Source organism: Pagrus pagrus, assembly GCF_965226575.1.
Source record: "Pagrus pagrus genome assembly, chromosome: 17".
Taxonomy (NCBI): Eukaryota; Metazoa; Chordata; class Actinopteri; order Spariformes; family Sparidae; genus Pagrus; species Pagrus pagrus.
The window spans coordinates 4,289,349-4,576,425 of NC_140201.1; the positions used below are offsets into that span (position 1 = coordinate 4,289,349).

The 287,077-nt window shown below is 41.1% G+C and overlaps 19 protein-coding genes and 2 long non-coding RNA genes across 29 annotated transcripts in view; 8 read left to right on the forward strand and 13 right to left on the reverse strand.

The window, feature by feature from the left end:
• Window positions 1-4,554: 4,554 nt before the first annotated feature.
• On the reverse strand, window positions 4,555-6,189 carry LOC311273340. Its single transcript, XR_014624660.1, has 4 exons — window positions 6,048-6,189; window positions 5,027-5,150; window positions 4,707-4,822; window positions 4,555-4,627 (listed from the first exon to the last, which is right to left on the reverse strand). It is a non-coding gene; the product is annotated as an uncharacterized lncRNA (long non-coding RNA).
• A 6,373-nt stretch (window positions 6,190-12,562) lies between these two features.
• On the reverse strand, window positions 12,563-18,121 carry tap2a (transporter associated with antigen processing, subunit type a). Its single transcript, XM_084380302.1, has 11 exons — window positions 17,575-18,121; window positions 17,258-17,372; window positions 17,043-17,173; window positions 16,731-16,936; window positions 16,253-16,450; window positions 16,037-16,165; window positions 15,409-15,597; window positions 15,063-15,236; window positions 14,435-14,594; window positions 14,006-14,142; window positions 12,563-13,046 (listed from the first exon to the last, which is right to left on the reverse strand). Exons 1-11 carry the CDS (start codon window positions 18,086-18,088, stop codon window positions 12,819-12,821), a joined length of 2,181 nt encoding a protein of 726 aa, XP_084236428.1. The 5' UTR covers window positions 18,089-18,121; the 3' UTR covers window positions 12,563-12,818.
• Window positions 18,122-18,340: 219 nt separating this feature from the next.
• Window positions 18,341-21,573, reverse strand: psmb9a (proteasome 20S subunit beta 9a). The gene is made up of 6 exons (XM_084380340.1): window positions 21,274-21,573; window positions 21,086-21,153; window positions 20,590-20,721; window positions 19,873-20,002; window positions 19,421-19,562; window positions 18,341-19,262 (listed from the first exon to the last, which is right to left on the reverse strand). The coding sequence occupies exons 1-6, from the start codon at window positions 21,322-21,324 to the stop codon at window positions 19,135-19,137; spliced, it is 651 nt and encodes a 216-aa protein (XP_084236466.1). The 5' UTR covers window positions 21,325-21,573; the 3' UTR covers window positions 18,341-19,134.
• An 808-nt stretch (window positions 21,574-22,381) lies between these two features.
• On the reverse strand, window positions 22,382-25,899 carry psmb12 (proteasome 20S subunit beta 12). The gene is made up of 6 exons (XM_084380339.1): window positions 25,770-25,899; window positions 25,292-25,362; window positions 23,963-24,094; window positions 23,460-23,589; window positions 23,215-23,359; window positions 22,382-22,841 (listed from the first exon to the last, which is right to left on the reverse strand). Exons 1-6 carry the CDS (start codon window positions 25,815-25,817, stop codon window positions 22,714-22,716), a joined length of 654 nt encoding a protein of 217 aa, XP_084236465.1. The 5' UTR covers window positions 25,818-25,899; the 3' UTR covers window positions 22,382-22,713.
• Window positions 25,838-29,364, forward strand: psmb13a (proteasome 20S subunit beta 13a). The gene is made up of 8 exons (XM_084380332.1): window positions 25,838-25,977; window positions 26,225-26,312; window positions 26,896-26,993; window positions 27,212-27,352; window positions 27,878-27,993; window positions 28,293-28,351; window positions 28,608-28,759; window positions 28,977-29,364. Exons 1-8 carry the CDS (start codon window positions 25,916-25,918, stop codon window positions 29,086-29,088), a joined length of 828 nt encoding a protein of 275 aa, XP_084236458.1. The 5' UTR covers window positions 25,838-25,915; the 3' UTR covers window positions 29,089-29,364.
• A 336-nt stretch (window positions 29,365-29,700) lies between these two features.
• psmb8a (proteasome 20S subunit beta 8A) lies at window positions 29,701-34,766 on the forward strand. Its single transcript, XM_084380331.1, has 6 exons — window positions 29,701-30,166; window positions 30,457-30,598; window positions 31,690-31,801; window positions 32,262-32,391; window positions 33,142-33,346; window positions 34,256-34,766. The coding sequence occupies exons 1-6, from the start codon at window positions 30,017-30,019 to the stop codon at window positions 34,342-34,344; spliced, it is 828 nt and encodes a 275-aa protein (XP_084236457.1). The 5' UTR covers window positions 29,701-30,016; the 3' UTR covers window positions 34,345-34,766.
• Window positions 34,767-36,966: 2,200 nt separating this feature from the next.
• On the reverse strand, window positions 36,967-45,600 carry LOC311273325 (class I histocompatibility antigen, F10 alpha chain-like). The gene is made up of 8 exons (XM_084380328.1): window positions 45,462-45,600; window positions 43,025-43,291; window positions 40,411-40,689; window positions 39,692-39,994; window positions 39,139-39,234; window positions 38,813-38,830; window positions 38,592-38,664; window positions 36,967-38,400 (listed from the first exon to the last, which is right to left on the reverse strand). Exons 1-7 carry the CDS (start codon window positions 45,517-45,519, stop codon window positions 38,618-38,620), a joined length of 1,068 nt encoding a protein of 355 aa, XP_084236454.1. The 5' UTR covers window positions 45,520-45,600; the 3' UTR covers window positions 36,967-38,400; window positions 38,592-38,617.
• Window positions 45,601-50,446: 4,846 nt separating this feature from the next.
• Window positions 50,447-94,513, reverse strand: LOC311273300 (uncharacterized protein; the record flags this gene model as incomplete). The annotated part of the gene is made up of 11 exons (XM_084380280.1): window positions 94,373-94,513; window positions 92,553-92,819; window positions 69,100-69,378; window positions 66,743-67,072; window positions 63,510-63,608; window positions 62,863-62,948; window positions 58,286-58,535; window positions 57,881-58,159; window positions 57,165-57,467; window positions 51,265-51,291; window positions 50,447-50,562 (listed from the first exon to the last, which is right to left on the reverse strand). Exons 1-11 carry the CDS (start codon window positions 94,428-94,430, stop codon window positions 50,447-50,449), a joined length of 2,094 nt encoding a protein of 697 aa, XP_084236406.1. The 5' UTR covers window positions 94,431-94,513.
• On the reverse strand, window positions 51,296-54,788 carry LOC311273148 (major histocompatibility complex class I-related gene protein-like; the record flags this gene model as incomplete). The annotated part of the gene is made up of 4 exons (XM_084380048.1): window positions 54,685-54,788; window positions 52,699-52,965; window positions 52,012-52,290; window positions 51,296-51,594 (listed from the first exon to the last, which is right to left on the reverse strand). Coding segments are annotated over exons 1-4 (897 nt in total), but the record flags the coding sequence as incomplete, so codon positions are not given.
• LOC311273342 lies at window positions 76,992-77,415 on the reverse strand. The gene is made up of 2 exons (XR_014624662.1): window positions 77,322-77,415; window positions 76,992-77,047 (listed from the first exon to the last, which is right to left on the reverse strand). It is a non-coding gene; the product is annotated as an uncharacterized lncRNA (long non-coding RNA).
• LOC311273149 (major histocompatibility complex class I-related gene protein-like) lies at window positions 77,809-90,775 on the reverse strand (the record flags this gene model as incomplete). The annotated part of the gene is made up of 8 exons (XM_084380049.1): window positions 77,809-77,819; window positions 78,120-78,449; window positions 78,867-79,145; window positions 79,547-79,813; window positions 87,420-87,539; window positions 88,413-88,694; window positions 90,324-90,602; window positions 90,766-90,775. 8 exons carry the CDS (start codon window positions 90,773-90,775, stop codon window positions 77,809-77,811), a joined length of 1,578 nt encoding a protein of 525 aa, XP_084236175.1.
• A 4,172-nt stretch (window positions 94,514-98,685) lies between the features above and the next one.
• tapbp.1 (TAP binding protein (tapasin), tandem duplicate 1) lies at window positions 98,686-106,202 on the forward strand. Its single transcript, XM_084379770.1, has 8 exons — window positions 98,686-99,055; window positions 102,293-102,484; window positions 103,108-103,356; window positions 103,462-103,821; window positions 104,037-104,360; window positions 104,841-104,942; window positions 105,222-105,250; window positions 105,412-106,202. Exons 1-8 carry the CDS (start codon window positions 98,995-98,997, stop codon window positions 105,421-105,423), a joined length of 1,329 nt encoding a protein of 442 aa, XP_084235896.1. The 5' UTR covers window positions 98,686-98,994; the 3' UTR covers window positions 105,424-106,202.
• A 680-nt stretch (window positions 106,203-106,882) lies between these two features.
• On the forward strand, window positions 106,883-116,931 carry daxx (death-domain associated protein). The gene is made up of 11 exons (XM_084379915.1): window positions 106,883-107,196; window positions 108,261-108,517; window positions 108,750-109,208; window positions 109,477-109,608; window positions 109,717-109,833; window positions 110,261-110,492; window positions 110,634-110,803; window positions 111,114-111,276; window positions 111,660-112,206; window positions 113,244-113,379; window positions 113,950-116,931. The coding sequence occupies exons 2-11, from the start codon at window positions 108,278-108,280 to the stop codon at window positions 114,007-114,009; spliced, it is 2,256 nt and encodes a 751-aa protein (XP_084236041.1). The 5' UTR covers window positions 106,883-107,196; window positions 108,261-108,277; the 3' UTR covers window positions 114,010-116,931.
• Window positions 116,932-117,980: 1,049 nt separating this feature from the next.
• zbtb22b (zinc finger and BTB domain containing 22b) lies at window positions 117,981-128,663 on the reverse strand. 2 transcript variants are annotated; one of them, XM_084379925.1, is made up of 5 exons: window positions 128,508-128,663; window positions 126,483-126,707; window positions 125,603-126,340; window positions 125,170-125,448; window positions 117,981-124,448 (listed from the first exon to the last, which is right to left on the reverse strand). In XM_084379925.1, the coding sequence occupies exons 2-5, from the start codon at window positions 126,696-126,698 to the stop codon at window positions 123,372-123,374; spliced, it is 2,310 nt and encodes a 769-aa protein (XP_084236051.1). In that variant the 5' UTR covers window positions 126,699-126,707; window positions 128,508-128,663; the 3' UTR covers window positions 117,981-123,371. The 2 variants fall into 2 exon arrangements, with proteins under 2 accessions (XP_084236051.1, XP_084236050.1); XM_084379924.1 differs by having other exon boundaries at window positions 126,483-126,713.
• A 964-nt stretch (window positions 128,664-129,627) lies between these two features.
• Window positions 129,628-137,767, reverse strand: kifc1 (kinesin family member C1). Of its 2 annotated transcripts, none has more exons than XM_084379930.1 (17): window positions 137,700-137,767; window positions 136,649-136,741; window positions 136,196-136,295; window positions 135,956-136,009; window positions 135,431-135,514; window positions 134,681-134,879; window positions 134,419-134,584; window positions 133,964-134,131; window positions 133,637-133,750; window positions 133,428-133,514; window positions 133,074-133,271; window positions 131,593-131,757; window positions 131,276-131,414; window positions 130,859-130,998; window positions 130,672-130,745; window positions 130,264-130,339; window positions 129,628-130,012 (listed from the first exon to the last, which is right to left on the reverse strand). In XM_084379930.1, exons 2-17 carry the CDS (start codon window positions 136,736-136,738, stop codon window positions 129,968-129,970), a joined length of 1,899 nt encoding a protein of 632 aa, XP_084236056.1. In that variant the 5' UTR covers window positions 136,739-136,741; window positions 137,700-137,767; the 3' UTR covers window positions 129,628-129,967. The 2 variants fall into 2 exon arrangements, with proteins under 2 accessions (XP_084236056.1, XP_084236055.1); XM_084379929.1 differs by having other exon boundaries at window positions 136,649-136,744; window positions 137,700-137,765.
• A 3,429-nt stretch (window positions 137,768-141,196) lies between these two features.
• Window positions 141,197-152,990, reverse strand: znf384a (zinc finger protein 384 a). Of its 6 annotated transcripts, none has more exons than XM_084379029.1 (12): window positions 152,862-152,990; window positions 151,644-151,697; window positions 150,785-150,852; window positions 149,851-150,178; window positions 148,979-149,101; window positions 148,189-148,352; window positions 147,977-148,053; window positions 146,929-147,153; window positions 144,232-144,399; window positions 143,042-143,120; window positions 142,729-142,887; window positions 141,197-142,003 (listed from the first exon to the last, which is right to left on the reverse strand). In XM_084379029.1, exons 2-12 carry the CDS (start codon window positions 151,690-151,692, stop codon window positions 141,605-141,607), a joined length of 1,839 nt encoding a protein of 612 aa, XP_084235155.1. In that variant the 5' UTR covers window positions 151,693-151,697; window positions 152,862-152,990; the 3' UTR covers window positions 141,197-141,604. The 6 variants fall into 6 exon arrangements, with proteins under 6 accessions (XP_084235155.1, XP_084235154.1, XP_084235156.1 ...); XM_084379028.1 differs by lacking the exon at window positions 152,862-152,990 and adding an exon at window positions 152,512-152,848; XM_084379030.1 differs by lacking the exon at window positions 151,644-151,697.
• Window positions 152,991-154,366: 1,376 nt separating this feature from the next.
• On the reverse strand, window positions 154,367-162,791 carry flot1a (flotillin 1a). The gene is made up of 13 exons (XM_084379511.1): window positions 162,622-162,791; window positions 162,043-162,106; window positions 161,658-161,733; window positions 161,148-161,238; window positions 160,621-160,764; window positions 160,326-160,445; window positions 159,768-159,863; window positions 159,380-159,532; window positions 159,067-159,248; window positions 158,580-158,625; window positions 158,254-158,391; window positions 157,774-157,938; window positions 154,367-157,630 (listed from the first exon to the last, which is right to left on the reverse strand). Exons 2-13 carry the CDS (start codon window positions 162,083-162,085, stop codon window positions 157,610-157,612), a joined length of 1,275 nt encoding a protein of 424 aa, XP_084235637.1. The 5' UTR covers window positions 162,086-162,106; window positions 162,622-162,791; the 3' UTR covers window positions 154,367-157,609.
• A 1,054-nt stretch (window positions 162,792-163,845) lies between these two features.
• LOC311272937 (tubulin beta chain-like) lies at window positions 163,846-174,429 on the forward strand. The gene is made up of 5 exons (XM_084379715.1): window positions 163,846-163,979; window positions 168,947-169,055; window positions 170,270-170,380; window positions 170,560-170,804; window positions 170,913-174,429. Exons 1-5 carry the CDS (start codon window positions 163,923-163,925, stop codon window positions 171,723-171,725), a joined length of 1,335 nt encoding a protein of 444 aa, XP_084235841.1. The 5' UTR covers window positions 163,846-163,922; the 3' UTR covers window positions 171,726-174,429.
• A 1,166-nt stretch (window positions 174,430-175,595) lies between these two features.
• LOC311272466 (uncharacterized protein) lies at window positions 175,596-198,900 on the forward strand. Its single transcript, XM_084378895.1, has 10 exons — window positions 175,596-176,069; window positions 182,849-182,910; window positions 183,242-183,262; window positions 183,413-183,679; window positions 183,764-183,851; window positions 183,962-184,188; window positions 185,041-185,328; window positions 185,667-185,845; window positions 191,702-191,794; window positions 194,022-198,900. Exons 2-10 carry the CDS (start codon window positions 182,865-182,867, stop codon window positions 194,469-194,471), a joined length of 1,659 nt encoding a protein of 552 aa, XP_084235021.1. The 5' UTR covers window positions 175,596-176,069; window positions 182,849-182,864; the 3' UTR covers window positions 194,472-198,900.
• A 6,099-nt stretch (window positions 198,901-204,999) lies between these two features.
• Window positions 205,000-214,795, forward strand: tcf19l (transcription factor 19 (SC1), like). The gene is made up of 6 exons (XM_084379606.1): window positions 205,000-205,240; window positions 205,772-206,735; window positions 209,453-209,622; window positions 210,386-210,779; window positions 211,341-211,848; window positions 212,162-214,795. Exons 2-6 carry the CDS (start codon window positions 206,465-206,467, stop codon window positions 212,502-212,504), a joined length of 1,686 nt encoding a protein of 561 aa, XP_084235732.1. The 5' UTR covers window positions 205,000-205,240; window positions 205,772-206,464; the 3' UTR covers window positions 212,505-214,795.
• A 55,404-nt stretch (window positions 214,796-270,199) lies between these two features.
• pvrl2l (PVR cell adhesion molecule related 2 like) overlaps window positions 270,200-287,077 on the forward strand; it is a 313,692-nt gene continuing 296,814 nt past the window's right edge. The window contains exon 1 of one of the 2 annotated variants that reach the window (XM_084380365.1): window positions 270,200-270,946. In XM_084380365.1, the coding sequence (XP_084236491.1) occupies window positions 270,859-270,946 (88 nt within the window). In that variant the 5' untranslated portion in view covers window positions 270,200-270,858. The remainder of the gene's footprint in view (window positions 270,947-287,077) is intronic. The other variant, XM_084380366.1, reaches the window with a different exon arrangement.

Genomic DNA, 287,077 nt, shown 5'->3' on the forward strand with positions numbered 1-287,077 from the left:
TTAAATGGATTTACAGCAGCTATAGATGTATTTTTCTTACCTTTATCCAATGAACATACAGCAGCATGAGTGTGAATTTAGCAGCCCTAGCTGGTATACAGCAGCCTTTTTAATACATACAGCTTTTTAAAATATGTCACAATACTTGAAATGCATAATTACATGAATAAAATAAAAATAACAGGGCACCTTTTCTCATCCTGGTCTTTGTGTTTTAAACTTAGGTTTAGTATCAAATTGTTTTCTTTCACACAGTGGACATTGCAGTGTGTTATGTTTGCATTTGCAGAACAGTGTCCATTTCCTGAGTTATAAATCAGCGATAAGCAATCATGTGGCATAGAAATCCAAAAGTCTGCAGGTGTCCAACCAAAGACATTGTCCGGTTAGGTAAAACATGCTTTTTGTAAGAATCATAACATAGATTGATAAGACTGACTTTTACATGTTAGTGTAAGACACACTGTATCTTACTACAAGAGACTATTTTAAGTCTTAAGTGTAATCGTTTTTGCTAATATATTTAAATAGCGTCACATTTTTTATTTAACTTTGAACTGATGCCTTTCTTCAAAGCTCATGAGCAGCACAGTTCCAAGAAGAGAACTATTTAAGTCTAGGAAAACAACAGCTGCTTACTTATGCAGTCATGCAAAATGAGTTGTAAATGTGTGTACCTGAGTAGGGACACTTCATTATACTCTCAAAAAAGGGAGCAGGGACTGAGGTAAGTGATTTCCATCCGAATGGAGGTGAACTTTCTCCTCCAGAGGGTTGGTGGAAAGAGAGAGAGAGAGAGAGAGAGAGAGAGCAAATCTATTAAATTAAAATGTTATCAATGCTGTTACCAGTTTATTTTTTATGTAATTGTGTTCATACAGAACCTGTGCACCACATAAACCAGCAACAGGAAGGGAAATGCTTTGAGCTCGTACAGATAAAATCAACAAAGATGAGCACTGACATGAAATGAGATTAAGATTAACAAGCTTCCTAATCCCTTATGTGTAATCTCTTTTGTAGCATATGTCTCTGAGCCTTTGCAGTTTTGTTAGAAGGGCGTGGCTTTAATGTTTCTTTACTCTTTCGGGTCAAAAAACTGAATGTGTGTTTTCCAGTACACATCAACAGTATCCACACTGGCATCAAATGAAAGAAGGTGGAAAAAGAAAGAAAAGGAGAGAGACTCAAGGGACTGCAAGACCGCGACAAGAGAGAGGGAGAGGACTGTGTGTGTGTGTGTGTGTGTGTGTGTGTGTGTGTGTGTGTGTGTGTGGTCTGTGTGTGTGTGTGTGTGTGCGTGTGTGTGTGTGTGTGTGTGTGTGTGTGTGTGTACACACAAACAGCATGGGCTCAGGTGTAAAAGTCTGGCTTGTCATCCAATTGTGCCTCCTCTCCCCGCCTGTTTATCTCTTCCTCAGGAGGATGTGCAAAACAATTAAAGAGGAAGCCTTTCAAAGTCTCCAACTGCTGTAACTGTATTTATAGTTGTTTTATTCATTCTCGCATTTGAAAATGTATATTTACCAGAATAGGCTACTCAGCAGCTGAATGCAGTGATGGTTTTTAAAAAGGAAAGCCACTCACAGAATTTAATGACTGGATCTTCATTTGTATGAGTAATTACTGAAATAGACCAGAAGTCTTTTTTTCCCCCTCAAATCTTCTTTAACTAAGTCTTCACTTTCACTTCAGGCAGTTTAGGCTACCCCAAGTATATAAGGGCATAATAAAGTAAGTAATTACATAAAATATGTAAGAGATGTCACAGAAGAAGTTTGTCAGTGCCTTGACACAATATGAGCCAGGTGCACCAAACATGCTGTCATAGCTGTTGATCGGATCAGGTTTTAGCAGACAGTGTGAAATACTGTTTCTTTGAAAGGAGATTATCTCAAACCTTGTCCGGGAATTAAGTGTGTGGGTGATCTTGTGATAAGACAATAGTCCTGATTAGTAACATCAGCAGGAAAAACACCTGACCAGATATTATAGATTAGGTGTAAATTATACTCATCATGTAATATGGCCCTATAAAAATACTTTTAAAAGCAAACAGTTTCCATTTTTTAGCAGAGACTTTGTGTGTGAGATCTGAAGTTTCAGTAAACTGCCAGGCTTGACTACTGTTTCAATGTGCCATCTAATGACCACTCCAGGTAACTACAGTTCAGGTTATTGAAATATGTTGTGTTATGTCGCCATCTGGTGGTCACTAAACTTGATAAGTAAAAAAGAAAATGTTGTCTGCAGTCAATCTAAATTACGTAAATGATGATGTAAAATGTTAATCTATATTTAGTCTGCATCAGCACTGTTAGTGTGGGACAATGTAATCCAAAGTAACTAAATGAATGGAAGCCTGTAATTGATGATACTTCAGTATTATTTTTATTCTGAAAGACTTTGATACCAAGAAAACTCATAACAATGGCAGTGTAAACACAGCATTCTTTTAAACTAATGTTTTATTAGGAAAAATAGCGGATATAAAAAAATCCAACAAAATATAACAAGAATATTTTATGTATCATATCTGCAACATTATATTTCAACTTCCTCCTCCTTAAAATGTACCTCCACTGCCACTCAGCAAGGAAACACAAACAGATATCTGCTTGATTTTACTTATGAAGTCAGACTGCTGACTCTCCATCTTGGCTTGAAATACATTTTGGAACACACTTTTATACAACGAGGATTGTGGATTTTGTATCACTCACATGGAAAACACAAGAAAGGATTTTTAAAATGGGATATACGAACAGGAGAAATGATTCCACTATTTCAATATTAGTATTTCTGTTTTTGGTCTAATGTAGAGTTATTGTTAGAGCAGTGGCGGATTTAAGAAATTTGGGGCCCAAGGCAAAGGCAGGCATGGGGCCCTCTGAAATGAGAAGACAACACACAAAACAACAGGTCAATTATACAGATACACACATTTTAACAGAATACACATGTATTATTTGTTTTACCTTTTGTCCCTCTCTTCCTGTCCCTTTTTCATGTTGTCTCTCTCCCTCATTCTGAAAACAAACACACACTAAACACAGTATAAGACTCTGACCCAGTGGTGAAATGTAAGTATATTTACTCAAGTGCTGACTAGACATATTAGGATTTCATGCAACTTCAATTTTGTCTGCTCCGCTGTATCTCAGAGGCAAATACTGCACTTTCTACTCCACATCATTTACGTTGCTGGTTACATAATTCAAACCCTTCCTGCCCAGTGAAAACCATGTACCCTTAAAATGATGATTTAATGCTAATATTTGTGATAAACTGAAAGAGTCTTCCTTTGTGGGGTGACTTCTTCAGCCAAAACTCTTTAAAAAATCGTCTTGGGCCAGCTGGAAAATACATCATGACAAGACTTCAGTGAAGTTAGTTTTAAGTTGGATATTCGACATTCGCAGCCACTCCAACATTTCAAGTGCACCGTATTGCAGACTTCAAAATAAAAATGTGGGATATTTAAAGCAGAGATACTGTGTTTAAAGCTATTGAGAAGCTATTGAGCTAAGATGCTAATATTTACATATAGCCTAAAAATTAATAAAAAATTATGAACAGATGTAAAATGTAAAAACAAGAGGTGTATCTCACGCAGCCAGTGTAGGTACATGATCCCACACTGATTTTGAGTCAATTGATCACATGACCTGGAAGCTATTGAGCTAAAATGCTAGTATTTGCTAAAAATGCTAATATTTGCTAATAAAAATTAATGAAAAATATTTAGAGATGTAAAATGTAAAAACAAGAGGCGTATCTCATGCAGCCAGTGTAGTTACATGATCCCACACTGATTTTGAGTCAATTGATCACATGACCTGGAAGCTATTGAGCTAAAATGCTAATATTTACATATAAAAATTAATAAAAATTAATAAAAAATATTTCGAGATGTAAAACGTGAAAACAAGAGGCGTATCTCATTCAGCCAGTGTAGTTACATGGTCCCACACTGATTTTGAGTCAATTGATCACATGACCTGGAAGCTATTGAGCTAAAATGCTAATATTTACACATAAAAATTAACAAAAAATATTTCGAGATGTAAAACGTGAAAACAAGAGGCGTATCTCATGCAGCCAGTGTAGGTACATGATCCCACACTGATTTTGAGTCAATTGATCACATGACCTGGAAGCTATTGAGCTAAAATGCTAATATTTACATATAAAAATGAATAAAAATTATGAACAGAAGTAAAATGTAAAAACAAGAGGTTTATCTCATGCAGCCAGTGGAATAACATGATGCAAGACTAGTAGGGCTCCAATGATTTTATTATAACATAAACATGTCCCTTGTTTCTATTGGCATAAGGGACATTTCCAGGTTTTGTCCATGGACAGACATGAACCATGGAACTACTGGTCGCAGTTATCACATTGGATCTGTTTAATTGAAAACAAATTATATATTTCATTATTTTTTTATTTATTATTATTTAACACCTAAACATTATTATATATATTATATATTTTCATGGCTATATAACAATTCAACATGTCTTTAGCTGTTTTTCAATTACTTTGTGCTGTACAATGGCAGTTCCTGGTCCTGGTGGCTTGAAGGTGGCACACATAGCACAGCAATTTTGATCATCAAAGACTAAAGAAAAAACATGTATTTAATTATATATACCTCCTATCTATCTTGTTTTTGATTTGTATGCTTAATTAGCCTTTACCTGAGGCTTCCAGGATGTGAAGAGCCAGATCTCTCCTCTCCTCCATTTCTTTTTTTAGATGTGCTGAAGTTCATGTCAGGGATGGCTGGGAAAGCCTTTATCAGGGCTTTTGCCATCTAAACAAGATCAAATGCAGGTACTTACAACAATAATGGGGGGCATATAATAAACTACATACACTCATGATCGCTATTAAAAAAAATGTTATCTCTAGTCACACTATAATTTGTACATTTGCCGATACTGGTTCACATCAATTAATCTTTCCCAAGAAAAATTCCTACCTCACATATCATGAAAACAAATTGTTTTGGGCTTACCTTTACAACAATGACACCACAGCTGCTTCATCTTGTTGGAGTGAATGGGACATAACGCCCCCTTTCCACTTGACATCCACCCATTCGTCTTTCATGACATGTGCGCCTCATCATGAAGTGCTCCCTGAATAAAGTGTATATTCATCATTCTCTTTAAATTCAGGTCCCTCGTGTCCAGAGACTATCACACACATTTGCTACAACCCAATGAATAACCAATGTTTTCATTAATTACAAATACTCATTCATCATCACCATTTTCAGATCAACCCCCAAGATGGAGATACACTGTTCAATTTTAGGAACCGTTTTCAAATCTAAATGAAATTAAAATGAACTTGTTAAGGATACAGTGCAACATCCATGCAGGATACAATGATTGCATCCTGCATGGATTTCAGCTAGTCACAGTATTGAAAACAGGAAGACACCTAGCAAAATAGAAAAAGTTTCCTCTCTGTTAGCTCTTACTACAAAACATGTATTCAGGCACATGCATCAATTGATAACATTTTGAACTGACATTGCTGCAGATGTAAAAAATGTACCGTGGGTCATTTTTATAATCTATTTTACAAGTGAAGTCCCAGCAGCTAAGTCATAGCTTTAAGGTCTGAACATTGAATGCAATTGTATAAATCACTGGCTTTACATCTTTGATCAAGATTTTGACCCATATCATTTTAGAAATGTCATATTTTACCTTTTAGAATTATCTATCCCAGCTATTGATCATTAAACGAGCCTTGGCATGTGGCCCATTTAAACACTGTATCCTCAACAAGTTATTTTTAATTTCATTTAGATTTGAATACAGTTCCTAAAATTGAACAGTGTATCTCCATCTTGGGGGTAGTAGTTGTTAATTAACTTCCTTAAGTTACATAGTTTCTGATGTTTTCTCAGCCTCTGTAGCAAATAGAAACGAAATTCAAAGCTTACTTCAAAATGACTCCGCCTTCAAGGAATACTTATCGATATAGGGGGGAAAAATCACCACTTGGACAGTTTTGATACTCACTAGTTTATCTCTACACGACGGACCCTCCCCAACAGGTGTCGAGGTCGTCGTTGTTGTACCTGCCGGGTGTGGGTTGCTAGCCGCTGCCGCTGCCGCCGCTGCCGCTGCCGCTGCCGCCGCCGCCGCCGCTGCCGCCGCTGCCGCTGCCGCTGCTGCTGCTGCTGACAGTAGTCACTTTCTGTAACTTGGAGATCAGCTTTCTGTTGTCCTCCTTCTGTCTCCTCTTGTCAGCTCGGCTGGGGCAGCTTCTTTTCATCTGTCTCTTTTCTTTACTTTTCTCTTCTATACTCTCCTCTTCTTCTCTCGCCACTTCGCGCCGTTTGTTTTCGTTTTGCTGCTGTCTTCCTGGATCCGTTCTGCACATGCGCAGTAAGATGGACTGATCCAATATAGTGGAGACTGAAGGGGGGGGCCGACACACACATAATACGATAAGCATTCTGCTGGCATTTTAGCGAGAGGATTTTAATCAAAAACATAATTAATTAGGCCAAATAAGTAATAACTGTATTAACCATAAGTGTAAGAGGATTTTTATGGGGCCCTCAGGAACTTGGGGCCCTAGGCAACCGCCTAGTTTTGCCTAATGGTAAGTCCGCCCCTGTGTTAGAGACATGTTTATTCTCAATTTAACATAAAAAACGAAATGTGAGTGGTCCCTCATGGGCTTCATTTTTTCATATATACATGAAATTTTTACATCAGCAATAGGCTTTTGTTTTGGTCATTTAAACAGCCAACATGTCTGTCCCTGCTGAAGTACCTGCGAGAAGTCCTGCTCCTTGTTGCCCCTGTCCTTTGACTCCTTTGACCTCCTCTTTATATTTCTAATATTAAACATATCAATCCTTTTATTACTGAAGAAGTACAGAGAACATAAGTTGCTACCAGGTCCTGGCGTAGTGCTTGACAGGGGCTCTGTAGAGGTCATGCTACTTCTCTATGTTGTGGATGATGTGGTTTCCCTCACTTAACAGCCTGGGGTTTATTGTGAAGTCTGCACACGCTACCTGCATTTGCCCTACTATTAAACAACAAAATATAAGGCAGACTATAAGTCAATACATCCATACCCAGATACACAGACTTTGATGTGAAATGTGAACAGAAGTTAGATTAAATGTCTGCAATGTCTATTTTCACACAGATGCAAAACAATGCAGAATCAAATAGGTTGCATTGCTTTTTAAACCTCCAGAGAACTTTATTTTATATTCTAGACTAATGCAGATCCCAGAGTTTCAAGAGATACCATATATCAATATAGAGAAATTGTATGCAATGACACAAAAGATAATTAGATTATTTTCCATTTGATGATGCAGAGACAACAACATAGGTTTGAAATTTTTTTACTAAGCGCTTGAACAAGCGACAAAGTTTGTTTATATGTGATACTGTTAAACAGTGTGGAAAAGGAGGATTTTAACAACCTACTAAAGCCACAGGGAGAATAGACAGATAATTGTATGTTGGGGTTAATTAAAACCGAATGCAGTTTGAAAGTTTAAAAGCATAATTTGACAATATCACAGTTGTAATATTCTCTATGTGCTTGTTTCAACACTTAAGTTATACGATTGAATATACAGCTGCAATTTATTACATGACATTAACATATTATAGATGTGTGATGCATCATCACTACTCTGGGTACTTTAGGACCTGGGATATAATTTAAAAAGCAAGTGAGTTTGAACAATCCCTTTGTTAAATAGGTTTGTAGTGGTAAATCTGAACGATACAACATGTTTGAAGAGGCTGATGTATTGATTGTTCTCAAAGCTACTAAGATTCAATAACATCTTATTATGATACGATTCTGTTCTGTTCTGTTCTGTTATATTATGTTGTACTTATATACTTCTACAGTAGTACATTTTATTCAGTTCTTATTTTAACCCACTTGGGGGCACTCGAGCTCTATCATTTGTATCGTCTATAAAAGACTCATGGCTGCCAGATTACAGTTGCCTATTCACCAGACTGAGGAGTTACAGGAAATCACATGGTTGTCTGGTTGCATGGGAAAATGCCTGAGATAAACACTTGGGGTGCTGTTTTTCTGTTTTTCTTACTAATGCTGTTCATTAAAACTCTGTTTTTAGTAAATGATGTCACCCTCGTGCCATACTGCAAAAGACATCCTGATAATCTGACTGTCCTTGTCTAAATTAATCTTATGAATCACTGTTAAATTGTCTATCTATAAGACAGTAGTGTGGTGGTGAAAGAGACTATAATGTAACTGAAATTAAACTTCTAGGACAAGAAAATGAAGTCTCTGTCTTTCAGACCTTCTGCTAAAATATACATACCTCATACAATATGTATATTTATGCAATCTAAAATAAACCAAATTACTTAGCCTTTAACCAGGGGAATTTATCTCTGTCAACATTCCTGAGGCCTTGTAGGTTCAGGTGCTGTCACCTCTCAAAAATTTAAACATGAGGTTTTCTGTGGCTCTGCACACACCACGAGACCTCCCACAGCACACAAAAAAATCTATGCTGTTCAAAGAACTGAAAATACTGCTATGTAAAAATCTTGCTGAAAACCACATGTCAAACCACAGTGGTTTATTCGTCAGGGCAGATATTGTCAATTTCCAGCTAAGTTGTGTTGCTCTCGCTAGATGGCAGTCAAAAGCAAAGATTCCACCTCTGCTGGGACTTTTGAGATCCACCTAACTCTCACTAGTCAGTCAGGCCAGTGGCTTCCAAGAAATCACATGGCTGTTGGTAAAATTGCCAAATACAACCAACTGAGGCACTGTTGCACTGTCTTGAAGTCTATATCACAGATCAGGGTTGTTATGTTTTTTTAGCTGACATAAGATCAGTTTCTGTTCGCCCAGTTTTGCTCTCCGAACTCAAAAACAGACATCAGATCAGCATTTATGTGCAACCTTTGGTCACAAGGCAGGACTTCCCCGAAACTGATCATGTAGAGTGTGTTTGCTAGGGTAATTTTGTCTCATCGTTAACTGAGGAAACCACATGTCAAGTGCCTCATGCCTCAGAAGTAATCTGACAAACTTCTGCTCCAGTAAATATTATAATTGCCACACTTATAGGGGAAGTTAGGGGATTCACAAAAAGACAGAGGGGGTTCACCTGGGTATAAAACAACAGAAAAGAAAAAAATCATATCTGAATCCCTTCACCCTGTCAGTTGTATTCTTTTCTATTCTGTTATGCAAACTCATTTGTTAAACAATCTGTCAAACAAAATGAGATGAAGTGTGGAGAAGAAGCTACATCGGTGTCATTTCTGTTGTCATTCATGCTGCATCAGTTCTTTTATTACTTTTGGTTTAAAGTGGAGAAGCGAAGCAAGTATTACGTTACAGTGAAGCTAATCTTCCTGAAATGTCTTGCTTTTGATATGCAGTTTAGTTCCTCTGTGTTGTCGGTGGTTATTGTATTCTGTTGCACACCTGACCTGATACCTGTTTGCATGACTCGTTACTGAAGCAATTGCAAGAATATAGACTGGGAGTAAATATTTGCAGTGGTGGGAAATAACATTTAAGTACATTTATTCAAGTAGTGTACTTTGTTTAGTTATACTTCTATTCTACTATATTTACAGATATGGTTACTAGTTACTTTACAGACTAAGATTTGAAAACAAAATACAATATTTTGTTAAGATTAAACCCTTTTTTAATATTTTTTTTAAACCTTTAATCATGTCTATTTGGTCCATTTGTTTTCCACTCTTAACTTCTGACATAGTAAAAAATACTTTATACTACTATACTTTATATATAAATACTTTTTTTACTGGTTTGTAAAATAGTTTAAACTATCTGAATCTCCACCAGCTACAACAGTAAGATGGTAATTGCACAATAATGCAAGTATTAAAAATGTAGTCATATAGGCAACACATGCACTTTTAACTCGATACTTTAGGCACAGTTTGTTGATAATACTTCAGTAGGATTTGAATGAAGCACTTTTACGTGTAGTGGACTCTCTTCACACTTCTGTTTTGGCACTTTTACTTAATTGAATTATCTGAATACTGCTTCCATCACTGAACATTTGTAGGACAGCACGCCCTTTGGTGTATCTCCATAAACAGCCACTTGTCCTGTCAAAGTGTACTTAGTGAAGGCTAACCAAACCAAAACCAAACTACTAATTATTGCTCTGGATGGGGTCATTAGTCAGCCAAAATGTTAATGTAGACATGAATGAGAAACATACACACAGTCCAGTTTTTGCCATATTACATGATGTGTGTCAGATTTATTGAATAATGCCAACAAATAAACACAAGCTGCACAGTTAAAAGAAAAAGGATTGCCAAAGCCAGGATGCTTTCGGTCACAAGGGCTGGGCTGTAGTCTGGCTGAGTCAGGCAGCCACTGAATACGTAACACAGTAAAGAAAGAAAGTGAAAGAAAGAAGCGAAGGGACTTTCCAGCTTGGTGCGGCGGTATGGTGCAGAACTGGTTAAGTAAAGGCTTGTCGGCACATCCAAAGACACACATGCATATGCAGTATCGGTGCACACAAGGGTTTGATGAGGCACATGAAGATTTTCTGTTACGCCAGAGTGACAGATGCAGCCACAGGGTCACAATATCATTTGCCTTAATTGCCCACATTTCCCAACTTTCTGAGCATGCTGACGGCCATTTTGTGTTGAGGGTTTTGAAGGTCTCATCCTAAGATGGCGGCAACTTTTGGCATCGGCTTTCCCCCTTTGTGTCCTGATGCCTTTGTAACCCGCAGGTGACACATAATTGCTGATGGGAATCAGCCAAGTTTACCGATTAGTCACTGTGCTGTAAACCTTCTCAGTCTCCAAACTGTCCGGTTTGTAAGAACAATGACAAATAGGTTTAATTTTAGCTAGACCATCACACATTTTTATCAGGCGATCCAGGGGACTTGCATGTTATCCTTTAGCGAATGTTCAAACATGAAAATATGTTAGGAGACATTTGCATAATATGCACGTTAAAATATTGTAGGTCATGCCAGCAAAAGTCATTGTTACAACAGCTACTTCTATTTAGTCATTTTGTACATTTCCTTTCTTTTTTTAGTGTTAAACATTTGGCCCTTTCAGACCTGCTTCTCTCCCCTGCATACCAGACGGCTTCCCCTATAATGTACCAAATCATTTAATGTACCATTCAGTCTTAGATGTCCAACCGGTATTTCTTCCTGTTCCTGACCACAGCGTGTTAATGGTTTTGCCTGCCTGCTACCAAACTTTGCTTTAAACTTTTACCAAGTAAGCAGTTGAATACTTTCAATTGCTCTGTCTCTACTTGAGTTCACATCATTGTGTTAAGAACAAGTACAAACAATTTTTGAATATCATACACCCCATATTTTTACAAATCCCTCTTAGACACTTGTGCTGTACATGCACTTCCAGAGCAGCTGTACTTGTAATTGATGTCACCAGCACGACAGTTGTGCATTACAATGTGAAATTAACAGGGAGACAAAAACAGAACAAAAGGTCATTCAAATCCAGAAGAAACAAATGCCTGACTTGTGTGTGACACAGCATTTCAGCCACCATTTTGTGGATTCGCAGATGTTTTGACAAAATGGTGACACACGCCGCCTAAGCTGAGCCTGATCTTTGTCGATAGAGGGAGTTGGTGTTTTGACATCATGCAGCACTTCACCTCATGTATTTGACTGTTTATGACAGCTATCACCAGGCAACTTTCCAAAAAGCCTCACTGCCAGAAAAAAGCAACAACCTGTTGGTAGTCAGGGACTTTCCAAGTTAACTCAAACAGTAAAACCCGACCTTCACCTTGTACTACAGTCAAGTGGCTTAAAACTAGAGATACAATTTTACACTTTTTCCTTTTCTTTATACATATATATATATATATATATATATATATATATATATATATATATATATACATATATATAAGCAAACCAGAGGCTTGAAAAGTGGCATTTTTCAGGCAGCATATTGCAGTAAATAAATACAGTAATATAGTATGTCATTTTAAATGTCATTTTAAAGTTATGTGCTCTTTCTTCTTTTCATTCGAGTATAAATCAGGTCAAACAATTGGACTTTTATCAAACCACACACACATTTTCACTGTGGATTAAAAGCTAAACTACACTGAATGCTGTACTTTTATTTTGGTATAATTCTTTAATTATCACTACATCTTTGTAGTGGCATGTAGGAAAGTGTTTCCTACGGTTTTTAATTTACTTTTTTTTTACTGTGTGTAGAACAACACTGGCGCCTTTGTTCTCCATGTCTATTACATATTTAATTTATGTCACTTTACAAATAAGTAATACAAGGCTTGAAAAATATTCATTGACTGTGATCCAATATGCCTCATGCCTTTAATTTGGGACATAGTCATAAAGCAACCTTTGGCCACCCTGATCATAAATTAAGTTTTATGGAGTCAACTGTGTGCGGCCATGTCAAATTTCTATTCGTCTTTACCAAATACCAGGAAATGGAACGGAAAAATAATAGAGTGGCGACATATCCATCAGAAAATATGTTTAATTTGATTCATTTACAAAGGGCAAATGTAATTTTAACAGTCTGCAAAATGAATAAGTACAGATACAGTCGTGATTGCAAGGCCACAACAAAAAAACAAAACAAAAAAACAAAAAGGTCCATATTGTTTAATTTTCATTATTTATACAAAATATTTACATATGCTCCAGCTTGCTCCTCCTGTTGTACTTACTGTCTAACACATGCATACACAACAATTCTGTCACAGTAGCCTATACATTAAGCCACAGCATCAGATTGTCTCTGTGGTGAGTTTCCCTCAGTGAAGAGCTTCTCTCTCAGTTTGTAGTAGCTCCCCTTCCTGTCCATCAGCTCCTGGTGAGTCCCTCGCTCCTGAACTCTGCCGTCACCAATAACAACGATCTGGTCTGCCTTCTCGATGGTCTTCAGCCTGTGAGCGATCACCAGCAGGGTCTGGTTAGGACAACTAGCCAGGGCCTGCTGAACCTGTGCAGAGTCAGTGACAGAAATATTTGTTATTTTATCATGTGGTGTACAACTCTTTTTCGGTTGAAGCAGAGCTCAAGATGTCAGAAGAAACATTTAGATGTATAATTTAAGAAATATATAAAAGAATAACAAATAAAACAAGGAGCCACAAGCCTGAAAAAAAGTATGGAAGCTTTGTAAAATGTAAATAAAAACAAAATGCAGCCATTTGCAAACAAACTGAAGTTGATTCGGTGAAACATTAAATTAATTGTCTTTGTACCATTTTCAATCGAGTATACATTAAAAGAGATTAGGAAATGATCACATTCTCTTTTAATTATGTTTTACACCTTGCCAAACTTTTTTGTAATCAGGGTTGTACATAATTCCATCAGTCTTATGCATCTTAGCACTTCAGGAGCTCCCTTCAGCATTCAACATTATTGTAGTACTCAAAAGGGAGAATTCAAAGAGGTGTGCATGAAAAACTGAAAGGCTTGTTTAAGATTGTTAATAAAATATTCAGTTTGTTATGACCAGGTTTTCTTTTTCTGTTACACAGTGAAAGACATTTGGCCTAAATGATTGACAGGGCCAACTGACGATTGACACAGTGAACACATTTAAGGGAAGCATGCTAGGAAGTCATATTCTTGAATTTTTTGGTTTTATTGGGGCAGTTCTAATTGATTAATTGAGCATTGATGAGTGAGCACATTTTTGCACTTGTGCAGCACTTCCTCTATCTATCAGATATTTAATATATGTTTTATAGTGAGAGGCTGCAGGTGAACACTTGCAGACAGCCATTCATAGATTAATTCCCTCTAGTGACAAAAGGTTTTCAGGTCTTCACCCTCACATTAATCACTTTTTAACTGAGGGTGTAGGACTTGTCTGAAACACAAACCTAGAGGCTTCAGGGCCTGGAAGTAAAATGACTAGACATCTATGTGTTAAAAGTTGCAGCATACCTTATTTTCACTCTCAGCATCCAGAGAGCTGGTTATTTCATCCAGGATGAGGACCTGCGGTTGTCTGACCAGAGCTCGAGCAATGGCGATCCGCTGCTTCTCGCTCTTGGACAACTGGCTGCCTCCCTCACCCACCTCTGAGAAATGGACAACATTATAAAATCAAAACAGATCGAGGTTCAAGGTTCAAGGTCAAAGTTTTGACTGTATGGTCAACACTAACCCCCCCAAATATTGTATGTGTATGTTTGATCTTAATTATGCACAACTTTAATCTACATGAATGTTTAAATGAAATAAATAAAAGTAAAAAACGTTTCCTTCAACAATCTTGCTCTGCAAATTCCTCATTCATCAAACTTTCTTGCAAAGCAGGTTTCTAACTTCATGTAGTCATTCATGTTAAACAGCATGAAGGGTGATCAAAACCTGTATCGTAGCCTTTGTCCAACTGCTTGATGAAGTCGTGGGCGTTGGCTTTGCGTGCAGCTTCCTGGATCTCATCCAATGAGCACTCAGTGAGCCCGTAGGCGATGTTGTCTCTGATGGAGCCGGAGAAGAGCACAGGCTCCTGGCTCACCACTGCAATCTGTTCAACACACTTGTGTTATACATCCAAAAGTAAAGTTCACACTCTGATCTTTTTAGAATTTTAATTATATAATTAATGTAATTATTCCATTAATATCGGAACTAACATATTTTTCACAATTTGACTTTTTTTTTCCTCAAAATTTTGTCACAGCACCTGCCAAATCTGAAAAAAATAGCTGATTCTTGATGGTCAAAACAATCACAGAGAGTTGAAAAGAAACATGAATCCCATTAGCTCACTGATTAGCTGTGTCTTTGTTGTGTACACCTAAGTTATTCAGGTGAGTCTAATCATCAGGTCCGTTACCACTGACTGATCTTCTGATAAGATTATTGAATGTTGATGTTGTATTTGTAAATATAAAACATTTAAAACACAGATAAAAGACAGGAATTCTTTAAGACAGGAGCTCCCAGCAAGGAATAGTGAGCATCAACCTAGAAAACAGTAATGACAAATTACCTTCTTGTGGAGGAAACGGTGGTCATAGGATTTCAGTGGTTCGTTGTCCAATAGGATGTCTCCATCCTGCGGCTCATAGAATCGCTGCAGCAAACTCGCACAGGTGCTTTTTCCTTCTCCAGATGGACCCACAAGTGCCGTCATCTGACCTGACTTCAGCTCCAAAGAAAAGTCCTGAAGCAAGAGGGTATAATTGTTGGAATAACAGTTTAACTGCAATAATTGACATTTATCCATCAGACATAAAATCAACATTTATGAGATATTGGTTAAAATGGAGTTTTGCGTATGTGTATGTGGTTAACAAACTACACCTCCCTCAGTCTACCTGCAGCTGAGACCTCACCTGCAGCACTGTTTTGTCGGGGTATGCGGGATAGGCGAAGTTGAGATCGCGGAAGCTGATGCGTCCCGTCAGCCGATCAGGTTTGAGCGTCCCCTCTGTGCTGACCTGAGGTTTTCGGTCCAGGTACTCAAACACTTTCCCAGCAGCCCCCACTGAGTTCAGCATGTCGCCGAAGATGTAGGTGAGCGTCTGGAAGATGGCAGTCATAAAACGGATCACTTGATAACACTGGTTTTCATTTAAAGAGTCAGAGTTGGAGTATGTTAAGTACAAATGTTTTGTAGGAGAGGCACTATAAGTCTGGTTAGACTTGCTTAAAAGCAATGAGACAAAAGAAAAGCCTTCATGAAGACATCAAAGCTCACATCCTTCTTTTAAAATCAACATTTCTTTGGTGTCTGTTATCTTTTAACAATGTGTGTGTGTGTTTGTGTGTGCTTATCAAAATCAATCAGTTGTTAATGGTTCGCCTTAACTTCTTTTTTCACAACATGCATATTCTCATTCATTTCCCCCTGTGTATGAAATATGCTATATAGATACAGCTATAAATATTAGAGTTACTACTTTTGGGTGCTTGCAATCACCAGCCCTGACTCATAACAATCCAAAGAGCATTATGGGATACCCTGATGTTGTCTCCAAGGTCTGACTGGTAGAGGATGAAGGAAACCAGGTTGCCAGTGGTCATCTGTCCACTCCGGATGAACAGCCTGCCGTAGTACAACATGAAGACCTGCATGGCCAAACCTGTCAACTACAAACACACACACAAGAACAAAATTCAATAATGTGTTTTGTAATGATAAATCACAATTTCACAAATAATTTACAAACTTCTCACCCTCCGTGCGAGCAGGTAAATAGCACTGACAGTGTTCCGTCTGGTCTTCAGGGCATGTGTGTCCATCAAGCGGTCGTCATAGCGACGGGCCTCGTGTTTTTCGTTGTTAAAGCTACGTACCACACGAATACCGGACACTGCCTCATTCGCAGCCTCATTCGCTTGAGCTATGGAGTCCTGCACTGCGAGGGACAGCCTCTGAGGGAGGAATAAAACAAGACAACAAATTTTGACTTAATTTGGGTAAGTTGTCTCAAATCAGGGCAGCCCAGTGGTGAAGGGAAATATAAATATTTTTTCAATATCTATGGTCTTCTGATTAAACATCTAAAAATGATTGGCATTAGAGAAATATTTCATTTTAAAAACATGGTTACTCCAATTAGCAATACAGCCCAGATCTTCACACACAATTTGTTTTAACTTAGTTTCCTGGATCTCAACGTTAATTCATTATGTCTTATCAACATCTTTTTACCTGGTAATGTGTGTCATAGATGTTCTGAATGAGGCCTGTGATGGGCGTCTCCATCAACACGAGGAATGTGAGCTTCCATGAAAGATTCATCATCAGGGAGATCATGCCCATTGTCTTGATGAATGTCCTGAGCAGCACGTTGACGTTCAGACACACAGTTCTTCCCATCAAGGTGGTGTCTTTAGACAACCTGGATGTGATTTCACCTGACAGAGAAAAAGAAATGATCTTCTGTCCTGCTCTGTTCTCTCCTATTTCTTTCTTTTTTCCTTGTCACAATCATAATCACATGTCATTTTCTTAGTGGCTTACCTGTCTTTGTGGTCTCAAAGAATCCAATTTCCTGTTTGGTCAAAGCCCCAAACAGCTTGACTTTCATTCGGCATGTGTAGGAACTGATGGCACAAAGTAAGACACCCCCTCTGCAGCCTGCGCTCACAGAGCTAACAGACCAATCAAAGAGAAAGTCAGTAAGACATTAGGCAGAAACTGATGGACGAATGTGGAGGGAGAACACTGTCACATACCTGCCCAGAGAGAACAGGCCCATGAAGAGGACTGCAGATATGAATTCATTCGGCTGGTACTGAGTGCCGAGGATGTCGATGACTCTCCCGGTGTAGAATGGGATGAACATCTCACCTGAGAAGACACACACAGACACATAATGAGAGATGAAGATGTGTCAGGCAGGTAATCAACATTAGACCCGAGAGCAAAGTACCAACTTATTGGAGGTTGATGTTTCTATTCCCACACAAACACTTGTACTAGTACTGAGAATCTTAAAAGCTTTGAAATCACCATCATCATCATCATCATCATCATCATTTGTTGTACTCACAGAGAACAGCCAACGTCAGGAAGACAAGCCCGGCAAGCAGCAGGAGATAGTCGGGTTTGTACAAGTATAGGACTCTCATAAACAGCTCTCTCGCCTTCTGCTTCTTCTCTTTACCGGCCTCTGCATCGTCGGTGTCCGGGATGGTGATCTCCCAAAACAGTGCAGCAGCCAGCGACGCTCCGGCGCCCATCAGCCAGCAGCGCATATCCGGCAATGAGCCACACTGGGTCTCCTCATGGTACAGCACTTTGCTGCCGGTCTCCAACACCGCGGGCAGCAAACTGTGCGCTGTTATAAAACGGATCAGCAACGGTTTGAGGTGTCCGAGGCTGAGCAGAGTTACAGCAGTTAGTGCCAAACACCGAAGAACCGAACAGACCCACAGACGCGCATGATGCCCAAAGACGCCGTTAGCCACCACAAATCCTGATGCGTAAAACAAGGAAAGGTCGACGCAGACTGCTAGAATCAAAGTAATAACTTTGCGGATCACTGTTGCTGTACTGCCTGCCATCTTCCACGGAAAGTCGTCCTCGTATGACCTGATCTGCCGCAGTACCAGTTTTAGATTTCATCAGCTTTCGGTTTCGTTTTCTGACACGACCAGGGGCTTCCCTGAAACCCTAACTGCAAAACAAAATATTTCTAATAATTACCATCATTATCATTATAATGACATTATTATGACATCCAGTGTCAGTGTCTGAGACGTCATTCAGACAGTATTATGGTATGGTTCATTGTAAAAACGAGAAATCAAACAGTAAACCTTTAACACAGATTTTATTAGATTTAATGTTCATATATTTGACATTAAAGCATGTGTGTATGCACTATGATAGTTAATATACAAAAACATGTCAGGATTTTAATGATGTCCAGACTTAATCATGTAGGCAAGTGACAAACCATCAACCAGGCATCATAAAGGGTGACGTAATCCACAAAAGTGGTGCAACAAATGTCAGTTTTACTTTTTGAGAGGAAGTGTGGGAGTGTTTCTGTGGAGCTAGAAATAATGTCTGTAGTTCTGCAGGATTTGTCAAGACACGTTTATTTTTATTTAGTCTGCCACTCAGGACCGTTAAAACATTGTTGTCTGAATAATGAGTGCAGGTTTCACAGGACGTGGCCTCAGATGACCCAGTGCCAAAATAAACAGTCCTTCTGATACACACAGTGACAATTTCCATGTTCTCAATTAAACTGCATGAGCTTTGTCAAAGGACAGAGGTAACAAAATATTTACCATCATCGCTATGACGAGATCATTTTCTTTGTCATAATTCAAGTCTCTTATTGATGAGCCACAAACTTGATCAGGTTTTTATCTTACACTAACAAAGAAATATCTTTGTGATTTATGAAGCAATGCATGGATTTTTTCCTTTTATTAAAATGATCAGTAAAAGTTTTCTTGACTAATGTTTTAACATCTGAATTAGTTGATGACAGAGCCAAAAAGTGTTTCTGTGTAATGGCTGTTGAGCAAAACAAATACCTAACTGCATGCTGCGCTACAGTATCTTGGCAGACTAGAGATGAAAAACAATATATCGATCACTGATCAAAGAAGGTGGGTAAGTCATTTCCGAGAATGACTTTCTCCTCTGTGCTGTGTTCATCGATGGTGACAATATAGGCCACGCCACCGCTGGAGCCATCACGGTTCATTGCCAAAGAGAGAGCTACAAGAGAGAGAAAGACAATAAGAGAAGGGGTGAGGAGATTAAATGAAATCGTATTATAACTTTTTGATTTCATACAACATAATATAGTTATAACAGTCAGTCTGTACAAGAGGCATAAAACAAATGAAAAATGCTCCCTGTAGAAAATAACTTACTGTTGACGACAAACTGCTGGCAATCCTTCTTGTTCATTCCCTTGCGATACTCAGCATCAACAAACCCATAAACATATGAGCTGCCAGATCCACCGACTGCAAAAGGTTGTCTTGTGAGGAGACCATTCAGGGTTGCAAACACCTTGGAGAGGTCAAAGGGCACAGGAACAGAGGGGAACAAGACAGTCAATGCAATGTCATGCTACATATATGGACACCTGTAACATCAAGTGTGTTGCTAGATTAGATCTTTTATTGAAAGCATCTAGCAGCAATAAGAAAACAACAGGTCGAAGGTGGATGTGGTCTGACCTGAGTGTACTGACTTCTCATGTAAAAATGTACTAAAGACTACTGAGTTCTCATGGGGAGGAGCTCATGACTGGTATGATCCCATCACAACATGATCTCTAGTTTAAAGCTTAACTGTCTAACTACATGTGCTCACTGACCTGTCCTCCGTCTCTTCTGTCCCAGCCGGCCACGATGAGATGCGCTGACAGCTCCTCCTTGTACTTGTATGAGATGTTCTTCACCAGAGTGGCAGCTGAGCGAACCTGGGGGTCCTCACCTATCTCAATACTGACATAAAAAGACATTACATATTACGTAGAGGATTGTCAATGTAATGAAACATAAAGTAATTCATTTCTGTGTCACAAGACAAACATGTAACTGCCTTAAAATGGAATGAGACTTAATTCTGATTCTAGGATAGAGAAGGAGAAGAGGATGATGACTGGGCTGCATGCCTCTGTCTTTTAATTTACTATTTCATATATGTATTTTTATTACCATCCACGACAGCATCAGCTGGTAATGTTTTCACCCTGTGTCTGTATGTGTGTGTGTGTCATCATGGCAAAATGTCAAGATTTTTGTCAGCATGATAGCATCACAACAGTGCAAGATGCAGTCATGAAACTTTACAGGTGTGTAGTTGAGACAGAAATGAAGGCCAAGTTCAGAGATGGGTGTGGTCCGACCCATGAGTAATGTTGTAGTTATACTGTATCTACTGAGTACTCATGGGTCGGAGGGTTTTTTGTAAATGTTTGTTCTGCTTCTTCAGAATGAATTAAAAAAAAGCCAATCAACAAACAGAACAGATTCTCCCATAAAAGCATAGCAGGACTAAAGCTGTGTGCATTGTAGTTTAGTGTATTTACCTGTGAACATCAAGCTGGTAGTTGACTATCTCAGCGATGGTCTGGGCGTCTGCTGCAGAGCCTGACAGAGCGCAGTAGATCTTGTCATGGAGGGGAGACAGCTTGTTCATCACCCTGTTCACCACTGAGGCCCTGGATGGGGGGACGGAGAGGGAGAGTGTGTGGAGGAGTTGATGAAGATGGAGAATAAGGAAGATTTAGGAAATTTTAATCAGAAGATAAAGATCCTCAGTGACTGATTTTAATGCCTAAACAAACTAAATAAACAAACTCTCTGACCTGACCTGTGAGAACAGCTTGTTTATTTCGTCATGGAAATAATAAATAGTCCTGAGTTTGTATTATTGCCTTATTAAGATTGTAAATGTTTAAAATTCAGAGTTTGAATTTCTTCTCCAAAACTACATAATGCCCCTTTAATAAAGACAGACAGTGGTGGACACACATGCACGCACGCACACACACACACACACACACACACACACACTAAACTTACCCTGCAGATACACGGGAGTCAGACCCCAGCACGACCCCTCCATTATACTCGATAGCAATGATGGTCGTCTACAAACAGAAGTAAAGCCCATACATATTTATAATAATTGTGTCCCAGGCCAGCCACAAGGCTTCACATCATCAACAGTCCCCTGAAGTCTGTCAGAAACATTAAAAGCTCATACTCACTCCTGTTTTCACCTCCTCAGACAACCACTCAGGCCCCGCTTCTTCCAACATGCTGCGGAGCCTCCGGTACCAGCAGCACCGCGTCTGTCTGTCAGGGAAGTTAACGCGACAACACACGGAAACACAAACGTTCAGAGGAGCAGAGTCGCTTCTCTTGTCGTCGGAAACCTTTGTTACAGCTCTAACACCGTTTTCGACGTTTTACCAAATCCACTCTGCAGTCACACATCAGACGGCCTCCATGTTGTCCTGAGTTAAACCGAAATTGAAAGTTAAACGGTTCCTCCTCTGCAACGAGCCGCGAACCACTCAGCTTGTATTTCGATCAGTTTGGGTTCACTGTCATATACACACGTCTCATCTCAGTTAAAGGGGCACTGTGTAGTTTTCAAGACGAAATTCAAACTCTGAATTTTAATCTTTACAATATTAATGAGGTAATAATACAAACTCAGGGTTAGGGTTAAACCCTTTGTTTATTTAGTTTGTTTAGGCATTAAAAAAATCAGTCAATGAAGATCAAGATTAACATTTATTCCCCAAAGCCACATAGTGCTCCTTTAATTGTGCATTTAACCTTTTGATGGTACAACAATAATGTTCCCAAAAGTCATACATGAGTAAATCTAAATATAATTTGTCAAAGATATTAATTTGGTTAACGTGAAAGATCACCTATACAAAAGTACTTGGTTAAAAAGTCTTAAAGTATCTGATATTATTTATTTAATGTTTATTTGTAAAGGAACAAGTACGTAGTATAACCTGCCACACACTACAGCAATACATAAAGTTAAAAACACCATAAAACACAAAGCACCATATCATTCATGAGTACATTACTGATCCCTCTTCAGAAACTGTTTGTGTTTACAATGATCCCAGTCATTAATGTGTTTAAGTATCAAAAGTACAAGTTAATTATAGACATACATGTGTGTGTGTATATATATTTAAATATATTTATTGTATATATATCTATTGTAATACTCTGTATATGCACTATAAATGATAAAAGCCTTAAAATGATATGGACCAACAGCAACAACAGTATTTCACAGAACACATCACACATTTTTAAGCACAGAACTCAAATAAAGAAAGAACATTTACATTTTGGAAAATATTTATTTCAATTTCACATATTTCCTCACAAGAAACTACACAAAACATGCTGTTTGGATGCAAAAAAGGCAAGGAAACCCTCTTGTGATGTAAATTACTGTGTTTATGACAGTGGAATGATTATGATTTTGTAAAAACGAGCCTGATCTGTTGTTAAACCTCTGTTCCAACATTCAGTTTCTCATTAAAATGCAGCTAACTCATTTTTAATGAGTTTTTAAGTCTGAGTGATAAAATTGTGGCTCTGGGATTCAAAACAATTTCTCGGTAAAGCAAAAAGAAATAATCAAAATGTCACTGGTTGTTCAAAGGCGGTCACTCATCATGGAACTTTGGCAGCTTGTTGCCGGGCACCACCACATGCTCCACCCCCGTTTCCGTGATCACCACCAGGTGAGCCAAGCCCCCGCTGACGTTGTCTCTGCCCATGGCCAGAGCAAGAGCTGTGAGCACAGACAGAGGGATGAAGCAAAGGGAGGGCAGAGGAGGAGCAAAGACAGACAGGAAGAACAAGAAGCAAGAGGAACGTAGGTCAAGTTGAACAAGCACAGTTTTTCATATTTATACAGCTTCAAACTGCAACTATTAACACCAACAAGCAAACTCTTAAAAGTTCTTGAAATCCTCGTCAAACTCTTATTTTATATTTTGTAATGATTACTAACCCAGCAAAGATTTGCAGAGCATGAATATTTATCTCGATCTCACCCTTCATTCATAATCATAGATTTTCCTGGAATCAAAATCCAACTTCCTACCAAAATAAATACAAACTTATTGAAGTATGGGTACAGGTGCAAAATGATCGAATAGTACCATTAGTGGCAAACTGTAGGCATTCCTCTCTGCTCATGTTGGGTTTGTATTTGGCATCAACGTAACCGTAGATGTAAGTGCTGCCTGAGCCGCCGATGGTAACAGGCTGACTGACTAACATCCCACCTAGAGACACGACGTACACCTGAAAAAAAGATGGAGAATATCAGAAGTGCAGTCAGCTGGACTTACTGTCATCATCACTACTTCTCTGATGTTTAACTGTTTTTACAACCACTTCCTACCTGTGGCCCTTTCTTCCTGTCCCAGCCTGCTGTGATGAAGCCGGCCTGTAGTTCGTCTTTGTTTTTGTAACACAGATCTTTCAGCACAGATGCTGCTGAAATCACCAGAGGAGGCGTCTCCATCTGGATACTATGGATTGGGGAGGATCAGAAAAGATCAGAGAGAGTCAGAATTTAAGGTCTGTGCTGCTGGATATAGATTATTTGGATGGATGGATTGGATTATGGGTTATTTGCTATAGGTGAAGAATCAATGTTGTGTTTACTGTATGTGTGAGACAGCTGTAGCACTTTCAGGATTTGTTTGCATTACATAACTTGCAAGGAGTCATGAAGGAGTACAAGCCTGGCTGAAATTTTGATGGAAAATAAACAAAAGTGGGTTTAATAAAATACTATTTCAAAGTGTGATGTGAAAACATGCTCTTTCTACATACTTGTGTAATACCTATGTGTCAATATATTTAAGTGTAAGTGTGTGTGTGTGTGTGTGTGTGTGTCACCTGTGGAACGACAGGTGGAACTTTGCAGCCTTGGTGACGGCCTGAGCATCTGCGAGCGAGCCCGCCATGCAGCAGAAGATCTGGTCGTGAACCTGAATCACCTTGTTGATGGTCTTAGACGATACATATTCTCTGAAGAGAGACAAAGAAAGGATGAACAAACTCTCAGACCACACACACATTTGCATCTCTGTGTTATCATTAAAGTAATGAGCTCATCATAATATAGGAACCAGGTCCCACACATGCTCCTAAATGTATCATGCAGTTATGCAGCATTCAACATTCAGCCAGTTAATACACGACTCAATATTTCAGGGAATTTCAGCTTATGCTGGGTGAGTTTTTAATTAACTTGTTTGCTGCATTGAATAATAGCCTAATCAGTGAAGTATTCATTTCACTTAAAGGTCCTATTTGTAAGAATTCCCAACTCATCAAATACTGACGCTTTGGGATTGTAGGTTGAGTCGGCTGCCATCCTGAAGAGTCAGTATCTGACGAGCTGGGAATGAGACTCATTTTTTTTTTTTTTTTTTTTTTTACAAATAGGACCTTTAAGTAAAAGTAGCAAAACCACACCTTAAAAGTTATTATAAGTAGGAGTCCTGCATTACATGCTACATAAGTAAAAGTAAAGAGTTTCAAATGTAAAAGTAGTGAATGCAGGAAAACAGCCCTTGTGAGTGTTTTATCAGGATTTGGATTATTATTATTACTTATGGATCAATGTGTAAGGAGCCTTTTACTGTTGCAGGTCGAGCTGGATCTTATTTTAATTGCTTTATAAACTGTTGGGTTATTTAATCTGTAACAAGGCATTTTATATGGTACAAAATTGTCCTTCATTTCATTATACGGAAATACTCAAGTACATCAAATTTGTACGTAAGTACAGTACAGTTACCTTCCACTTATAAGCTTAATAGAGCAATACATAAAAAATACATAAAAACTTTTTTTAAAGTTTAAAGTTTTAAAGTTTATGTAAAATGTACTGGATTGCTGTAACATGTAAATGGTTACTGGAGCTGAGACGTTGTCATGTTGCTTACAACACTTTATTATTAGTAAATGATGCGTATGACATGTGAAAAATACCAAAACTCTAATTTTGTAATTTGTAAACTTGCAGGCTGTTGGCTGACATAACTGATACACTTGTAGCATATTTACTGAGTTTAATACATCTTTCAATGCTTCTGTAGTGAAAAATCATCCAGCAGTTTTCTTTCTGTGTATCAATTTGAATTTGTGGGTTTTATCTTGATCATGAATGTGCACAACAATAAAGGGAACTTCAGTGTCGTCTGAGCAGAGTATCCTCACCCTCCGATGGAAGCCCTGGAATCTGACCCAATCACGACCCCTCCATCAAAAATGGCAGCCAGGATGGTGGTCTGAGGGAGGAGAGGGGAGGGAGAAGAGTGTTATTCTGCATCACAGGTTTACTTTTTCCTCATGCCTTCCTGTTCATTCATGCCGACTGAGCACTATGAATTCTGGGATATAGAGTTCTATGAAGGCATGGTTCTTCAGAGGATATAACTTGAACATGAAAGTGTTGCCAGGGCTGTTTTATGTAGAAATGTGACGAATAAACTTAGTCACATACATGAACTAATCACTGATAATAAAACACGTGGAAAGTCGAGTCGATGTTATTTCATTGTGTTTTACGTTAATATTCACGTATAGCATCACCTGCTCCTCCGCAAAATCGGTTATCGCTCATTTTACGCGTAAAGGCGCGTAAAGGTGCTGCATCAGTAGATAAAGATACGAGTGATGTGCCGGATTTACTCACCCCTGTGCTGACTCCTTTGACTTGAGAGCCCGTGTAGTGTTTCTCCATTTTTACTCCAAAATCGAAAGAGACGAAGGAGAGGTGACGCTCCAAACAGCGACCTCAGGCGCACGGAGACGCACAGAGAGGACGCAGTCACATCCAGTATGGCGCTATCAAATGTCCTCGAAACTCCTGCAGCAGGGTTTAATTTCGACAACACAGCGAGGTATGAGCTTCTTTTTAAGTTTCCCTTAGCAGCAGACTGTTTCAGCTATGACATGAAAATGAAATAAAACTGTTAGTGACGCTGAGCTTTTATCGCTGTCAAAAGTGAAAGTAACTTTTTCCTGCTTGTTTATCGGTTTAATCAATTAAACGATATAATGGTGATGTGTTCATGGTTATTTCAACTATAAATATAAATTAATCACTTGACCCTCCCCCTGTTCCCTCTCCTCACTCCTCCTCTCTAGGAATGCTGCATTAGAGGGTCTTTTTGAAAGAGGACAAGCGCCTAAACCTCTGAAAACTGGCACCACGATAGCAGGAGTGGTGTTCAAGGCGAGTATGAAGCTGTTTAAACTGCACTGATAAAAACATTAATAAACCAAAGTTACATCAAAGTAACTTATCTTATATGGTTCTGTAGTTGTGAGCACAGAAGGCATCTCCATCCTGTAAACAGCACTCCAGTTGTTTTGTAAAGTCCAGAAGACAATAATCCAACATGAACATGACAAAAACACACATTCTGTGTATTTGGTAGTTCGTTGTTTTAAAAATGTTGCTGTTAAACAGGCAACTCACAAATATATACTGAAGCATCACAGAACACAACAGGGGGGAGGTTTTTGGTTTAGATGAAACTTTATTATAAGTGCTGAGACAAAGAGATGCAGTCTTATAAAGTCCCTATTTGCACTTGCATTGCCACAATCCTTGTTATCCATGTTAAAATTTGTGTCGAACTCCTGGAGGGCTAGCTCTCTTATAGTGTAGGCTAATGAGGATCCTAAAAAACTAATAAACTGCTGGTTACTGGGTAGCTCTATGGAGCTGTTGTTGCGATGCATGTCAGGCACATAAATATAACTTTTGTAATAGATTTGGTTACTAGTATCCCATTTCGTCTGTGTTGGTGCAGGATGGGGTGGTGCTGGGAGCAGACACGAGGGCCACCTCCGGTGAAGTGGTGGCCGACAAGATGTGTGCAAAGATCCATTACATTGCTCCGAATATATAGTAAGTCTCATTCATGTTACACTAAAACCACAAGCGGCGAAGTCCACCTGATGAGTCTATGATGACCAATGCACTTATATTTTTTGGATACACTGTATATTTTACCTTAAACTGTCTTTACTTGGGATTTCCTACGTACCCCAGAATTCCCTTCAGTGACATTTCCCTCTCTGACTTCCCAATTCCTTTTTTCACCTTTCCTCTCTCTCCCTCCCTAGTTGTTGTGGAGCAGGAACAGCAGCAGATACAGAGAAGACCACAGAGCTTCTCTCCTCCAACCTCGCCATCTTCTCTCTGAACAGCGGGAGGAACCCTCGTGTCATCATGGCCGTCAACATACTGCAGGATATGCTGTACAGGTTTGTGTAACACGCGGACATGCACTTGTATCTACAACAATCCCTTCTTTTACTGCCTCATCACAGCAACAAAGCTACAACTTCTGTCATGAAAAGAAGCAACAGCTCCTACCTTCAAAATGTGTCTAAGATCTCATAATACTTTGCAACAACTGACACATAGAAGTACCTGATCCTTAGTTATACTTATCTTAATAACGAGCAAATGAAGGGAATGAGTGAAGGTTAGAGGACAAGGTAGCAGGGGGTGGTTGATGTTGGTGGAGGGTTGATGTTCCCAGACTTCCCTGTCTGAGTTACGTAGATTTAGATCTGTTTAATATCACTTTTATTTACTTCATATGCACATTCATATCATCTTTGTTATTATTTTTGTTCATTTATTCTGTATGTTTCTCAAATTTGCTTTCTATCAATAAATATGCTTGAATATGATATTGTAATTCTGTCATGTATATTTTGGCTCAATAAAAAAAACTGAGGTGATCGTCAGACATCCTGTGCTCTGATCTCTGTGCTCCTCAGGTACCACGGCCAAATTGGTGCCAATCTTATACTGGGAGGAGTAGACTGCACTGGGAACCACCTGTACACAGTGGGGCCATACGGGAGTGTAAATGAGGTGCCTTACCTTGCAATGGGTATGTGACGTAACACCGTGCGTTGGCGGTGCTGTTACTGTGCCTGTTTTTTGTTCCTGTGCTGCTCTTTTTTGTCCTTTTGGTTGAGTCGACTGTTACTGCTCAAGTTATTTACTTCACTCTTGATCTTTATGCATTAAATGTGCTAATAATGCTTTACTTTATAATGTATGAAGTGTCAGAGATCATGACTTTGCCATTCCATGATTTACCAGTATAAATAACATTATATATTATATATATATTATATTATACTACATCCAATCTGTTTCATTTGACTTTACTTTGTGTCCGTGCAGGATCTGGAGATCTGGCTGCTCTTGGGATTCTTGAGGATGGATTCAAACTGGACCTGGAGGTACGCTACGTGTACAACTGTTGTTAAATACTGTGACGATGATTGTCGGTCGATCATTAAGGCATACTCACAAATTATTTCACTTACTTTTGGGCATCTTTTATTTAATAATTGCAGTGTAGGCCAAAGAAGCCTCTGGGTTTTATGAATTGCTGCAGATGGATTTTAAAACCTGCCTCTGTCTTCTCCTTCATGTTCTGTATGTATCTGTTTACCTTCTCACCATCATTTCCCTGGTTTCCCCAAACTCTCTCAGCTGGAGGAGGCGAAGGAGCTGGTGCGTGTTGCAATCCATGCGGGCATCATGAGTGACCTCGGCTCAGGCAACAACATCGACTTATGTGTCATCACCAGAGAAGGAGTGGACTACATCAGACCCTACCAGGAGTCAGAGTTCAAAGACAACAGGTAGGCCAGTGGGGGTATGAGTTTACTCTTAACATCTACTCTCCCAAATATGATTAATTCTTTAAACAAACAATGTTAAATGTGTGTCAGGAAGTGTCACCAATACAGAAACACAGTGAATCTCTAGGTCCTGCTAGGATTCTGATTCAGTGTCAGAAATTAACTCACCACTTAATTAAAATGTAACAATCTCTCTATATCTCTTCTTCTCTTGTAGGAAAATCAAATACAGATATCGTCCAGGCACGACACCTGTTATGACAGAGAAAGTAGTCCCCTTAAAGGTCGAGGTGGTACAGGAGAGCGTGCAGCAGATGGACACAGCCTGAGCCGCGGTGCACAATCACACCACAAAACAATAAAAACACTTACCAGTAAAAGGAAAATGATTTAATTTCATTATGTTGTTATTAACTAGATTTTAAAGGAACGTAGTGAAACATCTCAGACTTTTGATTTTCATGGTCCTCATGGTTTCTACGCTGCTGCTCTGCTTCACTGTGGAATAGTTCAGAAACTACATTACTGCAGCTCTACAGTTAACAGGGAGACTGTTGTTACGCCACAACGAGAAGATTGCAACATGTTTTTACAATAATGGAATAATAAAAAAGAATCATTGAATAAATGTTTTGTCTGACTTCTGCCTGATTTATTTGCAAGTTTTGTAATTATTTAGGCTGCTACTTATGGTAACAGATTAAAGGAAACAAGTGCTTACAGGCTGCTTCAAGTGATGTTGGTTTATACATAATATTATGAAACTGCATTAGAAAATGTGTTTTTACACTCTTGAAATATGCTAACAGGCATCGGTACTGCAGCCTAATTTACCTCTGTGGGCTTCCACAAACCTGTGTGGTTCATTTCTGCTTAGAGACGGATGATGAGGAAAAATACAGCGCTCTCCTATTGGTTTATCCGGCTTTAGCCACTTTTTTAAATTTAAGATGAATATCATGGAGGTTTTTTGTAGTCTTGTTTTTCTAATGATGATTAGTTAACTTTTTGTTTACAAAAAACAGCCAGGAGAGGCCAGATTATTAGTTGCGCATCGTTTTCGTGTGGCTGAACACTTCTGAATCGCAATTTTGCTCAAATATAAAACTTTGAAACTCTTTCACTTTCGTATTCTGTGTCACGCACAAGGAAATCAGCTATCCGCGACGCTTTGTCAAGCAGCTTCGTCATTTTGTAAAACCTAACACCTGAACAGCCGAATATAAACAGAAGATAGTTCATCCACTTTAATACAGAATGGCTCTTTTCGACGTGAGCGGTTTTGCAGATTACTCTGAGCTCCGCAGGCAGATTCTTCCTGTGGGGAAGACGCACCTCGTCGACCGGACCAACCACTACAATTTCGGGGCCAAAACCCAAGAGTTTGCAGTACCTCTGGGTGTAGACGTGAGTATCGTGAGTTTTGGTAAGAAGTTAATATACTCGGTCTTATCCGGTAATTCTGCCACAAGCATGACGCGTCAGACGCGGTGTGGGTCAAGTTATTTTACGCGTCTGTGGTTTTCAGTGTTTGGTGCGTGTTTGCTTCCTGACATACAATATGCATTAATGTTAACTATCAAAAGTTACTGTCAGAGAATATTAGGTTATGATGGATATTTAAGTTTCATGTTCTCTTGCAAACACATACAGCGCTATTACACATCACTCAGATGCCTTCTCTGATTTCATTTTAGCCGTCAGGGTTTATCAAGTCCTGCAACCGTGACGGAGGTGTGTGTATAGAGCTGAACCACGGTACGACCACCCTGGCCTTCAAGTTCAGACATGGAGTCATCGTGGCTGTGGACTCCAGAGCATCAGCTGGACGTTACCTAGGTAAATACACACATGTGGGAAAGTGTGCAAATGTGTTTTCTCTTTTCCAGATCTGAAAAGGGTTAGAAAAGCCTGGCAGGTATTAGCTTCTGTGAATAAAAGACAAGAGATAGAGAGTGACATGACCCAGTTAGCAATATTTCCTGGCCCCCATCAAAAACACCCTCTGATCACTCAAAGAACAAAGGTCTCAAACAGGTGTGCAGATTTGAAATGTCAAACTTAGAGACCAAGAACTGAATATCACAAAATCTAAAAATGACAAGTGTGACAAAGGCGCTGCTACTGCGTGCTGCTTCATAGTGTTGACACTCAAAACCATCAAGATTCATTTGTCATTATGCAAGACAAGAATGCATACTGAAATATCTGTTGTAATTACTGTATAATAAGATACGCACACAAAATCATGTTATGACCGGCTCACAGGCTGTAACAAAAGAGGGAGATATGTACAGAACAATACAATAACAATATTAATCTTTTGTATTAAATATTTATTCAATTAACAGTAATATTAACAGTGAGGTGTGGCTGTCTGAGTCAGTGGTGTGTGCAGGTGACTGAATGCAGTGGTCGATGTGTGCCGCATGTTGTCAGGGCTATACACAAAGTAACTAATAACTATAGAGGAAAGACACAACAGGGCATGGTGCAGGATGGAGAGGCTGAACGACAGACGGACTGACGAGCTGAACACTGGCGTCTGGGCTGGAGGGCTTAAGTAGCCAGGAAAACTGGCCAAGTGTTCCCAGTTAACTTTGTTGAGACCTGGAAGACACATAAAAACACACAGTATCTACGGCCCACAGGACCAGGCTCTGGGGCCGTCACAATAACTATACAGACTGATTAATCAAGTCAGAAAAATAAACTATTTATGATGAAGGGTTGAGGATGAGTTCAGGAGTCTACCAACCTGAGGAAAGAAGCTGTTCAGAAGAAGGGACTTCTGTATCTTTTGCTTTTTGTATGCTTGGGGTTCTGCACAGAAGCCTCACCTTACTGAAATCACTGATGCTCGACAGATGGGTACCAATGATGCTCTGGATGATAATCTTTGTTAACAAATGTCTCCTTTCCATTCGCAGCATCCAATGATGTCAACAAGGTCATAGAGATCAACCCCTACCTGCTGGGCACCATGTCGGGCAGTGCTGCAGACTGCCAGTACTGGGAGAGACTCCTGGCCAAAGAATGCAGGTCCGTCATGCAGGGTTTTGAATACTGGCCCCACTGTCTGTCAAACTCTTTTAATCATTCGGCTTTGTTTTTATCCTTGTATCTGTGGTTTTGGTGATGTATTGCATGCAAGCAGTTGTGTTAGGAAGTTGGATGCATATATCATCAATCAGAAGAAAAAAAACTGGAGAAAGCTTTGTGAATTAGTTTGTTTTATTCGAGTGACGCAAAGAGGCTCAGTGGTTAGACTGTGAGTTCACAGTGAGGAGGTCCTAGACGGGCTAACTGGGGCCTTCCTATGTGGGGTTCATGTGAGGTCATGTACATGCACATGTAACTAATTATTATAACTTATAACAGTATTGTTTTCACTGCTGTCATGCTACAAGGTAAGGACAACCTGGATTACCTGCATGGCTGATTGATTTGATAACTGATTTGCAAGTGAATTGATTGGTATCTTCTCTTATCATTCATCCAGGCTGTACAGGCTGAGGAACAACCACAGGATCTCTGTGGCTGCTGCCTCCAAGCTGCTGTCCAACATGATGCTGGGCTACAGAGGCATGGGCCTCTCTATGGGGAGCATGATCTGTGGATGGGACAAAGAGGTGAGCTGTGGGTGTGTTGGTCGACGAGAAGTCACTTTACTCTTATTATTATGGCCTTCATCATAGTCAAAAGTTTTGAAATATAGACAACGTACAACATGTTGGGATATTAGACTGCACTTAGTAACCAATCAACAAATAGAGATCAAAACAGGAGAGCAGTAAAGACTGTAAAAAATGTTTTGAATTAATCACTGTTCTATAATCAATTAATTGTTTTAGTAATTTTTCAAGCAAAATGTCAAACATTTGCTGGTTCCAGCCTCTTAAAGATAAGGATTTGCTGTTTTCTTTGTCATTTAAAAACAGAGTCAAAAGACAAACGGAGCAATTTGAAGATGTCACTTTGGGCTCTGGCATTTTTCATTTTTGACAATTTACAGACTTAACGATAATTAGCTATTAGATTATTAGAGTATTAGTTGCCCTATTAACAATATATCACATCGAGAACAAGCACATAGAACAACAACATATTTAGATATTGACTACATATCAATATGATATATAACAGGTACCTTGTTTTTCCAGCTGGCCTATATCTCAAAATATACACATTAAAGTATTACTTCTTTAACGAGTCAGACAATTAGAAGATGAAAGTGTACACTAAAGGATGGAGCAGCTCATTAAATGTGAAACTTTACCCAAAAAGACAGCAGTAATGTCACACCTTAATCTGGAAGCAGTGTGGTATTATTATCACAACGGAGGAAATAATGCTGACCACATAATGACTGTGTTCTTCAGGGCCCTGGTCTTTACTACGTGGACGATAATGGGACCCGTCTGTCTGGTCGAATGTTCTCCACCGGCTGTGGTAGCAGTTTCGCCTACGGTGTGATGGACAGCGGTTACCGGGAAGACATGACGGTGGAGGAGGCGTATGAGCTGGGCCGTCGGGGCATCGTTCACGCTACACACAGGGATGCTTACTCTGGAGGAGTGGTGAACAGTGAGTAAACTCTGAGAATGTTCCAAAGTTTTGATTCTGATTCAGCATATTTTATTTCTTGTATCTCTCTCTAAAATATTCGTTTTGGCCACACCAGTAATTGGTTGAATTAGTCTGGTCCACACTGAAATCTTGTTAGATGAATAGGGCCATGACATTTTTGCAGATGTTCCCATAGGATGAATCCTACATGACTTGTCTGAAAGCACCATCATGATGCTGACATTTATGTTTTTATTGAAATATTGCAACAAGTTTCAGATGGATTGCCATGAAATGTGGTTGAGACATTCACGTCCCCCTCAGGATGAATTGTTATCACTTTGGTGTTCCTCTGTTCATCTATCACAATCATAAAACCTTCAAAACCAACAACGTTTACATAATTCTCAACTGCACTTTGTGTTTAGTTGTAATTATTTATTTATTAGTTTTATTTGAACCTCTTGAGATGCATCATCTCATTGTCAAGCAGGTCCTTAGACACACTTAGAACATCGAAATTTACAGACATATAAACAAAATAAATACATAAATAATAGTAATGATAATAAAATAAAATAATCCAAAAAACAATCAACATACTAATCTCAACACATACAGCCTCTCCGACAAACCCAAACCACACGTCTCTTTTACAAGTGTACAAAACTAACAAAAAATAAACAAAGTAAAGAGTCTAATCATAACAAAACAAAGAAAAACTAAACTGGGCTTTGTGTTAAACCACAGCTAGCTTCATGTCTGGCTTGGCAGCATTGGTTATTAATAACTAATTAGTTAAAAATAACTAGATTGAGCAAAGACAGTGTGTTTTAGAAGATTGTCATTTTTTCTTTGTGCGTACATTAGTTGGAATATGTGTATTTGTGTGTTCATGTCTGCATTTTATTTGTGTGTTTGTCTCAGTGTACCACATGCAGGAGGATGGCTGGATAAAGGTGTGTAAGGAAGACGTATCAGAGTTGATCCACCGCTACAGGAAGGGGATGTTCTGATCAGCTCTCTGAACATGGTCCAATGATTTGTGTCTTTTCCAAAGTGATGTAACTTTTTGTCAACTATTTAAATATATTTTATCAAAAGTATATTCAAATAGTTCACATTTGTGAAATGAATGAATCTATTTTGTCTCCCAGCAGAGTGTGTAAGGGCTATGTCTGATTTTGGAATGAAAATGATTTTACAATACCACTTGGACCTATTATTTTTTTCTCCTACATATGAACCTGAACTCTGCAGGATCAAATTGTCATCGTTAAGTTGCTCAGATGTTGGTTTGGTTATTGTTTGTTGTATTATGTAACATAATACTCTACATGTTGGTACTCTACATGGTTCAGTGTGGTAATTTGTGGTTTGTCGACATCCTGTTAAGATCTTACAACACAGAGATCCAAATAAAGACATGTTCATCTCACTGCTGGGTCCTGTCGTTATTTACCTGGACTGATACATGATGTTGCATTTTGACATAAAGTGTCGGGTTAAACATTCATAAGAGTGAAGTATTTCGCTAAAATGAGAAGAATTAGATCTTTTTTAAACAAAGTAAGGCATTTCCAGCCACACGTAAAATATATGTTGACATGTTGATAATGTGTGTGGATTATATTATTCACATGTGTGATTGTGTCATCACATTTAAGTACAAAGTACAAATTTTCTATATTGATCTTTAGAGGACACGTCGGAGACGCATCGCCCGATTGTTACAGAATGTTTTTATTATTGCTGGGCGTCTTCTAAAACGTAACCATGATCATACAGGATGTGCCAAACCTTTTCTCCAGATGGCAAAAAATCTGTCCAAACCTGTCTGGTGAGACGTTAAAAGCTAGTCCGTATTACTGATAACTGGTGTCACAGTATGTTTTACAAACATGAAGAAACTGGGTTATATCACTTAAAGGATAAGTACCGTTTTTTTACAACCTGGACCTTATTTCTGGCAAAATATATGATCATTTACTCACCCAGATAACTTTGGTGTCATTCGGCGTCGTTCGGACGAAATTAGATCCAGTGTAGCGGCGATATATCCATATAATGGGAGAGACGGGGCAGCGACACACAGCCTCTATATAACGCATTATCTGCCACGAAACTAGTTAATTTCATCAATATTTTGTTATGAAATGCTAGCGCTATTAGCCTCTGAGTCCGGGCTCGTCCGTTATCAACATCCGGGGTCAAACTAGCAGTAGCAGCTACAGGTAAACAAGGCGCGCTGTCGCGGGTGCGCGCGCAGCTCAGAGACGACATCTTCCAGGTCAGAGGTAGTAGATCAGCCTACAGACCCCGGATGTTGACAATAGACGAGCCCGGACTCAGAGGCTAATAGCGCTAGCATTTCATAACAAAATATTGATGAAATTAACTAGTTTCGTGGCAGATAATGTGTTATATAGAGGCTGTGTGTCGCTGCCCCGTCTCTCCCATTATATGGATATATCGCCGCTACACTGGATCTAATTTCGTCCGAACGACGCCGAATGACACCAAAGTTATCTGGGTGAGTAAATGACCATATATTTTGCCAGAAATAAGGTCCAGGTTGTAAAAAACGGTACTTATCCTTTAATGTTAATATGGCCTTTATATTAGCTTGTATGGTTTATTATACATTTATAGCTTCAAATATCAGGTAGGCTGGTGATACAACATGAAGAATAACATTTCACGTAGAATATCAAACTTAGCTGTGATGTCATCTGTAACCATTTACCAGAACTCAGCAACACAGGTTTGGACCATGAAGTTCATGGTCTTCATTTGAAAAGCTGGTCAATCAACCTGATCTTTAAAGAGGATCTGTTTGTTTTCTTGCCCTTAAATTACCCTTTGAAGGTCACAGAAGGTCATCAGTTCAATAATGTAAAAATCCAAGGATATTTTTGGCAACATGACGTCAAAATACTCACAAAATGTGACCAAAGCTATGTTAGCCACAAGATAAATAGTAGGTGAGTGCATCTCTTAGTGGCTTTTTATACAGTATCATTGACCAGCAGCACACGACATCTTGTTAGACAAAGAATAAGAGCTGATTTGGAGGAGCCACAGAACTGATCATTTCTAGGCAGCTGTCGCATCATCAGTTGCTAGGCAGATTTCAGTGCAACAGGTTTATAGAGGGGAAAACCAAATGACCACACTGAGTCCTGAGTGGATACACGCAGTGTGAATCGAGCTGAGTGAATCTGTCAGGTCTATAAACACAGAAAAACTATACTCACACTTGATACATTAATCAGTAGTTTAAAACAGTAATATTTTTCTGTAATTTTATGATGGATAAAATGTTTTATGACTTCTCTAGTTAGAGGAAGCAACAAAGATTAAGACAGAATGCAGAATAATTTCACAAAAAGGGTCTCCAACTATGAAAATCATCCTTATCATGTTTTTCATGTGAAAACTACAATTCAACCTTCAGTTATCTAAAAAGAATCTCAGGTTTGACAAAGTAATTAGCTTGTTCCTGCTTTTTAACTTTAATACCTCCAGGTCAGAGTCATGTTGGTGAGTGAACACACAGGTAATATTGATACAATCGTTGCTTCTTCCACAAATGTGTAAAAATTTATTTTATATTTAAACACAAAAGGACACAAACATTTGGAAAATTTGTGATTTTATTGAAAAGCAAAGTTACAGTGCAAAAGGAATGAAACAGCAGAGAAACTTCATTTGACATTCATATACTTAACCAAACACAGGAAACAATTTTGAGCATGGCTGTTCAACGTCTGTGTTAACAAAACTAAAACGAGCAAAAATATTTCTCCATCAGCGTGCTGAGAAGCTTAAAAAAAGCCCACAACCCTTTTAGAAAATAAGCAAAAATCTCATATATTTCAAAACAGATTAAAAGAGATTTTAAGAAACAAAAAACAACATACTTTTGATTAATAAAGAAAATAACTCAGACATAAATTATTCGCCCTGGCCTGATTGGCCCCACAAGCCTCGTCTGAATCAAAACAAAATCTTTAACTTGTATCACTCATAAAGAAATTACAGGCAAAATATTTACACAGCTGGAAAATACATTTTCTACGGCTGTTAGGGGTGGCAACATTGATACAACCTGTCATCGTTTATCTATATTCATGTTGTTGTATATATCATAATGTGCATTTTCTGGAAATTAAATCAGGAAACCATTTAGACATGTCGTCTTAAACAGATCAAATTAATTTAAAATAGAGATAATTCACCGTAGTGATAAAAAACCTATTCCATTTCCTGTCCAATGCATCCTGCTGAGCCTCACAGGGGACTGGAGTCACCAGGAGTAACACAAATATACAACCATTTACATTGACACCTCCAGGTTATTTAGGGTGTCCATTTTATGTAGCATGTTTTTGGATGTTGCTGATTGATTTGCACTTTTGCCTCCAGTGATCTTTTACAGCCAGAGAGCTAAATAATGGCTTTTTAGTATAATTGTCTAGACAACTCTCTCCTGGTTGACAAATATCTGTTATCTCAAGGTATATATCGTATTGTCAGGCCCAAGTAGTATATATATGAAGATGGGAATACGTACTGGGATATGTGCGAATATTTACATTTAAATTTGTATTACCAATATCGATTTTCCCAGAAAACCCCAACACCAGAAGTATTAAACTGTAAATATGTTTGTGTTTTAGATAAACACACACACATCTTCAAATTGATTATGTATGCATGAAGAGAGCAGTGATGTTTTCATTTTTATATTTATATGTCGATACCCTCATTTGATTTGCCAACATCTGAGCAAAGTCTTTTCAGACAAAATTCCACTTTTTATTTGAAACCAAATGATCAAAATGATTTAACGTCACCATTTATATTGATAGTATTTCTAAAACATTTGCCAACTGATTTTTCACCTTTGTTTTCTTTGTATTCCAATCAATTAGCATCTACTGATCGATTTCCAACCCTGATTCAGTTTATATGTTTATGAATGATTGTTTATTCCAATGAATTTCCAGTTTATGGAGAGGAATGTGGTGACATCGCTTCTTGCTCCAGTGCAGAATTTATCCATAAACCTAAAGAGACAAAAGGGAAAACATTAACATAAAGTATAAAAGAAAATTCCACAACAAATCCACGTATTTACATAATCTTTTAAACCTATAAATATCCATGATTCAGTTATATGTATATGTATATATAAGTGTTAACATTTAGTTGTTTAACAACAGGTGTATGAATTAATGTCCAATATGAAGCAACTCACTGTGTTCAGGTTGGTGTGTTTGTCATTTAGGCTTTGGGATTCAGTTCCTCCATGACCTCAGGGTTGCTTATAGCTGTAAGGTCAGAAACACATTGTTAGCCTGTTGTTTTTTTACAAACAGCTAACACTGCAAGAAAAGTTTATCAGCACAAAATCCAGAAACTCTTTTAAATCTACAATATCAGGTCAGAGGAAATAGAATAAAAACAAGTGTTACTTACGAGATGGAGGGCGTTTGTCTGAAAAAAAAAAGAAATGACAAATTATTCATGTGTTGTAAATGCCAGACTTTATCGAGAATCCCCTCCAAACAATAAACAAATCCCTTCTACCTTTTTTTTTTTTTTTTTTTTTCCATCTTATAATAATTTTTTCTTCATCATGTAATATAGTTATACTGTAATGAAACTGTGACTATGAGCCTTAAAGTGTTTACTGTTAGTTGTGAAAGATTTCATTGTGCAGGGGAATGTTTAATTTTAGCAATAAAAGCATCCTCTCAAAGTTTAAAATCAAATGCTGAAAAAAGACTGTTTTGGTCTCTCACCACTCTTCTTCTTATAAATGAAGAATCCAATCCCAACGCTGACGAGGGCGAGAACAGCCACCACAGCGACGATGATGGCAATGATGTTGAGCTTCTCTGTTGAGCAGAAAACAAAATATAGTCACAACCTGTTCAGATGAAGCAGGTTAGAGGAGAAGAACATCCATTTGCCAGCCAGACATCAAACTTGTATACAGACACTGTCGTTGTTTGTCCTGTTGTAATTTTCACATAATTAATGTATCTATGTTTGTTTATCGTCATCTAGCTTTGTTTTCTTTGTTTAGTTGTATGTCTGTGAGTTTTATATGATGTTTTTTGCACAATTTGGCAGTCCGATTTAAAGTGGACAATTAGATTTGCTGATACACTTTTTAAGAGTCCAGAGGTGAACATGTGTGTTGGTTTAATGTTAATCTGAGACTTCTAGATGAAAAAAACAACAACACAAGGAAACAAAACTTCCAACACACATATAAACACATGAACTGCAGGACTGTTACAGTAAAATAAATGTGTTTCCCACCATCATCACTTCTGATTCCAGTCTTACCTTCGTTGGTCCTGATCACTGCTTTGTCCAGTCTGGTGACGATGTCCTCGTTCACACCAGCGAGTTGAAACACACAGTTGTACTTCTTCCAGTCTTCAGGTGTGACTGATGAAAGGTCCAGGTCAGCACTCATCTGGAAGGTTCCATCATGGTTGTGGAGGATCTCTCCGTGGTCCACCTCCTCATGAAGCTCCACTCCATCTTTCCTCCAGACGAGTGAGGCTCTGTCAGGGTAGAAACCTGTAGCGTGGCAGCTGACTGGAGAGGAGGGAGTCTTCTGGAGGAGAGACACTGAGGGAAGCTCTGGAGAGTAAAGAGAGAGACAGTTTATAGGTTATTTATTAGTATTTACTGTTTGTTAATATTATCATTCCTGTTTGATGGAATATATTTTAAATGTTTTAGTAACACAGACAAAATATGTGAACACGTTACAAGAAGGGAGGGACAGAGGGGTGAGAAAATGGGGTGAGAGATGAGAAAGGGAGGAGAAGGACAGTGAGAGACTGAGATGGACAGAAACAGAAGAGAGAAAATGGAGGTAAAGAGATGAAGAGGTGAGAGAGAAAATAAAACAAAGAGAAATGTGTGTAAACTGAGACCAAGTGTGTCTCTGTATTTTGGTTTATATTAATTGTGATGTTACTGTTGGTGAGTAAAAGAACAGAAATATGAAGATTGTTGTGTCCATTAAACAACATCATGTCATGTGATTCTACCTGTTCTCAGCAGAGAGCTCCTCCCATAGTCCACATACTTCTTCAGCCACTCAGGACAAATCTGGGTGAGGTAGTTTTTTTCCCTTGCTATCCAAGCCTTGTTATTATCCCACTTGTGTTTGGTGATGACAGCCTGTTGTTTAGGGGCGATGCATGTCTCTGTCTCCAGGTCAAATGAGAGGAAATCTTCTCCATCATAACCCCACTGATCAAACCCTTTAACCTCATCAGTCTCATCATCCCACTCACAGCTGTACATCCACTGGAAAACGTGGACACCTGAGACAGAAACAGAGACGACATTAAACCAGAGTGAGATCACAGCTCAGTCATCTATCATCAGCTGATATCACATCTTCACCACAGAGACACACTGATCCACAGACACCAAAACACAGGATCTACACCTCCTGCTGTTATTGGCTGGATGGAAGCCGCTCACAGCCAATCATCATCTGGACAGTGTGGACGTCTTAGAGAGAGACAGAGAGGCAGAGACTGCTGGGAAACAGAGTGAGATCCTGACACAGCTCATGTCCTCTGTTTCACCACAGAGACACACTGACTCCACTGAGACCAACAGTTCATCTCCACTGTTGAAGGTGGTGTGGCTTCATGTCAACACACACACACACACACACACACACACACACACACACACACACAGAGGTGGAGTCCTGACCAGCAGATTAAACCTGATCCTGGACTGAACATTACACCCACTGAGACCCTGCAGCCAGTGGATCAGTCCAACAACATCCTCTTCCTGTGAGAAGCTACAGACTAGACTGTCCTGAAGCTGCTCTAGAAGCTTCACTGAAGGAGAGTTTCAGTCCAGGATGAGTCACTAGACTCCACCTGCTCAGCCAGGACAGTGTGTCCTGTTCAGCACTGTGTTACTACAACTGGTCAGGATGAGGCAGACACCATCAGGACCATTATGGAGACTGGGAGGCAGTCTGTGTGTCCTGATTGGTCCATCCATCAGTCAATCACTCAACACAACCAACAGCTGTTTCACCTGCAGATGTTGGTTTGATGCTGCTGATGTGACGGACCAACACACTGTGGTCAGTGCAGTCGAGTTAATCTGATCTAATCTGGAGTTCTACTTTATATTTAACACTGAAATTAATTCTGTTTTTCATTATTAATTATTTTTTGATTAATTGATTAACATTTACTTATTTTAAAAAATAAGAAAATTATGAAAAATGTCCGTCACAAGTTCTCAGAGCCAAAGGTGAAATCTTTAAATGTCTTCTTCTATATTATGGGATGGACAGACTGTGTATCAGTACAGTAGAGTTAATGTAATATAATCTGTATTTTACTTCATATTTTGGGCCTAAACTGATTGTTCTTATCATTATTGATTATGTAATGATTATTTTTTGGCTAATCAATAAATCATTTACGCTGTAAAAAGTCAGAAAATGGTGAAAAAAAGTCCATCACAAGTTCTCAGAGCCAAAGGTGAAATCTTCTACATACTTCTTCTATATTATGGGATGGACAGACTGTGTATCAGTACAGTAGATTTAAAGTAATCTAATCTGTTTTTACTACATATTTTAGGTTCAAACTAATTATTTTTCTCATTATTGATTATGTAATGACTATTTTTTTGGTTAATCAATAAATCGTTTATGCTGTAAAATATCAAGAAATAGTGAAAATGTCCATCACAAGTTTCCAGAGCCAGAAGTGAAATCTTCAAATATCTTCTTTTGTCCGACCAACACTGAACAGTATTTAATTTATAACAATATAAAACAGAGAAAAGCAGCAAATTCTCATATTTGAGAAACTTGAACTAGAAAATGTTTGTGAGTTTTGTTCAGTAAAAGACTTAAATCAATATTTGATCGTCAAAATGTTTGTCAATAAATTTCCTGTTGATCAACTAATCGATTAATTGTCTAATCACTTCAGCACAACACATGTTTATCATGACAGAGACACACTGTGGTCAAGTAGAGTTAATCTAATCTAATCTGTAGCTCTACTATATATCCTGTATATTATGGGATGGACACTGTGCTCAGTACAGTGGAGTCGTTCTGTTAAACTTGTTAAACCTCTGATCTGAATGAGACATTCACCATGTGGTCCTGTCAGCCAGGTGTATTAAAACATGCTGCTCCTCCTCTCATACGAGGACCCAGCAGAAGCAGCCTGTGTCCCATTTACAGTCCTGCTCCGTAGTTTAAGAAACCAGGCAGTAATGTTCCTCTATCAGCTGTGTGTTGTTAGACTGTGGTGATAAACAGGTTCCTACAGTAGAGTTATTATGGACCAGCTCACTGTGGCCACTTCAGTAGAGTTATTCTGATCTAATCTAGTGGAGATAAAGGGTTAATCATCGCTGCTGGTTATTATGGGATGGACACAAACACTGTGTCAGTGTAGTATAGCAGCATCCAGTAGTCTCAGTCTCAGTGATGTTTCTGTTCAGACTGACTGTGAGTTTTTAGACAAGAAACGCCTCCAACAGAGTTTAATGTGTGTGTGTGTGTGTGTGTGTGTGTGTGAGAGGTAACATCTTCTTACTAAAATACAGAATGAAAATATAAACAACATTTTATCAGTACAAAGTGAAAAATAAACAAACCTCCAGTTTGGTTGAAGCGCTGCTTTGCAATGTCAATGTTGCCTTTGAAGTTCTGCTCAGCGCCCACAGAAATCTCAGTGTTCCTCTGCCAGTACTGAGGATCATCTGCTGTGGCTCTGATCATCCAGTCCTGTTTGGGTACTTCTCTCCTGGTGTTACTGTCATAGGAATTTATCTGAACTTCATCAACCAACCCAACAGTCACAAACTCTGGGAAGTTTGGGACTCCAGAAGACGCAGTGTAGAAATACTTCAGCGAGTGAGTCACTGTATAAAAAAGTAAATGTAATTATTTCAGTTTGTATTAATCACTTGAACAATACTATGTACACTACCACATCTAAGACATCTCTGTTGTAAAGTTAATAAGACAATAAAAAAAATACATTCAGAAGTAAAATTTTGCTCCAGAAACTTTTTACTTTAATATTTCAGTTTCTTTTGTCTTTAAAATGTTTTATTTTGAATAAAATATCAAACAAGTCAGATATTTAGCTCATGCAGTTGTGTTCCTGACTTTCATTGATAGAAAGCAGTTTGTAAAAACATTTTTTTTTCTAGTGCTGGATATCTCTCCAGTTTAGTTTCTAGTTAGTGGAGTTTATTCTTCTTCATTCATACTTAACACTCCTCACTATCTAATTAGTTTTCTCCTTTTATGATTTTGAAGTGAGTTGTTCTGCTCTTTTCTATTTTTGTTGTAATGTTCATTGTCAAGTAATCATTAATTTAACTTTGTTCTTGTTGCTGTCAGAGTGTTTGTGGATTTCAAATGTTTGAGTATAAATATCTATTTTTAAATACAACCATCAAGAAAATAAATATCTGACCCAGTTCGCTTCTGACGTCTGACATTCGCTTGACTTTCGAATCTTGATTTATGTAAACTAAAGGAATTATATTTAAATGTGACTCTGAATATCTTTAAAAAATATATTTAATTTTAAAAAACAAAATCTTATGTATTTTAGGACAATCGTAAAATTGTTAACAGACACAGCTCTATGTATAAGAAATGTCTCCTATGTAATACTTTATTCTCATGTAGTTATTCTGTACAGTTTCTATCTGTATATATACTGGATGAAAAGCAGATTATTGATTAATTTAGTTAAATTCCAACATTCCCTCCATCAGGAACTGATGTTTATTGACTTTTAGTCCAGATGAGAAATTGTTTTTTCTGTTCCCCGTTAAAAGGTCAAATATCCGTATTGCAGAACCAATGCTGGATTTATGAGAATAATGTTGATATTGATACTTTTACAACTTGAAGAAAATTATAGTACTTAAAAATATGACATTTGATCTTTGGACGTATATTTTTTATATAGAAAATAAACAAGAAGAGTTTGTTTTAGCGACCAAGACACAAACTGATCAGGACATTTCAGTTATGAATAAACTCTTCAGTGCTCTCTGGTGGACAAACTCTGTAATGAAGACTCTGTTTCTAAATGAGCTCAAACCCAGTTTAACATTTCTGTTTTCAGTTTCTTGTCACTTATCAGCCACATCCACACAGATACCAACATATCTGTAATAAGTTAATATCTGCAGATATATCTGTGGCTGATTTATTGATCTGACTCTACTAAACAACATGCTATTGTACACACAGTAAATGTAATAACTACCAGTGTGATGTGACTGGACCCAACCAACAAAACTCAGTATGGATGAACTCCATTAAAGCAGATGTGTGTTTCAGTATGTGGAGTTAAACTGTGGAGTTATCTGGAAATGGCTTATTTTAAATTAAATTAAATTATTATTAAAATTATTATTCATAGCTGTGATTGATTTTGTGTTTTCTGTGTGCACATTATTGTGTTAACTGAACAAAATTTAGATTAAATGCAGTGACGTGTTTCAAGAAAATGCGTTAATTATAACTCATGAATGTAAAATAATATAAAACATGTTCATAATTTCTAAAACAGCCTTGATTTTTATATCAAACGTTCATGAACAACTCAGAGATTAAAACTGATCAGTTCACTAAATATAGTTTCAATCTTTGTTTTAACGCCTTGTTCTGATGTTTTCTGCTCTTTTCTTTATGTATCTGAGTGTGTTGGACTGTTCTGTGCTGCGTAGTTCTGCTGACATTTTAGCATCAAGATCGATCAGATGAATTAAAATAATGTCCGAAATATAGAAAATAAATAGACAAACACACTTTTTAACATCCATCTTCAGAGACAGACTGTAGACTTCTCCTCTAACAGAAACTATCAGTGATTCATGAGATGAACAGACAGGATTTACTAACGTCAACTTTAAGATGATCAGTTTTAAACATTTCTATAATCTGCAATGAAGTCCTGGAGCTAAACATCATAAACTACCAAACAAACCTTCAATTCATATTTACAGAACATAAGGACACGAAACATTTTTTCTTTTACAACCAGCTGAAATAATGTGAACTGACCTGCCGCCGCATCATGTAGACCTGTTCCCAGGAGAGCCAGAAGAAACAACATCTTCATGGTGAACTGTCGTTTCTGAAGCTTTGATCACAATAATATTATACTTTATCCACAGACAGACTGAGACTGCTCCGTCCTCTTCGGGATCCAGGGGTGAAATGAGGGGAAAACACAGAGAGGCGTTAATATCAGCCTCCATTTGAGCCAATGAGCCAATCTGAATTTAGCCTGAGCATGACGTCACTTATAACTGGGTAAAAATGACCCACTCAGGTTGTAAAGCGAAAGTAAAGTGATCTTATTGTATCCAGTGTGAGAGGATGAGGAGACATGCGGGGTTTTATTTGAGTGTCTCAGCTTTGTTCGCATATGAAAGCAGCATTAAACCTCCTGCTGCTCAGATCTTGTGTCGTGTTTTGTAGCTTCATGTGATGTCATGTGCAGAAATGTGTGAATGTCCTGGGAGGTCAGAGGTCACTGTCAGCTACAGGTCAGATACTCTGGAGTCTGTGTGGATGCAGTAGTGTCTTATTGTCCTTTTGTTCTGTGTGGCTGCCCTGGGACTGAAAACAGTCCTGATCACAATATCAACAACAAACAACTACTTAAAGTGACGTTTCATCGATGTTATAGTGAGCGGACTGTACACATAACAAGTTATTTTATTCATGTGTTAGTGTGTCTCAGTTCAGACCTACTCACTAAATTACAACCAGGACAGACAATATAATAAAACACATGAGAGATGTGATGAAACAATATTTGACCTCAGTGTTTTACTCTGAAATGAAAACAAGAAGCAAAGAAATGAAACCAAAGCAGAAAGAGAGTCAGAGAGCTTCTTCAGCACCAACATCAGGTCAGGTCAGCTCTGTCCTTCAGCCTCAACGCCTCTGAACTGATTTGGAGCTGTGGACGCTGAAAACTGCTCCAACCACAGAAATGTAACACCACTGTTGATGTATGAAGACCTGATGCTGGTTTTCATTTTGCTCTCGCTTTGGCAGCGTTTACACTGTTTCACTGCTCGTCTATAGTTCTGAAGCACTTTATAAAAGGTTATTGACTTTAATAAATGAAACTCAGATGTTTTGTTCTCACTTCTTCAGCTGAGACAATATTATTCATGATTATTACACAAACAAAACAACACGTTTCTCAGCTTTTATCTGACAGTTTATATTGTTTGTGACATTGAGGCCTGAGCTCTGGTTGACAGAGGCTCTTCCTGATCACTGCTGATCAATACCTGAGTTGATCACTGTGTTCACCTGTACAGAGGTGTCAGCAGTGTGACAGCGCCCCCCTGTGGACCAACCATGTATCTGCTTCTGAACTGCTGATGGGAAACCACCTGAGGATGTCACCTGACTTTCTGCTGGTGTCAGTCTGTCGAAACATGTTGATAATTAATGACTCTGGTCAAAAGGATTCATCAGATTAAAGATAATAAAATAAAATAAAATAACATAAAATGTATTTAGTGTCAACAAACAGCCTCACTGCTTCCTGAAATCTTTATGTTATAAAACAACTTTGAACCTCCAATAAACAACAAATAAACAGATAACTTTTAACTGTTTCAGAAGCACTTTATTCATTAATGAGACACTCATCTGTGCAAGTTGTTGTAAAAATGGGGGTGTTACGCTCTATATAGTCAACTGTAATGACTGAACATCTAAAAGAAAACTGACAAATAAATATGAGCCAATAAAAGAAGCTTTGAGAGAAATTTAAGACAAAAAACATTTGGAAGAAACTTAAATAAACAGTTTACAGCCACAGATTATACATTTATCTTCAGCTTTATATTTTATTCACACATGATAACTGACTGGCTTCATTTTTAAGTGAGGAACAAAATCCAGGTCATCACATAAAAACAGCTTCTTGTCAGTAAAAACTTCTTGTGAACACTCAAACAGCTGCTCAGGTTGGAGATCATCTCTGCAGCGTTACAGAGTCCAGAGCTGCTGTACAGGACATGACAGCACACAGAGACACAGCAGCATCCAGGAGAGCTGTGGTAAAGAGGAACTGCACCCATGATCTCCAGCGTCGTGTCAGAGGGTTTGTGGACTATAAATGTTTAAGTGAAACATTAAAATACAACTGATGACACAATGAATATCCAACCTCTCGAGAGCCTCACCTTCATATATCTTTAATATGCAAACTGATTCACTCAATTTAAGCCTTGTGTCGATATTTCTGATAACCAGTGTTTCATGTTCCTCGATCCAGGCTGAAAACTAAAGGAGACTGAGCTTTTCAGGTTGTGGCTCCTGAACTTTGGACTTCAGATCTGTGGAGACTGTGGACACCTTTAAAAAGCAGCTCAACACTTTGTGTCATTTTGAGTTTGCTCTTATTTTAATTTATTTCTGTTTTGGGATGTTTTATTCTGAATAAGTCTGTATTTATGTTGGCTGTCTAAGTTGTTTTGTGAAGTACTTTATATTCTGCTGTTGAAAGGTGTTTTATCAGTACAGTTACTTACATACGTTAAAGTGTCACTACTGTATGAAAGAAAAGGTTTTTATATCTGCTTTCCCTCAAATAATTCAGTACTTTATTTCCTCGGTGAGTAAATGCATGTTCTCATTTTCATTATTTGTTATATTTCCAACATATTGTGGCTCTATGTAACAATTTGTGTATGAATGTATGTGAGCAGATTGAAACGAGATGTGAAAAATGAGACCTTCCTCGTCTCTCTCAGGTGCCTGTACGAGCCTGTGGACGGTTTGTTTAAGTTGTTTAAAGCTGCTGGACTGTGTATTTCTTTGTGAAGGACTCGGGTCAGATTTTCTGTGACAATCCAAAGGATGTGACTTTATTAAGAGAGAGCAACAGCAGCTAATGTTAGATTAGAAATGGAGTCCGCTGACATAAACTAACGAGCGGCTTCCAACACAACACAGAAGTCCCACAGAGCCACTTTAAAGATGTTTTATTCGGCCTGAGTCTGTATTCATGTCGGCTGCCTAATTTCCTGTGAAGGACTAAATTAAAGTTACTTATTTGTTCAACTATTTCCTCTAAATTTTCTGACAATACCAGTAGAAAGTGTCACTACAGTAAAAATAGTTCTGACATGTTTTGACTTTCTTTCCTCAAATTATTCTTTACATTATTTTCTCATGAAGTAAAAACATGCTTTATTATCTCATTATTTAAAAACATGTTTCCATTATCTCATGATTTGATTAATTCTTCCTTCTTGACCTGGTGTGTTTCCTCTCTGAGTCTTTATTCAAGGAGCATTTGCAAAAGAAGGAATTCAAAGCTAATTAAAATATTGTCCATCACAGAGTGAAACACAAACTCATCTATTGTGATCATGTAATTAAAAACCTCTGCAGTGGTCAGATCAACAATGTTTTGTGAATCTGCTTCTTTGAAACAGATTTATAACCTAACCTGAATGTTTACGACATGTAATGAATCTGTTATTGTGATCTGACTGGATCCAGCCGAGGCCTCAGCAGACTGAAGTGATGCTGCTTTATATCAGAATAACATGAAACTGGGAGCTGTCAGTGTGTTTTAATATAGTTTAATTATTTTAATCATCTACGAGAGTGAAAGATATTAATTATGAAATTAAAAGACCAGAGGGTTGTTTATGTTCAGCAGGCGTTAATACATGAAGACACAGCCGTCAACTGACTGATGTTGGTTTACTGTAAAGCTTTCTGACCAAACACATGATATTCAATCTGTGTTGTTGGTGTGGTGACTCTTTTGTGTATGTCTGGATTACAGATTGTGTCTTAACTGCAGTAAAACATGTTTCTTCTTCTGCACTGACACTATCTACCTCTTGGTGAGTAATGTTAGCTGTAGCGTTAGCCTCCTGGCTATCGTTTGCGTCTTCAGCCTGGCTGAGAGCAGCTTTCTGAGCTGACTGACTAAAGTTGATCAACACATTTTTGCTCTTGCCACCTCTCTCTTTTTCTTCTATTTTCTTTTCTGGCATCCAGATTCATGTGCAGGTTCTGGCATAGCAAAGGAAAGTCACTGCAACATTAGCTCGTGGTTAGTTTAGATGAGTATATTTCTCAAGTCAGGACACATGAAAAGACTCAGACCAGTTTCAGGAGGATGAACCAGGCTACACTGTTTATTTAAATGTTTGCTTATATTTAGGATGAACTTGATTATTGTTGGCCTCCATGGGGCCTCCCAGCAGTTTGGCCCCAGAGAGCTTTCCCCTTTCCCCCCTTATGAGCAGCCCTGGATTTATGTTCAGGCATACGTGAGTGTAAAAAAAAAAAAAAAAGGGTATCACAGATAGACGACCAGAGCATCGATTGTTCCAGTGCAAAAGTCATCCATAAACCTGAAGAGACAAAAAGAAAATAGAGAAAGAAAACAATATAATAAACAAGTATTTACCTCCTATGTTTCTGACCTGTTGATGTGAAGGTTTCTGAAAGTATGTGTGCCTTTCTCTTAACAATCTCAGTTTACTTCATATCAAAACGTTTCACATTTGTTGTGGAAAATCAAGTTTCACAATGAATACAGAAACAATCACCGAAGCTCCTCTACACATATTTTAGTGCAGCTTTAACAACAAGTGTGAATAGTTCATGTCCCATATGACGCAGCTTGCTGTGTTCAGGCTGATGAGTTTGCCGGTAGGAGTGTTTTATTCTGTTCAGACTGTTCAGACTGCTCAGACTTCTTGGACTCGTTGTCACTGGATGAAGTGCAGTTGGCTGAAATACAAAGTAAAGACAAGTCATTTTAGCTCTCAGTGTTTTCAAACTGCTGGAAAGCAACAACAACACAACAACACCATCTTTCTTATCTTCTTTTCCTGTCACTTCTTTCTTACATCATTATGCTAAAGTCAATGTAGGATCCACAACCAGCTGCACAACATGAACCTTAACATGTGTTTCTTATCCTGAGCACACAGCTCGCTCCAACTCCTCTTGAAGATGAAATTAAAACAACTTTATTAACTGTCTTTCTATGTGCGCCTCTCACATTTCTTCTTTATGTAAGCGGTGACTCCAATGGCAGCGATGAGGACGAGAGCACTAACAACCACTGCAATGATGATGATGGCGGTCATGTTAAGTTTCTCTGTTGAGCAGAAAACAACAGACAACAGTCACAACCTGTTCAGATGAAGCAGGTTAGAAGAACCTCTGTCTGCCAACTAGACCACAATCCTGTATACAGACACTGTGTTTGTTTATCCTCATCTAGTGTTGTTGTCTTTGTTTAGTTGTATGTCTGTGTTGGTTTGTGTTTTATATGATGGTTTTTGATTTGGTTTTAGCTTCTGACAGTCATATTAAAACACTTTTTTTACTGTCAGCTGTTCGGCCAATAAACTTTATTCTAAATTATTTTCTGATACATGCTTACATTCATCCAGATTTTAAATAATCTACTCATCTTCTAAAACTGACCAGTAGTAAAGTCAACACGGTGCCTTTAATCTCTGAACTGTGGTTACACATTAAAATGGCTACACGTGGTCTGAAATGGTATAAATTGACGGTACAATAGTGTCACAGTTACAGTTTTTATAAGCTACAATAGATTTACAAGGTGGTAAACAGCTGATTAATCCAAGTCAAAGATTAAAAAGTGGACAATTAGATTTGCTGATACACTTTTAAGAGGCCAGAGGTTATGTGTGTGTTCGTTTAATGTTAATCTGAGACTTCTAGAGGAAAAAAAACTGACAATAAAACAACACAAGGAAACAAAACGTCCAACACACATATAAACACATGAACTGCAGGACTGTTACAGTCAAATAAATGTGTTTCCCACCTTCAACACTTCTGACTCCAGTCTTTCCTTCGTTGGTCCTGATACGATCTTTCTCCAGTCTGGTGATGATGTCCTCCTTCACACCAGAGAGCTGAAACACACAGTCGTACCTCGTCCAGTCTTCAGGTGTGTCTGATGAAAGGTTCAGGTCAATACTCATCTGGAAGGTTCCATCGTGGTTGTGGAGGATCTCTCCGTGGTCCACCTCCTCATGAAGCTCCTCTCCATCTTTCCTCCAGAAGAGTGAGGCTCTGTCAGGGTAGAAACCTGTAGCGTGGCAGCTGACTGGAGAGGAGGGAGTCTTCTGGAGGAGAGACACTGAGGGAAGCTCTGGAGAGTAAAGAGAGACAGTTCATAGGTTATTTATTAGTATTTACTGTTTATTAATATGATTATTCCTGTTTGATGGAATATATTTTAAATGTTTTAGTAACACAGACAAAATATGTGAACATGTTACAAGAAGGGAGGGACAGAAGGGTGAGAAAATGGGGTGAGACAGATGAGAAAGGGAGGAGAAGGACAGCGAGAGACTGAGATGGGCAGAAACAGAAGAGAGAAAATGGAGGCAGAGAGATGAAGAGGTGAGAGAGAAAATAAAACAAAGAGAAATGTGTGTAAACTGAGACAAAGTGTGTCTCTGTGTGTTGGTTCATATTATTGTAGCGTTACTGTTCGAAGAGAAATATGAAGAGAAATATGAAGACTGTTGTGTCCATTAAACTACATCAGGTCATGTGATTCTACCTGTTCTCAGCAGAACGTTCCTCCCATGGTCCAGATACTTCTTCAGCCACTCAGGACAAATCTGGGTGAGGTAGTTTTTTTGCTGAGCTATGGAAGCCTTGTCATTATCCCACTTGTGTTTGGTGATGACAGCCTGTGGTTTTGGAGCGACGAATGTTTCTGTCTTCAGATCGAACGCAATGAAGTCTTCTCCATCATAACCATCCTGGAAAAACCCATTCACCTGATTGGTCTCATCATCCCACTCACAGCCGTACATCCGCTGGGCAATGTGGACACCTGACACAGAAACAGAGACATTAAACCAAAGTGAGATCACAGCACAAAGTCAATCAATACATCGTTTATGATGTAAAATATCAAGAAATAGTGAAAATGTCCATCACAAGTTTCCAGAGCCAGAAGTGAAATCTTCAAATATTAGTATTTAATTTATAACAATATAAAACAGAGAAAACAGCAAATTCTCATATTTGAGAAACTTGAACTAGAAAATGTTTGTGAGTTTTGTTTAGTAAAAGACTTTTTGATTGTGGTTATTATGGGATGGACACAAACACTGTATCAGTGTAGTATAGCAGCATCCAGTAACCTCAGTCTCAGTAATGTTTTTGTTCAGACTGACTGAAAATACAGAATGAAAATATAAATAAAGTTTTATCAGTAGAAAGTGAAACATAAACAAACCTCCAGTTTGGTTGAAGCGCCGCTTTGCAGTGTCAATGTTGGTTTTGAAGGCCTGCTCAGAGCCCCCAGTTCGCTCAGTCTCCCTCTGCCAGTACTGAGGATCATCTGCTGTGGCGCTGATCATCCAGTCCTGTTTGGGTTCTACTTTCCTGGTGTTACTGTCATAGTAATCTATCTGAACGTCATCAACCATCCCAAGATTCACAAACTCTGGGAAGTTTGAGACTCCAGAAGACGCAGTGTAGAAATACTTCAGAGAGTGAGTCACTGTCAGAAAAACTTAATGTCATGATTTCAGTTTTACGAATCACTGAGCAAAGTTATTTTCCTGCACTAAGAATCAAAATGAACTACAGCAGAGTCAAGACATCCTAATAATCACTGTTACACAATCAATAAATACAAAAGTAAATGTATAGATTAAGATTTAGCTTCAACGTTTTAAACATCATGTTGTTATTTTTCATCATCAAGTGGTCATTTATTTATTCTTTCATGTTACAGTCAGAAGGTTTGGGATTTCAAATAGTTGAGAATCCAGATAATGTAATATATCTATGTTTATTCAAGTAATATTTGTATTTACAGAGATATTCTTTACAGTTTCTATCAGTATCAGTTACGTACTGAATTTAAAGATTTGGATCTGGATTTTTTTCATTGACACCGACCTGAACATTCCCTCCAACATGGACTCATTTTTAATTCACTTTCAGTCCTGAAAATAAAAGCTTAATCTAAATTTCTAACAATTGATTCATCCATGATTTGAGAATCCTTCACTGTCCTCTGCTGTCTGAATACATGAAGATCATATTTCTGTGTTAAACTGCACTAAAAGCGCTTTTATAATGTTTTACAGTATATTGTCCGACAGATACTGGAGTCTGAGGCTGATACTTTAAAAACTTAAGACAATTGCAGAAATTTAAAATCTGATATTTATGTCAATATTATTTTTATAATAAGACACAAAACATAAACAAATGTTTTTAGTGACCAAGACACAAACTGATCAGGACATTTCACAGTTCACTCTGGTGGACAAACTCTGTAATGAAGACTCCGTTTCTAAATGAGCTCAAACCCAGTTTAACATTTCTGTTTTCAGTTTCTTGTCACTTATCAGCCACATCCACACAGATACCTACGGAGCCCTGGAGGTGACATGGATGTGGTTTTTCTTAACTCGCGCGCGACTTACTATCTCGCGCGTGCTAGTTATTATCTCTCGCGCGCGAGATACATATAGATGAACGCTGAAATGGACTAAAAGAGCGGTCATGAGTCTGCTGTAGCCAATGATTTATACATAAAGAGACTTGATGTTTCGTGATGAGATTTAAATATAAATGTTCATAATCTGGTAATGGATTATAATAGCAGCCAGTATGAATCAAGTCTGTTACAATACTCTCACACTTTGGAAGAATTGTCAATCAAATCAGGCAAATGTTGATCTGTGTCTGTGTGGGTTAATAACACTGTATATAATATTACCTCCCTTTTAGACCGACAAGGCGGCAGATTTCCGCCCTTACCTTGGAGCAAATGTGCCGCCTTTTCTATCTAAAACGGGCTAGTAATGTTTCTAAAACCCCAGTACCCGGCCAAACGCCGGGCAAACAACAAAAAGAAAAGAAAAGAAAGGCACCGGGGGAGTTGAGAGAGAGTGAGAGGAATTATGAAAAGAAAAGGGCAAGAAAGTCCCAGCCTCAGTGGCGAGACGCTGGAAATGACTGGGGTATGACGAGTCTACTGTGAACTGTGCAGGTCAATGCCCACGTTTACAGACAAGTAAGTTAGAGAAAAGTTGAAGTGTACGAACAGAAGTGTATTAAAATAAATGTTATTAAATCAAATTGTTCTTTTTCGTTATTATGGGGATCGATTCCTGGGCCGGTGGTTACAGTGGCGGGACCAGTGATCTTCAAAAGGGCCAGTGGCAAATTTCCCTTATTGTCTACCCCTGTAATGTGAACTGACCTGCCGCCGCATCATGTAGACCTGTTCCCAGGAGAGCCAGAAGAAACAACATCTTCACTGTGAACTGTCGTTTGTGAAGCTTTGACCAGAATAATATTATTCTTTATCCAAACAGAGACACACAACGATTCAGCTCCGAGAACCGAAGTTTGAATACAGAGGCGTTAACGTCAACCTCCATCTGAGCCAATGGGAATTTAGCCTGAGCATGACGTCACTTATAACGGGGTAGTTTAACCCCGTTATTAGTGAGCCACTCAGGTTGTAAAGTGAAAGTAAAGTGATCTTATTGTAGCCTGTGTGAGAGGATGAGGAGACATGCGGGGTTTTATTTGAGTGTCTCAGCTTTGTTCGCATATGAAAGGAGCATTAAACCTCCTGCTGCTCAGATCTTGTGTCATGTTTTGTAGCTTCATGTGATGTCATGTGCAGAAATGTGTGAATGTTGTGGGAGGTCAGAGGTCACTGTCAGCTACAGGTCAGATACTCTGGAGTCTGTGTGGATGCAGTAGTGTCTTATTGTCCTTTTGTTCTGTGTGGCTGCCCTGGGACTGAAAACAGTCCTGATCACAATATCAACAACAAACAACTAATTAAAGTCAGGTTTCATCGATGTTATAGTGAGTGGACTGTACACATAACAAGTTATGTTATTCATGTGTTAGTGTGTTTCAGTTCAGACCTACTCACTAAATTACAACCAGGACAGACAATATAATAAAACACATGAGAGATGTGATGAAACAATATTTGACCTCAGTGTTTTACTCTGAAATGAAAACAAGAAGCAAAGAAATGAAACCAAAGCAGAAAGAGAGTCAGAGAGCTTCTTCAGCACAAACATCAGGTCAGGTCAGCTCTGTCCTTCAGCCTCAACGCCTCTGAACTGATTTGGAGCTGTGGACGCTGAAAACTGCTCCAACCACAGAAATGTAACACCGCTGATGGTCTGAAAAACTCACTCATTATGTTGCTTTTTATATGTAACTATAGAAATAAGTTTGACTGATTAAATGGACTTTCTGACCATATAAATGTAAATGATATTCAATCTCTTTTGTTGGTGTGGTGACTCTTTTATTTACGTTTGGATTACAGATCGTGTCTTTACTGCAGTAAAACATGTTTATTTCTCTCATAAAGCAGAAGCTTTCTCTTAGAAACCAAAGCTGCAGATTTCCTACAGACTGGAGTTCCCCATCTTCTTCAAGCTGTCACTCGGCTGTTCAGACAGGTAAATAAGAGTTCATGAATCAACAGTGCAAAAGGTAATGATGTATCAATAAGGTGTGAAACAACCGTCATAAACCTTTGTAATGGCTCAAAGTGTGGATAAATAATGCTTGCTGTAAACATACTGTACATCATACAGGTGATTCAGACAGACAGAGCCATTAGTTACCTTTGATCAATGTTGCGTTGCTGTTGAGACTTCCTGTAGGAGAATCATCAGAAGTCGTTGATAAAGTGTCCGACTCTGAGGAGAGAAAAAATTGAACAACAGTCAAGTAAAGGACAAAAATAGCCATGATAGACAGAATTATGCAGGCCTGTCCACAGAAATGGAGATAAAGTTGAAGTTGAAGTTGAAGTTCAGGAGCAGGACCACACCTCAATCACCTTCATGTCATGTGCCTATACAAACCTCACCGTGCTTCATGCCTGCCTTTTCTCATTTCTCGTGCCCCTCGCTCCCCTTCTTCTGTCCTTGTCTCTATCTATCTCTTTCTTAAAGGGGGTCTGCCAGCCCGGGAGCTGCCGTTGATCCCTAACGAAGCCTTTCCCACACCGCAGCCGCTCAACACTTCATCAACATCGTACTAATATTCCACCCCAATAAACTATCATCTACATCCCATTGATGGTGTGGTCCTGGCTCGTAAAACAGCTGCTGGGCCTCTGAACAGGTCCAGTGAACGGGCCCTCCCCAAATCTACTTTAATCATATCAAGACAAGCTCCCACTCTCTTTCCTACATGAACACATGAACGTCGTCTCTGTCATCCACATCATCCTCTTTCTCACAACTCTTAGTGGCTTCTTCACTGACACTAGCTACCTCTTAGCGAGTAATGTTAGCTGTAGCGTTTGTGTCTTCAGCCTGACTGAGAGCAGCTTTCAGAACTGATTGAAAAAAGCTGATCATTACATTATTATTTCAGTCTACATCTCTTTCCACAACCCTCTTTTACTTCTCTTTTCTTTCTGGCAGTCTGATTTATGTGCAGGTTCTGGCACAGCAAGGAAATTCAGTCCAACATTAACAAGAAGTTCGTTTAGATCAGCACATTTCTCAGGTCAGGACACAATAACAACAGATATCGTTTTAGGAGTCCAGAGGTGAACATGTGTGTTGGTTAAATGTTAATCTGAGAATAAAACAATACAAAGAAACAAAACTTCCAACACACATATAAACACATGAACGGCAGGACTGTTACAGTAAAATAATGTGTTCCACTATCAACACTTCGTCTTACCTTCGTTGGTCCTGATCACTGCTTTGTCCAGTCTGGTGATGATGTCCTCCTTCACACCAGAGAGCTGAAACACACAGTCGTACCTCGTCCAGTCTTCAGGTGTGACTGATGAAAGGTTCAGGTCAACACTCATCTGGAAGGTTCCATCGTGGTTGGGGAGGATCTCTCCGTAGTCCACTTCCTCATGAAGCTCCTCTCCATCTTTCCTCCAGAAGAGTGCAGCTCTGTCAGGGTAGAAACCTGTAGCGTGGCAGCTGACTGGAGAGGAGGGAGTCTTCTGGAGGAGAGACACTGAGGGAAGCTCTGGAGAGTAAAGAGAGACAGTTCATAGGTTATTTATTCAAATTTACTGTTTATTAATATTATCATTCCTGTTTGATGGAATATATTTTAAATGTTTTAGTAACAGACAAAATATGTGAACATGTTACAAGAAGGGAGGGACAGAGGGGTGAAAATGGGGTGAGACAGATGAGAAAGGGAGGAGAAGGACAGTGAGAGACTGAGATGGACAGAAACAGAAGAGAGAAAATGGAGGCAGAGAGATGAAGAGGTGAGAGAGAAAATAAAAGAAAGAGAAATGTGTGTAAACTGAGACAAAGTGCGTCTCTGTGTGTTGGTTCATATTATTGTAACGTTACTGTTCAAAGAGAAATATGAAGATAAATATGAAGACTGTTGTGTCCATTAAACTACATCAGGTCATGTGATTGTACCTGTTCTCAGCAGAACGTTCCTCCCATGGTCCAGATACTTCTTCAGCCAGTCAGGACAAATCTGGGTGAGGTACTGCTTGAGCATTGCTGTCTGAGCTCTGTTATGATCCCACTTGTGTTTGGTGATGACAGCCTGTGGTTTTGGAGCGATCCATGTCTCTGTCTTCAGGTCAAACGCAATGAAGTCTTCTCCATCATAACCATCCTGGAAAAACCCATAAACCTCACCAGTCTCATCATCCCACTCACAGCCATACATCTCCTGGACAATGTGGACACCTGAGACAGAGACGACATTAAACCAGAGTGAGATCACAGCTGTGTGTAAGGTAACATATTCTGACTAAAGTACAGAATGAAAATATAAATAACGTTTTATCAGTAGAAAGTGAAACATAAACAAACCTCCAGTTTGGTTGAAGCGCTGCTTTGCAATGCCAATGTTGGTTTTGAAGGCCTGCTCAGAGCCCCCAGATCGCTCAGTCTGACTCTGCCAGTACTGAGGATCATCTGCTGTGGCGCTGATCATCCAGTCCTGTTTGGGTACTTCGGTCCTGATGTTGCTGTCATAGTAACATATCTGAACGTCATCAACCATCCCAACAGTCACGAACTCTGGGAAGTTTGGGACTCCAGAAGACGCAGTGTAGAAATACTTCAGAGAGTGAGTCACTGTCAGAAAAACTTAATGTCATGATTTCAGTTTTACAAATCACTGAATAAACTTTACAAACACAAAAGTAAACACATAGAATCCAGATTGGATCTGGATTTTTTTCATTGACACCGACCTGAACGTTCCCTCCAACATGGACACATTTTTAATTCACTTTCAGTCCTGAAAGTAAAAGTTTTAATCTAGATTTTTAACAATTGATTCATCCATGATTTCAGAATCCTTCACTGTCCTCTGCTGTCTGAATACATGAAGATCATGTTTCTGTGTTAAACTGCACTAAAACTGCTTTTATAATGTTTTACAGTATATTGTCCGACAGATACTGGAGTTGGAGGCTGATACTGATACTTTAAAAACTTAAGACAATTACAGAAATTTAAAATCTATATCATCTATTTATGTCAATATTATTTTTCATAATAAGACACAAAACATAAACAAATGTTTTTAGCACCAAGACACAAACTGATCAGGACATTTCACAGTTCACTCTGGTGGACAAACTCTGTAATGAAGACTCTGTTTCTAAATGAGCTCAAACCCAGTTTAACATTTCTGTTTTCAGTTTCTTGTCACTTATCAGCCACATCCACACAGATACCAACATAGCTGTAATAAGTTAATATCTACAGATATATCTGTGGCTGATTTATTGATCTGACTCTACTAAACAACACAGTAAATGTAATAACTACCAGTGTGATGTGACTGGACCCAACCAACAAAACTCAGTATGGACGAACTACATTAAAGCAGATGTGTGTTTCAGTATGTGGAGTTAAACTGTGGAGTTATCTGGAAATGGCTTTTTTTAAATTAAAATATATATTATTATTATTAAAATTACTATTCTTGGCAGGCTGTGATTGATTTTGTGTGTTTTTCTGTGTGCACATGATTGTGTTGACCCTTGTCTGGTGTTCGGGTCTGTGTTTGTGTTGTGTTTCTGCCAGTGCCGTTCCCGCACAAGGTTGCAACACTGTTGCAAAATTCAAGCACCAACACCGTCTGCTCTTACATTCATAGATTGTAAAATAATATAAAACATGTTCATAATTTCTAAAACAGTCTTGATTTTTATATCAAACGTTCATGAACAACTCGGAGATTAAAACTGATCAGTGCACTAAATATAGTTTCAGACAATCTTTGTTTTAACGCCTTGTTCTGATGTTTTCTGCTCTTTTCTTTATTTATCTGAGTGTGTTGGACTGTTCTGTGCTGTGCCGTAGTTCTGCTGACATTTTAACATTAAGATCGATCAGATCAATTAAAATAATGTCCGAAATTCAGAAAAAATGTCAACTTTAAGATTATGAGTTTTAAACATTTCTATAATCTGCAATGAAGTCCTGGAGCTAAACATCATAAACTATATATATAAAAAGGAACTTCAATTCATATTTACAGAACATAAAAACACGAAACATTTTTTCTTTTACAACCAACTGAAATAATGTGAACTGACCTGCCGCCGCATCATGTAGACCTGTTCCCAGGAGAGCCAGAAGAAACAATATCTTCATGGTGAACTGTCGTTTCTGAAGCTTTGATCACAATAATATTATATTATTCTTTATCCTCAGACAGATTGAGGCTGCTCCCTCTTCTTGGGGATCCAGGGGTGAAATGAGGGGAAAACACAGAGAGGCGTTAATATCAACCTCCATGTGAGCCAATGGAAATATTTAACCTGAGCATGAGGTAGAACTGGGTATTAAACCTCCTGCTGCTCAGATCTTGTGTCATGTTTTGTAGCTTAACAAAAATGACAAAAATGGCACAAAAACGCATTGATTCTAATACAGGTCATTTTTGACCCACTTACGGAAGAGTGCAGGGTCCAATCACTCATGCATCTAAGGGTTAAAATATTGTCCATCACAGAGTGAAACACAAACTCATCTATTGCAATCATGTAATTAAAAACCTCTGCAGTGGTCAGATCAACAATGTTTTGTGAATCTGCGTCTTTGAAACAGATTTATAACCTAAACTGAATGTTTACGACATGTAATGAATCTGTTATTGTGATCTGACTGGATCCAGCCGAGGCCTCAGCAGACTGAAGTGATGCTGCTTTATATCAGAATAACATGAAACTGGGAGCTGTCAGTGTGTTTTAATATAGTTTAATTATTTTAATCATCTACGAGAGTGAAAGATATTAATTATGAAATTAAAAGACCAGAAGGTTGTTTATGTTCAGCAGGCGTTAACACATGAAGACACAGCCGTCAACTGACTGATGTTGGTTTACTGTAAAGCTTTCTGACCAAACACATGATATTCAATCTGTGTTGTTGGTGTGGTGACTCTTGTGTATGTTTAGATTACAGATTGTGTCTTTACTGCAGTAAAACATGTTTCATTCTCTCACAAAGAAGAAGCTTTCTCTTGGAAAACACAGTTCAGTGTCACAGAGGTCTCATAGATCAGAGTTCACAAAACCTCAGTTTCGATGTCTTGGGGTGAATGTTTTGTTCCCGGACACCGTCAGACTCGGACACATTCTCCAGCTGTATTAATACTTTCTTGATTTTACCCTGAAGCAACTCATGCAGCAGTTTTCACTTATGAAATGGAATAATGTAAATTTATAATAAGAAATTAAACATTTGACTTTTTGACATTTGTCTTGAGGCATCTCATGAACTTTAACACAGACTTTGTAAACTTCCTGATGAGCTGCTGTTTGATTATAAAGATTATTACTATCATCACAATATAACATAATAATATATCATAATAACATATCACAAACTGACAGAGTGAGGGGGACACACACATTAAACACACCAGGGAGGAGAGGATAACGAGGAACAGGTGAAACTAATCAGGTTGTCTGCACTGTGGAGAGAGGAACCAAAATAAAACAACACACACTGAATGGATGAAACAATGATAACATGAGCTAAGAAGCAGAGCGAGATGTAACAGTGTTGTCCTGGTGTTTTAAAAGGTCTATTAATGTTGTGCAAATTAGATTCTGTCTTCTGAACATTAATGAGCATTTAAAATAAAAAGACAAAGTTAAAAATCAGTGACATTTTTTGTCATTATGATGAAAATGTGACTTAACACAAAGGTCTCTTCTTTAAACATCTACTGCAGATGATGTGAGTCGTCCATATCCAGCCACTCACGTGTGTCCTTCATATCAATGAACTCCAGGTCACAAAGTCTCCTACAGAGAACAGTCTGATCAAAATGTAGCTACAACATTCATCTTCTTGTAGCTACAGTCACAGATATATAAGCATATATGTGCAATCACAACAAGATGCAGAAATTTGGACCATTGGGACTTTATTGAAAAGCAAAAGTACAAAAGGAAAGAAATCAACTTCATCTGACTTTCATCTGCTCAACCCAACATAAGAAGTGATTTTAAGACTCGCTGTTCAATTTCTTTGTGTTTACAAACGAAGAGAGAAAAACGTCCCTTGTCCCGAAACACCAGCAGGAAATATTAACAAGATTTACAAGAAAACAGTTCACAGCCCTTTTAGAAAATCAGCTATAATTAAAATATAATAATGTGGCAAAACAGATCAAAAGGGAGATTTTATGAAACACAAAACAACAACATACTCTTATTATTGTTTGCTTCAGCCTGGTTGAAATCAAAACAAAATCTTCTCTCAGTTTTAAAGAAATATACAAACAAATTATTTACACAACTAGAAAACAAGTTTGGTAGTGATGCTGACTGTGTGTTTTGTGTTTGTGTGTGATCATAGGGTGACATTAAGAGATGTTGCATTAACCAGATGGAAATATGTGTCCAATGAATTACATTCAAATCATTAAAGCTCCCCACAGTGATACTAAACTCCATCCATACATTTCTTATCCTGCTCATCCTGCAGAGAGGCGGAGGACTGGAGTCAAACCCAGTGTGCAGTGGGCGAGAGGAGGAGTGAGCTTCATCACCAGGAGTATCACAGATAGACGACCACAGCATCGACTGTTCCAGTGCAAAAGTCATCCATAAACCTGAAGAGACAAAAAGAAAATAGAGAAAGAAAACAATATAATAAACAAGTATTTACCTCTTGTGTTTCTGACCTGCTGATGTGAAGGTTTCTGAAAGTATGTGTGCCTTTCTCTTAATAATCTCAGTTTACTTCATATCAAAAAGTTTCATCTTTGTTGTGGAAAATCAACTGAAAGTCAGACATTTTCTTTACAGTGAATACAGAAACAATCACCTAAGCTCCTTTACACATACTTTAGTGAGGCTTTAACAACAGATGTGAATAGTTCATGTCCCATATGACACAACTCACTGTGTTTAGGCTGATGAGTTTGCCTTCAGGGGTATATCACTCTGGTCAGACTGCTCAGACTTCTTGGACTCGTTGTCACTGGATGAAGAGCAGATGGCTGAAATACAAAGCAAAGACAAGTCATTTTAGCGCTCAGTGTTTCCAAACTGCTGGAAAGCAACAACAACACAACAACACCATCTTTCTTAACTTCTTTTCCTTTCACTTCTTTCTTATATCATTATGCTAAAGTCAATGTAGGATCCAAAACCCTGAAAAAACACAATCCACAAAACTTTGCGACTCCTCTCTCTGCCTGTGAGCCATTAACTACCTTAAAGTGTTTGTTAAGTGTCATAAAATTGTCAGTCAGGCTTCAGGGGACATCAGTGTATCTGAGTGTATTAACACTAACACACAGAAATAAAATATAACTGGAGTTTATAAGAGTAAACCAGTGTTGAACATAATATATGAAGGATAAGAGCAAATATGATAAAACATCAACATCTAAATAATAATAACAAATATCTAACTTAAACATTAAGTCAGCTTCTCTGCTCATATCATCATGACACTGTGGCTCTGAGCCTGACAATTTATTGCTGTTTGAAACAGATTTTGATGCACTAGGAAAATACAGACACAAAGACACAATCTTTCTATGTGAGCGTCTCACCTTTCTTCTTTTTGTAAGCCATGAATCCAATGGCAGCGATGAGGACGAGAGCAATAACAACCACTGCAGTGATGATGATGGCGGTCGTCTTATCTTTCTCTGTTGAGTAAAAAACAACAGACAACAGTCACAACCTGTTCAGATGAAGCAGGTTAGAGGAGAAGAACCTCTGTCTGCCAACTAGACCACAATCCTGTATACAGACACTGTGTTTGTTTATCCTCATCTAGTTTTGTTATCTTTGTTTAGTTGTATGTCTGTGTTGGTTTGTGTTTTATATGATGGTATTTGGCACAATGACAGCTTCTGAAAATCATATTAAAACACATTTTTGACTGTCAGCTATTCGGCCAATAAACTTTATTCTAAATGATTTTCTGAGACATGCATACATTCATTCAGTTTTTAAATAATATACTCATCTTCTAAAACTGACCAGTAGTTAAATCAACACAGTGCCTATAGTCTCTGAACTGTGGTCAGGGGTAGACAATAAGGCAAATTTGATTTAATAACATTTGACCTGCACAATTCACAATAGACCTCATTTTGTTACATGTTACAGGGCATTTTACTTGACACGTGCTAAAAAAATAAGATAAGATTTACAGCCTCACCCCACACCATGTTCTCTAATGCAGACATCAAGTTTAAATATTTGACCAACAGTGTTTTACAGGAGGATGATCTGAACAGCTGTTCTATTCACACTTAAAATGTTTTTGTCTTTTCAATGTAATTTTCAATCTATGAAATCAGTGTGCCTTTGTTTTGCCAAGCTTCTCTCAAGTTTTACTCTTTCAAATAATCAACCATCTACAGAACTTTTCAGTACGCTATTTTTCTACTTCTTCTTCTCATCATCATTATCATTAATTATTATTATTAATAATATTTCTTAAAGTGAGCCTCTTATCGTTTAACAGAAAAATACATCATACAAGCATCACCTTTTGCAGCCTTGTCAGTCTGATGGCGAGTTATCACCTTTCTGTCATCACTAACATGTTAATAATCAAAGAAGCTCTGAGGCTTTGTTCTATATGTTATAATACAAGATTTCAGCATTGAGCTACAATCAGGCAACATTCATGACTCTGTACAGTCAAACTAACCAAAAACTTCTTATTGATCATCATGATAAAGTTTCAGGGCGGTCCTGTAACCATGGTAACTCACGGTGCCAGAGGGGAGGGAGAGACGCTGAATGAAGCCGTTTACACAGATACACTGCAGACAAAGTCCAGACTATAGTTGTTGTTTCACACATGTAGCACACAACAGGAGACTCTCCGTGTCAGACGAGTTCTCACGTGCTGACTAAACTCAGCAGCGCAACGAGTCCTTGCTAGCAAAGCAGCTAAACTTTAGCGCCACTCCGTGTTGAGATCCCGCCTTGTGTGGGTCACTGCACTGTCATTGGTCAGGCGAGCACACGCTGTTAACGATACCATTGGCTGTAGAGTGTGACAATCTGTCAATAAACATCAGCCAACAGTTCTCCTCCGATCTACATTGATCACACAAGTCGCCTCTGTTAAGTTTGAATGACGGAAATCCGTTGTAGCGACGGAGAACTTTAATCCATGCTGGCCCCACCGGGCCAGTGCTTGGAGTGTCCGGGCCACCGGGCCAGTTATATTGTCGACCCCTGGTGGTTACACATTAAAATGGCTACATGTGGTCTGAATTGGTATAAAATGACAGTACAATAGTCTCACAGTTACAGTTTTTATAAGCTACAATAGATTTACAAGGTGGTAAACAGCTGATTTCAAAATGTTAAAAGGCAACCAGAAAAAACTTGTTTAGTTTGTTTCATTATTAGGGTCCGGGCAGCTTAGCCGGACTATTGTATTCCTAGGAATTCTTTCTTTCTTTCTTTCTTTCTTCTTTCTTTCTTCCGAGGAAGTCATACTTCCCATGGGCGAAAACTCACCAAACTTTACAGAAATGTCCGGCCCCATGTCAGATTTACTTAATTCCAAGGACATGTCAATATTCCTCCTGGGGGGGGGCACAATAAGCGTTTTAAATTTAAAAACTTTAAAAATACCTACAAAATCAACAGTACATGTTACAGTTTTGAAACTTTCACCAAACTGTAGCCCCAATACTGCTGAAACTTTAGTCCACTTAAACTCATTACAAATATCAGAATTTTATCTCAAAAACTGAATTTTTGAGAACATTTTGAATTCTGCTCTCATGGGAACAACTGGAGTCAATGGAAGAGTGGCATTTTTAAACATCAAATTTTCTCTTATGAAGCAAAACACTTTAAGTTAAAAACAAATCACCAACATTTCCATGCTGTCAAGATGCAATTTATGTATTATCAGATTTTTGTTCAGGTAACAAAATTTCTGACTTTTTGACCATTTTTGAAATCTGCCTTGACAACAGCTGCCCGGACAGTGACTCCCTGAGTCGACAAATGAAGCCAGAACTTCTGTACATTTAAACCTAATTATAAATTTATGAAGTACATCACTCAGTTTTTTTTTCAAAAACTGTAAAACTTCTTAAACCTATTTCCTCTCTCCTCCTTTGATTTATCAAAAATTGAGCCTCAAAAACTTAATTTTTTTACAGCATTTTAAATTTTTCTTTCATGTGAACAATTGGAGTCAATGCAATAATGACATAGCTAAACATCAGTTATTCACTTATGGAGCAAATCAATCATTTTTAAAATTACCAACATCTCCATGCTGCAATATGTGTATTTTCAGATTTTTGTCTTGATAACTGAATTTTTTACAGTGGTTTCAAATCTGCCTGCACAACAGTGAATGGCTTACTCAATTTGTGAAGCCACTGTTGTATTGACACTTGCCAATTAGCTCAGAGAGATAGATGACAGTCTTTGGTTCCAGAAGTTGTGGGTTCAAGCCTCAAGTGGTCCAAAACGAACATTGTTGTCAACTGTCTTGTCTTCCTATTCTCCTGTTTGTTGCTCAGAATTGCCTAAATTTGCCAAAAATAGCCCCGACCCGACCCATCGCTGCGCAGCAGCTATAATTGACATTGTTCTGTATTAAAAAATGGAAAAGTGGACAATTGAATTTGCTGATACACTTTTAAGAGCCCAGAGGTGAACATGTGCATTGGTTTAATGTTAATCTGAGCCTTCTAAATGAAATAAAACAATACAAGGAAACAAAATGTCCAACACACATATAAACACATGAACTGCAGGACTGTTACAGTAAAATAAATGTGTTTCTCACCGTCAACACTTCTGATTCCAGTCTTTCCTTCGTTGGTCCTGATCACTGCTTTGTCCAGTCTGGTGACGATGTCCTCGTTCACACCAGCGAGTTGAAACACACAGTTGTACTTCTTCCAGTCTTCAGGTGTGACTGATGAAAGGTCCAGGTCAGCACTCATCTGGAAGGTTCCATCGTTGTTGGGGAGGATCTCTCCGTGGTCCACCTCCTCATGAAGCTCCACTCCATCTTTCCTCCAGATGAGTGAGGCTCTGTCAGGGTAGAAACCTGTAGCGTGGCAGCTGACTGGAGAGGAGGGAGTCTTCTGGAGGAGAGACACTGAGGGAAGCTCTGGAGAGTAAAGACAGAGACAGTTTATAGGTTATTTATTAGTATTTACTGTTTGTTAATATGATTATTCCTGTTTGATGGAATATATTTTAAAGTCCGTGTAAAGCAAATTCAGCCATTTTCTTCTAAACACATTAAATAGGTTATAAATGTATTTCCTTAAAACATGTAAAAAGCCATTCAGCCATTTATAATTTAGTTATGGAGCTAGGCTGCCAAACTGTATTTCAACATTTCTGTGTTCAGGATTTAATGGGCGGGTCAGAAATCATAGCCGCGTTACGTAACGCGGCTATGATTAGCATAAACCCCGCCCTGCTGCGGAAGCAGTATAAATACGTTCAGTGCATTAGCTTCGGTGGTTTTCCGCTAGCTCTCGAGTCTCGGATAGCATCGCTTATGCTAGTCTGCAGCTAGCTAACCAGTCATGTCTCATCCACGTAGCTCATGCATCTTTCCTGGATGCCACAGTGTGCGGGCCAGGGTAACGGCTCAGTTAGCCTATTTAAGTCTCCTACCGAGACAACGTAAGGAAATGGTGGATCGATGTTGTCAAGAGGAGCTACTGTGGAGAGTTCAAAATCACCACCTACACCAGTCTCTGCAGTGTCCACATTACCCCCGATAGTTACAGCACGGCCACCGGCATTACGTCGGCGGGCGGACGGAGAGGATGTGCCCGCCACCGATCCTCTCTGTCCCGCTGACAGCAGGTGCTCTCATCTCCGCCACCGGCATTACGTGCCCGCCACGATCTTCTCCGTCCCCGGCTTGCAGCCTCCCGTCCTGCCGACAGCGGCTGCTACCATCACGCCACCGGCACTACGTGCCCGCCACCGACGGCAGGTGCTCTCATCTCCGGTGGCGGGCACATAATGCCGGTGGCCGTGATGGTAGCAGCCGCTTTCGGCGGGACGGGAGGATGCAAGCCGGGGACGGAGAGGATCGGTGGCGGGCACATAGGGGTGCCCGCCACCGATCCTCTCTGTCCCGCCGAAAGTAAGTGCTCTCATCTCCGCCACCGGCATTACGTGCCCGCCAGTGTAAGTGTGTGCTTATGTTATAAATATTGTATTCGTTTAATTAAATGCATTTTGCTGAAGGTGCAAATCCTGAAAGTGATTTTACATCGTGCCCATGTAATGTTAGCAAATGTTATTGCATTTAATCATGACATGATTTGGCCTGATTCCCTGAGCGAGTCCATCTGACAGCACAATGATAATCCACAGGTTATATTTTATGTGCACCAATATAGCTATGACAAGGAATTATATGTAGACTGGGGTTTAAATTACTGGGAAATAAATTACCATTCTGATGGAGACTGTGAGGAACGAGGCTGAGCACTATCAGTGTCTGACTCAGAGTCAGGTTCTGGCTCTGATGGCTCAAACAGGTAGGGCTGGGTCCTTCAGAGATGCTGCTAGCACTAGCTTCCATTGTTGCTAGGCTACGTCCTTGTGCAGTACACAGAGTGCTCCCCTCCCGCGCGTGGGCGTGGTTTCAGTGCCTCTAACTGACACGCCCCCAGCGTTTCACAGCAGAGAGAAGTGCTTGTTTTTCCATGATTTTGAGACCTAATTTTAGATACTTAGCAATTGTTTTAATCTTTTAAATTTGGCTCAGTGGTCAATGATACATGTTACTGTGGTGTGACAAACTCATAACACATTTTTTTTGCTGCTTTACACGCACTTTAAATGTTTTAGTAACACAGGCTAAATATGTGAACACGTTACAAGAAGGGAGGGACAGAGGGGTGAGAAAATGGGGTGAGACAGATGAGAAAGGGAGGAGAAGGACAGCGAGAGACTGAGATGGACAGAAACACAGCAGAGAGAAAATGGAGGCAGAGAGATGAAGAGGTAAGAGAAAATAAAAGAAAGAGAAATGTGTGTAAACTGAGACAAAGTGTGTCTCTGCATGTCAGTTTATATTAATGATGATGTGACTGTTGGTTAGTAAAAGAACAGAAATATGAGACTGTTGTGTCCATTAAACAACATCAGGTCATGTGATTCTACCTGTTCTCAGCAGAGAGCTCCTCCCATAGTCCACATACTTCTTCACCCAGTCAGGACACTCCTGGTTGAGGTACTGCTTGTATCTTGCTGTCTGAGCTTTTTCATTCTCCCACTTGTGTTTTGTGATGACAGCCTGAGGTTTTGGAGCGATCCATGTCAGCGTCTTCAGGTCAAATGCTACAAAGTCTTCTCCATCATAACCATACTGCATAAAACCATTAACCTCTTTAGTCTCATCATCCCACTCACAGCCGTACATCCACTGCCAAACGTGGACACCTGAGACAGAAACAGAGACGACATTAAACCAGAGTGAGATCACAGCTCAGTCATCTATCATCAGCTGATATCACATCTTCACCACAGAGACACACTGATCCACAGACACCGAAACACAGGATCTACACCTCCTGCTGTTATTGGCTGGATGGAAGCCGCTCACAGCCAATCATCATCTGGACAGTGTGGACGTCTTAGAGAGAGACAGAGAGGCAGAGACTGCTGGGAAACAGAGTGAGATCCTGACACAGCTCATGTCCTCTGTTTCACCACAGAGACACACTGACTCCACTGAGACCAACAGTTCATCTCCACTGTTGAAGGTGGTGTGGCTTCATGTGAACACACACACACACACACACACACACACACACACACACACACACACACACTGAGGTGGAGTCCTGAGCAGCAGATTAAACCTGATCCTGGACTGAACATCACACCCACTGAGACCCTGCAGCCAGTGGATCAGTCCAACAACATCCTCTTCCTGTGAGAAGCTACAGACCAGACTGTCCTGAAGCTGCTCTAGAAGCTTCACTGAAGGAGAGTTTCAGTCCAGGATGAGTCACTAGACTCCACCTGCTCAGCCAGGACAGTGTGTCCTGTTCAGCACTGTGTTACTACAACTGGTCAGGATGAGGCAGACACCATCAGGACCATTATGGAGACTGGGAGGCAGTCTGTGTGTCCTGATTGGTCCATCCATCAGTCAATCACTCAACACAACCAACAGCTGTTTCACCTGCAGATGTTGGTTTGATGCTGCTGATGTGACGGACCAACACACTGTGGTCAGTACAGTCGAGTTAATCTGATCTAATCTGGAGTTCTACTTTATATTTAACACTGAAATTAATTCTGTTTTTCATTATTAATTATTTTTTGATTAATTGATTAACATTTACTTATTTTAAAAAGTGCGAAAATTATGAAAAATGTCCGTCACAAGTTCTCAGAGCCAAAGGTGAAATCTTTAAATGTCTTCTTCTATATTATGGGATGGACAGACTGTGTATCAGTACAGTAGAGTTAATGTAATATAATCTGTATTTTACTTCATATTTTGGGCTCAAACTGATTGTTCTTGTCATTATCAATTATGTAATGATTATTTTCCGGCTAATCAATAAATCATTTACGCTGTAAAAAGTCAGAACATGGTGAAAAAGTCCATCACAAGTTCTCAGAGCCAAAGGTGAAATCTTCTAAATACTTCTTCTATATTATGGGATGGACAGACTGTGTATCAGTACAGTAGATTTAAAGTAATCTAATCTGTTTTTACTACATATTTTTGGATCAAACTAATTATTTTTCTCATTATTGATTATGTAATGACTATTTTTTTTGTTAATCAATAAATCGTTTATGCTGTAAAATATCAGGAAATAGTGAAAATGTCCATCACAAGTTTCCAGAGCCAGAAGTGAAATCTTCAAATATCTTCTTTTGTCCGACCAACATTGAACAGTACTTAATTTATAACAATATAAAACAGAGAAAAGCAGCAAATTCTCATATTTGAGAAACTTGAACTAGAAAATGTTTATGAGTTTTGTTCAGTAAAAGACTTAAATCAATAATTGATCGTCAAAATGTTTGTCAATAAATTTCCTGTTGATCAACTAATCGATTAATTGTCTAATCACTTCAGCACAACACATGTTTATCATGACAGAGACACACTGTGGTCAAGTAGAGTTAATCTGATCTAATCTGTAGATCTACTATATATCCTGTATATTATGGGATGGACACAGTGCTCAGTACAGTGGAGTCGTTCTGTTAAACTTGTTAAACCTCTGATCTGAATGAGACATTCACCATGTGGTCCTGTCAGCCAGGTGTATTAAAACATGCTGCTCCTCCTCTCATATGAGGACCCAGCAGAAGCAGCCTGTGTCCCATTTACAGTCCTGCTCCGTAGTTTAAGAAACCAGGCAGTAATGTTCCTCTATCAGCTGTGTGTTGTTAGACTGTTGTGATAAACAGGTTCCTACAGTAGAGTTATTATGGACCAACTCACTGTGGCCACTTCAGCAGAGTTATTCTGATCTAATCTAGTGGAGATAAAGGGTTAATAATCTCTGCTGGTTATTATGGGATGGACAGAGACACTGTGTCAGTGTAGTATAGCAGCATCCAGTAGTCTCAGTCTCAGTGATGTTTCTGTTCAGACTGACTGTGAGTTTTTAGACAAGAAACGCCTCCAACAGACAGTTTAATGTGTGTGTGTGTGTGTGTGTGTGTGTGTGTATGTGTGTGTGTGTGTGTGTGTCCATGTGTGTGCATGTGAATGTTTGTGAGTTGTAACATCTTCTTAGTAAAATACAGAATGAAAATATAAACAACATTTTATCAGTAGAAAGTGAAAAATAAACAAACCTCCAGTTTGGTTGAAGCGTGGCTTCAAAATGTCAATGCCGACTTTGAAGGTCGGCTCGGTATTCATCAAGACCTGTGTGTTCCTGTCCCAAAACTGTGGATCTACTGCATTGATCACCCAGTCCTGTTTGGGTTTGACTCTCCTGGTGTTACTGTCATAGTAATTTACCTGAACTTCATCAACCATCCCAACAACCACAAACTCTGGGAAGTTTGGGACTTGAGAGGACGCAGTGTAGAAATACTTCATAGAGTGAGTCACTGTAAGAAAAAAACAAACAAAACTTGTTTTTTTTCTATGATTTTTGTTTTCAGAATTACAGTCTTATAAATGACTTATATTTCCGACAAGATCAGCACACTATAGACATCCTAATAACCTCTGTTGTGCAGTCAATGAATACAGAATTCCAGAAACTCTTTAATATTTATTTTTATTTTAATATGACTGGACCCAACCAACAAAACTCAGTATGGACGAACTACATTAAAGGAGATGTGTGTTTCAGTATGTGGAGTTAAACTGTGGCGTTATCTGGAAATGGCTTACTTTAAATTAAATTAAATTATTATTAAAATTACTATTCATAGCTGTGATTGATTTTGTGTTTTTCTGCGTGCACATATTTGTATTAACTGTACAAAATTCAGATGAAATGTAGTGACGTGTTTTAAGAAAATATGTTAATTATAACTCATTAATTAAAACAATATAAAACATGTTCATAATTTCTAAAACAGTGGTGATTTTTATATCAAACGTTCATAAACAACTCAGAGATTAAAACTGATCAGTTCACTAAATATAGTTTCAGACAATCTTTGTTTTAACGCCTTGTTCTGATGTTTTCTGCTCTTTTCTTTATGTATCTGAGTGTGTTGGACTGTTCTGTGCTGCGTAGGTCTGCTGATATTTTAGCATCAAGATCGATCACATGAATTAAAATAATGTCCGAAATATAGAAAACGAAATAGACGAATACACTTTTTAACATCCATCTTCAGAGACAGACTGTAGACTTCTCTTCTAACAGAAACTATCAGTGATTAATGAGATGAACAGACAGGATTTACTAACGTCAACTTTAAGATTATCAGTTTTAAACATTTCTATAATCTGCAATGAAGTCCTGGAGCTAAACATCATAAACTATCAAACAAACCTTCAATTCATATTTTCAGAACATAAAGACACGAAACATTTTTTCTTTTACAACCAGCTGAAATAATGTGAACTGACCTGCCGCCGCATCATGTAGACCTGTTCCCAGGAGAGCCAGAAGAAACAACATCTTCATGGTGAACTGTCGTTTCTGAAGCTTTGACCAGAATAATATTATTCTTTATCCTCAGACAGACTCAGACTGCTCCGTCCTCTTCAGGATCCAGTGGTGAAATGAGGGGAAAACACAGAGAGAGGCGTTAATATCAGCCTCCATTTGAGCCAATGAGCCAATCTGAATTTAGCCTGAGCATGACGTCACTTATAACTGGGTAAAAATGACCCACTCAGGTTGTAAAGCGAAAGTAAAATGATCTTATTGTATCCAGTGTGAGAGGATGAGGAGACATGCGGGGTTTTATTTGAGTGTCTCAGCTTTGTTCGCATATGAAAGGAGCATTAAACCTCCTGCTGCTCAGATCTGGTGTCATGTTTTGTAGCTTCATGTGATGTCATGTGCAGAAATGTGTGAATGTCCTGGGAGGTCAGAGGTCACTGTCAGCTACAGGTCAGATACTCTGGAGTCTGTGTGGATGCAGTAGTGTCTTATTGTCCTTTTGTTCTGTGTGGCTGCCCTGGGACTGAAAACAGTCCTGATCACAATATCAACAACAAACAACAAATTAAAGTCAGGTTTCATCTATTTATAGTGAGTAAATGTGGTGAGGAGCGCCCCCCCGTGGCTCAAACCTGCAGGTGATGTGCAGCAGTGCAGACTGTTATTATCTGCTGTTTTAAACACATCTGTGTGCAGATAAATGAGACGGAGGGGAACATCTTATATCCTTTTAGAAGTCCATATTCATTATTTTATTCATGTGTTAGTGTGTTTCAGTTCAGACCTACTCGCTAAATTACAACCAGGACAGACAATATAATAAAACACATGAGAGATGTGATGAAACAATGTTTGACCTCAGTGTTTTACTCTGAAATGAAAACAAGAAGCAAAGAAATGAAACCAACGCAGAAAGAGAGTCAGAGAGCTTCTTCAGCACAAACATCAGGTCAGGTCAGCTCTGTCCTTCAGCCTCAACGCCTCTGAACTGATTTGGAGCTGTGGACGCTGAAAACTGCTCCAACCACAGAAATGTAACACCACTGTTGATGTTTGAACACCTGATGCTGGTTTTCATTTTGCTCTCGCTTTGGCAGCGTTTACACTGTTTCACTGCTTGTTTATTGTTCTGAAGCACTTTACAAAAGGTTATTGACTTTAATAAATAAAACTCAGGTGTTTTGTTCTCACTTCTTCAGCTGAGACAATATTATTCATGATTATTACACAAACAAAACAACACGTGTCTCAGCTTTTATCTGACAGTTTATATTGTTTGTGACATTGAGGCCTAAGCTCTGGTTGACAGAGGCTCTTCCTGATCACTGCTGATCAATACCTGAGTTGATCCCTGAGTTCACCTGTACAGAGGTGTCAGCAGTGTGACAGCGCCCCCCTGTGGACCAACCATGTATCTGCTTCTGAACTGCTGATGGGAAACCACCTGAGGATGTCACCTGACTTTCTGCTGGTGTCAGTCTGTCGTGACATCTTGATAATTAATGACTCTGGTCAAAAGTATTCATCAGATCAAAGATAATCAAATAAAATCAATTAAAAAGTATTTAGTGTCAACAAACAGCCTCACTGCTTCCTGAAATCTTTATGTTATAAAACAACTGTGAACCTCCAATAAACAACAAATAAACAGATAACTTTTAACTGTTTCAGAAGCACTTTATTCATTAATGAAACACTCATCTGTGCAAGTTGTTGTAAAAATGGGGGGTGTTACGCTCTTTATAGTCAACTGTAATGATTGAACATCTCAAAGAAAACTGACATAAATATGAGCCATTTAAAGAAGCTTTGAGAGAAATTTAAGACAAGAAACATTCGGAAGAAACTTAAATGAACATCTTACAGCCACAGATGATACAAGCTTTATATTTTATTCACACATGATAACTGACTGGAGTCATTTTTAAGTGAGGAACAAAATCCAGGTCGTCACATAAAAACAGCTTCTTGTCAGTAAAAACTTCTTGTGAACACTCAAACAGCTGCTCAGGTTGGAGATCATCTCTGCAGCGTTACAGAGTCCAGAGCTGCTGTACAGGACATGACAGCACACAGAGACACACCAGCATCCAGGAGAGCTGTGGTAAAGAGGAACTGCACCCATGATCTCCAGCGTCGTGTCAGAGGGTTTGTGGACTATAAATGTTTAAGTGAAACATTAAAATACAACTGATGACACAATGAATATCCAACCTCTCGAGAGCCTCACCTTCATATATCTTTAATATGCAAACTGATTCAATCAATTTAAGCCTCGTGTCTGATATTTCTGATAACTAGTGTTTCATGTTCCTCGATCCAGGCTGAAAGCTAAAGGAGACTGAGCTTTTCAGGTTGTGGCTCCTGAACTTTGGACTTCAGATCTGTGGAGACTGTGGACACCTTTAAAAAGCAGCTCAACACTTTGTGTCATTTTGAGTTTGCTCTTATTTTAATTCATTTCTGTTTTGGGATGTTTTATTCTGAATAAGTCTGCATTTATGCCGGCTGCCTAATTTCTTTTTGTGAAGGACTAAATTAAAGTTACTTATTTGTTAAACTATTTAATCTAAATTTTCTGACAATACCAGTAATAAGTCTTTATTCCAGATGCAGAATTCAAAGCTAATTAAAATATTGTCCATCACAGAGTGAAACTCAAACTCATCTATTGTAATCATGTAATTAAAAACCTCTGCAGTGGTCAGATCAACAATGTTTTGTGAATCTGCTTCTTTGAAACAGATTTATAACCTAAACTGAATGTTTACGACATGTAATGAATCTGCTATTGTGATCTGACTGGATCCAGCCGAGGCCTCAGCAGACTGAAGTGATGCTGCTTTATATCAGAATAACATGAAACTGGGAGCTGTCAGTGTGTTTTAATATAGTTTAATTATTTTAATCATCTACGAGAGTGAAAGATATTAATTATGAAATTAAAAGACCAGAAGGTTGTTTATGTTCAGCAGGCGTTAACACATGAAGACACAGCCGTCAACTGACTGATGTTGGTTTACTGTAAAGCTTTCTGACCAAACACATGATATTCAATCTGTGTTGTTGGTGTGGTGACTCTTTTGTGTATGTCTGGATTACAGATTGTGTCTTTACTGCAGTAAAACATGTTTCTTCTTCTGCACTGACACTATCTACCTCTTGGTGAGTAATGTTAGCTGTAGCGTTAGCCTCCTGGCTATCGTTTGCATCTTCAGCCTGACTGAGAGCAGCTTTCTGAGCTGACTGACTAAAGTTGATCAACACATTTTTGCTCTTGCCACCTCTCTCTTTTTCTTCCAGATTAATTTGCAGGTTCTGGCATAGCAAAGGAAAGTCACTGCAACATTAGCTCGTAGTTAGTTTAGGGACGCAGGAAAAGACTCAGACCAGTTTCAGGAGGATGAACCAGGCTACATTGTTTATTTAAATGTTTGCTTATATTTAGGATGAACTTGATTATTGTTGGCCTCCATGGGGCCTCCCAGCAGTTTGGCCCCAGAGAGCTTTCCCCTTTCCCCCCTTATGAGCAGCCCTGGATTTATGTTCAGGCATACGTGAGTGTAAAAATAAAAAAAAAAGGGTATCACAGATAGACGACCAGAGCATCGATTGTTCCAGTGCAAACCTGAAGAGATAAAAAGAAAATAGAAAAAGAAAACAATATAATAAACAAGTATTTACCTCCTATGTTTCTGACCTGTTGATGTGAAGGTTTCTGCCTGTCTCTTAACAATCTCAGTTTACTTCATATCAAAACGTTTCACATTTGTTGTGGAAAATCAAGTTTCGCAATGAATACAGAAACAATCACAGAAGCTCCTTTATACATATTTTAGTGAAGCTTTAACAACAAGTGTGAATAGTTCATGTCCCATATGAAGCAGCTCGCTGTGTTCAGACTGATGAGTTTGCCGGTAGGAGTGTTTTATTCTGTTCAGACTGTTCAGACTGCTCAGACTTCTTGGACTCGTTGTCACTGGATGAAGAGCAGTTGTCTGAAATACAAAGCAAAGACAAGTCATTTTAGCTCTCAGTGTTTTCAAACTGCTGGAAAGCAACAACAACACAACAACACCAACTTTCTTAACTTCTTTTCCTGTCACTTCTTTCTTACATCATTATGCTAAAGTCAATGTAGGATCCACAACCAGCTGCACAACATGAACCTTAACATGTGTTTCTTATCCTGAGCACACAGCTCGCTCCAACTCCTCTTGAAGATGAAATTAAAACAACTTTATTAACTGTCTTTCTATGTGAGCCTCTCACCTTTCTTCTTTATGTAAGCGGTGACTCCAATGGCAGCGATGAGGACGAGAGCACTAACAACCACTGCAATGATGATGGTGGCGGTCATGTTAAGTTTCTCTGTTGAGCAGAAAACAACAGACAACAGTCACAACCTGTTCAGATGAAGCAGGTTAGAAGAACCTCTGTCTGCCAACTAGACCACAATCCTGTATACAGACACTGTTTGTTTATCCTCATCTAGTGTTGTTGTCTTTGTTTAGTTGTATGTCTGTGTTGGTTTGTGTTATATATGATGTTTTTGGCACAATGACAACTTCTGACAGTCATATTAAAACACTTTTTTTACTGTCAGCTATTCGGCCAATAAACTTTATTCTAAATGATTTTCTGATACATGCTTACATTCATTCAGTTTTTAAATAATCTACTCATCTTCTAAAACTGACCAGTAGTGAAGTCAACACAGTGCCTTTAATCTCTGAGCTGTGATTACACATTAAAATGGCTACACGTGGTCTGAAATGGTATAAATTGACAGTACAATAGTCTCACAGTTACAGTTTTTATAAGCTACAATAGATTTACAAGGTGGTAAACAGCTGATTAATCCAAGTCAAAGATTAAAAAGTGGAAAATTAGATTTGCTGATACACTTTTAAGAGGCCAGAGGTTATGTGTGTGTTCGTTTAATGTTAATCTGAGACTTCTTGAGGAAAAAAAACTGACAATAAAACAACACAAGGAAACAAAACGTCCAACACACATATAAACACATGAACTGCAGGACTGTTACTGTAAAATAAATGTGTTTCCCACCTTCAACACTTCTGACTCCAGTCTTTCCTTCGTTGGTCCTGATACGATCTTTCTCCAGTCTGGTGATGATGTCCTCCTTCACACCAGAGAGCTGAAACACACAGTCGTACCTCGTCCAGTCTTCAGGTGTGACTGATGAAAGGTTCAGCTCAACACTCATCTGGAAGGTTCCATCATGGTTGTGGAGGATCTCTCCGTGGTCCACCTCCTCATGAAGCTCCTCTCCATCTTTCCTCCAGAAGAGTGAAGCTCTGTGAGGGTAGAAACCTGTAGCATGGCAGCTGACTGGAGAGGAGGGAGTCTTCTGGAGGAGAGACACTGAGGGAAGCTCTGGAGAGTAAAGACAGAGACAGTTTATAGGTTATTTATTAGTATTTACTGTTTATTAATATTATCATTCCTGTTTGATGTAATATATTTTAAATGTTTTAGTAACAAAGACAAAATATGTGAACACGTTACAAGAAGGGAGGGACAGAAGGGTGAGAAAATGGGTTGAGACAGATGAGAAAGGGAGGAGAAGGACAGCGAGAGACTGAGATGGACAGAAACAGAAGAGAGAAAATGGAGGCAGAGAGATGAAGAGGTGAGAGAGAAAATAAAACAAAGAGAAATGTGTGTAAACTGAGACAAACTGTCTCTGTGTGTTGGTTCATATTATTGTAGCGTTACTGTTCCAAGAGAAATATGAAGATAAATATGAAGACTGTTGTGTCCATTAAACTACATCAGGTCATGTGATTGTACCTGTTCTCAGCAGAGAGCTCCTCCCAGAGTCCACATACTTCTTCAGCCACTCAGGACAAATCTGGGTGAGGTAGTTTTTTTGCTGAGCTATGGAAGCCTTGTCATTATCCCACTTGTGTTTGGTGATGACAGCCTGTGGTTTTGGAGCGACGAATGTTTCTGTCTTCAGATCGAACGCAATGAAGTCTTCTCCATCATAACCATCCTGGAAAAACCCATTCACCTGATTGGTCTCATCATCCCACTCACAGCCGTACATCCGCTGGGCAATGTGGACACCTGAGACAGAAACAGAGACATTAAACCAAAGTGAGATCACAGCACAAAGTCAATCAATACATCGTTTATGCTGTAAAATATCAAGAAATAGTGAAAATGTCCATCACAAGTTTCCAGAGCCAGAAGTGAAATCTTCAAATATCTTCTTTTGTCCGACCAACACTGAACACTATTTAATTTATAACAATATAAAACAGAGAAAAGTAGCAAATTCTCATATTTGAGAAACTTGAACTCGAAAATGTTTGTGAGTTTTGTTTAGTAAAAGACTTTTTGATTGTGGTTATTATGGGATGGACACAAACACTCAGTCTCAGTAATGTTTCTGTTCAGACTGACTGAAAATACAGAATGAAAATATAAATAAAGTTTTATCAGTAGTTAGTGAAACATAAACAAACCTCCAGTTTGGTTGAAGCGCCGCTTTGCAGTGTCAATGTTGGTTTTGAAGGCCTGCTCAGAGCCCCCAGTTCGCTCAGTCTCCCTCTGCCAGTACTGAGGATCATCTGCTGTGGCGCTGATCATCCAGTCCTGTTTGGGTTCTACTTTCCTGGTGTTACTGTCATAGTAATCTATCTGAACGTCATCAACCATCCCAAGATTCACAAACTCTGGGAAGTTTGAGACTCCAGAAGACGCAGTGTAGAAATACTTCAGAGAGTGAGTCACTGTCAGAAAAACTTAATGTCATGATTTCAGTTTTACGAATCACTGAGCAAAATGAACTACAGCAGAGTCAAGACATCCTAATAATCACTGTTACACAATCAATAAATACAAAAGTAAATGTATAGATTAAGATTTTGCTTCAACATTTTAAACACCATGTTGTTATTTTTCATCATCAAGTGGTCATTTATTTATTTTTTCATGTTACAGTCAGAGGGTTTGGGATTTCAAATAGTTGAGAATCATGTTTATTCCAGAAAGTGTAGTATATCTATGTAGTTTATTCAAGGAATATTTTTTATTTATCAGTATCAGTTACGTACTGAATTTAAAGATCTTGGATCTGGATTTTTTTCATTGACACCGACCTGAACATTCCCTCCAACATGGACTAATTTTTAATTCACTTTTAGTCCTGAAAATAAAAGCTTAATCTAAATTGTTAACAATTGATTCATCCATGATTTGAGAATCCTTCACTGTCCTCTGCTGTCTGAATACATGAAGATCATGTTTCTGTGCTAAACTGCACTAAAACCTCTTTTATAATGTTTTACAGTATATTGTCCGACAGATACTGGAGTCTGAGGCTGTTACTTTAAAAACTTAAGACAATTACAGAAATGTAAAATCTGATATTTATGTCAATATTATTTTTATAATAAGACACAAAATATAAACACATGTTTTTAGTGACCAAGACACAAACTGATCAGGACATTTCAGTTATGAATAAACTCTTCATGCTCTCTGGTGGACAAACTCTGTAATGAAGACTCTAAATGAGCTCAAACCCAGTTTAACATTTCTGTTTTCAGTTTCTTGTCACTTATCAGCCACATCCACACAGATACCTACGGAGCCCTGGAGGTGACATGGATGTGGTTTTTCTTAACTCGCGCGTGCGAGTTATTATCTCGCGCGCGAGAGATACATATAGATGAACGCATCTAATGGACTAAAAGAGCGGTCATGAGTCGTGCTGTAGCCAATGATTTATACATAAAGAGACTTGATGTTTCGTGATGAGATTTAAATATAAATGTATTCATATTCTGGTAATGGATTATAATAGCAGCCAGTATGAATCGAGTCTGTTACAATACTCTCACACTTTGGAAGAATTGTCAATAAAATCAGGCAAATGTTGATCTGTGTCTGTGTGGGTTAATAACACTTTATATAATATTACCTCCCTTTTAGACAGACAAGGCGGCAGATTTCCGCCCTTACCTTGGAGCAAATGTGCCGCCTTTTCTATCTAAAACGGGCTAGTAATGTTTCTAAAACCCCAGTACCCGGCCAAACGCCGGGCAAACAACAAAAAGAAAAGAAAAGAAAGGCACCGGGGGAGTTGAGAGAGAGTGAGAGGAATTATGAAAAGAAAAGGGCAAGAAAGTCCCAGCCTCAATGGCGAGACGCTGGAAATGACTGGGGTATGACGAGTCTACTGTGAACTGTGCAGGTCAATGCCCACGTTTACAGACAAGTAAGTTAGAGAAAAGTTGAAGTGTACGAACAGAAGTGTATTAAAATAAATGTTTTTAAATCAAATGTTTCTTTTTCGTTATTATGGGGATCGATTCCTGGGCCGGTGGTTACAGTGGCGGGGCCAGTGATCTTCAAAAGGGCCAGTGGCAAATTTCCCTTATTGTCTACCCCTGTAATGTGAACTGACCTGCCGCCGCATCATGTAGAGCTGTTCCCAGGAGAGCCAGAAGAAACAACATCTTCACTGTGAACTGTCGTTTGTGAAGCTTTGATCACAATAATACTATTCTTTATCCAAACAGAGACACACAACGATTCAGCTCCGAGAACCTAAGTTTGAATACAGAGGCGTTAACGTCAACCTCCATCTGAGCCAATGGGAATTTAGCCTGAGCATGACGTCACTAATAACGGGGTAGTTTAACCCCGTTATTAGTGACCCACTCGGGTTGTAAAGTGAAAGTAAAGTGATCTTATTGTAGCCTGTGTGAGAGGATGAGGAGACATGCGGGGTTTTATTTGAGTGTCTCAGCTTTGTTCGCATATGAAAGCAGCATTAAACCTCCTGCTGCTCAGATCTGGTGTCATGTTTTGTAGCTTCATGTGATGTCATGTGCAGAAATGTGTGAATGTTGTGGGAGGTCAGAGGTCACTGTCAGCTACAGGTCAGATACTCTGGAGTCTGTGTGGATGCAGTAGTGTCTTATTGTCCTTTTGTTCTGTGTGGCTGCCCTGGGATTGAAAACAGTCCTGATCACAATATCAACAACAAACAACTAATTAAAGTCAGGTTTCATCCATGTTATAGTGAGCGGACTGTACACATAACAAGTTATTTTATTCATGTGTTAGTGTGTCTCAGTTCAGACCTACTCACTAAATTACAACCAGGACAGACAATATAATAAAACACATGAGAGATGTGATGAAACAATATTTGACCTCAGTGTTTTACTCTGAAATGAAAACAAGAAGCAAAGAAATGAAACCAAAGCAGAAAGAGAGTCAGAGAGCTTCTTCAGCACAAACATCAGATCAGGTCAGCTCTGTCCTTCAGCTTCAACGCCTCTGAACTGATTTGGAGCTGTGGACGCTGAAAACTGCTCCAACCACAGAAATGTAACACCACTGATGGTCTGAAAAACTCACTCATTTTGTTGCTTTTTATAAGTAAAGTCGCTGAGAGGGTCTGAGTCTGGCGAGCAACTCACCCAGTTGGCAAAACTGTGTGAGTGTGTGTGCTTTAATACATGTGTGCACATGTGAGTGAGTGGTTGTATGAGCTCATAATTCATAATCATATCAAATATTGTGTCAGTCAAAAAAAATGTTGCTGTAGTGTCATTGCCACGCCCTAAACATGCCCCTGCTTGTATGTATGCTACTGTACAGTGACAGATGAGTGGACATACATGAAGATTTAAGGGCAACACTTCTTATGAAATACTGTAAAACTAGAGTAACAACATCATGTGACAGCCGATCATGTAACAAATATTTAACACACAAAAAAGCACATGTTTATATTCAAATGTTATGCATACATTTAAAGGGGAAAAAAACAAACACTGCACACTGTCCACTTCACTTGCAATTAAGTTTAATGACAACAATGTTTCGGTACTTAGACCTTTATCAGGTTATCTTACAAGACAATGGGGGAGGCTGTCTTAAGTTGTGGGTGGCTGTGGACCAATCGGGCCACACCGCAGACAGACATCCCTCAAAATGATGAAGAATTACTTATGGGGGGAAAGTTAAAGAAATACACTGCGGGAGCTGTCGCGAAAAAGTAAATCTCATCAAAGATTACAGAACAGGCCAACTCATGAGGTCACATTAAGAAGTAGTAAATCATCCAGACCGCTGGGAAGCATGGGCTAATATTACTCAGTGTCTGGAATAAAGCAAAATTTGCCAGTAGACTAATTTTAAGTATAATCATCTAAAGATCTAGTAAAGAATTGGTTTGAACTTAATTTATCTTCTAGAGCCTGTCCCTACACAAATAAAAAGGACATAGAATTAGAATTAGGCAAAAAATAGTGAACGATTATATATGAGACAATATACAATGTGAAATATAAACAATTGCTATGTCTGTAAAAAATACTCGGTGACAGAACAGCCCAACCTATAAGTGTACAGCAACAGGATAATCACGGCCATTTCTACATATGCCACTTTTGTGGTCACTTATACATTGCTTCAACTTCCTAGTGGTTTAACCCACGTACATTAATGCATATGGATACCAGAGTGTGTACACAACGTGCATGGAGGCGCACGTGATGACACTACTAATGGAAAAAGATTTGTTTGTGTGAGGACGAGAAAAGATATTGGTAATTTACTGTAGGTGTTGCACTGTGCGCAGCTCCCACAACAGTAGTTGCCGGTTGCTGTTGCATCAACTGCGTGGGTTTTTGGCGTGCAAAATTTGCATTACCTGATTTTTCACCTGTTGATCTTGCAAAAGCTGTACTCCATGAATTTATAAAAATAAAAAAATAAGCACACACACCCCATATTCTACACACACAAGAAACCTTTACAAAATGTGGAGCAATCAACAGATTCAGCAGTAAATAAAAAAGATACTAAGTTTGTATTGAAAAAAAAAAAAAGTATTCACAAATGAAACAAGGGGGGAAAAAAAGCAAGTAAATCAATAAATGCGTACTCAATTCACCCAAAAAGGAGATGCTGTACACAAACTGTGTATCTAAGGCACATTAAAGATGTATTTACTAATTTACTGATGTATTTACTGTTAAATGTAAATGTGTGTAGAAGTTTATGTTTATTTACAAATGTGAATGTGTCTGAGATGAGAATGAGAATGTGAGTCTATATGTGCATTTGCATTTGTTTTACAGAACTCCACCAATTCAAAATAATTCACATATTGAACTGTAGATCTGCAGGACGTGTGCTTGTGTGTGTGATCTCATATGTATTTAACAATCATGCAATAGATTTATACAAACGTATTTCTATTTACAGGCTTTTTGTCAACAGTGGGGCCATCCTTCCTTGTATTTGAATTGTTTATCTTTTACACAGTTAGTCTGAACATTGTAGACACTAATTAACATCATTACAAATGGCAGCGCGCATGTGCAGCTTTACTGTGGCAAAAACTTTAAGGTGAGCTAAAACGTTATTATTTGATATTCAATAAAGATTTGAACATAGGTTATGGTGTGGAGGCCCCATGTCAACCTTGTCTGAGCCACATATGCCTTGTACCTGGCCAGCATGTGTTCCCACCACGTGTCTGGATAAAGCAAAATTTGCCAGTAGACTAATTTTAAGTATAATCATCTACTGTGAAAATGTGGATTGTCATAAAAGTCATTTCTGTCATTCAAAAATTGACAGTTGGTCTTTCTATCAATTTATTTTGTGTTGTATTTCAGAATTTTCTTTTTGTTGTTATTTTAATTGCATTATCTTTTATTATTTATCTTTCATTATCTTACCTCTTTAATTTTTTCTTTATTATATAAATATATAAAAAAATATATATAACTTTTTTATTGCATTTTGGCTTATTCTTGGTTTTGCCAGTCGCTTATAAAGTATTTTTAATTGCATTTAATTTGCTTTTAAGCTGCTATAGAAATAAGTTTGACTGCTTAAATGGACTTTCTGACCATATAAATGTAAATGATATTCAATCTGTTTTGTTGGTGTGGTGACTCTTTTGTGTATGTTTGGATTACAGATTGTGTCTTTACTGCAGTAAAATATGTTTATTTCTCTCACAAAGCAGAAGCTTTCTCTTGGAAACCAAAGTTGCAGATTTCCTACGGACTGGAGTTCCCCATCTTCTTCAAGCTGTCACTCAGCTGTTCAGACAAGTAAATAAGAGTTCATAAATCAACAGTGCAAAAGGTAATGATGTATATTGCAATAAGGTGTGAAACAACCTTCATAAACCTTTGTAATGGCTCAAAATGTTGATAAATAATGCTTGCTGTAAACATACTGTACATCATACAGGTGATGATTCAGACAGACAGAGCCATTAGTTACCTTTGATCAATTGTGTGCTGCTGCAGACACTTCCTGTAGGAGAATCATCAGAACTCGTTGATAAAGTGTCCGACTCTGAGGAGAGAAACAATTGAACAACAGTCAAGTAAAGGACAAAAATAGCCGTGATAGACAGAATTATGCAGGCCTGCCCACAGAAATGGAGATAAAGTTGAAGTTGAAGTTCAGGAGCAGGACCACACCTCAATCACCTTCATGTCCTGTGCCTTTATAAACCTCACCGTGCTTCATGCCTGCCTTTTCTCATTTCTCGTGCCCCTCGATCCCCTTCTTCTGTCTTTGTCTCTCTCTCTATATCTCTTTCTTAAAGGGGGTCTGCCAGCCCGGGAGCTGCCGTTGATCCCTAACGAAGCCTTTCCCACACCGCAGCCGCTCAACACTTCATCAACATCGTACTCATATTCCACCTCAATAAACTATCATCTACATCCCATTGATGGTGTGGTCCTGGCTTGTGAAACAGCTGCTGGGACTCTGAACAGGTCCAGTGAACGGGCCCTCCCCAAATCTACTTTAATCATATCAAGACAAGCTCCCGCTCTCTTTCCTACATGAACACATGAACGTCGTCTCTGTCATCCACATCATTCTCTTTCTCACAGCTCTTAGTGGCTTCTTCACTGACACTAGCTACCTCTTGGTGAGTAATGTTAGCTGTAGCATTTGTGTCTTCAGCCTGACTGAGAGCAGCTTTCTGAACTGATTGAAAAAAGCTGATCATTACAATATTATTACATCTCTTTCCACCTCCCTCTTTTTCTTCTCTTTTCTTTTCTGGCTTTCTGATTTCTGATTCTGGATTTCTTTATTTAAGTTCTGGCACAGCAAGGAAATTTAGTCTAACATTAGCAAGTAGTTAGTTTAGATCAGTAAATTTTACTAAAGCAACAATAAATTAAATGTTGTTTCTCTTGTTTTAATTTCTAATTGAGTAAGTGAGTATTTTGGTTAAACAATTAGTTTATCACTGCTCATATTTAGAATGAACTTGATTATTGTTGGCCTCCATGGGGCCCCGTAGCAGTTTAACTGGGTTGACTGTCAGAAACTGAAACCTTTGGGCCTTGACTTTCTCTACACAAATGTTACTAGTCTATACATCATTTTTAAAAAAATAATTTTTGAAGGTTTTGTTCAATGTCATAATCCAACTGGTGTGGTTTTAGAATGTTGTTTGGTAAACAACTTGTAGAGTGGTCTCTACTACTGAAACCACTGGGATTAAAATGTAATGTTTGTAACTCCTCAAAATGTGCTTTATATTGTTACATTTCAGACAGACAGAGCCTGTACTGAACAATTAGATACCTTTCATCAATGATTCAGTGTGTGTGCTTCCTGTAGAAGAACTCCTTGAGGAAACATCTGAATATAAAAAGAAAATAATAATAATTTGAACAACAATCAGGTGAAGAACAAAAACAGATATGATAGATATGCAGTATGTACATGCAGACAGACAGACAGACAATCTTGTTGATTTAGTCCTGACACAACTCATGCAGCCATTTTTCATCAATCATATTGATGAACGAAAGTCTATCATGAAAAATACATCTGACAAATTAAGTGATGAAATTGGGCATGTAATTAGCATTATACAGACTTTATAACTACCTGAGAGAGCTACTGTACTGTATGATCGGGGGACATTGCTAGTTAGTTAATAAACCAGCAGAGGGCTCTGCGGAGCCTTACATCTCAGACTGCTGGGTGTAAAATACAGGAAAAACAAATTGTACTTACCAGGTTTAGCACATTTTGCTGAAAAAAAAAAGACAGAAAGAAGGAAAAGACAGATTATTTCAGTTGTCAAGAAAACCAATCCAAGGATATTGATCCCTCCTCTAGTTCAGTTAAATTTCTTAAAAGTCCCCTCTAACTTTCTGCTTAACTTTGACTTTTTCAGTGGATCAGTTCTCTCTGACAAACTGGAAAATGATCAGACTGTGAAAGCACATTAACCTTGTTTCATTTTCCAATCTGGATAAGCATCAACTCAATGGTCAAAATCAAAGGGGAACTTGAAAATGGGAAATTTGGTTCTCTCACCTTTTTGTCCTTTCTTCATTTTGTAAGCCATGGCAGCCAATCCAATGACAGCAATGAGGACGAGAGCCATAACAGCCACGGCAGCGATGATGATGATGATGGTCGTGTCAATAGGCTTCCCTGTTGAGCAGAAAATAACAAAACAAAACACACACACACAAAAAAATCACAACCTGTACAAATGAAGCACAGTTAATATCATATTATATGACACAAGTGTTGTCTTTTTCTGGTTTTAAAGGCTGCATTACAGTAAAGTGATGTCATTTTCTGAACTAACCAGACTGTTTTGCTTGTTCTAATACTTAGTCATTATATAAGGTAACAAAGTAATTTATTTGTCATTTTACCAAACTGCAAAACAAAATTTAGTTTAACTCCTTTGTGCTACACAGGAGAAAACAAAACAAAAACAAGAACAACTATTTTGTGGAGTAATTTGCAGTGTGGAACAATGAATTGAGGAGTCTCACGCCTTGGGGAAGGAAGCTGCTCTATAGTCTGTACTGCACAGTATGTCAACATTAGCGATGAATATTTGTCCAAAATTATCACTTTTCGAATATTGTGTAAAAGTACCAACTGACAATCCTACAGTAATGTCACAATATTGATATCGAGGTATTTGGTCAAAAATATTGTGATATTTGATTTTGTCAATTTATGTAGGGAATTAAAAAGATTTCAAAATTTAGACATATTGTTAATTTCGATATAACCTTTAATGTAATTTTAAAATTAAGAAAATTAAAGTACACGTTTTTGAGCATCCATCAGCTTAAACCAAAGAAAGCACAAAAGAATAAAGTTGTATTTTGTACTTATGAAATTACATTTAGATTTGCTGATATCGTTTTAAGAGTCCAGAGGTGAACATGTGTGTTGGTTAAATGTTAATCTGAGAATAAAACAATACAAGGAAACAAAACTTCCAAAACACATATAAACACATGAACTGCAGGACTGTTACAGTAAAATAAACGTGTCTCTCACCATCATCACTGGTTCCAGTCTTTCCTTTGTTGGTCCTGATCACTGCTTTGTCCAGTCTGGTGACCATGTCCTCGTTCACACCAGCGACCTGAAACACACAGTCGTACTTCTTCCAGTCTTCAGGTTTGACTGATGAAAGGTCCAGGTCAACACGCATCTGGAAGGTCCCATCGTGGTTGGGGAGGATCTCTCCGTGGACCACCTCCTCATGAAGCTCCTCTCCATCTTTCCTCCAGAAGAGTGAGGCTCTGTGAGGGTAGAAACCTGTAGCGCGGCAGCTGACTGGAGAGGAGGGAGTCTTCTGGAGGAGAGACACTGAGGGAAGCTCTGGAGAGTAAAGAGAGAGGGAGAGGGATAATACCACTTCAGCAGTTGTGCAAAATCTTTTGTTACACTACATTTCATAGGTCACATCTACTCCTTTCTCTGCAATGCATCATTAAGCTATAAAATTAGCTATTGACCAGTGATTGAAGTAATTGAAGTAAGATGCCAATAATCAGAACATGAAGAATGTCAATGAATGTCTTTTTTCAGCCAGGTCAGGGTTTCTCAACCAGGTACAAAAAGTATATGCCGGTATATGGTTGGACCACAAAAGCGGGGCCAGCCAGACAAACGTGTTTGTCCGTGACTGAGTGAGTGAGCGACAAAGTTACAGGATTGGTCAAGGCAGTCTAGTAGTGTTTGCTCATTGGCCATTCAAAATGAATCAGCACGAATGGTTATTACATCACCAGGGAACGTTTCCCACTCAGCCTTAGGTAAAGGCACTTAGGCTCATTGCTTGTATCACACGGTTAAGTTCCAAATAAATAAACAAACAAATAAATAAATAAATGAATAGTGTGGGAAGCTCAATGCTGGATTTTGTATGAATTGAGCAGACTGCCGAGCTCAAAGTTAATGTCTTGGAATCAGGTCATAAATAAACTTTTTTTAAAAAGGTAATTGAAATAACAAACTAACACTGAAAATGCAAAAGAAAAGAAAAGGAAATGCTCAAACTGAAAGTGTTTTTAAAGATGAAATTATGGTAATAGAAATAAGACATGGGAAACATGAGATGTATAATTCAGAACAAAATTTAAAATGTTGTTATGTAAATCATGGGGAAATAATCAGCAGACCTAAGCAATACATAGTTTTTATATACTGTAAAGAAATCTATGAATCTGACTGAATGTATTAACACCTTCTCTCATTCTAAAGTTATCGTGCGCTGACATGGGAAAATTCTGCCTTTTTTTGTGCACAGGCACGTTTCATATCCAGGAATTCATATTGTAAACTCCACTACTGACCACCTCAGTAACAACTTGGCCACATTTTGCACCTTTACAAACTCCAGTCATATACAAGGGTTGACCTAATCTTGTTCGTATATTATTTGATGAAAATGTTACCAAGCAAATTACCAATTTGTACAGTAGAGTTAATCTGATCTAATCTGTAGATCTACTATATATCCTGTATATTATGGGATGGACACAGTGTGCTCAGTACAGTGGAGTCGTTCTGTTAAACTTGTTAAACCTCTGATCTGAATGAGACATTCACCATGTGGTCCTGTCAGCCAGGTGTATTAAAACATGCTGCTTATTATGGACCAACTCACTGTGGCCACTTCAGCAGAGTTATTCTGATCTAATCTAGTGGAGATAATTTCTAATATTCTGTCCACCACAGTTACATACACAAGTGGAAACGAGTTTCAATACGATGCACTCCAGGACAACACCAGCACCCACTAGAACCTCAATAATAAATATAAAGTAACATTATTACCTTTTATTATTACTTAAGTTTAAGCTTCTGTATGTGTGTGTCTGTAACATATGTTTAATTGGAACAACATGGTCATTTTAAAAAATTGTGTCCATTAAACTACATCAGATCATGTGATTCTACCTGTTCTCAGCAGAGAGCTCCTCCCATAGTCCACATACTTCTTCAGCCACTCAGGACAAATCTGGGTGAAGTACTGCTTGTACATTGTCGTCTGAGCTTTGTCATGATCCCACTTGTGTTTGGTGATGAGAGCCTGTGGTGTTGGAGCGATCCATGTTTCTGTCTTCAGGTCCAATGCTATGAAGTCTTCTCCATCATAACCATACTGCATAAAAGCATTAACCTCATCGGTCTCATCATCCCACTCACAGCCGTACATCCTCTGGAAAATGTGGACACCTGAGACAGAAACAGAGAGGACATTAAACCAGAGTGAGATCACAGCTCAGTCATCTATCATCAGCTGATATCACATCTTCACCACAGAGACACACTGATCCACAGACACCAAAACACAGGATCTACACCTCCTGCTGTTATTGGCTGGATGGAAGCCGCTCACAGCCAATCATCATCTGGACAGTGTGGACGTCTTAGAGAGAGACAGAGAGGCAGAGACTGCTGGGAAACAGAGTGAGATCCTGACACGGTTCATGTCCTCTGTTTCACCACAGAGACACACTGACTCCACTGAGACCAACAGTTTATCTCCACTGTTGAAGGTGGTGTGGCTTCATGTGAACACACACACACACACACACACACACACACACACACACACACACACACACACACACACACACTGAGGTGGAGTCCTGACCAGCAGATTAAACCTGATCCTGGACTGAACATCACACCCACTGAGACCCTGCAGCCAGTGGATCAGTCCAACAACATCCTCTTCCTGTGAGAAGCTACAGACTAGACTGTCCTGAAGCTGCTCTAGAAGCTTCACTGAAGGAGAGTTTCAGTCCAGGATGAGTCACTAGACTCCACCTGCTCAGCCAGGACAGTGTGTCCTGTTCAGCACTGTGTTACTACAACTGGTCAGGATGAGGCAGACACCATCAGGACCATTATGGAGACTGGGAGGCAGTCTGTGTGTCCTGATTGGTCCATCCATCAGTCAATCACTCAACACAACCAACAGCTGTTTCACCTGCAGATGTTGGTTTGATGCTGCTGATGTGACGGACCAACACACTGTGGTCAGTACAGTCGAGTTAATCTGATCTAATCTGGAGTTCTACTTTATATTTAACACTGAAATTAATTCTGTTTTTCATTATTAATTATTTTTTGATTGATTGATTTACATTTACTTATTTTAAAAAGTGAGAAAATTATGAAAAAAGTCCATCACAATTTCTCAGAGCCGAAGGTGAAATCTTCTAAATACTTCTTCTATATTATGGGATGGACAGACTGTGTATCAGTACAGTAGATTTAAAGTAGTCTAATCTGTTTTTACTACATATTTTGGATTCAAACTAATTATTTTTCTCATTATTGATTATGTAATGACTATTTTTTTGGTTAATCAATAAATCGTTTATATATTTATAAAATGTCCATCACAAGTTTCCAGAGCCAGAAGAGAAATCTTCAAATATCTTCTTTTGTCCGACCAACACTGAACAGTATTTAATTTATAACAATATAAAACAGAGAAAAGCAGCAAATTCTCAAGTAGAGTTAATCTAAACTAATCTGTAGCTCTACTATATATCCTGTATATTATGGGATGGACACTGTGCTCAGTACAGTGGAGTCGTTCTGTTAAACTTGTTAAACCTCTGATCTGAATGAGACATTCACCATGTGGTCCTGTCAGCCAGGTGTATTAAAACATGCTGCTCCTCCTCTCATATGAGGACCCAGCAGAAGCAGCCCGTGTCCCATTTACAGTCCTGCTCCGTAGTTTAAGAAACCAGGCAGTAATGTTCCTCTATCAGCTGTGTGTTGTTAGACTGTTGTGATAAACAGGTTCCTACAGTAGAGTTATTATGGACCAGCTCACTGTGGCCACTTCAGTAGAGTTATTCTGATCTAATCTAGTGGAGATAAAGGGTTAATCATCGCTGCTGGTTATTATGGGATGGACACAAACACTGTATCAGTGTAGTATAGCAGCATCCAGTAGTCTCAGTCTCAGTAATGTTTCTGTTCAGACTGACTGTGAGTTTTTAGACAAGAAACGCCTCCAACAGACAGTTTAATGTGTGTCTGTGTGTGTGTGTGTGTGTGTGGGGGGGGGGGGGGGGGGGGGGGTAGTAACATCTTCTTACTAAAATACAGAATGAAAATATAAAAACCATTTTGTCAGTAGAAAGTAAAAAATAAACAAACCTCCAGTTTGGTTGAAGCGCTGCTTTGCAGTGTCAATGTTGAGTTTGAAGGTCAGCTGTTGACCCATACAGATCTGAGTTTGGTCTTCCCAGTACTTAGGATCATCTGCTGTGACTTTCTTCATCCAGTCTTGTTTGGGTACGTTTCTTTTGGTGTTACTGTCACAGTGACTTATCGGAACTTCATCAACCAACCCAAGAGACACAAACTCTGGAAAGTTTGGGATTCCAGAAGACGCAGTGTAGAAATACTTCAGAGAGTGAGTCACTGTAGGAAAAAAATATTGATATGAATTCAGTGAAGAATGATATTTTCTAGCAAAAAGAACCAATAAGAACTACAGTACATTCACAACATCACAGTGATCTCTGTTGTGTAATCAATAAATAGAAAAGCTTTACTTTAATATTTCTGAAGATTTTGTCTTTAAAAAGTATTGATTCTGAATAAAATATCAAATAACAAGTCAAATATTTAGTTCATACAGTTGTGTTCATTTCTTTCGTCAATAGAAAAAAAATGTTTTTGTCTTGTGCTGAATATCTCAATGTGAAGTTAAACTCCACCAAAAAGTAATTAAAGTAATTTGTTCATCAGGATGCTTCATTAATACCTTAAACTCCTCATTATCTTATTAGTTTTCTCCTTGTACGATTTTGAAGTGAGCTGTTTTGCCCTCTCCTATTTTTGTTGTAATGTTCATTGTCAAGTAATCATCAATTTAACTATGTTCGTGTTGTTGTCAGAGGATTTGTGGATTTCAAATGTTTGAGTATAAATATCTATTTTTAAATAAAACCACCAAGAAAATAAATATCTGACCCAGTTCGCTTCTGTTGCTCACTTTCAAATCTTAATTAATGTAAACGAAAGAATTATATTTAAATGTAAATCTGAACATTTTTAAAAACTGATATTTAATTAAAAAAACAAATCGGATGTATTTTAGGACAATCGTAAAAATGTTAACAGACTCAGCTCGTTGTATAAAAAATGTCTCTTATGTAATACTTTTATTTCTCATGTAGTTATTCTGTACAGTGTCTATAAGTATCAGTTATATACTGGAAGAAAAGCAGATTATTTTATTAAGTAAGTTATATTCCAACATTCCCTCCATCAGGATCTGATGAGAAAGTTTAATCTAGTTTTTTTCTGTTCCCTGTTAAAAGGTCAAATATTTAAACAGTATTGCAGAACCGATGCTGGATTTATGAGACTAATGTTGATACTGATACTTTTACAACTTGAAGAAAATTATAGTAATATGACAAATATGACATTTGATCTGTGGACGTATATTTACTATACAGAAACAGAAACAAGAAGAGTTTGTTTTAGTGACCAAGACACAAACTGATCAGGACATTTCAGTTATAAATAAACTCTTCATGCTCTCTGGTGGACAAACTCTGTAATGAAGACTCTGTTTCTAAATGAGCTCAAACCCAGTTTAACATTTCTGTTTTCAGTTTCTTGTCACTTATCAGCCACATCCACACAGATACCAACATATCTGTAATAAGTTAAAATGACACAAATAAGTTAAACTATAAATACATTAATATAATGACCCAAATAGTGGGAAAGAAGAGACAAATACACTAACACCCATTTTCAGAAATATCCTAAGCGTTTCTTCTAATAGTAACTAGAGGATAGTATTAGCATCATATGGTATTAGAAATCAATACGATTCACAGACAGAATACTAAAGTGAACTTCAAGATTAACGTCATGGGTTTGATAGGGCCTACTCACTGAAACTCCTATCTACCAGGAAATCATGAGCTGAACATCGTAAACTAATGTGAACTGACCTGCCGCCGCATCATGTAGACCTGTTCCCAGGAGAGCCAGAAGAAACAACATCTTCATGGTGAACTGTCGTTTCTGAAGCTTTGATCACAATTATATTATTTTTTATCCTCAGACAGACTGAGACTGCTCCGTCCTCTTCAAGATCCAGTGGTGAAATGAGGAAAACAGAGGCGTTAACATCAACCTCCATGTGAGCCAATGACAATTCAACGTCACTTGTAACTGGGTAAAACTGACCCACTCAGGTTGTAAAGTGAAAGTAAAGTGATCTTATTGTAGCCTGTGTGAGAGGATGAGGAGACATGCGGGGTTTTATTTGAGTGTCTCAGCTTTGTTCGCATATGAAAGGAGCATTAAACCTCCTGCTGCTCAGATCTTGTGTCATGTTTTGTAGCTTCATGTGATGTCATGTGCAGAAATGTGTGAATGTTGTGGGAGGTCAGAGGTCACTGTCAGCTACAGGTCAGATACTCTGGAGTCTGTGTGGATGCAGTAGTGTCTTATTGTCCTTTTGTTCTGTGTGGCTGCCCTGGGACTGAAAACAGTCCTGATCAAAATATCAACAACAAACAACTAATTAAAGTCAGGTTCATCGATGTTATAGTGAGTGGACTGTACACATAACAAGTTATTTTATTCATGTGTTAGTGTGTCTCAGTTCAGACCTACTCACTAAATTACAACCAGGACAGACAATATAATAAAACACATGAGAGATGTGATGAAACAATATTTGACCTCAGTGTTTTACTCTGAAATGAAAACAAGAAGCAAAGAAATGAAACCAAAGCAGAAAGAGAGTCAGAGAGCTTCTTCAGCACAAACATCAGATCAGGTCAGCTCTGTCCTTCAGCCTCAACGCCTCTGAACTGATTTGGAGCTGTGGACGCTGAAAACTGCTCCAACCACAGAAATGTAACACCACTGTTGATAATGATACTACTAATAATAAACTTTATACTTAATACTGGTTGGATGATCTGAGACCATCCGGTCAGGGATGTTAAGGGTCAGAAGCCTCTGTTTTTCAGGCAGCTTTCTTTGCCCTTTTTCTTTTCTTCAAGCGTTTTTCATCCCTTGGCCTGTTTGATAGTATAACCGTATAACAGCTTCTGGTACCTACAACGTTGCAGGTATCAGAACAGGAGGATCTTCCACTCTTACTTTAGTTTTAATATAACTTACAGCAGATTTTATATTACATTAAAATAACATCACATGTTTGTGTTATCTACTATGTCCAAATATAGTAGTAGTAATAAACAGTATTTCAACATCAGGGCTGCATTCAGCAACCAGAAGTTTTGTGAACGCAGGTCTCAAAAGGTACGGGAGTTAAAACCTTTGCAGAACATTCAGCTGCTGAGCGTAGTTGCATCAAATTGTACACAGATACCAGCCACCTACTGTAAACAAGCCTGATTTTTTTAAAACCAAGATTCCCTGTGATATTAACAAAAATGTTGGAAAACGGCCTTTTGTAATGATGAAGAAAGTGAGAGATAATAAGTACATATGTCCCTTGATCTGGATTTGCACCAAAAATTAGACGTTTGGAAGTTTGAAACAAGATTAAAAACGTTATTTTAAAGCAGATAAGTAGCTGCTCTGACCTTTTTCAGTGCTGTGGTGGAAATTAAAAAATAATTCACACAAACATAACTGGACTACAGCATGAAAATACAAAATATTTGTGGAGCATATACAATTAAAATGATACTATTTTGGTGTTACTTACATAAACTCAGTGAACAGGACTTGCACTCTATAACATTATAGTGATATAAGAGTAGAGTTTCATCCACCAGTATGTTAGATAGAGAACATTATCAGCTCCCTGGCATTGGATTTATACTAAAATCTACACTAGATCTGGAAATCTGGGATAGTAAAATCCGCAGCACTGAGTGTGCTCCCAAATGTGCAACGGCAGCAAGCTTAACTGATGTGATGTAATTAAGTCTCTCTCAATATTTATAAAATCTCATGTCATTCTCACAGTCATTTGGTCTTTAAATCTGTTAATTTACCAATTAAGGTTCCCATGTCACTTCATTTTCTCCCAGCAGAATAGGGCATTACGTTTTGACTGCATTGTCAGCAAAAATATTTTTTATATATATTAGAAAGGATTCCTTTGTTGCACTGAAAATCAGAAAAGCTCTGCAAGACTTACTGCTGTGTAGTTGTGTACTATTCATGGGCTAATATTCAAACAGTATGACGTCATCCATGCAAATACAATTCAGTGCAAGCTATCAGTTGGCCACAGCCTTCACTGTGAGGACAACAGTGTGCTGCCATGTTTGTTTCTCTTTGTTATTTCTCTGAAGTGGAAGTCACTGCAGTGCAAATTGGGAGTCTGCTGTGGTTCGAGTAACAAACTGAGCTTTCTGTGTCTCTAAAATAACAACCCTTCTCTAATGTTAGGGCGGAGATATATAAATAATAGACAAACATTTGCCGAATGAACAAGAAGGACTAAATAGTTCAGAATATATTGTATACAGTGTTTTACTTAGTTTACACAGCTTCTTCTTCCGCAACAAGTGTCAAAATTGAGCGTTATTAAGGGAGTCTGGTGAATTTTTCCACTTCGTTCTCCAAAGGAGTAACTGAAGTTAGTTACCGTTTACTGGGTTTGTTACAGGTTATACTCTACTTTATAAATGTTGTGTAAATGAGGAAGTCAGTCGAAACAGTTTTCAAACAGCTGCTGGGAGGTACGTCGCACTTCAGACACGGAAACACACAGGCTTTTGCAGTGATATATTGCAAGGAAGGAAACATCATAATGGTTTGTATTCAATGCCGATTTTACAAGATGGCACCAATTACTTAGACTTTGCCGTAGCTTTTTCACAAAGTCGGTCAAGTTTCTCCTCATGATGCAACAATTCTTAAAATCACGCTATTTGTGAGGGAGTCTGGGATGTTTCCGTTACTAGTGACTTCACTTCATTAGGCTACTGAGTCACAGCAGCCCACTTATTGCAACAATTGTGTAGAGTAGATCACAACAACAGTTATTTAATATAATTATGAAAAGGTCTGACAAACAGAGAGAGAGAGAGAGAGAGAGAGAGAGACTTACACGGTCAATGTCATTCAGAGAGAATGTGGTGCGTATTTTCTCTGCAATACCAGTAAGTTTTAACCTGCTTAGCTATATCATCACATTGAATAATTCATTAAAATATATATATATATTGTTCACTATTATTTCTATCTTATGGGAGCTCAGTTCCTGTTGGCTCCCACGTATCCTGAACCCTGTGCTTCCTAACACACAGAACATTCTCATCACCAAATAGAAATGTAAAGTATAGAAGTTGGAAAAATGTCAGAAGATATATGTTTTCATTTGTGGCTATTATAGCCACACAAAAATGTCCAGATAACAGCATGCGTTATTTATTGTAAACAGGCAGAAGCAGCAAGTCACACTGAAACCTCCCAGAATGCAACTTGATAAACTGTTTCTCTGTCTCTGCCAAAACCTGCTGCTCCTGTTTCTGGTCTGAGGTTAACAAAGTGTATCTGGTATAAACTGCGTGGCTGTAAACGCCTCAGCAGTGATGATATCTGCCTTTTCAGGAGTCTAATGTAGAGTAAGAGCTCCTCCACTGGTCAGAGACACACACAGCCCATCGCTGCTGTTTCTGGGAAATCACATGGTGAGTCTGTTAGGTTTCGTTTCGGTGTTTGTGACTCAGGAGATCTGGCATTATCTGGCTTTATGGCACGCACAGCAGGAAGAAGACGTTGTTCAGTGATCTGTCTCTAATGTTCTTGTCCTCCTCGTTTTGCCACATTCTTCTGGTGCTGATGAAAATATCTTCTGCAGAAAAGATAATCAAAGATGAGCATCAGTGAAAACACCAAAAAATGTCAGTCATAAAGTGTGCACACTGCAGATATTAGATATCATAAAAACTAAACCTGCGTGTTAAAAACACACAAAACCAGCTGCCAAGATCTGGATATGAGGGTCATTGGTTTATTTGTGCAGGTCTATTAATAGTTTCCGTCTCTCGTGTCCTCATGTGACCTCTGTCACTGTACAGACTTGCAGCCTCACATGTCCACTTGCTTCTCACCAATTTCCCTTTTCTGCGTAAAAGGAGTGAAGCTGCACACTAACCAGCTGTGCACATACTCTAACCACACCTAGTTACAATAAAATGTCAGTTGCAGGATATTTTTATTTCCGGTTAACAGCCCGAGGAGGCAAAGAAAGGACACAGGCCTGAGAGTAGAAAGGGGATTATTTCTTGTCAGAGGGCGCCATCTACCTGTAAAACGTGACAACTTCTCATCCAACACTTGGGACGATTTCAGCCTCTGCTGAAGGATTTGCCTTTAAGTTTCCAGCCAGTTTTAATTATAACATCATATTTTTGTGTTTGACGTCGCGCAGCGTTAGTTGTGGCGGTTTTATTTTGAAATTATGGCCGGATATTTTATTTAGTGTCTGGCTCACTTGGAGAGCTCGGTGTGCGTAAAAGTGAAAGTAAAATGAGCAGGGAGACGAAGGGGAAAACCAGCAAGCTAAACTCGTCTTTGTCCGAGAGATAACAGCTAAAAGTCACATCTGACAGCAGGGAGAAGACACACAATCATGACTGACTTCTCTACGATCTACAAACTGTCCCTGGTGGCAGTTATCGGCCTCATTCACGGTAACGTCAGAGTTTTATCTGTCGATTTTTAAAAAGATGTCTGTCGTTCATGTCTGCTGTGGCGTCGTCCTGGCCGAATACACGAATTAATAGTAGGCTACTCATGCTTATGCAGTATGTTTGTATGGCTGGATGCGTGTTTTCTCTTGTATAGTATATAGAGTATATTACTTGAGAGACCATCTGCACATACCAACAAGTCATTGGCGGTATGCTGTCTGCCATAACTTGACAATGTACTGTTAGTGTGCAAAACGACTCCCAGTTAAACTGTAAAATTCAGGGCTTTTAAAGTTAAGTTAAAGTATATACGCCGAATTCAGCACAAAAGCCAGCCAATTAATAAAATGTCGAAATTAACTTCCTAATAATCACTTTTATGTAAGTTTAACATAGATTACTTTAAATTACGGTATATTTCTAAACGGAGTTTGGTGTGAAGCGCTCTGCACTAGCGCCCTCTCGTGGCTGAAACTGTTACACCTAGTGGCTCTAAAGAGCATCAGTGGAAACAATTCATGTCGTCTTCAAGTCGATTATTGATACGATTGAGACATCTTAAATCCAACAACGTAATAATACAGCGAGTGAAAACAAAAGGGAAAGAGTAGGCTGAGGTTTCCTCCGATAAAAGCCGTCCAGTTTGTCAGAATACTTGTTCAAAGTCATGTCATGAGAAAGAATGAGAATAAACTGAAATACTCTGAAACACTGAGTGCAGTGGCGGATTTAAGAAATTTGGGGCCCAAGGCAAAGGCAGGCATGGGGCCCTCTGAAATGAGAAGACAGCACACAAAACAACAGGTCAATTATACAGATACATACATTTAACAGAATACACATGTATTATTTGTTTTACCTTTTGTGCCTCTCTTCCTGTCCCTTTTTCACGTTGTCTCTTTCCCTCATTCTGAAAACAAACACACACAAAACACAGTATAAGGCTCGTACCCAGTGGTGAAGTGCAAGTATATTTACTCAAGTGCTGACTAGACATATTAGGATTTCATGCAACTTCAATTTTGTCTGCTCCGCTGTATCTCAGAGGCAAATACTGCACTTTCTACTCCACATCATTTACGTTGCTGGTTACATATTTCAAACCCTTCCTGCCCAGTGAAAACCATGTACCCTTAAAATGATGATTTAATGCTAATATTTGTGATAAACTGAAGGAGTCTTCCTTTGTGGGGTGACTTCTTAAGCCAAAACTCTTCAAAAAATCGTCTTGGGCCAGCTGGAAAATACATCATGACAAGACTTCAGTGAAGTTAGTTTTAAGTTGGATATTCGACATTCGCAGCCACTCCAACATTTCAAGTGCACCTGTATTGCAGACTTTACAGTAAACACACGGAGAAGACGGCTACAGCGTGTACCGACTTCCTGTTTTCAAAATAAAAATGTGGGATATTTAAAGCAGAGATACTGTGTTTAAAGCTATTGAGAAGCTATTGAGCTAACATGCTAATATTTACATATAAAAAATAATAAAAATTACTAAAAAATATTTAGAGATGTAAAACGTAAAAACAAGAGGCGTATCTCATGCAGCCAGTGTAGTTACATGATCCCACACTGATTTTGAGTCAATTGATCACATGACCTGGAAGCTATTGAGCTAAAATGCTAATATTTGCTAAAAATGCTAATATTTGCTAATAAAAATTAATAAAAATTATGAAAAGATGTAAAACGTAAAAACAAGAGGTGTATCTCATGCAGCCGGTGTAGTTACATGATCCCACACTGATTTTGAGTCAATTGATCAAATGACCTGGAAGCTATTGAGCTAACATGCTAATATTTACATATAAAAATGTATAAAAAATAATAAAAATTACTGAAAAATATTTAGAGATGTAAAATGTAAAAACAAGAGGCGTATCTCATGCAGCCAGTGTAGTTACATGATCCCACACTGATGTTGAGTCAATTGATCACATGACCTGAGAGCTATTGAGCTAAAATGCTAATATTTGCTAAAATTGCTAATATTTGCTAACAAATTCAGGTCCCTCGTGTCCAGAGACTATCACACACATTTGCAACAAACCAGTGAATAACCAATGTTTTCATTAATTACAAATACTCATTCATCATCACCATTTTCAGATCAACCCCCAAGATGGAGATACACTGTTCAATTTTAGGAACCGTTTTCAAATCTAAATGAAATTAAAATGAACTTGTTAAGGATACAGTGCAACATCCATGCAGGATACAATGATTGCATCCTGCATGGATTTCAGCTAGTCACACTAACGGAAACAGGAAGACACAGAGAGTTATGTCAACACCTAGCAAGATAGAAAAAGTTTCCTCTCTGTTAGCTCTTACTACAAAACATGTATTCAGGGACATGCATCAATTGATAACATTTTGTTGCTGCTGCCGCTGCTACTGCTGCCGCCGCTGCCGCCGCCGCTGCCGCAGTGAAGACAGTAGTCACTTTTTGTAACTTGGAGATCAGCTTTCTGTTGTCCTCCGTCTGTCTCCTCTTTTCAGCACGGCTGGGGTAGCTTCTTCTCATCTGTCTCTTTTCTTTACTTTTCTCTTCTATACTCTCCTCTTCTTCTCTCGCCACTTCGCGCCGTTTGTTTTCATTTTGCTGCTGTCTTCCTGGATCCGTTCTGCACATGCGCAGTAAGATGGACTGATCCAATGTAGTGGAGACTGAAGGGGGGCCCCGACACACATAATACGATTAACATTCTGCTGGCATTTTAGCGAGAGGATTTTAATCAAAAACATAATTAATGTGCGCAAATAAGTAATAACTGTATTAACCATAAGTGTATGAGGATTTTTATGGGGCCCTCAGGAACTTGGGGCCCTAGGCAACCGCCTAGTTTTGCCTAATGGTAAGTCCGCCCCTGACTGAGAGAAACAGTCAGTCACAACTTAATTGGTTCTCTGAATATAAACCAAAAGTTTAAATATTATTTCTAGTCCAACTGTCAAGGTTTAATTGCTTCAAGGCCTTATGTGGCATGTTAGACTTGATGCGAGTCATAATTTATTTTGCATTTATGAGATTAATTCTGTACTAGGGTTTGGAAGTACACTAGACACACTCTGTATCAAAATTAAGATTAATTGGTAAATATTATTGGACTTTTTGCGGGTCTCCACTGAAGAATAGTGAATTGCTGCGGACTATAATACAAGAACGTAGTGTAATAACACTGTATTTTTGTTTTATTGTAATTTAATTGTTCTCTCGGTTGTCTAAAGCCTGCAGCAGCAGCTGTCCAGTGTTGGAGTGCTGGTTTGTGCAGGAGAAGGCGGGTCGAGGAGGAGGTTTAACTGCAGCTACCAGCCAGGAGAAATCCCTGCTTCACATCAGAACAGACGCACACAGCCACAGTGCAGATTCCCAGAAGGTCCCATCTGACATCAACCCTGACAGAGTCTACTTCGTTACAGGTTAGTTCAAAATGACACACTGAACAGCGTGTTTAACCACATGTTTATTTAGGTGTGCCTGATGGTGAGTGTGCATGGAGCGTCCTGTATATACAGGATATCATTTTGTACGCATGCATGTGTGTAGGTCTATGCTCTCTGCTGTTCATTATGTGTAGATACAGTTAGTGTCGCAACTTTGTTACCAATACAAGGTGCAAGGCTCAGTTTTATTTTCATCATATGAATGGATTGTACATTGAAAACCAGTAGTAGCTCCCTCCATGCTACACACACAGAAAATGTCTAAAACAGATATTCAAAATCAGACCACTACTGTATTTTTGGGGCAGATGCCAATACAAATATTGGGATGTAAAAACATTCCAATATCAATATATGTGTTCTTTTATACACAGAAAATTTACATAAACACACATTTGTCACTGGAAATAAAATAATTATAAATTACCCCAGGCACTTTTTATGCATTGTGTTCTGTAAAAAATGTTTTGGGAACGTTTCTTTTCCTCTTAGACAGATCTATATTATGTTATTGCATCCTTACCCTCACTAGATTGAGCTCTCTTTCCTTTGTCAGTGACAATGTTTGCACGTTACCCTCCTGACTCCTCTTTCCTCAGACCCAGCCGCGACTCTCTGCCATAGCTCTCTGAACCCTCCCAGGGGATCCATCGAGAAGCCCCAGTGTGAGATCAACCCCTTCCTGCCACAGCCCTCCAGCCTCAAATGGGCTGCTCCACTCACAGACTCTGCCCTAAGTCCCATATACCTGCAAGCTGATTGGTTTTCAACTTCCTATCAGGGCCTCAACAAACAGCTGACGGTTTCCAGTATCACACGCGCTCCCAAGGCATCCAAGGAGCACGATGGTAATGACTGATGTCACAGAAAACCAGTTGAATCGATGACCTTTTTGAACGAATTATGTCTGAACTCAGTCTGTGGTTGTTTGACTCTCTTCTCTGTTTCCTCAGTGATCCTGAGTGTGACCAGTAAAACGGTCTCGGTACAAGCCAGACTCGGTGAGCCAGTGCTGCTAGACTGCAACTTCTGGGTTGACCCCACCACACCTCTATCCGGGTCGGGTTTTGCCGTAGAGTGGCGCTATCAGTTTAGAGGCGACGGCCGATTGGTTCTGGCTTATGACGGCAAGACAGACCGCTTGGCTGACACACAGGAGAAAGGGGCCATGCTGGACATTGAGAGTCTGCACGAGAAGGGAAATGCATCCTTGGTCCTGCAGGAGGCCAAAGTGCGTCACTCCGGGCTGTATATTTGTACGACGTATCTGCCGTACCTTGTGGCTCAGGTGGCGATGGAGCTGGAGATTGTTGGTAGGAGAAAAAGCTTGTACTTCTTGTTGTGTGATTATAGAAAAACCTGCTTTAAAACAGTAGCTGCACAATTCTGTTTCTAACCTTGGACATGTACTTAAAAGCAGTGTGTCCTCTCAGTTAGAAAATCAAGAGCACATTGTAAGATTTTATCGGGCACCAGATTATTAACTCTCCCTCATCATCTCCCTCTTTTCTTTGCTCCTTCTACCCAGAGCCTCCATCCCTCTCCATCTACCCGTCCCCTCTGCCCCTCGCTGTTCCCGGCCAGACTTTGACCATCCAGTGTGAGGCGTCCGGCTTCGCCCCCCTCTCCCTGGAGCTGAGCTGGGAGTTTAAAGGCGCTGATGGGAAGTCCAGGCCTCTAGGATCAGGCAGCATTAGCGGCCACAAACAGGCCTGGGATGGGACCTTTAGCCAGACCACCCGGCTGGAGCTCGACACAACCACCCTGGACCTGGGCAGAGGAGGGGAGGTCACCTGTGTGGCTGCCCATCTTGGAGGCACACGACGGGCCAGCGTGTCCCTCAATGTCATAGGTAATTTTATTGTTTTTTAACAAATCCTTTTGGCGACAATACTAAAAGGAAGTTGTATTTTAATGTGATTACACTTTATAATTAGAGCAAAACTCTATCAAACTTTGCAGCCTTAAGAGATACTGAACTTTGTTTTCCTGGGATGGTCTCGACCTGTATATCCAATTATGTAAACTCTTTGCAGAGATCATGTCACTGCTGCCTGCATTTAGCTACATATGATACTTGAGCTGCTTACAATACATGACACAAGCAGTCACGACCTCAATATCATCATTTCAAGTCATCATTTAAGATTGTGACATTTGCTGTGAAGTGACTGGTTCTCATTGAGCTAGATATTGATAATTGTTTTCTATTGGACAGTAAAAATGGACTTCAAGGTTAAAATATTTATTTCCGTTAAGCTTGACAACAGATACGCTTGTCAGATAAATGAGAATCAATCAAGACTTGAATTATGTCTTCTGTTTTTTTCAGGATTCAGCGCTCCCTCCATTGAGGACTCAATGGCGATGGTCGGTGTGGCACTAGTGCTCTACGGACTTATCAAGTTCGTCTCTTGGACCATCACCAGCTCAGGTAGCAAATATTCCAGGAACATTGTAAACTGACAGTAATAATAATAATTTACTTTGTTGCACCAGTTCAATAATTTGAAGATACACAAAGACTTGGTGCTATCTTGATAGAACAAAACTAAAACAAACTGAAATAGATTTGGCAAAATGTAATTCAAAGTTAAAATTATACAGTTTACAATACAGAGTATGGGATGAATGTTGTTGAAAGAAGATGCGGCAATATATTTTAATTTGATTTCTGTTTATGACCTTTTGTCTTTTATGTTGCTGTACATAGGCTCGGATGAGGCTGATAAACAAAACAAGGTAAGGTTACTTTTTCAAACACTAATACACAAAATGTATAATCCTGATTGTCTTTACATAAGTGCACTACTTGTCCTCTCGTATGTTACAACCTTGGAGCTGCTCCTGGTTGTTTTGCATGTCTCCTCTCACTATTAACTTTCCACTTCTTCCACTTACAGAAAGACAAGTAAGGAAGAATGAAGTCAACTGCGATAGAAGTGCGATACTGATCCAACAAACCTTTCTGTTTTGATATCTTGGATGGGGTTCAAGAGCGGTTGTCCATCTATTCATTCAGACAGCTTTGTCATTTTTAAAACCTGTGTTTTTTTTTGTTTTTTTTTAAAGATTGAGAGAAAAGCTTGCTTTGGCTATTCAATGCTGTGTCAGTTGTTAATTTTTACTATGTTGCACATCCATTAATAATGTTTGGGGATAGACATACTGTTGTGCTTGGGTACCAGCGATAATTTTCTGAAAAGGGTTTCTGCTCAGTCTAAACATGTGTGTTGTCATATTTCTTTAATCTCCCACTTTAAAGCGATATAACTGTTATATCATATTGGCCTCCCACTGTTTGAATACTGTGTCTTGTTACTTACACTGGAAAAGAGTCAGGAACTTGGAGGAATGTTAAAATGATATGAGACATTAATGCGTCTATATGATGCGCCCATGTGTTTATATACACATTTTGTGTAAATAACTGAGGAAAGTAAAGTTAGCATGAAACTAAAGTCCAAACCCACAAACTGATTTTTTTGTAAATACAGAGACTATAATGTGTGTATATTTTGACTTTTTGTGATTTTTTTATAGCAGTATGACGCTCCAACAGCCTGGGCTAATGCAAAATTAAACTTACATAGAAATGTGAAGGAAATGGTACAAACGGGGCACAAAAAGTGCATCATCATAATTCATAAGTGAAGTCTGCATTTGAAGTGTAATAAACACATTTCTTAAAACATGCTGCTCCCGGTCTCCTGTTTATAGATGGTCGACTCTCCTTTAACATGCTGGTGTGCCACATTGTTTACATGTGCATGATGCATAATGGCCTTCATAATACTGCAAAGTCTAACTGCTAAAATACAAACTGACTACACTAGTGTAAACATTTAAGTAGTATCTGATTATCTAACCAAAAAAACAAGACATCAATGAGAACGTGTGACTTCCGTTGTCTTTTTCAGAATAAAAGTACATGGCGCTTGCGCAGTTTTGTGTTTGAATGTTATTAAGACCTAGATTCCTAATAGATAATACAAATTAATAAAATGTTACATAAAGCCGTAGTGTTTTTACCCATCCACACACCATATATTCGTGATTAATTGCTACATTTCAAACATTTTTTGCTTATATCATGAACTGCGTGAAATCGGCGTTTCATACATTTGTTTATTTATGTAATTAAAAATGTTAGGTTTCAATTTAATCCCTGAATTGTGAAATCGATGTATAGAAAAACAACTTTAACGTTGATTTTGGAAGAAGAAGAAGAAGAAGAAGAAGAAGACGAAGAAGAAGAAGAAGAAGAAGAAGAAGAAGCGAGTCAACAGTCAACCAATGGCTAACGACATTACTAACCCTACAACATCTATGAACCAATCAGAGGCAGTGATGTTGACACGACTTGAGCGGGTACACTTTCGATCTCGACTCGACATTATAGCCAAGTTGACGAGCATTGTTTTGCTAAACAGAAAGTCTGTGGGATTAAAAATACGGGTTTCAACTTGGTCGCGTTTGTCTAGCAAGTAATGTAACCAAAAAAACAGCATGCGGGCTTTTCTGCGGGCTCGTTATTTTTTACTTAGCTCACTTACTAATCACAAAGCTAACTAGCTTCCTTCTGCCCAATGCTAATGTTAGCTAACTCGGACACAGATTTGTAAATATGCGTCGTGGTGGATCATTATCATCTGCTGTTGTCACGTCACAAAGCCCGTAAACAAGAGGTCGGTATGTGTGAATGTGTGACAGTTAAAAGTTGTGTGTTTATACGCGAGCTTTTGTGTCATTTCCATGTGTCATGTAGCTTACTGTGTGAACAAGCTCCGATCACGTCTGTTCAGCTTCAGTTAAAGTGTTCGGAAGCGGGATTACTGCCTGACTGACTGTTTTATTTCTTAATCCGTGAATATGATGCTCATGTTTAATGGCAGCTTCGCTTGCCCGTGAATGAAGGATCAATGTTAGAGCACGATGGCAAAATTCGCGAATATATCGCCGTGTTTCTGTGTGTTGAGGCAGACTACGGTTAAATATGAGAAAATGTTTAATGTTGTCGTGTAATTTGATCTTTAACTTGTGCTTTGATTGTGTCAAAACAGTACAGTATCATGACTGACAGCGTCGGGGTCAATCTGAACAGGTTCCCGTTGGAAATTTCAACAAACTTCCGCATTTGTTTTTATGATAATAAGAGAACTTTATGACTGTTATCATCATGTAATTTGAGCTGACTTCACCTTGAATTTTTTCAAATCACTGTACGGTAAAATAACTTTAAATTTCACACGATTAAAGTCAGGTTTGTCCTGAACAGGATTCCATATAATCTTTCAACAAACCTCTCAAGGTAACATGTTGATTAAAATACATATTTTTTTTGTATTGTGGAAACCTTTCAAATTGAAATGACATTTGGTGACGGTCAGACTTCACTGAATCTTGATGTGTATTATCATGTGAGAGTTATTTTTGTATTGCAAGTCTTTTATCCTTTTTTTGCTGCTCCAGTCACTGGTACTGTAATAATGCAGAGACGCATGCTTCAAAAGCTAAGCATCTGCATCTTGATCAGGTTTAGCAAACAACAGCAGGTTCACTTAGTTATTTGAACCATATTGCTGTTTGTATTGAACATATCACACCATATTCGTACTGTTTTGCCACTGCTTACCTTCCTTGATGGGCAAACAAAAATATTGTCCCTCCTCACATTCCACCAGAACAGTGTCAATTTCATTATGACGTTGACCTGATCAATATTCATACTTTTTGTGTTTTCTGAAAGCAGAATAACCAACATTTTGGATGGCGGTGGCTCCCGCCTCGATGGCAGATAAGATCATAGTCCTTGATGATGATGATGAAGAGGAGAGTCCTCAGCCCTCCTGTTCTGCCTCCAAGTCGTCCTCTAAGAAGCAAGCAAAAAATGTCTTGCCGCTCAAAGCTCAGCAGCCTGTCCCTACCCACATTACCCAGTCACCTTTCGCCTCAGCGAAGAAAGACGCACATGTTCTTCAGGCAGAGAATCAGAGGTTGTTCACTGAGGTGAGTTTACACACAGGTTTTTATCTCAAGTGGCTGATCATTTCTAACAGTGTTTTGTTGTTGTGATTATAATTACATTGACAATACACTGGTTGTGGACTGGAAAAACTTGATACTAATGTGCTGTTGCTGTTTGTGTTCCTATTATTTTCTTCTTCCTTCCTCACTCTGTGCGCTTCCTCGGTTACCTTGCCTTCTCTTCCTTCCTGTTTTCTTTTTTCCATCCTTACAGTTTGTGGAGCACTGCTCAGCTCTCACCCAGGACTGCCCCGAGGTCTTGACCTTCCTCCAAACGAAGCATTCCAAGGCCTCCCCCGAGTATCTGTCATCCGTGGAGTTCAGGAACACCTTGGGACACTGTTTGACTCGTGCCCAGGCAAACCGCTCCAAAACCTTTGTCTACATCAATGAACTGTGCACTGTACTCAAGCAGCATGCAACCAAGAAGAGGCAGATCGTCACCAAAGTTGATCCTGGGCCTTGTACCTCAACATCAAGTTCTATAACATCTACCTCTGTTACACTCAAAAGTAAAGACAAGTCTAAAGCTAAGATGGATACGGAGGAGGACAGGGTGAAATCAGCAGCAGAGGATAAGCAACCATCCACCTCAGGGCTGCAGGAGGGCGTGGAGGAGAACAAGGAGGAGCAGGAAGCAGAGAAAAAGGCAAAGAGAGCATCCAGGAAACAGGTTAGTGTTGAACACTAGTGGGTGTTACTGAATCATTTTTGGTTGATGATGACCTCATAATGAAAAAAATCAGCTGCTGATTGTAGTTGCTAGAATTTTGTTCGGATGATTTCAGAGGGCCCTGACGAATCAGGCCGACAGTTTGTTGTCAGCCAATGTCAGGTTGTCTGTGAGTCTCGAAGAGCATGTATGCCCTTTGAACAGGCCAGTTCTGCAGTTCTTAAATATCTGTGACAGTATCTTTGTGTCTGTTCTTAATTCCTCTCAGCTAGCGTACCTGGAGAACCTACTGAAGGTCTACAACGACGAGATCTGCCGCCTGCAGCAGTCCGAGCTCAGTTTAGACGACCTAGGATCTGAAGAATCTTTATACATCCAAGAGCACAAGCTGAAACGCAAGGTCAGGCTGGAGTTTGATGTAGTGTGGGGCTGCGATAAAAGAACCGTTATACCAGGTTTTGTAACAGCTAGTCACACCTCTTCTGTCTGTCCTCTTCTTATGTTCCAGATGATGAAGATTTATGAAAAGCTGTGTGAACTAAAGGGCTGCAACACACTAACAGGCCGAGTCATTGAGCAGAGGATCCCCTACAACAGCACGCGTTATCCGGAGATCAACAAGAAGGTGAGCTGGTTGTTATTGTTTTAAATGTTTTTTGAGGTGTCCTGGAAAGAAACAAGCCGAGTAAAACTGAGTAAAATACTGCTTGTTATTAGTGTGACTGGGTGCACCCTGTCCCTACCATCTACCATTACGAATCATGAGTACAGATACATTACTAAGCACTAAGCTGGATCAGATATTGATGTTAAAGACACCCTCATCATATGTGACATCTCCTATACAGACAGTGGCAGAAGTTGTCGGGCTTTGTCAGTTTATTTGTGCATATCCCTAAAATATAAAAGTCTGACAGAAACAAAGTTACACGTGACACTAAGCCAAAGATATAAAAATGTGTCTGGTGTCGGGATATGGACTGTGGTTTCTTTGGTATTTCTGTATCAGATATGCTTCTGATCCCGGACTGTACGTACTTTCCTCATGTCAGATTGAGCGGTTCATCAACAGTCCTGAGGCGCACAGGAACCCTCCAGATTACCACGACATCCTCCAGCAGGTGCTGCGTGCAAATGAGCGCCACAACCTGTGCCTGAGCAGAAAACAGCTGAACCAGATCGCCCAGGAGGCTTTCAGGGAGACCGGGAGCCGCATGCAGGAAAGACGTCACCTGGACCTGGTGTACAACTTCGGCTCGCACCTCACTGACACCTACAAAGCTGGTAGGTGAAATGAAATCGGTTACAAAAGAACTGTGTTTACCATGTTACTTAGTCTACATGAGCAAGTTGAGTAATTTAAATACTTTTTCATCATTCCCCTCACGTCCCCACTTTCTCTCTTTTCTCCGCTGCCCTCCAAAGCCACAGACCCGGCTCTGATGGACCACTCGCTGCTTCGGAAGCTGCGGTCGAACAGAGAATTGGGTCTGTCACGTCTGGAGGAGGTCATCACCAAGTATGCCGTCAGGCAAGAGGACACAGAGGAGCAGGAGAGGACCAAACGACTGGGGAAAAACAGCAAGGAGAAGGAGGTATGAGAGCATCTGGGGCAGGAGGGAAATCATCACAGGGGTCTTTTGGTTTAATATTTATATGTTAGAGTAATTTCTTGGATGATGGATCTTCCTATCAGCACACAGAACAGTGATATTTTTTGGGAAAGTAAGTACTAATAACACAGCCACCATAACACTTTTGTTTCCAAGCAAGAAAGTCTAAGCATTAATCCTTATTTATGAGTCCAACACCAGGTCCTGTTTCTGACGGTTCTGTTGTTGCCTTTTACTTTTTCTTGTTCCTGGCTATCTGGTCTTGTCTGATCTTCACATGTCTTACTTTCAGGGCCACAAATCAGAAAAGGAAGAAGAAAATAAAGAGGTGAACGGAGTGGTAGAGGAGGAAGAAGAAGAGGTGGAGGAGGATGAGGATGATGATGAAGAGGATGAATCGTCTGACCCAGACATTGAGGAAGAAATCCAGGCCAGCACTCAGCAGGATGGACCAGGTTTGAGCAGAGATATTAATTCATAATTTCATATATACATATTTTTAATTCTAAAAATGTTATGGTTAATCCAAAGGATGTCACCATTCTCCATTTCCACGATTTGATTTGATTTTACTTTTGATGTTACTAGATGACAATTTAAACAACTGGCTTACTCATCAAATTATCTGCCTTTGATATAACACTGCGGCTCGTTCATTATAATAATAGTTGAAATTTAGTTTGATCGTTACCAGTTGGACACAGTTGGAGTAGAGTTAAAGTTAGTTTAAAGTTAGTATTGACCACCAGGACCTGTATCATAAATGCTGTTATCAGACAAGGGTGGCACAGCGGGAGGAGAAAAGATTTCATTGCTCTTATTTTTTATTTTTTTCTAGATGATAATGAGAACGGGCAAGACGACAGTAACGAGGCGAATGGCACCAACAAGGAGGATCAGACAGACGAGGTGTCAGGAAGCGTTTCTGCAGGGGAAAGTGTCAAAGATGAGGACGAGGAACCGATCTCAAGTGGACTCAGTCCTCTTTCTGATGATAGCAAATCCATAATATCACCGCTGTCTGACGTGCCCTCCCCTAGACACAGCCCAAGCCAATCAGAGCCAATGCAGATTGACAACCACACGCAGTTATCTAATGGCAACCTTGCAGGATTAGAGGAGCCTGTGGATTCCTCCAATCATGTTTCAGTTGTGCTGGTAAGCACCAGCAAAGTCACCAAGGACCCCAATGAGGTCTCCACTGTAGTAGCCAGTAGGGTGCCTCAGCCCCTCTCACCAGCAGTCATAATAGAAAAATGTCACACACAGACGACGACCAACGGTACATCGCCGCCTCCCAGCCCCAGAACAACCAGGTCGAAGAGGAAGAGAGAGGAATCATCAGGGAACTCCCGAAATACAAAGTGCATAAACACCTGTGACAGGTACCTTAGGCTTTGTTGCCATGACATGAAGAAAATATGTCAGAAGATTTTTATCAGTGGATCACTTTACAAATCTCAGGAATTCATATATTGTTCAAATGTGACTCATATAATATATTAGTGGGCGATATATTGATATTATATCTTTATTGTGATGAGACTAGATACCGTCTTAGATTTTGTTATATCGTGATTATGGCCCTCTTCTTTTCCTGGTTTTAAAAGCTGCATTACAGGGAAGTGATGTAATTTTTTTTTACTTAACAGACTGTTCAACTTGTTCTTACACTTGCCTTTACCCACTTAGTCGTACTATCCACATTACTGATGATTAATTATCAGAAATGTCATGGTGTTAATATTTTGTGAAAGTACCAATAGTCCTATCTACAATATTGTCACTATGTCTGTCTACACCGAGTTATTTGGTCTAAAATATGGCTTTTATAAATCCTAGGGCAATCATCAACATTTGTTCTTTCACAATACACTACCATAATGAGAGTTTTGTAAAATATTAATCAGTATTGTGAATATAAGGCAAGAACTGGAACAAGTAGAACAGTAAGTTCAGAAAAGTCCTTTACTTTACTGTAATGCAGCTTTTAAAACCAGGAAAAGACAACACTTAAGTCATATCATGATTTCACAATATCTAAGATGATATATCGTCTTTAACACGATAACATATAATAATAAAATCTATAAATTGACCAGCCCTAGTTTTTGCTTTTATCAGCACCTTTAGGCTTTTGCTGGGTCCCCATACTAATGAAGTGTCAAGAAAAAGTTGTGTTAAATTCCACTTTTAAACCGTGTAATTATTCTCAACATCAAGGCTCATATAGATGTGAGTTGTACTCTTTGCACGCTTCAATTGATAGTAATATTTGAGTCTGAGTTACTTTATTAGGAAAAGTTGTTCAACCATCTTTTATGTTTTTGCTTTTTGTTGATTTTCTTCTCCCTCTTTATTCCTCTGCTCCCCTCCTTCTCCCCTCACCCCACGCTACATCCGTCCATCGTCCCCTCCTCAGTGAGATAGAGATCCCACTGGAGATGCGTGTTTATAGCTGCAATTCTCCGCAGCCGGCAGAGTCAACACGAGCAGACACACCAACCCAGGAAATAGTCAGCAGCTCGCAGTCGACGCCGCCTCCCAAGAGAAACAAGGTGGGTGCACATCACAGAGGTGGTAAATGAGAATTTAGGGTGTCTTCAATGTGATGTATTTTACAGCCGTATGTCAAGCTAAAAGATTTAAATCATCTTTTATTTCTCTGATTGTTCATACAGTATGTTCGACAGGTGTTTTCTCGTGCTGTGGGTTCGAACAGTTGTATAAGTTTGGTCAACGCTTGATTTTAACTTTTATATTTTCAAGGTTTGGAATATGCATGGATTTGAATATACTCCTTAAAAATGCTTGTTTTCAACAGTAAATCTGGCGTTTCATCTACACAAGCAACAGTCATTCAATATTTGGGGAAATAAGGTTCAGTTATTTTCTTGTGTTCATTTTGTCATAGCTCTTTAGTCCTCTGTTGATCCCTTCATCTGGAAATGAACATCATTTAATAATTGTGGTCAAAACATAAAATCAAACTCAATGTGGTGACATCATGGGACAAGATATGTGGATTGTTGTGGGTATGAAGGAATTCTGTAAAATTTCTTTGATGAATTCGGATTTTTTCACTTTCATTTTTTCACATCCTCACCCTCCACTGCTTGTACTTCCAGGTCAACGTGGCCACCCAGTGTGACCCAGACGAGATCATCGTCCTGTCAGACTCTGAATGACCTTCGACCTCTCTCTGTGCTGCAGATTGATCCACCTGTCTCCTATATTCTGGGATTTCCTGAAAGCACTCCTTTCTGAGGGCCGTCCTTGTCTGCTGGCTTGTTAAAATCATTTTCTCCCCGATTTTTTTCAATTGTTGCTGAAATTAATGTGATCCGAACTGTCAGTATCAAGTTTTTACAGAACAGCCACTTACAGGTGTGGCAGACAGGGAAAACTATTAATTTGGTACCTCATGTCAGTTGATCAAAACAAAAGCCCAGGTGTTTTTGTAAAGGACTTTAATAAAATTGTCCTCTATCATTAAAAATTAAGCTGCTTAAACCGGACATTTTTTCTGGATAATCAAGGTTTTGGGAGCCTTCTTCTTCTACAGCTGTGTGCACCACAGGGTACTGCTGCCATTTTCTCTAAGCAGAGAAACAGGCTGATGTTGACGCCGACTGTCTTCTCGCCCTTTTTGCCCCTGCCTTTCAGTGCAACACGACTAACGGCGGCTGACGTCCAGTTGGTTGTAGCATTGAAATACGTTTTTTTGCTGCTCTGAAAACAGCTAAAAACTCTTCTCATGGGCTGATTGTCCCCTGACTTGAACTTTTGTTAGTGTGGTTTTTGAAAGAAATCAGTGCCTGAAAACATGAACTGCGCAGGCGGCGCGGCCCAGACAAGGAGTTTTGTTTTCACAGACACTCGACTGGCGAGGGCTGCGCTTGCTCACCGCCAGTTTGTTTACATTTTTATATTTCAATTGCATTTTTTTTTCCAAAAACAGGGAAGTGGTGGATTGTATAGAAGGAATTTTGAAGTGACATTGTTTTATTTGCTGTTGCTATTTATGCATTGAATTAGAGAGCTGTGTGGTGGTCTGTACTCTGTTAGCAGGACATGTGGACTGCAGCGTTGCTTATGGAAAACAATGAAACAGTTTTTTCCCCTCTTATGTTTCTATTTTTTTTATTATTATTAGGTTTTTATTCAGGTCGATGTCTGCTGCAAGGTTAGCTGAATAGTTTCCAGATAGATGGTTTGAATAATGAATCGTGACAAACTATTACACAAATGTCAATATAATAAGGATGGCAATGTCTATATTTTACTTACTGTCATCAAATCCCATCAAAAGACCAAAATAATTAATGAATTGTTACTTAAAAGGCAACTTCACTAATTTTAAACACATTAAAGTGTGTTTACAGGTCTTGGGGGATACTACTGCATTTGTAAAAAAATGATTGCAGAGGAAGCTGCATGTGATCTGATAAATTGGGTTCAGTGATGTCACTCAGTGGCTAAATTGCATTGTGGGTAATGTAGGCTGTATAATTCTGTTAACTGTTGGACTCATTACAGGCAATTTAGTAGCAAATGATCAAAAGCCTTTTTTACTCCATGCATTCTTCAAAACCTGCTGCCTACATTACCCACAATGCTACGTAGCCACTGGATGACATCACTAGTCAATTTATCAGACCCCTTGAGCCACAAAAGACTTTATACTACTTTTTTCACATATGCAGTCGTACTCCCCGAGACCTGCAAACACACTTCAATCTGTAAAATTAGTAAAGTGTCCAAAACTTAAAATTTCTTATTCATCCGTGCCATGGAGCACATTGTTGTCCACAAACCATTGAAAACACAAATGTTCCTCAAGTGAGTAATAATACGCAGGTTCCTTTTTTTTAAAGGAACAGTTCACCCAAGAATTGAAATTGAGTCATTATCTACACAATCCTGTGCTGATGGAAAGTCAGGTTTACAGCATTGCAGCATTCTCCTCAACAACTGAAGTAGATGGAGCCTTGTTTTAAAACTAGAAAAGTTAGTTTCAGTCAGCACGGGTGTGAGTAGATAATGACTGAATTCTCCTTTTTGGGTGAACTTTTCCTTTTAAAGCAAAACTACATTTGTGACCCATTTTTTAAAAAGTTTTACGTCTACAGTAAAAACCAACAGGCTCAGATCTGAGCGCAGGGTAAGACGGTGCGAAAGTTGTGAGGGACGTCATTGTTTGTTTAGGTATTTGTATGGGATTTGTTGATATTATGGAAACTATAGAGCAATAACAGCCTTATCCTTTAAGTAGCCTACAGAACAAAAAAAGTTTATGTGACAAAAGTGTGACACGTCTCAAAGCAAAGAAAGGGAAGTTAAGATTAAGTTTTTCCTTTAATGCGTCTCAAACAGGGTGTCACCTTGACGATGATGAATTGTACCCGTGCCTCTGTCCAGCACCGATAACTACACGCAAAGCCCACATCAAAACCTTCTACAAATCCAAATTCTGTGGACATAAAAGCCAATTTTTCCTTTTTTACTTCAACCCAACCTGGCCCAGTTGAATCTGACCAAAGTCCTCAAAAATTCTGAATTTTCTTAAATAATGTCAGAAGGAAATCCAGTTTTATTCTGACACGTGCGATGAATCTCTTTCATGCAAATAATCACAATTTAGAGTCGTTAGCACTGCTTTTACATTTTTGTTCCCTGGATATTCAGATATTCAGTTTCTACATCCCTTCTGTATTTAGAGTACAGTTTATTTCTTCTAGTTCTTGTAGGCAGTGTTGGACAGTGTGGCACTTGAGATATTTGATGATCCGTGTGTTCATGTCCTTAATTAAATCTACAAGTTGTCCGGCGGGTCCCTATGTAATAGAGCACTAGTATTTTGATGGGAAATTTCTCTTTTTTATCCCGATACCAAGCCCCTTTTTTTGTTTGTTTTTTCCTCCCGAGGATTTAACGACACGGGTGAAATGATATTTTTGGGTAAACAGTCTTTTCAAAGTTACTAGAATGTAGACGTGGAATCGTTGCTACAACCTGTCGGCCTCATTTATGCAGAGGAGTGATCCATTGTCACTGTGAATTCTTTTCTTTTTCATTTTTGATAATAAAATAAATGCTAATTTTTTATATGCGGTCTCTGAGTTGCTGATTTGGATTTTCATTTCTTGAACTGATATACAGATTTGCTGAGTTGTGCTATCTGGAGAGAAAAAGTTGTATCGTTGCATCTGTAGTTGCAGCATCTTTAACATATTGCAGTGTTACACATCCCCTCCACTCATGTATGAAGGCATATAAAGAAAATGTCTAAAAAGTACAAACACTGGGGCCATTTAGCTCAGTTGGTAGAGCAGGCGTCCCATGTACAGAGGCTTTGTCGTCGCTGCAGCGCCCCTGGGCTTGAGTCCCGGGCTGGGGCTCTTTACTGCGTGTCACTCCCCCTCTGTCTCATCCTGTTTCCTGTCTACCTTGAGCCTGTTCTATCAATAAAGCCATATAAAGGCCAAAAAAGTACTTGAAATAAATAATTCTGTACTTCAGTAGATGTTTCAGGTATCTGTACTTAAGTATTTATTTCTCAACTATCTTTGTGGTCCGTTTAGGAACAACTGGGACAAATCCTACTGATTCTACCTTTAACTTTAATAGTCTTTAAATTATATTAATATGAGGTGAGCTTCAGTTAGTTTTGACCAGAAATGGCTGGTAGAAATGTCTTTCAGAAGGATACGAGTTAAAAAGTTGAATCAGTTCTTTACTTTAGTGGTGATTTAACTTTTTTTTTGTCTTCAAAAACAATGTTCAAGGTGGCAAAAGTCCACACCTTCTTGACCAAAGCAGACGTGCAGATACTGTAAAAAAAACTTCCCTGCATCATGTGTTATCTTGCATATACATTTTTCAGGATGATATTTCACAGTGCATACTTTCACCAGTTTAACCAAAACCAGCAGTTAGTCTGAGATGTCACTGTTGCAAATATTTTTCATTTCACAAGTTTAAATTCTACTTCTTCACTGTACAGTCCGTCCTCGGTGCCTGTGCACTGGAGGCTTCAGCTTTCCACATCACACCTAATGTATTCTGACAACTCTTCAAATCAGATTTTCAGTGAGCATAAAGAAAAAAAGCTCAAGAATCTTTTGAGACTCACACAGATTAAAGACAGATATTATTCGCACCAAATAATTTATTAATCCATTATTTTGATACAGGGCAGAGGTGAATATTGATGTACTGTAGTTTATTACATTATTAGTACCACTCAGGATTTACATAAAATGTTCTGTTCAACAATCAACTGGTCAATCAGAAGACATGTAAGAAGTTGTGTCACTTGTGGAATGTACAAAAATAATTAAAATACCTCAGTCTAGTTTTCAGCAGCAACATTAAGCTCTCAACACTTCTACCGTCACATCTTTACCTTCTCCTGATGAAGGATGGTTCAGCTCCTCTATCACTCATTCAAATAAGACGCGGTGCAAGAGAAGACGTGTGGTTGTAGTTTTTTTTTTAGTTGTGTGTTGGTGCAGCAGCAGATGAAGCTGCAGAGCTGCTGGAGACACAACAAGAAACCACAGAGCCATCATTTCAATCTGGGATTTAGGGGGATGCCATAAAAGCAGTGAAGTAACAGGCTGTTTAGGGCTCCTCAGCCACCAGGGGACCTTTAAACAAATAATAAAAACAAAAAACGTGGAAAGTCAAGGGGAGTTTCGTAGTCCACAAAACATTTCTGGAGCTTCACAGCAAAACAGCGTCGCAGCATTCTCCTAAACAAGTGAAGTAGACTGGGACTGTAATCCAAGTCTCCAGAGGCCCAGAGATCCAAAAATATTTGAAAAGACGTCATTTACACCCGTGAAACGTGGTCGAGCTTGTGCACCCACTTCAGACGAGGTGCGTTTATGGGTGAACTGTCCCTTTAAGTATTTTTAAGATACACTTCTCAATGTAGGACAGCCATAATCAACACTGTACAGACCACATGTTGAGGTTTTATTGATTATTTGAGGGATTGTAATTGTCATAAATACTAAATTCTTGCAGTGCAGATTCGCACATCACAAAGTTAACTGTAGCTGCTGGTCTTCCACTTGAACCCAGGTTTTATCTTGTGTCAGTTTACATGACACAAGGAACAAGTAGTTTCCAGGCCTCACAGACTGAAACATCAGGGCTGTTACTGACTTAAGGAGAAACGTCTGAATCCACATATTTTTAATTGAGTCCTGTCTGAACACAAACACACACACCTGTCTCTTCATGTGTTTGGTTTGTTGAGGGATGAAAACATACAAATAAATCTGCTCATCTTGTTCACATACATTCACTCAGTTTAGGTTTTCTATACGCTTGTTTAAACTCTACAGAGAGTCATCACACTTCAAACATGTTAAGATAAGCATTAGATCACCAGTTCACATTCTCACACATTCTGCTCTTACAATCAGGTGTTTTCTCTGTGGCTGTTCAGCAGCGGAGTAAACCAACAGGAGCAAAATGTGAAACCAAAATCACCCACGAACACACCTGCAGCAGAGTCACAGAGGAAACACTGGAGGTCACAGATCTCTGAACACATACGAACACCAACAGTCCTCTCACTGCGTCTGAGCTCCAAACCTGCATATAAAAATATCTGAACCCGGCCTTCACAGAAGGTAAAACATTCAGATCCTGCATCTCTTTTCTCCGCATAACTGGAAATCTAAAACATCTCTGAAGGCATGCAAAATGTTTATGAGGTCGTGTGTGATATTTCTCTCCACCACTAACGGTGCTGTGCTGCAGCCGCGCCGACACACTGCAGACTGTTTCCCACACAGTTTGATTTGTTAGACACAAGAGTGAAACAATAACACAGCTACATATTACCAGAAACACATGTGGTTATCATCACATTATTGTAATCTCTTAATCACAGTACCACCGGCGGCCACAAGGGGGCAACACCTCTTTGAAATACTGAATAAAGAAACATTACATTAAAGGAACAGGTCACCCAAAAATTCACCATTATCTAGTTAGCCTCATTAAAACCAGGTTGAGGTTTTGTAGTCCACATCAACTGAAGTAGCTAAGACTTAATACCTTAAAAAATAAAAGCTTGTCTGGAGTAATCCAAGACTCTGGAAGCCCTGAGTTCCCAAATTAATTTGAAAGGGTGTCATCAAAGTCTTGACACATGATCGCTTGTGAGTGCACCTCAGACAGGGTGCCGCTGACATTTTAAGGTACGCTGCTAAAGTCTTTTCAAATCAATTTGGGCTTCCAGAGACTGACGCCGAACGATCTGTATGACGCTGTTTTATGAATTTTTACTGTGTAAAACACGTCCCCGTATACTTCAGTTGTTTCGGAGAATGCTGCATCGCTGTTTTGATGTGAAGCTCCACAAATGTTTTGTGGGCTACGAACTTCACTTGACTTTCTATCAATTCAGTGGTGAGCAGATAATGACTGAATTTTTCTATTTTGGGTGAACTGTTCCTTTAAAGGCCGTCTGACTCATTTTAATTACAAATAATGACAACAGGTCATTTCTTTTTACAGTCTGGTTACATCTGATTGAGACACACAACATATTGTTAAAAGTAATATGATCAAAAATATTTAAGTAAGCAACAATGCACCATGTGTTGTCCTGATCCCCAAACAAAAAGGTCGAATTGCTATAATGAATTTGTTGTTTCCTCCATGTGGAACAGGTCGAGGCTGTATGTGGATCCGGTCTTACAACAGCGCGTGGACTGCAGCCTGCTAAACGTGAATAAGTTACTGAATTTTTGAGTTTCAAGCAGCTCCATGAGGTGATTCAACAGCTTATAATAATTAACCATGTGGAGGTAAAGTGTTTGCTTTCTACTAACGAGTCTGAAACGTTCTCTATAAAGATAAACTGGAATGTATTATAATGTTTGTACTTTGGCCACTTAGATTAAAAAAAGACAAGGCGGGCGATGATTAAAATATCTTCCATGTTTCTTTTTGTTAGTGTTACCTGGTAATGTCATGTAATAACATATATACTGTATAATGGTGGTTAAACTGTCAGCCTAATTTATGATAAACTCCATAGTACAAATCTACTTTTCAACACAAAAATGGTTTTATATATACACATTTATGTAACGACGACATGTTTTGTAATTAAAAGATTACAAACAGAACTAATTAATGCTGAATAAGTAAATTAACGTGCTGATAAGGCACCTGAACCTATTTCAGAACTACAACCTTGCTTACAAAAATAACCAACTCAGTGTTTTAATGGAAAAAAAAACAAAGGCAGACAGATTTCATACTGTGCATCATCTGCAGTGTAACGGCCCTGTTAGTGTTCTCATCAGTAGTTGTACCGGTTCATGTTCTGTATGGTCCCAGTAAAGATACAGCACAGAACTAATGGTGTGTTTTGACCCCAGCAGGGCCCAGGAGAGAACATGAGGTCATGTTTCTATGAGGTTCAGAGTAAACAGGTTCACCTGCGTTTCAATCAGGAAACTGAGGACGTCACTCAGGACGGATGTTACTACCAGGTTAGTCCGTAGATTTATATAGAAGAACTAGATACCAGATGCCAATGAGAACTGCTCGCCTAGCGCTTACGCCAAATAAGTTTTCTGACTTCTGCGTTTACTTCCTGGTTATGAGTGAATATGTGAATATGTGCAGTAGTTTCCCCGCTGACCCCCCGCACGTGAGTTCCCGCTTGGCTGATAGACTTTAAATTGAGATGACATGGCAAATTTTGAAATCGCTTTTCTCAGCTTAATGGAAGTTTTCTGCATCTGGATTAAAAACTCCAAATAGAAAGAGTCATAATCTAATTTGTTTGCAGTTTGTGGTGTCCTGTCAACAGTTTTGTAGTGTAGTGATGGGCAGATAGCTGATAACAGTCTTTATCTGGTGTGTCAGACCACGACCAGGTCTGATCAGGGCATTAGAGTTTGTTGTTGTTGTAATACACATATTGGCCACAAGAGGGGGAACCACTTAATTATTATGGATCCCACCTCTTAGCAAGACTCTGGCTGGTTTACCCTGATATTATCACCCTAACCTGGTCTCACTCCTCATGCCTCAATCTAACAACGAGGGCGACCAATCAGAGGGCAACTTAAACAAATGATCCAGGAAAAACTTATAAAGATTATCCTGTCAAAAACTTCTTTTTCACCAGTTGTTAAGTCATAAACACAGGAGAGTAAACACTTTAGATTGGACTTCATCACCAGAAATTGCTCGTTTTTCGATGCACGGCGGTTATTTTTGGGGAACCCAGTGCAGAAAACTTTGAAATATTTCTCTACACCTGATTAACTCCGTCCAAAGTCGACCAGACAGCAGCAAACACATCAGTATCACAAGTAAGTATTAGTTCCAGGTCTGATGAGTAAACAATGATATATTTCTATATATTTACAGTGATAATATACTTCTCAAAGCACGAGAACTCTGTGAACAACGAGAAAGTGAAAGCAGGTTACAGCAGCAAAATTTAAAGCAACAGGAGCTTCTACTGCTTCATCAGTTACAGGTAGTGTTTGTGTTTACGTAGGGCTGGACCACCTTGGAAAAGAGACTTTCGCTCGTTCAACAACCAGACGTTACGTTTTAAAAAATAAAATCAGAGTGAGCTTCGAGCGTACCGGCTGCACAAAAAGACAAAACTGTTCCTGTCTGGTAAATATCCGTCCCTGTGCACCAGTTCCCTTGTGATGAGGTTAAATTATTGTACCTTTTACTGTAATCAAAGCAAAGCAGCACTGAAGTATCGTCTAAAAAAACACATGGCAGTGCTGACAGTTAGTCTGTTACATGGAGACACTGAAGAAAAAATGTACCACCGCTGCTGTAAGGGGGAAAAAAAACACAAATCTGCAGCTTCAACTCGTGTTGAGTGCGTCTTTATCCTGCAGATTTGTGTAATTTTAAAATTTTAAATCATATGATGTAGATACATTACTATACAATACTGCAGAAAATCACAGCAATTCAGAACAGTCATTTTTCTACTCTACTGATACTATTATGTTGCCACAGAAGGTAGCAATTAGTGAAGCACTGTCTTCTCATTTTTGGTTTCCTCTCCACACGCACAGCGTTCTTCCACACAACCCCAAAAAAATAAACTTTAGTAACATATTCAAAACAAATAGCTTACTCACTGAGACACAAGGTCCATTTTTAATGAGGCCACTTTTTTCGGAGGCAAGTTTTCCCGAAAGTCTTTGCGGTACGAGAATTGAGGATAATTTAAGATGGTATCAGCACGACCACAAGTCTATTTCAGAAACTTCACGGCACGACAGTCGACTGGAATCTCACAGTTCCATTTTTCTATAAACACTTACGGGTTCAGGTTGTGTGTCCAACGGGAGCCTCGCCTTGTTCCCCCACTCGTGACGAAGAACGTCCTTCCTGCTAGAAAAGCTGAGTGTTGGCAGTTAAAAGGGTTTCAGAAGCTTCTTCCAAGTCACCTTTTTGTAAAAACAGCAGCAGGAACGAGAAGCGTGACTGTTCGCTGAGGCACCCGTTGGACATGACGCACAATTTTGGTTTAAGTCACGCTACTATCATTGGCACCGACTTCGCACACGTCTTCATCACACACACTTCGACCCAACCCTAGACCACCAAACATCCCTGATCCCTGACCCTGACTCTGAGAGATGGCGGCCATGTTGTTGCTCAGAGCAGCACTGCTGTTGTTGTTGTTGTTGCTGCTGCTGCTTCCTGTAGCTGAGACGCCCGTGTGCTGCGGCGACAGAACAGAGCCGGAAAGATGTGGAGAAGAAACCGACACTCCTCCTCTAACTCCTCCTCCCAGGATACCGCCCTGTCCTCCCTCACCTGCAGACAGGAGGAGGTGAGGGGAGGAAATCAAATCTGGCCCGTCCTCACCTCCTCCTCTTCTCCCTCCCTCGCCACTACTCCCGCCTTCGCCGCTCTCTCCCAGCCCGCTGCGCCTCTCGCAGTGCGAGCGGTGCCTCATGAAGCTGTCGCGCCACATGAACTTCTTGCCGCAGCCGAGGCAGTCGTACGGCTTGAGGCCTGTGTGCGTCTTCATGTGCTCCGTGAGGTGATGCTTCATCTTGAACTTCTTGGCACAGACGGGGCAGTGGAAGGGCCTCAGGTCCAGGTGCATGTTAATGTGGCGGTCCCTCATGCTCTTGTGGGTGAAGGTCTTACCACAGTGGCACATAAACACTTTCCCTGAACCCCCTGCGCTGCTGTTACTGCCGCCACTTCCACCTCCGATCCCCCCACCGTCCATGCCATCAACTCCCATCCCGCCCTGCACCGACAGGTGGACCGCACTGTGCTCCAGACTGGGACCTTTGAACGAGGCTCCTCCGATCATACCTCCTGCCATCCCCAGGGGAGGGGCGGCAGCGTCCAGAGAGAGTCCGGAGGCCTGGCTGTAGAGGAGGATCTGGTTCCCCTGCATGTCCAGGGGGAAGAGCTGGGCCCGGGCCGAGGCCGCAGACTGAACCTGCCCCAGCAGCGCTGAAACGGCACGGTTAGCGCTCTGGCTCTGACCTGCTGCGCTGTCGTGAAGGTGCTGAGCTAAAGTCTGGTCCATTAAACTGCCTTCAAACTTGAGGTAGTCTTCTGAAGACTGGCAGTAGTCCACCTGGAGACAGACAGGGAAGGTTTTTATGTTTAGATCTGTAATGAATGCAAAAAAAATAAATCCTCTCCTTTGTTGCATTAGGATAATTTTAAAAATTACTATATTATACTATTACTACACTTTTTAGTGGTTTTAGACATACTTCTTTATATACTGCACAATCCGCAGTGCCTGCACGTGGGACAGACAATTTATATTACACATGCACTGGCTCAGCTTGACTCGTTTTGACTGGGCACATCAGCCCAGCGTGGCAGGGCTCTGCATTTCCATCACAACAAGGCTATCTGCCTGAAAGTTTGTCTTAATCTAATGGTGCACTTGTCTTGTCAAAGGAGCGGCTGTAAACACTCTTCCTCCCTGCTGTATTATCTAAGAATCACCGCTAACAAAGCTCTTCTTATAAACATGTTTCTTTTCCTATAAATTCTTCAAAATAAAAAAACAAAAAACAAAAGAAATGTCGGGTTTTGTTAACGGTAACTTAGCACGACTCTAAACAAAGCAAAGCAAAAGCAAAAACAATGGAACTGTAAAAATAAAGCAGAAGTTCTGTAATAATTTGAAATGTGCAGCTTTGGTGCCCTCGTGGTGCACCTAGTTTCACGAGGTCTGACTTCTTTCTCCACACACAAAAACTTGTGCTATTGAATATTTAGAAAGACGCTTTAATAACATGAAAACTCTACGCATGGCATCTTTAAAGTGAGTCCCAGCTCACCTGTGAGTCCATGTCATTCTCAGCTCTGCTCGCCAGCTCTGCTGAAAGGCTCCTAACGTTGGAGATGTTGAAGTCGCTTCTCTCCCTCTCTCTGGCCAGCTCCATCTCCCTCTCATCCTCGTCCTCCTCGTCTTCTCCTCCCTCCTCCCCGGACACTACGATGAGGTCGTCGTCCTCCATGCGTTCGGTTTTCACGACCACCCACTGTTTACGGGGCATGATGCTGGGCTGGCTGTAGGTGGGACGCTTCTGCAGTGTCAACGCCGAGTCATCGCCATCCTTTCAATTGAGTTATAATACAGTTTATGGTCTTTGTAAAAACGTTTTAATTTTTTGTATTATCAAAATCTGGTTTGAACATTGTTGGAAACATTTGCGATAATGTGAGTTAAACATAATATATTTTGAAGGTGCATCAGTGTTGGTTGCTCACCTGATAGGACGACACGCCAAAGCTGTCGCTGACCCCGACCTCCTGCTCCGACACTGAGCTCATTTTCTTCCTCCTCCCGCTGCCCCCTCCTCTTCCTCTCTTCCTCTGGTGGTACAACACCTCCTCCTCTTCCTCCTCTACTTCCTCCTCCTCTTCCTCATTAAGGAAGGTCTCCTCTCCTCCCGATGGGGTGCAGTAGCTGGGGGTGTTACTTGCCCCGCCTCCGTCCACAGACGCCCCAGCTGTGGCCGCACCGCCTCCCCCAAAACTGCTCCCGTCTCTGGGGCTGAAGTAGTTGGTGCTGCTGGGAGACTGGCTCTCGCTCACTGACGGCCGACTGGGAGGCTGAGAGGCACGCTGGGGCTCGTTGGACTCTACGACGTGGGCTTGACTAACACCACCATCACTACCAGCTCCATTTCCACCACCGGCACTGCCGTCACCATTGCTGCTGCTACACCCGAGGTTAGCTGACCCCCCGCCTCCTCCTCCGCTGGCTCCGTCCTGCACGACGCCTCCTCCACTGCTCCCTCCTCCTGCCCGGCCCTCCTTCAGCAGCTCTGTGCACTTGTCCACGATGTGCCACATCTGCAGGACGCTGCCCACCGTGAGGTAGTTAACGATGTCATCGCGCAGCATCTGGAGCTGACCGGTGTAGGCGCAGCTCAGAACGCTCTCAAACGCAAGCGGGTCCATCACTGCCGGGATGGAGACTGTGGACATGTTCTTCAGTAGTACCTGGGAACGATTTATCACAGTAAAAATATTATCAATTTATTTAACACCTCTGAATCTGGTGTGATCAGAAATAGATGAATAAATCTCCATGTAGCTTTTATGCTTTTTAAGGCTGTTCCCTAACAGTGGCGTGACAGCACACCTGGTCATGAAAGTAGGGCGAGGAGGCGGCCAGGACGCAGCGGTGGGCTTTGAACACATGTCCCTGGACGTGGATGGAGAGGTCACAGAGCCGGCCGTCTTCTCTCTGCCGGTTAAGACTGTCCAGCACCGAGGCCTGAGCGCTGGGGAAGCACACCTGCACCACAGAGCCAGATGTGTCGCTGGGGGCTGAACTGCTGCTGCTTCCCACTTCCATGGGCAGCGACTGCATCTGGGGGACAGAAAAACGTTCAGGACTTCACAGTTAAATGAATTTGTGCAATGTGTGCTGTCTGGGCCACAGTCGGGTTTAATGTAAGATTTCAGAAAACTGGTCTGATATCAAAATATTGCACATACTCATATCTGATAAGGTATGGAGGAAACACTTAACATGAATATGTTAATCATTCAGAAATTAATCTTTTTAGTGATAATACAGGCAAAATTATCAATTGAAGGTATTTAAAAGACCAAACCTCCAGTGAGATACATATTTAGTGCCCAAACTCATCTTAATAAGATGATTTAGCTAAAGGTCAGTTTTTGTTTTCCCTAAAATGAAAAAGAATATAAAGAAAAAACTCAGTTTCCCAGAATTGAAGGCAACATTTTCAAATATCTTGTTTTATCCATCTAACCAAAGATATTTAGTTTAAAATGATATTACAGAGACAAAACTACAGCCTGAACATGGTGGCCATGTTGTTAAATCTGTCTTTGTGTAAGTGGCGCTGACAGTTATACCACTGGGAAACACTAGGAGAGGGGAAGTCAGAAAGCTGTCTATTTCCATTTTTAATTTATTTATTTTATTTGCAATCGGATGAAAACAAAACATTTATTCCACTAATCAGAAAAATGCTGAGTATCAGGTCTGAAAATTGGCGATGTGGATCAGTCGACCCATAGTATAAAAGTATTAACATACAGGTAAATATATGTATAACTTACTTTTACTTGTACTTTTAATACTTAATGATATTTATTGCCAGAAAACTACTTTTGTTACTTGGCCATGTTGTTAACTTTCTCTCTAGCAGTGGACTGTCTTGTCCAACTGAGACATGAAGGTGTATGTGATGTAAAAAATAGCCTCCAGTGATGTCACTCAGTGGCTAGGTTGCATTGTGGGTAATGTAGGCGGCAGGTTTTAAAAAGGAAAAAAAAAATGTGTGGAATAAATATTTTGATCTTTTGCTGTCAAACTGTTGATAATCAACACAAGGCTGGACCAGGTGCCTACAGTACCCACAATGCAACTTCACCACTGAGTGACATCACTGGAGGAATTTATCAGATTACACACAGCTTCCTCTGGAGCCACAAAAAGCTTTATACTACTTTTTCCACATATGCAGCAGTACTCCTCAGGACCTGTAGACACACTTTAATGTGTAAAATAGGTGGTGTCACCCTTTAAGTGTCTGTTTAAACTCTTTGTGTTGGCTCTCAGCCTGTCTCCCTGCAGCCGGCCCCTGCTGTGTGTCCCTCTGTGTGAATGCAGAGACAACAAGCTGCACATCCTCTATATGTGGTGTTTAGTTATATGCATTTAATATCTATTGTGTGTGTCATGCATCACATGCATCAAACCAGACTGGCACCAAGGCAGATCTGAACTGATTACACTTTAACAACACACAGACAGTCATGAAAAGCTCAGATCAACAGTGTCATTTTGCACAGAAAGCACACAGCACGTTACATCTCGGTCACAGTCATGAGCAGAGCACTTTGTTGCTGTTATTAGTGCACGGGCAAAATCAACAGCTGGATCACAAACACACTTTTAGTTGACATGCTACGAGAGCAAAGCTGCGGATTGCGGATCATGTCCCGCACTGTTGTGGACATGCTTTGCTGGCGGCAGCCTCGTCCTCGCAGACAGCAGACAGACACAGTCACAGACCGTCACAGCCTCTGATCACACACCGTTACAGATGTGACGTTAGCCCGCTGCTAGCTTAGCTCAGACGGCTGGCTACAGGCAGCCCGAGCCGCCCGCTGCGGACATTAAACTCACCGTTTCAGTTGACAGTGCAGCCTTCAAAGGTGCAGTCCCTGTCCGAGCTGACGGCAGCGAGTCCCGCCGGTGTGTCCAGGCCCTGAAGTTTCAGGGACATCTTTTGAAAATGTTCTTCTGCCCATCTGATCTCTCCTGCAGCAGCAGACAGCGACGCGTCGCCTTTAAAACGATCCCAGACAGACGAGCCAGACTTTGGCCGACACAAAATAAATTAAATAATACAAATTAGCATATTTAAACACAGCGCGGATGTTTCTAATGTTGGTGATGGTTATAAAACATGAGATTGATTTTAAAAATGGTGCGAAGTGATAAAACTGCAGCACAATCTGTCTTTATTCACAATCATCTCACAAAAATGAGATTTACTGCATGTTTGTTAAAAATATTACAAACAGATGGAATATACAGAAAAAATATACTAGAAAGAAAGAAAAAATGATTATGATGCTGAAAAGCAGAGTGCATCATGTCCAGTGTAAGATCCAAGCAATCACTGACAAACAACTTTAATTCTGGTTTAACAATTAACATCCATCCTGTGTCATTTTAATACAAAGTATAAGAAATTAAGTGCACCAGTCTATAAAATCAACCTCTTTTAACCTTGTTTATGCCTCTGGGTTGATGTATAAGAATTGTAACGAAGTTTGCCAGCCTTGGAAAATAAGACCCAAAATAAAAGCTAAAATAAACTAGACTTTGTAAACAAATATCTGAAAGTTGATCTCCATATAGTCAAATGACGCTGAACTCATTTGCCTGGACAGCAGAACAAAACAAGGTAAACGCAAAACACATAGTTGCGTTTGTAAAATGGTTCAGTAATGTTATGAGACCTGACAATATGTGTTATGTTTATGAAAGTATTAGAGATCATTTGTTTAGAATAAACATGAGGCAACATAGGAAATATACATCAAGTAGCCCATCTACTGTCTTTATTATCACACCATGTTGAGAGAGAGTACAGATAGAAAAATAACAAAACAATGACCTCCTAACTACCACAGATCAAGGAAAACAAAGATGACAGTATCAGTTTAATTACACAACATTTATTTGCGATTGCGGTGCAAGTTATATGTCACTCACTGAAACTGAAGTGGAAACAGCATTGAGTAATATGGGTCCTTTTATTAAAATATGAGATTAAATGCCTCAAATACAATCACTAGTTAAGAACCCTTGAGGGCTGTATGTGTTAAAAAAAACTGACTAGAAATATGCATATGTACACATCCACTTGATTTACATATCAGCATCAACATGTTGAAAAGGCTGCATTAGTGATCACTAACCAAGGCCCTGAGAATATACAGAAAGATTTTAGTTTTTGGTTCTTACAATAGCACAATGTGTAAGTAACAGGGATGGGAAACAATCACACCGAACATTTCATGTTGTGACCATAATGGTAAAAAATAGTAATAACCGAGTTTTTAACGCACTTTGCTCTACTTCCTGTTGGCACTTGCGGTCCCAATGACACAGTCGTTCACCTGTAAAGAGAACAAACCAAACATTACATGTAGAAAATCCAAGTCACAGTCACAGAGCATTTTTAAAAAGTCACAATTCACACAGGAACTACTGTTGCTGGGAAAAGTTTCTCAGCCCATTTCTCAAATACAGGTCCATTTAACTTTATATTGAAGTTCACTTCATCTCCAGGTTCACATCATATGATTAATGGACTCATGTCATCTTAGCAGGCGTCTTGTCAAGAAAAAGTCACTGAACAACCACTGACCTTGCTGGCAAACCTCAAGGAGTTGAGCGTTTCCCCAAAGCTGTCTGGCTCCGGGGCGATGTTCACAAACATCAGGCTGTGATGAGAAAACCGAAATCAACATACATAAAAGGTACATTAAAAAAAACAATATGACCCATCTCCCTTAATGTTTCCCTGGGTGAGAATTTAAACCAGCAAAAAGATGTTAATGTCATTATTTGTCTTCCCTGATCTATGTAACAAGCTACAATATGGAGGCTGAGAAACTAGCAGTCAAATTAGCTGCTGAATTTGAGATGAAACGACTTATTCAGGACAAATGACTGAAGTTTACTCCCTTCAGCTGACGTGACAACACATAACTACACAGCATCTGTTAGAGGAGACCACTGACATCTTGAAGCTATTTTGATGTGATAAACTCACGTTTTGCTGTTTCCCCCCAAGCAGCTCTGCAGAAGGTAGGTCAGCTTGGAGTTCCTGTACGGTATGTAGCTCTCCTGGAACACAAACAAAACCGATTTTTGTGTAAATAAACTACATATCTAAGGCTTCACAGACTCAGAGGCTGAACTCAGCACTGTTGTTTTCATCCAGGCTCCTGTTTACAGACCTTGTTGGCCAGCGCACTGATGACGATGCCCAGGTTGGACAGGGAGCCGTTGATGGCAGTCATCTCTTTGAAGCGCTCACCCTGAGACTGACTCTTCAGCATTCGCTCACTACCAGCCAAGTCCACCAGACACAGAGTGGCTATATGCACATAAAACAAACAAAAACATCTTCATTAAAAACATCTGCAGGTTAAACAAAATATCAGGTAAACAGTTAAATCAGACCAAATGTATACAAGTCAGATATCTCCTGTAACTGTGATAAGAGGCACAATGACATTAATGTGGAGTCAGTAAATGAGAAGCTTGTCCATTGCTCGCAGGACTAACGGCAAATACCACACAGTTTTATTATTCTAAATACACAAGTGAAACCAATTTTCTGACAATGCCATAGTCAGTGGGATTATACTCACACTTGCATTTGACATCCCTGCCAACATTCGCTCCCTCAATATCCAGCTGGAAGACTGAATGGGAGCGAGAGGAGCGGTCATTCTGGGCTGTTTGGGCTGTGGAGCGATTCTGATTGGCCAGCGCGATCAGGCCGAGAACCTGACGGGAGGAGGAGATCATATAGATTATTTACTGAAAAGGTTAAAAAATGATTTGCCTCAACCCTGCTGTGAATGACTGCAATCTTTAACATTGGGTTATATATATTCTTTAACATGCACACTGTGCTGCTTCACTGTCATGAAACATAAGCTACCGAGATATCTTCCTGCCGTACCTGATCTTCGTTGGAGACCTTTTCATAGGTGAGGTTGGTGATCGTCACCTCATTGTTGGTCGACTTTCGGATCTCATGCTCTGGCCTCTTGCTGGCCTTCCCGGTGTAGAGGAGGTCTCGCAGGGTCTCGTTGTAAATTTCAACAAAGCTCGCTGTGAAGGTGAACTAGGAACACAGAAACGGTTTCGACAATTAATAAAAGTCCATTATTCTACTCCATCTGCTCCACAGACATAAACATGCTGTATGCCACAGTCTCTGCGTGCAAACAGGAGAAATACGTTGGCTGTGTGAAACATACAGACTGCACGTAGTTAGTTTGTTTTGGTGGCAGCGGCACACACATGTATGTACACTGGTTTCACACTAGCAAAAAGTGACATTGCCAGCATGGCAGGACAATGGGCTGAACATTAAGGCAGCTTCAGTTCCCTGTAAGGCAAAGTGCATCTAGTGATATCGGTAAATTATGTTTTTTAGACCAACACAGTCTGGCCTTAGCGGTCAGGCTGTCCTCCAGCCTGTTTGTACTCACTGACTTGATAATTTTATGTGGTCATTAAATGCGGCTGCTGTTATTTGCATTTTCTTTTTGCAGAGAAATCACACAAGTGTGAAAATTCTCCCAATGCTGCAGCCTGCGCATCTGCCTCTCACTGCACTGTGACATTGTGTTGTTCCCTAAATATGTATCAGAATGTCCCTTCTTAATTTAGTATTTAACCATATACATCCGACTCACTGTAAAATCAAAGTTCTGAGCATTTTGTTATAGTGATTAAATAGAGTTGGTGCTTGCAGTAGTGCTGAAAACTATTTAAAGATGGATCAACAGGAAAATTACTCTTTCCAATTTTTTAAATTGGTATTTGTCAAGTAAATTAAAAACAAACATTTGCTGCTTTTAATACTCTTGTGTTTTGTGATACGTCATCAATAAGCATCAAAAAGTAATTTTGGTAACTGACACTCTTGTGCACATTTCAAAACAAAATCCTAATCAAAATTAATAGAAATATAATAAAATGACATTTAGCTGCAGTTATTGTCGGCATGATTCATCAAAAATTTTAATGCGGGAATCTAAGCACACTCCTCTGCCACTAGAGGCCTCTCAATGAAAACAATATCAGAAGACATAGTTTGAGGTTCTCATTAAGTAGCACGGGATCATGGGAGTCGTTTTCATCTTAATTTTTAACTGCTTATGCTGTTAAAAAATTAAGAAATATGACAAGGTAAAGTTTTATTCATGTTATGTTTAGCCACATTTTTCTTCACTCTGATGTATCATCTGATGTTCCCCAGAAGTTATACCGACATAGTGAAACACACCGTTAGCATGAATAAAATCCTGTTTTTCTCTGGGTTTGAACAATGTTGAGAACATCTGGGATAATAAAATGGGACATTTGAATTTATGTTTGAATATGACTCCTCCTTCCTTGCATGTATTCACATGCATGATATTACACACTAACCTCCCAGCCTTGTGTCGCCAGTTTCTCTGCTGCTCTGAAGATTTGCTGCACCGCTCTGGGAATGACGCCTCTGGTCTGGTCGTATTCATTCCCCTCCATGGTGTAGGTCTTTCCACTTCCAGTCTGGCCGTAGGCAAAGCAGCAGACGTTGTAGCCATCCAATGCTGACTGCACCAGCAGCGAAATCTCTTCAAAGACCTGAAAACAAAGTGACAAAATCACAATGAATTTTCTGGCCTGGTGGTACACAGCCACAAAATATCCATGTACCTTAAATCACAGGTGGTATTTATTCATGATACTTGAAGATTATTTTGTAAATTATATATTATGACACATGCATTTATAGTTTACCTCCTGTTGTGAAGCCACGGGGCCAAACACCCGGTCAAAACTGAAGTTGTAATTCTTCTGAGTCTCTGCAGTTTTGCCTGTGTGAGACTGCAAAGCAGAGTTTTGTTTTATTCTGTAACTTCTTTTACAGTAAATTCACCATGGAAACTCAGATATCTTCACCAACAAACAGGTTTTTTAATAATCTGGTATGCTGACAGGATTCTTACCTCCTCTGTTTTGGCGAGTGTTATCGTCTTGATGTCACTGGCTGGGAGCTGGATGTGTTTGCTGAGGCTTCCATCCACCAATGGGCGCACTCTGCAAAAGACCCGGATGTTTCCCTGTATGACAAGAGTGACATGTTAGTCTTAGAGATTAGCCGGAAGACTCTTTGGTTAAGGACTCACATCCCTACAAAGTACAAAAGTAATCAAAAAGAAATTTAAAAAAAAGAAAACCAAAATTTCCCTAGCAAGGTAACCCAGCCCGTAAATCAGCCTTTGAAGGCGACGTTGCTATGGTGCGTTGGGAGGTCACCCCACACTGTAACTTGCCTTGAGCTCCTGGATGGTATTGTGAAGCCGCCTGCGCTCCATCTCACCAGCATGAAGCTCGTCCTTCTGCTGGGCCACAGTCTCTTTGAGGGAGCGGACCTCTTCCTCTGTGTCTCTGAGGGTCCCCTGTAGCCGAGCCAGAGTTGACTCCTGCACTGACAACTTCATCTGGTGTGGAAACACAGACACAAATAAAATAAAAATACCGTCTTTTCCAACATCTGAAAATTATATTTTCCGTTTTAAAAGTATCAAAACTTCATTGATGGATTTCAGGAAAACAGGTCCTTTCTTGGTTGTTGAATGCCCAGTTGTTTGCTGGAATAAATGGCCTAAAGACAGCCGTAGGGCGAGGTGCTTTAGGCAGGCCAGATTTGCCAATTGCATATTTATGTAACGATAATACACAGCCGATGTAAGCAGAAATAGTGCCTATCCAGCAGCAGACTTTATACCTTGAGAGTTTGCAGCTCTGTCTCTTGGCTGTCTCGGAGAGTCTCCATAACCTTGTATTTGCCCTCCAAGTTGGACAGCTCCTTTTGAAGAGTGCTCTTATCACTAGAGACTTTCTCCAACTCATCCCGGACTCCTGACAAGGCCTGCAGCTCCTCCTCATAGTCACTTAAAATCACAGAAAATAGAGGACATATTAGTAAAACTACGATGTGATGACAGTATTTAATTTAAAACATCTTCAAAATGAAGAGGGTCTTGCACCTGATCTGGCTCTTCTGCTTCTTGAGCTCTTTCTCCATTTCAACCACTCTTGATTGGCTCTGGACCATCGTGTCTCTCAGAGTCTCATTCTCCTGGTTGATAGATTTGAACTTTGTCTGGTAGTTACGGACCTTGCCCTCCATGTCGCTGACCTTGCCCTTCAGGTCCCATGCATGCCTCCTGGAGGTCCCACCCCCACCTACACAACACAGCATGATTCAGAATTCAAGATTATTGACTAGTTTTCCTTTCAGGCAGAAGACATCTCCAACCGTCACAGTAGGAAATTAAGCACAGGTGTAGAGAATAAAGTTGAGGATGGCTGGATTCTATTTAACTTCATCCGTTTCAGGGTTCTGGTACTGTGCATGCTATCTTACGGTCACAGCTCACTGGGGCATTTGAATAGAACAGTGTGTGTGCGAGTTAAAATTTTGGCAGGTAACATGTCTGAGTAGCAGACAAATAAAACACCTACCTGAAACAGTGGCAGGCAGTGAGAATTTAATTTCAGGCATTAAAAAGTGCTGCTACAAGAAAAGTCAGTCTAGAGCCATGAAATCAGATCGTGTATTTAGAGACCCCCTCAAGCTATATGCTAATATATTGCTGCAATAATTAACTTTTTACCCCTTGCACCTTATCCTTGTTGGAAGAACTTGAAACAACCAATTCCAGTTTTTAACATTTCATAGAGGCTAATCATTGATATAATTAACTAAAGAACAAGATACAAGCTGAATTACTCACCAGCTTTTGTGCCATTGGGTGCAACAGATTGTTTAACGTTTCCGCCCTTTGCTGCAGTTGAAGCTACTGATTGTTTCAGGACACCTGATGAAACAAGCAAGAACAATTCATGAAAAATCATGTCAACGTCACACATGTAACACTAGACTCTATTATCTTGATAACACTTTGTGCTTATGATTATGTTGAAAAATTAGGTATTTTACAAGGAGTACATTTGAATTCAGGCATATTCCTAACTATGAAGACATAACTATTAAAACTAAGCATTTATAGAAAAAAGTTGTTTTTTTTTAAAAAGACTGCATTTCTCTATTATTCTGATGACATTTCAGCCCTCATGCCTTCTTCCAGATCGACAATCTGGAAGAAGGTAGGCAATCACTTTAAAATAAGCATTTCCCAAACTGTCAAGACTTTGTATGATGATGATGTTTATGAGCATGAGGCTTGTAATCCTGACATATAAAACACATCCCAGCTCATGCACGGTCTTCTATCAACCCAGTAGGCTGCTCATCTTACCTCTGGAAGGACCCACAGCCACAGTGGCAGCTCCCATACCTCTGACTGGCTTAGCTGTGTGAGGGACAAAGTGAGACAAGAATAATATATATTACAATATTTCATACACAGTCTTGTTGCATACTGACATGTTAAAAGTATGGTCAATGACACAACATCCAGAGATCTTATTTACTATGCAGCGTCCGACACTGATGAAAAACAGTGATCCTAAAATTTCGGTTCTTGTGAATAACTTACAAATAGGTGCTCTGGATGCTGCAACAGCAGGCCGCTTGCCACCAATGATAGTAGCGGCTGCCTGTGGTTTGACATGCTCTGGGTCCTTACGAATCCTTTTCTGCAAGACGCAAGAGCGATGAGTCAACATTTTGAGCTATAACAATAATCTACTTTTTCTTGCACACCTTACCCGTGATCATTTTAGGGACACAAATGTTTGACAAATCTACTCTCTGGAACAAACCAATTATTACTTTGTGAAATATTACAGGTAGATGCAACAACATAAATCCGATCTGATACAGCACCACCAACAAGAACTGGATTAGAGCTGGAGCTAGAGCTGGAGCGGTATTACTTTTCATTTTAGATGAGAAGCAGCTTGATGTACATCAGCAAAATTAAACTGACACAGATAATAACTGCTAATGCCAATTAAATGAAAGAAGTGGGTGATTTTGTAGTACAAACCTGAGCAGGCGCAAAGTCTTGGGCGTTCTCTGAGCTGCTGTTGCTGCTCGTAAGGACCCTTTTGCTTGACATAACTGGCAAGCGGGACATATTCTGCTGGAGGTTAAGAGGTAAATTACGGTCAAACATACAGAACATCTTAAGCATTTACACATCTCTGTCATTCTAATATCAACCAGGGGCATAGCTGTCTGTGCCTATCTTGTATTACCATTTGAGTTGTAAAAGATAAGTATCTCTTTATCTGATATATAAATACCAGCCATGTTTTGAAAAGGTCACAACACATACTGCCATTCTGAAGACATTTCCAAAATCCACAGAAACTCTTCAAACTATCCGGATGGGTTGGGTTGGGTACCATCTTTGTTTGGATTATGAAACAAGAGTGCCTTCTGGTTTTGTTCAAGATCGTAGTATTTCTTTTGGGGGTAATAAATGCTTAGCTCTGTGACTCAATGGCAAGTAATGAGAGGCATAGACTGGGCCTAAGCACGATTCATTGTAACGTTATAACACATAGCGAGAGAGAGAGAGAGCTAGAGATAGCATATAGTAAATTCATATGGAGTTTCTTTGAACGCCAATAATCAGACATAAAGTTTGCCATTTAGGTGACAGGATCAGGTCTCCCCACAGCTAACGTTAGCTTAACTTCAGAGCTAAAACTAAATAACTAGACTGCATGATAACGTTACAAGAGCGAGAGCTAAGTTATCCATAATACAAAACCACACCTAGTTAATCTATATAGGTCCTAACATAAGAAGAACAATATTGGAGCGTTAAATGGTTAAGTAGGTTAGGTTAAGTAGTCGATTTTGTCAACGTTAATCACGTAAAACCTACTTAGTAGTTAACCAACGTTCATGTTATTGCTAACGTTAGCTGTTCACATACTTGCCGTCCGTTAGCCTGAGCACTAAAGCTAAATAGCTACGTAAAAACACAAGACCAATTGTTTGTGTATCGTTTCTAAGCAAGTATTGCCCCCTCTAAACTTTGAGTTGAAATAAAGGTTTAAATAGCTTCAATTTATAGAAACAGTTACCTTGGGTAAAGTTAAAATTCACCACAGCTCCGTCCGATCCGCCGCCTCCGGCCGTTTGAATTTCAAATCGAACTGTTTTGGTGGGCGCTTCGGACAAGCTGCCGTGATTGGCTGAGCCAGCGTAGCCCCGCCTCCATCTTCTTGTATGTTTGTTACGTCGTACGGAGTGTCCCACTCGGGCGGGATACACCGATGTTGTTTTACCGCTTTCCTCACAGTCGCCAAAGAAATTCAAATCAATCGCGATTACCTTACAAAGTCAAACATATGAGGTAACTTTTATTTACTGTTTTTCTAAATCACACAATGTTTTTGATAAACTGAGACACATTGTATCGTATCACTCCCTTGACAAACTATTAGTAGGTATTAAAAATAAAGATTTATTTCTTTATACAGCACAATTTCATTTGTCCACACAGTAACTACAATGTGGGAGTCTTGGACACTCTCACTTTACTCCCTTTTACACACTTTGAACTGCTTTCCAAGAAGTTGTTTACCACCACTGAACAAATATACCACTCTTGACCCACTGTTGCAATTTCCACATCAGGAGGCTGATTAATTTGTGTTACACACACAGCAACCATTCAGAATCATTGGACTACAAATCAATGTATGAGCACTATTTTCTCCACTGTGATGTTGGTTATGGAGCTTTTTCGACAAATATAAGAAACCTATGCAGAAACAGACCTAACTTGGGTCTCAGATTTGATCAAATTAGTCAAAAAATACATTCTTGAAGGTACCACGCAGTCTGGATTTTAATAAAGAAATCAGACAATTACGTTTTTTCATCATAAACTGTTTTCGAACTTTATTCTCCGTAAGGGAAGAAACAGTCTGTTCAGATGAGCAAGAGGTGTAACTGTGCATACAGTATGCAAGAGTGTAGCATAAGAGGGTCATTAATAACTGTATTATTATCAGGAGCATCAGTAATAATATTAACAAGAATATCGAGAATGTGTTATTTTTCATAAAAGGACACAATGAAATACAAGGAGGAGTATACATGAAGACAGTCAACCTGTTGTACAGGCTGCTTGAACATTTTGATTGGGTAGCTTGTGCACAAAAACATGGCAACAGTGTCCCAGGTCACCTACACCACAGCCCCATTTAATTTATTTTAATTGTTTCAGATATACTCTCAGTTGATTTGTAGAAATGTTCATGAAGAAATTCTCATGAGTGATCAATATTAAGAACTGATTTTCAGGTTGCAGTGGGCCACAACCATCTTGGCGACAAACTAAACTTTCAGTTAACTTGGCCAAACCATTTCAGGTTACATCATGATTAGACTGAATCAGGTGCAAAGGGCGAGGGTGGTTGAAACTGCAAAAAATGTTGCGTAGTCACACATTACAGAAAGAGAAAATGATTTTACCATAGTTTAACCAACTTTTTGGGCAATCCCCAAAGTTTTCAGGCCTGGAGTTTATCATTATTTTGCAGACTTTGCTGGGGATGGATGCTCTGGTCCATCAGAACTAAAGGTGACCTGGGATACGGCCAATGATTTGGTACTTGTTAATTTGAGTTCCTTTAGTTTCCATATATGCTTTATACAGGACATACTTCCCTTTTACAGTTGAAAAAAGTATTTTCTATCTATTTTATGTACAGCATACTGCAATACAATAATGCCTCGGATTGATAATAATGTGTATAACATTTGCAATACAATTATAATGAAAGTAGTAATAATATGTATGAAAAGTTCTTTAAAAAAAGATTGATAACAGTACCTGTCAGCCATTTTTATCACACAGTCATTTCCCCAACAATTGCCCTGTCAATGTCGAGTTGGGCCGTCTTAACTCATTGGAGGATAGCAAACTGCCTTAATCTGAATAGTTACAAAAAATGGGGAAAAAATCACTCTTAAAGGACTTTTCTCTCTGTTCCCTTTGCATTCATGCAATCACTTTGCTTTCTCTCTGAGTTTGTTCACACGTTCCTCTATTGGTAGAAAAATACATACATATGATATATTAAAAAAAAGTACAATGATGACAAACATAGGCATGAAGTACAAGCTTCATCAAGTGCTTTCTTTATGACCCCTCCCACCCCCCCAACCCCTTTATTCTCTCATGTTTCCGTCTCGCTCTGCTGCAGATTCCTCACATTTAGTGCACAGGTCCGTCTCGTTTGTTCAATACTTTGGGTTCCGAAAAAGAAATGGTTCCTCAACTCCTCGCTGCCCGATGGGAGGTTGAGTGTAAATAAGGACATCATGATTTGTGAAATGCACGCGTTGAGATTCAGCCCCAGGCTTTAGCCTGATCCTGGACTACACCACATTCTTTCCTTTCTGCTGCCCCTCTTCTTTTGTGGTATTTTCAATTCAGTCTTTGTGATCCAACCTCTTCTGTCTGCGGTACCTCAGCAGTGTTGTTCAAAAGCAATTTAAATTTATCAACCCAGGTCTTCCTCATTTTTCGGGTCAGTACCACTGCTCTTCCATCTCAGTTTCTATAATAATTCTCTTGTCTTTCATCACTGATTCCTTTGTTTTGGCTTAAACTAAATAATGGAGAATGTTCAGATTAATGTGATCTGAATGTGTTCAAACATTACATTATTCTCTGGACCATAGATGTGCAGAAAATAGTGTAAATATTATTTTACAGATATTTTACACCTTCATCCTCCTTTGATGCCTATTGCAAACAACGCAATACAAAAAAACAAAAGAGAAGGGACACCAACGAGCCTCTTTGCTCAAGATTCTCAGAGGAGGACTGCTGGTTTAGGATCAGCGTATTAACTGTATTTTAAGTTGTTGTCCGGTCCATCAACTTATGGCTGATTAAATGTGAAATCAGACTAAAGATGCTTTGAGAAATTCAGGACCAGATTTTATCGTGTCCTAGATTATAATGATATAAAAGCCAAAACTGATCTCTGATTAGTTTTCAATAGTCTTCACAAACTGGAAGAATGTGTTTTCAGGCTGAAGAATGAACTACATATAATATATCAGTGTCCTAGACCAGCATTTCTACTGAGAGATACTCGCACAAGTGGGCTCAGGAATCGAGAAGCACATTGTAAAATATCTGTGTTCTAACAAGTAATTTACTGTTGTACTCAGCATTAAAACTTCTTAAAATAAAGGGAAAACTGGCATTGTGTGGATTCAATTTTACCGTTATCTTTGAAAATGACCCACTCAACCCCTTTGAAAATAATTTCACTCAAAGCCAAAGGAAAGTGGGTCTAAACTGATTCCACTAGTGCAGAGGTTTCAAAGTGGGAGGAGGGCACCCCCAGGAAGCCCCATACAGTTTCAGGGGAGGCTCAGTAAATGGAAGTGAGAAATTATCACATCAATTATTACCTTAGTTATCAACAGAAAAGCCTTAATGTGTGTGAATTGATGTAAAGAGATAGTTTAGTAATGCAGCAGTTTTGTGGTGTTGGTGTTTTTCCTACTTTCCCAGAGTCAGAAACTAATAAATGCCTTTGGACAGAACTCATTTATAAAGAAAGTTCTATTTGCTGCAGTCTGAAGGTATATTAAACACCATAATCAGGCTGTTTTGGCTCAATTATTGAGTGTCTGTGGGATCAAACAACATAATCATGATCCCACAGGCTAAGTGAGGTGAGGTGGTCGGTGCCTTTTTCCAAGCTTTGTCTGAGGGAAGACCACAGTTCTTGAAAACCCCTGCACTTGTGTCTAGTTACATTTTCAAATTCAGTCAAGTGTCAGTAAACCAGATAATTTGCATATGTCTAAAAAGATAGTAAAACTTTCCACCACAGCCGTTTTTCTTGCTTGCGAAGAGTACAACACTGAATACAGTTAAATTACTTGTTCACATGGACCTTTTTACACTGCAGACACAATTAGTAATTCCTCAAACAGAGTGGGAAGACGCAGCCTATGAGTTCATATGCTCCACCTGAATGGCCGATGTGGAGACGGTGAGGCAGAGGTCTTTGTGGGTCACTGGCACATCTGCCACAGTGACTGGTTTGTACTGGATCTCACTGGCTGACACTGTCTTGTACTGGTGCAGGTCAAACGGGCATTGAACCACAGCTTCCGTGGGCTGTTGGTGTGACTGGTAGCTGCCGGGGGGTCCAGGGTTCTGGTTGTTAGGGTTGGTTTGGGCTTGGAGCTGACCTCCTCTGCCCCCGCCTCCTCTCCCTCGGCCACGTCCTCGGCCTCTGCCTGCTCCGCCTGGCGTAAGGCCCTGGGCCTGCTGAGCAGCTACCGTTGCTGCCACTGTTAGCGGGTCGGGGTTGTGCTTCCTCATGTGTTTCATTAGATATGTCTCCTGGAGTTGGGGAAAGAGAAGTAGAAAACATGATGGCACCAAAGAAAAAAAACACAGAAGGAAGGGATCTGTCCAATGCAAGTTTCATGGAACACTTTTCGACCCTGTACATACAAAAATATATTAAAGTAAATGTGTAGTAAATGTGTTTCATGTGGGTTGCTTGACTGATTTGGCCAGTAAGAAAAGATTTGGAGAATTTATCTGCCAGCGTCTTCAATCATGACTTTCCTAATCTTACCACAAACCAACGTCAGAGTAAATGTTGACACATTAATTCTGGCAGATGGGTTGATTAAAGGCAGGCTGGCGGTAGCTGAACATGCTCTACATATGTGTTAAACACAGCTGTTTTTGCAGCAGTGTATAAAATGGATGCAATCATCTTTGTGTTTAAAGGAATTGGTACCTTAAAACATTTGTGTAACCAAAGTCAACCATGAAAAATTGTTGACATTAAGTGGCGATGCAAGCCATTAATCTCCGCGTAGTAAAGTACAATCTTTGTAAAAAATACCTGAGGACAGAACTCAAGACATTCTTTAAATCGAAACACGCTAATCATAAATATAAATATACTGTATATCATTGAGTATTGAGGAGACTATATTTATTACCAAGACATACATTCTCTAAGCCTGCAACTCTCTTCATATGTATGTTTTTTGTCACATTTAGATGAGAATCACATGTAAATTTAAGGTTTGATGTTTAACGGTACCTACCGAGGTATATGATCTGTTACAGAGGCCACAGGAGAACAGCTTGGCGTGTTTGACGGTGTGTGTGGACAAGTGCACCTCCAGGCTGGCAGCGTCTGTGTAACCACGGTTACAGTTGTGGCACTTGTACGGCTTATCTTTGTTGTGCTGCCGACGGTGAGACTGTGGGGAAAAGAAAGAATGATACAGAGGAGGGTTTGGATAAACACCCAATAAGTTATGTTTTCCAAATACACAGTGCTCCAAAATCACAAAAATGTCTTAAAGATCTTTTTCACTTTGAACAAACAAGGATACAACCTGTAAATTAATTCACCTGTAGGTTTGACAACTGAGTGAAAGATTTTTCACAGCCAGGATGGTTGCACTTGTACGGTCGGTCACCGGTGTGAATCCTGAAAAATAAATGAGGCACACCGTTAGTTTATTACACTCTATAAATGACTTTTTTACTACATTTGCAAAATGAAAATAAACATTAGAGTGATGATCATTATTGGGAGTATTTCGTATGTTGCAACATATTGTACATACAGCAGTGTTATGCCAATCAAAATGCTCAGACATACTGTATATCATTAACCATATAAACAAATAAATAACACTGAATATATTAAGTGTATTTTAATGGCATTAAGATTAGGACCTGTGTAGATCAGGCTGTAATTTCTCATATTTTCTTTTCTTCTGCTCCTCCTTTTAGTTGGGACGTTTTTTGTGTTTTTTTGGTACCACTGCAAAGCTTTTAGAAACTTTATCCTGCAGCCTATTCAATCCACTGTGTAGTGCAAGAGGAGCTGGACATTTACATATCCTATGTCTAACCTGTAAAGCTAGGAATTTAATCACGTGAAAACAATGCCAGCGAACATCCTAAACCTCGATGCTGGAACATATGTTTCAACGTTTGAGTACTGAGCCTGGAAATGTCCCTTTCTGTTTCATTGCAGATCAAACACACAGGCTTTTTCCTCCATTCACTAGTAAGATAAACAGGCACTTCGCTGTCCACTGGCTGTTGTCAGTTTTCAAGATAAACTTTTTGTTTAAAAAGTGTTAAGAGGGACATCTTGCAATAGCACTTGATCTAACAGCATCAAATCAGTAGCAAGTGTTAGCCTAAACTGCTGTCAGATTCTCGGCTGCAGCCAACCAACTATCTCTCTTCAGAATCGCCTTCTCTACCTTTAAGCCACCCAAGGCTGGAAATTACCATAAGCCAGGTCGTGGCTGTGACTGACAGGTAACCTGTTATCAATGTGAGGAAAAAGTTATCCGAGTGATAACAGCTAATGTCTTTGGGAACTCGGATTTAATTATTTAAAGAAGACATTGTGACAGACCCTCTGACAACACAGCCTGCCTCCCAAACTTGAATGGCACCAAAGACTTAGTGTAAAAGATGCAAACAATCACAATGCCATAACTCTCCACTCACCAGCTCCCATACATGCACACAGAAAAACACATCCAGCCATTCAAACACAGCCCAGCCCAGCCCAGTACCGTGTGTGCTGCTGTAGGTGACTGAGCTGCCTGAATGTTTTCTGGCAGTAGGAGCAGCTGTAGGGCTTGGCCCCGGTGTGGATGCGGATGTGCTGGGACAGGTAGCTGGAGTTGGCAAACGACTTGGAGCAGTGGGGACACTTGTGGGGCTTGGCCTCAGTGTGGTTTCTAACACGGGAAGCCGGGATTGGAGGGGTGAGGAGATGGAGAGAGAGAAACAGAGAGAGAAACAGCGAGAGATTTTTAAGCTACAGCATGACCAAACTTCACGATGAACCGAGGACCAAATCATGCGATAAGCTAACAGGATCTGCGATCAACTGCTTTGATCATAGATCATTAAGTTTGACAGTGTGCTCTTTGTGCTGTGTCTGAGTTGTGAAAACACAGAACAAAAACATACAGCAAGCACAGTCACGCTTTTCTCTTTCTCTCTCTCTCTCTCTCTTGCAGTCTCTCCATTTGGTGTGCCCTGCTTTGAGTGGAGTGTGAGTGTCTATGAATGTCTGACTCTGCTGCAGTCAAATGGAAATATACATTCAGGATGAGTGGCAGGCCAGTGGAGCACATCTTCCTGTTTAAAATTAATGGCCTGAATCCTACAAAGAAAGTCTAGTGCATGGCAATAAGGGAAATGAAAACTCGAAGAAGGTGAAAGATAAGGTCAAACATAAAAGTCATGGCGGTATGAATGGGAGACAGGTGCTTTCATCACTGACACGGTCACACAGAGTAACATGTAATCGAGGTGAAACTACTCTAAAAGTTTGATTAGTGGCTTTATCTGTTTAGGAAATATAATCATGAGCGTGTGTACAACATGCAGGCAGACTCAAAGAGTGGTGAAAGCAACAAGGAGTCTGTTTTGGTTTAACGGGTAAATTATTGTACAGAGTACTCAGACGTGTGTGATTAAAAGAACACACTGTCCCTCCAGCTGACACATGTTAACTAACTAATCATCAGCTTTGTCATTTAAAAGGATTGCCATGTGATCTTTTTTCACAGCCTTTTCTGCTTGAAAGGAAATTAAAAAATGAGAAGGGAGTGTTTTAACATCACAAGTGACTCCAATGACAGCGAAAGGCCACAAGAAGGTGCTTTGAACCACAGAGGGGATGTTAGAAGTGTGAAAGCAGAGATGGATTCAAAGAAAAGAGAATAACTAAGATAAAGCAACATGCATGCAGTTTCCAGTGTGTTATAGTGTCGTGAGCAGGATGAGGAAGTTAAAACCAACCACCTGCTAAATGAAGGTGTATTTTGGTGCTAACTGGTTCTGTAACTTGACGTCTACTAGGGCTGTGTATTAGCAAGAATCTGATGATACGATTCAATATATTGCAAAATATTGTGGTACTGACGCACGGATATATATAATATTTTAAATCTGATTTTCTGAAAACTGTCAGTATATAGAGCACACATATGAATAAAATCAGAGTTAATTAAAGTTAACTTTTTTTATGCAATACGAAAAGTCAGATCTGCATTGGTATTTATGACAGACGCTGTTTCATCCAACATCATAACCTGTGTAATCTGATCATTAGCCTGTATCAGTGAAAATAAATAAATAAAACTAAACTTTAAAACGTCGATGCAGCTGTTTTGAGACTCAATGTAGCATCACAAAACATAATATCGCTCGTAAGTGACCAAAGCAATTGTTAAATTTAATGATGATGCTGACTTCCTGTCCTGATAATTCAGTTAATTTTCACTTACAAAGACATAAAAGTAACATGCAACGATGATTTAATCAAAAGTTTGGTGAGTAAGTGCTGCACCTCCAAACGTGATGCTTAAGCCGCGTTTCCACCGCAGGAACTTTCCCCAGGGAAGCTTTGACAAACTCTTTCCATTATTGATGTTCTTGACAATTAAATTTCCTGACGACTAAACGCAAGTTTATACTTAGACAAGGCCACGAGTTTAAAAGAAAATACTCAGAAAATACTTAAGGAGCGATTTTAAAACCTGAAAAACATCTTAGCCACAACAGTTACCTGTCATTGTTAACATTAGTAATGGATACTTTGACATGGAAGACAGGACATCCAGTGCAAATTATGTCAATATGTCATTTAAATGTGTATCGTAAACGAAAATCCACTGAAGGGCTGCATAGTCGGGCTTATACTGTAATTGATGCGCTTGCTGTAGCAGCACTTACTAGTCCTCCTCTTGTCTTTGATGGAGCATATATTGCTCACTTAATGGTCTTCAATGTGTTAACATGCAAAATCCATTATCACTGTCTATTAATCTCCATACAGACAAACATTTAACCAATACAACAATTGAGTAACCGCCTAGGGTGGTGTAGCGTAGCGTATGGTCTGTTGACACATTAACGTAGAATTACAGAAGAAAGCAAACGACAGATTAACCGACTCCTATAATTGATCAGTTCTTGTTGTATAGTTGAGTGTGTTTTTGTATACATCAGCGGTCTCTAGACAACAGACCACAACTGGCTGACTCTGGGTATTTTGGGTGGAAACGCGGCTTTAGACTCTGCAAAAAGAGCTTTACACTGTCAACACTCTCCCCTGGCATATCCTAAACTGACCACCCCTTCCCCCCTTCATCAGTCACCACACACAGGCCCACACACATGGTTTAACAACAGAAACCACATGAACAAGCAGACGCACACACTCACAGGACCACACAAACCAGTCAGCCCAGTACCGTGTGTGCTGCTGTAAGTGACTGAGCTGCCTGAATGTTTTCTGGCAGTAGGTGCAGGTGTAGGGCTTGGCCCCGCTGTGGATGCGGATGTGCTGGGACAGGTAGCTGGAGTTGGCAAACGACTTGGAGCAGTGGGGGCACTTGTGGGGCTTGGCCTCAGTGTGGGACTTGGCGTGGATCTGCATGTCTGACTTGCTGAAGAACGTCACTGCACACATCCGACACCTTGGCAAGTGAGGAGTGAAAGAGAGAAGAAAACCTTTACGGTAAACAAAGTAGTCAGTAGTGTTGTCAAAAATACCAACATATCGATTCTGAATATTTGAAACTCTTCTCATTTTCCACAGAATCAATACACCTGCTACGATTTCTCTACAATAGTAAGCTGACACATGCACCGCCGCAGTGCCCACACAGGCCCGTCTTATCCCACTCTTCTATGGTCAGGAGTAAATTAGCTTAGATGCTGTCATGCTGAACACACAGTACACATTTTATGCCCTCAGTTTTTCCCTGTGGTATCGCTTATAGTATTGAATATTGATATTTTTCAAGGTATTGTATCGAAAGAAGAAATCCATGTATTGTGACAACACCAGCAGGCAGGTGACCTTTTAATAATGTACAATTAAAATCTGTGATGTTACAACAACAACACAATAATGTTCCTATACCATTTTTTCCTTACCGATACCGATTCCAGTACCTCAACTTGTATATCTGATGACACTGAGTAGCGATCAGATACTGGTGTGTTAAAAAACAGATAATGCTAATGTGCTTGAAGTCACACAAAGCGCTCGCTATTTATAGATATTGACTACCTTACAGTAAAAGATCTGTGCATTGTATACAGGTGTATGTGACACTGCTGGAAAGTAACAGGGTCCCGTTTTAGGCTAATACATTACGTGGTATCGGATCGGTCCACAAACTAGCATACTAGCCAAACTGATCCAGCATTTTAGGCTGTAATGGATTAAAGTCTGATACTGCTATTGGTGTCGGAATGATCCGAATTCTTTTCTCTGATTTGTCTTTCCACTACCTGTAGGATTTGGGGCCATCTTTGTTGGTATGATCATCCTCATCATTTGACAGGTCATATGGGTCAGCAGTGGGGTGCTGTAACAAAATAACAATAAATCAGTAATGAAGAAGGCACAAGCACTGATAATTAATGCTGTGTAGAAAATCAATAACAGTTTTACCAAAAGTCTGACAAAAGACTGCAAGAGAAGGAACACAGGAGACCCTCACCTGTCCTCCAGCAGCGAGGTGCGCCAAAATTAATGCATCGCTACCTGGAGGAAGGACCCCACCCACTCCAGCTAATCTTCCCATCCCCTGTTTGCTCTTCCTGCCTCGCTTTGATGGCGTCGGCATGACAACTGCAGGAGGGATTGAAATGTCTTCCTTCTTGTCTGGTAACAAGAGAAAAGTAAAAAGAAACGAAAGACAAAAGAGAGGGAGGAAAGGGAGAGTTGTGTGAAGACAGCATCTATAGGAGATGGAAAAATGTGACGTAATCAGCCACACATCACCTACATGAGTTACAACGCAGAGAGACGTGCTGCCTCGGTCAGCAGCCACACCACATCTCATGAAAGAGTATGGACAAACACATGTGTGTTTATACTTGCATGTGTTCGGATGTAACAACAAAACAAATGCTGAGGTAAATAAATGGTGGGTAGAAAACAGGACTCTCACGTGTGTCTGATCTCACCTCAGGAGATGAAATGTTTTAAGAATTAAAAATCTTGAGAAAAAAGGTTTAACTAACTAACCAAACTAATAACGAATCATCTAAAAGTTTGTGTCACTCCCACCTGCTCCATTAGAGCTGCTTACTGGCCAGCAGTATTTACAGTGGGCAGGTTTCAGTTGTTTTACTGTGTGAATTGTAACGTAAGACACTCCTGAAAAATCTAATTCAAATTCTTTTGACAAATAAATGTCTAAAAATAATAAGCATAAACTTCTACCATTACCCAACAAACTGCAGTTTGCATTGACATGTTGAAAGGACCCAAGTGCCTGTGTTTACCTGTATTTGAGGGGTGCAGTGCAGACACTATCATGGTGGTGGCAGTGTGGGGTCCAGTTACAAATGACTGCGTGGAGGCAGTGGGGACCAGTGTGCCTTGAGGGGTGGTGATCACTAACCCCGCTAAGAGGAAAAGAGAAACTGTGATCTGGCTGTCCATTCGGTCAAAACAAACATTTTACATTCTAGGCTACTATTCCTACAGAGAGTTACTAACAAAATGCGCAATATGTGAATAACCTTTACTACAGACGCTGCCACAAAAATACTTTGTCAAAGCCACAGAACAGTTTTCACAATGCTAATTTTCTTTTCTCATCTTTTATGGATCAATATTCTTTAAAGCAACAGTTGGCTAGCTTAGTTAGCTAGCCTTTCATCTACAAGTAGAGTCCCGCTCTCTTCTGCGCAGTGACACAGTTGTCAGGTGTAGTTCAGTAGAAAGAGAAAATAGTTCCTACATGAAACGGCTCACAACGAGGTCTGTACATCATTTTTAGTAACCGGGTCATGATTTCTGGGGAGAGACGTTACTGTTGAGTTGCTTTGAGCACCACAAGCTAAATGCCATGTAGCTCCATAATGTTTGACATAAGGCAGATATATTAAATGTTTAACTGTCCCTTTAAAACTGCTGCATATAACCTGTTAATGCTGATATTGTTTACAAAGAGACTTTTATGGATACAAGGAAAATTGATCGGATTGATATCTGTAGCAGCTACAGTTGGATATCTATGGTGTTCCTGACTCTCATGCAAACATTTTAAAGTGACACCAACAAACAAATTCAAGCAAGACGATACAGAAATGGCAGATGGAGTTGGGATGTCGTGATTCAGGCAGGAAAAAGGAAGCAGCAGCGCACTCACCTGCAGTCATGATACCCGTAGAGGGAACAGGCACAACGGTGATGTTCTGGGATGTGTGTGACTGGTGCAGGTGTCCGCCGACCACGCTTAAAGGTCCGCCGCCACTGTTGCCAACACCACCTCCTCCCACGGTCACCCCACCTCCTTCCTGCTTGGGGATCACCCGTAGCCCACCCCCTGCGTCCACTGAGCCGGGGATGGCAAGTACAGCCGTGGGGTAGTGCGGGGAGGCGGTGGAAGACGCGGAAGAGTGAGGGAAGGAGGGCGCGTTGGCCTTCTCTTGACCTAGCTGCTCCTTGGTCTTGTTCAGGAACATGGCGTTCTCGATCTAGATATGGATGAGTAGAGGGGCGGGTTGGTGGTGAGAGGAAGGAAAGGAGGAAGTAAAAGAGGAAAGGAGCATAGGATGGGTGAGGGTACAATATTGGGGGATTTCACAAGGATGGCAAGGTGAGGACGGGATGATGAAGAGAGGGTGAAGGGTGAATGACACGAGGAGAGAGGCCCCAAGAGATGAGGAAGACAGGTGGGGTGTGAATAGAGGTGAGGAAAAGGATGATGACAAAGAAGGCAGGTAGTGAGACAAGAGAAGAAGAGGAGAAGAAGGCAATGGGAGAGAACAGAGAACGAAGGCACAGTGAGATGCAAAAAGTAAACGAAAAAGGGGTCAACGAGAGGTTGAAGAGATGAGACAGGAGAGGGACAGGAGTGATCACGTGAACTCTCGTCATGTCAAGAACTCACATTCAAACATCTTCAATGTCAGGTTAAAGTTCACAGACTATGCCAGCATTATTCGTTGGTGTTATGTTGTGTTTTAAGTATTTTCCATCAACAGTCAAAGTGATAACCCTTTCTGGGTATCTTTTGACACAGCACATACCACCACACCATGTGTATTTCAAGACAATTCCAACAATAAGTATGTCTCTACCTGTCCTTGTACAGTGGGGACGGGAGACCAAAAGTATGATGAGTTGAAATGGGAATCGTCCATTATTTCTGTAATTAAAAAGCAACACACTTAGAAAACACCTGTCCTCCTCCTCCTCTTTCTTACTATGCTCTTCTTTTTCTGTTTCTGTCATGTGAAACGAGACCATGCACGGCTGCGTTTCAATCATCTCAGTTTGCTTCCTTTCCGTGTTTCCTCTCCTCCATCAGCTCGCACACCGAACGTGTCAAGTTTCAGCATCAGTGTGGAGTACTACCTATTTTTAGCTTTGGCTGGTTAACAGCCTCAATGAAATATTTTTGGGGAGTTTTGAGGGATCCCATTGGACAAAACTGCTGTTAGGATTATCAGTTTTAAAATATTTGATCAGATGATCAGATTCATAGAGAAGAGGATGGGAAAGGAATCAGGTCAAGATGTTAAATCCTGTGAGGGATGGACATAAAACACATCTACAGGAGCACAGAAGAGGCAAGAGCTGACACACTAATAATAATAATAATAATAATAATAATAATAATAATCAGTCTTTGAGGCTTTTGATAATGTTTTGTTGAACAGACCATGCACTTCCTCAACACTACCTTACACAGTATGTGTCGCTATTAACAAACTACACAACCTTCGAGCGGCTGATCTGTCTCGTTATGTTAATCAGTCTAGTTTTGAAAACAAAACTATGTCAAAACTATTCATTGCACCGAGGTTCTCCCAAACGAGATGCTCAGAGAGTATGTGTTGAGAAGGACATCCTTCCTAAGAGTGCGTATGGTTTGCAGAAGACAACACTCACTGTTTAAAAAAAAAAGACTACTGTACTATCTTTTCATTATCAAACCTCTCATCTTCTGTTTCCTGATCATCTCCCACTGACACATAGGCAACATGTTTTCTGTAGCACAAGAAAGGAAGGTTCATAGTTTCATTGATCTACTTCGGCATGCACTTGCACTTTATTTCCCACATAAGAATAATATCTGATAAGTTTTGAGGTTTGCTTTTCTGTATGCATGTGCAGATAGTGAATACCATGCACAGCCATATTGCTCCGATACCAGGAAAAGCATGCGTTTAATCACAAGTTAGTGAAGCTGAACTGATATCTGACATAACTGATCACTGTGAGGGGAAAAGAGACCCATGAAAAATAAACTTTAACATAATAAGGTCAGCACACTAACAAGATCAACTCTGAGGTAACGATATATTTCATGCAAAACACTGGCAATGCACAACTCGAGGCATGTTTCACTTGTTTTTCATGAGCCTCGTCTCCCCTCTGTACTTGCACAAGCCGTTAATAAATAATGTGGCAACCTTCTGAGGCAAATTCATTAATTTCCCACAGAGTGCAGCTAGCAGACAACTTAGGGGCCGATCATGTGTGACACCAAGTCAATGTCTCAGTGCTGCGAGAGCCATTTTTCTGACGAGGGGCACAAGCTGGCTCCTGAACTGTGGCGGTGCTAGCTGCGGGCTGACGTTAGCGCTGATTGATGAAATCTTGCAAAAACTAAAATTTGTCAGAAATCATTTATATCAGTGTGCCCCTTGCAAAAAAAACCCAAACACCCCCACTCAGCCTGTATGTGTTGCTCTGCACCCAAACATGCCGCCAAGCGCTTAATGAGATATCTGAGTTGTAAACAAACATGGCTAGCGTTAGCTGGTTAACGCAACAAGACAAGGGAAGCTAGCTAACTTGCCTCCATTAATTTTCTCCTTTTGTTCGCTGGCTTGCTCTAGCTACAAGGAGGCCCGTGTTTTCATGTGCTCAACTAGCTTGTCGCTTGGTAAACACAAACATCCTCGCTGCCTACGCCTCCATTCCTCACTCCCTGCTCATCTCGCTGAGTGAAAATAAAAAAAGAGAAAAAAAAAAAGTCTCGAATAAAAAAAAAACGAAGACGGGGAGAAAAAAAAAACGTCGACGCCGTTGCCTCTGTGGGAGACGCAGCTTTCATGCAGACTTCCGGTGGTTGGGACGACAGTGCTCTCAGACACACTGAAAATAACAGATAATTAATAACCGACAAATAACTCCTGTGTTAATTACCGGTGAAATCGATTCCCCGTCAACCCCCCCGGAGCTTCCTCGGGTCGGGACAGTTGGGAAACTTTGTCCAAATCCGCCCCTCAAACCCTCAGATGAGCCTTTTTTTTCTTCGAGTTTTTTTCCTTTTTTTCCCTCCAGCTCACCTCAGCAGAGTCAAGTCCGACAGACGAATGGCTGCCCTTTCCGGTCACGTATTTCAAAATAAAACACACATTGATCAATATCCCTTGTGTCTTTATGAGAATAATACCAATGTTACACATTTAAAACTAAATCAATATAAGACAATATTAAAATGCATATCAGAAATTTAAATGTGTATGCCCGCAGAGAAGATCACCTTTGTCCTGAGAAACAGATGTGATGATTTTTTAAAAAAGATTTGGCAGCCTATAATTAAATATATAGACGCATTATCTTTACCACCTGTGGACTTGCTGTAACTGCTGAACTGACTCCATTGTAAGCTAATACTAATGTTCAGGCTCAATGGTTGAGATATCTTAAAGAAGGCTGGAGGAGGTGGTGGAGGACAGATGCTGGCAGATCTGCTGGCGATCATGGACAACACCTCTCACCCCTCCACAAAACTCTGGACAAGCTTAAGAGCAGCTTCAGCAACAGACTCCTTCAACCTCGCTGCCAGTTATCTCTTTGACAAAACGTCAAAATTGTTATTTCCTCACATTCTTATGATAATGCTTGTCCATTTTTGTTTTTAAATGTTTTAAAGGGACACTATGTCGTTTTGGAGACGAAATTCAAACTCAGAATTTGAACTTTCACAAATTAATATTAAAAAATAAAACAATTCACAGTTCTCCTTTTCTTCAAAACGTTTCTCAAATTAATATATTGACTGTATATTTGGTTGTAAACACCGCTCTCCATTTGTTATAAATTGATTCCACTCGAGTTCTGAATTTTGTTGGTTTTAATTTGAAAGGCTAAACCATCTTACTTCCTGTACCACATTAGCTATCTCTGGCTAGCTTGACAGAGCAGCCAGCCTCCATTCAGTGTCTTCCGGTGTGTTAATTGTCCCGTCAGTGTGCGCGGCTCAGACCGTCACCGTCAGCCTCTGTGTGCATCTCGGACGCTTCAGCTTTATTCTTAAGTGTAACAGTCATTTAATTATGTATTTTATATTTTTAATTAGCCTAAACTTCCACTTTAAAAACGTCATCATTGCTGCAGTGCTTCTGTAGACACCAACATATTCATATATAACATATAGACTTTAACAGAAACATCATGGCTTTAGCATCAGGGGGTGACACATGGCTGTGGTTACAGACTTTCTGGTTTGAATCCCTGGAAAATAAATAAATAAATTAAGATGCAGAGGCTACAACTGCATCCCAAGTTACTCTTGGGCAAGGCACTGTAGCTGCAATGACCTGCTCAGTACAAACAGCAGAAACCTGCAGCTCCCAGGGATGTAAGGAAATGTGAACCATTAACATAAAGATTCACTGACAGATCAATAAAAGGAAAACCTTAAAAATATTTAGGAAAACAACTTTATTGGGACCCGATCATGCATGTGACAGGGCCGTTCTTCATGGGGCCCCTTATAAAAACATTATGCAGTTACAATTCACAAGCAACACAACTTGATAAAAGTAAAAAATGAAAAATGGGACAAATTTACAGAGTAAAAAAACGTGCACACATCAGATGTGTAAACGAATATAAAGTAAGACAGTAACACAGCAGTAGATACAGAATATATTCTGCTTTCAGAAACAGCAAAGGACATACATGGTTTCCCTTTTGCGAGTTTATTGTGTACAGGTTTCTAGAATAACATTTTCCTAACAACACAAGACGGTAAATAAAATGCAAAAATAGTCAATTTTGGCAGAGGGTCACCCGCACACTACAGCAGGAGCTGAAATAACACTTAAAGCAACATTATGTAACTTTTTAACCTTAAAATAAGAGCTTCAAAATCAATCGGTGTCACTTGTTTCATATGTAACTTCAGAGGGGCGGTGGGATCACAGCGTTACATCGTGTTTACTTCAAGGTACAAAGTTTTCAGTACATAACATTGTTATGACATAATGAGTTTTATTTCTAGTTAGCACCTACATCACATCTGACAGATTGTTACAGACCGGGGACTTTTAATTTACAACAGAGGTGTTGCATTAAACTGTGGGGGGCGCCAAATCGCACAAAAGGCCAATTTCTACATAATGTTGCTTTAAAACTCTACTAAACTGACTGTAGCTTAAATATATTAGCATGAAACACTGTTAGTAAGAGTAAGTAGAGTTTTTAATGGTGACTTGTGAAGCAAACAGTGCTACTGTATCAAATATATACTGTATAAATACATCTATATCTATATCCATCATCATTACACTTAATACACTCCATGACAGAAGAACAAACATCACACTTCCTTTTCTATAACTCGTCTCCTTCTACTTTGGTAAGTCCACAGTAAAGTAGCACACAGTGTCCTGACTGAAAACATATGCATTTGCAGGATTAAATTACACTTAAAGTGTGACAGGTGTTAATGCGTCCATAACAGCAGTATTACTCATTTTTTAAATAAGTAAAATAACGTTCAGAAAGCCATTTCAATACATTTGGCTGTACCGTAAGCAGCAGTGCAAAGAACACAATCACAGACACAAATAGTGAGTATTCTTGGTAAATGTAGTGATCGCAGTCGTGTAGTGATTGTAAGATTTTAAGTAGTTCTTGATGCCTGAAATGTACGCAGATACAAAAAAATATGAAGTGCCAACATAAAACATGTGTTGAATACCCAGCCAGAGGTTATGGTGAGGTAGAGGGGGACAGTGTGATGGGGTGAAGCTGTAAGGCAAGTCTGAATATTTTCTAGGGACTGACGCTTCAGATTATCATCATTCTGGGTGACAAACACATCGAAGATGAGACATTACTTACAAACATCACACAGGATTTCCCTCCAATGTTTGGTTCCGTTTCCCTGAAGTACAAACTGACACAACTCATCTGACTGATTGTTTAGCATCTCATTCATATCTCATCTCATGAGGCGTTCATTAAAAACATCAATAACGATATAAAGTTCAGCATTTCAGTACAATTATCTCATAATTAAACTGTGGTATTCCCAACGCTACGATAAAGCTATACTTTACACAATATTTACCTTCAGTTCCACAACCTCCACCTTTATGAAAGCTGCTACATAACAGGCCATAAATACACAAATGGGACCACTTTACTTAAGGTATACATCGAGTATGTATGAATTACTGGACTGCAGGGTGGCAAACCTCAAGGAACCTGAGCCAGAAGATTAAAGTGTGATGTACGGCTCCTGGTTTCTAATGATTTGAACTATATTAAACTGGTATTCCTTAAGTAAAGGGTCCTCAATAAACATTTTCTTAATATCCCTTAAATTGATAACGGTGATTAAGCAGGACAGGACATCAGTAAACACAGCGTGGAGACCACACAAAGAAAACAATGACAGATTTAAAAAATATACTACATTGTAATGCCGTACAGATTCACAGATGGTATCACAATGATGACGAGCTGTTAGTTTTCAACTATCTATAACACCTTTAAGGAGTTGAGGAGTGATAAAATTGTTACTCAAGACTCCATTGATAAATTAATAATTAATACATGTCAATTTTCCATCTAATTCTGTTGCACAAGTTCAATGTGAAGGGTCACATTAATGCAAAGTTAAATTTAACTCGAACCCTTCTGTCATGTTGAGTCAGTGTGAATAAATCAAACGCACTTCCAGGAATTTTTACCTGATTATTTACGATTTCTTTGAAGTTATTCTAAAAGTCTGTTTCCAGGTCAGAATCCAGCAGCAGATCAAGATCTTTACTACAGGAGGCGGTGGATACACGACCACTTCCGTCCACAGGGGGCGCCAGACTCAACAAAACATTTAAGTTCCCTGTAGCTGCTTTAAATAAACTATATATTCACAGCTTAAATTTAATTTATGATTCAATTATAACCTATAGTTAAGTTAAAATATAAAGTAAAAATGATGTTTATTCAGGTATAATACATTAAAGTAATGCATTTCAAAGTGATTATTCTTGAATATCAAGACTGACCAACTTGTGTGTTTTATACATACGGATTCAACATGTTAGATAAACTTTGCAGTAAATGTGACCCTTGAGGCTTAAACCACTGGCTGTGGTTTTAGACTACTGATGAACTATGAAATGTTAGTAAATGAAGGTTTTGAATGTGTGTTTGTATTCAATGTTCATGTTAAGTTGCACTTAAGGTTTGGCAGCAAGGCAGTTACAGAGGAGACATTACAGGTCAACACAAACAGTGGGGGAGAGACACAGACACAAGGAGACACAGACTTTCTCATCAGTGGGACGGAGACACACAAAATGTGACAGAGAAAAAAGTAGGGAAGGTCGTGAGATAGGATACGTGGAGGCTACTGTTACTTTTGTTGAAACAAATAACTTGAATTAACAACAGTAACCGTAGCCTGAGGAGCACAACAACTGAGCCCAGTTAGAGCTGCGCACCAGTGACCAAAAAGAAAGTGGACACCATTTTCACAACACAGAGACATCGACAGAGCTACAAGAGGGAAAGCTATAACGATGATGTAAGACAGGAATGGGAGGAAAGAGGCTGTAAGTGTTAGTGGACTCATGCAAAGAGTCCAGGCAGCTGATCAAACAGTGGGAGAGGGGATCTGCCTGCCTGGACACCACACTGGTTGGCTCTGTTCAGCCTGTCTGAGAGGTCACCTGAAGAGTGGAGGGAAAGAGTGAAGAAAGAAAAAGAGTTTTTACTTTATTATTTATTATAATAAGTGTGACACCACATGTATCAGAACAGAGAAGGGCCACTTAGATAGCGTACGGAGAAAGTGCACATACGAACGTGTTACCTGGGAGATGGAGACTCCAGTCAGTTTTTCCACCGCCTGAGGGAGGCGGGTCATGATTTCCAACACCTCTCCCGACAGCTTGGCTGCGCCCACCTCGCCGTTTCCACTGGACACCATGGTAACCTTGTTGGCTCCACACAGCGGCTTGCTGATCTCTTCGGCCATCTGGTGGAAAACAGATGTTACGAAATGTTAAAACCTTAATCAAACCTACACTCCGTTATATGCAGCAGAGATGGACAGTACCTCAATTACATGTATTTGAAGAGAGAGTGTAGAGAGTGTATTTGCATATTTGAAATACTTAAAATACATTATTCAACATGTTATTTTATTGTCATTTTAATTTGTATTTTTGTTGTGCATTGTATTGAACCCAGGGAGGGATTTGTAACCAAAGCACAAACCAGCCACATCCAGCAGAGATTCAGAAAAGAAACACATCAGCTGTTATGGACTGTACAGTATGTTGTTTCTCACCAGAGGCAGTTGCTCCAGCAACATGTCCACCATGGCTCCATCCTTGTACTGCTGGAAGGCCTCGGCCTTCTTCGTCATCTGCTCTGCCTCGGCGCGACCCTTGGCCTCCAGTGCAAACGCCTCGGCCTCGCCTTTAATCTGAAGGAGACAAGAAGACGGGCTTACTTTACTGTAAAGAGCAACTCACATCTGAGATACTTTACAGTGAGCCTGACACATCACAAGAAAGCTTGTAGGCATAAAATCCCTAACATGATTTCCAGTTTAAACTATTTAAATCTACAGTAAGCTGAGACGCCATTCTGCTGCAGCGATCTGTGACTCACCCTGATGGACTCGGCTTCGGCCTCTGCCTCCATGATCAACTTAATACTGGAAGGGGAGAGAGGAAGATAAAGAGCTGTACTGTTAGTTTGCTGCTAGACCAGCATATAATAGTTTTGACTGCCTGACACTATTGTTTTTAAAAGGATAACAAATATGGACGACACTACAACACTCACAATCACATAAGTTGGAAACAACCCACCACTGGAATCTAATTCTACAAACAGTAAAACACCAACAAGCCTAATCTTTATTTGAAACTTTAAAATTTACTTGACTGAAACATTTTCTGCAACGCTCCACACAGGTCAGGTCATCTGCGGACCAGCAGGGATTTATTAACTTGCTTAGCGACACATCAACAGAGAAAACAAACACCGGGGCCTTAGACTCTGGTACTGAAACTGAAAGACTACCTGCCTACTCACAACACCGCCCTGTTGTTTTGGAAGAGCAGCTACAAAACAACAAGGCGTTATGACTCACCGCTGAGCCTCAGCCAGTTTCTCCAGGCGGTATCTCTCAGCGTCTGCAGGTTTCTTCACCTTGGCCTCCAGCTCCATCTCCCTGCGGGTGATCTCCTGCTCCTGCAGCATGATCTGCTGCGACCGCTCGACCACCTGGACCTGCATCTTCTCCTCCTCGATACGCTGCTTGGTCTTCGCTACCTAGCAAAGGAAGATACAGCACATATAATATTTTACATACTAGTGCGCATGTGCAAGTCACTTTTGTATACAAACATTCAGTTCACTGGTCGAATAATAACATCACCCAGTTGTTATTCCCTCTTGTGTACCTGCAGCTGGTAGGCCATCTCTGACTCAGCCTTCTTAGTGTTGACCTCGATGTCATAAGCTGCCTTCTTCAGCTCATAGTCCCTCTGGGCCTTTGCCATGTCGATCTCATTCTTGTACTGAGCCGACACTTTCTCCTGCATCGCATGGGCCTCCTGCAGACAGAGAGAGAGAAAGGAACAAAGAAATGAGCGGGGAAGTTGGGATCAGTGGGAATAACTCTTGGAAATCGGATGAATAGACCAAAAATACAGAGAAAAGTTTGCACAGAGCAAAAGGAAAAGAAAAAGAAAATGACTGCTCCTTTTTACTCTAGCTTCTATCACATGCCACAGTCAATATCAGTCTTAACAGTATCCTAGAGGACGGAGATGACTTGACATATCTCACCCTGATCACAGCATCTCGCTTGTTCTTGGCTTCTCCAATGCGAGCGTCTTTCTGAACCTGGGCCGTTCGAGCTTTCCCCAGCGAATGCAGATAATCCTGCATACGAGGAAGAGATAGAAAAGTTAGATGTGCGTTCTTTACTCAGGCTTTATTTTTGTGCCATAATGAAGTTGCAACCCTTTCTGTTGTCAACAGGAAAATAGAAAAATACAGAAATAAGCGATGTGCATCTTGATGGCCTGCAGTGATACAGTTGAAAGAAAAATAGTTCCTACTCGATGCAAACTCAAGCCAGCAATGCAATTTATCTCCCAGATCATTGTATATTTTACATCTTTCATCCTTTTCCCACATTTCTGACTATTCATGCTCCTTCAGCTGCTACTTTATATCATTTGAAGTAAGTAATTCAATTTGGTGTCAGCTTTTCAATAAACCTTCAAATATTCTACATCTTTTATCTTTTATATGTATGTTATTGGTATTATTCAACTTTTAAAGCCAGCCACCACAATTTCTTCAGAAATTCCCTTCTGTACTTCATAGATATGTGGTTACCTGGTCGTCGTGAACATCTTTGAGCGTGTAGCTGACCACACTGATGCCCATGTTGACCAGGTCAGAGGAAGCCACCTTAAAAACCTGCTCGGAGAACTTCTTTCGGTCCTTGTAGATCTCCTGTAAGAGGAAGACGTTTACTGTCATGTGGCAGAATCATTACTGCACAAGTTAAATACGTTTTAAGCATCAGTGTTTCATGTAGGACACGTGTCTTTATGTGCCTTCGCAGTCAGGAAAGCAATGTGACATAAAGCTAATTGAACACAGAAGTGAAAAGCCATCAGATCCTCACCTCGACAGTGAGGTGGGCGATGATTGCCCGCTGGTGTCCCTCCAGCGTCTCCAGAGCGATCTGAGCGATTTCGGGCTCTGACTTGCCCATGAACATCTGGCAGGCTGCAGCCAGCATCTGTTTATTCTGACCCTGGATCTTCATCTGTAGGAAACAGCAGCTCATTTATTATTATTATTATTAGGACCAGAGACAAATCAGAGACACTCAATGTTACTATATTGACAGATATGATTTCCAGTGAGAAACATGCTGTCTTCACTTAGAGACTATTTTTAGGACGTCACAGATACCTCTGCCTTTAAGTGTTGCATTACTGCCATCTACTGGACTGTCACCTGCCCCATCTGTTGCAACTAGACAGATGTGTTCCTGAATGTAGCTGCATGTGTGAATATGAAAAATCACTAGCGGTCAATGTGGAGGAGGCATGACAGGTCAAAAGACGATACACAGCCTTCCAGCTCCGTCTATATTATACAGTTTATCAGTGTTTAGTCGGTGACTGATGCTTGCTGCACACTGACCTGGGCGATCCCGGTCACGGAGATGGGCACCCCGTGACGAGTGTAGACTTTGTCGCTCTTCACATTCAGAGTCAGAGTGTTTAGGGAAATCCTGCAGAGAGGCAGGGTAAGATGCATAAAGGAAAGTGATTTCTGATTGATTAGCCGCTGCTCTGATGGTATGCATTAAAGTGTAGTCATTTCCTGTTTGTATGAATATTGAGTTGCAAGCACTGAGTGGAGGCTATTACAGGTACAGGAGCGAGGCCTGATGCCATACGATGGACTGAACTGAACGCAGGAGGAGCAGCATGTGCATCTGAAGCTCAAAGTGTCTTAGCCTGTGATTAAAAGGATGTTGTATTGCACCCTTCACTCTTGCTTGACTTGGCACCTTTGCCTCTTTAGAGGATCACAAAGAAAATGTAATTGTGGGATTTATTCTCTACGGTTTTTAAATGTATGTGATAACGATCTTTAGGTTAAGCAGGATTATGTGTATTTTATGGCTGTCAGACTAATCTATCTTACCTCTGTATCTGCTGAATGCACGGGATGACGAACACCCTGCCTCCGGCTATCATCAGCGGAGGAGAACGACAGCAACCTGGAGATGAGAGACCGAGCAGAGCCTCAGATCAGAGCATCAAAGCATTTATTGACATATGCACAGTTAAGAACAAGTTTCCCTTAACTGTCAAATTATTCTGTTATCTTTTACTCTGAATGCCATTTTACAATGAAACACTAGGAATAAAGTTAACAATCTAGTATAAGAAACAATAAGCATCATGTTTTAAATCGATCTATTTGTATTTGTATATATATTTATATAAATAAAAACAATTACATAGGCCTACTCTTGATTGAGGTGTTGTATCTTTTAATAAATATTTAAAACAGGCCATAATTTCACCTGACACCACCATAGCCTCGTTAGGACCACAGGTGTAGAACATGTTTGCTGATCCTCCTTCAGACTGAAAACCAAAGACAACAGCACAATAATAAATAAAAGCAGTCACAGATAAAGTCAGCACCTGTCTACACGCCATTTAATAATAAAGGCAATGTTTGGAAGACGCAGTGGCATCAATGTGGGAGATTCACTTCTACTATAACGTTATACATTTGCTTAATAATCCCATTTTAAGATATAAATCCTCCATAAAATATAAAACAGTTTATGCTGTAACACTGTAGGAGGAGGGAGGGGTCGTGATGGTACCAGACAGCAGCAGACGAGCAGGGATACAATCTAATTTACAGATATTGCGCAGCTAAATCTGTAATGAAAACCGTGCGAGTAACAGAAAACCAGCACACAATATCGACTTTTTATGGAAGAATAACGCTTTAAATAAATGTGCATAACGTTACTTTGTGCAAATACCCAGCAGCTAGCTGTCCATCCATTAACTCAGTGAATCTGACACACATTTATGTTTACAGTCGAGGATTTCTGCGGATAAAGGTGTAATATGGTCACACTTACTGGTCAGGATGTAAACGGTGTGGTTTAGGTAGAGTTGGGTGAAAATGGCGGAATAAGCAGCGGTCTGTCTTCGTGAAAAATAGTGTAATTGTATCCCAGGTGGTGGTCTTTCCCGTTAGATACCAGCTGATGTGGCCAGTAAACACAACACGGACTGCAGCTCCGCGGTGTCTGTGGTCAGCACTGGATGATGATGGGGACCGTGGATTTTGCGGAACTCTCGCGAGATTTGTTCGCACTGTTTCTTCATTATGCATGTTGTACGAATTAATCATGTTTTATGTTGTGACAAAACGTTGTGATTAAAATATGGTTAGGTTTGGCCACACAAAAGTGGTTAGGGCTCGGGAAAGATCATGGTTTGGGTTGATATGATAAATCTCGCGAGATCTTTTGGAGGTCTGGAGTGAGCATGCCCTTTATTAACACTGTGTAAGTCCGCCATCTTGTGGCGAAAAAGTGGAACTGCCATGAATTTGCCTCAGTTAAATGGACTTGGCTTTCATCGATTTACTGTTAAATTCAAGCGGTGGTATTTTAATTTAAAGTATGAAAAATAAAAAAGGTGCAAAGACTTTCAATATTTTAAAGGAAGGACATTTCATTTGAACTCTAAAGAAAGTTACAATGCTTTCTGTACATAATGTATATATACATATATACAAGTTATAATGTACATTCCAGTATTTATTCTTTATTGACTTGCACTACTTCTGTTTCTTTTTCCCTTTAATTGTACTGACAACAGCTGACTTATATACAGATTTTTTAGTGTATACTTTTTGTGGTGTTGGCCATTGATGTTTTTAATATACTATATATATACCTACTTTCTTTGCACATGCTACTGTACAGTTCTGTCCTGTACTATTCACCATCCTTTATTCTTTAATTTATTAGTTCAGCTTTTGTTGTAATATTAAATTATTTTATTTCAATATTTAGTGTTTGTGTGACGGTTGTAATTATAAATCTTTGTAGTAAATAAACAAAGTTATGGAGTAGAAGCATGTAGAAAGACAAACTCAGTGGCACGCCCTCTGTTCTTCCGGTCCTTGCCTTTGAGACGAGGAAACCCCTTTAAAAAAAAATCTACCTTTCAGCCAATCAGAACGGGGGCAGCAGCGACAGCAACCAATCGTGAGCGTGAATGGCGGTGATGGCCGCCCTCCAAAACTTTAGCCCCTCCCCCAGGAGCCCACAGTCTCCTCCGCCTGTCAGAGTGTCAGTCTGTCTGTTATCAGTCAGTAGGTCAGCACTGCTTTCTCTTCTCCACACTTTACCTACCGAGTTCATCCATCATGAGGGAAATCGTGCACATCCAGGCCGGTCAGTGCGGAAACCAGATTGGTGCAAAGGTAAGAAGAAGTAGTGAGAACAAATGAGCCACTTTCTGTTGTTAATTAGCAGTTTATTCAAGTTTATGTCAGTTTATGTCTTTTAACTTGTCAGAGCCCTTTTGTAGTGTGTCCTGACAGTTTCAGAACATAAATACATTTAAATACAAAGACACAATCAACTTATTTGTTGTATCTTGCATATACATATATATGTTTGTTGTACATGCATTAATCATGCAGCCCTGTATCTTCAGTCCAGCTGTCTGTTTCAGTTCATCATTTACTCTGCTCATCTTCCACCAGTTTGTGACTACATCTTAAATGAGATTACTTGTCTAAAATATCACATTTTTTTGATTCTTAAAAAAAAAAAGGTCCATGGTGTAGTTCACTGCAATCCTTATTGAAGAAGAGAGATTATAGCTTCATTTGGGTATAAAGAGTGTATTACAGGCACCGCATTCATATATTATTTTCATTATCAATAAATCTGCAGATTACTTTCATTATTCATTTAGTCTATAAAATGTGAAAAATGCTCGTCACAATTTCCCACAACCCAAAGTGACGTTTTCAATCTGCTTCTGTTTTTCCTAATCCACAGTCCAAAACCCAAAGACTCTTCTTTTACTGTCACAAATGACAAGGAAAAGCAGCAAATTATCCAAATAGTTGTTAACTGTTTGATGAATGAATCAATTGTTGCAGCTCCAACTCAGTTAAAATAGAAATGAGGCTGAAAATTTAACCTAATACTGTTTCTACACTTGATGAGAAAATACTGTAAATACCATCAGATTTATACGAAGCACATGAAACAATAAATCACTGTTGAAATGTTAGTGATGTGATGTAAATACACTAGCAGCGTGTTGGTGTTACACTGTAGAGGAGTGAGACAATAGAATAAAACCACTTTAACTGATACATAAGGACAGCTTGCAGGATTACTGCAGTGATTCTGTGTTTCTGGGATAAATGAACTGTAATCTTCATGCGGCCTTTTGCATATGATTACAGTAACAATCACACATTTAGAGCTGTTGGCAAAACAGTGGCTCAAGTCATTGATCCATGATAAATGAAGCTGGCCAGACCGGAGCAGACGCTCGGGGCCAGCTGCTGTCTTGGCCGCCTGGTGAGCCGGACTCTTTGTCACGGAGAAAAGAGAGAGGAAACAAACGAGAAGAGGGTGAAAAGAAAGGAGAAGTTTGCTGAGGCAGAGGAGAGGAACGCAGCAGGAGGGGCTGGAGGGGGGACAGACAACAAGTGTCTCAGTGTCTGTCTGCTCTGAAAGCACAGATGAGGTCATTTAAATAGCTGCTTTTCCAGTCAGTGTATCACATGCACACACCCCGGGCCCCCAAACCACCAGTGACCCTGAAAACCTTGTTTACTCCTGGAAGGGTCCAGAATGGGGCTGTGAAATATGACCAAACCCTCATCCTGGTTAGGTCATTTACTATTCAGTTAATGACACATATGATGACAGAGCAAGTTTTCTTTACATTCAGTTAATAGTTTAAATGACACGACCACATGTAAGGAACTTGTTTCTTATTAGATCTTTATTATATACTCATTGAATTAAAGGTACAATTTAACTATTTTCAACTATAGTTCCAAACAAAATGCACAAAACAAAAACTAATATTTGACATGGTTCTTGCGTTGGTGGTGAAAAATCTGGACAAGCTTCTGGTTTTGTCTTGGCCAATCGGAGTCCTTCTCCTCTCCTAGTGACGCAAAATAATCGCCCCAATATTGGGAAATTTATATTGTTATTATTATTGTATTGGTATCAGTATCGGCTAAAATTATAGCCAACAAATGGACCTGATCATATGAAGCCAGATCGTTTTCCTCTACTTGAAAAGTGCAGAATCAACACCCTTCGTTATACGAGGTGGCAGCATGCTCCTCAAAAAATAGTTTTGCATTGTGACGATAAATATGGAGAAGAAAAAGAAGTGCAGCATGTTGGTGTCGTGCTAATGACGACAAACTGCTGCTCTAGACTAGAGAGCAACACAATATTAAATCATCCATTTTAACTCACTAAGTCTGAGCCTTCCTCACCTTTAGGAGTGAATTAACTATAAAAGATAAAAGAGAAGAAAAGACATGAACATGGAGGAGAAACGCCAATAAAAGTGAAAAAGATCAAATACAAAAATGTAAAAATAATAGCTTGTGTATTATGAGTGAAGCTCAGACATGTCGTCTCTCTAACTGTACATCATTTACACCAGAAAAAGCACTTTCAACAGCGATCGCTCTCCAGTGGAGGAACACTCAGAAAGTCTTGTGATTTGGAGAATCTGACTAGCAGACGTGCTCTGCGGCTCTTGGCAGGACAACGAGAGGCGTGGCAGCAACATATGGGCTGACTCAGGCTGCACTTCTCAATGGCCCTGATCAGTGAAGACAGAGTGTATTTACAGAGGACTTAGTGAGGCTGAGGTCATCCTCGTTTCACAACGGATTAACTTTGCCTGAACTCACTCATTTACCCAAATCTAGCTCCAACCTCAGATTTCTGTTCTTTTTCTGGATCCACTGAAATATGAGATGGGCTCAACCTCTGCTGTTAATCATCTGTTGCATCTGAAGTCAGCAGTCCAGTTTGTGTGTTTGACGTTTGTGGTATCGTTGAATCCATCATGAACGCGAACCTATATTAAGCCAGAACGTGTTAAATTAGTTTTGTAAATAACGTAATTATTCAGTATTCTTATTGCTTTGAGCTTCGCCCAATAAAATGCCATGGGTGGAGATATTTTTTTTCAAAACCTGCTTGACTAACAACTTATTTCCGTGGTGATCACAGGGGGGTCTCAGGGACAGACAAAGATGATGAGGTGACAGTACTGGGAATAAAGAAATCCCCCAATCTCTCTCCCCCCTCACACACACACACACACACACACACACACACACCATCCTCCCTCTGCTTATCTCTCCCCCTTTCACAGTCCACGGTAAAGATTAGGGTCAGCTGACTGAGCTGGTGTGACAGTCTGTGCTGGTGTCTTAACTGAATTTGGCGTTAATGTCTCAGCTTGTAGAAACGAGGCCGACTGAATCTTCTGAGAAAGCTCTGCTCTCACCAACCCTCCAACTACAAACTGAGCAAGGACTTTTAGTGCTTAATAAGTTGTGCTATGACCGCAGTTTGTGTTTATGTGCGTGATTCCCTAAACAAGCTGGTAACATCCAGGTGGGGATAATCGATGGCTTCTGGTGCTGGCTGATAAATTATATTTTCATCATCATTGTGACATGAACATGCACCATAAACACATCGCCACTCAGCATCTGAAAACATGACCTATCAGAATAACCCTGGATCATACATGCATGATAGATCTGGATACCAGACCCAAAGATGGCGACAATTCAGGCCTGTTGAATATGCGCAGTACAGTTTCTCCTGCTGGCCCTGCGAGGGTCCGCTCGGCCCACAGACTTCACATTGTGATGACATGGCAGCTTTCCTTGGCTCCGAGGAAAGTTTTACAAGCATAAAACCTCTGGATCAAAAATAGATAACAGAGAGAGTCATCATTGACCTTGTTTGCAGTTCGAGATATACAGTTAACAGTTTTACAGACGTCTGTTTTACAAGGAGACGTCTCTTTAATAGCTCTATGTGAGGAAAATGCTTTTTGACCCCTGGGGGAAAAAAAAAATGAATAAAAGAAGCTTGAAGTAATTTAATTTATTTATTCAGTGAGCATGTTTGGAGTCTATGTAAGCAGTGTAAGGCAATATGGACACTTCAATATTTATTTTTTTAATTGGAAACCATCACACATCTCAGATTTTCTTCATATCGTGCAGTCCTGATAGTCTAATCGTAATCATCTTATCCCATAAAGCTACTTAAAGTAACTGACATCACAGCTCAAATCACTATTTCTTGTCAAAGATAAGAATTTCTAATGACTCTTGATATAGAAACAGGATTAGCCCTGTTCACCCCAAAGATTTTCTGATTATTAAGAGACTGAAGTGTAATCACTGTTTCTCAAACAGCAGTTTTCAGTCTTCCATCACAAGGCAAACTGAATAAATGGGGGTTTTTTGGATTGTTTAGTCAGACTAACAGACTGTAAAAGCTAATGTTCCCAATTTTCCAACAGTTTCACACCAAATTAATTATACATTTATTGAAAAAATAATTTCCAGATTAATTCATAATCAAAATTCTTGTTAGGAGTTAAATTCTCTTTCATGGTCATTTTCCAGGAGCAGAAGAGTTGTCTCTGAGCTGTTTTCGCCTGCCTCCTTCTCATTTTAGCTGTGATCAGGATCAAAGCTACAGTCCCTTCCAATTTTTACGCCTCTAGGTCGGAAAAAACAAGCTGGAGCTGTCACAGGACTCTCCATGCTCGTACTTTTAAAAACACACATGATGCAGTGTGTCTGTGTCCATGAAATGCAGCCTGTACGATTAGAGACAGTTCACCACACGGCGACTGTTGCCTGCAGAAAACATTCCTTAACCGGATTAAAAGAAAGAAACAGTGATTTTGCAGAACATGTTGCTTTTTTTAGGTGATCTTGTGACTGTTAAAGGTAACAGCGTGTTCTCAGGGAGCACAGATGACAGAGGAGTGATTGTAAACCACGCTCCTCTTTGCCCTGAGTGAGTTAGTTTGCAGTTATGGCGTTAATCAGTACACAAAGACACCTTTCTGTAAGGCAGTAAACCTTTTCGTGTCAAGGACCCCTAAACTGACAAAAATAAAAACACTGACCACCATCTGATGAGAATGAGTTATTCTGTAAGATGTTTTATTACATAAACTGTGTGAAACCAATGACTGAAATAGTCATGTTATGTCATTGTGTTACTTGTCAGTGTCAAACAAATTTGACAAACAAACATGTATTTATAAGTTAATTTATTAATTGTTAAATGCATTATCTCATCATTACAGCACTCAGCTCCTTCACTGTGTGTGTGTTTGTGTGTTTAGTTCTGGGAGGTGATCAGCGATGAGCACGGCATCGACCCTACGGGAACCTACCACGGAGACAGCGACCTGCAGCTGGACCGGATCAGTGTGTATTACAACGAGGCCACCGGTAAGCACATCCTGACAAGTACTGAGGTCTGTGATTGGTAAAATGAGGTGAGACGTCCCCCATGTGGAGAGACCGGCTCACTGCAGCTGCAGGGAATCAGACGCAGATAAAAATACAGCCAGGAAACACTGAAGTTGTGCTGATAGATTTAAATTATTAAACCCACATGTACACACCACGTGCTGTATGTCTTCATGAGCAGATTCAGCATGTGGGTCACCCTGTCTCACAGTATGGAGCATCACAAAAACACCTCGTGGCGGCCATTTAACTTTCCGCCATAAGGCTATTGTATATTTTTGCAACATATCGCTTGAACCAAACATGTTAACACAGAAAATTTGAGGTCTACCTCAATGTTTTGATGGTCAAGGATTACAATGATATCATACACACCATCATAAATGTGAACAGTTAATGCTGAGTGACACTGTGAGAGAGAAGCTAGAGACCATCTTGTACCGAAGTACTCAGTAGTCAGAGTAGAAAGTAAAATGGTTGCCGTGGACGCCACGAGGCGTTTTACAACTGTACATCAATGTGGGAGAATTGAAGGTTATCATGCCGTGTACATCTGTACTGTGTTAGTGTTATTAAAAAGTATATATAATTCAAGTTTATACAAAGTGTTATGCCTGTCAGGACATGTAGTGAAATTAACATGATAATAACAATAATGATAATTGTGTGATACTGTGAATATTTTCTAAGGTAGTTATGCATAATTGCAGCCCTACCACCAAAAGCCCTCCATAGCTTTACACCAACTAACATGACAGTTTAAAGTATAAGAGGCCTTAATGCTGCAGATTTAATCAGCACTGAACATTTAAATGATATTAAATGATATGCATTATGGTTGCTCAATATGACATTATAGTCTAATAATCTGACATCATTTCATGTGAAGTTTTGACTGCTGCTTCCTGCAGTTGTTTAGTGTTTGACTCCATCTTGTGGCCGCATGAGGTACAACATCCATTCACCTGCTGTTAGACTGCACATTGAGCTACTGAGCTGAGGGACATGCAGTTCATTACCTGTCAGTACTCTGTCATTATCGCCAAATGAGACTTTCACAACATATGGAGGCTAATTTAAAATGCTCTTTAAAACCCTGCTTCATTAATCTCTTAATTTTTTACTTCTATTTCATGATTGTTTTCTTTTAATGGTAGAAAAGGTTGACATGTTGTTTTGGTCCCTGTGTGAAGGTGGGAAGTATGTGCCCAGAGCCATCCTAGTTGACCTGGAGCCAGGCACCATGGACTCAGTCCGCTCCGGACCCTTCGGACAAATCTTCAGACCTGACAACTTTGTCTTTGGTAAGAACGCACTCAACTGGAGACAAGTTTGAGTCCGTAATGTGGCCTTCTTTAACAAAAGAGGTCAGAGCCTGATACAAAACAGTAGTCAAATGTAACATCTTTACTGAGGATACTTGAAAGCCAACAGGATCTGGTCTTCAGGAAAGAAAAGACACTAGTTCATTTTTTCCCTCCAGGTCAGAGTGGAGCAGGAAACAACTGGGCCAAAGGTCACTACACAGAGGGGGCAGAGCTGGTGGATTCGGTCCTGGACGTGGTGAGGAAAGAGGCCGAGAGCTGTGAGTGTCTGCAGGGTTTCCAGCTCACACACTCGCTGGGAGGAGGCACCGGCTCCGGCATGGGCACCCTGCTCATCAGCAAGATCAGGGAGGAGTACCCTGACCGCATCATGAACACCTTCAGTGTGGTGCCCTCTCCCAAGGTAACACATCAAATATCGTCCCACAGTAAACTGTCAGATAAAATAACTTGTTCTTGTATTATTGCATATAAGACTGTAACCTACATCTGTTTGTCTCTTTGTCTTCAGGTGTCAGACACAGTGGTTGAGCCGTACAACGCCACGCTGTCGGTCCACCAGCTGGTAGAAAACACAGATGAGACCTACTGCATCGACAACGAAGCCCTTTATGACATTTGCTTCCGCACTCTCAAACTCACAACTCCCACTTACGGCGACCTCAACCACCTGGTCTCAGCCACCATGAGCGGCGTGACCACTTGCCTGCGTTTCCCCGGCCAGCTTAACGCCGATCTGAGGAAACTGGCGGTCAACATGGTTCCCTTCCCTCGTCTCCACTTCTTCATGCCCGGCTTTGCCCCTCTGACCAGCCGGGGGAGTCAGCAGTACCGCGCCCTGACGGTGCCCGAGCTCACCCAGCAGGTGTTTGACGCTAAAAACATGATGGCAGCTTGCGACCCTCGCCACGGACGCTACCTGACGGTGGCCGCCGTGTTCCGTGGCCGCATGTCCATGAAGGAGGTGGATGAGCAGATGCTGAATGTCCAAAACAAGAACAGCAGCTACTTTGTGGAGTGGATCCCCAACAACGTCAAGACGGCCGTCTGCGACATCCCGCCGCGCGGCCTCAAGATGGCCGTCACCTTCATCGGCAACAGCACGGCCATCCAGGAGCTGTTCAAACGCATCTCTGAGCAGTTCACCGCCATGTTCCGCCGCAAGGCCTTCCTCCACTGGTACACCGGAGAGGGCATGGACGAGATGGAGTTCACCGAGGCGGAGAGCAACATGAACGACCTGGTGTCCGAGTACCAGCAGTACCAGGACGCCACGGCCGAGGAGGAGGGAGAGTTTGAGGAGGAAGTGGAGGAGGATGCCTAAAAAAAAAAAGTCACAAAAAGTGATGCAACATGTGCTGAAGAGAAAAAAGAAATTGAAAACCAAAAAGAAAAAAAAAAGAGAAAAGAAAAATAAGTGATAACGAATGAGGAACGATGGTCAGAAGCAAGTGGGTCAGAAATGGTTAATGGACGGAAAGAAACAATGAGAAGGAAGTTTGAATGTAGGCAGAGAAGCGGGATGAGAGACTGGACAAGAAGGATGTGACCAAATTCATGTGCCATGGTTTACAGTTCATTGTGACGCCATGTGGGCCGGATTTAACAAAGACGAGCCTCCAAAAATCTTCTTATAATTCACTTTCATCACATCGGATCGTCTTTTACTGTTTCCTAGAAAGTACGAAGAGTTACTGGGAAAAAATCAACTAAATAATGGTGGCGACTTTGTGCTGTAAAGTTAATCCACCTTTAGTTCAAGTTACGAGTTATTATCTAAAGTGTCATAGTGCACAAACAGTCACTCACACTCCATGCAGGCTTATCAATTTTTGCCAAATATTAATAAAAATAAAAAAAGAATGGAGCCACGGGAGGTTAATACTGCAGCTCCAATTTTTTAAAACTTTTTTAACCTACAATGGCCCTGATATGCTGTCGTACAATACCTCTTGCACTTGAAACACCATTTTGAAAAAATGTAATTGGTGCTTTTTTTCACAGACTTAGCGTTTAGAGAAGTCCAGCTCTGGAAGTGTTAAAGCATTTAGACAAGAGTTAAGTGAAGGAGTGTCAAGTGTTAGAAACCTTATAACTGTGACGTAAGTTGTTTTTGTGTAAACCAGGCCTATAACCTTGAAAAGTGAGCTGCTTCAGAAATATGAAATCATGCCATCATCAGTGTTCATTTCTTTTATCAGTGTTCACTTCTTCAAGTTTCAGACATAAATGTGATTGTAGTTTGTAGGCGGCTCAATACTGTCACTCACCATCGCTGTCAAACACAATGAGAGAGTAACTTTTATATAAAAGATTAAACTTGTCTCAATCAGTTAATAAGGTCAATAATCCGACCATTGTTTTCTCACTCTAATTGTAAATATTAACTAAAAAATTACAAAATAAAAAAAAAAGACAGACATGTCCTTTTGCACAATATCTTTATTGATTTTTTTAATATATACATTAAAAGTAACCTTAAAAAGAAATAATTTAATAATTTAATTAAAAACAACAACAATTCAAACAGACAAAACAAAACATTGAAGGATTAGAAGTAATATAGGGCAGAAAATACAGAAATATAATATTAATAAGCAAAATCACATTTATAACATCAGTAAAATTCCTCTGAGTATTGTGTGAGATCTTGTTTTCAAATTATGATTAACAGTTATTGATTCGATATTCTCTCTCTGTCGGTTTAATGTAGATGATTGTGGACGCAACTGTGATAAATATTACTTGCGCCTAGAAGAAAGATCTTTTAACTGTCTCTTAGTTTGGGTCATCATTTTCAGGATCAGGATCAGCATCATCTCTTTTACTGACTTACTCCTGCAGCCAATGCAACCTGTAATATTCTGCTAAGTTTTCAATCAGAATTAAAGCTCGGTTTAGTTGAACTACTGACGAGCAGACAGACTCCAGTCAGATACATTTTACAGCCTTAATGCAGCAGCAGCAGCAGCAGCAGGACTTTCCTCAGACGCCAGCCAACGTCATGAGGAGGATCGCGCAATGCAGATGCACACAACCCACAGTAGCTCAAGGATAGCATGTCAGCTTTCGCCTGATCTATTTTCCATCCCTTCGTGTGTGGGTACCAGATCTGTTGGACTCAAAAAGGTCCGAGCTCATCATGTCTAGAAGCATCTTTGCTGTTGTTGGATTAGAGGCATGTATCTGCTGCAATAAATCTAAAGACAGTTACAAAACACTTTTGTGTCCGTGTCCTCCAGACTAACTCTTCACACTTGACTTTTTCATGCACCAGCACATAATTTAGGTGCACGCAGTTATACATTTAAAGTGAGACCTTTTTTGTCAGATCTCATTCACATTAATTTCTTGACACATTTTGTAAACGTAAAGAGGAATTAAAGATGCAGATAAATGAATCACAGCACACTCAACAAGAAATCATTACAGTTAAATAAAGAGTGCATTAAATCCTGCTGACAAAATAAACTACATAAAATGTGTTTATATTATTTGTTCAGAGGAAAGTGTCTGCACACCCATTTTTTATTCGTTAAAAACTATTTTTATCGTAAACAACATTAGTTTTAGGCACACCAGACGACCAATCAGAATCTTTAGTTACACTTGACAGATGTTGGATGCATGTAGATGTGTTTTAGTTAGAAAATACAACTAATGATGTGTTTTCAAAGTATTAATATCAGAATTCACGTTTCACTTTCTTTTTTTCTTTACTTTATCTCATCACAGCTGGACCTTCAGCTCACTCCTGGTGTCCAGAAATGTTCATTCAGCAGCGTGTCAGAGTGTTTTTTTTTCCAATTTGCAGCTTTATATTTCGTTCTATTAAATGTTTTGTCCTGTGAAGTTTAACATTGTGGTAAATGTTAACACTTAAGCCACTACAGTATTCGTTCAAATCAAACAGTGTGCTTTACTTTACTGTTAGCAGATTCTTTAATTCCTCCAGAAGAGTTTGACTTGAGACCTCAGTGACTGTGAAACATGTGAGAGAAATAAAAAGACATTTGTATGAAAAATTACACTTGTTGTGTTTGTTGTTATTGATGAACGTGTGTGTAATGATTAATTGTACAGTTTTGAAATCCATGTATGGACCTAGTGGTTTATTACAACTCCCAATATATATCATCATAAGCTCCTTCTATTTCAACACAATCTATCATGAGTTATACTTTATTATTGATTTTTCAGTATCCAATTATTATAAATTTAATCTCACAACAACTTGTTAATATCAAACAATCATTTAAATGTATTCAAGAAATACAGCAGCTTCTGGATACAGAGGAAACTGAACCGCTGCTTCAAATCTAAAAAACAACAGAACAAGTTTATTTCGTCTGCCAACAAATCAAACTTCAGCTACGACACATTGCAATTATCATTTATACAAACATCTCTCATCTTTCACATCTCAGAAATGTGGTCGTATTTCAGTAATGACTGAATACTTCATTGCAGAGCTGCAAAGAAATATTTTTAGTATTCATTAATCTGTTTATTATTTTGTATGATTAGAGTGTTTTTACATTACAAACAATGAAGAAATGGTGAAAAAAAAACTGACATATGAGATAAACTGCAGCGACAGTGACTGGGACCAGAGACTGGACCTTGGACAGCAGCACCACAAAGGGCCGGGACACATTCAGGACCTCGGACAGAGGCAGCTAACATTATTAGCTTACTGCTAGATGCACGTTTGTTAAACTCACTGTTGTGAAAAAAATACAGTATAAAGCCTTTTGTGGCTCCAGAAGAAGCTGCATCTTATCTGATAAATGGCCTCCAGTGATGTCACTCAGTGGCTTAGCTGCATTGTGGGTAATGTAGTTGCCAAGTAAAAGAAACAAACAAACATTGCACTGCTGTAACACTGTTGGACTCATGAGGACAGTTTATAAACAAATGATCAAAATCAAGGCAGCAGAACCAGAGACATCACTTTCTTTCATTCCACACGTTCTTCTTCCTTTTCAAAACCTGGTGCCTACATTACCCACAATGCAACTTAGCCACTGAGTGACATCACTGGAGCCACAAAAGGCTTTATACTACTTTTTTTCACATATACAGTAATACTCCCCGAGACCTTTAAACACACTTCAATGTGTAAAATTAAGTTACCCTGAGCCATCTTTATGACTATTATTATTATTATTATTATTATTATTATTATTATTATAAGAGTTTCTGTTGTTATTAGAGAAGAAGTGGACATTTTTTCCTCCCTGACACAAGATGAGCAGTCAGTTTAATAACCTTCTGCATTAATATCTTATTTTACTTTGTATTATATAACATCATGATCTGGGGAAACACCTGCCTCCAGTCCGGGCACTCCCATGGCCCGAGGTCGATCTGCAGAGCGGCTGCGAGACAGATCGGACGATTTCTACCGAGGCTGTCCGAACCTCTCCGAACCTCGTCGATCTCAGCTGGTCTACAGACCCGACATCAACCGAAAGTCTCCAGTCTCTCCCGATTCGGCCCCATTGAAGTGTGTTGTTTTCGGGTTGTGGTGATGGTGTGGACGAGATTTATGAAATAACGAGAAATAAAAAAAAAAGAAGAAGAAAAAAAAAAAAAGGCGTTTGAGACCATCACAGCCGAGCCCCTCCCCGTCCTCTGGTTTTTTCGGACTCGAGGCTTGACAAAGGTAATTACATCCAATTCTAATTGAATATTACGTTGGTGTTGTGCTCAGTTGTGTCGCTGAAACGGGGAGATAGTGGGTTAAATCCTGCAGTTGTCCTTTGCTTGTTTCGTGTGTTTGCTGGTGCTGAGCGGTCCCACACGGCGGCAGCGGCTGGGCTAGGGCGTGTAACCAGCGGGGGGGAAGTCGTGCAGGATTGCAGCAGTCACTGTCATCTTCACACAATAATGAGACACCTCACTGTGCTCAGACGTTTGATTTAACTTTGTGAAAAATTCCGGAGAAAAACGAGCAAAATTCAGACAGAAATCCGGATCTGTGCCACCTCTCAGTCAGATTTGGGTTATTTCTGCTAAATTCAGGAGCATAATGTCTCTGCTGATGTCTTGGAAATTAAATATAATACCACATTCATACTTTGATTCTGATAATTAGCTCCACAACTGGTTTAAAGGCACGTTATAGTAATAATATCAGCCCGTATGTCACCCAGGCTGTGGTGCATTATCATGTCCTGTGTGTGGGATATACCCGTCTGAATCAGGGGTGTTTTCTGCTCCATCCCAGTGGAAATGGTTACGCAATGCACTGGCCAAGTATTTACTAAGAGAAGAAGAGGAGAATCTTTGTTGTTCACATACAATCATAGTGAATATAAGAGTGTAAGAGTGCTGAATGAGTGCAATGATGTCTTAAGAATAAAACAAGTTATTTAGGATGAAGCTGAGATGCCTGCTGCTTCATCTTCAGCTAAACCCGCATAGGCTCCAGATGGTGTGGCAGGTGACCAAACCAAGTGAAAGCAGTGAACAGCAGAGAAAGAGAGAGTGATGCTTTTATTCCTCGACATGAATTACGTACAGACTCTGGCACTGAGTGTCTGACAGTGCTGATAAAGTCAGCCCCCAGCCTGCCTTCATTCATCATCATTCTGCCCCGTTTCATTTCCTCCATCTTCCATCCGGACATCCCCGTAATGGGACAGCCCCCATTCATGCCGGTGTCGTGACACACCCTTGGCTGCACCATCACCATCACCACCACCACAAGCAGCAGCAGCAGCAGCTCCTGGCAGTACGGGCTTGCGTAAAGGGTGAGGAGGGGGAGAGGGTGGAGGTGCATAGGAGGAAAGTGGAGGAGACATCAGGGACCACTTTAAAAGATGGCTTTGATGTCAGTGAGCTATATTTAGATGTTGAAATCGTTATATTTGACTCTTTTCATGTTATTATCATGCAACTGGAAGGTTTTCTATGTCGGTCCCACAATGTTCCTGTAAAGGTTGGATGAGATAAGATATAATATGTAATGACTAGACCGTTAACGGAGCAACTTGTTAGATGTGGCCTGAATTTTTGTTTAAAACACCCAAAAAAGAAAAAACTAACATTATCATTGAATGTAAAGAAACAACAGTCTTGACGTCTGCAGGCTACTTTGTTGCAGAGCTGCCTACTGAAGTTAGCATGCTAAACACCAGCTAGCCGGAGCCCGTCCTGTCTTATAATACAACATTGGTTTGGTCAGAATAAATCCTTAAATCACTGAGTAAGATGTCAAAATATTCTGGCTCTACACGTTGTTTTCATCGCTGCTGATGTCCGACTCTCTGCCACTTCTCTCCCGCTGCACGCCTCTGTCGTCCCCGCCTGTTGTAGTATTGGTCAGAACCGCTGTAAATCGCCTCCATACTGTATCCACTGTTGTCAAACTGATCTCTGTCGGTCTTGGAGGCTGTGTTCAGTCTTTGTTCAGTGTCCAGGCGTGTTCACTCTCATGCCAGGCTGCCAAATCCAGTTGAGCCAGTAGGGCCACAATCTTAAACATGAGATTAAAGCGTTTAATTTAGGACATTGTTTTTGCATCTTGAACCTCACGACACTAATGCTCTAAATTGCAGTCTAATGAAATTAGCAGTCAGCAGCAATGTCGGAGAGAGCTCATGAAATAATTACAGTACAAGGAGAAGCCATCATATCAGCTGTGGGTTACTTTCAAATCTGTTTAATTCCCGGGCAATAGGAGCCCAGTGTATCAGCAGAAGTATGAGGGAGATAAAACAGTATGGAGAGGAGGATGGAGGCATGATGCTGCAGCCCTCCTGGCTTGCGTGGGAGAGGAGAGATTAGATGAGGTGGAAAAAAACTCTTAAGGCCGTCAGTCAGTGTGGATGTAAGGCTGAAGGGATCAGCAGCCTGAAAGCTGTACGGTTACCTCCACGCCTCTCACCGCGAGGAGGCTGCTGGATGTGACACGGGGACTTCAGTGAGTTCTGCGCCTCGAACAGTTTGATTGATCTAATTGGCCATAATGGCGGACAGGAGAGCAGTGACCTCATTTAGAGTCAGACTTTCAAAATGTACATCGTGTCCTGAGCCAAAGGAGGACGGTTACATCTGCATCTCAGGCTCCGTAGCTCATTAGCTCATGCTCTTTATCCTGAACACCCAGGGACGAAACAGTAGCTTCTCAAACTGTGTTGTTCTTAACGTGTTCAGTTTGTGTTTGGCTGTTTGAAGTCCGTCATGCACCCTGAAAGCACACATATAGTACGTGTATCCATACTAAACGTAGCTTGTGCATGTCCAGTATTAGTTGTAAACTCAGTCACACTGACCTAACTTAGTGTAATTGGGACTCACCTGTAACCAAAAACCTCAAATTGACCCTTGGAGAGGCGCACTCCCTGCAGTTCGTACTTTGACGCTCTTATAAGTGGTGTTACCTTTTCAAAAAGCTCCCAGTGAGGCTTGAGAGAAGATTACCAAGCAAGACCTGTCTTAATTTTCCCAATCAAGACAAAGATAACCACTGCTTGCTCCAGGTTTTCTTCTGATATTTCTTGCGTGTTTGAAAATGTCATTTTTGAAGTCAACTGTTTGACCTGCTAAGTTTGGTCAGCTATTCTATCTGGGGTTGTCTGACAGGTGTGCCATGGCGGTTATTGCAGTCACTCCAGGAAGTTGTTAATAATAATTCATGTAAATTTAGTCAATCTGTGTGAATTATGCGTTACCCTGCAATTTTGTCCAATCACAGCAACTTTCTGCAAATTGGACAAATCTGGATAACACAATATATCACAACATACCACATATAAGTAAGCATTTTGTTGAAATTGTCTTTTCTCTTCACTGTTTATGACAGAAACATGTCTTTTACTTTAGTTTGTCAATTGCTGTTCGATAAGTAAGCCAACAGAAACAAATATTCATGTCCCAGCAGCATTTAAAAGACGTCTTATAGCCGTCTATATGTGGACCTGACATCTAGCCTTAAACATTTAGGCTGTCTGTGAAAGCTTAGTAGGCATTTAACCAAAGCCCAAGTACAGCCCAGTTAGACAAATTCTGCAATAGCACTGCAGAGGCCCTAAAACTGAAGGACGTCCACTCTAATCTACTCTCAGTCTGCTGAGCTGAAGCCGTCAAATTCACTCACAAAGTGTGAAGCTAAAAGTCCCGAGCTGATCTCACGAGGATGTCATGGAGGCATCTTGTTGGCAGCACACATAGTCCCATATTTATGGCATTTTATATGAAGCATCCTCATCTTGTCCACAGTACACCTACCAGTGCAGTATGACTTCACACTGATCAATATCATCTCTCTTTCAACCTTCATCTTAACAGATCAAAATGATAAAAGGAGTTGATGTTTTGAAAGCAAAGGTCACAAAGGTTGTGGCTGTGGTTGTGGTACTTACATGATGGTGTTCGTACGTATCTCAAGCTGAGTTGGCAAAAACTTAATCTAACAGTTTTCAAGAACACATTATGACAAAGCTGACACACTGTAGCTGAACTAATCGAGGCTATATCCGGCCACGATGTTCAAATGTCAGTTTCCTGCAGGGATAGGCACGTATCATTTTAGTGCACTTTTACGGTGTTTGTTTTGCAGCTGACATTTTCTAAGAGCTTCTGCCTGGACTTTTTTTTTATCACCATAAGGCTCTGTTAGCTCTGAGTGCTACTTCCACTTGAGAGAATAGACTAAGCTGGTCTTTATTTTCCACATTGTTTCCAAGCATGTGTCTCTCCGGCTTTCCTGCAATGTCATTGCAAGAAAACACCTCAAACCATAAAATCAGGCATTTTAGGCTGCAACACCCCCCCGAAAATCCTGGAGGGACTGATGATTACATTTTAAGACAACTGCCAACATTATAATATTCCTGTTTTTGGAGGACGCTCAGTGTGCTGAGGGATTTACGCTACTTTTGGCTTTAGTCTTAAGATGCACAGCCCGTCCTCTGACTGCGCTCAACGTAATACATTTTTCATGTGTCAGGTTTTGAATGTATGTGCATGCGTTACTCTGGTCATTGTCATGTGTTATGACCTTTATATAATCAGCAACAACCTCTCATTTTCCCGTTAGATGAACGCTTGACTCCATCAATAAATCAGACCTGTGATTTATGTCTCTGTAGCACTCACACATGCAATAAGCTAATGGCTTTGCAGAACATTAACACAAGTTGATTCAAACCTGCTTCACATGGCACCGGTTTATGATTACTGTGTTTTTGCTTCAGGACTAAGAACCTCTCGAGGAGATTTGCCGCCCACTTTGAAGCCAGGGTGTCGTTTGGAAGTGACTTTGTGTCTCTTGATACGTGGAGGGAAAATAGATGGGCTTTATTCTTCTCCTTTTTCTTTATATAGCACTCTAATCCCTCATCTGCAGAGGCTGGCAGGGATTCAATGGCTTTTTATTGTTCTCTCTGTCAGAGTCTAAAGATGCAGTGATTTGCTCTGTTGCGTAACGTTGCAGTGGAAACAAACAGAAAAAAATAACTTTCCAGACTTCACTATTTGGGGCAGAACTCAGAAAATATTTGATAACTTTTGGCAGGCTAACATCTGCAACAAAGCACACACTGAGCTGTAGATTATCTCATTTTAGTGGAAGATTTTGAATGCATGTTGATCTTTTCTTTGTGTTTAACATCTATAAAGAAGAAGTCTACAATTTAAAAGGGTATATCGCTCAGTCACTCTGTCATGGGCTCACTAATACAAATCGTTTGCTACATTGTTTTGCTAAGTAGACTAAGACTTTATTCTTCTACTCCAAAGAGGCAAATATTGCACTTTTTAATCCACTACATCTGTCTGACAGCTTTAGTTACTAGTTACTTTACAATTTTTAATACATTTCCGTCCAATCAATATCATGCATCTCCAAATTTGGTCACTCAGTCGCCAGAATGGTGGATCCCGCTGGATTTCTTGCAAACACCCGCCCAACCTGCCATACTCGTGTGTCTATCCTATAATGGCCTCGACAGCTCTGTGTTCCTGGTACTCCTGACCAGTCACATCCATTTTTGACAGGAGAAGGCGAGAAGTTCAGTGAATGTCACCATCGGAGCGTCATTCTTGAGTCAGACAGTCGTTGTGTTGTGGTCCTGTTGTTGCTTTCAGTTGTACTAGACCAGGCCTGGCAAGGATCCAAGTGCTCTGAGAGGACTTGTTAGGAATTCTGTTTTACATTCAGACTTCTCTCCGTCTCCTCCACTATCTGTCCATCTAATTGTGCCACCTGAATGACTCTGGGCTACAACTGCTTCGTCTAATCCAGTGCAGTTGTCTTGAAAGGTGAACGAGTCCCCTCATGCCAGCTGGCTTCTGTCCAACTCATCTTCCCAGTGACCACATACTCTCAGCCTGTCTCTTGCACTCTCTGGTATTTCCTCTCTTCATTCACTGTTTCTTCTTTTATTCTTCTCTTCTCCCCTCTCTTTATTGCCTTACTTCCCTCCCTCTCTTCCGTCCTAACGTCTCCCTCTGGTTTGTGGTCATGTGTCAGAAGTGGATGGCCAATTTTCTCGTCACCACATGAGACATAATAGCATGTTTTACTTTACAGCAGCACTATAGATTGTGTGCGTTGGCAGCGCTCCCCCCTTGGAGCTAATTTGTGAAATGCTATTTAGTGTAATAGGTTGGTGCAAAGCGGGAGGGGGAGGGGAACTTCTTTTCAGCTCAGGGACACAGATTGTAGTTGGTTTGCTTCTACGCTGCAGAGGTGTTTTTCAATTAAACGCTGGACCCAAATTAGCAGAACATCTTTACCTTATGAGCGTTAAAGAGACAGTTTTTCCTCTTACCTGTAGTGCTGTTTATTCAGCTAGATTAGAGCTGCAACAACCAACTTATTAAAACCACTGATTTGTTTGGTCTGTGTTATGATGCACGGCTCACGCTGTGGCAAAGTCACCTAAGGTGGCCAGACAATCATGTGCCTTGTGTAAAAATTACAGGAAATCTCTCTGGAGTAAGTGTTTGAAAAATGGCGGAGGCCGAGACTAATGATGCGCCGGAGACACGCATGATTACACATCCAATTTGTGAGAAAGTTAATTCGTGAGTCTCGTTCCCAACTCGTCAAATAATGACGCTGTGAGACTGTAAGTCGGGTTGGCCACTATCGCTCAGTGTCAGTATTTGACCAGTTGGCAACTTACTTACAAATTGGACCTTCCCGTCCAACACATCCTCAGACCTAAATGACTGAACAGGTCTCCTGAAGATATCTCTAAAACTCAGCCACTCAGGAGAAAATGAGGCATTAATGATTTTGTGGTAAACTGTCCCTTTAACCTCATTAAAATAAAAATATTCTCATGTCAAATAAAATGATCCTATTCTGATTATCATTAAGGCAGATATCTCTTTTTAGAAAGTCATCATTTGATCCTTTGGAGCCACAATAATACTATAAAAAGCTTTTCTTGTTTGTTGTCTGTTGTGTGTGGGCGTCTTTTTTTCCAGACACAGACTCTTCAAGATGAAAGCGATCGCTGCTGCAGCGTTTAGCGTCCTGTTCTGCACTGGTAAGCACAAACATAATCAGTCACTTGGGAGCAGGTTTGGGTAAATGAATGGCTGAAACAGACATCCTGCAAGAATGAATTTGTTTTAACTTAGCACAGATTCTATGAAAAGCGCAGCAAAGGAAGCTGTAAGTTTATTTGTGATCTATAATTTCCACTTATTTTCTTTCCCGTCTTTTATTAGATTGTGTTTACATCTGGTCTATTTCTAGCTGCCATTATGTGATGCATTTGCATTTCAAACGCGTTGGGGAAGCAGTTTTTCAGTAAGAAAAGAGGAACTTTGACTTAGCGAACTAAAATAAAGCCCTCTCTATCTTTTCTTCCACAGTTGTGTCAGCATCTTCGAAAGGTAACATTGCACACTGGTTTGGATTGCTTTGCATGACAATCAACAGATTATGTGCATGAGAAATGTTGGATAAGATTCAGAGACAGTTAACACAAAATAGCAGGCTGTCTATAATGTGTAATAACATCTTACATTTTAATTGTTTCAAAGTGGAACGCAAGACAGCGTTCTTTGGCGAAGACATTCATTTCGATGTCCCGTCTGGGAACGTTGGTGAGGTCGTGTTCAAATCCCGGACCAATCAATCCTCTGAAGCGTTTCTGCTGCGAGCGGGCAAGGTGGTGAATCCTCGGTGTCACATCAACTCTCTGGGCCACCTGGTGCTGGAGGATGTGCAGGAGGAGGACGAGGGGCTGTACATCGTCAGAAACACCAGCAGCCCCAACACGGCCACGCACATCGCCCTCATTGTCCGGGGTAAGCTGTCTGCTGCACTCCCATCCACGAGTTTGTCACAAAGATCCTCGTCTTACTTTTATTTCTTCTCATCTTATCCATCAGACTGCGCTTTGGAGGAAGTGGTGAACTACGGTGAAACTTACTCCATCCACCTCAAACACATCGAGGGCCCCATCACCCTGGAGTTCAGGTACAGCCAGTGAGAGAGTGAGACTGCCTGAGAACATGATTTACACTGACCACCACTGTGTTAGTTTGGTAACTTCTGTTCTCTTCTGTTTGATTTTCAACCACGTGTAGACCCAGTCTGGTTCATCCCAATCAGACTGAGATTCAACACGCAACAGAGGCTCCAGCTGTGGTGCTGTATAACCGGACGGCGGTGTCAGCAGAAGAATATGTGGGACGCCTCACCGTGTCGGAGAAGAAGGTGATGCTGCACTTGGTCAGGATGAAGGACGAGGGGAGCTTTACGGTGATGGACCGCGAGGGCAAAGTGAGGATGAGGAACTGTCTGAATGTCAGAGGTGAGCAGGGATCTGTGCATCCTCTCTGTCCATCAAGCTCAAGTGCTATGTGTTGTCGTTGTGTGCATTCTGGTCTTATGTGCAGTGTGAGTGTTTTATATTAAGAGGGATTGTTCAACCCAAAATCAAAACTCTCTTACTGTACCTGTGGTGCTATTTATTCATCTCATTGTTTTGGTGTGAGTTGCCAAGTTTGGAAAGATATCTGAGCTTGTGGTGAGCAGTTGCATGTAGGAGCTATTTTCTTTTTTACCACGGAGAAGGAAGTGTGCATCTGCTCATGGACGAGAGGCTCATGCTCACGACAGCGTGGGATGTAAACATTAATGACGTCCTCCTCGGCTGAACTGTAACATTAGCCAGCTTGATTAGCTTAGTTAGCGAGCTTCCATAGAGAAGATGTATTTTTCCTTCTGCACGGTGATACAGTTCGCCCATGCAACCAGCCCCCATAGACTTCAATAGAACTAGCATAAACATCTGGCATCCAGAAAGTTAGAATGATGATGTCATGTCCCTTCCATCTTTTATAGCTGTGCAGTGGATGGTGGGTGTAATTTGATAGAAAGAAAATAGTTCCTACTTGAATCAGCAAGCGAAGAAACAAGGTCTGTGGATTATCTTGAGTAACCGGGTCATGATTTCTGGAAATAGACGCTGCTGTTGAGTTTTACAAATGTACCTTTTTGGCGCTTTTAGCACCACAAAATGAGGGTCGTCTACTTTTATTAAATTGGAGAAAAGGCAGCTCAGCAACTAACACTGAACAATCTAGATGGAAAAAATGTCACTGTCAAGAGTCACTGTACACTCAGTTTACCTGTTGACATGTCTACCTTTGATTCTCCACAGGGCACCAGATCTTCTTGCGTCCCACCAACGGAGAAAACCTGAAGATAAAACTCTACCTGCACCACTCCAACTTTAACATCGTCTACCGGTCCAAATCAGGCAATCAGGACCGGGGCGTCCTGGACCAGGGAGTTCTGGTGACACCACTGGACCCTCAGCTGGAGGGCAGGCTGACCGTCGAGGGATCACAGCTCATCTTTAAGAAGGTCCATGCGTCTGACACGGGGGTCTTCAAAGTGACAGACCTGGCCGGGTTTCCTGTGGCTCATGTCCACATAGAGGTGCAAGGTAAGAGGAAACGACACATTTGGGTCGAGGATACTATTATAATAAACGACTATAACTTGCTTAGAAAAGGTCTGTTGAAGCCGAAAACATCCATTTATGTAAATCTCTGATAAATGTATCTGTTCTCAGACGAAGCAAATGTAAAACTGGGACTCTGTGGAGACATGGCTCCTGATGCTGGCTGCTAGATTATGGTAGAAAAACAAAATAAGAGCGTCAGGTAACATCAGAGTAGCTGCACAGCAAAGTCTTGTTTCAAGCAACATTTCTGCAGTCACAGATGACTTATTGTTTGTTTCTCTCTGTGGTCGTTTCCCCTTTCCTTGTCTCCGTCTCAGCCACTAAGCTGCCTCCCCTGACTGTAGCCATCCTGTCGATGCTGGGCCTGATCGCCTTCATGCTGGTGGTGTGCCTGCTGTCCTGCGTCTATAAAATACACAAGAGGAACGAGAAGAGCAAGAAACTGATGCTCCTTGCTCAGCAGGCTGGCAAGGGAGACGGGGAGGCTTTCAGACAGGTAACACCCACAGAGTGCACCACCGTCGTTCTTCATCACTCTGCGATGGAGGAATGTTGTAGGGTCACAGAGGTAGCTGTGTGTTTCTGTGTGTGTGTTGGCCGAGGGAGGAGGGTTCGGTTCCTGCTGTGGGAGTCAGGATGGTCAGCTGGTCCACTTCCTGCCCCGTGGTGCTGGACCTGGCACACATGGTTACAGCCAAACTAAGGATATCAACATGGCTGAAGAAAACTCACAGAAACATAGTATTTCAAGTTGTTTTCTCACACGTGTGTTGTTGTACATAAACTCTCCAAAGGTCTGTCACATCTGCAACATCACATTTTAAATACAACTCTTAAATCAGAACTAACTGTGAGGGCTTTCAGCCTTTCAGAACAAACAACAAAAAAATGTGTTGGCTATTTACAATCCTTGCTTTCCTAACCACCTGTTCAGTATTGATTAACTGACTGATTGGATGATTTAGAGGAGGTGACAGTTAATCATTTTGCACCACAACCCTCCACTCAGCATTCCCAGCTGGTGATTTGTTAACCCACTGAATTTATGGACTAATTAAAAACCCATTACAAACAGATGAGTCACCATAGAAAACACCTTAACATCAGGCCGATCGCTCTACTGAGAGGGATTAGTCCAATTTAAAGACCAAACAGGTATAAGACGGATTTCCAGATCAATTGAATGAACGTTTAATAAAAATAGTGCTGAAACACTGAATAGTGTTTATTGTATTCATTTCTAATTTAATTCTGCGATCATATTTTTAAAGAAGGTGGCCGACTAATCAACAAACAAAAAATTATAAAGACCGGGTGATGTGGCCTGAAGATATTAGGGTTTCACATTGAAAATAGTGTGTGATCTCACATTGTATTTGTCGTTTACCAGTTCCCTCTCTTCTCTGCCATAGTATACATGTTTCTGTGTGTTTGCTACGCCATCTTAAGTTCATGTTTTTGTACACCTAATGCATAATGGACAACTCTCAGGTGTTTACAGGCAATAGCTCTTATTTTCAGAGTTGTCATTTTGAAGTTTGCTTCACATTTTGGGTAACTACATTCAGTAACATCACCTTTGCAGCACAAAGACAACGACGAGCTGAATTTGTTGGATAAATGTTGGTGAATTACAACAACAGGCTTCGATTTAAGCTAATTTTGTTTTCTAATTGAACTTCCATCTGCCTCATTTGGCGACCGACGGTAATGTATGTGTGTGGGATATCTGAAATGATTAATGTTTGTGTTGAGTGAATTCAAATGAGGCCTTTATACTAACAGCTGGATGTGTCTGATTGGTGGCCCAGCTAACGCTGTTGCCTGTGCGTTGCATTTCTCCCTCTTAAGGAGCCTCAAACGGAGCCTCTTCTTGGTGAGAGAATTGTGTTCTGGCCTCTTTTCTCCGCTCCTCCTTCTTCATATTGGTGTCTAGAAAAATGTGAATAAGCTCCTCGATCAACTTGCTGTTACGTGACAACATTATTGGCGGCAGTTTCAGAAACGTGTGTTCAGTATTTTTTTGAATCGTGGTGCTTTTGAGATGAAAATCCATGAAAGAAATTGAGCACCAGCTGACTAAATACTTCCTGGACACTGAGGAGAAACTGCTGTCAATCTTAATGGAGAAGCAGAAGTTGATCGAAGACCTAATTTGTCAGAAAGTCAATGAATTACCTGAAGTGGATCTGGCACCGCAACTTGGGACAATCTGTCTCTGCGATCCTTAAAGACTTTTCAATACTCCAGTGACTGACTGAGCTTTCCACGAGGATCCCTTTTCATGTAGACTTTAAATTTGTATCAGAGGGTCAGATAGCTCCAAACTCTTAACACTACAAGAATTTGAACCAATGGTAGAAACTCAATCTCAAAATGTTGTGCTTTGAAAATGATCGGCAGTAGTGCAGGAGTGAACGGGCTAAAACACCAGTATGATCCCTTAAAGCAACGTTATGTATTTGTGCGATTTGGCGCCCCCCACAGGTTCTCAGTGCAACACAACATTCATAAATACAAGAAGGTTTCTGTAACAATTTCTCAGACATAATGTAGCCTTACATGCTAACTACAAACAAAACATCATACAGTAGCGCTACTTTGTCTTCTAAACTTATCTCTTGAAGTAAACATGCATCGGCACACAACTCATAACCAAAACCAGAGACACTAACACCGGAGATATAACATGCTACCAATCAAAAACTAACTAACTTTGCTAACACAGCCAAACATCAAGCAAGTGCAAACACATATATCTAAGCAAGCTGGCTAGTCTAGTCCAGCTCTGTCTGCAGCCTTTTATTTAGCAAAGCTGTCACCAACGACTAAAAGCCAGTCTGAGATTTACTCTTGTCTGGCCTCTAGCTTTCTCCAATGTCCTCTTCGGTGTCTTCACCTCTGTCATGATGTCCGTAGAGGCAGAGGTTCTGCTGCTCACTCCCGGGCTCCATTTCTGTTGCCCATTTTGACCTCGGACCTGAAAACCTCCTCCTCCTGCTCCCAGTGGACCAAAGCTGCTGTAATAGCACTTTTAACACCAACACTCAGCAGCGATGCTCAGACTCAGCTAACAGAGCTAGCTTGTGGCTACAGGTTGCTTTCAGGTCATTCTGTAAATTAGGGAGTTGAGGCAGAGCAGCCGGAGGACATCGGAGGGAAAAGCAGAAAACATTTTCTCCATAAAATATGATCCGGTTTCCCCCAAATCAGTGACAGTTGGTGCTGTGTGTGATGTACTGCCCTAATGCATTATGCATGGCGCAGGAACAAGCGATAGGGGGTGGAGTGGCTGAGACGGAGACACCATTCACCCTGCTATTAAAATGATCTTGAAGCTGTTTATTTAAGGTAAAATAGTGACATAATGTTGCTTTAAGATGTAAAGGTCAATATCGGTGTTTAAGCTTCGGTACAGGAGCACAGGAGGCCAGGAGGTCAGTATAAGTCAGCGCCTAATTGTTAAAACTCTCCAGGTTTGAGAGGCTCAGTCAAGATCAGTCTTCCAGGATTTTAGATGCAGTTTTGAACCAGGTCGTGGTGCACACTGCAAAAAAATAAAGATAAATAACAAGCAAATTAATCTAACATTAACTCTTAAAATCATTGTTTCATAAAACAAGTGAAAATCTCTGCCGGGCTCCACTCCAGTACAAGGAGGCCGCTTCTTTTCACCTGCTTTAAGAAAATAAGATTTTAACCTGAAGTATAGAGACTGAGTGACCCGATGAGGTGGTTTATATCTCCTCTATATTTGTGTGTGCAACTGCAGCTGAGCAACGATATCAGAGAAAGTCACACTGGTGCCACGTGTGACTTTCTTTCCTTGTGACTAAACATTTGCGCCGCTCATTCCTCTGCTTCGTCTTTCTCGCTTTCCTTCCTCGTTTCTCTCCTTCTGTCTTTTTCCCTCTCGCTGATAAACGGCTCAGATGTAGCCCTGCAGTTACTCATAAACGACAGCGTTATGATAACTGCGGATGTGTAGCTTTTCACTGCTGTATTTAACTTGCAGTACGTGGTGATTCAGCTAGCTAAGCGCACACACATGCACATACTTCTTACCTCGGTGTTGTTTGATCGTGTGGGTTCGATTCACAAGGTAACTATCCGATGTGTATGTGTGGGTATCTGTGCTGGTGTTCGTGTTAAGGGCAGTAGTGATTAACCTGTATGAGCAGGCGATAATTAACGTTATTCTTGACTGTTTTGCAGAGAATTGTCACTGTGTAATCAGCTACTTGCCCAGAAAGTCAGTGGGTGTGCTGTCAGTGTTTTCTGTGTCTGTCTGTGTTTGTCTGGTTTCTGTGCATTTGTTGTTCATCTTGTAGTTTTCGAGTGATGTAAACAATAGATAAACATGTGACATGACATTGAGACATTCCCCCGATGGCCTGCTGGCTTTACATTTATTCCCACTATAGTCGACAAAGACACCATAGACCATATTCACACGGCGGCCATTGTCCTCTGACGTCACAGCATCACATGACGACGAGCCTCGTGTCGAAATGACGAGTGAACACTAAATGTTAAACCAGCAGGTCCTCTGTGTGTCGCTCATTCATTGTATGTGTCTGTGTACAGGTATTGTTCGGGTGTGTGTTTGTGTAGCCTTGTATAACAATAAGTGTGTCAGCGTGCCTTAGATTTCCACGTGTGTGTGTGTGTGGGAACTTGTGATGTGTGTTTGTGTATTGCCGGCGGGGGTTGAGAGGACAGCAGTTGCCCTTGATGCCGGTCGCTCTGACACGTTATGGATTTCCTCATGGATCTGAGAACACAGACGACATGTACCAGAGGATGTCGGCGACCTTTCAGGGCGTAACCCAAGAGACCGACATGAAACTCAAATCAATCAGACCAGCTGACTCTTTCTCCCTCTTGATTCTCTCTCTCCGTCTCCACGTCTGTTTTCCATCGATCCTACTTTCCATCGATCTCTCCATCGCTCTCCCTGCCTCGTATTTATCATCTGTGTTGCTTCCTCGTATCTCACTTTTGTCTTCCTCTCTCTTAATTTCTACTCCTCGCTCTCCCCTCTGTCTTCTCCTGCCACGTCCTCGTCATCGCTTCTCTCCCTGACCAACAGATGACTCACTGTAGTGCTTCCTGCTCACACACAAGTTGATTTCATGAAATATTTAGTCCAAATAATATCAATAACAGTAAACAGTGTCAGTGAAGCATTGAGCTTTTCATTGGTGCTTTCTTTTTGTGGCAATAGATAGAATTAGATAGAATTCTGCAAACAACAGATACGTTTACTTTGTACAATTCATACACATAATATTAACAGTTTTATAAGCCAAGAGAGCACCATGTGCTTCCAGTTTTTCCTGACAAAACCAGGACATTTTGCAGCTGTCTTTGTTTATATTCTTAATGAGACGTCAGGACATTTCGAGCTGTGTTTGTGGTGACAGAACCAGGTATTGGTTTGACCAGGTAAACCATGCTAAAACATGATCTCTTCCTGACCATAACCAGGTGCCAAAAACAGACCGTTCACAGAGTGAAATGTAAAACTAAAACTTAAAGAAATGTACAATGCTAATATTTACTCTGGTGCTTGGGTTGCATCACTGAACATGCTAAAGTGTTAGCATGGAGCCATTCTTACTAAGCTTTGTACATATCAAATGAAAATCAATATTCTAGGCTGCTGATATTCCCAATTACATGCAGTGGTGGATAAAAAACGACCTGGGTCAAATTATGAATATTCCCATAATTTGAATATTAGTGGAGAATGTGGTCAGTGTGCTCACTTCTTTTGGCAAAGCTGACTAAAACCCAGCTTCTCTTAAATGTATTCAAGTTCAACGTCCTCCATCCCATCTCCCTGCCGCCTCCCTCACATCTCCACCTGCTTCTCTCAGACCTGTCACTATTCACTCCGACTTGCTTTTTCCTCCTTTTCAACGTTTCCATCTTGGTCCTCCACTTTTACCCGTCAGACTGAGTCCTTCGTGCCTCCGTCTGTCTTCTTTCCCTCTGTGCTGCAGTTTTTCTTGCAGTTCAGTGGAACCAACATTTTTGAAAGATGACAGCCCGTTCGGCTCTGCTGCCTCTCAACCTCCATCCCCACCATGAAGATAAATACAACAGCTCGTCTCTCGGTCATGTCACACAAGCTTCCTCTTCTATATTTTATATGTGTATTTAAGAGCTTCCTGTGCAGTTACATGTGCCTCGTGTGTGTGACTTTGTTTGTTTATGTCCTCTCTGTCAGTGTTTATGTCATTTTATCGACTAATTAGCTGCTGGGAGATTAAAAGTAAGTTGTGGCCACAGTGTGACATATCTCCTGTGTGTATTTGTGTGTCTGTGTGTGTTTGTGGGTCTGCAGGTGGTCCATGAGGCTTACACCAGGTTCACTGAGGAATCTATAACGCAGTCCGTGTGTGATAAGACCCCGGACAGCACGGAGGTCACAATCAAGGTCAGTGGTGGACACGCAGAGGAAAAAGACCACAAATATAATGACATTAAAATATAATATACCATGGTCTGGATGAATACTTGATTCTGATTGGCCGCAGTTTGTCAACTACTTCCTTAAGAGCAGACTGCAGTCGACAGGACACACGGCCCAACACTTGTTTGCAGAAATCTTGATATTAGTCTTCCTGTGAAACTTCCAAGTTATATTTACAGTTTGTCAACCACACTTTAAATCTTGTTTGCATGATGTTAGCTCATTGGCGTAAAACGTATGAGATTGTAATGATTGTTCCAGGTTTTAGTCAGACCCTCAGGTTTATATTTTTATCATAAACACACAAAAATATAATTTAATTGTCTTATTTTTCTGACTTTAACAAGTGACCATGGTATAAGCAGGATAACGCCCTTTGAGGCGTCCATAATCAGAAGTTAATGGACTCCGCGGAGTAAACCATCCGCCTGGCCTCCATGTCATCCATTAATTCCTGATAATGAACACGAACATTATCCCTCACTTAATATATTATATTATCAACACAATGTAACAAGCATGTGATTAAAAATTAATTAGAAAAATGCCTCGCTGGTTCTGCAGACAGTTTCAGAGACGCAGATCAGTCAGCAACTTGTCACTGCACAAGATTGTTTGGTCTTGGAGATGAAATCGGGCTAACGGGTCAACATCACAAATGTTTCAACAGCCGGGTTTACAAGTATCATTATAGCAATAATACCTGAGAGTGAAAGTCTTGATCTTGATTATGAGAACGAGCTGCAGCAGATGAGTGATGTCCAAAAGCTGATTACAGAACACCTTTGTACTGTCAGGGAAGTTATATTGATATATTGTTATAAGATAAAAAACAGATCATTAACTATCCTTGAGTTTGAGATTTCTTGGCAGAAGCTACCTGCATTATAATGTCAACTCAATGCCAAGTGTAATTAAAAGGCAATCAATGTTACAGAGTGCACTGGAACAGATTAGATTCAAGTTTATAGGAAGTTAAGAAAGTCAAGCGTTGAAGGAGTTTGTTGAGTTTACAGGGGAATTATTACTCTTTTCCTTATTTTTTGTCAAATATATATAATGTTACAATTTCGGATGGCACTTCTGTGTTGTGCTGAAAGCTGGTTGTTAGATTATGTAAGCGGACTCCATTTCCAATATTTATTACTACTTTTAGGATGAGATGATGTCATGTTGTTGTCGACTCAGTTATTGGTCTTCTGCTCCGTGTGATGCCCATGAATCTACATATTACGTACAGCGGCGCTGCTCGGTCTTGCTTCCAGTTTTGCCCAATGTCCACTCGCAGTATGGCAGTAAAAGAGATATCTGTAAAACTGTTGACACGGCGCCTCAAACTGCAAACAAAGTGGATTTTGGCTCTTTCTATAATGATTTTCTGATATTTGTTAAACTGTATCGACCTGTCGAACAACATAAAGGCCCTTAGATTGTAAGTTGACAGATTTGAGCAGGTTTTAAATGGTTGTTTTCACTTTTCAGTCAAACTGTTCTAACCTAGATGTCTGTTGACCTGTAAAACACCAAATCAGAGATTAATGGGTTACTTCAACACATGTGGGACATCCGGCAGAACAAACATCAGACTATCTCAGGAAAAATCACTACAAAAGCTTCTAGACTTTAGCAGAGAGCCACATGCTACTGTAACATACGTTCTCTCTAAATAATGAAATGTGGTCTCCATGTTTAATAGATCAGGCAGATTCAGCCTCTCATCCGTAACCTACATTTTAAGGTCTGTATCTTCAGTATGGATTTTCTTTTCTTTTAGCATACTTGCAGATTGTTGAACATATAACAACACAATAAAGTGGTGGTGACTGCATGTTAGTTGAGGGTAAATCTATAAATATGGTCCACGAAACATGGAGATAAATTATTCACATTGACCTCAATTTATACCACCTCCCTTTGCTTCCCTTCCTGAATCTACACCACCTCCCTCCTCCGTCTCTTCTTTTCTTCTGGAGGAAAACATTTTGTACTCGTCTCGTCCCTCTCTCTTTATTCTCCAATTCGTTTCGTACTTTTCTCCTCTCACCCCTCAATGTTTCTTCTTCTTTCTCTTTTCTTTTCTCTCGTCCTTGCCTTTCATAATCTCATATTTCCCATGCATTTCATCTCCTTTGACCCTCACCGACTTTCCTTTCATCCTTTCCTGTGCTTCCTCTTCTTCCTTTCCCTGTAGGGCCTCGAGGTGTCCAAACCGGGCCGCTACCAGGCTCTCACCTCGGACAATTTCCTGGAGATGAGCGACTCTGGGGTGGAGTTCACCCACTCTGGCCTCCCTCTGGACAGTGACACCGATGCTGCGATGACCTACGGCTCCCACAAGCCCCTCCTGAACGCCGTCTCCCCTACAGCCATGACCGGAGGGCTTCACTCCGACAGCCCTGAAACCACCTTGGCCCCCCACGTTGACCTCAGCGCCAGCCGGACCCCCGACTCCGTCATGAGCGCCAGCCCCGCCTCCAATCCTCGCTCGTTGGCAGCTGCCACACCTGACGGCAGTTTGTGTGGCGCTGCATCACCGGGAGCGGCCTCCAGGGGCACCGCTGGGTTGGATTCAGCCCAGACGGACGGAGGAGCTGAGAGCGGAGAAGCTGTGCAGAAGGAGGAATCAGCTCAGAGCACTTGATAGGATGCAACAGGGTGTTTTTTTTCCTCATTGTCCTCATACAGTAATGACATCACAACTATCTGGCTCTGTGTTTCCCAATAATATCCGAACACCACCAAGTCCTTGATCACTCCATTTGACACAACATCACAGACAAAAATATTTATGCTTGGATCTGGATGTCAGTTCAACCTCAAAGAAAATAAATAAAAAAGACAGTTGCCTAAAATGCGCAATACAAAATTCAATGCACTAAATGAGATGCAAAAGAGTCACCCCCCCCGAGCTCTATCAAAAGAAGAACAAAGCAATTCTGTGCATATGGAAAAATGCATGCATTTAAATTAAACATTAAAGTAGATATCATAGTGCAGATCTACAGGAAAATGCTGACGTTAGAGTAGACTGACTGCATGCAACTTCAGTGGGCCAGAGGGACACAGGCTCCAAAAGAAGTTATGTTGATGTGAAAAGGGTAAAACACTCTCAGCACTTTTGGGGAAAACACCTAAATGGGATCAAATGTTCTTGTAGGTCCTGTCGAAAAGGTTGTCAAAAAAAATTACAGGAGTTTTGACAGTTTGACAGGTGGAGTCAGCACGCTCCGAGGAATCAGACATTATTTTCTAAGAACAAGGCTACTAACAACGGCAGCAAAGAACTTCTCCCGAATCCCGATGTGTTGCCTCTGACAGCACTTTTGTCTGCTCTCACGGCATCACACAAACACTGCGATGATTGTATCTCTTCCCACCCACACGCGGACTCTATTATTAACAGTACAAGTATGTCAGAAAGCGTCTCCGCCCCTCGCACGGAAGCGCTTGTCTCAGCACTCATTCACCGCCATCCATGAGAAAAACCTCCTCGACGGATTCTTTCTGAAAACCCTGCACACTGAAACAAGCTCTGTAGATTGAAAACCACCTCTGCTCTGCGAGCGCCGGCAGTTGTTTTCCTTTCTCTCATATCTCTGGTGTCAAATCTGCCGCTCTTGAAGGCATCATCCAAAAAAAAAAAAAACCCTGTCCACCTCATCTCACTCAGGCTAATGATGAATGAAAAACACCCACCAGATCCACAGCTCGCTGTAGACACTACCCTCATCTGTTTGTATTTGATCACAAGCCCTGTCAGAGTAAAATACAATTCGAAGAATACTCTGCAACACTTCTCGGACTTTCGGAGCAGCTCCTGAGAACATAATTGGATTCTTGGTCTCTTCACAGAAGGACCGACTCACGGACGACGAGTGGTGATAAAAGGGACGACAGAGACGGAGCAGGGAACTATTCGGGGAACAGATAAATGACTTGCATGATTTAAAGCCTCCTATTTTCGTCTCAGCCGCCATCCGACGGACGGAGCTCTGATTATTGTAGCCCGGTTGTTTGCCAAAATGAAGTGACTGGAAAAGGCGCAGTTGGATCAGTCTGTGATAACGATGCAGCCTACAGCCCCGACAAAACGAGGCTGAACAGCGGTGTGTGCGTGGGTGTATGTTGAGGCGGGGTTCATACGAAGCAGCCGATAATAGTAGAGCTTCGGTGCACGGAGACGTGATTCCTTTCAGTCTATGAAAAAATAAGGAAATGAGAGAGAGGAGGACGTTCTCAGTATAAAAATACACAATTAATAGTTAAATTATTGTCAACAACATTCATGTGCTGCTGCTCGTGCTCCGTGAATCCAAACTAAACAAACAATTCAGTGATGCTGATGCTACTATTAACAGAGCACGTACTAGTTACACAGAGGTGTCAGTGATGTAAGGACGGTCAAATGTTTACAGATATTCCAACCTAATCGGCAGCGTAGATGTCGGCAGGGTGCGTTTCTGCAAACCACAGATATGTTTACATTTGTTTCTGTTGCAACTTTACGCTTCTTTAATAATAACGAGACAAGAAAGAGTCAGATCACATGGAAAAAGTAAAAATAAAATGGCATCAGCAGGAAAATGTCCCCACATCTCCTTAAAAATATCTTACAAATAATGAAACCCCGTCTTGATAAGTGATTTCCCACGTGGCGGCTGTCTCGCCCAGCTGTCACACTGTCCCCTCCACCTGCTGTGGAGTCAGCTCATATACACGTAACATGTGATATGATGCTTTTTGTAGATATGTTGATGTGATCTGTGTGTCAAGTACACATTAACGTGTCCATGGTTTGCAGAAACCTAAAATGCCTACATTGTATTCTGCCGACTGGGCTGAATATTTCAGTTTAGAGCTACTCTGTGACAATGAAACGCCTCTTATTGACTCAAAGGCATTCCAGTCCTAATAACCAATAGTTCGTATTGTCGATTTGTTTACTCTAAAGCGTGTGCGAGGTTAAAAAAATGCCCTCAGCCGTCACAGGGTGTCGTAGTGATGTATTCAGGATGCTCCTAAATGACATCCATAGGTAAAATCCATAGTCCTGCTTTTGTTTTGTTTAACCTTTGTGTTTCCAGGCTCTCCTTTTTAAACAAGAAGGCCTCGGTAAATCAGCGGCGTGTCATTTAATTACACCCTTTACAACAACGAACACATTTCCTGGGAGAATAAAGAAAGGACAAGAAAAGACACGAGTAATTGACCGCTGAAATACAGATGAGAGCGCGGAAACAGTTCAAACGTACTTCAAAAGAAGCACGAACGCAGTCAATTGGGTAAAGCTCTCGCGACCATAACAACTGCTTTTGACTAATTAGTTCCCTTTTCTCGCTGTGGAAGAAGCCTGTGGGCTAATTCAGGTCACAGGAAACAGATTTACACCAAAGACTTTTCACATAATGAGAGCGAGACGTCTCACACCGCTGAGGAAACTCCATCAGAGCATGTGTCCCCTCCACAGGTCCTGCATAGTGCCCAGAGTGCAGCATTTTCATACCTGTAGGGAATCAGAGCAGTGTCCTCATCATAACAAGGGTCTTCTGCACCCATAATCCCACTTAGGCATCACTGTTATCGCCTCCATCGACAGCTGTTAGCAGCCTGGCTACCTCGTGCTGTAACTGATTTGATGTCAACCTGGAAAGTCAGTAAAAAAGTTACGAAAAGTTGTCAGGAGGACACAAAAGTTTGGTATCTGGACATGAAAAGCACAAAATTCAACACGTGTGATCCTTTTGATACAAGCAAAAGGTTCACATTGTATTTAAAAAGGGTAAAAAACAAACAAGTAGCAGCTATTGTAAATACAATATATTGATCTGCAAAAAATGACTAGGTGAACTAGCTCCCCTCAATTCAGGAAAATACAGTTTGGATTGAGTCTTTCTTTACCGCAGAGGTTAATTATAGGAATCCTGAGTGTGTAAAGTGACTTGCATACTCTACTTGTACGCCACTGAATTATTGATTTTGTACGGCTCTTTAATAGGCCGGTGCTTTTGCTCGTGCAGGGACTTCTTGACTTAATCCGATATATATATTAACACCACATTAAGGCTCCTGAACTGACTGTGTATGATGTAAATATCAGGTTGATTCTAATGAGCTCTGATAAGAAGGTTACGTGGACTAATGACTGATCGACGGTCAAATGATTTTCAGTTTAATCTAAAGCAATATTAACGATAATGGCACTGAGACATCACTAACATCCTCCAGGCGCGAAGAGGAACCTGACATGGCACATCTCAACATCGGTCACTCTTAATCATCCCTTTTTTCACTGTTGTAAATATACAATAATATGTGGTCTGCATGTGTATAGTGCAAAAATACTTATACGTTTCTTACTGCAAGGCTTATGCAAGATTTTATACTATTAAACCGCTGCATTGATCCTTTAACCACTCATCCACAGTAGGTAGAAAACTAACACGCAGGGCTGGAGAGGCCTCCGGTCCAACTCATGTTTATATGTGTGGCTCACAGTGAAGCTGTGTGAAATCCTCTCATCAAAGTTTCATTCAGCTGTGCTGGAGTATCTGAAGTCACCTCTAGGGTGCGCTATCTGACACCCAAGACACTTATTTGTACTTAAACATGGAAGTCAGAAAACAGACCCGACCTCATAAGGGTCAGGATCCAAATTCTATTTAAAACAGTTTTTTAACATGTGCTCTTCATGATTAAATAAAAGTTTGACTCTAACATATTCAGCCGAGCTTTGCACAAACACTGCTGGGGAAAGCTGCGTCATTTCAGCTGACTTCCTGTCCGTTTTGCCGTTAGCCAACCCCTCCCTCCTCTCTACGTCACCACATGAACGTGCAGCGGTAATCGTCAGACAGAGCAGCAGACAGGACCGCCTCTTTATGGAGCTCTCTGTCCTGATTGGAGAGGGTGGGCTGGGATAGCTTTCTTTTCTCTGTAACTGCATGACCATCAATCTATAACAGTGATACTCAACACTTATTCCAGTAGGGCAGAGTGACACTTTGTGCAGGAAGTCAGTCAATTAAGGACCCTCGGGATCCGAGCTCTATTTTGCATCTTAACAATACAATACAATAGGAGTTTGATTTTGGCCAGCAGCCCAACAATAAATTCCTTTCTTGGCCTCCAAGGGAAAAAGTTCAGGCATGTCTGGTTGATCTAATATCACTGTGTTGGTGTTGTTATTGCAACATCATAATTAGTGTTGCTCCAGGAACATCACTGCAGCTGACCTAACGTCCACACGCAGAGCGGGCTGTTGCAACTGAATAGGTTGAGTCCAGGAGACTGGACTTCTTGACCTGCTCACTTATTATTTTCCCTTTGTTTTCTGCAGATTGATCAGGTTTTGGCACTGTGTTTTCCTCAAGTCGCAAAACTGTGGCATTAAAAAAACATGATCGGTCAGTTACATTGATGTTCTTGGAACAGCACCAACGAGGCGATATCAGGTCATGCATGAATCATTAATCATTAATAAGCCAGTGGCAAAATGGCTTCTGAGCCACCGCTGCTGGCAGTTATATGCAAATAAGATAATGCAGTCCTTTCAGATAGTTAAAGAGGAGTTATACGTTGTTAACCTAGTTTCAGTTACGCCTTATCGCCACATATAAAGTGATAAAAAAGTATCCTGCCACGTATCTGGAGTGGCTGCAGGGCCAGTAATGCAGCAGTGAAAGTGAATGTCACTCGCATGTGTCGTACTTGAGTAAAAGTCTTAAAGTATCCGATATTAAATGTACTTAAATATCAAAAAGTAAAGGTTGAGGTATTAGCTGAGCGCTCGTTATGCTGGAATGATAATAAGTTCAGGCAGTCACAGCTGATGGAGGCTTTGTGAAAGGATTTCACCTTCTGTCATTCAACCTCGTCTGATGTTTTCTGTTTCATTACACATCACACAGCCCTTTCAGAACAGAAGTGCTGATCCCCGTGTTTGTAGAGGGGAGATTTAATAAAATGTTTCTTTCAGTTCTGCTAGGTTCGCTCCTCTGTTAATCTACTATTCTCTGTAATTCCAAAAGAATATAATGAAAAACCATGAAATGATGCCGGCAGTTTGCTAATACCTCTGATTATAATAGATGAAATATCAGAGGAACTGTCAGCTGCAGTTTCTGAGACTGAAGATCAATTAATTTTAATTCACTTGAGTGCAATCCAGTGATCGGATTTAGTCTTATCTATGACGGGTAATTGGAGAAGATAATTGAAAACCACTGGCCTTTGTCACTCGACAGTGTGAACTTTTTGTATGAATATTGAACACACAGTTTGAAATCAGGTGTATATTCTTTTGAACAAACTGACCCCAGATCAGCGGCGCTCATCCCTCAGAAATGCATCGTACGTAATCTGCTTGAATATCGCTCCACACATCTGTCCCCCACCGTGACACTCGCAGCACCTGAGAATGTTTTTTATACAAGACAAAAAAAAAAAAAACCCACGTCCTAAAAATACATTTCATATAATCAGTCATTACAAACTGGACAAGTGCATTTGGTGAAAACACACACACCTTTTTTGAACGAATGCTTGATTACATGTCATCGTGAGAACTTTTTGTAGCGTCACATTTAAGCACCAAAAAAAAAAGACGACTCTCGCTACTAATGTGCTTCGTATTTTCTCCTTACTCTGATATTATAGCCTATATCTGCTCTCCCAGTGTATACCTAAGAGTTAGTGTAACTGCAGCATGCTGACCTGTAGATTGCTTGTGGGACGGCAGCCGTGATGCTGATAGAAGCTAATAATCATAGTAATTACATGAATTGCACTTTTTCTGTACAGCCGGCCTCCCGAGTCCATCCTGAGCTCCGGTTTCCCATGATCCTCCTGAGTCTTAATAGCACCCTTCACTGCTGGCGTTCAGCTGAGAGTGATAGTTAAAGGACAGTACTGGTGTTTTTTTGAAAGGTTGCTGCCAATCATCTGTGTGTTTTTAATTCTCGTTGCCAGTGTAGCTGGAAACAAGAAAGCTCTGCAGACAGGAATATAAGACAAATGTATAAGAAAGGGTGAGAACCAGAGGGGCGTAAGTGACATTCAACCAACATTAAAGCAAAGCCAAATCTGGAAATGACCACAGTTTGCCCGTCTTTGTTTATTAGACTGTTTGAACTCTGCAGTAGAAATGGTTCACCAGTGCAGACGCTAAAATTATTGATTATTTTAATGTGATTTCTTGGAGCAAAGAGACTAAAATCTGTAAAAAAAACCAATTAGTTCAAAGGTTATGTAAGTCAATGAATTAAATAATTTAAATAGACAAAACATACAGTATTGATTCAAAAACATTCTGAGTGTCGAAACATGAACAAAACATTTCTTAACACACACAGCAGATGATATTTATATTATGTCCTTATATTGACTTAAGCAGCATCTACACACTCTAAACACGATCGATGATTAAATCTTCTTTGCTCACCTGCCCTCAGGTCTGCATAATCTTCACCTTATGAACTTCTTTGAAAATAGACAAATGTGAAATTATGACTCATCAGTGTCGGCCATGAGAAGCAAGTGATTATCGATATCCATGTCTGTTATTTTATGCAGAATTTAAACAACCTAAGCTACAAAATCAGTCGACCTGCTTCTCTGCTGCTCTGGTGCTGCTTCACCGCTCCACCACAGCTGGTCTCCGTGTCTCTCATGGTATGTAACATATCACATAATGTGAAGCCTTCGACTTCTGCTGCGAAAACAAAAGAAACGCTCTGTTATGGTTTTTATTCGAGATGGATTTAAACAGGATCATGCAAACAACAGTCTCTGAGGTGTCTTTTCATAATGTTGAATTAAATCGTTAGTATTTAAATGCATATATATTATTACCTATATAACAATAAAGGGAATGTAATGAACAATATTTTGACATTTATTGTAAAAATATTCTTACTTATGTTCGTCTTTTTTGGCCCCAAAACTTTTAAAAGTGTTCAGTGTAAGGTAATTTGGTTTTTGATGAAAATTCATAAGTGTCCTTTGACCAGCAGAAAGAGTTCATCAAGAACTTTTACTTCATCTACACGTATCACTCATTATCACCCAAAATGTCACTTACACCCCTCTGGTTCTCACCCCTCCATTTCTGAGGCGTCTTTGCCGAAACGTACTGTCATTAAAAGGAAGACCAATTTGATTTTGACACTTGTACCATCGCTTCTGATTTAATTTGCACCGACTCCATTTGTAACCTCGAAGCTGTCGTTTATTTAAAAGTGTCAAAACGAACATGCATCGTCTCATTTTAAGGGGCATTGAAAGTTTATTTTATGTGGATTCATTCATGCTATTTGCATTTACTAATGATTTATTAATCAACACATATCATACACTTCCCCTGTTGTCAGCTGGTTTTGGGAAACCTCAGTCAGGACGGCTCGTGAGGCTCAATTAGATCCCAACGCTTGTTTTATGACTCAGGCAGGAGAAGTATTGTCACCGTCAATATTACTGCTGTTCATTCTGCAAACATGCAACCAAAATTACGAGTTATTGTGTCGACTGTGATGAAGTAATTACAGCCTTATTTACATGAGGATGAAGGTTCTGACGGTAAAATTAGGATGTTTAGTTTTATCATTTAAGAGTAAAAGAGAATCATGCAGCTAACTGAGGTGGGACCGGTCTGTTTTTGTTTTTCTGGCATTGCAGCAACACGCTTCAAGATTTTCAGTTCATCTGTTTGTTTGGGGAAAAGGTGAGAAGTTTTCTGTGAGACGGTGCGATAACCGTCTCTGAAATATCAGGGTGTCATGGTATCATGGTGTACTGTTTTACACAGGTATCATTATCAGTTAGTGACCCTTAAAGGAATAGAAACAGTTTTTCTTTATTTTACATGTTTATTGCAACTATTTTTTTTAAAGATGTTTGTAACAATACGTTTATATTCAATACAATTCAATACTGTAGGTAAGCGACTCACATGGTACGACAGCAGTCAGGTGATCTGTGAGACAGGTATTCTGCTGCGACGCTAGTCTGCATGAAAGTCTCTGTTGCTTCTTGTTGCTTTCGTTTTGAAAGAACTAATTTGAACGTTTCATATCTTGAGAGTTCAGATCTTGGTGGGTAATCGTTGACTGTAATGATACTTCACGTCACTGCCAGGAACGAGCAGCCACACACTCCCCCCTCGCTGTTTGCTTGAAGAATAAATCAATGATTATTTATATACTGGTATCATATAAGACCTTTTGGCATCCTGCACAGACTTTTGTAAAGCTTCTCTTTTTCTGTAATGAATGAATTATTCCAATTAAATGACTTTTCAACAGAGAGTGAATCAAGAGGTTTATTTTCCATTTCACTTAAACACACTCGAGTATTTTCCATTTGAATGTGACGGATTAGCATCTAGAGATGATCTCAAACATTTTCAGATAAAACACGTTACAGAACACAAAACTGAAGCTCTTCAACATCAAGATTACTCAAATATAGACAGAAGTACTACAGAAGTAGTAGTCAGTACAAGTTGTGATAAGCAGCAGTGAATAATTCAAGTACTGTGAGCAAATACAAGTTTTAGGTACTTGTACATGAGTGTCTTTATGCAACCTACTTCTACTCCACTACATTTAGTTACAAGTTGCTGTTCAGATTACAATTTTTCATACTCTTCATCTCCAGTGTCTCAACAGAGACACATCTCTGTCTCTGGTCCTCAGGGCTGCAGGCCTGTCTCTGCTGTCTCTACTCTGTCTCTGGTCCTCGGGGCTGCAGGCCTGTCTCTGCTCTGTCTCTGCTCTGTCCCTGGTCCTCGGGGCTGCAGGCCTGTCTCTGCTCTGTCTCTACTCTGTCTCTGGTCCTCGGGGCTGCAGGCCTGTCTCTGCTGTCTCTACTCTGTCTCTGGTCTGTCTCTGGTCCTCGGGGCTGCAGGCCTGTCTCTGCTCTGTCTCTACTCTGTCCCTGGTCCTCGGGGCTGCAGGCCTGTCTCTGCTCTGTCTCTACTCTGTCCCTGGTCCTCGGGGCTGCAGGCCTGTCTCTGCTCTGTCTCTACTCTGTCCCTGGTCCTCGGGGCTGCAGGCCTGTCTCTGCTCTGTCTCTACTCTGTCCCTGGTCCTCGGGGCTGCAGGCCTGTCTCTGCTCTGTCTCTACTCTGTCCCTGGTCCTCGGGGCTGCAGGCCTGTCTCTACTCTGTCTCTACTCTGTCCCTGGTCCTCGGGGCTGCAGGCCTGTCTCTGCTCTGTCTCTACTCTGTCCCTGGTCCTCGGGGCTGCAGGCCTGTCTCTGCTCTGTCTCTACTCTGTCCCTGGTCCTCGGGGCTGCAGGCCTGTCTCTGCTCTGTCTCTACTCTGTCCCTGGTCCTCGGGGCTGCAGGCCTGTCTCTGCTCTGTCTCTGGTCCTCGGGGCTGCAGGCCTGTCTCTGCTCTGTCTCTGGTCCTCGGGGCTGCAGGCCTGTCTCTGCTCTGTCTCTGCTCTGTCTCTGGTCCTCGGGGCTGCAGGCCTGTCTCTGTTCTGTCTCTACTCTGTCTCTGGTCCTCGGGGCTGCAGGCCTGTCTCTGCTCTGTCTCTGCTCTGTCCCTGGTCCTCGGGGCTGCAGGCCTGTCTCTGCTGTCTCTGCTCTGTCTCTGGTCTGTCCCTGGTCCTCGGGGCTGCAGGCCTGTCTCTGCTGTCTCTGCTCTGTCTCTGCTCTGTCCCTGGTCCTCGGGGCTGCAGGCCTGTCTCTGCTCTGTCTCTGGTCTGTCCCTGGTCCTCGGGGCTGCAGGCCTGTCTCTGCTCTGTCTCTACTCTGTCCCTGGTCCTCGGAGCTGCAGGCCTGTCTCTGCTGTCTCTGGTCTGTCCCTGGTCCTCGGGGCTGCAGGCCTGTCTCTGCTGTCTCTGCTCTGTCTCTGCTCTGTCTCTACCATGTCCCTGGTTCTCATGGCTGCAGGCCTGTCTCTGCTGTCTCTACTCTGTCTCTGGTCTGTCCCTGGTCCTCGGGGCTGCAGGCCTGTCTCTGCTGTCTCTACTCTGTCTCTACTCTGTCCCTAGTCCTCGGGGCTGCAGGCCTGTCTCTGCTGTCTCTGCTGTCTCTGCTCTGTCCCTGGTCCTCGGGGCTGCAGGCCTGTCTCTGCTGTCTCTGGTCTGTCCCTGGTCCTCGGGGCTGCAGGCCTGTCGCTCGTGCTCCCGCTGAAAGCGCTCTGGCCGTCAGCCAATCGGGGCGGAGCCGGACGTGACGTAGCTTCTAGCACTAGGAAGCTCCGGGAGTGGCGCGCCAAATTTCAAAGGACTTCCTCCTGGGAGGAAAGGAGGAGAAAAGCCGCACTGAAGCCTGACGAACAACGGCGATAAAAACCCGCAGAACCAAGAACTTCATCCGCCTGGAGGAGATAAACCCGCCGGTCCGGCCGCTCACCGTGTCGGAGGAGTATTTCCACAGTCACTCGGAGTGAAGCTGCTGTCGGTGTAAGTGGCAGCTTTGACTTTCATTCTGTGTACAAGGAACTAACGACAGCTAGCTTAATCCTGTGTGACTGACAAGCTAAAAATCAGGACTACGGTGTCTCCTCTGCTCTTGTTAACTTTAACTAACTCGTGCTCGAGTTAATATGCAGCTCACACTTAGATATATGCAGTTATTGTTGCAAAAAGAGGCTTTTGCTTGACCAGCTGTTCACGCCTGCTGGTTATTGTTTCTTGCTTTGTGTGCTGATCCCATGATTTGTCAGTGGGTCTGCGTGCAGCTGATGTCCGGCATGCGGTGCAGCTAGCTGAGTGTTCATGGCCTGTTGGAAATGAAGCTGCTGTGTGTTTCTGTTTCTCTCCTGACATTTCATTTAACACGAGCCTGCAGTGAAACGATTAAACGTGTTTTTTTTTATGGTGCTTTTATGTTGTCAAGTAAATTTATATTTACACAGTTTCCAGCACGTTAAGTAGAGCAATTAAGAAGTGGGAGACATTTTTGTTTCATTTTTCTTTTTGTTTTTCTTTCAGATCAGCTGCTGCGCCCTGTCAGGCCTCCCACCTGTGAGACGGCTGATGTCAATTGATGTCAAGAAGCCTGGGATTTTAATCTCACACTCGCACACACACACAGAGGCTCAGATGACGGATGTTCAGACCTGAAAATACTAAACGTCAGCACTCCAAAAGTCACGGCTGTCAAGTTCGTTGGCAGGTTTACTTTCCTCGCTTTTAAATGTTTACTGCACCTTTCGAATTAGCAGCACGGCGACACACAGGCTGTCCACCATCGCTTGAAGCTCTCTATTCTCAAATCCTCCAGCTTATAGCCTCTCACTCCAGGGGGGATTTAGTCTGTTTGAGTTTGAGCTCATAATAGTGTGCAGGAGCTCATTTCCACACTTCACCAGCTTATACAGTACTCTATATCCTCATTATTTATTCATGTATTCGGGATACAACAAGCCGTCAGCTCCTCATACTAATGCAAACATCTGTTGCTCAGAGCGGCTGCTGCACCTGCCTGTAACCTTCACACTCGGTGCTTTCTGGCAGAATATTTTATCTTTGTGTTAGCAGTCAGCACTCTTTGGTCAAATGCCTTCAACTTAACTTCTAACCTCTAGTAAAGAGTTGTATCTCACGATGGATTGCAGCCTCCTGTAACTCGGGGCCTGTCACAGATAAGGGCTAGGCGGTGGCAGACAATCAAACCTTTCAGTCATGCTGTCAGGGGTGCAGCCGTGCTTCCAGCTGCTTCGGATCGGTTCGTCAGCCGGCGACTCCGCAAGGGACCTGTACACGTTCAGGCCGGCGCTGAGCCACTCTGTGTTCCGCCTGGGCCGGGCGGCGGAGCTCTGCGATGTCACGTTGGACTCGACGTCCGTGTCGCGGATCCACGCCGAGCTGCACGCAGAGAAGGAGGCCAGCGGAGGTGACGTAGCGCCGCAGGAGGAGGGCTGGAGGGTGCACATCAAGGACAGGAGCAGTCATGGTGAGAGTCACACACACACACACACATCTGCACCTCAAAATGAGACTTGTTCACACCTCAACAGTCATTGTGGAAGAAGGATTGAGGTGAAGTTACACCCTGATTACAAGAAATATTACTTCTGCTGCGGGGAAACGCATTCTCACGTCAACACACTCTTACTTTTTGTTAATTGTTCGTAGAAAAAAGTAAAAATATCTGTGTTGAAGACGGATGAATACGCACTTCGCTTGTGTAACAGAAATAGAAGTGATTTGAAGCTGAACTGGCCCCACACACATTGGATTAACAGGAGTCAAGACACACACACACACACACACACACACACACACACACACACACACACACACACTTCTGCAGAATAACTGACAGAAACACTAAAACAACACCTGCAGTCAGACAGCAGCTGACTCCCACAAACAAACTGAACACAGCTGTAGATATGCAGACAAGGTGAAACCTCAGATTATCACACACACACACACACACACACACACACACACACACACACACACACTGGGAACTAAATGCCTGTCTCCACTTTAAAAACTTTTCATTTATCTCTCCCGCCAGGACTTTTTAAAAAAAATCCAATTTAGAGTTGCAGAACGCTCTCAGCCCGTTGAAGCACGTAGTCCTCCCAGTTTGATTCACTATGAAACTAAATCACTGAAATTGGAGTTTGATAGTGGTGATAAGGAAGTAATTAAGGATCATCTTAACTTCTCCCGATCTTTGACCTTGATTTAATGTTCTCTCTGAATTGGAGCACAAAGCGTGATGCCAGCTCCAGACTGATTACAAAGAAAGGGGAATGTATTTAAACTTGAGTGCTCCAAATCTGTGGCGCTGGAGGCCGCTGGAGGGAAAAATACCATCTTCCAGTTTTGATGATAGTCTGTGACAGTCTTTCCAAAAACAAAACAAAAGTGTCCAGTTAGATTGAAGAACAATGCATATGATTTGCACCATTTTTCAAACCTCAAGGTGTTTTTGTGGTCGGTTTTAGAAAACTTTGCTGGTGGAGAGAAAACAGAAAGACGAGGCAAAACCCAGTCTGCATGCACGCACCATGCACCCATGAGGTGCACAATTAAAGCGACACAATGTGGGACTACGTAGATTTATTTAGTCTCATTCTTAGTCTCCAAGAGGATGTCCTCAGATGTCTTGTTTTGTCCACAACCAAAAGATATTATAAATAAAGATAGTATAGATACTCAGACTGCTGTCACAGAGTAAAGAAAACAGGAAATAACCACATTTAAGAAGCTGGAACCAGAGAATAAAAAAACAACAACCTCCAAACTGGTTAATCAAATATCAAAGTAGTTGGCCATTAATTTAATAGTTGTAGTTGTTTTCTTTACACCAAAACAACTTTATGCTTGAAAGTAGAGCCGAAACAATTCTTTGATTAGTTGCTAATGGGCAGAAAATGAACTGACAGCTATTTTTATAATCGATTACTCATTTAAGTCATTTCTCAAATAAAAAGATGTCAAACACTTCGTAGTTCCAGTGACTTAATTGTGCTTATACGTTGCTTTTCTTTGTTGTATGTGATTATGAATTAAATCTCTTTAGATTTTGGACTGTTGATCGTACCTGGTGGACAGATTTCACTATTTTGAGTTTTTGTAAACCAAATACTTCACTGATTAATCAAGAAAATAATCAGCAGTGTAGAAACGTGTTAGTTTTAGCCCCACTTGAATGAAATAAAAAGACAGTAAAATCTGCAAAAAAAAGCCATAATGTTAAGTGCCTATTAGCTGTGAAGCTGCCACATATATACCAAAACATGCCACTAGATGCATTCAGCTCTGGATGACAACATAATTACACATATAATGTATACAATGTCTGTTTCATTCAGTCTCAGCTGGTGGTAAAACTGATCTGATGCACTGGGTGAATGTTTAAAGGGGTTAAAGAGGAGCAAAATGTTTAAACAAGATTAATGAGAGCTAAAGATGGATATGATGTCCGTTAGAAGGACACAACCTTCCAGTGTATGTACAGGGAGGACGGAGATACTACATCTCACTATCTCAGTTTGCTAATGGTTTTTAGTGAAACCTGAAGTGCACGTGAAGCGGTACAAGGTGAGGAAGGAGGAGATTGAGAGTGAAAGTCTTCTCTTAAGGCCAGCGGACTGTGTCTGACAGGCTCCCAATCTAAACTGCGCCCTCACTGTCTAATTTTTCAAGTAATTTCACAGTCTGTTTCACACATTTTTCATCCCCGCTATTAAAATTACATTTTAGTATTCACTGTGCATTTCTCATTTTGTGCTGTGCTGTCATGGCCATTTGATTGCCTTGTAGCCTTGCAGCTCCTATATTCTAGGTCCATTTCACAGACTGTTTTACATTTTGCCTCAATTCTGGAAGCTGTAAACACACTGATAGTCGACAAATGACTTTATTTTGACGCTCCGCTCGCTTGATTTGTTCTTTTTTTGACAGACGTTCTCATTTTAAAAAGTTCTGTGAGAAGGTGACTTTGCCTTCAACTGCAAAGCTCTTGCCTTGTTTACGTGTGTTCGCCTGGACTGATCATTTGGACCACCGCTGACATTTCAGATTAAGAGTCTCTGAGCATCTTAACCATTAAAATTCAGCAATTAATTGCCTTCGGTTTGTAGTGAAGCACTTTACACATTAAATTAAAACACATTAAATCTTCACCTCCTCTTCCTCTTGTGTTGACAGGCACTTGGGTCAATGAGGTCCGCCTGCAGCCCGGCGTCCAATGGGAGCTCTCAGACGGTGACACGCTGACCTTCGGTGGTCAGTCGGCTGCAGGGAGCCCCGAGTTCTACTTCCTCTTCCAGAAGGTCAAAGTTCGCCCGCTTGACTTTGATGCTATCACGATTCCAAAGGTAAACTTTGTTGTTGTTTTTAAACACCGGTTCAACATTAATCCATCGTCCAAATAGTCAGCGATTTTTCTTTTAATCATCGTTGCAGCTCTGTCGACTACGTTACAATACAGACTTTCTCCAATACGACCTCAAGTGATCACATGATCCACCCAAGAGCATCGATTCATAGAGCGAGTTGAGATAATGAGTTCAGACGCACATTGAAAACAGCTGGCACGTTTTCTCTCAAGACAAACTTGCTGTATATGCTCGGCAAGCAGACGGCACACAATTATTAAAACTTTAATAACTTTTTAGTTGATGGCACCTCTCACTGTTGTGCCGGAGGGAAAAAATGAACGTCTGCAGTGATATTCTGTATTTTTCTAGATTGTCCTGCTGCTGTAAACACTCACTAGAGCACTAAATGTGTTTTAATCCAACTCTGGAAATATAAAATACTGCTGTTCTCCTTTACTGTCCCTCCCACTCATGCTGTAACAGTGTGCATGCGTTGTGACAATGAAGCACTTGGTTCTGGTTCAGGTGTCCACCAGGTGGCACATGAACATTCAGTATTTCACTGACAGAACTGTTCATGCAATATCATATTTTGTACTTCAATTAATAACTTTCTCATTCATAAATTGTAAGAAAGTGTGCCGTAACATTTTTTGAAAAATAAAAAACAAACATCAAACATCTGCTCCACATAGATGATTATATTTGGGCTTTTTATCATAAAGCTCTAATTTAAATATACTTGTACCTTGTCTCCTAGGCGGGCACCTTCTCCTCAGACTTACAGAACCGGATCCGAACCAATCCGGACCGCAAGGAGGCCGCCAACCTGGACCTGTCCAAGCTCTCCATCAACCGGGCCACCGTCATCCTCAACTCCATTGGCAGCCTGAGTAAGATGAAGGGCAGCGCCTGGACCTTTCAGAGGAGCCACAGCCACGAGGGAACCGCCTCGGACCCCGGCTCCTCCTCCTCGCCGCCCCTGGCTGTGGGCCTCTCCTCTCTGCTCCCTCCCTCAACACCCCCAACATTCGCCTCCGCAGTTTCAGTGCCTTCAACAAAGTCCCTCCAGTCGACCTCCAGGAGCAGGAGGAAGTCGGCGCACACGGTGCTCCTAGAGGACGACAGCTCGGATGAGCCCAGAAGTCGAGGAGGTGAGGTTCAGCAAAATGCTTAAAACGTACCACTGTGCACTTTGTAACTTGAAGTACTTCACTGCTGGATAGATGGTCCTTGGATAATTCTGGGCTGTCTATGCAGTCGAAAGACAAATCCATTTGAGATTGGTGCCACATGACCAGAGAAGACAGAAAAAGGGCAGTGGTATTTCCTTTTTGCTCAAATGGTAGAAAACCTACAACAACCACAATGCACTGCACCGTACCTGACTAATAAATGCGCCTGCTGATGGGTGACATACATGGAGTTGGGCGGTGCTTTATTTTGGCTCAGTCTGTTTTGAAACAGGAGACTGTACGGCAGACAGCTGATAACAAACAATATCATATAACATCTATTCGTTCACTAAAATATGTCTTTGAAATATTTTAGAAGAGAAATCGACGATGAACAGGACGGTGGTTCATATTTGATCGGGACTGCCTTGTTTTACAAACTCTGGCTGCTGTTAGATCAAACAAACAAGCTCAGACAAATGCAGGCTTCTGTTGTGATCACCTCTCCAATATCAATAATCTTATTTCAATGTCGTTCAGCTCCAGCAGGAGGTGTGGATGACGGACAGAGGGCGAGGGGGAAGAAGCGGCGGCGGCTCTACAAGTCTGAGTCGGAGGGTTTTACTTCTCCTCCTCCTCTGCCGCTGCAGCCCAAGAGCCACAACGATGTCCGGCGGCCTCTGGAGGCCAAGCCCTTTCCCGTCGGCATCAGGACCATCGGCAGTTTCCACGGTGCCATGACCAACAGTAGACTCAACCACCACATCCTGCAGGCGTCATTCTCCAACCCCGCTGTTCACAAGCAGGAAGTGCAGCCGATGCACCGGGTCCAGACGGTGATGCACGGCAACATCGCGGCTTTCCGCCAACAGAAACCTGCACACATTTCTCCGATGGCACAGAGAGGCAGGCGGAGAGCTCACAGCTCTCCAGTTTTCTCCCCTCTGGTGGTCGGAGGGGAGAACTACAGCTTGGCCTCGCCTTCAGTGAGGGTCTGCACAGAGGACAGAGGCAGGGTGCAGTTCAACAGATTCCACCATCCAGCAAGGTAAAATGTTTCGAGTTAGGAAAATCTGTGTCTTTGCCGCCAACCAAGGCTCCTTATTTATTTGCAGATTATTCTGAAGGCATCCTGAGAGTCACCAAAGTCACATTTTTGTTTACATTTTATAATCCCACTAAATACAAATGAGCAGGAAGTGTTGCATGAAAAGAAGTCATTGTTTGATTAAAGTTAATCTGTAGCAAATGTTGAGTGAAGACCCAGATTTTCTGAAATATTTACACATTAAATCCTCCTTAATACTTTGCGTCTTCATTTTTTTCACCGTCTGAACCTCCGTTTTCTTTCCTCCTCGCAGCAAACGACGAGGCCGCCCCAGAAAACACCCTCTCCCTCCCCGGCCGTCCCTGCCCTCTCCATCCTCCTCATCTTCCTCCTCTACCTCCTCCGCCTCATCCTCCTCCGGCTCCTCCTCTTCCTCCTCCGACGATGAGGACGACGACGATGAGGAAGACGAGGAGGTGGCCGTCGGGGCGGTGGAGCCGTGTGCGGCGCCGCGGTGCCGGCTGCCTCAGCAGGACACGGTGCAGTGGATCCAGTGCGACGTGTGCGACGCCTGGTACCACATAGACTGTCTGCACGTCGACCGCAAGAAGCTCCTGAAGGACCCCAACGCCGACTTCCACTGCGGATGTCGCTGATAGGAGGAAAAACCAAGTTCACTCCAGTTACCACAATTCACCCTTTTACATGTTCACACTTGAAATCAACAGACTTTTCATTGAAGACAGGCTACTTCTTCTAATGGTCACTGGGCTGCTCTACTCAAGCACACAGAGCTTTTTTTCTTACCTCAAGAGAAGATGGAAAAGAGTTTTCTTCAGTTTTTACATCCCGGTCTTCCAAAGTTTGCGGATGTGTGACCCGACAGTCGCACAGCTGCTTCACAAACCTCTCGCCCTCTTAGTTTCAGGGCTCGGGCTTCGGAGGAGGTGTAATGAAATGTCTTTGGTCGGATTTCATTATGGCGTTGACTGCCTGGAGAGGCGCGATCACGGCGGGAAAACATGATGAAATGTTTCTAAGCACACTCCCACCACGGCTGTCGTTGACCAGGAGGCAACATTCAGGAAGATTAATGAAATGTTTCAGATCGGGCTGCATCAGCAGGACTCTATACGGGCGATGGCACTGCATTAGACGTCTCAGTGCAGCCACCTTCACTATTCTCAAAACCAGGCCAATTTTTCAAGGCAGGACAGGACCTTCAGTGAACATTTACTGATGGTGTGATCGCCCAAAAAAACTCTCTCCCCCTCAAAATAAATCAGTGCTGGGCTGGTGTTTTCCCACCTCAGCGATAACGGCGATGAAATGTTTCCGCGCAGCTCTCCTGTGTGGCAGCAGCTGTCTGGGAGTGGGCGTGTGATGTTTCAAGACAATTAAACGCCAGGAAAATGTGTCAGCAGACTTCCATTGTTGCCGCTGATCAGAGGTGCTCCGGGGACGATAATCAAATGTTTCAAGGCACTTCGGCAGAGGCAGCTGCTGGGAGGAGGAATATGTACAGTGGGGCTGTGTTGTTTGAAGAAGTCTGAGTGTAGGCTGGGAGCGTGTCTGCTGCTGGTTTTGGAGGACTCATTACCAGTGAAATGTCATGAAATGTCATCCGCTGATGTAACGGGATAATCGGATGAAATGATGTCATCGTCTCTGACTGGCGGGTTGAGTGTTGATGATTTGAAGGTCTCCTCCTCAGACCAGTCTCCTCCTCGAGTCTCCTCACACTGCCGAGCTCTTGGGCCAAAGCTGACGATTTTGTCCTGTGTGAAATGGGCTGGACCTGACTCGACTGAACAGTAGATGTACAAGTATTTGCTCAGGTGCTGCTTGAGTAGAATAAAATCATAGTGCAGGAAACTCTTCTCTTAAGCACCTTTTTCTATTATTTAATCCAAACTGTTTGACTTTGCTCGCCTCACATGGACAAAACCGGCCTCTTTGGTTTCTAAAACAGCATTTTTGAGCAGCTTAGCCTCTGCACCACTTGTATAAGCTTGATAATATTCAGATTTACAGCTATTCAGATAATGGTAGTGTTAAAATAGTCTTTGTCAGGGCTGGTGTTGTGTAAAAATGGGTCTAGCAAACTTTACTTTGATTATACCACTGTGGCAGACCTGCAGTTTTTTTGAGAAGAGAGGAAGGTGGAAGAAAAATGAAAATGATTCTTGAGCAATAAAATAATAATCATCTTTGGCTTCACTGAAGCTCGCAGACTGATTACACAGCGACTCTCAGCTACATCACTGCCACTGCTATGCCAACTAGATTGTTGGTTAAGTAGCTGTCGAGACAAAAATCGTTTGTGGTCAGCGGATTCATTTTAAAACCCAATAACAGCGTTCAGTGAAAACAATAATTCTGTTCAACGGATTTAAAGGATTCAGTCGTTGTCTGCTCACCCTCATGCTGATGGAAAGTCGGGTGAAGTTTCGTAGTCCACAAAACATTTTTCATATCTGGAGCTTCACAGCAAAAACAGCACGACAGCATTCTCCTAAACAACAAGTAGCTGAGGAAAATGAACCCAGCGTGAACTCAGCATGAGGGTGAGTAGATAACGACTCAGTTTTCACTTTTGGGTGAACTGTTCCTTTCAGTTAATGTTGTGTTACTACTCAAAAGGCTCCGGGCACACTCCAGATAATCCCGTTGACAGTTTGACAACATATCACCGCAAAAATAACAACATGTTGTTTTTAATATTGTGAGGCTTCATCACCTCACCGCAGTAATACAATATCAATTATTTAGGATTTAACAAAATAGCTTGATACTATAATACAGATGCTCAGGACCTGTTTGGTTCTGTTGAGCAGTGGTTTACGGAAATGTAAAAGGACAAAAAAAAAAAAAGTTTTCTCTGTTGATCTTCAGCCAGTTGTTTTGATTTTGTGTGTCTTGTTTGCCAGTAAAGATGTCAGTGTTACATATTGTTTTTGTCTCTTAGATTTGGGGCTCTAAAGATATTTAAATGCCTGTTTGTCTGTTGAGGTTCCCTCAAAGAAATGTGTTAACTTCACCTCATCACTCGTAGTCGTTCCCGATGTCATACTGCTGCGTTAGCTCACCTCTCCGTGCACGTTCCTCGCTTTCATGAGGCATGCCACACAGTTTCAAAGTAAAAAATGCAACCACTGAGAGACTGATGTACTTTTTAATTGGTGAGAAGGTAAAATTGGCAGTGTGACACGGTGCCTGTGTGATATCAAATCTGGAGAGTGCAAATCACTGGATCGTTTTCACAACGCAGCTGTTGGGGAGATTCACCGCGTCACACTGCTGCTTCTACCTCAAAGTTTTGACTCTGTCTAGATTTTGAGGCAGTTTCAAACCAACCTGATGGAAACGGTGGAGCTGAGACCCTTAGTCGATTTAATAGATTAGAAAAATTGACAGAAAAATAATCCACAATTATTTTGATCATTATTTATTGAAGCAAAAAACGCCCCAAATATCACAGCTTCTCAACATGGACAACTTGCTGCTTCTGTTAGAATTACAAATGTATTATATATTTGTGCGTTTGTTAAAGATGTCGTCTCTGGTGGTGCTTTAAGATCAAGTGTGTAGGATTTAGGTGCAGAAATGGAAAATAATACTCATCATTGACAGCACAAATGAGGTTTTATTGAGGAATAACCATGAACCAAAAGGGAAAATCATCAGCTTCTTGAAAGACGACATCATGAGATGGTAGAAAAGATTGAAGCCAGACAAGACGTATTATTCAGCGGAGGAGATGGTGGGTTGACAATCAAGGCCAAACACATACAGTGTCTTGGGAGTGTGTCACCGCTGCACATTGTTCATAAAGCTCATTCGAAGTCGACCACAGAACTGCCCTAGAATGAGTCTTGTACTGTATATCTACAGAGGGAGCTATCATGGTGTCTGGTGTCTAGAAAGGATAAAACACTTTCTATAAAGACGGCCGTCAACGTTTTCAGCGGCCATCGTAGGGAAGGATGAGACGGGGGATGTTAAGTTGTTTGAAGTGTGCAAACCTCATCGCTAGATGCTACTAAATCCTGCACACTGACCTGTTATTGATAAAGGGCTTTTTTTTGTGACATTCAGAACGCATACCTCCGCCAAGGGCCAACAGTCCCCTTATATTCAGTCGACCCTCATCCGATATCAAACTGAACAGCCCTGTATCGATCCACATCAAGTTGTACTCACTCACAGATACCAGCCACCCCATTTATCAGGAGCGAAATTAAGGAAAATGTTGAAGAAAGTGAGCAAAAATCCCTGGATCAGCACCACAAGTTAATGGGGTCTATTCTTCTCCATCCTCTGTCCAAGTTTCATGGAAACAGACGAACACGAGTGAAAGCAGAAGCTCCTGGGCGGAGGTAACAATGGACAGATATGTTTTGCATCGCCTCTTTTCCTGTAACGTCTTCAACAGCTTTTACAGATGAAATCAAGCTTGTAGCCAATATGTTCGATCATTGCACTGCCGCGGTCGCCTCATTGTTTCAGTATTTCATTCGTGCCATCTGCTCACTCACGGGTTGACGTTTTTATTGGTTCTTTCTGCTTACTGTTAAAATCCCACAACACAGGAGTCTGAGGTGAAATCACCCTCCAGTGATGAGTTCAGAAAAGGGATTGTTTTGTAAATCGGGTCATATTTCATCATCGCTCAGTTCACACTGCCTTCACTTTAATGATCACACTGAAATGCAGAAAAGCAGCACAGTTGTATTTTGTTGTTTTGTCTTTTTCGGGGGGGGGGGGGGTTGTACAGAATTAAACCAGTTGTCATTATTCTCTGAGATCCGCATCAAAGTTATCAGGGAGGAAAATAAAGACTATTCAGAAAACGTATCTTTTGTGTTGTCTTGTTTTATCTCCACAGCTGCATCTCTCCCCGAGACGCTGTGATGTAAAACACATCTCATTTATTATAGATTCCTCTGGCTCCACTCGTGATTGATGAAACATTGATATTAGAAAATGTTCTACATTTGCATTTTGTTTTTCCTCCAGTCTTTTTGTGTTGTTGGAGAAAAAAACACCACGTCACTGATGTGATATATCTGCTTATTATTTTTTCTTTGAAATGATCACAGCAGAATGTGAATCAACACGCAAAGACAACATCCTCATAATTGAAGCCCATTATCTCACATCTTCTCTGCACTTCATAATGGATTTGTCTTATCTGGGTTCTCCATGCATGAAGTTACTTTTGTTCACAGAATTACTGCTTACAGCGTTTTCTGGTTTGATGGTTCACAGACGAGACGATACGAGCAGAGTTTTGTTCTTTGGTAAATTAACCTGCTGACACACGATCATAGATACACACGGATATTTTAATGTAGATTGCATATATTATATCCTCGTGTACCTGACGTAAATGATAATGTTTGGTCTGAAGAAGAGTTCAGCGTGTAAGATCACTTCAGGAGCTATGATGAAAACAATCTAAAAAGCGTCTTGTGATGGGATCACGCCTGCTGCGACAACGTCTTCACACTCCGACCCATGACTTCTCAGTAGTGATTACTACATTATTACACAAGACAACACTCGTCTTTAAACTCTTTCTGATCTCAATTACACACCTGTGAAGTTTTGACAAGAATCTGTCCACAGACGGACAAGCTGAAACAATACCAGCTGCACTTTAGCTGAGGAGCGACTGGAACTGGGTCACAAACAAATGTGGGCCAGGGGCCTTCCTCCCTGGTTCCGGCAGCTTTGCTCAACCTTAATTTTTTTTTAATCACTATTTAATCTGGCCTTTTCACGGGCATGGTTAGTGACCGAAAGAACAAGATCTCGGATACAAGCAGCCAAAATTAGCTTCCTCTCGAGGGTGTCTGGGCTCGGGCTTAGAGATTGGGTGAGCTCGGAGTAGAGCTGCTGCGTCCAAAGGAGCCAGTTCATGTGGTTCGGGCATCTGATTAGGATGCCTCCGGGGCGCCTCCCTTTGGAGGTTTTCCAGGCACGACCAACTAGGAGGAGACCCCGGGGCAAGACCAGAACCTGCTGGAGGGGATTATGTATCTCATCTGGCCCGGGAACGCCTCAGGATCCCCCAGGAGGAGCTGGAAAGCGTTGAAGGACATCTGGAATACCCTACTGAGCCTGTGTTTGACTAGGATGGATGGAAGGTTGGGCCTTTTCACAGCTGTATTGATAGGAGACGGGATGAGAGAAAGGGAAAACATGAGGCAAAGGGCCACAGCCTCTGTATCCTGCTACCACCTGAGCTACCGGGCCGCCCCTCGGCCTTCATTTTGATCTCAAGTGTAGTAAAATTTTGTGACTGCAACTTGCATTGTTACCAGAAATCTGTCCACAGACGGACATAAACACCTGGCAAAATACTCAAAGTCGCTTCTGTGTTAGCTGCCGCTATAAAAGGTGTCTCCAGGACCACATTTTGCCACGATGGCACACACAGGCGGTGAAACGGGAGAAGTAAGAAATATGCAGCAGGGTTACCTTTTAGTACCAAAATGTTCAAAATGTTAATGGGTCCTTGTGTATTTTGGACTGTGCTGCTGTTGGATGGATGACAAAAGTGCAAATATAAAAGGTTTTCATTTCAGAGCTGCAGGATCGAGTCTGAAAATAACCAACAATTTGAGTTTCTTTCTCAGAAAGTCTGCCTGTCGATTTTCTCCGGAGTTGATGCAGTATCTCATTTCAGGGCAAAATAAGATATGAGTGTATACACACACACACACAGACACACACAGCCCACACAAAGGGTTTGAAATCAGCTGTATATGATGCAGCATATTCGTTACTCACGACTGCAGGAAAGCCATTATACACTCACAGGCCGGTGGGTAGATATCGAGGAGACGGAGAGATTATGGAGCTGAAATGCCCGCTGCCTTGACCTGCAAAGGTGGAGGGAGACAATTACATTTGTCCGAACTGTTTCCATAGCAACATTCCTCTCTCTCTCTTCTCTTTTTATTTTTTTTTGAGTGGGGGGGTGGGGGTGAGGCTGCAAGAAGCCACTCAGCGCTGCATCCTGTAATAACAGCCGGCACCTTCTTTTCCCTGATGATGCATGGACTGAGACACGGGGTGAAAGGCAGATTCTGTTCATTTGAAATTGAGGTGGAGGGAGTATAGAGGTGTGTGTGTGTGTGTGCATGTATATGTATATATGTGTGTGTGTATGTATATGTATATATGTGTGTGTGTGTGTGTGTGTGTGTGAGATGGGTTACAGGTACAGGACTCACACCAGTAATGAGTGAGGGCGTTTCCATCTTGCCTCAACGACTGTAAAAGCAGAGGTCAGAGCGACATGAAAGCAGAGGGCTGAAAACTGTAAAGCCCATATTACTCATCTAGCAGCTCTTTGGCACACACACACACACACACACACACACACACACACACACACACACACACACACACACACACACACACACACACACACACACACACACACACACACACACACACACACAGGGTCATTTCTCCCCTATCTGTCATCAGAGCGCTGCAGCAATAAACCTGCTCTCCTGAGTCTGGGTTTGGTGATCTGAGATTCTGCTGTTACGCCCTGATGGAAAAGACGTCACGTCACGTCACCAGACTGTTGCTCTCTATCTATTTCAATCAGCGCGTCAGTTATAGTTAGCTGGTTATTATTTAGTGTGTGCAGACGGCATCTTTTCTCCAGGAATCAATCACAATCCACCTAACATTTCTCAAAATAGTTTACAGCGATAACGTCAGAAATGTCAGGGTATTTAAGAAACAACACCTTAAAGGCACAATATGTAACTTCTGCTGCTAGGGGTCTCTCAGTCTAAACAACAAGAGTTTCTCTGGGTTTGAACATTGTTGGAAACATTGAGGATAATGTGAATACAAAACTCAATGAGACAAATAACAAGTCGAGTTGATTTCAGACATTTTAATTCATAAATGTTACATATTATATCTTTAAAATTATGAATAATATAAATAATCTCAAGCCCAAACCCTGATGACATCATCAGGACATTAAGGTTTTGCAAAAATGACCAAAACGCAGGACTGCAAACAGGCAGGTTTGGTAAAAAGCACAGAGCGAGATTTAAAACAACGAAAGCTGACAGGCAACAGCAACAGAAGAAGCAGGCTGAGACAAATCCAAAAAACCAAGGAGAAATTTACCGGTGAGGAACGGGGACAAAGGCAAGAATACAGATGAAACAGCAGCAAACATATTCGAACTGACAACTGAAAGAGGGAAAACACACGGACTTACGCTGCGATCAAGACAACTCAGAGCCTGAACATTTCCAACCTCCTACCAGAAAAAGTGCAATGAAAAGCCACAGGAAGTCAGAGTTCCTACTTGTAAACTCTAAGATCCATCCAGCCGACTTCACGAGGCGGCAGCTGTCTGACGTCTCACAGCAATGGCAGCAGCCATGTGGAGGGTGTAGGATGTATTATAGACAGTATACGGACAGGACTTGTATTAGGCTCGTGAATGGAGTATTTAGTATGTTTCCAACTATAAAAGAGCTGTGAAATAAAATATACAATGCTGTCTGTCACCTCATGTCATTTTTCTTGCCTTGTTTTCTTTTTATATGTGCGGAGGCTGCACTGTAACGCTTCACTTCTCAGGACACTGGCCATTTTTTAAAATGTCAGTCAACTTTCATCTTCGTGCACCAGAAACACCTGCAGGTCAGAAGTTCTGACCTCCAACTTTTTGCTGGAACGCAGCATAAGTTTTCTGAACACCTCCTTCTACTTACTGACACGTTTTCTTTTACCGACAGACAGAGTCTGGTGAAAAAATCGATTGAGTGTCCCACATATCCAGACTTTCAGTCTTTTTAATTGGTCAGGCTCCAAAAATACTGAATCCTACAATTTCCATTATGCATCTCAGCAGAGGTGTGAAAGCCCACACAGTCATTCCTCCAGCAGAAGTTCAGATACTTGTGTAAAAAAAAAATGTACTGTAGAAGTACTGATTCAACTTCTTTACTCAAGCCAAAGTGATAGAGTACAGGCTCTGATATGTACTCAAAGTATTAAGGTAAAAAGTCTAAAGCTAAATGAAGCTCACATCATAAACTTAAAGGTAGAATCAGCAGGATTTGTCCCAGCTGTTCCTAAACGCACCACAAAGATAGTTGATTGTTGAGTCACATTCCCAGGATGTCAAATAACCACATCTTGGGTTGGTAAAGCATCTCGAGCAGGAACAAAGTGAGAAAATAAGACAACCCAGGCAGAGGGCTGCAGGGTCTCTGCAGGTATTAGACACTAACATGGCTGGGGGGTTGGGATGGGATTGGTTGAAGTCAGTCTTGTGGTGTTGGGAGGGGGTGTGCAGTGACGCAAAAATAAAAATAATCCCTAATTCCTCTCAAATGCTTCTTAACTGAAGTAATAAGCCTGTTTTGAAAATGTGAGGAGGAGAAAGTATATTAAGTATTTGTACTTCTTTACCTCCCACATCTGCAACTCAGTTACATCTTCATCAGATCCTCCCTCCCTGCCAAGTGTTTTCTCCTCCACACCGCCAGTTTCTGTTCAGAGGAAATTTTAAAAAATGAATCTCAAACCCTCCTGACATCGCCAGCCTGTTAAGATTGTTCAAAAAGGATGCAAAACCCAAATGCAAGACTCCAAGCGGGCAGGTTGTAAAAACACAGAGTGAGCTTTAAAAAACATAAAAAATGGATGCAGAAAACAAAAACACCAGGCAACAAAAACAGAGGAAACAGACTGAGGCAAATCCAAAAGAAAACAAAGCATGAATCCAAAATCTAAACTGAGAACAAACCGACGAGGCGCGGGGAGCACAGGCAGGAATACAGATGAAACACCGGCAGCAAACGCAGACAAACTGACAACTGAGAGAGAGAAAACACAGACTAAATACACAAGAGGCTAATCAGGAACAGAGGGAACGCAAAAGAGGGCAAAGACAAAGGCAGGAAGAAACACCAAGACAGGAAGTAGAACAACAGGATACATGAGGGTGAAACTTACAAAATAAAACAGTAAACAACTGAACTGTGAAATCAGTGGAGTGCCCCTTTAAAAAAACACAACTGGATCAGTACCAGCAGCCTGCTTGAGTTAATCGGAGGACAAACACACAAAGCAGGGCTGAAAGTCCTTTTGTGCTCTTGAATGTTGTTCAGAATCAGCCTCCACACACAGAAACAGACCTTAAACCAACACGAGATGGAAAACAAAGATAACAAACGCCAACTGATGCTCTGACTGCTGTTGGGTTGTTTCCATGTGGGCCAGCAGGGGGCAGTGTCGGCCCGGCTCAGTGCAGCGGGCCCTCACAGAGGACAGTGAGCAGGATGAACACAGCCACTCCCTGCACATTACACCCACAATGGAGATCATACGTTTTCATTATTCCTCTCAGGGAGCGCGGGGCGGTGTTATTTTGAATGCTCGTGAGTTGTGAGAGGAGTCAGCAGTGGGAGGTGGGGTTCGGGTGGAGGGTGACGGTTGTATCTGAATGGTTTTAATGGATCACAGAGCTCAACTTCCTCTCATTCAGATCTTATTACACAGACAGTGGAGCAGCTGCAGCTCACCTGCACGTTCCCATCGTGTTCTTCATACCTGTGTTGATGTATTTGTCTGTGTGTGTGTGTGTGTGTGTGTGTGTGTGTGTAGCTGCATCTTTCTGTGTATGTGTGTGTTTTATGTTTATGCCGATGACTGCACAAGCCAGCAATGAGGCATGTTGGTGTGTGCGTTGAGGGTGAATTTCTGCACTGTGCACAGGCAAATGTATGAGATGTTAATGTGTGTGTGTGTGTGTTACAGTCTTTCTGAGCCCTAATAGGATCTCAGGAGCAGCTGTCGATCCTCTCACTTCCACATTTTCCTCTCCTCTCCTCTCCTCTCCTCTCCTCTTCCTTCTCATTTACTCTCCCCTCTCCTCCTCGTTATCTTTCTCCTCAAAGATCATCTTGAGGAAAGATGACAACTCCCCATCGTAATCTTTCCTCTCCTCTCCCTTTGTCTCTTTTAGTCTGCACTCATCTCCATGCCTCATGTCTCCTCATTCTCCTCTCCTTCTTTTCCCTCTCCCCTCCATGCTTCCTCTCCTCCTTCCTCCTCTCCTTTTGTCTCTTCTCCTATTGTTTCCTCCTCTTTCCTCTCATCCTGTCCTGTCTCGTGTTTTTCTATCTCATCTCCTCCTCTCATCTTTTTCCCTCCTCTTCTTTCACTCTTTCACCATATTCTCTCTCTCCTCTCCTTTTTATTCATCTTCCTCTTTTTGCCTCGTCTCCTCTCTCCTTTTGTCTCCTTCTTTCCTTTCTCCTTGTCTCTCTTATCCATTCCTCTTCCCTTCCTTTCATCTCCCCTCCCTGTTTCCTCTCTCCTCTCCTCTCCTCTCCCCTCTCCTCCCTTATTATTCCTCACCTCTTTTTTGCCTCTTCATCGCCCCTCCTCTTCTTTTTCTCCTCTCCATCTCCATTTTCTCTCCTTCGCCGTGCCTTTTCGTTCACCTTTTCTTTTCTGCCTCCTGCATCCCAAACTCGATCGATGACATTCTTCTTTTTCTCTTTTCTCTCTCTCTCCTCCTCCTCCGTCTTTTTCCCTCCATCTCTCACTCTTTCTCCCCTTCAGCTCACAGGAAATGAGATTCTGGCTTATTGGCTTATTTCCACCTGTCCCCAGTTTGACCTTTGCATGTCTCTCTCTCTCTCCCACACACACACACACACACACACACACACACACACACACACACACACACACCTAGCCACCCACGGTCAAACATACGCTCGAGTCATCTTTCCCCACACGTACACTTCACTCACTCACACACACACACACACACACTTTCAAGACGCTCAGCTCACACTTGGCTCTGTGCACACAGTCACACACTCTCCATGCACAAAGCAGCACAACACACACTCCACTTTCCCACCCCCACACACACACACACAAACACACACACCCGAACACGCTCCACTTCATTCCACTACATTGTTTCACCTCACAAATCACTCCAAATTGGCTCCAGCTAGAAGAACACACAACCTCTCTAAACTGTTTAATAACGTCATTAATCATTTCGCTTTGACTTCGCGTCGGCACCGCCGGCTCTATAAGTGGCCTGGAAGTGGGTTACGATTTAAGGGGGCCCCAAGCTATGACACGGGCCCCCAAAAGCTCTGAATTAATTGGTCTTTCATCTTGTGCTACGTGGTCTTTTATACACGACCGACATAGACTCTGCCGAGAGGGGAGCGAGAGCCTCGGTCCAGATAGTCCAGATTTTCCTTTCCCATTTTTTAAAAATTTGTTTCACAGCCGTGAAAAGTTCAGCTCAGTCATGTGCTGTCAGTGTGAAGACAGAGAAAGATAAACAACAGAGACACATTAAAGATATGCAGCAGCCTCGCAAAATGATTAATGCTGTAAAATATAATTAAATAAATGATGGTGTTTCTAAAGGGAAAGTGGGTCACATATCACATTTACTGCTCTACCACCAATTAAATGCTTAAAGTCCAACAGTGGTTTAATCTACAGCGAGTTCATAAAAGATTTTACATCTTCTATTATTAGCAGTGGTGTGTTTTATTTCTTTCCCGGCAAAGATCTTTAATGAACAGGAAGTGAGTGTGTTTTTTCTGTAATTCAGAAATAGCTTTTTTAGAGGGTGACTTTCTTGAAATACTGATCTTACATGAAACTTGTCAAGCATGCTTTACATCAATATCATTTTGTGATGGCATAGCTTTACAAAAACATGTTTTTGGCGATTTAAAAGGTGCTATTTGTAAGAAAAGTTGATTTTTCAGTCTCATTCCAGAGTCGTCAAATACTGACGAGTTGATAATGAGACTCATAAATCAACTTTTCTTTCAAATACGACCTTTAAGAGTCTTAATTCACCAATCTGGAGCCAACACCTTCCAAAGGTCTGCAAAACCCCAACGAACATGTTGCAGTTTATTGGCCGTACATACATGGCCGGCATTTCTGCTCAGGTTGTAGAGGAGAGAAGCAGGAATTCAAACATTTTTTTACTTTTCACGGATTATTTTTTACCTACATATGTAATATTTTTAGGCAAACAACTTACTAGGGTTGTCATGATACTGGAATTTTGATGCAATACCTTGAAAAATATCAATATTTGATACCATGATTGATACCATGGGCTACGGTTGAAACACGGTGAAGACACAGCTGTCAACAGATACTTTTCCTGACAAATCAGTCAAGGAACTATTTTTACATCAAGCCCCAGAACAGCAGAAGGACCTGGTTTGGCGAGAATATTTTGTCAAATGGCGACAAAACAAATGCTTACTCCTTAATGTAGACGGTGCCATTATTCTACAGCCTTGACATTTTGCAGTCAAATTTACAGCAGATTGATAAATTAAAGCAGAAACTACTGAGAGTTTAACATGACAAAACAATTTATAGACCATAAAGTATGTATGAGTCTCAAAATGTTCGTACTAAAGGTGTTTGCACAGTGTTTTCTGACAGCCATGGCTCCTTGGGTTGCCTTGTAGTTTCCCCATTCCCAGTGTTCCCAGTGCCCCCTGTTTGAGTTCTGTGTGTGTGTGTGTGTGTGTGATGGCATGGGCCTGTATTATTATACACTCCTGTCTGAGATCAGCTCATCGTTTCTCACTCTGCACACCAGCCTCTCATCAGTTCATCAGCCTGCAGCACATACACTCATCTGTTGTTTCACCTCAGCGGTGTACACATGTCAGGGCCAAGCCTTATTGCTACTTGCAGTATTTTTTCCTTGTGTTTCCTTGTACTTAATGCTTGTTTTCTTCGTGCCTCAGGCTCATCTAACTCACCTGTCAACCTGCCTGCAACCTTCCAGCCATCACGCCACCTTTGTCATCCCCTCGTCTCTTCCTCGCTCTCGCCTCACCAGCCTCCGCCATCACTCTGCCTCACCTGCTGCCTCTTTCCTCATCATCGTTCCTCTCATCCTTTTCCCGTTTGCAATAAACAAACTTCTTCATCACCAAACTCATCAGCTGTCAATGTCCTGCACCAGGATCCCACTTGTATTCTTAACACGATCTCCTCTCGTGCAATAAAGCAATGTTTTTATACTTATGTTTAGATGCTCACAGCGACTGGGTAACGTTGGAGTGGAAAGATTCTGGTCAAGTTACAACTGCCAAGAGATGAGAGGGCTGCCAAGCCAGTGACTTCAACATTTGTAAGCGTGACACTGCTGGATATTTTTAAGGAGATCTTGGGATGATTTTCAGGCGTGTTCGTGGCCACAGAGCTGGATATTTTTAACAAGATGTCCAAACATCTCAAGCTGTGTTTGTGGCAACAAATCCAGACATTTTAAGCCAAAAGAAGATATTTTCCTTTCCCCGACCAAGTGGTTTTTTATGCAGACCAAACTAAAAGCACAGCATTGTCACAAAATAAAATAGAAAACTAAAGAAATGTAGAAATCAGCGTACAGTATCTGTGGTCTGCAGAAAGTTGCACTGACATTTATTCTGGTGATTGGTTTGGGGATTTCCTACTCTCAAATATCTTTGCTCTGAATGTAATCGAGGCAGCAATAATGTTTCCTATTTTGCTGAACAGATTCAGTTGTATGTGTGTAATTTGTTGTCGACAGGGTTGCCTAAGTTAAATACTGTTGTACCAAGAGCATCACACTCTCTCTGCCGCTGCTCCCAAAGTCTCCAGCTGCACAGAAAGAAAATTGGAAAAGTTTCTCGAGAAACAAAGTAACAAAGTTTTGACCTGAATTTATGGTTTCAATTGCTGCAATTTCGCTTCTTCGGATGTGTGTCTGGTGGCGATTCTAGAAATTATTGTTCCATTAAGAACGCATTAAAGTTTAAACTGGTGTATGTTTCGGGGGCCTGTGCTTTGATTGACAGTTATCTCAGGTTTAACTGTGCCGGCTGCTGAATCTCACCTCACGTGCAGATATACATTGTGGAACAAAAACCCCGTGCTGCATCCCAGTTCAGGAGCTGGAGCCATTAGACATCATATCACATGAATAAGGCCTGTTGTAATGTTAAAGGTCACTGAAATGCTGTCTTCCTTTGTCCAAATTAGACGACCCATCGTGTAAAATTGATAGAAATCCTATGACCATGAGCACAAGTGGTTATTAGTCACTTGTAAATACATATAACTTGAATTGGAGGCTATATAATTGGTCACGAAAAGTCAAGACTGACTGGCGATCCAGTGGGACTGGATCCTCAGCTGTGATTTTGAGGAAAGCGGAAATGACCTGATTCTCTTGGGACAGCAGCCAAACAGTAAAACCACTTAAAAAGGCTGAGTGCAGCTTCAACTTTAGATAAAAATGCTTTCGGTAGCTAAAGTCCGATGGTTTTAATCGAGTGTGTTTTAACTCATTCGCTGCTTCGAATTCAAACTCCACCGTATCTTAAGATATCATTGAGTTTTGGACTGACAAGTTAATATCAGTCACAGAGCCTGAATTGGAAAAACAATACATGAAAACCACGTAGCATCTTTTTATATTCAAGCCCAACTCGTGACCTTTATCTGTCGTCCCTCCTGTCGGGTTCCTGTCATCTCATTACTGCTCTTATCAAATAAAATGAAAAGGCTTTAATAAGAAAAGGGAAAATATCTGGCGGTCCTGCTTCAATGAGCAACACTAAAAAGAGTGTCTGTATGAGAGAGACAGATAGACAGTTTAGTTTGCTTCAGTGCGTTGATCCAACAGGAAGCTCCGGCAGAAGCTGATCCTCAGGAGAGTTTGCGGCGCTGCTCGGCACATCCCGAGAGTCTCTCACCACGGGCCCCGATTTAGAAAGCTGCTTCCCTGTGAGGCAGAAACGTGGCTCTGCAGTGTGTGTGTGGAGGGGACGTCAGCAAATTAGCAAGACAAAGAAACCCAAGGCTAAACATGTTAAGAAGAATTAAAAATTTAAAGGGCAAATCTTTTCCCTCGGATACACTCTCGTATCATCGGTCTGTGGCGTTCAGTTCATCCAACGAGTTATTTTAAATGAAATGCTTTTTATTTATTTTTGTCGAACCAACCTGCCCTTCTGCTTCAGCCACCAATAATGTTATCAGTGCACATTTAACCTGAAAATATAACTCGATCAGTATGTTGAATTCAAGTCATAGAAAAGAAAGACAAGGGCCCATAGCAAGTGTGCATGAGAGACTTCTGCCATCTGAGGTGACCCTAACTTCCAGTTTAGCCCCCGGCCGACTCGAATAGAGATAAAATAATTTAATCGTGCAGCTCTTCTAGATTTTCCAAATATTACCAGACCGAATCGATCAAATTGTGACAGAGAAACGAGTCATTTTGCAGAGATTGTGACACTCACATTTCAGCCTGTGTGCTCACAAATGTGTAAAATGAAAAATAAAACCTTTTTCCGGGTTATTCCTCGCTCTTGTTATTTTCAGTCATATCAAAACATCAAGGAGGCACGTTTGCTGTTGCCACAGGTCAACCGACATTGTCTCCGTATTTCCTGTCGCTAAGCTAACCTGGTGTAATCTACTCATGGCTCCGCTTCAACTGTGCGAAGGTCTGACGACGGCCGACCAAATCTCAGACATGTCAGACTCAGAGTAATGACTATTCTGCATATTAAGATCATCATTCACGAAGATCAACAACATCATTACTTACTATCATTAAAAAGTAATTAGATGGATAGATAGATAGATAGATAGATAGATAGATAGATAGATAGATAGGTGACTTCGAGAGAGTTGGAGTGATGAGCAGAGAGATGAAATAGACGGAGGGAGTCAAAAACTGAGTGAACATAATGGAACAATCCCAGTCAGTGTCCAGCGTGCCCCGCTCTGGTTGGTTAGCAGTGTCTGTTTCAGCCCTGTTAAGGTGCAGCCTGATAGCTGTGGGGACACGCGAAGTCTCTGTGGCAATTATCTGTCAGTCTGCTGCAGGATGAGCCGCTCGGACTCTGGAGCTGCCGCAGAAGTTTTGAAGCAGAAGTGGTTCGGAGCTGCAAACAACTCAGCTCCGTCTGCTCGGAGGGACAAGATGTATTTCAGTATGCACAGCGGCAGCGGCAACAATGCATCTCCAAAACGTCTTCTGTGGAAGGATTTAGATAAAGTAGTTAGATTACTGCACTGACGTGTCACGTACGTCTTTCCAGCTCGCAGCTTGGCATATTTAATGTTTTTTTTTTCTTTAATGGGAGGAGACGACAGCATCAGATAATTATCATGACAAGTGATTAGCACACAGAACATGAGGAGGGTGCAGGAATCTGCGAAAAGACGGCTTATACAGGAACTGAGGCGAACTGGGTGGATTTTACTTGTTTTGGTCTCATTTTGCCACAAAGAGAAATTATTTTTAAAATGCATTTTTTTTAAAAGTAGTCGTGTGTGTGATTGAAACACATTTTACACAGTACACACAGTACACACAGTACACACAGTAGGCTTAATGGACAAAATAGTCCAATTAAAACCAGGTGTTTTTCACAGGAAGGCCGGACCATCTCCAGCTGTTTTTTATGGCGACCAAAACAGGTATTTTAGGACAAACCCTGATGTTTTCCTGACCCTAACCAAGTGGTTTTTCTCCCTAAATCTAAACACAGCATTGTGACAAGAGAGAAATAGAAAATTGAATCTAAACATACATAAAGAAACACTAAGTTTTAACCTCGGCCTGGTGTGTCAGGGCCTTACAAACTGGCGTCACGGACGTCGCGAGCCAGTAGCTCATGAATGCACACATTTCTCACAAAGACATGAGATTGGTTTATACTGTATCTTCTCAGCTAACTCTTGGCAAGAAAGTGTTGAATATTTCCTGTAAACAGCACACACCCTGGGAGCTCTATAAAGATTCACTGGCAGTTTTCTTTTCGAAAAATTGACTCTGCAGTTGTGTATGCACGCTGTGCACCTTGTCATTACACCTGCATAATATGCTGTTTTTCTTTGTGGGGACTTTAAATTGAGCTCCACTGGGTCTCAACCACCTGAACTAAATTGTTAACTTTAACTGTCATTTCCTTTATTTGTCTTCAACGCAAACATACGCTCCCTCCATTAATCCTCATCTGTTTGTGCCTGGCAGTGTGGTGCCCTGTGTTTCCTTCAGGTGACTGATAGCGCCAGTCGGATCAAAAAGCAGAGCTCGAAGTTTATGTCGGCCAGAGATTATCAGCTCAGATAAGCAGTCTGTTTACTGGACAGAGGCACAGCATCCTGCTTATATTTGAACGATTTTTGCTGTGACACCGGAGACATCAGGACGACACGAACTGTAGGAGTCATTCAAAGTGGCGCCGTTTGAAAAAGAGACAGTCTTTACAAAATGAAGGCAGATCTTCAACGAGAAGAAGGGAGAAAAAACAGTGAGAGATACATAACAATAAACGTCACTCAAATCTATTTTTTATGTTAAGGGACAGTATACCTGAAGCATCCCTGCGCCTCCAGGGATCACACATGACAGATGAAAGCAAACAGAGCAGGAGGCTGGGAGAAAAGGCAGGTAAAGCTATTTTGGAATAAACAAAGCAGACAGGAGCGTGATCGGGCCCTTTCCGGTTAGTGGACGCTCATCCTGCCGCCCCCTATCCTCCAGCGTCCCATTAAGTCAGGATGGACGAGAGAAGCACCGACGGCGCTGCGTGATGCCAACAAACAAAACAAGTGAGCTGGCACTCGGAGACCACTCAGGCATCAGGAAAATAGGGACCTTTCAACAATGCTCGGTTGTTTTCCTCAAATTTGAGTCTGTTTTCAACAATTCATGAGGGAAGTTAAAGCACAGATGAGGTTCTCCCTAATGGTGCAATTGCATGTGGCAAACAATGGCAGTGCTGTTCGCCGAGCGCCTTTGTGTGGCTGCTGCTCGGTAAGGCATCAATTACTGTCAAAACCATTTCAGTGGTAGGTGAGCGGCAGCGTCTGACTGATACAACTATTATATCAGACAGTTGGACTACCTTTCATGTGCTGATAGCTAAAGGATATTCTTGGGGAAGAAGTCAAGCGTAGAGAAGAAAGAAAGTGGGAGAAGGGGGGGAGACGAGAGAGTCGGATGATGGACTAATTGAATGCATTCAAATTTCCATTTTCTCCGAGCTAGTTGGAGGGGACAGATCGCCACAGGAGAGGAACGACGGAGAGAGGAAGAGAAGACAATTGAATTGAGAAAATGAGACAGGAGAGGCTGGGATAGAAAAAAAAAAAAAAACAGAAGAGGAAGAAAGAGAGAAAGGATAAACTCTGAGACAAAAAAAAATGCAGGGAGAGAAATACTGTAGTAATAAAGACCGAGAGCGTGAGACACAAAAGCCCCTGTCAGACACTTCACTCTGAAAATGTGCCAACAATAAAGATTATGACTCCAATAAGAGGAATCATTAAAAATCTATGTTGAAACAGAGCGATTAGGTTTCTTTATGTGTTTTTTTTTATTTCAGTTTTTAAATTGTTTCCGTTTTTTGTGTGATTGTGCACCGATACGAAATAATAGAATAAACTAGAACATGATAATTTATAGTTCTGGCTTTAGATTCTATTAAACGTGGCATTAAATCATTAAAGTGACAAAATGCAACAAGCTTAAATTCATAGAAATCACATCATGGACAAAAATGACTGGATGTTTCTTACGTTTTTATCTGATGAGAAAAATCCGCTCATCTCGTATGTTGTTGTCTGAATAAATCTTGAAACTGTGGCCGACTCTTCAGGCATCAAGGCGCCTTCTGTTTGTTTGTTGTTCCCACATGAATCAGATTAACTTAACTCAGGGCTCCAGGGGGCGACTATTTTAGGCTCATGCGCGACCTGATATCGCCTGATATTATTCAGCAGGTCAAATTAAAATACGTCTAAAAATATTTCTCGACAAGCGCCGACTGGGTGTGTTGACAGCTCACATGCTAATCAGACAATGACCGAGCGCATGCAAGAGGCAGACCCAGATTAGAGTGTGGAGTCCTGCCCCGAAGCCTTCGGGACCCGATGGGCTGGGCCGGGTTCGGGAGAAAGATCTAGAATGTGTGGGTTTGGGTTTGGGATCAGGCAACTTAATTTAGTGAAAATATAGTGTAAAAGTAAACAAAAAGGGCTCAAGTTGGGTTCGGTTGTGAAAAACAGACAACCAAATCGCTAGAACGAATGTTAGCTCAGTGCCTTTCTGCAAAACCACAGGTGAGTCAAAGCTGGACGTCTCTTCATGTGGCAACGTTGACATTTTTTTTTCTTCTTTCTTGTCACGGCGCTGTGTTTATGCTTCGGTTGGGTTCAGGCACAGAAACCACTCGGTTGTGGTCAGGAAAGTATCACGGTTTGGCTTTAAACGCCTGTTTTGGTTGCCGCTCTCACGGTTCAAGACAGTCTGGAAATATCTCCAGGCGTCCTTGAAAATATCCAGTGGTGTGAATCCAACTCCGGTCACCCATGTGGCAGCCTGCGGTGGCTAATGAGCTTATAATGTGAACGTGATATGTCACCTTGTTACTAATTGGATGTTATCTGTGGTTTGCAGAAACGTTAACTGTTAATATCATACCCGACTGGGCTGGAACAGAACGCCTGTTGAGTTCGGGTCAGGCTCTGACTCGGCCGACAGAAAAACGTGCTCTGTGACGCGCTTCTGATCCAGATAGAAGCTTCTTCAAAGTCCCAAAAACTGGCTGTGGCCTAAAGGTTAAAGGTCGGTGGTCATCAGATGATCGTCGAGGGAGTTTGAGATTGATTTCATGTCGACTTGAATTGAATGAAAGTGAACAAAATGAAACTGTCCTGAGCTGAAACACAAGCCGACTGACAGGAATTGAGACAAATAAGCAAGAGAACAAGAAAATGTGACAAAGAAGAAGAAGCACACACACACACACACACACACACACACTCTCGACACACACACACTCATACACTCATTAGAGGCATTAAAGCATGATGATAGCTGCTGGTGAGGAAGAATCGCAGTGTATTAACAGACGTCACTGTGCAGGTAGTGACCGGCTGCCGCTGAATATGGCTGCGTGTGTCAGATAAAGTGGCTCCGTAATTGGATGAGACAGTTTAATGGCTTCGCAGCAGCCATTTTGGGGTCAGCCGGTGAGGCGGGTGAGCTCGAGTTCGCCGGAGGTTCGGAGATTAAAACACCGGCAGAGCCGAAATGACGTGACCCGCTGTGACACGGCAGGTGAACAGCTTTGAAGCACAAATTCAATTTCAGACCCATAAACTACAAAGATTGTGCTGTTATTGCTTTTGTTGCCCATTCGAAGTCTCTCTCTATCGCCTGCTCGCCCACCACGCTGCGATGAAAGATTTCTGGCACTCGCACGCACGTCTGAATAAAGCATGTATGCGCACACACCTGCGCAGATCAGACACACACACACACACACACACACACACACACACACACACACACACACCTATAAACTTTGTCTTTTTTGATGTACGTGCGAGTTCACACACTTTGCACACTCTCAACTTTAAGCTTTCATACATACAGAAAACCTCTTTCCTTCCTTCAGTGTCCTCCTCACAGACACATACATGGATATTTTCTGACACACACACACTCGCACACACACACACACACAGAGCCATCACTCACTCAGCAGTACTTCGCAGTAGGTGGCTGGCAATCTTCTCCAAGCTTCAGACCACAGGTGGTAAACCAAACAATCAGCAGTTCCCACCGTGATATCAAAGCAAACTGTCCTCACGCAGCTCAATTGACTTTCCTGCGAAAGTGCAGGGAAGAGGGTTTTTTTTGTTTTCTTTTTTTTCCGTTAGTGACAACTTGAGAACTCAATAATAATGACAGCAACACCAGTGGTCAGTTTCATCTGGAGTTTGGGAACAGCGAGGCGTTCTTCTTCTGGGGAAAACTCGATAAAATGACAAAGTGCTGTGACAGTGAATGAGGTCAAACTGAGAGAGGACTGTGTCCGTCTTTTCTTCTACGAAGCGCTGGAACATAATTTTCTGAATCACCGGTCGATCCCAATGATTCAGAACATTATGAGACAAGTATTGTTTGAGAAACATACTGGATAAAGCTGGTATCAGCTGCTTAAAGCCGAGGATCTGCAGCTTTTCTATGTTTTATATCACTGTAAATGAAATATTTCTGTGTTTTCAAGTGATGAAATGATGATGAGGAGACGGGCAGCAGAGATAATCATCGGCTGCAGCTCTTCCTCTCTGTTTACCTCCTCTGTTGTTTGGACTGCAGTAACTGTGTGCAAAGAAATTGTTAACCGTAGCAGCAGGAGGCATGTAAGTAGGAGCAAAAATAGCAGCGCACCGCGGGTTGAGTTTGTCACTGTGGACACGGTCAGAACTCAGCAAAACTTTTTTTAAAAGAAACTTCTACTGCTAAAGAAACTGCTCAAATCTCCTCAAACTCCGGCTCTTAGACGTCTTTACTTAACCCAACGTGTGACGGGCTGTTTATAGCTATAAATACATATAAAGCACGATGTGATAAAAATAATCACAATCACAGATGTAGGACTGAGTCACGATTAGTGGGGATGATCATTTCTGGATCGCAGTTTTCATTTTCCCTGAAATAAGCTGTTAGTCATGATGATGTAACATTTGTTTTTCTAACAACATATTTTTCTTAAATCTGGAGAACATCTCCGAACGACAACAACAGTTGTCATAGTCCTGTAATTTTAGTTTCATTGTATGTCTGTTTGTGTGTTTTCTAGGTTTTGTGATGTATTTTGCCCTTTTTTTTGCCCTCATCAGTTTAGATTGTGTGTAAGTCCAGTCTTTTGTTGAGTCATTGTCCACTCACCTGTTTTGTTTTCCATTTCCTGATGGTTTGCTTAGTGTCTGTTGTCCTGCTCTTCCTTCATGTTTGCCTGTTGCTTGTTTTGCCATTATCCGGATTAAAACCTCATCCGCTGCACTTCCTGCCTGCCGTCTTGTGCATTTGGGTCCACCTTCCCTTCTACAGGCTGACAACACTTATACTGTGTTTCTGTTTTAGCACAAATTTCACCTCCATTTTAAAACTTGCAGCAGCTGTGATTCTGATATTGCACTCGGCCATGTTGCGATTCCCTATTTCAATTCATTGTTCAGTCCTACATTAAACATACATATATTTCAAACATTAAAAAGTATCTAGTTGCTTATTAGCCTGCATATTAGAAGCACACTGGCTCTTTGTTAGTTACTTATTAATGCCTTACTCCGCATGATCACATACTACAACTACTCAGCCATTTATTTATTGAGTAGCACGCCTCACTTTAGGAAACATAATACAAGTTAGAAAGACACCAAGACTTGTGGTGTTTTATTCTTATTTTTGTTATGTGTTATTTGGAGATATTGACTTTCTTATACACGATCAGTAAGCAGGAATTAAGAGGTTATTATGGGTAAACTCTTAGTAGTTGTAGAATTGCAGTAACTGGGTTTGGGTGAGTTTTACCAAAGCAATATTTTAACACGAGATCTTCACTTTTACTCAAGTATGACTTTTGTGTCAAGTACTATTCATACGGCTGACTTTCACTTTTAACAAACAATATCTTATATAAAAATTCAAAACCTACTCAGCGTTTGACTTGTCATTACAGAAAACGAATGGTCTGAGTAAACACTTTTTAAATCCATTTTTCCTGAAAACTCTGATATATTCATCTTGACTCTAAATTATACAGATGATGCCTGCTGACATCAGCACATCCATTTTCTAAAAAGGTAATTACATGCTAATGTGATGGTGATGTATTAAGCACACACAGTATATTTTTAATCCTCATACAGCTCACCAGCTGATGTTTACCTTTCTATTCTATCAATGTTTATTGATTCTGGTTTGTTTTGGGCCAAAAACACAGAACAGCTGACGGTACCAGAGTGAGACAGCTGGACTCTCCACATATGAGTGAACATCAGAACCACAGCGAGCCTGGCAGCCACCATCTTGAGTTGCTGGATGTCATGTGGGCGAGGTTTGACGTTGAGAGTGAGATTATGTTGAGGAATGGCAGCAAAATTGCACATTTCACGTTTGCTATCAAGTAGTTCCTTCTGCAAATGTCATCATGACCGGCGAAGACCGCGATGACTACAACGCAAGTGATGCAGCTGTGTCTCATGTGCTCATTTACCTGTTCTGCGTTATTAATAATACCTCTCTATGTATTCATGGAGGTATTTGTCGAAGCTGGGCAACTCGATTCACCTGCCAACTACACATGTGCATGCATGAGTGCCTTGTACTCATATGTTAGGCATCTTAGTTCTCATGGGAACCTGAAACAACATCACACCAACGCAGCCACAAAACACAGAGCTGCTTATTTGTCTTAACGCTCTCTAATTCTGAATCCTGAGCCGAGGCAGCAGAGCGATGGCAAAATGTGCCCATTTTTTCAGACAAGAGGAAACATACACATTTCTGTTAGTTCATCGCTCTCTTAAGAAAAAGAAAAACACATAAGGAAAGGTTTATGTCGGTCCTCAGGGGGTTGTCCAGTGGCATTTTGGGCGATTGTAGGTACAAGCATGAGGCGGGTTGGGGGGTCGACTGAAATGAAAAACGACAGCACTCAAAGTGTCCCGGCTCGCACTGAACGTTCCAGATCGATTATCCTCTACCCAACACTTCTGAGTATCCAACTCACTCCTTTATCTCCGCTCTGCATCTAAAACTAAAACTGATGGCTGTTTTGGCTCACGGCTCTGTGTTCTCACTGGTGGGTCGTGCAGCCTCTGGAGCGCTACAAGCCTCTCAACACAATACCAGTTAATTGGCTGTTTGTGCTATTACTGTTGCAAAGGCTATTTTTACCTCCTCGTGGTTTTGTTCGGGACCGTGTGGGTGAGAATGTGGATGTGTTTTCCGACTGTACATGAAAGTGTGCTGACAATCAACAGCTCACTTTCTGTTCGTCTGCGTTTGTGTTGCGTGTGTGCGCACGCTGTCAACGGAAGACAAATACATTTTGCTGTTACTCCCACGGATAATCCCGGTGCCAAGGCTGATAGCAAATCACTGCTTGATAATTAAATCCGATCGCATTCATTAGTCAGCCTGCTTTTCCTTGTTACCTTCTTTGGGTTGAGACGCAAAGAGTTGACTTAAAGTTGAGGCACACTGGAAAACAAAAATCCAAGACTGAAATTATGTTCTGTAAAATAGAGAAATGTGCTAAAATCAAGGCTTCAATCTGCACAACGTAAAATAAGATATTTTAACTTCCCTTTTCACAATGCAGTTTCTTAGTTTATGTTTAACTAGTTTAAAGTTTAAAGGGTTGAAACTAAACAAACAGTTATATTTTAGACTTTACAAATTTCAAATTTCAAAGAGAAAATCTGAATTTCTTTTGAAGGACTAATAAGAAATGAAATGTGCTCACGAGCTCGTTAATGAGAAGAGTATTACCAGTTTCATCCTGATCCTTGTTGAAGCGAGGTCGAGTCCCCGTCTGGTCCCTGGTCTGTGCTCCTGCTGGACTCCTGACAGGTGTGATCATGTGGGTACGCCGCGGTCATTAAAAGAGAGAAATGTGTTTTTCAAGGCGAGACGGAGAGAGGGTGAACTGTGCAGGGAAATTGCTTGTTAATTTGTGGGACATCATGCCGCTGCGAGTATCGGTGCTCTCTGTGTGTGCTTGGGTCTGTTCCTGTCGACTGCTTTTTGGATCAGGTCGCTTTCAAAAATTGAATCTGACCGCTATTGAATACCTTTTGGACGGGGTCTCCTTTTCCAAATGAATTCAGGCATGTCGGTATCAGCTCACCAAATATGTGGACCTCTGACACCGGGGAGGCTCGAGTATGTGTTTCACCTGGTTTGGCAGATTACTGAAAGCAGGAGGGAAGCTTAACCTTAACTCCATCAGAAGCTTTATTTACATTTGGTTTTTCACAAGTGTTTTTAATATGTGTGCTAGTGTCGTTTTTGAGTTATTGAACATATTTGTCCACATCAGGGGTAGACCGATCATCGGCTCCGGCTGATTTTTGGGGCTGATATTCAGCATTTTCCAATTATGTTTATCTGTGATTTTTCTGTCAGATTGCTGATAAAATAAACTCATTTAAAAATGTGCTACTTCGGCTCTGATGCAGCATCATCTCACACAATGTCCCGCCCACAACTATATCTGATTTGAAGCACTTTAAAAATAATAGCCTGCAAACACTGAATAATCTAACTACATTTATCAGTATACAGTATCAGAAAATGGAAATACTCAAGTAAAGTACCTCAAAATTGTACTAAGAACAGTACTTAAGTAAACTGTACTTATACTTATTCCACCACTGGTTGTTTGAAAGAGTTTGAAAGTGAATATCGGTCCCAAATATCAGTTTTCAGTCTCCTGGATTTCTAACAATTACTTTCTGTATCGGTTGACCCCTGGTCCACATGACAACACAACACCAGCTGTGTTATTATAACTATTTTGTTAACATATCTCCGAGCCAATCAGTAAACTGTGCCGCAAATGTAGACGCGTTAGACTCGCCAATGACTGAGCGAGGTCGCAGCAGCGCTGACCAGCAGGCGCAGGAGGTGGGCGAGCTCTCCTGTGACTTCCAGTCGTTTGTGCACGAGGATGGAAAATGGAGTGCATAGCAGTGTTTTCAGTCATATTTTGCCAAAAGTACTGAGCACACAGATGGGCAGTGAAGTAGAGAGGTGGAGAGGTTTCTGTGGACATTTTAATACTTTTGTGCTGTGAAAGTGGGGCACCATTCGAATCCTTTGTACCCACCATGAATGCAGGCTGACTGCAGCCGGCTCCAGAGCAAGAAGCCAGACGGGTTTTTTAATGCCACCTTTCAATTCTAGAGGGAAGCAGGGAGTATTACTTTAAGATTTTGTTTTGACAGGCTTTTTTCAGCACTTCTGCCTCGAAGAAACAGGACCGAAATACCTGAGTAGGTAGATAGTTATGGTGCTCCTACACGTTGAAATGCCCCATCCACCGGGGCTCGCTGTCAGCTCCTTGTTCCTGTTAAGCATGGTTTCGTTTCCATTAACTCGGGTCGCCGCGTCGCACATCACAGCTTCCCCAGGGACGCCTTAACTACAACCGTGAACACGATCTCCCTCCCATGTTTTTAGTCCAAGCTCTCAACAGGAAAAAAAAAGTGGGGGTTTATCAAATCAGAGAGCAACAATGCAATATTCATATCTGTACAGAGGAAGCTGCCGCCAAGTTCTCAACCTGTCAGAAACGCCACAAAAGAAAACCTCTATTGTTTCAGAGAGCTGTTTTAATTTGAATCCCACCATGAAAAAAAAAACAGACACACAGATCTGTTCATTTTACCCACAGTGCTGGCTCTGTGTCATAAATTATAGATGCCTTTTATTTGAACACGCTGTGTTTCATCAGATGCTGCAGTTGGCAAATAAATGTCATTTATCTGCCCTCTTTTTCTTCAGCACACAAGAATGCAAATTACCTTTACTATAAATGCTCCTGTATACGTCTCTTTACCCATTGATCCTAATTTGCGTCTGCTTCCGCTGATGAAAGACTCGAGTGTCGTTGCTCGGGATTTGAAGTCTCGGCTGTAGATTGACGGCCTGTTTTTGTTTGGTTAAGAAAAAATGTGACTGCGGATAAAGAATTTAATTTCAAGCCTACCGTCTCCTGTGGTAGCGTATTAAACAATATCAAAACCTGATTTTGTTTATAACTCAGTTGGAGATGACAGTCAATGACACTGATGTGTCACCTCCTATTTCTCTTCCCCCGCACTGCAGACAAAGGAGGCCGAATAATAAAGAAACATTTTCATCTGACACCTGTTTGTGATTCACAGCAGCTGGCGGTGAAGTGAAATCAATAACTCGCTTTTCTCGCAATTTCACTGCAGCATCCGCGAGTCTTTATTAACTCTCGACTTAACTATGTAGAACAGATTATGAAGTGCACTGCTGCGCTGCTTTCTTCAGGGAATATTAATTATGGATAGTGATTTTATATACTACTGTACATAGTTCTGGGCCTGCAGTATCCTTGACTTCTGCAGGGTCTTTGGAAAAAGAAGCAAAAAGTATATGAGTATATGAGGAGAGCTCGGCAGGAGACGCAACGGTCAAAAACTAAACAAGACAAATCGCAGCAACACAGATCGTAAGTGCACAAAAGACAAATATAAGATTTGATATAATACACAAACGTCGAGACTTGAGGGTGAATGAACAGACAAGATTTGCCATTTCTGAAGCATTTCCCATCCATCAGGTTTACTGCATGGCACAAAGTGGGAGGCAGGTTCTGTATGAAAGGGAAAAAGGAGCTTCAGCTTTTTTTTTTTGGGCTCCACCGTCCTGAAAACAACATATGACTGTTAAACAACCTAAAATCAAAATGTTGTTTCTTGACTTGATCATCTATATGTGATAATTCAAAGTATCAGCATTCAAGGTAGAAGGACTTCAGTACTTTTATTACTGTTAACTTGTGTTGTCAAATTTAACTTTAATGCTTCATGTTCCTCTGAACAGAAACTCTCGCTACTGCTGTGTTTAGCTGTTAGCTGCATTAGCATTAGCTCCTTTACCTATACACTGTTAACAGCTGACAGCTCACCAGCTCTCCTCCTGCCGATTTCAAAACCGATTTGTTGTTCACAATTTAAAATAAGCGGTGGAAAAAATTCTACACAAGGCTCTGCGTCCTGTCCGGTTTTAACATGTCATATTTTTCATAGGTCTGATATTGTCTGGAATATTGATACTTTGATACTTTGAATCAATACAGATACAAGACAGAAATGTCTTGATGTGTGGTGAGTAACCTTTTCTGTACTAGCACTTATGTTGTGGTATCAAACGAGGTATCCATCGTTTTTTATACTGGTATTGTATCAAAGTTAAAAACTCTGGTGTTGTGACAACGTTACATACTGTAGGTCTCGTGCTGAGTAACCAGCCAGTGGTAGCTGATCAGTTTGTCATCAGCAATAGTCATACAAAGCCTACATTAATATAGTACGTAGACAATTGCTACAGAAGCTAAAACCTTTTCTTATAGCATGAAGCTGTAAACATGTTAATTTCTGCTTGGGATTGAAGCCTCGAGTGGCCGTTCAAGGAACTGCAGCTGTTGTCACTTCTGCATTAGCTTCCTTTTTCAACACTGGAGGTCGCCGCTTACTCAAGCCCTGTTTTTATACTGAGGAAAAATCCCTTACTGTGATTGTTATTATTCTCTACTGCTGAAATAATTCTGGATTAATTAATCATCAGCGTTTGTTATAACTGATTAATCATCACACAGCGAGGACGAATGAGTAATGTTTGCAGTTTAAGTTTCTCAAATGTGACGACTTGCTGCTGTTCTGTGTTTTGAATGATTGTGAAATTAATAATTTTGGACGGCTAGACAAAACAAGAGATTTGAAAGATCAATAGATCAGTTGAGACATAATAAATGAATAATGAAAACAGTTATTAATTGCCGCCGTATTTAAAATCTTTGGCTCACAAAACAAAAATCCTCTTTAAAACATAAAATAACTATAAGTCATCTGTCTTTCCTTAGAAACAAAGTCAAACCACTGCTGGTGTGAGTAGCATTCAGGCGTCTCCACTGCGGCCTCATGTGTTTATGGTAATTACACCAAGTGTTATTAATTACTCTGACAATGATGTATTGATGTTTAAAAGGCACCTTTAACATTTTATTCACCAGGGGAAGTTTTTCGAGGCCCGCATGTTCTTCATCAGCCACGGCCTGTTTCACATTCACGCAGCTACTCCACATTCATTCACACCTGCCCAATGCAACCAGAGCCGCACAGCTGGCCGCTGGGACGGCGAGGCGGTCAGGATTCACCTGTGTGGGAGCAGCTCGGAGAGAAGATGACCTTGATGTGTCTCCTTGCATTACTCTTCCCCTGCATTACCAACAAAGCGTGGAATAACTCGACAATAGAATCAGCAGACACCTGTTTACAAGTCCGAGCAGCGGCGCAGCTAAATGAAATCAATACCTCGACTCCCTTTCTCCGCCGCACCGCCACAAGTTCATATTACGGCACATCTTTACAGTGCAGAACTGATTACGAAAGCAGGATCTGCTTAGAGTGCGGTGTGCTGGCAGAGTGCAGATACTGTAAGCCCACAACCATCTTTTGAAATTGTTACGGTAAGCAGAGGAAGCAACGTGCCTCATAATCAATGCTCACCGTAAAAGCTGATAAAAGCAGGGATGGGCTTCACAGAGACAGCTGTAGACCAGCTTCATCTCTGTCCTCTTCTGTTCTGCTTCACACAAATACGACCCAGAAATGTAGTTGAGCTGAGTCAAACTTAAATAAAAACAGAATCCAGTAATTTGCCAACAAACTTATTTAATCACAGTACTTCATCAGTCAACTGGGAACAAACTGCTAAACACAAAAACAAAAAGAAGAGTCACCTAGCTGACAGATGGGGGCTTTACAACAACAGCCTGCGTTTCCCCACAAGCAAAATCCACCTGGATTAGAAGGTATAAATTCTGGTAGGCTCTTTGCAGCGAGCGTTGTTTTTGCTTTTCTTTGTTTTTCAGTTTCAATAAATCATTCAAATCTGACCACATGGCCTTTTTGTGGTACATCGCCCCCCACAAAAACAAATATGGTTGATGTCATGGCCCATCTTCTTAAGGTACAGTTGAAAATGGGCATAAAACCAATCAGCTGCTGATCTTTATGTATCAAGGCCTGATAGTCAAACAATGCCATCGCCATCAGTGCCAAAAATTGTTCAGTGTCTATTCCACAATAATGGAAATCTATAGTAACCCTTGTAATTTACAATTTTCTTGGTGAAGTATTTGTTGAGTCAATGATTAAAATCCTGAATCATATCAAAACCATCCAATGATATAATGGCCTGTAGAGCAGCATATACTGTACAACACTGAAGGTACTTAGAGCAGAAATAGACGACCCATAGTGCTTTGCTGTGGTATTACAGTTGGCGCAACAGCGTTAGCAACATGGCTATGCTCTCAGCCTGGTTGTGAAAAGTAAAACACTGTTTGTACTGATAAGTAGGCAGGTTTTGTTGCTCACTGATCCAGTGGAAAAAACACTGGTTTGAATTGTCTGAAGTCCCTGTGGGAAGAGGAAACACATGTCAGCGGGGGAACAGACTTTGACGCAACACCGGCGCTCTCCATTGAGTGAATGCCGCCTGTTCTCTCTTGTTTTACCTCAGTTTCATCACTTTGCCTCCTCCATCAGCGGGGATCTTTCTCTTTTGCAGTGCAGCGTTTCCGCAGTTATTGCAGTTGTTTCATCGCCACCAGGGGTTAGCAACCGAGGAAAACAATGCCACTTCCTGTTTTGCTTGAGCGATGGCAGATGCGCTTCCTTTGTGCTGTGGTACGACCTTTGTCTTTAAAAAAAAAACCATCACGGTGGCTGAATAGCAATAGATATATAAGGGGGATCAACCATGGTGTCATTTTTCTACCCTGTGCAATCTGAATTTACTTCAGAATGATAAGTTAAAGCAAAAAAGTTTTTTATTGCCAGTTCGGTGAGAAGAGAGGGAAAAGAAGTAAAAGAAACTGTGAATCATTCGGCGCACACATCATACGTCTTGGATCTTAGATGATGTGGAGTGATAGGGAGAGTCTGTTTTCTCTTGTGCCAAAGTAAAAGCTCTGGTCGGGAGGGAGAGACACAAGCGGCAACCTAATGAGACAACAAACGGCAGCTGAACCCCATCAGCGCTCTCCTTATACTGTATATTCCTCTTAGGTTGTGTCAGTCGGCAGCCGAGTGTTGAGAGATGAAAGAGCGGGAGCTGAGATGCCACTGAAGCACCGCCTGAAGAGTCTCTTTGTATCAGAAGTTGGCTGTAACTTCCAAAGAGGAAAATGAGGACTGTACTTCAACTGAGCTATTGCTGTCCTCAGCTTTCCTCTGGTAAATCTTCACAACACAGGTGTTCACCTTGCTTTGTATATGAGGACCTCTTGCACTTTGTCGGTGGCTGTCATGTGTAAATTATCAAGATGGCTCTGCACCGGTGCTGCTGAGACAGGCTCCCGTGCATGTATGGATAACGTACTTTTAATTCTGAGCGTTTCTCTTGAGGAGTGACACCATTGTCAGCTTGTTTTGATGATTGGAAACAATTAAGCTGTCTCGCAGCGCTGATTTTTGAAACGATCCTTCTGATGTGCTGTTTTCCTAACGTTCCTAAATTGACTTGGACACACTCGGATGGTAATTTGCTGTACATAAAGAGCTCCAAATCACTCAGTCGAACTGGAGACACTGACAGGTGGTATTGACTTAACAGACTGCGCAGTAATACCTCCTCTGTGTGGAAGAAATTCTGTCAAACTACCAGCTACATAACAAAAAAAAAAAAATATTTCCTGTGAATATTCTACGCTGCCTTTCATGTTAAATGAGGCACCTTCAACTTGTCCCTCATCTTAAATCTCTCCAACCCTAGTTTTTATATATATATAACTTAATCCTTCTCAGGACAGCATCAGTATTACTTTGGGGTTTGCTGGTTTGGTCTTTTTTACCTCAGGAAACCTGGAAATTTGATACAGTGCAGGATGAAGATATCAGGGACTTTCAACATCCTCGCAAACGTCTGCTGGGTTTACCTTAACTAAAGGGTCAGAAAGTGAAAGATCCTGTATATATCTGCAGCTGCTGTTTCACAGTTATTCCCACATTTTGCTTTATGAACCATAGCAGGGAAGGCACGTGTCACTCTATGGATTACATAAAATCCTGCAGGGCAATTGTGAAATGAAAGCATATCGACAAAAAAGTTACACTCAAACAGAAGGGGCCACATGAGACATGACTTTACCTGTAGTAAGTATAGAAAGCAGTGGCGTTGATACAGGCCAGATGGCTGCCCAACAGGCGACTGCAGGTCGAGTGACCAAAACAAGTTTTTTAAGCCAAACCATTATGTTCTCCTTACCCTAACCAGGTGGTTTTAGTGCCTGAATCTAAGCACAGCAAGAGAGAAAAAAATTTAACCTCAACAAACGTAAAGTTGGAACGTAAAGAAACGTTAAAGGATAAGTACCTTTTTTTACAACCTGGACCTTATTTCTGGCAAAACATATGGTCATTTACTCACCCAGATAACTTTGGTGTCATTCGGCGTCGTTCGGACGAAATTAGATCCAGTGTAGCGGCGATATATCCATATAATGGGAGAGACGGGGCAGCGACACACAGCCTCTATATAACGCATTATCTGCCACGAAACTAGTTAATTTCATCAATATTTTGTTATGAAATGCTAGCGCTATTAGCCTCTGAGTCCGGGCTCGTCCGTTATCAACATCCGGGGTCAAACTAGCAGTAGCAGCTACAGGTAAACAAGCCGCGCTGTCGCGGGTGCGCGCGCAGCTCAGAGACGACATCTTCCAGGTCAGAGGTAGTAGATCAACCTACAGACCCCGGATGTTGACAATAGACGAGCCCGGACTCAGAGGCTAATAGCGCTAGCATTTCATAACAAAATATTGATGAAATGAACTAGTTTCGTGGCAGATAATGCGTTATATAGAGGCTGTGTGTCGCTGCCCCGTCTCTCCCATCATATGGATATATCGCCGCTACACTGGATCTAATTTCGTCCGAACGACGCCGAATGACACCAAAGTTATCTGGGTGAGTAAATGACCATATGTTTTGCCAGAAATAAGGTCCAGGTTGTAAAAAACGGTACTTATCCTTTAAGTTTGAATGTATCTGTGGTTTTATACATTTATTCTGGCAATTGGGTTCAGTGACCGCAGTTTGAGACTGTGTTTCAACATTTGTAAGAGTCACACCACTGGATACTTTGAAGCAGACCTCGGTTCCAGCTGTGTTTGTGTCATCAAGCCCAAGTGTTTTTGGCGAGACATGACATTTCCAGCCTGCTTTGTGGTGAAACAACCAGGTAGTTTAAGCCAGAACATGAACCAACCAAGTGGGTTTTGTGCGTACCCCTAACCAGACCTTAAGCACAGCGTTGTCACAACATAAAATAGAAAATGAAACCTAAAGAAACATAAAGTTGCTGACTGAAATTACTGTCTGAAAAGAGCAGTGTGCAATCGACAACCTGTTATTACTGACGCAGAGAGAGCTTCAGTGATTCAGTTTCAAACCCAGCCTGTTAAAGCTTGTGGTAAATGTCATCTTAGATGATTGTCAGCACATTGATGTAGGGTACTGTATATGAGGCTGCATCTCACAAGGACAATATCCATAAATATTTGCTTTCCTTTAATTGTAATTAACTTTTGTTTGAATAGATTTGTGTATTGGTTGCATCCATTTCCACCAGATTAGCTTTGGTTCATTTGTTCCTTCAACTGCTCGAATGATCCTGTTGTTGGACCATCGGCTGGATTTCTGGCATCCACGTGAGCCGATTCAAGATTTCACACATGGCTGCTGTCAAAGGAGGAACCGGATCAGCTTGTTTGAATAATATTGTGATGTATTTTATAATTTTAAAATGCTGTTCAGACTGCCTTGTCAGTGAGCATGGAAGTGAGTAGTGGGAGTTATTTGTACAAAATGCAGTTTCTCCTCGGCTTTGGCCAAGTTATTTTAGTTTCCTTTCGTTGCTGTTCTTCTCAGCGACAGGTCCGCTGAGTGGTGGAGCGGGAAAGTACCACCGCTTCCACAATGATTGAGATTTATAAAACAGCGTCAGGCGCCGGCACGTCTTTTAAAACCTGTTGAGAAAAATGCACACTGACAGTTTTAGTCATGATTTACACAAAGTTTCATGAATCTGGCCCCAGATATTGTACTGGATCTTCAACACGCGTTCTGGGTACAGATAGCTATGAAAAACAGGATTACAGTTCCCGCTCCGAAGGCTTTTTAAGGAGTTGCAGGTGTTCTTTGTATAGCTCTGAGGAACAGTTGTGTGATTGCGTGCAAAGAGAATGTGATGCTTTGTGTAATTTTAATAATTTGTGCAATTTTTCACTTTTCCTCATGTGCACCTTTATCCCTCAAATGTAGCAAAGGGAGCTGTGACCAAATAAAAAGCAATCACAGAACATTAAATTAGCTTTTGGTGAGCAGGTGAATTACAAACTCACATTTCGATCATTACAGGGTACATCGGTACGAGTCACACTGTTTCATCTTCCCTTTCAATCTATCTACTTCAACTCTCTCTCTCTCTCCGTCTTTCTTATTTACTCCCTCAGTCCCCTCTCCAATTCCACCTAAACTCGCCGGCTTCCCCCCCGTCGCTCCTTTCTCTGTCAAAGTTAATTGTTTTCTGTGTTTTTTTTTTTTTTTCTGTTTCCCTTCATGTCGTCTGTTTGATTGAATCGAGAGGACTTCTCATCGTCACTGCCGTGGGGCTAAACAGGGAACAGGGTGCCAGGGATAAGGATGGCAAGCCAGAGGGTGACTCAGTCATCTTCATTCCTACACACACTCACACACACACACACACTCACACACACACACTGGCGATAACACTGGTACAAGAAGTTTGATACATCTAAACACACATCTGCAGACCCACACACAGCTGTATGAAGTGTATCAGGAAATGAAAGTGGACCCGCTGTTTCATCCATCCTTGACCCAGGAACCTCTTTTGATGAACGCACACGAGGTGTTACACAGCTCCACGAAACAATACCACACGCACGCTCGCGCACACACCTCCACCCTCCAACACCCCCCACTTTAATCTGTTCTCCAAATGTTGTTTCCTTCCCTGCGGTGCTGAGCCGGTTTTTCTATTTATGGAGGGGTGTTGAGCTGATGTGAGATGATCGGAAAGTGCCTCTCTCCCATTGTGATTCTCCTTGAGGTGTGTGTTTCCGCATGTGCATGTGTGTGTGTGTGTGTGTGTGTGTGTGTGTAGACGTCAGCAAGCACACGAGTCAGCTCACGGGGATGTCTGTGTGTGTGGACGTGCATACGTGCTTGCTTTCAGGTCTGTCAAGGTGTGTGTGCCATCCTGTGTGTGTGTGTGTGTGTGTGTGTGTGTGTGTGTGCATTGTACGTAGATGGGGTTATAAACAGGAGCCCGCTCATAGAGAGCAGATGTGCCTTCAATAATGACTAAATGGAGATGCAGGGAAGCACCACCAGCCAGACTAATCAACGGCTTCAAGTGCACAACTTTCCTGGCAAAGGGGTGTATGTGTGTGTGTGTGTGTGTGTGTGTATTAGTGTGTGTCCAGCAGTGCACCAGTCTTGAATGCAACCCCCTTAGAGTTTTTGTGCCTGCGTGCTTGTATTAATAAGTAGGTGTGGGCTTTCAGTCACAAACTTCCACCGACTCTCTCTCTCTCTCTCACACACACACACACACACACACTTGCATCAGTTAGGCTCCATTATCTGGTTCATTTACACACACTAAAGCCGGCAATACACTCCAAATCAAATCTGCTGTGTTCCCACGGACAAAATGGCAGCCGTGTGTTCACACAGAAGTGCTGCTTTGTGCTCGTGAGACCCACCAACACGCTGTCACCTTCGACTGATCAACACATTCACCTCTGTCTGCGTAGTGTTCTGCTCATTTTCTGTGTTTGGGTTGTGTGTCGAGGACGTGCATGCACCTCCACTTGCTGTAGACGGTGGCATCAAAGACGGCTCGTGGAGTACAACGTGTACCAGATGCGTGCAGGTTTGAATCCAGCAGGCTAAAAAAAAAGACCAAAGTTTTTCTCCTTTTCTCTGCCTGCCTGAGTTTAGCCTGTTATGATCCCTGTCTTTGAGACTTCTGCTCTCTAGCTTGATCTCCTATTAGATGGGTTTTCCTCCTCTCCGCTGTCTGTCGACCTCGGCCTGGTCTCAGAGTCGTGCTTTTGGGTTCAGGCCTGGTTTCACTGTGTGCATACGATAACATCACGCTGCAGAACTTGGCTGCACTTGTTCACAGCTTGTCATCGGCTTCACAGATCTAAACCTCCGTGGATCAAAAACTGAAGACGAAGAGTCATAATTGACCTTGTTTGCAGTTAGAGATCTGCTGTCCACAGTTTAACAGGCGTCTCTTTTATAATGGAGCTCTATGGGGAAAACATTTTTGGGATTTTTTCACTATCCGAGTCTGAATAATACATTAGCAATTGCGTTGATGTCCAGTCATAAACTGTTTACTAGCAACTAGAGCTGCAACGCTTCGTCAATTACTTGAATAGTCGATTGAAAGAAAATAAGCCAACTATTCGGATAATCAGTTAATAGTTTCAGCAATGCTTCAAGCAAAAATGTCAGACATTTGCTGGTTCCAGCTTCTCAAAGGAGAGGATTTAGTACTTTTCTTTGTCATTTATGATTATAAATGAAGAGTCTTGGTGTTTGGACCGTGGCTTGGACAAAAGAAGCTATTTGGAAATGCCAATTTGGGCTCAAGGAAATTGTTGAGTGTTTTTCTCCATTTTTGACATTTTAAAGATAATGGATTCATTGTATTAATCATAAAAGTCATTGGCAGATTAATGCGTAATGAAAAGATCTGTAGTTGCAGCCCTCAAAGTTGACATCAATCTGAAAACACACACAAAAAAAACACACACACACACACACACTGAAATAAGTAAAGGAGGAAATGCATGTAGAAGTACAGTACAGTACGCAATCATTTTGAAAATCTGTGCTCGTCTCTACGTTCAGTATCTACATTTAAGTCATCAGTACTCGCCTTCTGCCAGCAGAAAAATGAGCCACGCAGGTTTCCGCCAAAAAAACCTCAACAGTCCTGTGAAGTAAATCAAAGTCACAAGGAAAACACTAATTAATGGTAAACAAAGTTCCAGGCATGAAAACTAATGAAGGTTCACAAGTCACCGGGTGCCAAGAAGGAGGCAGGGGAGGAGAACACGCTCGAGAGGGGGAGGAAAGAGACGCAGGTACAGAGGGACGAAAATAAAGAAATATGGAGGGATGAGCAAGGAAAAGAAATCTACATCAGAGGTAACTAGAAAACAGGAAGGAAGTGAGAGTAAGAGTAGGCGTGGGTGAAGAAATGGGAGATGGTGATTCAACGTGAGAAGAAAGGAATCAAATGAGCAACAGCAAAGAGAAGAGAGGGGAAAAAAGTGATGGAGGGAGAAGAGACGAGAGAGAGAGAGAGAGAGAGAGAGAGAGAGAGAGAGAGAGAGAGAGAGAGAGAGAGGTATTTCGGGAGGTGTGAGAAAAGAACACATCATCCCGGGGGCTCTGTGTCTTTCCAGTCCTTTAATGTCTTTAATTAAAGCCAACAGTAATATCTCTGCGCTCCCTTGGAGTGCCATTAGCAAAGCAACACTCTGCTACACAGCCAGCTGATAGGGGAGGGGAAGGGAGCGGGGTAAAATGCCTAATGATGGGAGGAAGCTGGGTGGGAGGGAGAGATGGATGGGGAGGGGGAAGTTATCGAGGGCGAAGGAACGCTGGAGGTCAAGATGGACGGGGTGAGAGGAGTTATTAAGGGCGAGGGAGTGCCAGAGGCCGGGATGGACAGAGGTACACATGGGATCCGGATGACGGGGCTGGAAGACGGACGGACGGAGGAGGAGGAGGGTGGAGGCTGAGGCGGGGGGGGGGGGGGGGGGGGGGTTTGTGAGATCTCAACTTCAAAAGGCCAAAGCTGGAGAGGAGACAGGCTGCCGTGGAGAACGAATTACGGAGCTAAACGTGTGGGCTGACTGATACATGATCACATTATGCCGGCAGCTTGTTTAATCAATCTGACTTCCCCGGTCCCTGGCCACAGGGACGATCCCTCACATGGCCTTGCTTCAGAGAGGGGGGAAAGGCATGGCGACCTAAAGCAGGGGCATGGGGCTGGAGGAGATGGGATGGGAGGAGATTACAGGGCAGTGATTATCTTGTGGCATTTTGAGATGAAGCTATGTCTGCTCACACCGCCATCACTCCTTAAATGTGTCTACGTTTGTTTCCAGCACAGTTGCCAGAATAAATGTTAGTAGTTAGAGCCAGTATCCACAAAACATGTATATGATGAAACTTGACTGTTATTCATGTTGCAACTTTATGTTTCTTTGAGTAGAAATATCTATTTTATGTTATAACACCTGGTTACACTAAAAACAGTGAGGGATAGGAAAAGATCATGTTTTAGCTGAGAAGTCACCACAAACACAACTGTCACAGAAAAAACACCTGGAAATGTCCCAGTGTTTTAGTTAAATATCCAGTTTTGTCGCCAAAACTGCACGGTGTATCTTTGGGATGCATGGTGGCATTTCATTGCTGCTTCCCACCGAGCCATACGTATTTTTTACCCACCTGACACGAATGCCACTTCTACCGGAGACGCAGCGGAAGCAGACACCGCAACATTGCTGTATTGGGAACATCTGTTACATCAGCCTTTACTGCATCTTCTCCTTTTCAGTACGTCAACTTTTTCACCTCAGCGAAGTCGAAACTCTTCCACTCAGGTTTGTTTTAGGCAGAATTTTAAAATATGCATAAAAACAGATTGAGCATAAAGCAGCTGAACGCATGAGTAATTTCTGTCTTCATACATTGTTTCATGTAAATAATTTAGACGTCTTAAGTGTGAAGACTGAATGTTTTATTGGCAAACGAAGCAAGAGAGAAAAATATTATATTGTCCAACATGATTAACAATTATCTACAATCATGTTAATCATCCTGTAACCTGTAGTCATCTTTTTGTCTTTGTCGGATTCAAACTAACCCTTTAAAAAAACAAAGCTCCACCAGCGACGTAGACCAGTGACCACGTTCTCCGAGGTGAAATGACTGCTTTTGTCGATAGATTGATGTAACGACTGCTTCTGGACATCTGAAGGGATCCTTTCCATAATGTTGTCGAGCACTTAGAATAACAATCTGAGGCTGTTGGTGGCAAAAACAAGCATTTTTCAGTGGATTTGCTTTGACGGGAGGAGTCGCCGGGCTGGAGTGATCCACCGCGGGCCCGGGTTAAAAAACAAAACAAAACAGAATTACGCTTTAAGATTAATCTCTCCACCGCCTCAAGTGGTTTTCGACCCCTGTCTTTGAACCGCATCAGCAAAAGTTTAGGAGAATATTGAGTTTTTTTTATAGCTACTTAGTATAAGCATCTGATTTAATTAATATATTGCAAAAAAAAACAACAAGTCCAGTGGCGATGACTCATGTTTTACATTTTCCATTTTCTTCATGTTGATTTTTAAACGAGTTCTGCAATATTTTCTTCAGGCTCATTGACTCCTATTGAAGTGTAAAAGACAAAGAAGCCAACACACAATATGCTTTATTAGATACAGCAAAGCAAATCCATCACCACACAAATGCATGTTTTCCACTGTTGCATCACGCTGTTACTGTGCGGTGTTTAATACGAACATTGTCGGAAGCAGGATGATGCAAACAGCGAGAGCTTTTTGATGGATTTATTGCCGATACAAAACAAACAGACCTTTTCCCACCACGCTTTTAAACACCGCAGTCAAATTAAGCGTTTGGAAAATGTTTTGATTGAGTATCAGACATTTACTTGCTGCTAAACAATGTCAGCAGCGGCCCGGGGTGCCTTCACACGTTGCATCAGCTGTAATTTTTGTGCTATATTTAAACAGCTGTCATATCAACATCTGTTCACCATCAGAATATTTACTCGTAGAGATGCTAAGATGTGGAGGTGTTGCAACCGAGGCTCAAGGGATACAGTGTGAAAGAGTCCTAACTTATCTTTTTTCCTCCCCATCATAGCAGAAGTACAGGAAGCTGAAATAACGGGAATATAAACGGCTGGCTGAAAACACAGATGCTTTAAACACAGAGCGAGTGAGTGAGTGAGTGAGTGAGTGAGTGAGTGGGTTTTAAAAGGATTTCCAGCAGGAGTGAGCCATTAGATGTTAACTGCTGGACGTGTTCCAGGTCATCTATAAGATACCACAGGTTACACAGGAAATAATGCATTGGGCATAACACTACCGCCCTTTAAAAGGCTGGCCTGAGGAAACCTCTGCCATTAGAGCAAATATATATTTTTATATAAAAAGCTATGGTATTTCCACGCCCGCAATGAAACACACTTAAAAACCAGCAGGGCGCTCAGGTTTCCATATTCAACACTGGCAGAGTCCCTGCACCGAGTGTGTTATTGCAGGGGTGACGGTGACAAAAGCTTCCATAGCAAAGGACTAACCCTCTCATACTGAGGAGCCATCAGAGCTTTAGGTGAGAGGAAAGAACAGTAGTTTAGATTCATGATGGGCCCCAGCTTACCTCCAGTGGGACGGACTTGAGCTTTGACAGAGTAAAGCTGCAGCCTGAGAAGAGACAGAGGGTGAGAGCAGAGTTTAGGTTGAGGTCGCTTCGTGTTTGGGGCCCAAAACACATCGTGTGTGTGCAGCTACAACACGTGGCTTTTTGTTGTTTACCGATGACTCCAAGAACAACATGATGTAAGTAATGTATATACGTGACATTGCGTTGTGTGCAACCGGTCTTCCTCCTTTGCTGATGTCATGATTACTGAGGCCACCAGAGGTTGCTGCCAACATACACACTGGTCCTTTTTACCACTGAAGTCAGCACTCACCTTCTGTTGCCCTCTCCTCTCTCTAACGTTACGTTCATGAAGTAAAGTACATTTCCCCTCCAGCTCCAGGCAGCAGTCAGCATTACAGAGACATAAACACCCGAAAACAGATGTCAGCTCGGCGGATCGCTGCTGCAGTCGGGTTGATAAACAGTGATGAAGATAAATCCACTAATCCCAAAAGGTAAAAAGTAACCTCCGAGCTCTCCCTCCGTCAGGAAATGCCTCTGAATCCGATGTGACTCCAGGTGTTTATTCCTCCAGACAGTTTGGCTTTACAGTTACATATGATGCTTTTGTTTGTGGTGTTCAACCAGTGTTCACAAGCTCAGGCCACAACCAGAGTCGGAGGCCTGGGGAGATGAATATCTCTGTATGGGGAGCAGATATCCTTGTGGTAGTGTTGCTTTTGGAAAGAGCGGTTTGACTGGAAAAGTGAGGAAAATGTGAACTGAAGGCAACATCAGCAGCAGAAAGAGAAATAAATCTGGGTTGAAAAGAGTGGGTTTGTAGCCCTTTTCATGAGCTGACCCTTTATTGAGACCAGAGAATGACTGCATGTAATTGTGTCATTATATTTCCTCGGGGGGGAAAAATCAAGCCGCGCTTTTCAGCCGGTCAATCAAAAGTGTTTACGTGTGTAATTGAGTTTGTGTGATTGTCAGAGTGGCTGCTTCGGTATTTCCACAGGTGATTTTTACCACTTCAAAATCACAGTTAGATATTATTCTGATAACTTTGGCCTGATTAGGAAATAATCAAAGGACATTATTTTAATATCAGGGACTCTACTCTCGTCAGCCTTTGATCAGTGAACAACAACCTCCCACTCGTGTTATGTTATTTGACATTCAGCGAATGAGAGCGGGAACCTTTCATGTCTTACTTCCAGATTGTGATGTACAGGGTGAGTCTGGCTTTGTGTTGCAGATTTCGGGCATGTTTGATTCATGTGAGACTTACTTGAGAGGTGTTTACTGCACCTGCAAGCAGTGGGAGTCGGCCTCCTCACTGCAGGTGATCCAACCCGGTGGTGCCACCTGATTTTTCATCTTGGACCTGACTGGAATATGATTTTATGATTATGATGATGAAGTTTAGGGAGAAAATCTTGTGTTTTTCAGACTGTACAAAACGTCTCATTCACCACAGCTCCTTACACATTTCCCTGAGTCTTTCTTCTATACCGGCACTTGTTTTGTTTTATTTAGATGTAAATTTACTTCCTTTTATGTCCAATATTTCCCTCACCAGCACCTGCCCATTTAATGTTTTTATTTAAAGGTCACACTGTCTATTCTGTGCCGCTTCAATTGTTTTACACAGATCCTTCATTTCCAATTTCATGAATCAAATTTACACCATGATGTTGGCGAAACGTTTGATATCTACAAGACTTGGTTAAGACGCAGCTTTAAAGCTTGTGAACAACCGCGGTCAACCTTGTCACGCAGTCCTGTCTCTGGAGATTACAATCATATACTGCCTTTTTGCAAGTTTTTGTTGAAATCTTTGTCTTATTTATCTTTATTTTATTTCGAGTGTGCACAAGTATGCTTTGGGAGAATGGGATAATATTTTACCTTTCAGAGCCCAGGAGTCACACCTCGCAAACATTTTCTACAATACACTTGATTCACGGAAATTGAATCGCCCCTGATTGACTCTGAATCAGCAACTCAAACAGTGACAACTCATTAATTACTACTGCTTGTCATAATTTACTTTTTTACTGCCCCTTCAAGTAAAGTGAGGCATCATACTGAGTAGTTACTAAGTGGTCCCTCATTACTTACTGCTCATGACGAGTGGCTAAGGAGTTCACAGCTACAATCTTCTACTGACTCATAATTATCTAATTAGGAATTAATTGTCTTTATTAATGATTATTCTAGTGTTAATACATTTTCCTCCATTTTAATTTTCCCCTTGAACATAATATGTTAGATTACTGTATGTTATTGTGCCGCTCTGCGTCTCTTAAATCAAAACACAACAAAATACGTAAGTAGCGCGGCATCATGGGAGTTGCTGTCTTCATTGATGAAGTACAAAACTATATATTTAAGTATTGTGTTGATTTTTAACAATATTAGTGATTCAGGAATAAAGGAGTCTCTTGATTTTGTGTCCTTTTCTGTACTTTTGTGGCTCCTCAGGTTGCAGTTCAGTTATGATTGACTGCATGTTGAGAGTGTATGATTGAGACGTAATGGAGCTCGGAGATTTCGAGACACGGAGGGTCAGTGTAGGGGGGAAAGCCAAAGAAGGAAATCGAGAAAGGAATCCAATATCCCCTCATTTTAGAAAAAAAAAATAAACATTACAAGAACAGCATATGATGTCAGAGTGTTCAGGTCACCCAACACAGACCCATTTCTCAGAGGGGTGACATTTTACAACAGGGCCCGGAGGTAGGTAATCACTTGTTTCTGGTGTCTTGCTCACTCATTCGCTCTCCACCCCTCCTCCGCACGCCAACACCATCACACGCACGAGACTGCACACATTCACCCTAATCTAAGCAGCTTGACCTTCCCCCGCAGCCGAGGTAAAACATAATTTTAGAACGAGTTTCCTTTTAACCCTCGTCCCAGCGGGCGAGATGTTGAGCTCGATAAGCCCGGCCCTCTGCTTCACCCTCGCTTGAGTTTGACTGATGGCGGCGACGGCGTTCGTTCTGTTCAGCCTGATGTGGCTTTACTCAGAGCACGACGTCTGTGTCTGATGAGTGAGGGAGATCCTGCTGTACGAAGCTTCTTTTCAGGTCATTTGAGGGAGATTTAAACTCAGTTATTACAATCTTAATGAAGCGCCACATCAGCTCACGCAGACACGTTGCTGTTTCTTTCAGGCCCCTGCGACGTACCGTCTCTCTCCGGTGCCTGCAGCCGACTTTCATTGCAAAGTGTTGTTCCCCAAGTGACAGAAAAAAAAACTGCTGTGGAGGTGCAGCTTTTAATAAACAGAAAAATCCTGCAGGGAAGGTAGGCACTTACCAATTTCTGAAAAAGGAAAAAGTTTCAAAAAGTGAGACGTCTCACTCTCTTCAGAAACACCCAGACTGTTTCTGCTCACCACATAGCTGAGCCCACTCTGCTTTGGAGAATTGAGTTTTTTCACATTTGTATCCTCTCCACATGTTATGTCCTTCTTTCTTTGTTTGTTCCCTTTTCTTCCTCTTAATCATTAACAAGACAAAACCTTTCCCTTCTCACTAAGCATCGGTACCGAGATCTGCGCTGACAGACATGGTTGACGGGTCACTGTGTTCATTAACAGAAATAGAAGGATGTGGCCACTGCGGGAAGGTATTTGAAAGTCCATTATTGAATCCCTTGGATGCCAAAGTACCAGCTTTTTTTTCTGACGCTGTGGCGCTTTGTGGAAAATGTCAGCCGTTGCTCAAACCAGGTTATAAATGAACCAGAGTAGTTATTTGCAAATGTCATTTCATACAGACTCGGTCACACGCCGTTTCCATATCACATTAACCCTTTAATGGTTTCTGCCACTGTTTCTGAAGCGTTTAAGATGTAATGTCTCATTGAAAAATTAGGTGTGCTTCAGCTCTGCAAGTTAAGCAACAAAAAATGTTGTTTGAGCAAAAACAACATATGTAAATTTAAAAAATACAACTGGTTTTTATTGTTGGTACCCAGAGGAAATAAGTATTTAGGAACTAAATGCAAAACACATTTTTCCATTGCTTTTTATTGGGTGAGACCATTAAAAACTAAAAACACAGCCGTTTCCTGGGTTAAACTTTGCCATCGTTGACTATTAATAACTGATTTAATCACTAAACTTGTCTTTGTGTATTTCCTGTTAATGAAAAGAGCCCTGGGCACACGATTAAAGGAGAACACAAAAACAAAGTTGAGCAGCTTTTCAGATCAGTGCCCTTTTAATATATTTCATTCTCTGTAGTTAGTATTTAGGTTTCCAGCCAAATCTTGTGAACTGATTTTTTTTTTAAATTTCACTTAACTCATCACTTGTCACATTTCGGGGGCTTAGATGTCAGCCTCTCTCTCTGCTGATAAGAGACTCGGAGGCTGCAGTTCACTAATGCTGCTCGAGAAGCCGTCCTTCCAACTAAATGCACTTGAATGTGTGACACGTCGTATTTACCACTTCAGAAGTCTCAACTAGCAGCTTACCAGGATGACTTGAAGGCAGCATTAAACCAGGCAACATGAAAGCGATCGACTCTCTGCTACAGGAACCACCACAAAAACTTGGCACAGCACATTCCTCTGACTCGAGGCTGTGGATTTTGAAGCGTACCATCTGCCTTATCCCCTTAATCACCCTGCTCCCCTCGCTAACTCTGACCAGTCAATCTGAGACAACTGAAAAAAGATCATGTAGGAATATGTTTTCATCAAAGTGGAAAAAAAAGGGAGTCACTGTCCACCCACATATGTTAAAACAACCCCTGAAGTTTGAAGGATCGTTGAGCGCACGGTTGTGAGCCTCCGTAGCATCGTGTCAAACTGCTGCCGAACTATTGGACTCGGCACTTTCACCTTTACGCGGCTTGAGGAAGAACAGAAATGTCCATCAAACAGCTCCACGTTTCTCTGCTGGAATTGAGAAGTCTGTGTGATACCTTGCTACAGCTTGGCTACACAACACTAAGAACATGTTGTACAAGCTGTTGGGAGAGCTGTGTTGGATGTGTTTGCCGTGTTTGTTGGAGCTGCAAAGAGAAGTTTGGAAAACTGCTTGGATGAAGCTACACGGCCAAACTCAGGCCAAACAGTACTTAAAAAAAAAGCTCCTTTGTGACACATTTGACCTTTATTTTACTTGGCACTTCACTCGGCCATATTGTGATTTCGATAATATTTTGATGAACTCAACAGCCCTAATTTTTAGACTTAAGATATGTGAATATGACAAGGTTTAGGCTGATGATTAAACGAATAACTAACTAACTAAAGTTTTATCTCTGGCACTGAAATCAGGGGACATGGATTGGCAGAAGATAAAACAGATCAGTTAACTGAGCACGTGAAATGTTAAAAATCCAGATTTAAAAAGTAGAAACTTTTTGGAGAATAATTGGTATCTGTTTGAAATTGCTTGATAAACAGAATAAAGTCCAAATAATGTCTGATTGGCTGTTCAGATAAGCGAATCAGTGCACAAAAAGAGGAATGGAAAAAGAAAGGGAGAGCCCCTTGAGCTGCCTGTCGCCGATTTCACCGACCCAATCGGCAGAATAAATGCCAGCTCTGTATGTTTCTGCAAAACCAACTTGACATTTGTTTAGGTTGAATTGTTGTTATCTTCTCTCGTCACAACGCTGTGTGTATGTTCTGGTTAGGTTTATGCACAAAAAACACTTGGTCAGGGTCAGGAAAAACATCATGGTTGGCCTTCAAACACCTGTTTTGGTTGCCACGATCGCCGTTAGACATCTCTAACATCCAACCCAACCCAGCCCAACGTCCTGTGAAAAATAGTCCGAGGCTGGAATTGTCCACCAACGTCAGAGGTGGCTAATAAACATATAATGTGAACGTGATATGCCACGTTTGGCACGAATGTTAATCTTGGGCTCTGTGGTTTGCTGCTAACATTTTATCCTGGCGATCTCCTTGGATTTCACTTATTTTGTGCAGTTTTTCCTTGTTCTTCGCCTACGTCTCTTCGCCAGTGCCCTTTGCAACTTGTTATCAGACATGTTCTTGAGGGTGAGTGGTATAAAAAAAACAAACCCTGCTGCTTTGTCATGACAACGGCTTGTACATCTACAGTCTTGAGTCTCCTGGTTTCGCACACAGACGCACAACTTAGAAGCTAGTCGTGTGTTCACGTGCGGCTTTTCAGCCGAAACACAGCTGGCGTGAGGCGATGCAGCAGTCAGCCTTCGTTGCAGCTTGTTGCGTCTGGCCACGTAGTCTTCCGGTCATCTCCAGCAGCCCTCTGATTAAGCCAAATCTCTGCTGTGTTGGAGTAACTCTAAGCTAGAGGTGACCCTTTTTCTGTCTTTGCCTCTGTCCCAGAGAGTAAGCTTTCCCTCTGAGAAACAGTCCTTTCTCAAAGTCTATTGGTCCCCGTTGAACCCCCTCATGTAACCACCCCCTCCCTCAACAAACCCATAACCTGGGTTCCCTCAGTTGGGACTCCTAACAGTGAGTGACAGGCACCTCTCGCCCTCCGTTCCACTGTGTTTAGAGACTGAAAGATTATCTACCGGGAGACGGCCCCCCTGCTCCGTCTTTTTAAAGGACCGTGCCCCTATCCATCCAGCCATCCATCCATCCCCTCCCCCCCCACCTTCTCTTCCACTATAAAAACATACCAATCTATATCCACACAAATCAAACATACCAACAGTGGGTGGGCGCAAGCACACGCGTACGTGTGCTGTGTGTAAGTCCTTGTTGGCTTATAGCTTCAAGAATGAGATGAGGAGAGTAGAGCGGTGGGAGCGCTGCATATAAAATTCATGAGCTGGTTGTGGAGAAAAAAAGAGAGAGAGAGAGCTCTTACAGACCTGCTTCCAGCTTTATTAATGCAGCTAAACAGACTGTGTGTGTGTTTGTGTGTGTGTGTGTGTGTGTGTGTGTGTGTGTGTTTGCTCTGAAGCGTTCAGTGCAGGTACGTGTGTGAGTATGCAGAGTCGGCGGTGTCGGTGGTAATGCAGGTTCGTTTGGATCCAACAGTGGATCATGGTGAAGTGAATAACTCAGTGGATGTTGGGGCTGGCCAGCTGTCACTGAGGTACGAGTTGATTTATGTTGCTCTCTGCAATGACAGAGGGAGGGACGGGAGAGGCAAAGGGGGATGGAGATCAAAGGATGGATAGATGGAGGGTTGGAGGGATGGATGGCAGAGGGGAGAGGTGAAGGCAGGAGGAGAGGAGATGTGATTGAAGAGCCAAGGCCAGAGGGACGGCCCGGGCCAATCTGTATACAAGGCAAAAACCTGAATATAGGGAGATGGTTGAACTGATGATTTGTGCGTGTGAGACGGAAGGAAGCGAAACATCTACGGGACAGTTTCTTTTACGTCTTTCTTTAAAAGAAATCCTCACGTCTGCAGTGCAGCTGCAGTCTGACCTGGACCGTGCAGTTCAGCACAGGAGGATTGTGGGTTCACCTCTTCGCTCAGGCGTTATCGGTACTAATTTAGGAAGAAGAGAAGAGTGTGACTTCTTTACCTCCGGTGCTTTTTCCCCTCAGAAGCGCTTCTCTAATGTTTAAACCAGCAGCTGCCAAAAGTTCAAAAGAGATGTGAACTTGTGACCCTCTCGTCTGAGTCGTGAGCAGTTCAACCAAAAGACCGAAATTCCCTTTAATGATTGTTTAATTTAGCTATTTCAGAGGATTTGACAGAGTGAAACTGGAAGATTCAAGTAAATACATTAAAAGTCAACATCATTTTGTGTTGCAGGAATGTGTCTCTTCTTCTTTTATAGCCTGTTAATCATTTTGTGAGCTGTCAGATTTATCGCCAACCCCTCTGGGGCTTCTTGACCCCTCAGGTTGTGAACCACTGATTTAAAACTACTGCAGCCCCCAGAAGCAAGGGAAGTACAAGGTGGAAAGACATGAATTACTGGCTGAATTATTCAAAGCCTCTTTTAAAGTCTGCTGACTTGAGACTTTAAAGGAAATGTAAAGGAAACTATCATTTTCCTCTGCCCCGTTTCCCTTAAATTAAACGGATGGATCTAATATGGTGTGCCATATCATATTTTTACTGCTTTGAATTGTAAATAACCAATTTGTGCTAAATATGTCAGTCTATTTATCAGCACTGTAATTATGTTTAAATTAGCAGTCCAGGGTGAATCTCTGCATCAACGCTACCAGGATGAATTCCTCTACATATACAGTACTTGGCATATGAAGTGATACAAAGTGATTCTGATTTTGTTTACAACATCATTACAGCAGCAGGAATTAATTTCCTCAGTTTCCTCTACAGGGCCAAACAGGCCTGGAGCCAGGGCTTACTCATTATTTATGTCACACAAATTCGCCCCAAATTGCATTTATGTGGTCTTTTTGCATTTCATTGCCAGAAGAGATTATCTGCCAGCCGTGTGATGGTTTCAAATATACAAAGTGTTTTTTTTTTTCTTTTTTCTCAAAGGTTAAGCAGAACATGTATAATAAAAATGTCAGGAAATGCATGTGATGGCAGTATATCTGGCCTCTGTGATCCTCTATAAATACACCCATAGAAAATTGGAAAATGTAGAAGAACATACACGTCAAGCGCTGAGAAAATGAGCCAGTTTCTCTGGGTTACATAAAGCCCTGACCTGTTGGTGATACTTCACAACTCCAGGCGATCTTAGTTTGATAAATAAACAACAACACCTCATTATAAAAACGAATCTGAGCCTTCAGACTGCAACGCTGTTACAGTAGGACTGAGAGTGTAATGGCAACCTGCCACGAGAGACATTCAAACATATGCAAAAGTCTATTTTAATATTGATATCCAATAACCAGCAATTTGTCATGCATCGCTGTGCATAACAAGACAGCTCGGCCTCTGAATGATGGTGTTTTGTTGAAAGACAGTGAAATATATCAACGAGTAAAGACAAGTTTATCATGCTTAGTGTTAGTAACAGGGGTCGGACGGTTGGATTCAGATTTGGATGACGGAGCATCAGCACTGTTCAACAAACAATTCTTTCAAACCCAAGAGATTTTTGTTCCCAGGCAATAGTTCACTCCTCACGTTAATGAAAAACGACCAAAGAAAACAACAAAAGAGAGACGAAGAAGATGTTTTGAGCTGAAAGTCTGCAAGTCGAGTCGAGTCAATTTTATTTATATAACCCAAAATCACAAATCACATTGCCTCAGGGGGTCTTTACAAGTTATGCAGTGTGTTACACCCTCTGTCCTTAGACCCAAAAAACCCAGATAAGGATAAAAAATTCAACAAAAGGAAGAAGAGCAACAGAGGAGGGATCGGATAGACATCCACTAGACGTCGCGTGGACAGAACATAACAATAAACTCACAGAGTAAACATATTTCAATGAGAACATGTGATTTTTATCTTTCACCACCATTTATGAAGTGATTTAAATCTCCTAATTGTAAGAAAGTTGATTTTTGAGTCTCATTCCCAACCCGTCCAGACACTGACGCTTCGGGTTGGTGGGTCAGGAATGAGACTCAAAATTCAACCATCTCACAAAGCTTTAAGTCGTCCTGAAATGAGTCGTACCTCAAACACGAGCGTCACGATTTAGATTCTACAACGAAACTCGATCGAAATGAGCTTTCTATTTGGATCATCGATTCAAAGGCAGTGCCGGGGATGTTTCAGAGATCCTTTATTGATTTGCTTGGGAAGAGGTTTTACTCAAGGGGAATGAACTGAACTGAAGTGGTAACATCGCCAGAGATCCTTCATTGATTTGCCTGGGAAGATGTTTTACTGGGGACAGATTTAAGAAACCGAACTTTGTAAGACGTTGAGTCTCTATCTTTTCTTATCTTTACTGTTGTTGTTTAATACCCCTATCTTTTTAAAGAAGAATTTGAAAATGAAATGTTATCATTTGGGAATCGCAGTGGCAACATCTTGCACCTTAAAATGACCCATGTTTACATTTTCCTGACGAGCAACGTCTTGAGTCCATGCAACCTTCAGAAAATACACAGCCATGATCTAAAGACGATGTTGTAATGTGCTGCTGTGAGAGGTGTGTCAAGACTTTGACACTTGGGACCACGGTGTCCATCGAAGACGATCCACGAAGACGATCTTTCCGAGTCGCCTTGAAATGAATCATACCTCAACCACGTGAGTAGCAGATGAGAAAACCCTTATTTTCTCTGATTTGGAAAAGCCCTGACAACCTCTTTGCTTGTTTAATTGAGGATGTGTTGTGATAATTACATAATTTGTTCCATCTGTTCTTCGTCTGACGTATACCTTGAGTCACAAAATTAGATTTTCTGGATACAGATGAAGAACAGAGAGGCAGAAAGCTTCATGGACTTTGGTGTGTCAGTGTGGAGGCAGTTACTTTTAGCAGTCAACAGATGGCAGGATGTAGCCGGATCATTTATATGCAGCAGCATGGCCACAGACACACACACGCACACACACACACTCGTGCGCTCACACACACACTCACACGCAGCAGGGGCCAGCAGAATACATCGTGAGCCTTCAGAGGACAGAAGGTTTCCCTGCTCTTCTGTGATTAATGGGCCGATTGAGGCTGGAGCCAAAATGGAGGGTGGGCCAGTTTGCAGCCCACTAATGAGGTGATAATGGAGAGGTGGGTGGCCGGGTCCACCACCCAGCAAAATGGTGGAGGCATCGTGGGGAAGGTTTTTTAGAGGCAGGCAGGCCGGCTTCCCAGAGGGGAGGACGTGTGTCATTTCTCAGTGAGATGTTTTGAATAGTGAGGGTGGAGGGAGGCGTGGGGCTGCTTACATCAATTTTCCGCAGTAAAATAGGTGGTTGTTTGGTTTGCCTCAAAGCAAAAATCATGATACTCGAGCAGTGAGAGCATTACACTGTAAACGTTACAGCTTGTTACTCTGAATGGAAGATGAAGAGATGTTTTGGCAGTGACAGTGATTGCTGGGTTTGGAATAAGTGGGATTGTTGGCCTACTGGTGCTGGAGCTGGAGCGTCGTTGCATCAATATGAACTGCACTACGGGATCTTTTGACATGTTGATAGATCGAGGATACTTTGGATGTGACTTATTGAATGTCTGATGCAAGACTGTAGCTACATTTTGAGCACTGGCGGGGTCTGATGTTTGGAAGATGTCTTTTATTTTCTTTGTGTGGTGTCGAACTTGAAGGAGGCTGTAGCTCAGCAGGAGCTGGTTGGCCATTACTTGTGAGGTTGGGTGGTTTGACCCCCGGCTCTTCTTGTTCACATGTCAAGATGTTCTCGAGAAACAGATTCGCCGAAATTGTTTCCCAAATGTAAGTTGTTTTGGCTCGAAGCATCTGCTCAAATGAATGTGTTGCAAAGGTTGAGCCCACCCACATAACAAAAAGGCACATCCAGCCAAACGGTTTATTTTACTGTTATTTGCATCTCAATTGTCAGAATGAAAAAACATTTGAAATATATGTTTCTGCACACCGTGGTTATGTGAAACTTTATTTTTCTTTAGGCTCAGTTTTTCAATTTTAGGTTGTGACCACGCATATTCGGGCTCAAAACACCCGTTTTGGTCGGCACAATCATGGCTGAAGATGTCCCAACTAGCCGTTAAAAATATCCGTTTCTTTTGTCCATGAACTGGCTGGAAATCGTCCCGAGGTCGACTTAATGTGAACGTGATTTGTGACCGTTTTGTAGAAATGTCAGTATGGTATCTAGCCCTTGACTTTATCCCAGCGATTAGCCTGTTATTTGTCCAAGTTCTCAGATATGTGTGAGTAACCTGCAGTGAGTTTACATGTTACCGACTGCTTTCTTCAATAAGCAGATTCCATAAAGAGAAACCTGTCATCAGTTTTCTGTAATCAGCACAGGAGATTAGAGAGACTAGATTTCCCCAGTTACATTTCTCCTGGTGAACATCGATTTCTTGGCCATTCACACACATGAACAAGTTTCTAATTAGCTTGTACAGTTTGCATGTGCACGATAAAGCCTCGAGACTGCAGCAATTTACCGATTTTAATATTAACTGTGGTTTAAAGCTTCACGGTTTTATAACTTTGAACACTCAGTTGCGATGATTGTTTCTGTTCTCACAGAACAGAAGGTTTCACGATGAGGAAAATTAAACAATTACAGACAATTGCTGGCACAACCGGCAGACTGACAGCGGAACAAACAAACCTGGTGCTCCAGCTTAAAATGCTGTACACCAACAAGTACACACGATGTCACGAGAGCGACTTCCCACATTTGTGTCTGAGGGCTAAACAATAGCTGATGGACCCAACACTGCAAACTGCACTCACACCTGACTATTTGCATAATCTTTTTTTTATCTTTTTGTTCTTTCTGTTTTGAAAGACAGCAATTTAAAAGCTAAACCAATAATTAAATATTACGAGGACAGAATTAATTAAAAATGCTGTTCTTGTGCTGATTTATGCATTAGTTGTGTTGTGAAATAAATTAATGTATCATAATTGTAAAACCCTGGTCGTTACCAAACCATCAAAATCTACAATCGTTAATCCAACAGAGGAATCTGCTCAGTGACCTGCTGCTTGTTTACCAGGATTTACCACCGAGCCGATGACCTGTGTAACCTGGTTAGTCTAAGTAACCCAGTTACTTAATGTTATAATCCTTAACATGACAGTCCTGACTGATGTGGTAACACCTGTGGTAACCATGGTAACAGCAATTTGTGGTTCAATAGCATAGCCAACACACTTTGAGCAGCTACAGTAGGGTTAGTCCTATAGTCCTTGCTGTCGGCTTCTTAAAGCCATATTACTTGACTCCCAGAAAGTGTCTATTAAACACTGTGGCACCCGGGACCGCCATGTTTGTTATTGTCAAGCTTGTCCGACCTAGAAACAGTAACTAACGGGGGCAGGAGTTATGATTGGTCAATTTCGATCTGGATAGGAGCGGTGGACTCCACTTACAATGAAAACTGCCTCGTTGAAAGGTAATTATGAAATGTTCATACACTGAATGGCTAAAAAAAATAGCAGAAGTTTGAATTGTATCAAAAATTGGGTTTGATTTAATGAAACCTTGAGGATTATAACTTTAAGTGCTTGCAATTGTGATTGTTATCGATTTTTCCTAAATCTTGTTGTTCAATTTTAAGGGAACCACGAACAGTTTTCCACCCACGTTGAACTGAGGCACGATCCAGGAGGCAGACTTCAGCGCAGTTTGAGTAAGAAAAGGTCAGTCATTTTAAATTTCAAGTTAAACTGATCCCCGTTATCCCATCTTAATGCATATAGCTCATTGAGTGTGGGTGTAAAAAATAATCTCTATTTACTAGTATGAATTAGAAATGTGATATTAAACGGTGGTTCGCGTTAAATCACCGTAAAACAATAAAAACTCATTATAATAATTGCTCTAATACTGTGAGTGTGTGGTGAGGGCGGAGGGAACCGTTCCCACAGTGGTGTGTATTATGTTTACACTCTGTGACTCAGTCACACAGTTAATTGAGCTTGCCTTTACAATGTGTTGGTTGTGAACAAAGTATTTTCTCAGTGAATCTGCTTCTGTTCGTCATTTCAGCAGTAACTTAAATTCTGCTGCAATTGACTTCAAAGATGCTCCCTTATCGTCCTAAACAGACGGGAGAACGTCCTCTCAGAGTGGGGTCTGTTTGTTTCCCTCCAACTTATCCTTATTTGAAACATTTCTGTCTTTAAACCTCTCAGCGTCACTGTTTACGTGGAGGGGGGACAACAAAGTAAATGACAGCATCCATCTAGAGAGACTTAAACTCCCATCCACCCCCCTGAGTGCCCCAAGGCTTTTTCTTGTGTGCTGCAAACCTGAATTTATGTGTGCAATTTCTTGTGTGCAACTCTCTTGTACTTTTGTTTTTTGGTGTAATAGAAGAAATACATCATCGCTTGGGTAGGTCAGGATATGGATTAAAAGACGTTCAAAGATCTTTGCAGAAAATAGACTCGTTTCCACAGCCTCCGTCAGAGTTAAGGTCATATTGTGCGTCTGCAGAGGAAACCAAAATAACCGAAATGCAATCATACTTTTCAGAAAATAGCTTATGCATGAAATTAGGCAGTTTAACCCCCAAAATACCAATATCCTAATCTAATCTGAGTATGTTTGACATCAACCACAATACATTCAGCCCAGGCACAAGGATAAAACGTGTCTTCAAACCACTGAGAGCTTCACATGTGTACTATTCTGACATTTCTACAAAATGTGTCATATCACGTTCACATTAACATCAGGAGGTGGAGGGATGGTGGTTGAGTTGGAGGTTAGAGGGCTGCCAAGCCAGTGACCGCAGTTCAAGACTGTGTTTTAACATTTTTAAACATGAGACCACTGGATGTTTTTCAGGAGACCTCGGGACAACTTCCAGCCGTGCTTGAGGCAACATTTTGATGGGAAGTCAGAACATCTTCTACCATATTTGTGGTGACCAAAACAGGTATTTTGAGCCAAAACCTGATCTTTCCTTAACCCTAACCAACTGTTTTGTACACCTAAACCTAACCAGATTATGAGCACACATAAAATACAAAATCAAACCTAAATAAACATAAAGTTGCAACGTAAAGAAATGTCGTGTTTCAACATATCTGTGGTTTTGCAGGAACATTTATTGGCAACATTTATTCCGGTAATTTGATTGATACGTCTCCAAAAACAACAACTAATAATCCTGATTCTGTCAGGAGACATCTCAATGAGAAAATGTTCACAACTTCACAACTCTTTATTTCTGTTTATGGTGGCTTTGTTTATTGTCTCTGTGTCCTTATGTTCACGTATGATATCCTTCTGATGTCAACAGTTATAGGTTATATGTCTTAGTCTTTCATTTGACTTATTGTATTAGATTTATGCTGAATTGTACTTAATTCTTAGTCACTTTGTTTATTTATAGTCAGTTAATTGTCCATTTGCAGCCACTGAAGGGGGATCTCTCGTTGAAGTGGCTCTTCCAAGGTTTCCTCTATTTTACCTCTCACGAGCTGAGTGTCTTTTTACAGTTTTTTTCTTGTTTTCTCAGAAAGCTCGAGCTGTGAAGCCGCTGATGTTCGTAGATCCGGCTGAGACGGTGTTTGTGATGCTGAATGTGCGGTGTGGTCTCTGCAGACCAACACACAGTGACACGCTGAGCCCTCACGGCTTTCCACTTCTATTATATTTATAGTTCTGACGTTTTCACTTCATCCATCACTTCGTCGGTTGACAGAAATCAATTATTTTTTATAATAAATGATAAAAATGATTTGCTGTCACTGCATTTCTCTGATACTTTGGCTGCCGGTCGGACTAAGTAAGCAATTTTAAGACATTATTTTGGCTTTGGTTTGATTCCAACAATTTCAAATGATTCCCTCGATGTGAATGATTTATCGTTAAGCATTTGAATTGGTAATGAAGGAAAAATTCAGATCTTTTACTAAATAAAAAATACAACAGTGAAGTAATGTTACCCTCCAAAGTCTTAGGTCTTAGGTCATTATTTATTTTTAACCTTAAAATAACAGCTTCAATTCATAGTAATGGCACAATGTCTTGTAACAGTGAGAGGGTCGGATCACAGCGTTACACACACGTTTACTTTTCAACACATCACATTGTGATGATGTAATGAGTTACATTTGTAGTCAGCAGCTACATTACATCTGACACATTGTTACAGACCTGGGATTTATATTTAAGACAGTGCTGTTGCACTCAGAGACTGTAGGGGGCGCCAAACCACACAAAATACCAAATCCTACATAATGTGGCTTTAGGTAAAGTCCTTCTTCTCTTCCACAGCTGTATGTCTCAGTTGACACGTTGGTTTAAGCTTTAGATTCAGTAAATCACTAAACAGTTCTCATGTCTCCATCTGCAGACCGAGCCTCGATGTCTCTGGTTTTATAAACAAGCTTCCTCCTCCTCCTCCTCCTCCTCCTCGTCTTCCTCCACCTCGTCTTCCCCCTCAGTTTGTCAACAGGCTGCTGCGCATAAATAAAGTGATTTGAAGATATTACTCTCCACTCTTTAGAATAAATAATGTGATGCAGCATCAGCCTCATTAACTGGTGGTTTGATCTGTAACACTGCATTATATTTCACATCAGTCGTACATTTTCTAAAGTCCTGAAGTGCAAGTTTGAGTTTTTACTTTTGAACTTTTACTACACTATATTTCTGATGGAAATGTTGTACTTTTTTACTTCACTACATTTACCTCACAGCTCTAGCTTCTTGTTACGTCAGATTCAGTTTATTTACTTATACTCAAGTGAGAGATTTGAGTACCTCGCCACTGTTTTACATACTAAAATCTGCAAAGGCTCTGCGGTGAGCGAGAAGGTCCTGGGCTCAAAACCTGGCTGGGGCAGGACCTCTTCTGTGTGGAGTGTTATATGTTCCCCCCCCATCAAAATATGTACATCAGGTTAAATCTCCTGTCAGTGCCCTTGAACCAAGGCACCGGCTAAGATCTGGAGTTGGTTACCAGGTGCTGTAGCTGCTCACCGCTCCTCTGGGACGGGTTAAATGCAGAGATCCACTTTCACTATGTTGTACATTGTATGATGTGTGATAAAAGTAAAAAGTACAGCATTTCCCTTCGTAATTTAGTGGAGTCATTAAAAAGTAGTATATTGAAATGCTCAAGAGAAGTACAAGTACCTCCAGCGTACCCCAAAGTCATAGTAAAAAGTAGTAAAGACATCATGTTAATATAAACTTGGGTAAGTCAGACATAGGAATAGTACTTAAAGTATCTCATATTAAAAGTACAAGTAAGAGTAAATTCAGAGGACTGATGATCAGATCCAGTATTCAGCATTTATAAATGTGATAAATAAATGAGGTTATTTTATAAAAAATGCTACTTTGGCTCTGATGCATTATGTAATCTTCAAAGTAACGAGTAACTTAAGTTATGAAGTAAATGTAGTGTATAGAGTATAAAGTACAACATCTGCCTTCAAAATGTAGTTTAGTGGGAGAGTAAAGTAGCAGGAAAAGGAAATACTCAACATTGTACTTGGTTACAGGACTTGAGTAGATGTACTTAGTTACATTCAGAGTACTTTTTTAAAATGCACTAATTCAGTCAAACTATTGTTTTTATTTTCATTAGGCTGTTGAATAATGTTGCTGATCGATGGAAATAAAAACAATCGTCAGTTTTTTTGCTGCATTTTTTATCCCCCGCTCATCTGATCACATCCACGCACACACACACACACGCACACACCGCACACACCGAGCGGCAGGTGTCAGCAGAACACACCCTTCAGCGCAGGTATGCAGGTCTGTGCTCCTCCGCCCTGTGGACTGCGCCTCGCTCGGGCTGTGCAGCTGGAGCTGTGAGGGCTCAGTATTACGGCTCAAGTCCTCTTGGTGACGCTCTGCTGACATCACTCTGATATTCCCCGCTCAGCTCTCCCGCAGCAGACGCGCGGAGCTCCGCCGACTCTCGCACACTCAGTCCGTCCGCACTTTGTTTCCATTTCGCTCCTCTCGCCGTGGCCAAGACGCACCACCACACCAGCAGCCGCGGGCTACCTGTGCGCACTGCGGCCGGCCCACACGGGGAGGAGTGTCTCTTCCTGTCATTAACAGACTGAGAGGAAGGGAAAGACAGAAACTAAACACGGTCCAGGGGGACGGACACGCAGAGACAGTGGGGGATAAGAGAAACCGCAACTTGGCTGATTTCCACCCAGGCGGTCTGAACTGAACTCCCAAGTTTCTCGGCCGATCGGAGAAGGAATAACTGGGAGCGCGGCTGCCCCTCACAGCGCTGTTGTGGATATTTACGTCCACCTTGTCTCCTGTTTAGAAGAATGGCGAGAGATTACGCAGCACGCTGTCCGGTCTCTCCGGTGAGAAACACTTGGCTGGTGGCGGCAGCGATCCTCCTCGCAGCTCAAGGTAAGAATACAAGCAGCCGAGCTGTGTTGTAAGTGAAGCCCTCTCGGTTCTCCTCCACTTCCAGCGCCGTGCGCCCGGAGTGCGGGCAGCCCTGTGCACTTCCAGCCGCGCCTCCCCGCTCCCTCCTGCATGCTTCACTGTCACGTCTTGTGTGTCCGCCCTGGCTGCTGTCGGGCGGACTGTGAGACCTGAACTAAAAGTTTATTGTCGAAGCACAATGCCAAATGTGTGCGTGCGGTGTCGCTACGCCATGGCACTGCGAGGTGTGGCTCTCCTGGTTTGTGGTTTTTGTCCTAATTCCTCGCAGCTTCAGACGGCAGGTGACTGTTGAGGAAACCTAATCCCCTCTGAGCCTCTACAAACCCTCCCAACACGGCTGACCTGTAATCTGTGTTTACCTGTTGGAAAGTGTCTGAGGGGAATGGGGCGCAATCACAGGTCTGATTACTAACCATTAGAATAATGGCACAGATTGGTCCCCGTTGTGCGGAGCAACAGGGTGTTGATGGGAAGCACGGTCTCTGCAGGAATGGAGACGTGCTCGGCCGCTGCTCTTCAGTTGAGAGGTGGTGATGAATATCCATAACAATAATCTTATAATAACATACACACCACAACTGTAGAAGTGTGAGATTTATGACAAGTTTATAGAGCCTGATCAGTGGAAACATGCATTTTAAAAATATTTTTTTTTGTATTTTTAATTTTTTATACACAAACTATTCCTTTAAAGACAGCTGATATTAAAAGACTGTGCTTAGACAAGCTGATTTTAAAGGGGGCTCTGTGGTCCAGTGGTTATCCCCCCTTAAAAATCAGCTTCTTGGTTCGAACCTGGCAGCCGGTTGGTTGGTTGGTTGGTTGGAGCCTCTCTGTGTGGAGCTCCTGTGTTCTCCCTGAATCCGTGTGGGTTCTCTGCCTGGTTCCTCCCACAGTCCAACGATATGCCGGTTAGGTTAACTTGTGGCTCTGAATTGCACGTAGGGGTCAATGTCAGCGTGCACGGTTGCCCTGTGATGAACTGGCAACCTGTCCAGGGTGCACCTCGCCTCTCGGCCAATGACAGCTGGGATTGGCTCCAGCGCCGCAGCCCTGCAAAGGATGAAATAGATGGATGGTTAACAAAACACGATCACTGAGGACAGCAAAGACAAGATGGGACTACTTTTAACATGAATTAATAAACATAAACTATAAATAAACAACATAACAAACACTCGAAAAAATGACACTTTAAAAAATAGTTGATTCTTGCTTGTAAAATGTCAAAATATCTGCTGACAGAAGAAGTGAAAATGTAAAAAAACATCCCTGTATCTCACTAAAACTTTACTTTCAAGGTTATTGTGTCTTATATAAAAAGTCCAATTTGTAAGAAAGTTGATTTTTGAGTCTCATTCTTAACTCGTCAAATATTAACCCTCTGGGATGGCCGCTGACCTGACATACGATCCCAGTGCGTCCGTATTTGATGAGTTGAGATTGAGGCTCAAAAATCAACTTTTTTACAAATTGGACCTGTCATGAGACATTTTGACTGGAAATTAGTCAAATCCGCTCAGAAAGACTTTGAATTTCTGCAGTGAATAAAGTATGGATGGAGCAAAAAGAAAATAATAGTCAAATCTAGCTCATGCTGTTTTGACAGTGTGCAGTGATACAGACGTATCTGTGGTAAGCACACTGATAATTTGACCCTGCTCATACGAGTTCAGCTCAACTGTGAACTTACTGTCAAGTGATGCAAGCACAATGCAAGACAATGTGTGAATGTAACAGCGAAACCTTAAGAGATAAAAAATACCCAAATTTATGCCAGTTCACTTATTTTGAGCGACACAGAGAGCACACTGTGCTCAACATCCCTGTTGCAGCTCCTCGGGCCGTCGCTATAAAGTTAAAAAAGACTATAACGAACACTTCTGATGCTAAGTTATCCTAGATGCCCCGCATAACATTTCTCAAAACTCACTAATGGAGACACTTACTTGGAATATTGGGGAAATATTACACCATAAATACAAAGGAAGTATCAATAAACTTGGTGGTGATTGCCATAGCAACAATTTATGCGGCTATAAGAACATTACAGTGATAGATTCAGAGATAACCGTAACCACAAGCTATAATAACCTCACTGAAATGCACCGCTGAGTAACGCAGACATGCTCTAACTCCCAGCAGAAACAATTGCCACAGTTTTTTTTTCCTTCTTCTTCTCCCCAACTGGGACCAGCTACAAAATTCATAACAGCAGGCAGTCAGGCTACAGCGATCGGCATAAGAATCTGTGAACCCACTCTGTCAGCACGAATCTGTCAGCCTGTTGTTTTCACCTGGGTGTAACTAGTATCATCTGTCAGAGCTGTCCCCAAATGGTCACCGAGGAAAAAGAAGATGGGTCATTATGGAGCCGGAGAGACGCGTCGCCTCGTGCGTCGACGTGCCTTCGGAGACGTGCCTGCGCGATCAAAGCGAATGGGAGGGCGAGTTATTTCAAGGCCGTGAGCCACGGGGTTAGCACTCTGCATATCCCCGTAGCATCTGTTGCTTAATGGGTGACAGTGGGAATCTTGATTTTTGACTTGAGTGTACATGGCAGGAGGAAGATTTAAACTTGATTGGAATTTGCTTTGTAATGACGTCCTTTATCTGTGCGCATAATTGGAGAGATGTAAGCCGCAAGAACAGGGAAGCCCCAGTGTAATGGCGCAGAAATGAGGACTGTGGTGCTGGAGACCTCAGTGCTGTAAGCCACGCAGCACAGGTTGGTGCGAGGATGACAGATACTCAGCTGAGACTCTGCTACATCAGGCCAGCACTGTTAAAAAGCTGTCAGATTGTCACGACAGTATCCCCACAGGTTATGAATTAATTTGAACGTGCAACAACACAACTGTCTCCTCGCAGGAAAAAAACCCCCCTGCACACTCGCATTTCAGCTACTTAGGCGGTGAGTTACCGATACTGAATGCACAAGTAGATGCTCGATTCACCGAGATTGTCCTGACGTATTGTGCAAACAGTTCGAGTTTGTGTGTGCAGCTTGATGATCTGTGTGTTTTGCACGCTGCCGAAAATAAACAAGAACTGTGAAAAAGGGGTCAACGGCAGTGGTGAAACTTTAACCGTGATGTCGAAAGAGCCGCGTTAACCTTCACTGAAACAGGCGAAATAGAGTTGAGAGCATATCATTCCACAGCAATGATAATTAAGTCACTTCAGGTGTGCCCCCCCCTCCCCGAGCTCGTCTCTTTGGGCCCGATCCTGCACCGAAATGTCAATGATGATGAGTCCCCTCGACGGCTCGGTGGAGACGAAGGGCTGATTAGCTTATCACTTGGAGAGCAGGCGGCCGATGATTATCGCCCTCAGAGCAGCGCGGCCTGATTATCGAGAGCTCTTATTAATGACTCATCATCAGCCTCGCATTGCACCATGTTGCTGTTTACATATTTGTGTAGCCAGTGCTGCAGCTCCGGTATGGATCTGTGCTGGGTTTCTTCCATCTGGGAGCCAGAGCAGTCAATCACCGACCTGCCTCACTACCTTTAAGCCTAAAATCGGCCAACTGCTTTCAGTCCCGGACTTGTGGGTTTGCAGGGCAAAAAAGACAAATTTCATGTTAATTGAATATCCACTGGTGTAGCATCTGCTGCATTTTAAATTAAAAAAATCATGAGAAACATCGAGGTTGACTGCTGTAATTTTTGAAAGCATACGCAGCTTCAAAACGAGCGACTTCAAGGCATTCATCTGTGAGCCGCCCAGTTGTGTGCTTTTGGCCTGTGGGGCAGGAGCACAATAATTTGAATTTTTTGTCTTTGCAGGATGCTTTAGTTGATTAATTATTAGAACAAGCCCTGAGGCTGAAAATCTCCTGTTATTTCAAAAGCAAAGGGCAGTTTGAATAAAAATGTCTGTAATTTTCTCAATTTAATGAACAGATTTTTCTCACTTTGCATAAATCCTGCTTTAACCCCGCACAGGCTCCTGACCGCGGGGTAGAAAATGATTTAAAGTCTCCACCATCTTTAAAAACCGGCCTGTTGTGCAGAGGTCCCGGTTCCATTGTGGCTGATGGCAGATAGGCTAAATGTCAAGGAGTATGTCAAGTGATCTCGTGTGTGTGTGTGTGTGTGTGGAGAGGGTTGAGTGAGCGGTTGTCATTGTTGCCTTGAGAGTTGATCATAGGTATCATCATCAGGGTTGAAATGTCAATGACCGTGTTAGCCAGCTGGTGCTTCACAAGCGTCTATTTGTAGGGGCTTAATGATATGTTTTAGCATAGAAAGCTTTTATTTTTTGGGTTGTGGGCTTGTTGATAATAAGAGACTTTGTATACTGTATTTAAAAGACATTAAACCAGTAATTTGTACGATATGGCCAGAATTTTTTAAATGAACTGACATTATCAATCTAATTAGAGAAACAACAGTGCTGACAGTGCTGTCAAAGACATCTGAGTACTGTGTTGCAGAGATATCTACTGAAGTTACCCAGCCAGCCTCAGCCCATCATGTCTAATAATACCACTTTGTACAAGTTTCTCTCTTTTACTGAACAAAGATGAGCTTAATTGCCTCGTTAACTCCTTGTTAAACAGTCCCGCTGCATGCCTCTCCTCATCCCCAAAGTCATAGTCCTGGTCAGAGCCTCTGTAAATCGCCTCCATACTGCACCCCTATTGTCAAAGTGACCACCGTCGCTCTTGGACGCTGCGTTCAGTCCTGGTCTGGTGTCCAGCTGTGTTCAATCTCACGTCAGGCTCCCAAATCCAATGAATCTGGGCGCCGTCACCCGTAGCGACTCCCCCCGGTGATCCGAGGTCCCGGTCCAGACAAACTCTCGGGCCACTGGCTAACTGAGCCATGAGCTAAATAGCTAACGGCTAGCTGGTACAGAGCAGCAGCTGTCAGTTACGCTGTAGATCCCCTCGCCAACATGGTTTTGGAACTACCTTCTGGCAATATTTCACTAATTACACCTTTAAATTTAGAGTGCTATAAAAACAAAAAACAAAATTGCAAAAACATCAGAAAAAGCGATGCTGAAGAGGTACAATGAGGCGTCCATGCAGAATGTGATCATGAAATGATGAGCCTCTTAATTTGAGACCCAGTGTATTTTATAAAAACAAGCCGCTGTCATGTGGACGGCCAGAAATTAGCCGTTTTCGGGTCCCGACCCGCAGTGCAAGGCTTGTTGGCCCCACACTCATATGTTGATGGCTCCTCCTGCTGAGGCATGGGGTGATAATCATCCCCTCGAGAGCAGACCGCTGATGCTCACTGAGAGCGTATTAATGACTCACACCAACTCAAACTGCACAGTAATGCCGGGGGCTGTTAGTGTTTAGGCCGATTTGTTTGTCATTGTCTGGGCTGTCATGTGCGGTGGAGACTCTCACCCAGAAAAGCACAATATCAAGTCCTGCTGCGGTGAGGAGGGAGCGTCTTCCTCCTCAGCCCTGTTCACTTATTAACTGACAGATTTGAACATGGTGTTGCATCACATACTGTATGCTGTGATTTGTTTGTCTGCATTAATGTTTAAATTGGTCTCCTTTTTTAATTTTGGCTCGCGGGTCTTTCTTATTGATCGAGGATTAAAATGTTAATGATTTCCCACCATAGTTGTGGGCTGCTGAAGGATGGACTGCTGACTTTGTGTTGCAGGCTCTTGCATAATGCTGTTTACTTGTTTTGTACAGTTGGAGAATTGTTGATGCTTTTCTTTTCATTGCAGGGCTCACAGCCTGAGTTAGACACTGGTGCAGTCGGTCACTCAGAGATTGGGAACAGGTTGTCATGGATTCGGCTTTTGTGGAGGAGACAATTTCACATCCCTTTGTTGTGTGATGTGTGTATGTCTTTGTGTGGACCTTTAAAAAAAAAAAAGAAGAGGCTAGTAATTAGGTGGGAGAGGTTTGGACTCTGGGTTGCTGTCAGAAGCTCCATCAGTCGGGCTCGCAGAGACTCCAGGAGGCAGGTTTTTATTCATCACTCTGTCTGCCAAGAGCCAGCAAGAATGTGCCTCCACTTGGTCAGCGTTTTTTCCCCCCTTTTTTTAATTCCACTTCTGAGGAAACCAGTTACTAAGCAAATTCCAGATCACATTTCTAGAAATAAACCGTATCATGGCTAACACCTTGGCATTCCTTAGTGATTCCTCAGCAAACAGGTGTCCGTGAGAAGAGGGATTACGGAGCGTAGCAACAGGAACGGGGCCATGAATCACAATGGAGCCGGTCCAAGGATGGCCAGGTTTCTGCTTTCAGCTTTCACCTCGTCGTCAATGCTTTCTCAGATCAATCACAAGCGAACACACGAGCTTTTCCCGCCTTCCGCACACACACATGATCAATGTGGCCACCCTGCCAAGTTTGACTTTTACAGCCATGCAACTTAGAGCCAGCCTTTCATACCCGGCTCAGTCTTTCATTTTCCTGTTCTTTTATTCACCCATTCTTTCTCCGTCAGTCTTATTCTGTCGCCCTCTCTTTCGCTCTCATTCTTTTGCTCACGACCCTATTTTCAGCCGGCCTGGCAGGCTGCCGCTCCGTGGCGGCTCCCAAGCGAGGGACCCTTTGTTGAAACAGCTTTTGGTGGAATTAAAAAGGGTGCCAGCACACTCTCTCTCCCCCCCTACGCCTCCCCTCTCTCTTTCCTCCCTCCGTCCACTCCGCTGCCTCTCAGTTCATTCTCAGCCTCATTGTTTAGAAAGAGAGGGAGCTAGAGGGGGTAAGGAGAGGGAGAGGGGGGTGAAAATGTGTGAAAATGTTTAGACAAGCTCTCCTACTCTGTCTCCAGTCTGTCCCGAGCTCGCCTCGTCCACGCCGTCCATCCTACCCTTCTGTTCAGTCACTGTTTCTTCTCCAGATATAGTCTGCTGTGACAAAATGGAAATTGCTTTCACCGTCTGTATGGGAGTACAGCCGTGGATCAGGCTGTGACGTGACTTTTGTGACATTTCCTCTTGTACCCATGTGGGCAATTAATGACCACACTAATACAGTTCGCTTCGCTTACGGAGCCTTTAGCCGGGGATATTTCCTACGGAGGGAACTCAAGGAAAACTATACTGCAAGTACCAAAACTCGATCATGTTGGCAATAATGAAACTTTTCACTACAGCAGAGCTAATGGCGGTGAAAATCACATAGGGTGCCAGGTGCAAAGATAATAGAGCATGATGATATGCAAGACGGGGGTGTCGCAATTTTGGCTCTAAATCCAAAATCGATTTTAGATCATCCAAATCAAAGGGAGTGTTTGCGATAGAAAAACCCCTTCAAAGACGACACAGCTAGCTCACCGGTAGCCTGCAGCTGTGCTTTCTCTTATGTGCAAGAAGACAATCAACCGACTGGTACAAAATGACTCTGAGGGTGTCGGAGATGTTTCAGAGATCCTTAATTGATTCCCTTGAGGAGAGGGCTTACTCGTGGGGAAGAACTGAATTGAACTAATTATGCTGCCCTTATTGATTTGCTTGGGAAGATGGTTTACCGGGGGACGGATTGGAGAAACTTTATTTTTGGCGAAGGGTACCATGAATGTTTGACGCCGCCAAGTCAGTGTTGAAAAATACCCCCAAGAACTTAAAAATGTAAATGACAGCTGTCGGTGCATTAAACCATTGATCGATCTTTAAATCCAGATTCGAGACTAGCCATCTAGCAAAGCCGTCATAGCCGCCATTTTTAAATAAATGGCCTTACTGTCAAGAAGCAGTCACCACTCCTGGTTTCAGTCTGTGTTCAACTGGACTGCGTTGTCCAAAACTCAAAACTGAATATGATCAGCTTCACAAGAGGAAGTAGGATTTGATTATATATTTGATTGCATTAAACAGTGAACATTTGAAGCACCGTGCTGTCAAAAGTTGATCTGTAGTGGCATTTGTGTAACCACCCCGTAAATATCCTCATTAACAGCTTCCGTCATCATTTGTGTGACTATCAGCCAGGTTCAGATAGTGAAAAGTGAAAGCCTTTCCTTGCTCCTGGTGGATGTACAGGTCACAGAAGCCAGCAAGATAAAAATAAAGTTAATTTCCTGCCCTGTATCAAGTGCTAGTACTAGAAAGGCCAAGCCATTGTCAATTGTCTTCAAAATGTGCCTGCATTGCTATTCCCAGACCCATTTTCCCCAGAAGCCTTTCGTAGCAGATTTTCTTTGCCGTTATTTATCTTCATCTCAAACTTTTCACCATCCAGCCAGTTGAGAAACATAGCGGCCTTTTTTTTTGACCCCCGCAGAACTACTTGGCTTTTTGTGTTCGACCACAAATTACAAACCATCTCTACCTTATCTGAATTTCATAACCCAACACAAAGCAACAAAGCACGGAGAAACGAAACGTCTTTTTTTCTGGAGTGAATAAAGAAACTCAACACCTCACCGAAGTAATGCAAATGGAATTGGGAAAGAATGGAGAGAGCATCGATTTATCTCTGCTCCCCCGTCCATAAATAACCGTCCTGCTCTGTGCAGCCTGGAGACTGTTAGCAACAGGTTGTGGAGGTCAGCAGCTCGCCAGCCAACGGAGAGAGAGAGAGTCTCCGTCTGTATTGATGAAATGTTAAAATGAAACAGGGCCAAAGACAGGATTTGAGTGCAGCTAACAGTCTGGCTCTCCTCTCACCTCTCTGAGCGTCCTTGGCTGCTTCAATATCATCTTCTAAATTGACTGCATCGCCTCTCGGTGCACGTACGTGTGCATGCGTGTGTCGATAGCGATCGTCTTGATCGACTGCGTCCGCTCTGACAGTGTTGTTTCTCATTTGCATAACGCAAGCTAACAGCTCCCCTCCTTACTCTGTTCACAAGCGACTACTGTTCACACAGCAGCACACTTGAATGCGAGTCACGCGCACATTAAGAGAGAATACCGGCGTCATTTAGAGTTACAGCCCATTTACTACCGCCTCTGTCTCGTGTCGCTGTCCCCAATCATTCTGAAATGCTTGCCATGTGTAATTAGATCATGTTTTTTTTTTTTGTTGTCATATTCTGATATACAGGCACCGTGCTTATTTCAAACCTGACTTGAAATGATTGCTGTCCTGGCAAACGGAGCAGCCGCGTGTAAAGAAGACATAGATGTGTGAATTAAGTTTATCAGGTTGCTTGTTTGTCAGGGATTGTTTCCTGGCTGAATACCACGTCTTCCTGCGGGTGTCATGTGACTGACAGGAAACAGACTGTTGGGAAAAGCTTGTCGACATTTTATATTAACAATAAGACATGGGTTCCTGTCTGCCTTTAGTCAAAGACATTGATGTATGTTCTGGTCCAGAGGCGAAGGACTGACATGAGAAACACGAGACCCAATTCACAAGAATATAAAACAGAGGGAAATTTGACACAACCAGCTGAGACATTCGTCACAACCCTTAATTTTCATGTGATACTTTAGTCATAAACTGAAAGGGGAAAGGGGAACTGATTTTACGCAACAAAGTCTGTTCTTGGCTGCTATTATAATCCCCCACCTGAAGCTCCAGCTGTCTAAACTGTCAGCATTGGCGTTGCATTCTGGGTGATGTAGGCGCCTGGTTTTGACAAGGAAGAAGAATGTGTACAATAGTACGGATATCTCTGGTTCTTTGGCATCCATTTGCATACATGTGACTTAAGTTGCTTCATCTCAAGCAAGGTCTATGTCATATTTCTTGGCCAAGTTTAGTCCCCAGTTGCCATTTTTTTTATATTTTATGTTTAATACTTGAACTGAAAACATAAAATTAATAGAGAGTCTTTAACTTCCAAGTCCAAGTCAGGTCTCAAGTCATTTATTCTCTGTGAAGTCGAGTTGCAAGTCATCAAAATAGTGACTCTAGCTGACTGGGGGAAAAAAAAATCATCTTTGGCTGTGGAGTTGGAGAGAAGTGAGCTTACCAGACCTCATCACTGATCAGGGATTGGAGCTGCGTTGTTGGTGTTGAAGCCGTCAGGTTTTTGACAAGGAGGAAGAATACGTTGAATAAAAAGGAGGATATCTCTGGCATCCTTTCTCGTCTGTGTTTGGACTGCATCGTGATTTTGATAGTGTGATAGGAATGGCATGCAAAACCTGTTCTTCTACCTACCAGCGCCAGTGTTTCCCACACATAGACTTTACTTGGGTATAATGAAGGCGCCCAAGGACATTTGGCAGCAGAAATTGTGTCATTTGAAATTGTTTTAGCCATCCGAGGGAACAATGCCATCGGTGATCAACTAACCAGTGAACATGCTCTGCTCTCTCTGCTCATTCCCTCTGCTGACAATCACACATGCTCTGCAGAGGGAGGGAGGGAGAGATATTCCCTGGTATTACATCCCTCTTGATTTAATGCAGGCCTACTTAGGCTGTTGTTTCATAAAAGCTTGTAAGTGTACCTGGTTGGTGCATTGTCATTCAGTACATTGCCACGCTGGTTGCAATTGTTTCCAGAGGCTGCATCATCAACGACAAGCCTCCTCCGCACGCACTGCACCTGGAATTACATGTGAAAGAAATCCACAATGTGAGGTGGTTGCATACAAACAGAAACCAAAAGAGGCGAGGCCAGTGTGTGTGCAGTAAGGTGGACGATTAACACAACACTATGTCGCAACACAGTTAATCTGCTGATTACTTTAGTGGTTCACTGATTGTTTAGTCTAGGGATCATCAACCTTTTTGAGACTGAGAGCCACCTCAAGGAGCGAGAGAGTAACATGCAGGGCAACTTGTTTTATAAACTGCCCAAGTAAACTATATGTGTTGGAAACATTTAATAGGTTGCATGTATGAGAAGACAGTCTAGGTTAAAGGTGCCTTGCGGGTGACTCATATGCTCAAGCACTGTGTTGGCGAAACTTCAGTCTATAAAAAGTCAAAAATGAAACGCTCATCACAATTTCCGAGAGCCGAAAGTGACGTCTTCATATTGCTTCTTTTGTTGAACCAACAATCTGCAAGCCAAAGACTGTTTATTTCCTGTCACGAATGACAAAAAGTCCTTAATAGATTATCATAATAGATTTTTCTTTTGCTGCCCAAATAGCTGCATCTCTACTGGCTGTAAGAGATCAGCTGACGTGCACCAGGGTTGTTGTTTAGCTGCTCAGGTGTTCGAGTTGATTGAGTCTTTCAAACTAAAAGCCAAATTACGTGTTAGAAACTGTGGTGTTCTGCTCTCCACACATATCTCTTACCACACATGGGAGTATTTCACACGTCTGGTGACTCACTGTGACTCTGGCCTAGTTTACCCACAGTTTACCTTTAAGTGAGCGCTCAGCCACACAGCGAACAAACACAGATGCACAGACAGGTTGCCCCCCCGCCTCCCTCCCTCCGCCTCTTCCTGGCGGTCGCTGTTAAACCTGATTAATTGCTTCCGTATCCCGCACTAATTCAGCTGTTGATTGAGAGATTCGGCGTGACAGCTGCAGCGCGACGCTTTGTCTTTCTCCCTTTTCTGCGTTATCTTGACACCTCGCTGCCCCGGCACTCTCCTGAAAAAACCCCCGCTCTCTTACCTCACGACCTTCCTGTTTCTAATCTGAAGCTGGGGGTCAACACTCTCTTCAGACAATTCACGGAGTGGGTTTTTCTCTCGTGAATACAAAATCGAGTTTTTTCCCTGACACAAAAGGTTGATGTTCTCTTGACATGAAACTATTCAGTATTCCAGACATTCGGTCTTTTGGCAGCTGTCGATGGACGTTTTCATTTGCATGATAGAATTACAGGATTCTTTCAAAAGCAGGATTTTCAATTTTCTTTCTTTAATAGTATATCATTGCCAAATGACTTGAGATATTGCCTGGTGCTTTTCTATAGGCCCCGTGGGCTTTATTCTCGCAGCTCATTTCATTATTTCTCTTCCCTGCTGCTCTTGATGCGTACTCATATCCATCAGTCAGCCAGGAGGATCTTTGGCTGGCTCTTCTTTCTTTTTTATAAGAGGGGATCCGGTCCAAGGCCTCCTCAATTAGACCAAAATGAAAGTGCAAAACAGATTAGCGGAGGCTCCTGCTTGTAGATAGCCAACGCCGAACATCTGTCACCCTTGAAACTGCTGTGTGTCATTGTCGGCGTCGTGAGGTTCAGGTCGGCCCGTCAGATGTCTGCGCACAAATGTTACCAAAACAAAAGTCTTGTTTATGGTGCGATTTGAAATGATTCATACTCTTGGAATGAGCCTCAGCAGCGTAATCATTAGTAATATTGCAATAATAAACTGGGAGAATGGGAGTAGAGCATTATACGTCTCTGGTGTGTGTGTGTGTGTGTGTGTGTGTGTGTGTGTGTGTGTGTGTGTGTGTGAGTGTGAGAGAGAGATCTCATGACAAGCTCCCTCTGTTAGCTGCAGCCACAAAGCCGTGGTGGACTGTGTGAAGGGTGAGTATGTGAGCTATTGTGACAGGCAGAAAACACACACACACACACACATACACACACACACACACACACACACACACACACATACACACGCCAAATCTAAACCAAACCATCTTTTCCTCCCATATCTTTGACATCTATTCCCTATAAAGCTTCTCCTCTCTTCTCTTCTGTCTTGCACACTGAAATATTGGAGAATGGGATGAAAGCCAAGTGGCACGGGGGATTAAGTAGCTCACATGCCCGAGAAATCGTTAATGACATGACGTTCTCTTCAGTGGCTCAAAAATTCATTTGCAGATGACAACTGTCATGCCACCAGACTTGTGAACTGCAGCTGCACTCCTGCTCCACCCTTGGGAGGAAATGTTTGAAAAGATTAAATTTTACAGGCTCCTCTATTCTGAGATGACAAAGGCTGTCGCCACCTGAATGTTTTCTCCTCCATGATCAAGGACTTCATCTACTTTACTGGTGGAGAAACAGAAAAAAACAGAACAGAAACAGAGGTAACAGAGTAACGGGAAAAAAAAGGGCTTAAGCCGAAGAACACTGTGTCAAACAGAAGCTGGCTGACAAATAATATTACCTCGTGTTGGAGACAATGGAGGACGCCGTCTCTGTCCAACAAAAGGAGCAACTGTGTTATTATGAGCTCGGCAATTATGGCAATAATCTGCTAATCTGCTTGCCACATTGAAATTAAGATATGCATCCATCCATTTTCTAAACCGCTTATTGGCTGCAGGGGCTGGAGGCTCTCCCAGCATGCACCTGTGAGAGGAAGTTCACACCCTGAACAGGTCCAGAGGGGGAAACCCTGCGTCTGTCAAATGACTCAAAATTGGGATATGAAATGTAAAGTAGAAAGAGCATCAGTATTTCAAAGTGCTGGGTTATTGCTGTTTACCTGATGTATTTTTTAAACACACTTTAGTCAAAGTATATTCTGCCGCACATTTCAAAACAAGGGTTAAACTTGAGTGCTCATTAAAGGAGCTCTGTGGAGCTTCTTCTGGAGTAAACAAGAAAGCGTCTCTGAGGTCTAACAAACACGCTGAATTAATTTCTGTCCTCGTCAAACATTTGTATTAAGCTTATTTAAAGAATTTAGAGTGTTTATTGTTTGCATCCACGTTTGCTAGCTTTCAGGCTTCGTCTTCACTGTCTTTGCAAACGCCTCGTCACGCTTTTTTATACGTCTGTGCATCCTCGTTCAAAAAACAAGGACCCAAACACGTTGCTTCACAGCACGACCAGTCTCCACAGGGTAACTTTTTCAAAATAAGGGACAGCTAAAGCCACAATGAGCTGTAAAGTTTGGATTAGCACACTTACAGAAATCAAAATAAGGGAAATTAGGCATTATATGTAAAAATTTAAATGCATAATAACAACTCGACCTTTGTTATGTATGTTGTTGATGTATTTATAGACCTTTGTGTCATTTCCCCTTTTCCTCGTCTAGCCGCTATAACTTCCTGGCAACATGTGAAACACCAGATATTACGTAAGAGAGTGACAAAGAAAGTTCAGGAGCTTGCTAACTAACCACTTTATTCTTTACTTATTGTTTGTGCTGCTCACTTGTTATGTAGCACGATTATTCGGTTCTGTTTAACAGTAAAGACAAAGAATCCCATGATCCCACGCTACATCATCAAACTCTTTCTTTATTGTCGAGAGCCTCTGAGCGACAGTAATTACACACTGTGTTGAATTTAGTCTATTGTCTCTTTTATAATGTAAAATCTGAGTTTGAATTTTATTTGTCAACCGTATGTCAAGTATAAGAAGCTGTTGTTCCAGCTTACATTAACATTTAAATTAAAGTATGTGTTTACCACAGACATATCATTTGAACTTGGTTAAAATCTTGAACAAGGTCTTTTTCTATCTTATGATCTGCTTATTGTGACGGTGAGGTGTCACAGGTTTCATTATCTGCAAAACTATTCAAGCCAAAAGCTGTAAAAATGTTGCATTACTGTGTCTCCTGTTGTCATTAATACCACAGCATACACTGTAATTGTAAGACGACCCCTGAGTCCGTGGCTAAGAAGGTGAATCTCACTGAGCCGGCAGCTCACCCCCTCCTCCCCCTGGTGTTTGTGCTTACCTCAAAAAACTCCATTAACTAAAGAGTTAGAACTGGAAAATAGAAAATGACTTATGTGCCTGGGCCTCTGACCCATCCGCCCCCTCATCCCAGAGTCTATTTCCAGGCGTTGGGTTTTTTCGAAATGTGAGGATGATTTCTTAATCCCCGGGGATGCATCTGGGGGATGGAAGTGAAATGTTTCAACTGTACCCACCCAGGGAGCGTCCTGATGGGTGGCAGACTGACTGCCCGGTTTCCTGGCTGGACAGAGAGAAAAGGGGCGCTAATGAGATGTGCGCTGCTCTTTCATGTGTGTCCTCTCCTCTTCCCTGCACGCCATTTCTCTTGACTCCGTGGGTGTCTAAGCTACACGCGTCTAGGTTTCTGACTGCCAATGTACAAAGCGACCGAGCCCGAACCGAGAAGTTAAATAGGTTCGGAATTAAATCAGGCATTTTGCGGTATGAAAGGCTGTGTGAAGGGGAACGTGTTAATGAGCTGGTTGGGAACATCACTCGTCCCTCGCAGTCGTCAACAGCGTGAAACTGTGGCCGAAGGGACGGAGGATGGAGCGAGCGGAGAGCGAGAGAGGGTTGGTCGTCACAGAGCTGAAAGCTGAAGCTGTGTGTAGATAAACAAAATCAGCAAACGGCCAAAAATAATCGATTGATGACTCCAGCAGTCGAATGAATCACCACATGTCTCTCCAAATGTTTCCTGTCACAGAAATCCACCATTTCAAACAAACCTGTGTTAAAGTTGATGTTACAAGATAGATTTAGTTAAGTTGATAATGAGATGTCTCATCTGATAGTAAAATCTCATTAAAGTTAATGTGTAGATTAAAAAATCCTCGTGGACTGAGGCCCCATTAAATAATGAGATTAAAGCACCAAACTGGTTGTTGTGCATGTTTTATGGACTTTGTAAAGCTCGCCATGCATTTTTAAATTGATTTCACATCTTCCAGGCAGCCATTATTTTTTATTCTTTTTTATCACAGTGAAAAAAATCAATGTGGAGATACTTGAAACTGGCCGGAGTGAACGTTCAGTCATTATTTTAGCAGTTGCAGTAGTAAGAAGGTACTGCTCAGAAAGAGTTCCCTTGTTTTTGAGTTTAACAAAGCACATTTCTGATGGTTGGTTGCCAAACGGGAAACCTTTTCAGTGTAGGAAACTACAAAAAGTCAGAATTATCATTTTCACAGCATCTGTGTTTGCTTGTTTCCTGTCCTCTGGGTTTGATTTGTGTTTTTTGTTGACAACAGAGCGTGTGTGTCCGATGCTTCCTGCAGCCAACTCAAGGATGGGGGAAGCTTTCCTGGGGTTAATTATCTCATGCAAGTTTCATGTCTCTGCACGGTCTCTTCCAGGCCAAACTGACATGAACGAAAAAGAATGACTGCAAATAAGATACTCATAGAATGATTTAGAAAACAGTTGGTAATTTAATCGACAAAAGTTTGCTTAACCAGAAGTACAGCCTTTTTAAATGCACGTATGTTTTCTTAGTCTTGAGTTGTTTGATTGGTTGGAAATCCATCAGGCACCATGGGAGATGTGGTTTACACAGGATTGTGTATTGTGGCTCGAATCTAGAGCTGCAACGATTAGTCAATTAATCAGTTAGTGTAACCGATTGATTGT

Coding starts and splice junctions, on each gene's coding strand:
- tapbp.1 (XM_084379770.1), top strand. CDS start 98,995: ATGACTGACTTCTCTACGATCTACAAACTGTCCCTGGTGGCAGTTATC. Junction 99,056..102,292: donor AGTTATCGGCCTCATTCACG/GTAACGTCAGAG, acceptor GGTTGTCTAAAG/CCTGCAGCAGCAGCTGTCCA. Junction 103,822..104,036: donor GATGGAGCTGGAGATTGTTG/GTAGGAGAAAAA, acceptor CCTTCTACCCAG/AGCCTCCATCCCTCTCCATC.
- kifc1 (XM_084379930.1), bottom strand. CDS start 136,738: ATGTCCCGCTTGCCAGTTATGTCAAGCAAAAGGGTCCTTACGAGCAGC. Junction 134,880..135,430: donor ACCCAATGGCACAAAAGCTG/GTGAGTAATTCA, acceptor TGTGTTGTGTAG/GTGGGGGTGGGACCTCCAGG. Junction 130,340..130,671: donor TTGGGGGGAAACAGCAAAAC/GTGAGTTTATCA, acceptor TTCTCATCACAG/CCTGATGTTTGTGAACATCG.
- tap2a (XM_084380302.1), bottom strand. CDS start 18,088: ATGGCAGGCAGTACAGCAACAGTGATCCGCAAAGTTATTACTTTGATT. Junction 16,937..17,042: donor CTTTGAGACCACAAAGACAG/GTAAGCCACTAA, acceptor TTTCTCTGTCAG/GTGAAATCACATCCAGGTTG. Junction 15,237..15,408: donor CCGACAAAACAGTGCTGCAG/GTGAGGTCTCAG, acceptor CTCTTGCTTCAG/GACTTTTCTTTGGAGCTGAA.
- LOC311272937 (XM_084379715.1), top strand. CDS start 163,923: ATGAGGGAAATCGTGCACATCCAGGCCGGTCAGTGCGGAAACCAGATT. Junction 169,056..170,269: donor GTATTACAACGAGGCCACCG/GTAAGCACATCC, acceptor CCCTGTGTGAAG/GTGGGAAGTATGTGCCCAGA. Junction 170,805..170,912: donor GTGTGGTGCCCTCTCCCAAG/GTAACACATCAA, acceptor CTTTGTCTTCAG/GTGTCAGACACAGTGGTTGA.
- psmb9a (XM_084380340.1), bottom strand. CDS start 21,324: ATGTTGGAAGAAGCGGGGCCTGAGTGGTTGTCTGAGGAGGTGAAAACA. Junction 21,154..21,273: donor CTGAGGAGGTGAAAACAGGA/GTGAGTATGAGC, acceptor TTCTGTTTGTAG/ACGACCATCATTGCTATCGA. Junction 20,003..20,589: donor TACCAGCTTGATGTTCACAG/GTAAATACACTA, acceptor TTTTTATGTCAG/TATTGAGATAGGTGAGGACC.
- tcf19l (XM_084379606.1), top strand. CDS start 206,465: ATGCTGTCAGGGGTGCAGCCGTGCTTCCAGCTGCTTCGGATCGGTTCG. Junction 206,736..209,452: donor CAAGGACAGGAGCAGTCATG/GTGAGAGTCACA, acceptor TTGTGTTGACAG/GCACTTGGGTCAATGAGGTC. Junction 211,849..212,161: donor AGATTCCACCATCCAGCAAG/GTAAAATGTTTC, acceptor TCCTCCTCGCAG/CAAACGACGAGGCCGCCCCA.
- psmb12 (XM_084380339.1), bottom strand. CDS start 25,817: ATGGAGAAACACTACACGGGCTCTCAAGTCAAAGGAGTCAGCACAGGG. Junction 23,360..23,459: donor ACAGGAAGAAAGGGCCACAG/GTAGGAAGTGGT, acceptor TCTTTTTTTCAG/GTGTACGTCGTGTCTCTAGG. Junction 22,842..23,214: donor CCTACAGTTTGCCACTAATG/GTACTATTCGAT, acceptor CTGTGCTCACAG/CTCTTGCTCTGGCCATGGGC.
- LOC311273325 (XM_084380328.1), bottom strand. CDS start 45,519: ATGAAGATGTTGTTTCTTCTGGCTCTCCTGGGAACAGGTCTACATGAT. Junction 43,292..45,461: donor TCTACATGATGCGGCGGCAG/GTCAGTTCACAT, acceptor TTTTTTATACAG/TGACTCACTCGCTGAAGTAT. Junction 40,690..43,024: donor GCGCTTCAACCAAACTGGAG/GTTTGTTTATTT, acceptor TTTCTGTCTCAG/GTGTCCACGTTTTCCAGTGG.
- znf384a (XM_084379029.1), bottom strand. CDS start 151,692: ATGTTGCCTATGTGTCAGTGGGAGATGATCAGGAAACAGAAGATGAGA. Junction 148,353..148,978: donor ACTGCACCCCTCAAATACAG/GTAAACACAGGC, acceptor TCTTGTTACCAG/ACAAGAAGGAAGACATTTCA. Junction 144,400..146,928: donor CACTTACAGCAGCACACACG/GTACTGGGCTGA, acceptor TTCCCGTGTTAG/AAACCACACTGAGGCCAAGC.
- LOC311272466 (XM_084378895.1), top strand. CDS start 182,865: ATGAAAGCGATCGCTGCTGCAGCGTTTAGCGTCCTGTTCTGCACTG. Junction 184,189..185,040: donor GAACTGTCTGAATGTCAGAG/GTGAGCAGGGAT, acceptor GATTCTCCACAG/GGCACCAGATCTTCTTGCGT. Junction 191,795..194,021: donor GCACGGAGGTCACAATCAAG/GTCAGTGGTGGA, acceptor CTTTCCCTGTAG/GGCCTCGAGGTGTCCAAACC.
- daxx (XM_084379915.1), top strand. CDS start 108,278: ATGGCGGTGGCTCCCGCCTCGATGGCAGATAAGATCATAGTCCTTGAT. Junction 108,518..108,749: donor ATCAGAGGTTGTTCACTGAG/GTGAGTTTACAC, acceptor CCATCCTTACAG/TTTGTGGAGCACTGCTCAGC. Junction 109,609..109,716: donor AGCACAAGCTGAAACGCAAG/GTCAGGCTGGAG, acceptor CTTATGTTCCAG/ATGATGAAGATTTATGAAAA.
- zbtb22b (XM_084379924.1), bottom strand. CDS start 126,713: ATGCAGTCGCTGCCCATGGAAGTGGGAAGCAGCAGCAGTTCAGCCCCC. Junction 126,341..126,482: donor CGCCCTACTTTCATGACCAG/GTGTGCTGTCAC, acceptor AATCGTTCCCAG/GTACTACTGAAGAACATGTC. Junction 125,449..125,602: donor TTGGCGTGTCGTCCTATCAG/GTGAGCAACCAA, acceptor CTCAATTGAAAG/GATGGCGATGACTCGGCGTT.
- flot1a (XM_084379511.1), bottom strand. CDS start 162,085: ATGTTCTACACCTGTGGTCCTAACGAGGCTATGGTGGTGTCAG. Junction 160,765..161,147: donor CCGTGACCGGGATCGCCCAG/GTCAGTGTGCAG, acceptor TGTTTCCTACAG/ATGAAGATCCAGGGTCAGAA. Junction 157,631..157,773: donor CTGGAGTCTCCATCTCCCAG/GTAACACGTTCG, acceptor TCCACTCTTCAG/GTGACCTCTCAGACAGGCTG.
- psmb8a (XM_084380331.1), top strand. CDS start 30,017: ATGGCTCTTTTCGACGTGAGCGGTTTTGCAGATTACTCTGAGCTCCGC. Junction 31,802..32,261: donor CTCCTGGCCAAAGAATGCAG/GTCCGTCATGCA, acceptor TCATTCATCCAG/GCTGTACAGGCTGAGGAACA. Junction 33,347..34,255: donor CTCTGGAGGAGTGGTGAACA/GTGAGTAAACTC, acceptor TGTTTGTCTCAG/TGTACCACATGCAGGAGGAT.
- psmb13a (XM_084380332.1), top strand. CDS start 25,916: ATGGCGCTATCAAATGTCCTCGAAACTCCTGCAGCAGGGTTTAATTTC. Junction 26,313..26,895: donor TAGCAGGAGTGGTGTTCAAG/GCGAGTATGAAG, acceptor GTGTTGGTGCAG/GATGGGGTGGTGCTGGGAGC. Junction 27,994..28,292: donor GGTGCCTTACCTTGCAATGG/GTATGTGACGTA, acceptor GTGTCCGTGCAG/GATCTGGAGATCTGGCTGCT.